The following is a 252,171-nucleotide window of genomic DNA, read 5'->3' as shown; positions in this document are numbered from 1 at the left end:
TGATTTTTTAAATGTTTTTATGGACTTTAAATGTTTTATTCTTTGTTATCTCCTTCTTGGGGATTCCAAATACAAGTTTTTTCTGAGAAAGAAAGTGGAGTAGGGAGAGAATTCTAACACTTTTGGTTTTTTTTTTCAGTGCCATCCCTCTGCCCAACAATGCAATGCTAAATATGCACAGGTGGAAGTAAGTCCCACAGTGTTCCGAAGGGAGGGTCTTCTAGATTGTCCCCTTGAGAGTTGGAACAGATTTTCTAATCTATTAAGAAAATAGATATTAGAGGCAAATAAATCAATGAAAGTTCTCTTGTAGTCTCTGAATTTTTCTTTTGGGATCTTCTTAAGGTCCCCAAATCATTTCTTCATGGGACCTTCCTAATCTCACTGGGTTTGTACACTTTTAATTGGGAAGGACGGAATAAGTGTAAGCAAAGTGACTCCAGGATATTCAGTACTACTAGACCTAGAATACTGAGTGGACATACTTACACTGTAGCGAAGAAGTTTTTGTTCATAGTACTGTAAACAGTTTAATTGATAACAAAATACAGGTTTCCTAAACACTGTAATGGAAGAGTGGCTAGATGTAAACATGGGAAATAAATAGCAGCTTTTGAGCCCAAGTAGAACTCTGTGTAGTTTTTAAACAATTAAATTGATTCTTTATATTATTTTGGTGATGTTAAAGATTATTATTTAAAGATTCTTGGGTCAAATAATTTACCAATTTTAATTGCAGCGTGGGTTAAAATGTTGTTTAGGTATTTATTTCTTCATTGCAATAATAGTCAAACTGTGTTCCAAAGTGTTCCATGTTTTCTTTAAAACTTAGCAGGATGTCTTTTTTGGAAAGAAAGTCAATGGCTGGCTTTCTGGTATCAAATATTTTGGTCATTTTTCTCCATTTGAGGATGGGGAGTTTTATGAAGTAAGATGGATGTCAAACCTGGCAGATACTTAAGGTTAACCATTTTGCCCTTTAAAACTTCCAAAACCTGCCCACTCTACTTTTGTAAATTGTATCTCAAGAAACCACACAAACCCTACTGCAGCTTTCAAGACCATTGAAATTGTGCATCTCTGACTTAGCTGGTGTACTCATTCAATCAGAAGCCTTTCTGAGAAATATATGGTCCACTTGTCTTAGCTTTCCTCAGCAATACAGAATTAAAAGAGAGAAAGGGGGCAGGCAAGGAAGAAGCAGTTGTGTGGGGTCAACATCCCAAACCGAATTCAGCTGACAGTGATATGTGATATCTCAGTGGCACTATTGCTGAAGCTACACACAGTTGTGCTCTTACCAAGTTATTTGTTGGGAGCAAGGCCGGTCCTACCTTTAATAAAGATAAGCTGTTTGTGTCAACTATCACATTTGGAATAATATTTCATTATAGTTTAAACCATTATTGTATCTTTATTGTCCGATATGAGGAAAGCAAGGAATGATTTCCTGTCTTTTTATCAACATAACTGATTGTTTTAACTATTACAAATCTTAGTTTGATTGATAATCGTGTTTTTCTTTTCTCTCTCTCTCTCTCTCTTTCTTCGAAATGGGCTGAATCTTTATGTAAAATTGAGATAGTGTAAGAAAACTTGAAAAAGACCACAAAACCAAGGCACAATAAAGAAAAGGAGGCAACACTACAGAATACATGCAACATTCTAGCTCCATCTTTTCAGCCCCAGTATTGTGTAACCAAAGTGCAGAAATTTCCAATTTTCATCACTTTTTTTCAGCTACAATTAATATTACATCACTAGTAGAATACCAAAACTATTTTGCTTGAGTCCTCCCTCAAATAAACAAAGTTCAGCCTCATATCCCCCAGTAAAATCATTGTCACCTGCCTTTCTTAGCATCAAATCAACAATTGATCAGTAAAGGATCTTTCCACCCCTCATTCCAAAAAGAATACCCATCCTTTTAAGTGTACAAAAAGTGGTGTCCAATTCTTACATTATCACCTGAAGAAAAGGAAGAAGAAAATCTTTCTCTGCATGCCACAGCATAGCCTTCACCTATGCTGAGAGGTTATAGGGGTAGCCAAGGAAAGAGAGAGAGGTCCATTTGGTGTACGTAAGCCTGTTCACACAATATTGAACTTTGCTTGTGGAAGTGAGTACACAAATAAGTTTTAATACCAATACTTGAAATTAGGGGGGTTCAGTTTAAGTCAGACCTTTCCATTTGGTAGATCAGCCATGGCAGTAGTTGTAGGGACAGCATTTCTAATGGAAACCTTTTGGATGTCTTCACGTAAAATATTACTATGCAGTGATTCCAGAAGACTTCCCATTGATTTTGACAGTTAACCACTGCAGCATAAATTACAATCCCTGACATTAGTGTTGAGTAAAATGACATAAGCTGCTGAAATATATTAATCAGTAAGCCAACCTTACATTATTCAATTGAAGATTTGCAGTTGGAAAGAATAATAAAAGTAGTTCTTGCTTTGAATATACAATAGTGGATATTTTTAAAATAAAATTACTTCCTACAACCTTGTAAAATGGATTGTTTGTGTTCCTCTTTGATGGACTCCGCAAACCTCACCCTGAAAAAAATCTACAATGAAAAACAAACAATGTGCAAAGGTTTGGAAGGTAAAGGTTGGAAAGAATCTAAATACACAGGCAAAGGCAGAGACTCATTGTGAACCCAGAAAACTTACCTTAAGTAACAAAGGGAAAGAAAAATTCAAAGAATGTACTAATTGAATAAATGCAACTGGTGATGATGGATTAGAGGAGGAAAATGGCACATCTAATAATATTTAAGAACTGATTTTATCATCACTCATTGCATTGTGGCATCCTTTAGAAGATTCTGAAAAGTTTTTTTTTTTTTTTAATTGCTGTTGGTTTGAATTATGTAGCACAATTTTCTGGGCTGGGGAAGAGAAATGTATTTATATTATTTACAAAAGTTAACTCATTCATTCATGTGCACACACACACATGTATATACATATACGTTTGTAGTATTGCAGTAAGCAACATTTTCCCCATGCTTTGGGTGAGCACTTTCCCATCTTGCTTTTACAATTTGCAATCCATAGTTTAAAAACAATCCAAGGTTTCTGTTTTTATCCTGTATCTGTAACAATGGGAAATGATATGTTCAACCAGCAGATGGCGTAAACAATCTTTGAACTTTTGTCCTCACTTGACCTCTTCCAAAGGACCCTACAGTTCTTGGTCAGTTTCACCATGAAGATCTATTGAACTCTAAATTAATGCAATAGTTAGTCACTTAGAGCAATTTGCTACTAAGACAATACCTACATATATGCATACTCTAAAGGCAGAATCCAGGCAATAGTATTTCAAGTGGTTAGGGTTATTTCAATGCATATTTGTGCATGTTGGTGCTTGGGCCACATTTATCGATCCCTTTTCATGGTTGAGATTATGCTTAGAGCTGCACATAATTGCAAAGCTTACATGGTACAAATTATAGTGCAAAAACAAAGCAGAACCACTTGTGACCTCAAGGTCACTATATAGTCAATTTGGTTGTACCTCTGAGAATCCTTACGCATAATGTAATGCATGTGCATATTATAATTAAAATAGGCCACTGCCGGAAATATTTTCAGTCACATACATTTTAACATCTTATGCCCACTGTTACTTACAAGTCTCAAATTACCTTATATTGTATTATAATGCATTTGTTGTATGTGTCTGGAGATACTTCACATGACATCCAATACACACATAAAATATGAGTATACTGGAATCCCATTTAAGACCACAATGTAGCCATGCATCACTAAACCACTCTGTTTTGTATCCATTATTACTGGTGTCTGAGATTTAACAAATGGGTTCATATGTCATGCAATAAACCATGGTTTTAAAAAAAAGATCAACCAAGTTTTTAGTTAGCATTAATTGAAAATCCAGACTTTGTAGTTCAGTAAAAATAGGTTGGTCATCACAGAAAATCTGTGCCTACTGTTTCCTAGACTATCATGGAAACACTCCTGTTAGGTATTCTGAGATTAGAGTGTCTGCGGGAGAGGTTAAAAAAAAAAATCAAGATAGAAGCTGTGATTATGCAATTAAAGCTCTACCCCTTTTTAATGTGTGTTATGCACGTTCTAAATTCTAATCCTAACTCTAGTTCTGCTTTAGGCATGAAAACTAGCTGGGTGATTCAAGTCATTCACTATCAGCCAAATACACTGCACAGGGTAGCTGTTGTGGGGAAAATAGGAAAAAGAAGTATTAGATATGTTCACTGCCTTGAGTAGATAAATAGATAGATAGTTAAATAGTGAGAGAGAGAGAGAGAGACTGTAGATATAGATATTTGTAATCAACAGATAGTTAAGATGAGACATTGAGAAAGCCTACCAATAGATGGAAAGGGTTCAACTAAAAAACAACATTGAGGCATTGATCATAGCAGCACAGAAACAGCCACTATGCACCAGATCCAAGAAAAGCAGGGATCTACCAAACTAGACAGGACTCAAGGTGCAATCTATGCAGAGAGGCCTCAAAGACAGTTCAACACATAGTGGCAGGGTGTAAGATGCAAGCAAGAATAGCATACACTGGCACAACTAAGCAGCTGGCATTATGTACAGGAATCTGCATGGTGTTTGGGCTAGAGAGATCCTCTCAAGTTCAGATGGGAGATTCCACGGAAGTTATTTTGTGAAACATAACAGGTCTGTTGGACTTCCAAATCCAGACAGATACTGGCCAGTCAATCAGATATCATGGTAGTAGACAAGACCAGAAGGCAGCAGTGGTGATAGATCTAGTGATATTAAGTGACAGCAAAATCAGGATGAAGGAGCATGAGAAGCTGGAGAAGGACCAGAGCCTGATGGAGGAACTAGAAAGAATGGGGTAGCACAGGGTCCCAAGTGCTCCTACCAATGTGGTAGGAGCACTTGGGTCCATGACTCCTAAGCTGGGAGAGAGACTCCAACAGATCCCACGAAGGACATCAGAGCTGTCTGTTCAGAAGAGTGCTGTCTTAGGAACAGCTAAGATATTGCGCAGAACCTTGAAACTCCTAGGCTGGTAGAGGACCCAATATTGAAGAACATGCATACCACCTACTAAAGGGGTGAGAAGGGATTTTGTAATTTGTTTATGGCTTGGATAGAAATATAAAGGCATTCAATTCTGTTCCACACCTTCTTCACTTTAGGAGTAACCATGCTAGTCTTTTACAGTGAAAATAAGACAAACATCTTGTGATAGCTGAAAGACTAACAAATCTATTGTGAGGAATATCCAGTGGCCACTTCATTGTGGTCCATGAAAGCTGATGCCATAAGCATTCCTTAAAGTGCTAAATTCTCTTATTGTTTCTCCTGTACTTAGGCTGCTTTGTAAACCAGTCAGCAATGATGATAATTTCAATCAATAAAGCTGCTTCTATTCACCATTTCTGAGTGGATCTCAAGTAGCTTTTGAAATTGAAATTAGAGCTAAAGTGCATGAGCTGCAAGAAACAAGTTCTGGTCAATATTTTAACATTCTTCTTACCCAAATATTATTAAAATTCTTGTAGCGGGGTGACTCATCATAAAAAAAAAAGTTTTGCCTGCCAAAGGCAATGGTTGGGTTCACAAATCAAACTGTACCAAAACAAAACAATTCCCTTTATGTTTTAGCTACTGTGTTTGTGTTTCCCCGAAAATAAGACCCTGTCTTATATATTTTCGAACCCTGAAATAAGCGCTTGGCCTTATTGCCATGTGCTCAAAAGCCTGATTGGGCTTATTATCAGGGCTTATTTTAGGGAAAACAGGGTAGGTATACCGTGATTTATTTAACTGTGTTTTGTTGATCATGCTCTAATTGGCTGGATTCCCACAATTCATTAAATTAAATCCACACATACAAACCATATTAGGCAGTGATAAAATTCAAATTTTTTTATTACCGGTTCTGTGGGTGTGGCTGGGTGGGCGTGGTGTGACTTGGTGGGCATGGCAGGGGAAGGATACTGCAAAATCTCCATTCCCATCCCACTCCAGGGGAAGGATATCGCAAAATCCCCATTCCCACCCTACTTTGGGGCCAGCCAGAGGTGGTATTTGCTGGTTTTCTGAACTACTCAAAATTTCCACTACCGGTTCTCCAGAACCTGTCAGAACCTGCTGAATTTCACCCCTGATATTAGGGCTTTGTGTATAGTGTGAATGAGCAATTTCTTTCTATTATTGAGAGGAATTATGTAACAAGAATGAAGAAGTTATTCTATCTGGCCCACAAGAATCTGAACCATGTCTAGATACCAACAACAAGCAGTATTATATCTCTTTCTTGCTGTTTGATTTTGCAACCTAGATATGATACTTCTTTAAGAAACACATGGGCAAATAAAATGATCTCTCCTCCTATTCCTACTGGACAAGCTTAGTACAGGTAGTCCTCGACTTATGACTACAATTGAGCCCAGAATTTATGTTGCTAAGTGAGAAATTTGTTAAGTGAGTTTTGCCCCATTTGATGACTTTTCTTGCACATTTGTTAAGTGAATCATTGCAGTTCTTAAATTAATTGGTTGTTAAGTGAATCTCGCTTCCCCATTGACATTGTTTGTCAGAAGGTTGAGAAATATGATCATATGACCCCGAGATACAGCAACCATCATAAATATGAACCAGTTGTCAAGCATCTGAATGCAAATCACGTGACCATGAGGATGCTGCAACAGTCATAAGTGTGAAAAATGGTCATAAGTCACTTTTTTCAGTGCCATTGTAAATTTGAATGGTCACTAAATGAACTGTTGTAAGTCAAAGATTACCTGTATAGGAAAATAATGCTTCAGAACTTCATATAAATTATCCCTCCCACCCAATGGTGGGATTCAAGTAATTTAACAACCGGTTCTCTGCTCTAATCAATTCTTCCAACAACCAGTGTTCTGTCCCCCGTCCTCACACAGACAAATGCAGTATCAAACATGCCTGCCAATAATTTATTATATAAACAGACCAGAATTCCTGGCAGACAAGAGTTCTGGCAACTAACTATAAAACGCCTGCCAAGTCCTATTAGTACTCCCAAAAAGCAGGAGAGGCCTTATCTGCAGTCCGTTTCCAGAGCGACAAATTATCCACAAGAGTTTAGTCCAAAATATATCTGAGCCGAAGTGCAGGATTCACGATGTGACTCTTTAGAGTTTAAACTTTTGTCCGTCACAAAGCCTGCCGAGCAATCACGCCCCCTCACTTTCTGAGTCCTCTTCCTCCATGAGGACAGGCTCGGGAGTCGGAGTCACAACAACCAGTTGCCAAACTGCTCAGAAAGTTAACAACCAGTTCTCCCGAAGTGGTGCAAACTGGCTGAATCCCACCACTGCTCCCACCCTAAAATATGTTTCAGTACTTAACAGGATAGATAGATTATTTCTCTTCTTGTGGCACTGTAAAACTGATCTGTTAATACCTAACTCAAGGAGTTATTTAAAATATTTGAGCTTGTGGTAAACTCCCATTTATAGACCTTTGATTTCAGGAGAGAAAAACAATGGAGGGGGAAAAAGGAAGTAATATTTTATTACTGAGTCTGTCAGTCTGAAAAAGCTCTCTTCCAAGAACCAGAGCAAATAATTTTAATTATCCTAGTAAATAAAAGAAGACTTGTGGAAGAAAAGCTTGCATATTAAGTAGTGTGGGATATGCTTGCTGCATATAGAGGGAATTTTTCCTTTCCTTCAGGTGAAAAACAGCCTGAGCTTTAAAACAGCTTGTAAGGCTTAATCTGTCTTGCTGTTAGCGGATGTCAGTAGTTTGGAAATGATGTGCTATTTTTAGACTACAACTTCTTCTCAAGTGCAATTTAAGCATCAATACCTAATTGCCGAGTTTTTCCTAGTTAAAATAATTGAGCATATGAATGTGGGCTTTCCTGTGAAACTCCTGTTAACAGAATCGGATTCCTGTCCTGCGTATATAATACATCGCTTGATTTTCTCTGACAGTCGCTATTCACTTTTTTCTATAGTTTATTACCCTTCTTGTGTCTCTGGGAATTGTGCATCTTTTTCCAGCTTGAATAAACGATTCTAATGATCTAAATATCATCCTCAGTCATTTTTAGGCTGAGTAAGCAGCTACGATAGCTAATTATGGGCTAAATGGATGTTTCTCCCCTCCCAGCCAGGACTATAATGTTAAAAACCTATCTCAAACTCAGCTAGATTTCCCAGCTGTGCAGTTAATCTGTTTTCAACTGACTCAATCTCAACAAAGATATAAAAAGGTATGCATTAATAAACACACCCACACTGTAAAGTTTCTGTACAATGTTGAATATCACATCCTAGATTTTTAAGCCAGATGCATTGCAATAATGTGGCTAGCACCTAGATTAAAGCAGAACAAAATGCTATCAATTTATATTTCTTCCATTGTCTAGGAAGAGGGATATACAGTGACTTTATTTGCACACTTAACCACAAAATAACTAAGCACATTTTATAGGGCTGTACTAGTTAGCTACATTTTAATTTATGGTTTTGGGTGAACCAAATATTTGGTCTATAATGGTTCCAGGTAGTTGTGACTTAGTCCAGAAATAGTAGCATGTGATCTAGCACAATATGCAAAACTAACCTGCAAAGCATGTATATCAGTGGTGAAATCCAATTTTTTTTACTACCGGTGCTGTGGGCATTGCTTGGTGGCCGTGGGGTGGCTTGGTGGGGGTGGCTTGGTGGGCATGGCAGAGGAAGGATACTGCAAAATCTCCATTCCCACCCCACTCCAGGGAAAGGATACTGCAAAATCTCCATCCCCACCCTACTCCAGGGAAAAGATACTGCAAAATCTCCATTCCCACCCCACACCAGGGGAAGGATACTACAAAATCTCCATTCCCACTCCAATCTCCAAAGTGCTACCATATTCGACTGATAATAGAATATTGCTGGAGAGGCTCAATAGGTTGTGCTGATAGGAATAGCTTCATTCCTGTCAGCAGCACTATCATCAGAGAGTGGCTGTGGCAGATTTCTGTCCATTCTGATGGTACTTGAGTAGTGGGGCCCCTTTTTGGCTATTCAATATCTATGTTGAAAGTACAGGTAGTGCTCAACTTACAACAGTTCATTTAGTGACCATTCAAAGTTACAACAGCAGTGAAAAAAAGTGACTTATAACCATTTTTCCTAGTTGCAACCTTTTGTAGCATCCCCAGGATCATGTGATCAAAATTCAGATGCTTGGCAATTGGTTCATACTTATGACCATTTCTGTGTCCCGGGGTCACGTGATAATCAACTGCAGGGATTCACTTAACAACTGGGGCAAGGAAGGTCGTAAAATGGGGCAAAACTCACATAACAAATATCTCACTTTATCAATTTTGGACTCAATTGTGGTCATCCAAAAATATGGCCACAATGCCTTCTGTATACTGTGTTCCATATGTTAATGCTCAGCAATATTTCTCCTTTCCACCTTATCAGAAAAAATATAGAAGCCTTTGAGAATTGTAGATTGTAGATTCTCAAAGGTATTTTCACGATAATAGCTATTCTAGTATAGGTCTGTTTTTAGATTGCCTGTTATCTAGCTTTTCTATTATTTTAAAATTAACTTTGTTTTAATTTTGGAAATTGCTGTTTTGGGACATCACTGGTTTTATGATTTTGATAAAGATTGCTTGTTATTGTTTTCTTGAAAATTGCTCCAGGCTTCTTCTAGGAAGGAAGTGATAAAGGAATGAAATGAAATGAAGAAAATGAACTTAATAGTGATCAAAAAAGAAAGGGTATCTGTTAATGTAAGAAAAATCCTACAACCAAGTCTGTAGTTTTATGGGGAAAAGAGCAATAGGGATGATTAAAAGTCAGTTTAACATAGAATGAGCCCCTTTAAATAGAAGGCTTAAAGGCAATTTTAAATTCACATTCCTTTATGTATGCACATTATCAGTGAAAAAGATGCCTTAAAATTTCTTTCTATGGCATGTCTGAAATCTCCTTTTGTGTGTCCGTGTGACACTCCCGAGCAAGCTGCCTCTTTGCCACAGGGTCATTTTGAGAAGGCAGGAAGGGTGAGAGGCCAATGAGGCTATTGGCAAATCCTCCCCATTCAGTGAATAGTTCTGTTTAAAAATAGATATACAAACCTTGGATCAGCAATATACCGGTAACTGTTTTGGTTCTCAACTGAAAACAATGGGATGGGTTTGTTGGGGGAAAGTCAGCACATGAATAACAAGACTCTTCTTGTGGTGACCAGGAGTCAGCAAAAATGGCCATGGAAAAGAAAAGAGGCATCCGACAGGCTAAAAGAAACTTTAATAGATCAACTCAGTTTATTCCATTTTTTGTTGCTGTTTTCTTTTTGCACTGCATTTTAAAATTATTATTGCAGAAACTATGAAAACTTAAACGATAATGCAGATTCTGTGTAGTACAGGTAGTCCTTGACTTATGACCACAATTGAGCCCAAAATTTATTTTGTTGGGTGAGAATTTGTTACGTGAATTTTGCCTCGTTTTACAACCTTTCTTGCCTTGATTGTTAAGTGACTCACTGCAGATGATAAATTTGTAACCCGGTTGCTAAGTGAATCTGGCTTCCCATTGGCTTTCCTTTTGCTTGTCAGAAGGTTGCAAAAAGTGATCACATGACCTTGGGACACAGCAATGGTCATAAATATGAACCGGTTGCCAAGCATCTGAATTTTGATCACATGATCATGTGGAAGCTGCAAAGGTTGTAATTGTGATAAACGGTCATAAGTCATTTTTCTCAGTGCCATTGTAACTTCGAACAATCACTAAATGAACTGTTGTAAGTGGAGGACTATCTGTACATCCAAATTAACTGATGAATGAGAAGCACCAGTAAAACCAATAAGGCAATCTTTAATTAACTCCTGTGGTCCGTAATTAGGATTAATGTAGTTTTAATGCTATCCATGAATGCTAGAAACAATTTGCTTAGAAAGATAGCACAGAAATAGCAGATTACTCTATTCCCTATGTAAAATGAGATGGTATCATCTACTTTTAACTCAAGAGAGACTGTCTTTACTGAAAGTGAAATTTGGCAATTGTTATAAAAAGTCCATCTACTCCATTACATTTTTTGATTAAAATACCTTTGGGCCCAAAGAACATTAAAACAAGACAGACGGTCTTTAAGTTGCTTTGGGATTCTGGAGGCTTTCTATTTTCTGTATCTTAAACTGAACCCACAAAACAAAATGCACACATATACACTGTTGTATAGGCAGCATAATCCCGAACAGCCATTGTCATTCAAGATACATCAAAATTAATGAGGCATGCAGTGTAAAACAGTCAATAAATCGGATGGATTACAATCCAGAAACTATTTCATAGCAACTTCTAGAAATAGGGACACTCAGATGGCGCCCTACAAGATTTCTATGGCAGGTTGATGACTGCAACTGGGAAGTATAATATATAGGAGGTAAAAATAATCTCCCATAAGAATATAACACTAGGCAGATTTGCATTTGCCGAGTGGATTGTCTTTCTGTCAGTCAATTCCTCTTTTAGTGAAAGTAGGGCATATCTACTATGAAATATTTCATTCTTTGATGAACCAAAACAATTACATGAAGCCTAACTCCTATCCCTAATTCTACAATATGGCTACGATCACACAGCATCCCAGCCCTTGGTTTATTGAATTAACCCAATTGGCTGGATTTCAACATTAACTCATAAATTCCGGGTGCTCTGGCTGTCCCATTAGACTGGGATGATAATCAGTAATAATCAGTCATAACAACATATATGAAGGCTACGAAATCTGAGCTGCAAAAATCAAGATGGCAGCAAAGAAAACTTTGCCTTTTTGTGATTATCTTATAATTATTTAGATTTTTTTCCAGCCCAGCTCTGCTAGCCCTAATATATGCTATTATTACTGATTATCTTCCCAGTTTAATAGGGGAGCTAGATGACAGGAAATAAATACAAAGGTTGTAAATACGTCTAGCCGCATAAGAGATTAGCTGTGGAGCTTTTTAAAAAAAATAAATAAATAAAATGTTATAGTCCCCCAGTGACAAATAATAAAAGCTTTGGCAGTCCTCCTGAGACACCTACATGGATGCATTTGACTTCTGATTGCCTCAAAAACATTATTCTCTGGAGAAAATACAGCATAACAAATACAAAGCTGATTCAACAAATTATTTCCTTCAGCCACTGTACATATAATAACCGAGGGGCCTTCAATCTAATCTGTTTCTAGTGCTATTTTGACTGGATTAAAATAATAATAACTTTTTGCTCCTACTCTGTTCAAAAATCAATTATCCTATGTATTTGTTGAATTACGTGCTGAATTTAATAGCTATAGCTACTGTATAGAGAAAAAATGCGGCAGTCTTTTAGTTTCCCCTAGTTTTAGGAACAAACAAGACCCTTGACTATGGAAATTCTGAAAATCTTTCCATATATAACTCCCATCATCCCCAGCATGCATGGTCATTGTAGCTAATATTTCTGGAGAGCACCTGCCTAGAGAAAGTAGTGTTACATGTGGCAGAACTATTATATAATTCCTTATCCAGGCAATTATTTTTGTCAGTGTAATAATCTTCTCACAAATTTTGTTCTCTGATAAGGTGGTGCAGTGGCTCAGTGGCTTAAAGATACTGGAGATGGCCTTTGCTCCTGCGGTTTGAGTCCTAGCACCTTGTGCCAGAGTGAGTGCCCATCACTTGCCTCAACTTTTGCCCACCTAGCACTTCAAAAGCATGTTACGTGCAAGTAGATAAATAGGTACCACTTCGGTGGGAAATGTGACAGCGTGTCATACAAACAATTGAACCCCTGCTGGTGCTGGTTCTGCCTGGATATGATGCCTGATTGCAAGGCAACAGCAGTAATGGGAGAAGGCTCCAGATGATGCCTCAGGATGCCACTTGTCTCTCTGGGGTGGTGTCTTTCTGGTAGTTTTCCCCCTGTAGTGCACCCTGGATAGCACCCAAGAGTGAACTAAACAGACTAGCACTCTTCAGCAGCAAAATTTGTAGTAACTAACTAACAACACTTTGTATTAACTCTGTAGTCTTTTGACTAATTGTAATATCACCATATGCTACTGAAATATATAATGTTCTCTGATCAAATTGTGCATCATATAGTGTACGTTGTTTGGGTGGTTGATTTAATATAACTTATAAGCCGCTCCATCTCTGGAAATTCTGAATAGTATACAGGTTCATGCACTACATTAAACATCAAACTTCCTGTTATGATGTCTAAATAGATTGATAGTTTAGTTGATTTAGCTTAATATATGAAGTCAGCCAGTAAATGTCTTATTCAATAATAAATGCTAAACTCAACAGCATCTGCAGCAAACCTCTGCGACAAAATGTCAAGATATACATAGCGAGATCACTCAAATGCTGTAGGGGTGTGGAGGCGTATGAGGTTAGAATGCTGGGCTGACAATCAGGAGGCTCATGTCCGAAACCTGCTGCTGTTGCGGGGTAGGGTGGGCTCCCATCACATGCTCCAGCTCCTGTCAATCTAGCGGTTTGAAAGTGGGCAATTGCAAGAAGATAAATTGGGATCATTTCGGTGAGCAACTTTACAAAGACACCCAACTGGGTGTTCCCAGGGCAATGGTGATGTTATTGGCAAATCCTTTCACTACAGAAGCACTTCAGTGCTTTTAATATGGAAGTATAGTATACTTAAATGCTGCCCTTATGTATTTCCATCCTGAAAAAGTGACATAAATATATCAGTCACAGCATCTACATGTGTGTGCTCCCAACTTGCTGATATCATGTAACCTGAATAACGTCTTGTTGCCATTTGATGCCCTTCACAGCATGGCGCCATGTTACCTTCAGGATTGTATTTGATTACATTGGTCATCCCATCTGGTCAGGCAGGAAGGTATGTTACGGACTCTGTCAGCTAAAGAATTTTGCCTGGTGGGAGTACAGGAAAAGAGGCCTCTTGGCTGTTGCCCCCACCCTGTGGAACATTTTCCCCCCACCTCCCAGATGAGGCAGGCCACCACTCTCCTGGCCTTTTAGAAAGGTGTGAAAACATGGCTCTGTGGCTTTGCTTGGGATTCATATAAGAGCATGCACCCGTGGAGCTGATTAGCACCCTGCCTTTTAATTAACCTTCACACTGATTTTAATTCATCCTTTCCTTTAAAATTTAAACTTTATATATACTGTTTTTATGGTTTTATGTTTTATCTGTACACCATCCATAGTTTTCAAATTTGCTAAATAAATAAAATTTATCTGTGGGTGTGATCTCAGGGCTGACACTGAGGCTGGGAGAAAAATAAGAATATGTCAATACAAACAGATGGATATTTCAGCGTCAAGCTTATGAAAAGAGAAGGTTAGATCTTCAGTTTTGCCTTTTGGGAAAAGGTGTTTATTTAATGAATGAATGAATGCTATTAACTCCTCTTCTTGACAATAAATATAATAGTGACTGTTGATTGTGAATCTTTCTGTACTTTGCTCTTAAGGGCTTGACTTTATCTTTAAAAAGGAAAAATTAACTACATTAAAGAAAACTTGTTTGTTTCTGCCTGGACTTTGGACTTTTTGCTAGAAATGCTATATCAATTTGGAAATTGACAATTATATTTGTTTCTAATTATAGAAATGTTGCATAATATTGAATTTCAGATTAAAAGTTTAATGTATTTTATTTTGGTAACTATACTGAAAAAAGTTGAAAGTTTTTTTTCTTTCTCCTCTCCCCCACCTTATTTCTTTGCATCTTCCCCTTCCCTATTTTTCTTCCTTTTTTCTTGTTTTTAAATATTTTTTATATTTCATCTTTTGCAAAAATTTAAGAAAGTATATTAGAGGAACCATCTCCAGAAACATCGGAGGGGATTGCCAAGGTTTTTGTGATTGTAGCAGCCATCAGAGGGCTTTAGTTTTAATACTGGAAATGTTTATTCATTTCCTAACTTTATTGATTTTACTAATTGTTTGGCTCATATTATATTAACTTCTTGTTTGATGTTATGTGTTTGTGATTTTATTAATTTTGATTGTAAATAAATAAACAACTATTAAAAATGTGAATTTATCAAGTGAAAGGTGACAAAATGCATAGAATAATTATTTGAATGTCACTATTCCACATTTTAATATTTAAGCCTTAAACAGCTTCCATCTTGGAGCCCTTATTGTTTATGGTAAGTTACAGCATCTGGGTAAAAAAGTCAATATTTTTAACCATTAGAGTTTAAACAAAATGGCAAGCTTAAATTCTCAGTTAAAAATAAATTAAATAGAGCCAGTTTGGGTCTAGTGGTTAAGGCACTAGATTAGAAACTGGGAGATCATGAGTTCTAATCCTGCCTTAGAAATAAAAGCCAGCTAGGGGACTTTGGGTCAATTACTCTCTCTCTCAACCCAACACGCTTCACAGGATTGTTGTGGGGAAAGTAGGAGGGGGAAGGTGTATTAGGTATGTTTGCCACCTTGATTTATTTATAAAAATAATAAAGGCGGGATATAAATAAATAAAAATAAAATAAATGTGGCATAGAGAGAATTTACAAAGTTTGCAACTTTGTAAAGAATGTGCAAATACATCCGTAAATAGTTATCTTCATGTCATTTAGATGAAGTTCAGTGGAATTAGAAGATATTAATATTTGAAGGTTTGTTAAAGGCCTTTGTTAAAGTGTAATTTTCATAGATTAGATGAATATACTGTACTGTAGTATAGCATTCTACAATTAACAGGAAAATAAGAACACTACTTAATACATGTCCAAAAATGGCATCATCCTCTAGCAAATGATTTAATACAACTGTCTTAAAAGTAGGTTCAATGCTAAAAAATACAAAAAAAAAAAATCCACAAGAAAGAAAATAACCTCATATTTTCTGATAGGTCTCTTGTTCAGGATGTATAGACATTTAATAGGTGAAGTTTTTCTATTCAAGGTAAATTCATGAGCCTGCCTGATTTATTCAAGACTGACTATATTATGACTGCTGTGATTTCCTCATTTCAGCATCTGCTTCCAAAACTAACAACTGCTTCTTTAATCACCTTTGATCAAGGCACAACTTCCAGATTTAGTAACTGTGTGTTTTTATAATCATACACATCCATACAAAATTTGTACAAACTCGCTTTGATGGCTGTGAGTATGTATTCAGTGGAGAGACCCTCACCAACACAGTAATTTCACTTGAAGTCCATGGAAGTAATGCAATCCTTTCATTAACTTTGATGAGAGTTGGCCTACACCCACTTTCTGGAATTCATCACAAAAGAATCTTTCATATAAAGCAACAGACACTGCTTGTTTAAAGTCACAAAGTAAGTAAAATACATGGACTGGCATGGTTCCATTGTTTAGTGATACCTGGTAGAGCAGAGTGGGGAACCATGGCCCTTTTATGACTTGTGAACTTCAACTCCCAGAATTCCTGAGCCAGAGTGGTAGAGTCTTGTTTTACTCAAGTTATTAGGGATTTCAGTTATATAGTACTGTATATGAATTGCAGCTAGTGATTCACAATTATTAAATATCTTAATGGAAATAAATTTGTACAGTATTCTCCTGACCCACCTGAACAGCTCAGAAGCTCATCAGGCCCAATCCAAATGTTTCAAAATCAGCAGACTATAATATTTCACTATAACGTGAGATACCAAATTTGTAAAACACCACCACAGGAGATTGGTGGAGAACAATCTTTATTTAGTATTTTTGCAACTGGAAACTCATCTTACAGTAGCTGTTGCCTTAGCAGTTCTTTACTAGATCTCCAAAATTACTTCCACTTAGATATTTATTCACATAATTTTTTGTTCCCTATCATTATTGTATAGGATGGTGACTGAGACAAGGGAGTCGAGCTGAAGTCCTTTTGCACCAGGATTGTGCTAACAAAATCTGCTTTACCGCATATGTTTTTGCTTTGGTGAAGCTCTGTGACTGAAAGTAACATCTGTTGAAAGAAAGTTGGGTATAAAAGATTTTGAAAGGAAAAGGCAGGCCTGCTTCACACATGACACTAAGGCTTGTTCATTTCGACTTAGTATGGAGTACACATTAGGGCACTGTGGCTTATGCTTGCTAAAAAATAATAATCCATTTTTAAATTTTTATATCAACCAAGCCAAAGCATGTGTGAGCCAGCATCAAAATATTTACCATTTTTCTAGGTATTTAGACCATCCAGTTAATTTGAATCCCTGTGGTAATACTACTAATAAAATTTCCTTTCTGTTATATCTAGGACCCATACAACAATATAGATCACAGTGCAATATAGACTTATATACCACTTCACAGTGCTTTACAGCCCTCTCTAAGCAGTTTACAGAGTCAGCATATTACCTCCAACAATCTGTGTTCTCCTTTTACTGACCTTGGAAGGATGGAAGGCTTAGTCAACCTTGAGCAGGTCAGGATCAAACTCCTTACAGTCAGCATCAGTGTTTGAACAGTCATATATTACAATCGTAATATAATCCCAGTTCTGCCACTGTTTAAGCAATATGATTCTTCTAACTTCATATCAGGCCTGTTGAGGTCAAATTTTGAAACCTTAACAGTAGCTGCTCTTGTCATAGAGCTCCATATTGTGTACAGTACTAGGGTGGTATGATAAATCTAAACTCCCAACCTTTATCAACAAGTTATGTTAGCTGGAATTACCTTTTAAAATCTGTAGGGCTTTGGGTTCCCAATTTGACATAAATAATCCTACAAGAGTCCTGACCCAGCTGTGTTTCTGGGAGAAATGCCCTTAAGTCTGTATCTTTGCAAATAGCATCTTTGGTGAAAGGCTCAGAATGAACAAACACTTGCAACAAAAGTCAAAAATAATAATAATAAAGTTTCTTCCAACATATAAATAACAAGAATGAAAATTAAAGGAAACAGTCGGTCCACTAAAAAGAGAAGATGGCAAAGAATTAACAGGCAGCCAGACACAAAGCAGGCTGACCTTCACAGCAATGAATTCTAGAGCTGTAGGTTGAGTCTGAGGGAGGTGTCAAATGTGTCATCAGTCTCGAGTCCCTTTGTGTCCATAAAAGATCTAAGTCCAGCCCACCTTGATCTCCATTGACTCTTATCTACTGCCAATTTGCTCTGACTGTAGTAGTTCAGATTCTTCTAGAGACCTTAAGTGTGCAATAAACCTTTATATTCATCTTAACTGTCTGGATTTCCTATGCATTGCAGAAGTGACTTACATACAGTACAGACCATCTATAATGGTCTTTTCATACCCTAATTCTACATAATGCAGGCCACACATTTTGCCAGCTGTCTGAATGAAGGATATATCGCTTGTGTGAATTTGAACCTTATATAATCAACCACCATTTAGATTAAAAGTTCGCTTTGTTTTAAATTACATGTAATCATGGAAATGATTAACACTCTTTTGGTCAGGTTATATTTTACTGCCTGGATTAAGCACTTTAAAATAAATATTATCTTAAATGGAAGGTTTTACTTGGAAAGATTCCTATCGTACATTTTCAACTGTCACTTCTTTTGATGTTTGGTTTTTTATCTTAAAATTTATTTTAAGAAATACAATTTTTTAAAATGCTGTTTAAGATAATATGAACTTGATGAATCTCTTTTATTGAGCACAAATTAATGTAGTTTGGTGTTGTTCTCTGACAGGAAACTGTGATTGAAAGAAGGTTTTAGGACCCAAATTGCATGCTACAAAACAAAGTGCTAGCTCTTACATCATCCTTATTCATAAGATGTAGATCCCTGTTTAATGGACTTTGGATGCTACAGATATAATTTCTGTCCAGACATTCCTTAATTAATTGACAAGTTTCTTGAATTCCAATAACATGGATAAGGCTCTTAGACTTACACAATTGAATAATATTCACATTATTTGCATCAAGTTACGACATAGAGATTGTCAACCCTGAAATGAACCTGGCTGAGACCATCTTTGAGACTTCAGGGTTGCCACAAGGAGGGACAGGGAGGGGGGAAAATAAAGTAGATGGAGGGGATTTTGTAGCCAAAACAAAAAGTTTCCTGTGGGAACCAAGAACACTCTAACAGGTGGCTGGGGAGAGGAGGAGTGAAGTAATCAAGCAACTAGCCAGCACCTCTATTGGACAATGTGACCAATGACTTGGGGAAAGGGGGAAATTTCATTTTTTAATTAGGTGAAAACTGCGGGAGCTTTCAGAGTCGGCTTTCACCAGTTGTGCCAATATGATGTATCCAATAAATTGTTCTTAGCGGAATCTACCTGCCTCGGGGTTCTGCTTTCAATGGGTGCATTACTTGACAGATAATCCTTATGACCACAATTGAGTCCAAAATTTCCACTGCTAAGTGAGACAGCTAAGGGAGTTTTGCCCCATTTTATAAACTTTCTTGCCGCAGTTGTTAAGTGAATCACTGCAGTTTTAAGTTAGTAATATGGCTGTTAAATGAATTGGCTTCCCCATTGACTTTGCTTGTCAGAAGGTCGTAAAAGGTGATCTCATGATCCCCACTGCAACCATCGTAAGCACTGCAATCATTGTAAGCAGTTGCCAAGCATCCAAATTTTCATCACATGATGCTGCATCAGTCAGAAGTGTGAAAGCCAGTCATGAGTCACTTTTTTCATTGACATAATTTCAAATGGTCACTAAACAAATAGTTGTAAGTCAAGGACTACTATAATATAAACAACTGATATACTTTAACATAAGGGACAGGGCAGGATTGTTCAAAGTTGTTCCATAAAGCAAACGGCTTCATTACAAGGAAATAGGTTTTATCATGAATATAGAATACAGAATAACCAAGTTGGAAGGGACCTTGAATGTTTTCTAGTCCAACCCCCTGCTCAGGCAGGAAGCCTTATACCAGTGTTAGCGAACCTTTTCGACACCAAGTGCCAAAATGGGAGCGTGCGCACGGGGGAGCGCCGGAAACTGGAAGAACAGTTCCCTGGCGCGCGTGGTCACCTGGTCTTCTGGCTTCTGGCATGCATGTGCACACAAAGACCAGCTGGCCGGCACGCATGCATGCACCAGAAACCAATAGCTCAGCTTCCCGGCACACACATGCACGCCAGGGAGATGCTCTTCCAGCTTCCGGCACTCCCATGAGTGTGAAGACCAGCTGGCCGGTGCGCAAGTGCACACTGGAACCCGGAAGAGCAACGAACGACAGCTGGCATGCCCAGAGAGATAGCTCTGCATGCCACTTCCAACATGTGTGCCATCACGGCCTTATACCATTTCAGACAAATGGTTTCCAATCTCTTCTTAAAATCTTCCAATGTTGGAGCATTCACAACTTCAGCATTCACAACACAAAGGCAAGTTGTTCAACTGATTAATTGTTCTAACTTTCAGAAAATTTCTCCTTAGTTCTAGGTTGCTTCTCTCCTTAATTGGTTGCTTCTCTTCTTAATTGAACATTTTCCCAATAATAAGTGTTGTTCGCAATGAAATGGACTGCCTTGGGAGATGATGGACACTTATTCACTTGATATGTTTAAACAAAGTTTGGATGGCCATTTGTCACACATGCTCTAGCAGTGGTTTTCCTATACAGGACAGAACATTGGTTCAAATGTTCTTCCAACTTCTATGTGTGCAAATCATATTCTCCCACTTAGCTATGACAATATGCTGAAAGTGATATAAAAATAGCATTTATAAAGAAGAATTCATAACTGTGAATTAGGATATATGACAGCAGCATGCCCTGAATAGCAGCATGCCCTGAAATTCCACAAGTGCAATTTCAAATTTTATATAAATATTTTATTTTTGTTATAGTTTAAAACAAAACAAAACAGTAGACTGCCAAGATAGACTGATGTGATTAGTTTTTTGGATATTTAAAAACACCACAATATTCTTTCTGAACTTTAAATACAATAGGCTGGTAGTCTATATAACCCACAAAGCATTACATTTTCTTTGCTTCTGGCTTTGCAGGACCTCACCCTGATAGTTACCATTAGCAGATCACAATGGTTTGTTTCACAAAGAAAAATCTGTTGCCATAGGTGGGGATGCAGCTGGCCCTTTAAATAACCAGCCAGCTTTCTGGTCCCAGAGGGAATCACATGACCTCAGCGAGCCAATAAAGGGAGAAAAAAGGATTCTGTTAGGTTTTTGGCAGCAAAAATTTTGGATGCTTTGAAAGAGTTGATGATTACTAATTCCATCTTTATGATAAGGTTGCATTAGCAGAATTTTGAAAAGAATGATAGTTCAATTTCTATAAATATATTAGAAATATGTCATACTTGACTATTCTATTCTCTATGTATATGTGTGTGTGTGTGTGTGTGTATATATATATATATATATATATATATATGTATGTATGTGTGTGTATATATATATGTGTGTGTGTATGTATAATAGTATATGTATATTATATATGAATGTGTATATGTGTGTGTATGCATGTATGTGTGTAAGTAAATGTGTATATGTGTATATGTATATGTATATATGTATAAACTATACATGTTAATTCCTTTATTTTTTATGTTGTATTTTTCGCGTTTTAAAAACTTTTAATACCCAGCCCTAGTCTTTGAAAATGTATTATAATTATCCTTGTTTTTTTGTTGTCTTTTTTATTATTTAATATTAATATTATTTAATATTTATAGCAATATTTTTTTAAAAAAGATTGAAAGAACTCTTTCCTTCCTTCCTTCCCTTTTACTTTCTCGAAAACTAGGAAACATCCTGAGACGTTCTGCCATTACACATGGGTACCCAGGACAAATAGTTTCTCTTTTTTAATTAACATTCTTTGTACGTGTTTCTCCTAGCTAGTCTGATATTATCAATTCAGGTTTGGTTATTTGCATATTGATTTCCTTTATGCTGGTTAATGACCGCAATAAAATATTTCAGACTTGGTATTATATGAACAATTAGGATTGTTTCTCTAAAAGAAAAAGGCTCTATTAGTGTCTCTGTTTCACCAACAGATCTGAAATGAGAACTAAATAGAATATTTTTTTAAAGTCACAATCCAGTATAATCAGATCTTTTATCTGAGAGTATTGAATGTTGCTCACATTGTCTATAATATACACATTGTGCTAAGCCACAATGTGGCTTTCACATAACATGGTTAATATATTATAAAGACCTAGCCATTGCAATTTGTAAATTATGTTTTTATATGCTGTGCAAACCCAGGCAATATTAGTTTACTAATATGAATTATAGCTTAGCACAAAGTATGAATAGATTAAGGGAGAAATATTTTGTTGTATTAACTTATTATAAAATACCTTTCCCCAACTGTGGTATTACAGAAAATCTTTTTGTTTAGCCAGTTATTTGAATTAATGTTTATGTGTTTCAGTATCTTTTCTTTAATGGGATTGTAATTTGAGGCTATTTTTATTTTGATGGATATATTGCCATAGTATACTGTTCTAATTGTTTTTTTTTGTAACTGTTATGTCTAGGATGACTTTTTAATAAAGCAGAATAAATTTTCTAATTCTAGTTAGAATCCCACGTTTTAAATAAAATTAAGTGTGGTTTGGAGGGCGGGTTAATTTTATTGTTATTTTATAGATATGGATTTTGTTTTTGAGGCAGCTGTTTTTAAATGATAGTGTATGAAGAAACTAACTCTTCCAGGTCATTAATTTTTTTTTTCATTTTCAAAGTCTATTAAATAACTCAGAAATTTCTAATGGCTTCATTGTAGCTATATATAGGCATATGCATGATTGTAATAAGCAGCGGCACAGCACGTAAAAACAATATGAAGAGAGTGAAAAATCAGTATTAGACTTAAAAACAGCCCACAGATAAATTGATAAGTCACCAGCTTTAACACACCACTCTCTGAAACCAAATCTTCCTTATTTGTAATGCGTCTTCCTCCTCTTCTCGGGCATGCTCAGAAGCAACTATGTAGCCAACTTGCCCTTTTGTGAGTCAGGGCGAGCGAACAATCGCTACTGAGTCTGCGCTGTATACCACGTCTCCGGCCGTGGGACTTTGCTGCGGTGTTTGACACAGGGATCTCGAGTGAACGCAGGTGAGCGCCTGTTTCGGCCTTAAGAGGCTGCTTTCGGTTTCAAACGCTTGCTTCGAACGCTGCCGATCGTAGCCTTCCAACAATGGATCCAGTAGAAAGGCCTCTGCAGAGTTAGGGGGTTGCGCAGGGCTGCTGAAACGTGCAATTGGAAAGTAATTTAAACTTTTTAAGGTCTCTTATTCTCCTGGATTGAGCTGATGCATGCCTCACGTTTTAAAAAGGAAATACACTCGCCTAATTCCCTAACTTGGCCGCTGCAATTTATTCTAATCTAAGGCAAGCTTCCACAAACTGAAGTCCCCCATCAGTTGGACTCCTCTAATTTTTATAATCTCCATGCAAAATGGCTTGGCTGTCTGGCAGTGATGGGGTTGCAGCCCACCATTTCTAAAAAGCTGAAATAATAGAGGTCTAAACTCTATAAGGCTTTGCTGAGATGTGTTGCTTTTTAAAAAATGTTTAGAGTTGTGTATATACAATTTGAAATTAATTTAAAACCACTGCAACATGAATAAAATGAATTAGAATTATGTAACAAACCTTAAGCTGCTACTAGAACAGAGCTTTGGACTATTAGATCAAAGCGTGATTCAAACCAGTGCTATTTCAACTTGCTTGGAATTTTAGAGAGGCAATCCTTGCTAACTTGGCCCTCCGTACTCTTGTAGACATGCTGTACAGTTAGTGGAGAAGTTTAAAGGTGGTGTTAAAGCAGGTATGATAGGAGCAGACTAGCGGATGCTGGCCCCATCCTTTGTGCCATTACATGCACTTGGTCCCATAGCTCCAAACTTGCTCTGTGAAGATATGAGGCAAGGTTCCTGATGATGCAGTAAACTGTTGTATTCTTCAGTTAATACATGTAGACTGTCACTTTGACTTATGGATAAAACTCAGTTGATGCAAACACTTTTAAGTCTGAATGTTTCATACACATATCAGTTAACATTCTGAACGATACTGCAGAGTACTCGGCTCTACTCATCTGGTTTTTCATACTGTAAACATACAATGCCTTGGCCAGGGTTCTTGGAGCAATAGGATTGACAACCCTCAGCCTGAAGATGATAGATATTTGCTGATACAGAATATATGACATGATTAAGAAATACAGCAATATTACCAGAAAGTTAAAGCAAAACAAAAGTTAATATATAGTGGATATAAACAGTCTATTCACCCCTGTTAAAATGCCAGGTTTTTTTTATTTTTATTTCCCCACAAGATAATTTTCAGTTTGTTTTTTAATTGATTGTACAGCTTATATGTTACGAAGATGGAAACAATTCTGAAGTGATTTATCTTGGTCTGATTTTCTTATATTTCAAAAACCTGGCATTTTAATAGGGGTATAGACCACGGCTGTCAAACTCGTGTCACGTTGCCGTCACATGATGTTTTGAGATGTTTTTTCTCTTCGTGGAGCTGGGGTGGGCGTGGCCTGCACATGGTGCACCTGGCCCGCGGGCTGCCAGTTTGACACCCCTGGTATAAATTTTCTGTATCTACTGTGACATGTGGAATATAATAATCCAGGATCTCAGGCAAAAAATCTGACTGGATTAAGAGAAGGATTCAGAATGTCAACAATGTACTGATATTACAGAAGAGTAATTATAAATAAATAAGATGGTTGAGCTAATATCTTATTCGGCTGGTAAAAAATCAGAACAGATTTCCCCCCCCCCCAAGCATCTTGTTAATAAGGCACTTCAGTAAGTAGCTCAGTGTCTTTTGTGGTATACTGTATGGTTAAAGGATTGGGCTAAGGATGGGAAATTAGGTTCAAATTAGATATTTATTTAATTTGTAAGCCGACCATCTCATTTTGCAAAACATCTCTGGCCAGTTTAGAAAATGCTTACAGATTGCTAAGTAGTTCACTAGCAGTCTCTGAGCAGCCTACATTTCAAAATTGTTCTCAGGGTAAAATCAGGGATAGTTCCGGTATGATCCCTTCTTGATCTCCTAGACAAAGACAAACAGCTACAAGAACAGAGCTTGGGTTTAAATATAAAGCAATATAAACAAATTAGCAATTATTTTAAGTTGAAAAAAACCTTACTACATTCCCTATACCAGTGATGGCTAACCTTTTCCGGACCGAGTGCCCAAAGCACACGCCTGAACCCCCAAAAAACAATGAGCGTGCGGTCCCCGCACATGCACCCCGCCCCCTTGCATGCGTGCATTGGCCCCCTGCAAGTGCCCTGCCCCTGCACATGTGTGCCCCCCGCATGCCCCCTCCCCCTGCATGTGCATGCAGCCCCCCCACGCACTCCGCCCCTGCACATGCGCACATGCCCCTGCGTGCGCTACCCCCCCCGCACATGCGCAGCAGAGACCCAAAGACCAGCTGGCCAGCGGAAGGTGCACGCACATGCACAGCGGAGTTGAACTGGGGCGAAGGCTAGGGTGCCATCAGAGGAGGCTCTGCATGCCATCTCTGGCACGCGTGCCATATGTTCGCCATCACGGCCCTATACTTTCAGCAAGAAGAATAACTATTCTCATTTGTTTGTTTTCAACAAAATGAACATATTGTAGTTTGGAAGATTGTTAGGGCAACAGACTAAGCTTCCAAGACTGCTTTAAAAAAAGATCTTCCAGTAGCTCTTCATCTATAAACTGTACATTAGAGTGTTCTCTCCAACTGGTTCAGAGAATGTTTCATAACCAATGTTGAACAAGATTTTTTTATCTAACAAGCCGTAACATGGTTGCTTAAGTTCATGTGTGACTGTTAGACAAATGTCATCTCCTTTCTAGTCCTTTAGTGCTTCAGTGTATTTGCTATGCTCATAGCAACATATGTACTGGAAAAACATCTTCAGTTCCCACAATATATCTACAGCACTCTTTCTCAAACTGGTGCTCCCAGATGTTTTACACCATGATGTGAATATCATCTATTGTGCAATATGCTGGGAATTTGAATGAAAATCCAAACCATCAGGAGGGCACCAGAGTAATGAAGGCTGCCACAGACTATAATGGAAAAACAGCTCTTTTTAAATATTGCTGGCCAAGTACACTCAAGCATTCAAGAAAGTTAACAAAATTGTTGAGACCCTGCGGGGGACATAATATGTCCGTTTATATATGCCAAAATAATACTAATCATTCTGTGGCTAATGTCAGAAATATTAAAATGATACGCAGGAATGTTACAAAGGGAAATTCCAGCACACACTATAACATAGAAACTCTCACCATAATGTAACCATTTATCGCCCAAAGGTGCTTTCTCAAAAGGCAGCTGGACTTTATTTTTTCCTTGAAGACATTTTACTTCACGTCCAAGAAGCTTCTTCAATTCTGACTCAGTCAGTACTGAAGAAGCTGCTTGGATGAGAAACGAAAGTCTTTAAGGGAAAAAAAAAAGTCCAGTTGCCTTTGGAAAAAGCATCTTTGGGGCAACCATGATCTGGGTGACTGAGAATCTCCATAGACAACTGTTTATGTATATTTCAGATCTCTAAATATGCTAAACCAGGGGTCCCCAACCCCCGGGCCATGGCCCACCACCAGACCATAGTCTGTTTGGAACCAGGCTTTTCCAACAGCTGGTCACTGCACACACACACGCAACTCAACTTGCGCAACCGGTGGGCTGGTTCCCCCCCCCTGCCGGGCCACCGAGCCATAAAATTTGGGGACTGCTGTGCTACACTATGTGCTCTTAATTTAAGAAGATTATTGTTTAGACTTTTGTGGAACTATTTTATTCAGAGTGCACACATGGCTTAGCCTACACATAGGCTTAGTGTAAATGTATAAACTCAAATATTTTGTTTATGTTTAATCACTGCAGTTTATTCAGCAAATGTGAAACCAAATCAATGATGAGGTTGACATTTTATATCTACTTTTGTTGTTTCAGAAGTTCAATTGTCTATAGATTAATCAAACAATGTCTGAAGAAATCAGAAAAAGGCTTGATTTTCCTAACACACTTATACAATCACAGGTGAGAAAGCTTCTGTTTGGTATGTACCATGTATGGCCTGAATATATAGATTGATCAAGGGGTGAAATGCTACCGGATTGGACTGGATTGCCCGGTCCAGTAGCGATCTTGGCTGGTGCTTTGGCGATCCGGTAGCGATGGCGGAGCCCACCTGCCCGAGTATCATTGCTTCCTGGCTTTAACAAGGAAGTAATATGTTTTTTACCTTCTGCACATGCGCAGAAGGTCTGTGTGTGCATGTGACACACACAACGTGTGCGCTTCTGAACCAGTAAAGAAGGTAAGTAGATTTCACCCCTGGATTGCTCCACACATAGGCACTTGTACTTGTTGAAAAATAAATTATTTAAATGAAACCTCTGGGGAAGAGTTTTGAGTGGGATGTCTTCAAGATGATGAGACCCTGCTTTGCTGCTCCTTACCACCCCCATTTCAAACAAGTATTTGACCTAGAGTATTGCCAAAGTGCCATTATGGACTGGGTGAGAAAGAGCAAGCTGCTGTTTAATCCAGCCAAAACAGAAGTTCTGTTATTAAATTGGAGTCAGAGATTGAGATTGAGATCATTTTGGAGTGGGCTGCATTCTCCTTGAAATAAGAGATTCATGAATTCTGGAGTGATTCTTGATTGTCAGATGTCACTGGATTTGCTGATGGCATCTGCAACAATTAGTGTACCAGCTGTGTCCCGTCCTGAGCTACTTATGGTAAATTTGATGACATATCCATGTCTTGTCTTGACTAGTACTGGAATACAGTAGGCTGTTTTAGTTCCACCTGGTTTAAATAAAAAGCTGCATTTGTCATTTGTCTCTCTTGAAATATGAAAGAGAAAAAAACCCTTAAATTCCTATTTTAAAGCTACATTTTACTAGCATCTAGCTAATTGTGGCTGGTTTTAAATAAATAAGCAGAGATAGAACAGATTAATATTTGAATGGGGGACCACAAAAATTACCAGGAGTATTGAAGAAAATGGGAAATTTTAAAAAATGCAAGAAGGTACAGGGGATAGTGAGAAACTGCTTGTGTATATTGCTAATATATTGATATATTAATATATTACTTCTAATATATTGCTACCAATTTCATGGAACTATCCTAGAAGTCACTAGGAGCCGAATTTGACTACTAGAGTATATGCTAGTAGTTTGCTAATTCTTTCATAGATCAGAACTAGTAGTCTTTCTGTTGCATCATTCTACTTTTCATAATGTCCGTCTGGCAGCTGAAGCACAATAATAGTGAATTGACAGATAAGCTCCTAACCAAAACTCAAAATCTCTCGGTTCCTTTATAAGCCATTTGCTTGGTTTCCACACTGTAGGAACAACAGGTATTCTCTTGTGTGGTTTGTTTTAATTAGTGAGAGCAGCCATTATGTCAGCGAAGAAACATTCTTAAGAGAAGATACAGGTTGATGTCAGGCCTTCTTATTTCTTCGGCTGATTTATGATCCTGTTAACTCAGGGGTGTCAAACTGGCAGCCCGTAGGCCAGATCTGTCATGCGCAGGCCACGCCCACACAAGGGAAAAAAGTCACAATACGTCACATGATGGCAATGTGATGCCGCGAGTTTGACACCCATGTGTTAACTAGAACTGTTCATTTTTCAAATATTAATACTGTTCCTAAAAGTATTTTTCATTTGGACTTTTTTTTAGAAAAATAGATCTTTGCCTGTATTCATTGGATAAGGTTGGGCATTTTGTGGTCTTTCAATTGATATTGTAATACAGCTTAGCACCATTGATTTCATTAGTTTACTCTGTTGGGATTAAATAACTGTCTGGAGAACTAAATGAGGCTCACATCTACTCAAGAATGTTGCCTGGATAATTATATTTCTAGTAGGCGTATGACATATATATTACAAGCAGCTTGATATGTTTTCATATATCTATCATGTTTTCATATACTACCTGTCTGATTTATTGACACTTTTCTAAATAAATTAATCAGAATGTATTTAAATTTAGAAGGTGAAAAACAGCCTCGTACATGCATTAGCAGAAAGGTTAGAGAGGTAGCATTTGTTTATTTTAAACCCCATGAGGGAGTCATTGCTTCTTATTAGGTGTAAATATACAAGATAAAATGTTTTTAAATGCCTCTGAAGTGCTTTCTTATAAGAAATTCTACTTTCTTAGTAGAGTCACTAAATTCTTAAGGAAGTGTAGAACTCATCTGGATATTTATTTATTTATTTATTTTATTAAATTTCTATACCGCCCTTCTCCCGAAGGACTCAGGGCAGTGAACAGCCACAAGATAAAACACATAAATACAAAAATTTAAAATAGATTAAAACGAATTAAATAATTTGGCTGAATTTAAAATACCCCATAATTTAAAACAAATTAAAATTTACATTTAGAAGGGGAAAAGATTTAGGCCAGGCCAGCTTGATGAAATAAAAAAGTCTTAAGCGTGCGACGGAAGGTGCGCAGATCCGGGATCCTCCGTATCTCCGGGGGGAGCTCATTCCAGATCGTAGGTGCCCCCACAGAGAAGGCTCTCCACCTAGGGGCCGCCAGTCGATGTTTGTCCATTTATTCTGTAATGACAGATCAAAATATTCCATATACTAGGCAAAACCTTTTCTCATTACCATATTAAATCACTTTTTAAATGAGGACTTTCTCATATATGTAATTCTTAAGTAAAAGCCATTTGCTAATATTTTAATATTAGTTTTAATATGTTTTTGCTATGCTTATTCAGGTAGGAAGTTCTGGTCCACTTGTATTGACAATCTAAATGGTTGTGAGTGGCCATATTTTTAGCTTCGAGATAATATATCTCAGAATTCTCTGTGAAGATAAAGAGAATATCAAGTTGCTACTATTGAATTATGTTTGATAAATTATTTACCCCCAATATAACCTTAGCCTTCATGTTGTTGTTTAACTAACATAGCAGTATGTGGCGGGTAGGACGTGGTTGCTGCTGGCTGCAATAAAAATCATAGTTTAGTGATTTATGTTTATTCACAGGCTGTGGGCCATCTTATTGCTGCAGTGCTGAAAGAAAATGTTTTATCTAACAAGATCAACCAGTCCAGTAACCAGGTTTGTGACTTTGCTTTCATTTTTCTTTCCCCCATTGCCCTGACAACTGCTTTTGTGGTGCAACATGATTGAAATTCAATTCTGGTAACTTTCACAGCTAGAGGATAATCTGGAGGATAATATATGAGAAAGAAAGAAAAAACATTGAAATGGTGTACGTAACAATATCAGACCGTCTAATGATAATGATGCACTGTCTGGAATGGGTACATTCATGCACAGCATGAATACTAACATTTTATGAGGCAAGGAAGACTTTGAACTGCTCTCTGGACTGCTGGTATTTCTCTTACTGAAAAAGTGCAAACTATTTTTTACAATTATTTTAGCTCTTTGTTATAACTCGTATCAAGAATTAAGGGAACCTACAGGTAGTCCTTGCTTAACAACCCTTTGTTCAAAGTTATGAGAGCGTTGAATGATACAAGCCTGGCCTAACTCTCCTCTTTTAAATTTTTAATTTGTTTGATTTTATAAATTGGGTGTTTTAATCTGTGTTTCGGCCAAAATATTTAATAATTTTAAGAGACTTTTAATATTTGTATTATCTGTATTTTATCTTGGCTGTTCACTGCCCTGAGTTCTTCGGGAGTAGGGCGGTATAGAAATTTGATTAATAAATAATAAATAAATAAATAAGCCTGGTTCTTGAACTCACAACCAATACAATGCCCCTGCAGTCATGTGATCTAAATTGCTTGGGATTGCGGTGCTTGGGATGGTAGAGTCCAGGACAGCTTGCTCATCCTCTCACCTCTCATCCCTGGCCTGGCTGTACTTTGATCAGGCCACAGCAGCCACTTACAGGCCTGTGGACCTGCTTGTGAACTGCCCAGGACTTGTGACTTTCTGATAACATGGTCATATGATTTTATACTTTCTGATCGCACCGCTTAGCGATGGAAATTCTGGTTCCAATTACCAGAAGTAAGTAAATAAACAAGAAAAAGGCATATACAGGTAGTCCTTTGACTTACAACCACAACTGAGCCCAAAATTTCTATTGTCAAGCAAGACAGTTTTTGTGAGTTTTGCCCCATTGTATGACCTTTCTTGCCACAGTTTTTAAGTGAATTACTGCAGTTGTTAAGTTAGTAACACAGTTCTTAAGTGAATCTGGCTTCCCCATTAACTTTTCTTGTCAGAAAGTCGCAAAATGTGATCACGTAACCCTAGGACACTGCAACCATCAAAAATACATGCCAGTTGCCAGGTGTCCAAATTTTGATCATGTGACCACAGGGATGCTGAAATGGTCATAAATGTGAACGAATGGTTGTAAGTCAAGGACTACTTGTATAGAAATTTGTTTCATTTTCCTAAATTGTTCATCTTGACAGAGAGATGCTGAGATTTGTAAAATAATTGTAATGTAATTGAAAAAAAGATTTGCAAAAGATTTGCAAAATCTAGCAATAGTTTACCTGGTCCTGATATAAAATACGTTTTCCTATTCCATTATCTTTTTCCTGATGTTTACTTTGTGTAATAGTTCATTAGATTTAAATGGAATAAAACTTAACATTTCTGAATTTAAATTTAGAATTGTTGGAGCTAAAACTATTAGTTGCAACTTTACTTACTTAGTGCTTGATCACTTTATATCTGGCTTTCATTCACGAGACAGAGACAATGTACATAGAATTCTCCCTTCCTGTTTCTCTCCTTAATAACCCTGTGCGATAGCTAGAACTTAGAAAGCATGGTGGACTCAAAATTATGTCAAAATCCATAGCTGACAGCGGACTGGAATTTGAGTCTTCTCAGCACTAATATAACTCTTTGCACCTTCTTTTCCATTCCTAGCATTGTTTTCATGCATATTGTAAAGCTCATTAGAATATAAGTATGCAACTGAAAATGAAATAATTAACAGATCATGGGCTGTTAATCGTTTATGTAAGTTTTGTGGACATTTCACTATATATGTAAGTGGATTTTAAAAAAATGAATACATACCATACATGTAAAAGTGTAGCAAACCGTAAACTATCTGCTAGATATCTTTCTGAGTATTAACTGGAAACATGTCTTTTTTTTTATTAAGAAGGCCAGAAATGTTGTCCTCTCATAGAACATTTGCCTGAACAGTTTCACCTTTGAAACAGACTTTTTATGTTTTGGTCAATTCTAAATGAGGAGAGTAAAAATTGAAGTACTGGTTTGCATTAGGAATGTCAGTCCATAACCAAATATGTTTGCAACCCATTTGAATGATTTAAGGTGCAGTTAAGCATTTTTAGCTATATTTTTAGAAGTATCAAATATTAAAATTGCAACAGGATAACTACCAGCCATCTCAGGATTAAATTACAGATTTTGATTAAGTCAAAATTAAATGTCAATCCTAATAAATTCAAAGCAAACTCTAAAATAAGCCTTCCTCTAAAGATGCCAGAAACTTACATTCCAAATGCAAAAAACTGGAAGAAAAAAAAACCATTTTTATGAGGTACTTCCATAATGAATGAAAATGCCTTTTTAATATATTATTTGTTTTCGACACTGTCCTGAGAGAGGTATTTGATGTTCAAGCCAAATGTCAAATGTCTTACACAACTATGGTAGCAAAAGCAGAAGTCTTCATGTCAACAGTTTTCTGTATCAGATTGGTACATTTTACTTAGTTTTGAGTTCAGGAACCCATCTGAGGTAAATTAACTATATATTCAGCAAATGAGGAAACAATCAAATATTCTTTAACTTTCTCTGTTTTTGCTCAGATATCTATTGAAATAGAATAGCTGTGAAAACTATAATCGAATTAATGAGTTATCAGTCCTGAATAATGGACCTTGTTTCTCCTCTCTCTTTGATTCCAGACCCCGGCGTTAAATTTGCTCTGGGAAAAGTCCTGCAGTGACAATACGATGGTCCGGACAACCTGCTGTGAGGCTCTGGTGATGCTTGTTAAACAAGATCATGCAGAGTTTAGCTACATTCTTAACACAGCACTCAGCCTCATTCCTTCAGCCAGGTGATGGTCATTTACTTTAATTAAAGATCAGCTCTTTTGTAGTTCAGAATCAGTGATACCATCTTGTAAAAAAAAAAAGGTAGGCTCCACCCTGGGGAAAACGTGAGAGAGCAATTAATGGAGGAAGGAAGAAATGAGCTATTAAGGTAGAAAAAATTATACAGGTTGTCCTCGACTTATGACTGCAATGGAGCCCAAAATTTCTGTTGTTAAGTAAAACATTTGTTAATTGAGTTTTGTCCCGTTTTACGATGTTTCTTGCCACAGTTTATTTATTTATTTATTTATTTATTCAATTTATATACCGCCCTTCTCCTAGTGGACTCAGGGCAGTGCACAGCCAAAACTAAAATACATAACAATACAAAATTTAAAATTAATTAAAAGAATTATATACTTTGGCCCGAATTAAAACAGTGCGAATTAAAACCCATTAACAAATTAAAACTAAACAGTTTTTAAGTAAATCACTACAGTTTTTAAGTAAGTAACCCGGTTGTTAAGTGAACCTGGCTTCCCCACTTTGCTTGTCAGAAGGTCGCCAAAGGGGATCACATGACCTTGGGACACAGCAACGGTCATAAATACGAACCAGTTGCCAAGCGGCTGAATTTGATCACATGATCATAGAGATGCTTCAAAGGTCATAACTCTGAACACTGGTCATAAGTCACATTTTTCAGTGCCGTTGTAACTTTGAACGGTCACTAAACAAACTGTTGTAAATCGAGGATTACCTGTACAATCCTGAGACAGAGGAAAGCATGAGAAAGATGCAAAATAACTCTACCTTGGTTTTGTTTAATATATAATGCAACAGAGAGAAACTTGGACAGGTTTTTCTAGATCCTGTTTTTTACCTTATTACAATAAAGAACATTCCAGGAATCTTTGCTGTTTCTGTAACTTGACCTGGCCTACCTCTCAGGGCTGACATCTCTGCTTTTTTCTGCTCCAGTGTCCCTCACTTCTGAATGTCCAAATGCTAAATAGTGATGGGGCTTTGGAGTCAAGATGTCTTCCCTAATCTCTGGAACACCCATTTCTCTTTTTTTTTTTTTTTGCCATTCAGAGATTCTCTTTGCAGGTCTGGGTAAAATAATAATGCTTTTCCTCCAAGAAAGCTGTCGGGCATGTAACAGTTTCTTTATAATGCTCAAAGGTATTCTCAGCTTTGTTCAAACATTTTGCTGTTGTGAATGAAAACACTACCAGGTACTCTTTTTTTTTTTTTTTGGCCATTTCTTTTGAGACTCCAGTGATCTTATTGAATTGACTATGGATTCAGTGTTCATGATGTCTTTGCTCAACCCAAACCCAAACAGATTTTTTGGAAGTTTGCCAAAGCTAAACATGTTACTTGATGTTCTTTCTCTTTTCTCGTATTCTTAAATTGGAGTTAGATAAATGATGGAGCAGAGTAGTGTAGCAAAAAATAAATAGGTAAATGATGAAAAAGAATAATTACAATGACGCTGAAGCTTAATCACCTACAGATTTTTGCTCTTTGCATAGAGGTTGTTTTATTGCTCAAGGCTAGTAATTTGGTTTTCCACCTGTACTGTATTATAAGGTCATTGACCCTCAAAGTCAGAGATTCTATGTTTTGTACCATCAAAACATATTTCTACATTCTAACTTTCACAAAATTACATTTTGAACGTGCCTTGCTTCAACTAGTAAAAGCAATACATCCCTTTCCACCCCAACCCAGCACAGAAAAACAGCAATCTCTTTTTTAAACACTACCAAAATACTCTATTAAACTCTAGCTGTGTATTACCAGCATATAATGTATGGCTTAAAAATATAAGCCAAGCCCCTGGAGAGTGTTAAAGAAAATTAGGTTACTTGTCAAAGTAAGAGCTGGAGTTAAGCTAAGTAAGAACAGGAAAACTAAACAATTTCCACAATACCTTCTTGACGGGGTGAAATCTACTTAGCTTCCCAACTGGTTTGGAAGTGCGTGCGCTGTGAACGTGCACACACATCACGTGCGCGCTTGGACCCTCTGCACATGCGCTAATCCTTCTGCGCATGTGCAGAGGGTAAAAAACAGGTTACTTCCTGGTTAAAACCAGGAAGTAACGACCAGGTGGGTGGGTGGAGCCTCGCACTGCCATTGCTACCGGTTCTCTGAGCCACCGGCCACCATTGCTTCTGGTTCGGCCGAACTGGTCCGAACGGGGAGCATTTCACCCCTGCTTCTTGAGCATATAAGTACCATTTTCAAGGAGAACATCAGGAATTGCTCTGTCATTCTCATTTACAGAGAATCAGAGGAACTATGGATTGAACATAACAAAGTTGTTAAGGAGGAATGTGAAAAGACACTGCCAAAGACGAAGAAACAAGAAACAACATTGGATGTCAGAACAGAACATGGAAATTACCAAGAAAAGAAGCCAGAGCCAAGAAAAACAAAATCTCAAGAAGAAACCTATCAAACAATTTCAGAGAGTTGTTAGAAGAGACAAGAAGCAGTACTCAGAGTACTTCTGTAAAGATACTGAAAATGGAAACAGACATGGAAAACAAGGAAAGTTCCAAAATATCTCTGAACTCTAGAAGCGGCTTCTAACTTCAAACTGATATGCTAAAGGATGCCAGTGGATAGATTCAACTGATTCAAAAAAAGATGGAATGAATAGCTTTCACTGTACAGTGAAATTGTCAATGTCCAAGATATTATAGAAGATATTTGTATTTACAAGAACCTCTAGTACTAGAAGATGAAATTAAATCAACATCCAGTCTTAACCTAGTCAGAAGGGGCAGAAACGGATGGAATACTTGCTGAAATATGGCAACCAAAGAAGAAGAATCAGTAATGATTCTAACCAGGCTATTAGCAAAATCAGTGAAGTTTCTAATGAAGCAAATCTGGAGGACAACACAGTGGCCAACAGATTGGAAAATTTATATCCCAATATGAAAAAGGAGACTTAACAGAGTATGCAAACTATTGCACAATATCCTTAATTTGATATGTCAACAAAATAATGCTTGAGATCATCCAGTGCAGATTGGAGCCCTACATAGAAAAAGAGATGCTAGATGTTCAAGCTGACACTAAAAAATGCTAAGCCGCAAAAGATATTGCTGAGCACACTGAATAATTAAGAAAGCCAAAAAAATACCAGAAAGAAGTCAGCATGTGCTTCATTGATTTATAGAAAGGTTTTTGATTATGTCAACATGTGAAACTGTGAAATGTGCATTTAAAAAAATTGGGAATCCCAGGACATCTCATTGTCCTCAAGCAAAATATATTTACAAGTCAGGAAACCACAGTATGGATAGTACATAAGAAAACACATTGGCTCCAGGTCAGCAAAGGAGTGAGACAAAGTGCGGAGGATAGGGAGTGGCCTTGAAGGACAGTTGGGAGGTAATGATTAGATAAAAGGAGACTAAACCTGCATCAAGAGAGTAATTTGGTAAGGCCATTCCCTAATTCAGTGGAGATAAAGGGAGGGAGGGGGAAGCATGTTCAGACTTGCAAGATTTTGTTACTATAGCTTTTACAATAAAAATAGTACTAACCTATGTGACATTAGTTTCTCAGTCTGATCTACGTTGTAGGACTGACTTTATACTATCCCTTCATTTATTCAACCCATATCCTGAATATATATTAAGGGAATTTGGATTGGAAGCAGATGAATGTGTGAATGTGTTACTTTGGAGGAAGAAATATCAATAACCTAAGCTGAAAATAGAAAGGATCTCCAAGCTCTAGTAATAAAAGTTAAGGAGAAAAAATAGAAATTAAATTAAATGTAAAGAAGACTAAACAAATGAAAACAGCTAGAACAACCATCCTTAGAATTGACAAGATATCTAAGTGGTAAATAGCTTCTACCTCTCAGGATTAACAATCAATAGTAAAGGAAGGGATAGTCAAGAAATGAATCATAGACTAGATAGAGCAGCTGCGAAAGTCTTTGAAAGGATGTTCAGATGCTGTGATGTGTTTATACTCACAAAGATCAGAACAGTGCAAGAAATTACATTCCCTGTGGCACCCTATGAAAGCAAAAATTGGACTTTGAAGAAGTAGAACAGGAAGAGTATTGCTGTTTTTTAACTTTGCTGTTGAAGAAGACACCTGGGAATCTTCTTCAACTCCGTGGCCAGCCAAGAAAACAAAAAAGTAGATCATCAAACAAATCAACCCAGATATTGCACTTGAGGCTGAAATTATCCTAGTTTAGATTAATTATGCAAAGACTGAGCTCTCTGGAGAAGGCTATAAGGTTGAGAGTGAAAGAGAAGAAGAGGACAACAGGCAGAAAGGTAGATGGACTCAATTACAATGGTGATTTCTATACCATTGGAAGATCTGAAGGACTAGGTTAGGAATAGGTTGTCATGGATAAATTTTAGATGATTACTAAGAGTCAACACCAAATTACTAGTACATAATCAAATGGGCCGTAGAAGGTGACCTTGATGGAAATATGCAAGCTGTTTCACCAAAATGATGAGGAGTGAAACAAAACTTAAATCCACAACAGAGAGCAAATGCATACATGAAAGTGGCTCAGAAATACACCACTCCCTAATTCACCACAGTATAAGAAGAGGGATGATATCAGAGGTGGGTTTCAGCAGGTTCTGACCAGTTCTGGAGAACCGGTAGCAGAAATTTTAAGTAGTTCGGAGAACTGGTACTAAAAATTCTGACTGGCCTCGTCCCCATCTATTCTCTGCCTCCCAGGTCCCAGCTGATCGGGAGGAAATGGAGATTTTGCAGTAACCTTCCCCTGGAGTGGGGTGGGAATGGAGATTTTACAATATCCTTCCCCTGCCACACCCACCAAGCCACGCCCACCAAGCCATGCCAAGCCACACAGAATCGGTAGTAAAATGTTTTGAAACCCACCACTGGATGATATATAGCACAATCAGAAAAAATGGATGCAAGGAGGCAGTCGAGACTTTGAGTTCCCCCTCTCAGTTGACTTTTAGAAGACTGAGGACAGTATCCATTTTGTCTTAGTTTTCAGTATGTTTTTTTTCCTTCAAAAGGACACTGAGTTCACATACTTCCTTTTCCAATTACTTTTGGAAAAATTTTGTTAACTGTTTATCAGCTATTAGAAACCTTAGGATTGGATGAATTTTATAATACTATAGTATGTGAATTTCCTTCAAACCTTAGTGAAAGAAGTTTTAACAGTAAGTTTAAAATCTTTAAAAACAATTATGGAATAAACAGGAAGAATGATTTAAACTTTGATTTTAGAAAGTTAAAAACAGACTAAATATCCAGATAAATTTACAATAAGATTGTGAAATTAATTATAAAGAATGCTTACTATGTGAAAATTCTTTTTCAAAAAAAAACATAAGAAGAGAAGATTTTTAAAAAATGGATACTAAGGGAAACTAGAAGGAGTTAAAAATTACAATTAAAGGAGAAAAACACGTAAACTCAATTTACAGTTACAGAATGAAGCAAACTATTTTAACATTGGACATTTTGAATAATATTTTTGAACAATTGCCTGAGAAGTTAATTTTAAGTATAGAAGTGTCTGCCTCTATAGACAGACTGTATCTAAAAGACTGATGGAAGTGAAGCAAGTTCTACCTGACAAGAGTAGGACTGAGTTGAAAGTGGATTTCTATAAGAATGACATGAAAAAAGATGCTACACTAGACAACAAAAACTTTGGCTGACAATTAAAAGGGATATTGAAACAGCAAAAGGAAGTGAGTGACATGGATAATTTTTCTATATTGGATTTATAAAAAGTGATTTAATGTTTTGAAGATAAGGAACAATGACATTACTTGAAGGGACTAAAGACTGAGATTGTTGGAATGGAAGAAAGAAATATAAAGTAGGTTTATTTGATCAAGGTTGAACTAAGTATGTTGTTAATGGACTTTTTGCTGACATCATGACTGACCCTTAAGGATCTCTGGTATATGCACATATAACCACATATGTTATATCTTCAAAGAAGATACTTTCAAAATTTAGGCTGTCTTCTGATAGTGCCCAAGAGATAATTTACTATGTAAAACTGGGCACACATAACTATAGGAATCAGAGCAAACCAAATGAAAAAGTGGTATGTTGAATTATGTTTTGATCCTGCATTAATGACATAAGCTGGGAAGTCCTTTCAAATTAAATGGTGTTAAGAGACATCATGAAAATGTTTATCTTTTTGTAGAAATCTGTTGATTGAACATGTATTTTTATTGTGCTTTTGATAGGAATGTCCAGGGCTTGATAAAAATCATTGTAAAGCTATTACAGATGCAAGCCTTGAAGACATCAAAAAGTGAAGAAGAACAACAGCTTGACTTATATGCAATTAGGTATGCCTTAAATCAGTCAAATTTGGCATGTTGTTTTGAATGGTAACATGATTAACATGCAAGTACCAAGGACTCTCATTACAGAGTCCTTGGTACTTGGAACCTCTGGTCACGAACCCTTCTGACCATGATCAAATCGGGTTCTAACCAAAAAATTCACAAAATTTTTGAATCTGGTCACGAACACATACTCGGATGCTGATCAAACACTTCCACGGCCGATTTCCCCTTCTGTGCCATTTTTTTTTGTAAGTGCCAAACAACAGCAACCTTGAGTGGCCACTGCATTAATTTTGGTTAGGTTCGGGTCACGACCAAATCGGGTTGTGACCAAAGTTATGGAACGAATTATGGTCATGACCAGAGGTTCTACTGTATTTGCAGTAATGATTTTATAAAGTCATTTTGAACACTAAATTAATGAGTACTGAAACTTTAGCTGAGAACATGTGTCTTGGACAACCCAATTTTTTTCCATTCTGCATGTCCATAAATGACCACATGTTCCTTGAGATTAAGAGGAAGAGCCACAGTCAAGGCAATGATCAGATAAATCTAAATAATAAATAATAATAAATCAGATAAATCCAAAGCAAGAATGGAATTTGAGAAAATATCTCAAGCTTGACCCCATTGCTTCAAGCTATGAAGGCAAGGAACTGGGAGACACATTCAGATTTACACGACTAATGTCGGCACTTTGAAGTAAAAAAGACTCAAACCCCAACATTATAGATTTTAAAACTACTTTCATTACAGGGTTACAGTAATCAAATCTTGCAAGATTTCTCTTTATCTGCCTTGGCTTTTCCTCCTGTTTCTCAAGTTTCTCTTCACAACCATGATTTATATCACAACCATGAATTATATCACAAAAATGTCAAAAATATTGATTTTGTGCTTACAAATACATTTTAATCAGTAGAAAAATTTGAAAATATAAAATCTGCAGATAAAAAGAATTGGTTGCAGGTGTACAAATAAAAAAAAAATTGCCTGAAATGCTGGTTGCTAAAAGTACAATAAAATCTGCTTCGTTAGGCAACAACTACAAAAAAGATGGAACTAGGTTTGGCGACAAAGTCTAAAGAAAGTTGGAGAGTCACTTTGGTTCCTGCATTATAGACATAACCTAATGATTTGATCAAATCTATATCCATTAATAGTGAAAAATCCCAGAGAATTGGTGAAATGCCAGACAATTTAAAGAGAGTAACTGATTATGTTTTAAAAAGAGGCGAAAGGATTTGGGGAACTGACATTTGATAACTGAGAAGATAATAAAACAACAGATCTATAAACACTTTGAATGCAATATAGTGATTACTGGAATTCAGCATGGATTTGTTGAGAACAAGTCTTATTACACTTCCTTCCTTCCTTCCTTCCTTCCTTCCTTCCTTCCTCCTCCCTCCCTCCCTCCCTCCCTCCCTCCCTCCCTGTAGATCAGGAGAATACTTTGAACACAATAAGACCTAATTTCAGCAAAATATTTTACAACGTAGCCTATACCATTAATTAACAATTTAATTTACACTATGTCTATTAGATGGGTCAATAGCTACTAAAAACTTGAAAATTAACAACCAAATGCATCAAATTGGAAAGGTGTATTTAGTGGAGTGATATAGAGTCAGGTTTTGGATTGAGAGTTCTTTAGAATTAAATAATAACAATGAAAAGTAAATTGCAAATGACATAAAATTGAATATCACCGTTAACAGCAACAAAATCAAGGCCAAAACTTGCCCAGAAAATCAGAATGAATTTTAACAGAGGCAATTTCATATTTTTTTCATTTGGGTGAGTGGGTGGGGTGGAATACAGTCCTGAAATATGAAATAGAAAATATGAAATATTACCCAGTATTTTTCCTGCATTATCATTTTTTCTTGATAATGCCCTTTGGGCATCTGAAAAGGGACAGTAGTAAGAAGTGCACAATACAGTATGTATAGTATGAAATTGTATGCATACATTCATTCACATCAAAGAAGAAATGTTATTCATTGATTATTTAAAATTTATGCATCAGGAACATATTGTAGGAAAAGTTCTGCTATCACAATAATAAATGAATCTTCATTAGAGTCATTATCACCATTCATGAAGGTCATTAAAGAGTTTACTAATGTATTGTCTGTAAATAGAGCTTTCATTCTGTATCCATGAACATGTACTCTTCTTCTATTAACAAAGCATATCTCATTCTGTATTTTCTTAAAATACTGTATTTATGGTTGTGCTTATTTTTAGGATAATCAGATTTGCAAATTTTATTTTTAATGCATTTCTCCTCGTTTTTGTTTTCTCCCAGAAATTCTCCTCACCCTCTAATTATCATACTTGAAAACAGACCTGATTGCTGGCCATTTCTTCTTCAACATATGACCACATTTTTCCAGCAATGTCCAAAAGGGTAGGAAAATAAAATAATTGCATAAATAGCTGATGACACAGTTGGCCTCTAGGTTCTTATGTGAATTCAGGTTTTAACAATACAGGATTTTTGCTGATGAGTAATAGAGTGATAACAGTTACAATAGCATATAATTTTAGGTTTAAAACGCCATAGTGCTTTACAGTATTTCTGGTCAGTTTAAAATGTAAGTATTATTTGCATATTACCCCCAACAATCTGGATCCTCATTTTTCTGATCTCAGAAGGATGGAAGGCTGAGTTAACTTTGAGCCCTTTTCAGGATCGAACCCCAGGCTGTGGGCAGAGTTTGCCTGCAATACTGTACATTAACTGTGCCACTAGTTCAGCAAAGTGTAGTATTCTGCCAATAATCATGATATCATATTAACATGTGGTTAAAATACCACTTGTTTCTTCACTGTTTCACAAATTATATTGGATACCTAGGCTGATTCATGTTTCAGGTAGTATATGAACTTCTGAACACTTGGGCTTGATTGTCTGCTATGATCCTTTATTTAATATATACCCATGAAAATACTAAGGTATTGGACAAGGTCTTGCAGATTGTACAGCAATTTGCAGATTGTCACCTGTTTTGTTTCTCATTCTTTCTAATCTTTTCTCTGATTAGGAATCAACAATTGCTGTGTATTCAGAACAATGGTCACCAACCGGTGGCCCGTGGACCACTGGTCATCCGCGAGAAAATTTTGGTGGTCCGCTGAAAAATTATTTGCATTTTTTATATTGCACTAAATCAGGGGTCCTCAAACTATGGCCCCTGGGCCGGATACGTGCAATGAACGCTTGTGTTACTGCAGAGAATCTTCCCTTTGGGGTCTTTTTGTGTGGGTCGGAGGGGGGCAGAAATTCCAACTTGGGGTCTGTTTCAGCTTCCTGGTGCGGGGCTTTGGGCGAAGGCTGGAAGGAAGCGCTGCTGGTAGCAAAGAGCTGGAGGGCCTTGTTCCAGTGGGACTATATCATGGCCTGGAACTGGCTTACCATCTCAGCCCACTGAGCCTCCAGGCACTAGTACCTGGCCTTGCACTCCTGCAGATTTTCCCTCTGCTTGCAAAACCCATGCTCGTAGTCCTCAGTGAGGTGCTTCTGCTGAGCTCCTTCTTGGTCAGATCCAATTTGAACTGAGCCAGCTGTTTTGCCAACTCTTTCTCATGGTGGCTGCTTAGCTCCAACAACTGCTTCTTGTTGGGGCCCTAAGGAGCCTGGGCAGGCAGGCGAGGAGTGGCTGGGAGGGGAGGGGTGAGTAGAGGCCGGCGAGGCGCTCCTCGACATGAGTGACATCAAGTTGGCCATGCCTACCCAGTCACATGACCATCTAGCCATCCCCACTCAGCCAGTCATTAAGCAGATCATATTAGTTGTCCACGGGATTTAAAATTATGAATTTAGTGGTCCCTGAGGTCCGAAAGGTTGGTGACCCCTGTTCTAGAAGACGTTTTAATTCAGCTCTTTCCAACTTGAAGTAGCAGTGTTTTATTTGCTTCTCTTTGGTTGCATTTGTTGGTTTACATGTTTTAAACCTTGAGGGTATAGAAATTAATTACATTTTGTTTTGTATTTTTCCAGTTTCTTTATAGTTGACTTTTTATTGTATACCAAAAGAAGCAATCTATGATTTATTTATTTATTTATTTATTTGTTTAAATTTCTATACCGCCCTTCTCCAAATAGGACTCAGGGCGGTGCACAGCCTAAGTAAAAACAAAGCATACAAAATTTAAAAAACAGTATTAAAATAATTAGATATTCTGGCCGTAAATTAAAACAACCCAATTTAAAACCAATTTAAAATTTAGCTCAAGCCAGCCCAGCTAGTTGAAATAAATAAGTTTTCAGGGCCCGACGAAAAATCCGGAGGTCTGTTATTATACGTAACTCCGGGGGAAGGTTATTCCAGAGGGTGGGCGCCGTCACAGAGAAGGCTCTCCCCCTGGGGGTCGCCAGCCGACATTGTCTGGCGGACGGCACCCTGAGGAGGCCCACTCTGTGCGAGCGTACTGGCCGGTGGGAGGCTATTGGTGGCAGTAGGCGGTCTCGTAAGTACCCCGGCCCTAAGCCATGGAGCGCTTTAAAGGTGGTCACCAACACCTTGAAGCGCACCCGGAAGACCACCGGGAGCCAGTGCAGCTCGCGCAGGAGAGGTGTCACATGGGAGCGCCTCGTCGCCCCCATAATCCCCCGCGCGGCCGCATTCTGGACCAGCTGGAGCCTCCGGGTGCACCCCAGGGGGAGCCCCATGTAGAGAGCGTTGCAGTAGTCCAGGCGGGAAGTGACTAGTGCCTGAGTGACTGTGCGTAGAGAGTCCCGATCTAGAAAGGGGCGCAACTGGCGTATCAGGCGAACCTGATAAAAAGCCCCCCTGGCCACGGCCGTCAAATGGTCTTCTAAAGACAGCCGTGCGTCCAGGAGGATGCCCAAGTTGCGAGCCCTCTCCGTGGGGGCGAGTGATTCGCCCCCAATAGCCAGCGATGGCGTCAGCTGGCTATATCAGGACGCTGGAAGCCACAGCCACTCGGTCTTGGAGGGGTTGAGTCGGAGCCTGTTTCTCCCCATCCAGGCCCGCACGGCCTCCAGGCACTGGGACATCACTTCAAGGGCATCGTTGGGGTGGCCTGGGGTGGAGATGTACAGCTGGGTGTCATCAGCGTACTGATGGAACTCCACCCCGAAGCCACGGATGATCTCACCCAGCGGCTTTACATAAATGTTGAACAGAAGGGGCGAGAGGACCGACCCTTGTGGCACCCCACAAGCAAGGTGCCTCGGGGTCGACCGCTGCCCCCCCGTCAACACAGATTGCGACCGGTCAGAGAGGTAGGAGGAGAACCACCGCAGAACGGTGCCCCCCACCCCCAACCCCGCCAACCGGTGCAACATGATACCATGGTCGATGGTATCAAAAGCCGCTGAGAGGTCTAACAGGACCAGGATAGAGGAGCAACCCCTATCCCGAGCCCTCCAGAGATCATCCACCAACGCGACCAATGCCGTTTCCGTGCTGTGCCCAGGTCGGAAGCCGGACTGGAGCGGGTCTAGATAGACAGTTTCATCCAGGTACCGGGGAAGCTGTTGTGCTACCACACTCTCAACACCTTCGCAACAAAGCGAAGGTTGGAGACTGGACGATAGTTAGCCAAAACAGCCGGATCCAGAGAGGGCTTCTTGAGGAGGGGCCTCACAACCGCTTCTTTCAAAGCGGCCGGCAGGACCCCCTCACTCAAAGAAGCGTTAACAATCTTCTGGAGCCAGCCTCGTGTCACCTCCCGGGAAGCCAGTACCAACCAGGAGGGACACGGGTCCAATAAACATGTGGTCGCATTCAGCCGTCCCAGGACCCTGTCCATGTCCTCGGGAGCCACAGGATCGAACTCCCCCCAGATAACACTCTCAAGACCTGCCTCAGTCATCCCATCCGGACATACCCAGTCAGAGGCCAGCCCTTCCCGAATCTGAGCGATTTTGTCATACAGATACTGCACAAAGTCCTCAGCTCGGCCCTGCAAGGGGTCATCCCGCGCTTCCAGATGGAGGAGGGAGCGGGTCACCCTAAACAGGGCGGCCGGGCGATTATCTGATGACGCAATAAGAGCGGCAAAATAGCTAGATTTTGCCGCTTTTATTGCCACTAGGTAGGTCTTAATATGAGACCTCACCAGTGTTCGGTCGGATTCGGAGCGGCTGGTCCTCCAACTACTCTCCAGGCGTCTTTTCTGGCGCTTCATCTCCCTAAGCTCCTCGGAGAACCAAGGAGCTAGGTGAGTTCGGTGCCGGGTCAGAGGCCGCAAAGGCACGACACGGTCCAAGGCCCCGGCAGCCGCACTATCCCAGGCGGCCACCAGGTCCTCAGCCGAGTCGTGAGCCAGAGTCTCAGGAAATGGCCCAAGCTCCATCTGGAACCTATCAGGGTCCATCAGGCGCCTGGGGCGGAACCACCTGGTCGGTCCCGCCTCCCTGCGGCGGGGTGCAGCGGTTAGAAAGTCCAGTCGAAGGAGCGAGTGGTCAGACCATGACAAGGGTTCGATGACTATATCCCCTGTATCAAGGCCACTCGACCACTGACCAGAGACAAAAACTAAGTCCAGAGTGTGTCCACCCATGTGAGTGGGGTCATGAATTAACTGAGTAAGGTCCATGGCCGTCATGGAAGCCATGAACTCCCGAGCCACCTCAGACGTTTCGCCGACAGATGGCAGGTTGAAATCCCCCATGACTAGAAGTCTGGGGGTACCAACCGCCACCTCAGCTATGACGTTGAGCAGCTCAAGCAGGGCCGTTGCCACGTGGCAGGGAGCCAGGTACGTGATCAACAAGCCCATCTGTACTCCACGACCCCATGATAACATTGATCTGATAAATGTCTTGTGGTTTCTTAAAATTATTTCTTACAATTTCAGGGCAGAACGTGTATGTATCAATATAATGAGGCCATTTCTAAGGTACCTCTATTGTGAACCTTACCAGTTGCGGGAACATGCAGAATTACGGATGAGCCTACTTAGAGTCTTACTTCAGCCATATGGGCCTTTGAACAAAGAGGAGCCCCCTGACCTTGAATGCCATCTCCTTCAATTGTTTTGTGACCTAGTCCCGTATTATCAGGTAAAGCTTCTCCGATGCTAACCTCTCAGTGTACATTATTTTATTTATTTACTTTCTATTTTTCTAAATTTCTTTTAACATATGTATGTGGACAAGGAAGTGTAATGGCTCAACACATTCCTTCCTGCAGCCTTCTTGAACAGGAATTCTGAGTCTAAGGGAAACCTCAGATTGTACACTAATGCTGCCTGTAGGAGAGTTACCCCATTCAAAGATCACTGCATACAAGGGACCCTGAAACCCATAGCCATTTGGTCTTGTCAAGGTTGATCTGAAGTTTATCCCTATCAGACCCAGATGCAGGGGTGAAATTCAGCAGGTTCTGGAGAACTGGTAACATAAATTTTGAGTAGTTCGGAGAACTGGCAGATACCACCTCTGGCTGGCCCCAGAGTGGGGTGGGAATGGAGATTTTGCAATATCCTTCCCCCAGGAGTGGGGATGGAATGGGGATTTTGTAGTATCTTCCCCTGCCACACCCACCAAGCCACACCACGCCCACCAAGCCACGCCCACAGAACTGGTAGTAAAACAGTTTGCATTCCACCATTGCCCAGATGGATTCCAGTCATTGGGAAAGCACCTTGACAGTATTACTTGGCAGCTGGAGATAGAGATGTGCAACTAAGTATCATCAGCACAATATCAGGGAGGTGTTTCTAGAATGCATATAGAGGTGGGATCTTAGATTACCTATTCCAGATAAACTGACATACTATGAACACAATATCTCTCTCTATGCAAATTCTTCATTTATACATACAGTATCTGTCAACACTTTATGTGGTTCTCAGTGCTGAGCCTTTGCATGTATGATGCAGTCTTGTTTCTTCTTTTTCCGTAGGTAAAAGACTCTCTACAGATAACGGAAGTATTGCTTTTTCTGGAGGGATTATTTCGGAGTCTGCTGCGTTACCCTAGTTTTTGGAAGACACAACTATGTCATCTTTGTCTGCAGCTTCTGATTTTCTGTGAGGTTAGCCTGCAGACCACAGGGGAATGTTCATCTTTAATTCGCTTAATGGAGGAAAATGTTGAGCTTCTGAAAGAGGTATGCTCTCTGGGGAATAAGTTAACTTTTAAATATGTATTCATACCTAATTTGAGCGGTGGCCCTTAACTTTTGGCACTTAGTTGTAAGGCTTTTGTTAGTAACCTGGGCTGGAAACAGGCATCACAGATATTTAAGGACACAAGAGTTGTTGAGAATTAGATTTATTGTAGAAAAACGTAAATCATCATGTAAACTTTCTCAGCATCTATATATTATTAAAACTCATTTTTACAACTTTTAGCTAGACAAAACTCTGCATCCTAGGTCAACAATTTTTGTACCAATGTACCTCAAATGGACTAACTTACAGAATGTGTCCCAAATCCAGGAGCCATAACACCTGAGACAATAAAATTTGGGAAAGTTCTTTATTGCTTAGTGCCTTTCCTGATTACATGGCATTTTTTGCACATGCCCATGAACACTTCTTGACCTGTGCATACCATTGTGGACCCCAAGGCATCCTTCTCAACCTGAGCTGTCCCTCCATGCACCTTGCCTAAGCTATGTGGTACCTCTCTCATCCACCCTCATGCACCTTTCCTGACTCACATTGCTGACCCACCCGCCCTTCCCTACTTGCAAAGTATTTCTAATATATGTACTCCCTTCCTGACCCCCCATTACCCAATCTGCCTTTGTTGACCTATGCAGCACTTCCTGTGCATCCTACACATAATTTCTTATCTGTACTGTCCTCAGTAACTTTCAAGTTCCCCACAAGCAAAATAAATGGAGAAGCTAGGCCTCCATGCATCCTGTTCAGTGGCGATAGGCGGCCTGGAACAGGCCAAAAACGGGGGGCGTGGAGGCCAAAAATGGGGGGCATGCAGGCGGCGATAGGCGGCTGCGATCCCCACAGCCTGGAACAGCTAATCGTCAGTATTCTGGGAGGCCAAGAATCAGTTGCTAAATCAGGCTGTGCTGAAGCTGACCAGGCTGTTTGCTGCAAGGAGGCAAATTGCTGAGAGGCAGAGGCAGCGTTATGCAGGCACAAGAAAAGCATTGTGTTAGAAAGCATTGTGTTACAAATCAATTTATAAAAATACATGCAAAAACAGAATATACAAACAAGTCATGTCATTGGCTTAACACAAAGAGTGAAGCCAGTCATTGTCTAGCTATAGTGTTTCAGGTAGCATTTTTTTTTTATCTTCTGTGTGATGATGCCAGGAAATAAATAAGGGTCTTACTGTCTTTGTTCCTGTTGGATACAGATACATTTTTAGTAATGCAGAGAATTATAGGATTCACTAGTTTACAAATCAAGGATTCATTATTTGTAAAAGCTGATTTTCAAAGAAAATTAGTCTTTTTGACAAGTGAGCACCTATGTGTAGAGATTACTCTAACCTTATAAAATGGAACAGTATAAATTAGCTATGCTACTATATAAGTGTGTGTGTGTGTGTGTGTGTGTGTGTGTGTGTACCTTCTCTGAACATAGACTTTTTGGCTTTGTTTTTTCTTGTGTAATGGGGCTCAAAGAAAGCTGTTGTTGCAGTCCAAGACCAGAGAAGGGAAATCTGGCTGGTGTTTTTCATGTATATATATATATACACTTATTCAAGCAATATGTTTAAACACCAGTTAGTATTCATTAACTCTCTTGAGAGGAGTCAGAGTCAGTCACTGGCTCTTATGTTATGACACTGTTACCTGCTGCTGAGGAAATGGAAACATGGGAAGTAGCTATGTTACCAGCACCAAGTAAAGTCAGAAGGAATTTAAGAGTTATTTATTTTACATATTAAGGCTGAAGAAATATGCCTCATTTGATTTTTTTAAAAAAACCAAGAGTGTAAAATTTGCTTAGGGTGTTTATTTCCATAGGCTGGGTTGTATGTTATACTTGGAAAGAAAATCAGACGTGATTGTGTATCTTGGTTCTTCAGGGTTTTCCATTTCAGATGACCATCATTGGATTAGGTGTGCTCCTGCTGCAGATTCCAGCTAGTCAGCAAAAGCCTATTTTAAATCTAGGTAAGACTTCATTGTAAAATTGCAATAATTCCCTGAAAAATAACTTGCTTTATTTAGCTTTCTGGGAGGGAGCATTTTCTTTGTTGCTCTTGTTGGCAACTATAGTAGATTGAATTTGTTATTCATAAAGATTAGTAGATTATATGTCATAAACATATATTTTTTTAGCTATTTTTATGCCCAGAATGTCCTTCAGTTACCTGAGAACAGGTCAGTAATTTAAATATCAAATTAAGTAAGAGGAAATACAGAACTTTACTCATGAGTTCCATGAAATACCTAGATAGATAAGAAACTAATTTCATTTACAACAATCCTAGTCAAAATTAGAATAAAATGTTTATCCATTTAATGAAAAAAAGACATTTGTCTTATTTATCAGCCAAAAAATACTCTAGAAATTTCCTCTGTTTCCAGTTAGACATCATGCTGATTTGATTTTTCTAATGTATATTTAAGGTACTAATTAGCAATCCAATATTATTCAAGGGTTTTCATCCATTGATGAAACCAGATTGTAAAGGATGGACAATCAGATTAATAATTTATATAATCCACATACCAGAGTCACTGTCAACATTTTTCCATTAGTATTTAATAAAATCATAATGAAATACAAATAAAGACTGTTAAAGAAGTAAAAGAAAAAGAAAAAAAAAACGAGAAATCTGAAAAAAGAAAATATTAATAGATTTCCAGATAAGATGTACTGAAATAAGAGTATGGGGACTTTTCCTCTTCCCAACTGTTGGCTCTAATCCAAAGAGCTTCAGCTCCCTCTGAAAATGTAAGAAGAAAAACTCTGAACATTAAAAAAGCTGCTACTACATTTCTTCAAATGATCTCAACACAATAAACTTCTCTGGAGCATCTGTGACAAATTGCTGGAAAAAGTAAAAAAAGAATTAATTTCTTTTTGATTTCCTGCCCAGTGGGCTTTTCTGAATAACATCTGCTTCTGAACTGTTTGTGGAGTCTGATCTGGAGAAATCATTATCTCCTTTGTATTTTATTCCAAAAATCCCACTAGCTAGGATAAATGCTGGATGTGATCCTAAAGTGTACATCTTAAAAAACTTCATAGCAGTAGGACAGTAAACAACTCAACATAGTCCCCCCCCCTCGCCAGTTACTTTATCTTAACTCTTGTGGGTGAGGAATAAATGTAGGAGAAGCTAAAGCTTTCTGTTCTACAGCTCACTTAAGAAATTGCTTTCCCTGGAAAGAATGGTCCAATTCTTATTTATTATATTTTTGTGGTTAGCTTACAGGTACTAGGTGTTGATAAATGAAGCAAGATAAAGGGTTTTCCATTTAAAAATTAGAACTACTTACTAAATGCAATGAAAATATGCTGAAATACTACCTCGTCCTTGAGCGGTCTTTGATGCTCTTTGAGTTTGGTTGTTTTCTTTTAGATGTTTCATTATTCAAACTAGATAACATCATCAGTGTGCACTGATGTTGCTATCTAGTTTGGGTAATGAAGAAAACCACCAATGAAGAAACTTAATGAAGGAAAAAAAAAAAAACCAGCCAAGCTCAGAGAGCACCAAGAACTCCACATTTGGTGGAGTTCTTGGTCCCTTGTCCTTGGAAGCTATCAAAGTTATAAACTCAGTTTGTCACCATTTGACTCAGGAATCTCAGATTCCTACTTCTATTTTGATTCCATAATAAATTTACATTTATTATTGTGGGAGTTGAGATTCCCTGAATGAGACAGAATTGTAAAATTATGTCAGAATTAAAGGGTATTTGTCTACTGAAGGAACTTTGAATGTACATGTCAATGCAGCCACTTTATTATGACTCCCTAATATGCGGGTCAAGAAGCAACAGTGAGAACTGAACACAGAACCACTGATTCGTTCAAAATTGGGAAAGGAGTCTGGCAAGGCTGTCTCCCTGCCTATTTAATTTATATGCAGAGCACATCATGAGAAAGGCGGGGCTAGATGAATCAAAAGTTGGAATTAAGATTGCTGGGAGAAATATCAACAACCTCAGATATGCAGATGACACCACTTTAATGGCAGAAAGTGCAGGGGAACTAAAGAGCCTCTTGATGCGGGTGAAGAAGGAGAGTGCAAAAGTTGGCTTAAAACAACATTAAGAAAACTAAGATCATGGCATCTGGCCCTCTCAATTCCTGGCAAATAGATGGGGAAGAAATGGGGGTAGTGTCAGATTTTATCTTCCTGGGCTCCAAGATCACCGCAGATGGGGACTGCAGCCAAGAAATTAAAAGACGCTTGCTCCTGGGGAGGAAAGCTATGGCAAATCTAGACAGCATACTAAAAAGCAGAGACATCACCCTGCCCACATAAGTGCGTATAGTCAAGGCTATGATTTTCCCAGTTGCAATGTATGGCTGTGAAAGTTGGACCATAAGAAAGGCTGAGCTCCAAAGAATTAAGGCTTTTGAACTATGGTGTTGGAGAAGACTCCTGCGAGTCCAGGGGTGGTTCTACTTACCTTTACTACTGGTTCGCAACAGGATAGCGAAGCAAGTGCACGCGCCTTGTTTCTGCGCATGCACAGATTGCCAATGGCGACATCCAGGGCAGTGGGCAGGGCCTCCCACTGCTTTTACTACCGGTTCTTGCGAACCGGTCCGAACCGGGAGCAATCCACCACTGCGAGTCCCTTGGACTGCAAGGCAATCAAACTGGTCAGTCCTAGAGGAGATCATCCTGACTGCTCTTTAGAAGGCCAGATCCTAAAGATGAAACTCAAATACTTTGGCCACCTAATGAGAAGGAAGGTCTCACTGGAGAAGAGCCTAATGCTGGGAAAGATTGAGGGCAAAAGAAGAACGGGACGACAGAGAATGAGGTGGCTGGATGGAGTCACTGAAGCAGTAGGCATGAGCTTAAATGGACTCTAGAGGATGGTAGAGGACAGGAAGGTCTGGAGGAATGTTGTCCATGGGGTCGCGATGGGTCGGACACGATTTTGCAACTAACAATAGGATGTTGAATGTTGCATGTTTTTGAATACCCTTCTGTTCTAAAGGGAGATTGTATCTGCTACTTTTCAGTATTGTATTAGATGGTTCTGAGTTGTAAAATTCTTAATACAAATGTTCTCTTGTTTTTATAGCCATCAAGCTTCTGTCAGGTTCAGAAATCAAGATGACTCCATTGATGGCTGTCATCTTAGTGATGCCTGCATTGCAAATATTATCTACTGCTGTTCAGGACAACATGACTGAGGAGAATGATAGCACGACTAGGCAGCAATTAGCCATTAATCTTCTAGAGATTGTACAGCAGGAAGAGCTGAAGGAGCAGCACTTGGTAAAGTTTTCATGCTTACTTTAAGTTTTCCAGCTGTGCTTGCACATTTGATTAGCAAATGCATGGGTGAAAGTCAAGTTCAAGTTACGTGATTCACTCCTATGAATCCTCGAGTTACAAATGTAATTGGCCCCATTACATTCATAACTTGAGGATTACCTGTAATTCATACAAAATGGGGGATTTAATTGGCAAGTAGAATAAATAAGTCCCAAATAAAACGAGTCCATCCAGGGCTAAATCAAGTTTCCTCTGGGGTTAGTCCAGCAGTTCATCTGAATGGGTTGGAGAGCTTCCAAAACATGTCCCCTTCCTCATATTAAGCCTATATTGATATAGTCATGTATGATATGCCTTAAGAGCCGGAAATGTTTAGGTCCACTTGATGTGGCAATGGGATGCTTCTTTGAAGAACCTCCTTAAAGAGGAGCCAAGAATCCCTTTGTATGTTAAGGAGCTCCAGCTAATTTTAGCATGTCAATAATTCATAATTGTTTGGGGCTTTTAAGCATGCTCTTTGGTAACAGAACTCTAGCGCTTCCTTTATAGTGATTGACATTTGGGAAGTTTAAGAGGGTACGTAATATAAGTATAATTGTAGGTTTAGTTTAAAAGAGGAAGCCATAATTGACATCAGTGATGTTGGTGATTTATTTGAATGAAAAAGCCTCTTTTAACAGGAATAAAATAATGTAATTGTTCTTTGCACTGGCCAACTTTCCCCAACTTGGGACTGTTCAGATGTGTGGGTTCAATATTTCCACAATTCCCAACCAGTATTCTCTTTGTTCATACAGGCTGCGAGTTATGGGAATTGTGGTTTTAATATATTTTTGAAAGTTGAGCCTGAGTGGCATAGGAGGCTAATGCCTCTTAAAAAGGCAGCATTTAACATCCAGCTGCCCACAATTACTGCGAGTTCAATTCTCCCCAGGCTCAAGGTCGACTCAGCCTTCCATCTTTTCTAAGGTGGGTAAATTGAGGACCCAGTTTGTGGGGGCAATAAGCTGACTTTGTATAAATATACAAAAGTATGAAGGCTATTGCTTAACACATTGTAAGCCGCTCTGAGTCTCCGGAGAAGGGCGGCATATAAATCAAATTAAAAATATATATATATATATTCATCTTTGGCATCATGAAGAAAGCAGTTTCATTGTTATAATAGGCCTTTTTCATTTCCCACAGGTCTCTTGGGAGCACTACTTCCCCATAAATAGTACCTATGGTTCATTGCATGTCACTTGGCAACTCCTTTGGCTTTTGAGAGACAAGAGCGCCATGCTTGACTGGTTGTCTTCTATTAAATCAATGCTTCCTTTTGCAACACAAGTCTCTGTCCATGTTGTTCTCCTGGTAGCTTATCTCCTCATTCAAGAGAATGGGAATAATCTTCATAGTGTGCTGGATGCTGCTATAGAAATTGCAAAGGTGGATTCATCTCAGGTAAGATTCATCTCCGGTCTTTAGGCAAGGACCCACCCTGATCCAAGCCATTCCTGGCTTGATCCCTCCCAATCCCGAACCTTTTTAAGACTGCTTCCTCTTGAACTCCCCTCACCTGCCTATGCTGCCCTGCATAGTAGCAGTTTCAGCGAGTTGCCAGACCACTTATTTCAGCCCTGAGTTTGCCAGTGTCACTACTACTAAGGAGTGCTCCCTCAGGTTCCACACCATGGCCAAATGCCCCAGTGCAAAGCCCCAGCTGACTCGCCCACCTCAATGAGGCTGCAGGCTTTTTTCCTAAGGTTGTATGTTCCAAGTTGTGTGTGGCCTTCTTGTGAGGCTTTGGAAGTCTTCAGGTATGATCTTATTACAAGACTTTGGAAGGCCTCAATTGACAAGGTTGACCTAGCATAGGGCATTGAGGCTGGCAGGGGAGATATGGGTGGAGAAAGGCAGGTGAGGAATTGAATGACCACTTCTACAATTGTAAGTGCAGTGGGCTGCCAAGTGCCTAAATTTTGATCACATGACTTCTGGGGCTCTGCACTGGCTGTAACTTTGGGTGCCAGGGTACATACTGTATGTTTACCACTTAACTTCAAACGCTGAACAAACCCTAAGTGAATATTTAGCTGAAAGTTAACTGAGAATAACCTGTATTCATGTGTATCCTGGCAGAAAAGATACTTTGAACGATTATCCCCAAAAAAATTTCAGCTTTTAAAAATGTTTGTTTTTAAATATATTTGAATAACAAAAGCAGCAGATAATCAGATGTGAAGTTAGTGATTATTAATTTCATCTATAGAGGCTCTTAACAGGCTAATCTACACATATATGAAAATACTCATGGACTTTTCTATTTTCTATTAACCTTGGGTATATTGGAAGCATTAAGTAGGGTGATATAATGTTAAAATACAAAGAGAGCTGAACCATTGAATTATGAGAAATACTGTAAGCTTTGGAAGAATAAAGAATGCAATTCATCAATAACTATGAAGCAGTCAGTAATTGTATTCTATTAACATTAAACACTTTGGGGTACATTCAAATCAGGGGTGGATTCTACTTACCTTTACTACCGGTTCGCAATGCTCGCTTTGCTCACACACGCTCTTCTGCGCATGCTCAGAAGCATTTTCATGACGTCAGGGTCAGTGGGCCGAGCCTCCCGCCGGTTTTACTACTGGTTCTATAGAACCGGTGCAAATGGGGGGCAACCCACCACTGATTCAAATACTATATTTATTTCTGTAAAATTATTAAAACATGCAGAACAGTACCTATTAAATGCCTGTTTAAATATCATAAAATCCATAGAATTGCAAAGGTTAACAATAAAATAGTGGGAGAAAATCTCATGTTGTGGATATACTACAGCTGATCCACTGTATTTAATTTCCTTGGGTGTCTTGTTTTTTTAAAAAAAAAACGTGCATTCAAAATGCAAAAAAAGACTTAATGATAAGAGAGGAATTCTGCTTTACAGTTTGCAGCTCTCTGTGGGAACAGCTGTCTGTGGATGGTTTTTGTTCAGGATGCTTTTATCGCATTAATTCAGAACAGATAAATGGGAACTACTTTACAAGAAATGGGGAGCTTGGGAATTTCGTTTCAACCTCAAATGGCCTGAATTGCCTTTGTTCAAGATTTTCTGCTGATTAAAAAAAAATTTTTTTTTGTTTAGTATAGAATAGAGAAACGGAAGAAGGTTAGAACCACAGAGGCTGTTGCCAATGGCAGTCTGCTGTAAATTATTTGCATAGTTATGGATGAGGATATGGGTTAACCCTAGATCAACCACATTGAGTGCTAGAGAAAAGCATTTTTAGATCTTTGGGTATTTGGCTTGTTGGGAGGTTTCTGGTTAAGTTTATTATTAGCAGAAGATGCTCAGCTTTTGTGTAGTTTTTTTTTTTTTTACATGTGGATCACGATATGTTTTAGTACATTGGAAAATAATTGATTATAAATCAGAATTATAGCAGACTAATTTGTTTAGAGTTTATGTGCTAAAATCGTGAAGAAAGCTTAAGGCAGATGTAACATTTTTGAAAGCATTATAATCTGCAAAACAGTGATCAAATAAACATGAAATATTAGTAACAAAAATATTGAAACCAAGTTTTTGCAATGTACATAGGCAATATGATAGCTATCTGTTTTGCTATAAATTATTTACATTTGGAATTGAGATATTTTGCTTAAATCTCTACAATTTTATTTTCATCTATGGGATCAAATTGCAGAGGTCTGTTCTTGTTTGATGTTTGCATAATATTTTAATAAATTAGGCATTCTAAACAGGAAAAATGTAATAGAAGTTGCGAAAAACATTGATCTTAATTTATCATTTACTGTTTAAGATTGTTGTGAATGCTCCTAAGGCATTTTGATAGGACCTCAAAGATATGTGTGTGCTGCAACTGTGAAGTAGAAAAAGAGTAACTTTTCTTTTTGAGATAGTTTTATTTATTAATTAAATTTTATGCTGCCCGTCTCCCATATAAGGTGACTGCTTATAAGTTATAAAATAAGTAAAAAAAAATTAACATATTAAAATATTTAAACTAAATAGATTATGATTATAAAACTATAATGAAACCAGAACCAAGAGATGGAGAAGACTGGGATGAGGTCTTCTTATCCTGTCAGCTTCCTCCTTGGGGTCCCAGGCCAAAAGAATGGGAACAGTTCTTACCTCCAGTGGTAGAAGTTCCACAGGGATGGGGTTACAGCGGAAAAGACTCTTCTTCAACCCATCTGCTGGAACTCCTTAGCAGATGTGATCCAAAGCAGGCCTCTTCTGTGGTGTGAGTGGTGCAGATTAGTCCCATTGGGAAGAGATGGCTCCTTAGGTGCCCAAATATTCTTTTGAATTAACAACTAATACCTGTGAGTTATTGAGTGCCTCTGCATCCCCTCAAATATTAACAATGCCTTGTTTAAGCTGTCTTTGGATCCTGTTCTACTATGTGGATGGAAGCTATAGTTAATTTTATTTTGGTTAAAAATTCAAATGCTTTCTTCCAAATGCAGGTAGTCTTCATTTAACAATCACTTCTTCCGTGAACATTTGAAGTTACGACTGCAATGAAGAAGTGGGACTTAAAATTAGTCTTTGTAGTTGTGGCGGTCACAGCGTCCCCACAGTCATATACAGTATGTTCATGATTTAAGCGACCAACTTGCAATTATGATTTTGCAGCATCCCACGGTTATGTGACTGCCATTTGTGCCCTTCGTGGTCAGTTTCCAATAGGCATATCAGTGAGGAAGCTGGGTAGAAAGCTACAAATGGTAACCATGTGACATTGCATTTAACTAAATAGGATTTGCTTAACGATGGAAACCAGAAGTCCTAGAAATTCTAAGTTGGTGCAGTCATGTGATATCACACTTTGTGTGGCTTAGTGACAGAGTTGCTGGTCCCAATTCTATTACCGTATTTTTCAGAGTATAAGATGCACCTTCCCCCCCCCAAAAAAAGAGGGTGAAAATCTGGGTGCGTCTTATATTCTGAATGTAGCCCCACCCAGCTTCTCAAATGGTGGTTGCAGAGGCTGAAAAAAGCATCAGAAACGAAGCTTCAGAAAAGAAGCCCCGAAAGAGAGCTTCAGAAAAGAAGCCCCCAAACAGAACTTCAGAGGCTTTTTTTCTGAAGCTCTGTTTCGGAGGCTTTCAGAGGCAGGAAAAAAGATTTTTTCTGAAATAGAGTTTCAGAAGTTTCAAAGGCAGAAAAAAAAGCAAAAGAAAGCAAGGCATAGAGCTCATAACCAAGGAACCTGTTGCTAAAATTCACCTCTGGGAACAGCTGATTAGGGGATTCCGGGAGGCCGATCCACCTGCCAATTAGCTTTTTTCTTATTTTCCTCCCCAAAAACTAAGGTGTGTTTTATATTCAGGTGCATCTTATACTCCGAAAAATATGGTAAGTAAGGACTACCTCTAATTTGCAACCTACAACTTTTAATGCTTTCACTTTCCGTAGTTTATGTAAAAGCAACTCTATAGCAATATGATGCAATTCTCTAAGTCTGCCTTTAGAATCTTTCCATCAACCAAGCCCCTCCGCCAGAAATTATGCTCTGACAGATTTCTGCTTCTTGGCACAAAAGTATCTTGAACATGTTGTATCAAAGGTCACATAAACATATTCCATTCTATTTATTTATGGAGCATTCTTTTATTTTTACAGTCAGTGTCTGATCTTTACACCAGTTCAAACCCTTGCAGTCAGAGGAGGGGAGCATGAATTTCATAGTGTCATCATGTAGATAATGTTTTTCTTTCTAAAGAACAAGACCTTGCTGAAAGCTTGCTAATTGACTTATCCAAATGGATTTTAAAAGAGGCATGTTGTTCCATAAGCTTTCTATTCATGGCCAATTGTAGTTGCTTTAGCTTGTAGCTACAATAGCTTTTGTAGCTTACAGTACTACACGTCGGGTGTTGACTAACACTGACCCCTAATTGAATGGCTTATCCAGTACTTCTTAATATTTAAAAAGAAAGAAGTAGAAAAGTTGTAGCTTATCACACTTCTCCTTGATCCCTTTTTTGCAGGAATCCTGCTTAGCTCAATATACCAGGGACAGCTGATAAGATCAAAGAGGGGAATAGGCATATAAAGCTGCCATTTCTTAACTTGCACAGTATCTGGACATTTAAAGGCACATGTTCCTCAAATGAGGCATTGGTTTGGGTCAGCACAAGTTGATTGTTAGATTATGACTAAGTAGAGAAATGCAATGATCTCCCTCTTCAGAAAGAATCTAAATTTGGTCCTGCAAGTATTTCAGTATTTATTTTTAGAGAAAAATAAAACTACTTTTTAAAAAAGGCAGTGCGAAACAAATACTCTTTGGCAGATTTAATATACTTTATTTTGTTTTCTTATTTTCTATTGAAGAGATCAATTGGTAAGCCTATGCTGTTCACCTAAGATCATAAAGAATCTGCTCTGGGCTGAAATATGTAGCCTGCTTGCCACATGAATGCTGTATATGCTTATAGGGACATCTGTCACTGATTTCTGTTGAGGTCATTTGCATACTGTGCAAAATAGCCACTATGGGCCTTATAACAATTGCAGCCTGATACAAGGTTGAGCAAAGGAGACCTGTATACTTACTCCATAGAGGAGCTATTTAACACTTCTATCTGCTTCCAATGCTTCTTATTAGGCAGAGAATGATTTGGAACAATTGGGAAGTTCAAGAATTCTTAGATGAGTATGATGCTATTTTGAATGTGGAAAATCACCGCAGAAGTCATACTGATTTGTTTTGTTGGCAAAAGAGTTTAATGCTGCTTTCCTAATGGGTTGAATGGACTCATTGTGTCAAAAACACTATTATTACGTTGTGTGTGAATCCAACCATGCTGCAAGAATAAAAAATTAAATCGTTTGACTGAGAGGTCATTTGTGCATTGTAATACAAGATCTATTACCATTATTAGTGGATTATGAGTCCCTGGGGGATATTCACCCTTTTATGGTCTAGCTAAACTGCAGCAGTAAAATATTTAGTTGTAAACGACAGCCTTCTGGGAAATTCATATGAAGATAGTTCTCTTCTATATTATTTTGGACTCAAGTGGAAGACCAAGAACCAATCAAATGAAAGAATAAATGAAATTTGATTTTAAGAAAAAATGGCATTTCACATTCTCAGTTTGGGAACTAGGGTGTGTGTGTATGTGTGCGTGTGTGCAAAAATGATTTTTGTCTTTGAATAACTAGAAATTACATTACAAATGGAATATACTGATCATTATAAAGGAACATATGAGTAGTGTGAAATTATGGCATTATACAGTATAGAATAATCAAAACACATCAGATTAAAATAAAATACAAAATTAAAAGCACTGTCCAGGTACAAAGAGACTGGTTTGCAGATTGCAAAAGATGAAATAACGGTAACTTTTATACAGTTTCAAAATTCTGAAATGTGACAGATATATATATATTAATCAAATTTACTGCCTGAAGAACATGGTAGAAAATTAAATCTCATACGCTTTGTATGAATTTATAGCAGAAATGATATTGTAGTGAAGGTGATGCTATTAGGAGAATAATAGCATTGTTCTTACGTTTGAGTTACAACAGTTTGTGTCCTGTATCCTTAAAACGGCAGCAATTTTAAGTTGCATTGCCAACGTTGAGGCCTGGAGACAATGCCTTCTCCAGGCCCTCAACTTCAGTCTGCTCCTTCTCCCAATTAGTTCCTTCCTTATTTTTTTCCATGACATTATTTTGTCTCTTGCTGCCTTACTATCTGCACAATAAACACTCATGATTTCCAGATAGAATACTGACATCCCCCTGTCCCTCATTTGTTAGACAGTTTCTGTGCAAACTATTTTAAAACAATAGTTGTGGCTGGTATTTTCATTTCTCTAAGAACTTCTTTTTTTTTTCAAAAGAAGATGTATGTAGTTGTGAATCCAAAAACTTTGTTTTACAAAGAATGTTTGTTTTTTCCCAAATCTTATCCATCAAAAATTAAAAGAAAAAAATATGAAGGATGCTACCGTGTTTTTCCGAAAATAAGATCCTTTCTTATATTTTTTTGAACCCTGAAATAAGTGCTTGGCTTTATTGCCCTGCGCTCAAAAGCCCAATTGGGGTTATTATCAGGGGATGTCTTATTTTGGGGGAAACAGGGTACAATATATAATATATGCCCATCTGCTACAACTATCACTCTCTATCACAGATTTATAAAAGTTGTTGGTTCATTTGTTAGTACTAATAGTACTACTATTAGGTAGTAATATATTATATTATATTGTATTATAAATATTCTCCTATATCATCAGATGGCTTTGCTTTCCCTTCCCTTCCCTTCCCTTCCCTTCCCTTCCCTTCCCTTCCCTTCCCTTCCCTTCCCTTCCCTTCCCTTCCCTCTCCTCTCCTCTCCTCTCCTCTCCTCTCTCCCCTCCCCTCCTCCTTTTTTTCTTTTGCAAGGTAATTGCTGTGTAGCTAAATGAAGACTGACTTGCTGTCAGAATATAAACATGGGTAGCAATTCTATTTTGTGAAAGATCATATTTTGATCCTGGCTAATAATTTTAAGAGCAGCCTGTAAGTCTGTTTGCATGACCGGCTTGACTGAGATTTTGTTTTTAAACTACAGTTTATTGTCTGAAGAAAGAAAGAAAAAGGGAGGGATGAATCCGCTAACTCTTTGTCAGGCATCTAATGGAGAGGGTTGGCCTAGCTGCTGAATCTTTGGAGATGGTGAGGGGTTGAAAATGCTGCATTGCTAAGCAACACATTCAATAGCTTTCTGAGTGTGTTCATAGGCAGTGCAAAGCAATGAAGAAGGGGGTGGAAAGAACTCTTAGGGGAAAAAAGGTTGAAGAGTAAATGCTCATTTAGCATTGGTAAGGACATAGCCTCCCTTTCTTTATGCCAGAAGTTAAGAGGTAGCTTTTGTTGGATTTTAAAAAACCTAGTATAGTACAACAAAGCATCAGAAACCATTGGTTTATGATCTTAACATAATTTATAAAGTGGATATTGGTATAACATTGCTAGCTGCTTTACAAATACATGTATAATTATCAGTATATCCCCACTATCAGTTTAATTCTCTCTGTGTATTAGGTCCCAGAGAGGCATTTCTAATTTGAATGCTTTTCGAGGATATCCTTACTTAGATCTTGACAGAGAATTGTGTAGCTGGGGTGCAAATGAAGTCAGAGATGCTGACACGAACTTATAGTTTTACACATAGCAATAGCACTTAGACTTATGCACTGCTTTACAGTGCTTTACAGCCCTTTCTAAGTAGTTTACAGATTCAGCATATTGCCCCCAACAATCTGGGTTCTCTATTTATATCTATATATACAGCAAACAAGATAGTCAGGCGCATCACTACATCATGAGGTAAATCACAGAGCACACCAAAGAAAAAAGGCGGGGAAAAAGGGAAACTCCCCCCCCCAGACCCATAGTAACCAATCATAGCGTAGATTGCCTTCATGCGGGAGCCAGCACTCTCCAACCAATCAACAATAGAACAGGACAGGACAGGACAGAACAGAACAGAACAGAACAGAACAGAACAGAATTCTTTATTGGCCAAGTGTGATTGGACACACAAGGAATTTGTCTTTGGTTCATATGCTCTCAGTATACAGAAAAGGAAATAAAAGAAAAAAATACATTCATCAAGAATCATAAGATACAACGCTTAGTGATAGTCATAGGTTACTAATAAGCAATCAAATCATACTAGGAAACAAACAGAACAATATAAATGTAAAAATACAAGCAACATGGTTATAGTCATGAATGGGAGGAGATAGGTCATCATAAGATACAACACTTAGCGATAGCCATAGGTTAACTGTGTGTTAACATATAACTGTGTTCTGGCTCATTGTACAGCCCCACTGTTCTAGCTATTAAATTTAAATGTATTAACATATCTCTAATGATTTTTTTTCAGTTGGAAGTAACTGTTAATTCTCGTACAATTGAAAATTATAGGAATAGCCTAATGGCTTTGGAGCCATATGGTTTTTGATTGAATGCTTAGTTCCTGTTTCTGAAGTTATGCTAATTTCAAGTTATTATCATCTGAGTTCAAAGGAAAGTTGTGTACATCACAGTAAGCTGCTAATGTGATTAAAGATGCACTACAGGGAAAAAGAAAAGTTCCATAAAAATTGTTCAAAGAAACCTCCTTTTCTGGCAAATAAAAACAATATGGATTTGTGAGAAGTTCAGGACTGCTTCTACCAAGGCTTATTTTGGTGTACTCTTCTTCTGCACCTGGACTGTGTTTTATTTAGCCTAATAAATTCCAGCTTTGTCCTGCCTTGATTAGGCACCTACAATCTGCTGGCTCCAGTAAGATAAAATAGGATGAGGTTATCTGTAAAACCTGATTCAACTAACTTGCAAACCTTCGGGATGGGTACATTTTTCCTGCATGTGAAGGTGCATGCTTTTTTTTGTTTGATGCTGACCCACCACTCCTAAGATCTTGTTTGAATTTGATAATTTTTGTTTTTCTCCACCATATGCATGATAGAGCTGTGGAATTTTATGATTTTTTTTTCTGAAACGAGCATTGCTTTCAAAACCACACTACTGTTGATTTAATTATATCTTGCTAGTATGTAAAAATTATAGTAGATATGACATTTTAGTAAAAATGAGGAAATTTGTATTAAAATGTACTCCCTTTTATAGCATTATTATTTTATTATGTTATTGCATGAAGAGGATGTCATTGAATCTGATGGTTTAAAATACCAAGGATACTAAGAATACTTGAGTATTAAATTTGAGTACAAAATGTAATGTAAATATGTAAATAGCTACAAAAGTATTATTAGACATATTTACTATTTAGTTTTTAACAGCAATTATTTTAGCAACAATAACTCTCTTAGTCTTTATTCAAACTGTCCAATTTAATGTAAATTTTAGATGTAAGGTATAGAAATGAGAATTAAGTCATATAATAATTTATTTGCAAAGCAATATTGTAGCCTAAGAAACTAGTTTAGAAACTAAAGATGCTTAATTTATTTCCAGTTCCAGCAAAGTGTACAAATGCAATCTTTGGCACAGTTGAAATAAATCCTGTTGAAAACACAACTTGATCAAATACTGGTGGCATTTTGAGTATCTTTGGGGATACTCAACTTTGGGGCTCATCTTAATTTTGAGCGCTTGATGGATTTTTAAATTTATCACAAAATGATGGACATGACAGGATTTACAAAATAGCAAGCAATGGGAATGGGTCAATCGCAAAATGCCCTTTTTTAGAAAACAGACAAAAGGAAATGAAAGACAAGTAACCTGCCAAAAACCTCATTACAAGAATATGTCTAAGTCTGTCTTCCAAGGACATTCAGTTTTTTTGCTCCAGTGAAATACACTCATGTTATAAGAACAAATTTCTAATTTCCTTTTCTTCTTCTCTGTCAACGAGCCAAGTCATCTCCACTTTATTTTCCTAGGGTACATATTCACAAACCAGATCAGTGTGTCTGTTTGTGTCTATGAGCAAGATTCAGAATGAGATTCAGCGGGGAAAAAACCTAAAACATACAAGTGTTGGGACAAAGAAAAGAAAAGAAAAACCCTAATCCCAGGTTGAGGTCCCAATTATTCACCTGCTAATCTTCATAACCATGTTTTTTTTTTGTCTATGGCACAAATTGATAACTTCTTTGATCAATCTATTCATTTTTGGTGGCGGGGGGGGCATCCCTCTATTTCTCTGTGTAGCCTACTCTTTCAAATTGCAAACCAAGAATAACTTAAGTCATCAGTGACACATTACAGCAGGTTGTCAAACCCGATTGCATTGCAGGCTTTTTTTTGCCTTTGTGGAGCCAGGTGGGTGTGGCCTGTATGGGCCGTATCTGTCTCGCAGCCTGCTTTACTTTCATTTTCGTTTTCAGCATATCTTGATTAGCACAAGGAATAAAAATCTGCTCCAGCAATTTACCTCTTTTCAGCAAGCAGCAGAGCCCTGCGCAAAACAGCTGAGAACAAATCAGCTGAGAGTCAGGAAGCCGATCCAATCAACTTGTGCTAATTAGGTTGTGCTGAAGCTGTATTTTCTTGCTGTTTGCTTGCAAGGAGGTAACTGCTGTGAGGCAGAGGCCAAAGGGTGGCGCCAGTAGGTGGGTGAGGCTACATTTGGTGTATAAGACGCACCTAAATTTTCACCCCCTTTTAAGGGGGAAAAAGGTGTGTCTTATACTCTGAAAAATACGGTATATTGAGTTGATCACTGCCAGGCAGCAATGACTTGAATCTGCTAGTTCTGAGCATTTCAAGTTCAAAAATTGGTTCAAAATCAACCAAATATTGTATGTTTCGAATTCAATACAAATTAGATATGCTGAAGGTTGCTACATTTGATTCTTTCCAAGTCAATGGCGTGCAGGATAACTTTTTGAAAATTGAACAAAATAGGGTTAAATTTGGCATGGTTGGAAAACTCAAGGAAAGAAAGTTCAAAAATGGTCCAAATTGGCCAAAGGTTGAAAAGTGGGGAGGGGGGAGAATCTTCCCACACAATATATATGAAGAGCAAATTACAGTGTTGTGGACTACCAGACCCCCCCTTCCTCTCTCCCCCATCTTTTCATTTCTTCTCCTTGTCCTGAAGTGGCATTATTATTATTATTATTATTATTATTATTATTATTATTATTATTATTATTATTATTATTATTATTAAGGGTCGGAAACAACTCCAGATGCTGTGCATGTCATGATTTCTGTAGCTTGTTCAGAGATGTACTTTAGAAACAATTGCATTATTTTTTTAAAAAAAGAGAATACTGTATTTCAAGCTTGGCATATGCAGAAAAATTATAAATGGTGAAAATGCTAATTTTTAATTATTATTTTTTTTAAAAATTAATGGAACTGAAAGATTTAGACTGGTGCATAAATTCCTGTCTGAGAGACTTTAATAATCAGCTCTTTAATGTAAAAGCATTTTTTTTTTCATAGAATTCAATGGTTGTCTTCAGCTACAGTATGATCCTGGGTAAAGATTTAATTGGTTTAAGGCATTCCCAGCAGGTATTAATAGACACCAGCTCATATGCCAAGGCACCTTTTCCCTTTCAATCTGAAGCACCACTGCACATCCCTTTTAATTAATATAATCCAATTCATAAAAGAGGAAATAGTTGAGGAGCGCTATTATTGAACTGCTGGAGGGTATGAATGCTCATGGGAACAGTGGTAGTTTATTATGGCAAGAATGAACCATCCTTATTCCTTCTTTCTTCCTATAGGAAAACAGTTTGAAACATTCCCTTTAATGATAGTTTTGTTATCCAGATTAACAAATGTTAAATGTTTAATTCTGGTACGTTTTGAACAACTAATGTTTTTAGAAGTAATTGTAGATATTATAAATCTTGTAGATAACAGAGAAGGCTGTATTTTGCAAAAATAGAAGTGCACAAACCTGCAAATTCTCTCAGACATATTGGAAGGCAGTCTGGAAGAGGAATGTGTGAAACTGAGGCCTGTTATATGTTTAACATTTTAAAATATAAATTGCCATAATATACAGATACTTTCTACATTCTATACTTGTTGCTTTTGCTTCATTGTCAAACGTCAGTTGTAAACAGTCCATTTTTTTTTTTTTTTTAAATTTGATTTATATGCCGCCCTTCTCCGGAGACTCAGGGCGGCTTACAATGCTTTAAGCAATATTAAGCAACATAATTTAAGCAATTTTGCAACATAAAGTGCAATATTTCACAATAGCTTTTTATTTCCTTTGGTTGTTTGTCTCAACCCTGATTCTGTTCTGAAATTAGGGAAAGTTAGCACAAAAGAAAAGCTTCTATTTGTCTGTATTAGTATTTATAAGTAATATAATATGCTAGTTTTAGGTTGGTTGCTTTTATGTTTAGGTGCCAAATCTGATTCCAGTTCTGATGTTTAAATTGGGAAGACCACTGGAGGCCACACTCTGCCGGGACATCTTGTATACCTTACCTGCTTTGGGAGTTCATAAGGTTTGCATAAAAATATAACTTCTTCTCATATTATTTACATGAGGTACAATTACTTTCAATGCCATGGTTATTTTCCACAGGATCTTTGATACTTGTGATAATAATGTTGAAAGCTATAACATTGGGACTGAGATTGCTATGCCTGAATCTTATACACAGTTCTGATTGTACAAATTTAAAATGTTAACTATAATTGTCCTGATTGTTGGCCTAGGAGGATATTTTGGTGATTTATTTCTATACTGCCATAGTAATCCTTGGAATGTGCAATTACATGGCTCAAGACAATTATGGCTATATACATTGTGAATGATTCCTTATAAGTAGGTACCATGTAAAGGTATGAAGTGTTATTCTAATGGCATGGAAGAAGGTGAAGAAAATGTGCTTTATAAATAGATTTTAAAACAGTTATACACAGGAACCAGTGAATGGGGGAAGAATTCAAATGTTGGCAGGTAGGAAATAATAAAGAAGAAAGTAGTAATAGGGTTGTCACCTTGTAATTTATCAAAATACAGACAACTGTAACAGATAACCAGACTGAACCAGAGAGAGGGGGTAAATGGAACATCAGTCTCAAGTCCCTTCATACCCACACAAGAGTTCTAAGCCTAGCTCACCTTGAATTCCATTGACTGTTACTTACTGCCAACTTGCATTGATCATTAGTAGTTCAGATTCTTATAGAGAGCTAGCATGGAATAAACTTGTACTCATTTGAATACCTTTGATTCCTGATTTCTTGGACCTGACAACAAGCCAGCTGTTGATTAAATTGGCAGGTTCAGCTTAGGTATAATTAAGTATTTATCTTTAATAATGAAAGGCAAAAACCAAATAAATACATCAAATGAATACAAGTTCAAATAACAACTGTATGCTCATTCAAAATACTAAATATGGATGGAAAAGAATTATTATTTAAATAGCACTAGCACTTAGACTTAGATACCACTTCATAGTGTTTTAACAGCCCTCTCTAAGCAGCTTACAGAGTCAGCATATTGCCCCCAACATCCCAGGTCCTCATTTTACTGACCTTGAAAGAATGGAAACCCTTGATCCACTCAGAATCAAATTCCTGGAGTGAGCAGTGAGTTAGCCTGCAGTACTGCATTCTAATCACCGCGCCACCATTGCTCTAAATAATAATAATAATAATAATAATAATAATAATAATAATAATAATAATAATAATAATAATAATATAATAATAATAATATGTTAATTATAGCTGTCTTGAGAGCCACTTTGATGTAATGGTAGAGGTATTAAACAAAGACTAGGGAGATAAAAGTTCCAGTCTTCACATAAGCATTTGGGGAGTGACAGAATTAGTCTCTGTCTCTCAGCACAACTTACTTTACAAACGAGGAAATATTGGAAGGGAGTATGTTATGTGTATTGCATTGAGTTCTTGAAAGAAAGGTAGGATATAACACTCAGTAATAAGTAACATCTTATTCAATAATTCATACTTTCAGTTCACATCTCTGAGTGATTTAAACTAATCCCAGTGTGTACAATGAATACAGTCACTGAAGTCATATGTCGTTCTTAAATTAAGAATGTATCATCTATATATCATGAAAATCCCAGAACTGTAAAGCCTACAAACTTGAAATTTGCCACATATGTTCCTCTTGCCTTCTAGGTGTTCACTAAGAAAGGATTTTTCGAAATGACCATCAGAGCATTAGTATTTCCTATATTATTATTAAACACGCTCTGATGCTAAGGAGTTGTACTCTCCCTCGCCACCTGAAAAGAAATCTATTCCTAATGCAAAACACAAGCAGAGGAGTTTCACTTTCAGTTTTACTTTCACAGCAGCAAGCAGCTTTATTACAGAACAGTTGAGCTAAGCCACGCCCAGCCTCCTTCCTGTCTCCTTCTTGCTCACACAGCAAATAATGTTTGAGTTTCCAAACACCCCTCAACTCTCACACACTGATAGGATGCTAGCCAGATGAATACTGATGGATCCTGCGGGCTGGGACATTCTACTCCCCTTCCCCCTCTGTTCCAACTGCCAGTTGCATTATATTAACACACTCTAATGCTACGGACTTACACATTCTACATTAAGTTTCAGGCTGAAAGTATCAATTTATCAAGCCTGAGCACATAGTTTTGTAGCAAAGCATGGGCGTCCAGCTAGTTATTTATATTCATCAGAATAACCTTTTAATGGTTCATTTGCATAAATTTCTAAAAATATTGTTGTAAAGTTTCCACAAATTAATTTATCCAGTATCAAGTATATTAATTCAGTTGAACTATAAACACCATGTCTACTCTTATCCTCCAATGAAAGTGCAGATTATAGTTTATAAATAAAGCTAATGTGGGATTGTTGGTCATACCTCCAATTTTTACAACTCTGCTCTCTGCTTTGTCTACTGGTAATACTAAATTGTGCAATCAGTCAAATTAAAAATTACTTTCTGATTGATGTCTTAAACAAGGAGAGCACATCAGTGGGTCTGGAGTTAGTACAAAATTAATCTCTCTCGATTTATTTTACATGATAAATGAATATACAAGAAATTGCATTTACAAAAAAAATGTCTTCTAGGTCTGTGTTGCACAGATTTTACGTGTGCTGCAGGTGTTAGGAAACACGCCAAAACTTCAAGCTGTTACATTACGTCTGATGACATGTTTATGGGAAAAACAGGTAAAGCTTTGCAAACTGTTAATTTTCAGTTTGACAAAAAATGCTTAACAGTGTCATTCATTGCTGCAGCAAGCCGTACTGTTATAAACTTGAAGAGATGCAAATACAATTTTTTCTTGAAAACTTATTTTTATTTAAGTAATTGATATACATGCTGGGAGTTTTGAAGGGCTACATATAAACTGCAGGTTATCCTTCCATAATATAAGCTCTTACTTGAAAATTAGTTAAAATATTGTGTACAGGGATCAGTAATTTTTTCAGGTATGCACCCTCTTTTTTCATCCATTTTAATCCAAATTGGAGGGTTGGAAAAAATGATATCAAGGGGCCTAAGATCCTCTCTAACAGTGGGTAGTTTAAAAAAACTGAACAGAATTGATTGTGGGACAAAATCACATTTGATATGGGAAGAAGCTGGCAAAATATTTTTTTTTAAAATGCCCGGGATCTGTCTGAGCACCATAGTGCAAAAGCTTCCAGAAACGTTTCCTCTTTTGATGGGAAAAATACTGGGCAATACAGGTAGTCCTCGACTTACAACCATCATTTACAAACCATTCAAAGTTATAACAGTATTGAAAAAAGCAACTTATGATTATTTTTCACACTTACGACTGTTGCAGCAACTGGTACGTATTTATGACAGTTGCACTGTCCCGAGGTCATGTGATCACCATTTATAACCTTCCCAATACTTTCTGCCAATTAAAGTCAATGAGGGAAGCCATATTCGCTTAACAATTGGATGATTCACTTAACAACTATTTTTAAAAAGGTTGTAAAATGGGGCAAAATTAACTTGATTTGCTTAGCAACAGAAATTTTGGGCTGAATTGTGGTTGTAAGTCGAGGGCTACCTCTACATCAAAATTCTGTCTACCTTCCATTTTAAATGCTGTGTCTTGATCACAGGACTCAGAGCAGAGCAGAGTCTGCAGGAATTTGCCTTGCTTGCTCAATACTTCACGATGCCTGTTTGTACAAATACACCTGTACATACAAATACATGCAGACACATGGGATGAGAGTTTATACACACACACATGTTCTCACTCTGTTAAATGGAAGAAAAATCAGAGGCCTCCTATAGGAGCTGCTGGTAAAAAAAAACTTGGAAAAATTTCAGAAGTGCTACTTTATGTCTTTTCCCTGCATTTTAAAAAATTGTTCCAAATTTTGTCAAATACTTGAGATCGGTGCATGAAATCTTGTGAGAGCTCTACTATGATTATCAAGATATCATATGGTTTGGGGATCTTGGAAGATCTCTCTCTCTCTCTCTCTCTCTCTCTCTCTCTCTCTCTCTCTCTCTCTCTCTCTCTCTCTCTCTGTCTCTCACACACACACACACACACACACACACACACACAAAATTGGTGTGTGCAGTTATTGCCAGGGCCTCATGTATTAGATGTTTGAAAGATAGATTAATAAATAACAGTAGGGCAAAAAATTGTCACTCTCTAATCTTCTATTTCCTTTTCTCCTATCAAAATATATGTTTAGGACAGAGTTTATCCAGAACTGCAGAGATTCATGGCAATGTCTGATATGGCTTCATTATCTGTTAGTAAAGACACTCAGTGGGAGAAGGTGATTGCCAAAGCTGCTTCTATCAGAGATATATGCAAGCAAAGGTAAATGTTAGATTTTATATATTAAATTAATTTATGTTCTTCTTGGCTTGATAATATGTATTGTTTGTTCCTATTAGAATGTTAACTCTTCGTTTTTTTGGCAAGGGTTCAAGGCAAAAGGGTTTTGTACAATGTGATCAAAATTTTTGGAGCTGTTCTATTTATACCATAATTTTCATTCCTTCCTCCAACTTTTTTTCCTTTTTTTTTTCTTTAAACTGATGTAAGTTTATCTGTTCTAAAATTGTGCTGATTTTAGTTCTTTAATGCTTTTATGAGTACTTGCATTTTTTCTTTTGTGGAAAGGAAAAAAATCAAATAATGTCTTTTTATACTGATAATAATGTTAGTAAGGAGTATGGCCTAAAAAAGGGACCATAACAGCTTAAGATCTAGGTGGTATAAAAACCTTGAAATGGCTAGCCATAGCGTATGTGTTACGATTCTATGTCCTTGCTTCCCCAAACTTTATTTACTGAGCTTCAGGTTCATCTTCCCCAGGTTTATCATCTATCTTTGCTGCAAGAACATTTGGTTTGACCGTTGTGTATTTTAAAGGAATACAGTATCATAAATCCATCTGCTTTTTCACTGGATTCCTTCATCTCATTTCCTAGGCCAAATTGTTTTCAATTGATTCAAGCTGTTTCAAGATTTTCAGCATTTGTCTGAAAAAATGGTTAAGATCTATCTAAATCCTTAATGAATCTGTCATGTCGGGGAATGAAATCAATTTATTTCTTGCCTTTTCCACAAGTTGAGCTGTCACTATTATTGAACTTAATACAATAATGGTTTATTGAATAAGGTTCAATAGTCAAGCTTACATTTAGGTTAGACCACAGAAAAGTGGTTAGAGTCACCCATTATACTAAAGTTCATTTTTTAAAAACTGGATTCTCTAAAGAAACTACATAAATACAGAAGAAAATGTGAAAAAGAATAAAGGAATATAATAAAGATGAATAAACTAAAAATTTTAAAATATCATGGAGGATTGTAGTTTTCCTGGCTCTAAGCATTTTTATGTTTTCTCTTATGGTAGAGATGGTGAATTATGCCCTTCTAGCTGTAATTAAACTTCAGATTCCAGCTACCCCATTCATAATGGCCAGGAATGGTAGATTAATAATATATGGATGGCCACAGATTCCTTTCCAGAGATGGAGTATGCATGCATGCATGCATGTATGTATATATGTATGTATGTATTTTTTATCCCACCTTTATTGTTTTTACAAGGTGGCAAACATATCCAACGCATCTTCCTCCTCATATTTCCCTCACAACAGCAATCCTGTGAAGTGAGTTGGGCTGAGAGAGAATGACTGGCCCAAGATCACCCAACTGGTTTACATGGCCAGCTTTCTAGCCTGGTACCTTAAACCACTAGACCAAACTACTACAGATCTTGACATAGCCATGCAATAATGTTCATTTTGTATAGTTCTATAATTACATGAAAACTTTGTTATCTTATTAGGCCTTACCAACATGGGGCAGATATGCTGGCTGCAATTTCTCAGGTACTGAATGAATGCACAAAACCCGACCAAGCCACTCCTGCTGCCTTAGTCTTACAAGGACTTCATGCACTTTGTCAAGCTGAGGTACAGTTTACTGAGTTCAGAGGGCTATTTTTCTCCTTTATTGTATTGCATGTTTTGTTCATCATTCCTTCTGTAGTTGTTGAAATAAAATCCCATATTTCATTCCTATTAAATAAGATTCTATTTTCCTCATTCACTAATCTTCTAGTAACTGAAAGTCTCTTTCAGTTACTGAAAGTTACTAGAGAGTTGTAGTCAAATTATATTTCAGTCATTGATGGATTGGCTCTGAAAAGTGTTGTTCTTGATATATACATTGCAATTGTGCCTTGAATTTATTTTGATTCTGGTTTTATGCTGATGTCCAAGGACCTATTTTCTCCCATGCTATTAGGGGGGAGTAGAATTTGTAGTACCTGAGACATTAATTACAGGAGTATTTAGGTTTCCTCAATTCTTTTGTTAGTTAGTAATATTAAATAGGTTTTGCAGAACAGCATCAAGTGGTAGCTTTGTCTAAATATGGGAGAGAAGAGAATATAAGTGGAATGAGGAAAATATTCCTTAGGATTGTGACACTGTTGGTTATATGGCAATGAAGATGTTTGGATGTAAGCTGGGGGATCCTGTGGCATCTCATACTGTGGATAGTACAGTTGGAAACAAATGCAGGGGAATTCGGAATAATGAAATAGCATGATGCTAGGGGCTATTCCTGCTCTTGATCATTATAGTTCTATAGCTAGAACACACAAATGGAGAATGTATAAATGTAATAGAAAGACTGTGGAGTAGGCACTGAATAGTTCAGGTCCATTGCAGTAGTAGAAGTCATTAACATTTTCATTGCACGTCCTAAATTATTGAATCTATTCAGAAATAGCAAGTTCAAAGCACCACACAGCCTCTCCCACTTCACATGTAGGCATAACTCTTTATTTTTTTGTATTTTGAAGACATCCAGTGAATTTTTGAAGAGTTTTACTTAGAATTAGAACCATCAGTGAAACATTAAGGTACAATTAATTATAAGCTATAAAAGAAGAAAATGGAATATTAAAGTTTCCAGGAGCAGATAATATAATTAACTAATCCTCTGAAATAGCACAATTTTTGACAGTTAAAATGCAAGAACTTAAATGAATTTTGTGAAAGTTTTAAAATATGGAATGGAAATATGGTGTGGAAAATAAAAAGCTGTTAGAAGAACTGCAAAGACAGTTTAACAGCCCCAGAGTATATCAGAAAACCCTTTTTCTTTTGCAGCCACCTACTAGTCTTTATAGTAGGCATACAGGAGAACAGCATCTAAATACAATTTTACATTAGATACCTCTGATATGAGAGAGAGAGAACTCAAATTTTAGGGAAGAAATTTAATGGAGAAACAAAAGTGCTTGAAGAGACATTTTTTGCAGTTGATGCTGAACTTTGAAAAACATCTTTTGGTCTTAAAATACTACAGTGCTGCTGGTGGTGATGGCCCTCAGGTGGTGGGAGTGGGATTTATTCTTCTTCTGGACTTAGCTTAGAAGTTGGTGGAGCAATCGTTAAGACAGTGAGCTTGTTGACTGGAAAGCAACTGGCAGCCCTGGTTCAAGACCTGTCATGCGATGGGGTGAGGTTCTGTCCTTGTCCCAGCTCCTGCCAACCTACCAATTCAAAGGCATGCAGATGTGAGTAGATAAATAGGTACCACTTGGGTGGGAAGGTAACAGCGCTTCGGGCTGGCCACATGGCTGTGGAAATGTCTTCGGACAGCATTGGTACAATGGCTTTGAAATGGAGATCAGCACTGCTCCCTAGAGTTGACAATGACTAGCAAAGTAAAATCCGCAGGGACCCTTTTTTTACCTTTAAGTGGAAATAACAGGAACATTGGAAGAAAGAGACCAAAAAGAGAAGTTTTTTTTTTTTTTAAGGGAAACTAAAGCTGACTGATCTGGGCTCAGAAACCTGGTTAGTACTTGTATAGGAGTTATCCTGTTTCCCCCAAAATAAGACATCCCCTGATAATAAACCCAATCGGGCTTTTGAGCGCATGGCAATAAGGCCAAGCACTTATTTCAGGGTTCAAAAAAATTTAAGACAGGGTCTTATTTTCAGGGAAACACGGTAATTAGAAAACAGTGGGGCTGTAAGGTATTTTAGGAAGTTGAAAAATATCTGGGAGAAGAGAATGGCAAACTACATATGTACTATTGCCAAGAAAGCTGCATGGATGTATCCCTGAAGTCACGCAAAATCACACTCGTTTTGAGGAAAAGCATCTATTATAACTGATATATCGAATAAGTACCTTGGACTTCAAGAAAGCCTATTTTATTAAACTCAGAGCAGCATTCAGTGACCAGAGAAGCTAACTGGAAATGAAACTCAGAATTTTAAAAAGAAATACTAAAAACACAATTGTGAACAATTTCATTGGGAAAAAATATGAATGACAATAGAAACTAATGTGAAAGCCTAAAAGCTACCCAGAGTCATGTGTTGAGACATTTCACAATACAAATGGAATGACTGACTGACTGAATAAATAAGTTTCTTAGTGTATATGTCTGAAAAGAAAGAGACCGATATAGGAGAATTGTGCTGTGCTTTGGATTAAGAGGCAAAAAGATGCTTTGAAGTATGTGTGGGGTCAGTTTGTCTGAGCCTCAGTCTCTTATCCTTGAGAAATGTTAGAGAATAGATGACATACTAGATAACTGAAAGAAGCAAAATGCCCATTTCTTCAAAAGGGAGTAAAAAGACCAGGAATAGCTGAGCACAAATAGCTGGGAAGATTCCAGAGCTATCAATCTTGTAATATTCATTACAAAGTGTTTAGTAGAAGTTAGCACAGTTTTGTCAAGACTTGATCTTGCCAGACAATAATATCACATCATTACTTTCTTTTGGACAACTTCTTTAGTAGATTGTGACAATAGTATGGATTTAATATTCCTTAATATCAGTGAAGCTTTTTTTTTTTTTTTTGCAAAATACCTCATGATGATTTTGTTGGCAAGTAAGTTAAATGTTAGTCAGATGGTATGATAATAGAATGGATACATAGCTAAAAATAACAAAATGAGATTTAACTTACTTAATTTAATTTACTTAGAAATCAAATGCACAGGTACAGGATGGGAAACATGCCATACATGTTGCTGCCCTCGAAGAGCATCTGGAAGCTTCAGCTGGTATAAAATTCATGTGCAGGCAGTTATATGCCCACCTATATCAGTTCACGTTACACCTCTGCTCTGTGAGTTGCATTAAAGTTTAGAGAAGGGTAGTGAAAAATGGTTAAGGAACTAGAAATGAAATCCTATGAAAAAAAAAATTAAACCCGTTGGACATGAGTCTTGAGTACACTTCTAATTCTTGAAAGGGTGTCATAGAAAAGATCAAGACTGTTCTCTATTATCTCAAAGTGGCTGATGAAAGAATAATAGTTTGAAATATGAGAAAGAAGATTCCAACTGAATGGAGAGAAGTAATCATAAAGGCCAATTACTCAGAGAGGTGGTGAGCCTCCCATCAGTGACTATGTTGCTACTAGAAAGCTTCTGTTGGAATTGGCTTCCCCCCCCCCCCCCAGTTCTGTGGTTCAGTGATTGTACCATTTTTAAAAATGCCTTTAAAGGAGAACACCATAAAAATCAACACCAGAAGTCAATCTTGAATCTGAATCTCACAGAATAACCTGCAACTTTTAACTGCTTTTTTAAACTGCAATGATTGTTCTGTACTAAAATACAATAGCTTGTATGAAATGCAAAACACTATTCATGAATCACTCATATTACTCCTGAGTATTTGGCTTGCTTTCAGGTAATTTATGAAGACAGCTAATTCTTTTTGGACATTTAAATGATATACCTCATAAATGATACTTACAATATTCTTTGCTTTCCATGTCAGACCTGGAAAACATACAAAGTAGTCCCTGCCAGAACATATTTGTTAAGTCTTGGCAAATCTGTTTTTTTGTACTAGAATAATTCAACAGAAGCCAGCATAGTTTATATGAGCCTTCATGTCCTGGTCTATAATAAGTTTCATGTGGGAACTATTAACAGGGAGGCTACGATCCAGAAGTGAAAAAGCTAAGTTTGTGTGGTGAGTGTGTGTTTATAGTCTTTTCTTCCCTGGAAGCAATTTTGTGTGGTTTATTCCTTGATCCTACATTTATCAGGCTTTGACCAGAGAGAGGACATACAGAAAAGCAAAATGAAGGGAAACTGACAGAACAGAATAATACAATGGGAACTATGATGATGACAAATTACATCACCTAGTGAATTTGACAACGAGAAGAAAATTGTTTCTTGGCCATTCTTAAAATAACTTCGCTATTAAAACCTGAAGAAATCTATTTTTGTAGATTAAGGAAAAGCAGAAACTGAGTTTCTTTGGGTTGAAAAATCTTTTCCTTGGAGACTAACAACCTATTCTTATGAGATTTATTCCATATGCTTCCTGCTAGACACAGGTAACATAGTGAAACACAGAGATGCCATTTAAAAAAAGGCACAGGGACAACTTTATCATATTATTCAGGAACACCAATGATTCTGGATATTTTGAGGAAGAGAATATGTTTTCACAACAAAAGTTGATACAGACAACTTTTAATAATATGATTATAATTCATTTTTTAAAATACCAGGTATCAAATAGTCTTGAATTTGAATAAGAAAGTGAAATATAGGAATTAAAGCTTTTCAAGTGGTATTTTAAATGATTTTAAGAATTCAGGTACCAATAGACCATAACCTGAAATGACCCTTCAAAATGCCTCTTACATTTTTTGGGGGTGATAAGTAATAAACCAACTTCCTATACTTGTTATTAGTGGTGTCCTTTTAGCTGTAACATGGCTGCCTTCCAAGTAATAAATTATTAGTTATCAATCTGTTCTTAGCTTATACATGCAGTTCAGGGGTGAAATCCAGCAGGTTCTGACAGGTTCTGGAGAACTGGTAGCAGAAATTTTGAGCAGTTCGGAGAACCGGTAGCGGAAATTTTGAGTAGTTCAGAGAACCAGCAAATACCATCTCTGGCTGGCCCCAGAGTGGGGTGGGAATGGAGATTTTGCAATATCCTTCCCCTGCCACGCCCACTAAGCCACACCATACCCACCAAGAACGCCCACAGAATCGATAGTAAAAAAATTTGGATTTCACCACTGATGCAGTTGTGCTTCTTCCATAATCTAGTACAGATAGTCCTCGACTTACAACCACTCATTTAGTGTGCCTTCAAAGATACAGCAGCAATGAAAAAAGTGATTTATGACCAGTTTCACATTTACAACCATTGCAGCATCCCCTTGGTCATGTGATCAAAATTCGGGTGCTTGGCAATTGGAGTGCATTTGTGACCATTGCACTGCCCAGAGTCATGTGATCACCATTTGTAATCTTCCCATCCAACTTCCAACAAGCAAAGTCAAAGGGGGAAGGTCAGATTCGCTCTGAGGAAAGAAAGCCCTTGTGGCCCAACCGGCAAGGCACAAATCTGAGTTGGTAAACTGTCAGTCAAGTGACAGATTCAAGGGAGAAGCAAGTGACAAGAGGAGAAGAAATCCAAGGTCCAAACACAGTCAAGCAGGCTTTGCTTCATAGGTAAGAGCTGAATTTTAGATAAATTCTCAGCACTGTCTACTGTAAGTGAGCACAATAAATAAGCCATGCTGAGATTCCATCCAGTACACAGCTGTAGAGCAGTCATACATGTAGTCCTCGATTTAAAACAAGTTGCTCAGCGACAGTCCAAAGTTTTGAGGAATCTACTTTTTGAGGGCTAGTTATGACCCTAAATCGAAATTCCAAAAATCCACTCCAGTCAAGACCAAATGTCGGGCACTCAACAACATTTTTTATTACATTTTTATTAGTTTATAATATGACATACAAAGAGAATACAAAAATAAATAGGAGGGAAGTTAGGGGAGGGAAAAGGGAAGTGGACAGTGGGGGGAAAGCAAGGGCAAAAAGGAAAAAAAGGCATTGACTCCCGATTCCTTTGGTGCAGTAAAATAAGGCACTCAACAACATTGGTTGCATTCACGGTAGCTTGCGATGTTACAAGGTCACATGATGGTGTTTTATGATTGTTTTGCTAAAAACTGGCACTTTTGGTTTTGGGCAAAAATGTCCATAGCAAATCATTTACTTAACAAGTGTCACAAAAAAAAAAAAGAATGTAAACTTTGGTCTGTCACATGTCCAGCTTGTTTTACAGCCATTTACAATTTAAGACTGTGATGGGCAGACTCCATTACAGTCATATGTCGAGGACTATCTCTATGATTATTCCAAGCCTCAAGAAGGAAAAAACCCTCACTGCATTGTACATTTTGACAAACTGGTAGATCCTTTTCACAACATTTAGGTACCAAGGCTCAAGAAAATATTGTATAAGAGAACTTTGTTTGTGTTAAAGGGCTTACAGGTTATCTCCATAAGAACTTACTCTGAGCAGAATATAATTTCTCCTCCATCAGTTGGGTTAAAAACAAAAGGCAGTGTACACAGTATAGTTAACCAAAACACCTTAACAATTTCCAGTTGCTCAAGGGATTTTTTTTTACTAAAGTTCATTATTTCTTGAGACCTGTTGACTTCAGTCTGGATTGTCTCTTCTTCCTTTCCTCTTTCTTTCCCTCCCTTTCTTCTTCCTCCTCCTCCTTGACATTTATACAATTATGAATGCCATTTTTAGGAATAATGGAATCACATCTAATTTGACTCTCAATTGAAGTATTCACAGTTTTGGCTGAGGTCTGACAAGAATTAAGTCCTCATTTTTCCTCCCAACTTTCTGCAAAGTGATACAGAATGGTCACATAGAAGGGTTAGTATACTATAAGATACATTTCAGATCTTCATGCAAGTTAGAATAAATTCTGAAAGTACTTGCTGCACTCATATAAACCCACTGTATTTTTTATTATCTTTGTTTCTAACAGAAAGGTGTATTAAATTTTATTTTTCTTTATGCAAATGGTTTCACTAACAATGTACTCTTCTATTCATATCCACTCTCAGCTTCGGCAAGGATAATTAAAGCATTTTCTGGTTGAAAGTATATATCAAATCAGCATGTTCTGTTGCACAGAAGCATAAAAAAAGACAGTGTCAATAGTCCTGAAATCTGTGACATTAAATCCTTGTTAGTTCTTAGAGATGGAAATGATCTATTCATGCTAAAACAACAATAAAGGAAGGAACAATAAGCACAAAGTTTAAAACAAACTTACAAAGACTGTTTGCACCCTCGGCCTTTGAACGCTGCCAGGAGTTACAAAGATGCTTTCTGATCAGCTATAGCTCCGTTGTGTCAGAACTAATAGGTGCCCCCATATTGAGGCACAAAACTGCTTTCATCTTCTGCAACTCCTAGAGGGTGTTGTGTTCTCAAATAACAGCAATGTACAATTGAGCAATAACTATCCAGACACTGGGCATTTCCTGGGGATTCATGACCGAGAGAAAGAGTTCACTGCAAGCCGTTTATTACCAGACAGAATTGGCTGCTCCCCCGGAAATGCACCATACTAAAATCATTACTGTAGTGCTGTTATATTACCTTTGCATTTGTTTACATTTAAAAAAAAATATTTTTTCCCCCAAAAAGCTAAATTTGGTTTCTGTGTAACATGAGAACATTGACAATAACTGATTCTCAATTTTGCTGCTATGTTTCATTATTCCAGAAAACATGTTTTGCAGAAAGAGCTAATTAAACATTTGAATTTGAAGTCAAGTGTGTTAAAATAAATTTTATTATAGAAATGTTTCAGTATGGATGAATATTTCCCTAAAGCTAGGCAGAATATATATGATTATATGCTTTAAATTGAGCATGGGTTTTTATATTACATTCTAAAGATATCTTAATAGTGTGGTGCTAAGATACTGCATTTCTGATTGGGTTCACTGTATACTGTTAACTCAGAGTATTGTGTTTAACTTTAACTTTATCAGATGGGAATGTTTGTTCGCATATAAGGTTGCTTTATTAAAAAAGACACATTTTTCATGTTGTAACATACAATATATTCACCTTTTCCCAGGCCATAGTGTTTTATTTGAGGTAATAATTACTGTACTGGTGCTATTGAAAAGAAGAATTATAGAAACGTTTTCCTTGATGTAGAAAACAATTCAAGTGTAGATCAAAATTAGAGGCTACCTTATTGCTTTATAGAAAAAGATAATTAGTATACATTTACCAAAAAAACCAAATAAGGGGTACTCATGTTATAAAGCCGTAGGCACAAAAATATGCTTTTAAGAGTGCTGATAAAGTTGTAGAATATGGCACAGTTTTCTATTAATCTTTGCTAGCCCTTCACTTTGTAAGTCTATTAGACTATAACTTGTATAATTTCCAGTTGGTAGATTACTGCTTAGAGTAGTTGGGAATTTTCTGAGGTATCCTTCAATACATTCAGAAGGCATGGAGAAAGGTTGTACGGGTAGGCCAATACCATCAATTAAATAACATTGCTTGAAGAGCAATTACACTGGATGAACAGCAATTAAAAGAAGACCTCAAAGTCCTTTGATCTCATTATGTACTTAAAATGCTGGGAAAATTGTATGGTATTGTTCAAAAGTAAAATAGCATGTAATTCGATATATCTTGGTAATAGAAGAAGACCTGACTTCTTTCTCTCATTTTTTGGGTCGTAGTTACCTACAACCTGATTATGTCCTTTGACCTTTTAGTGCCTGTTTGTTACTGTCACTATGTTTATGATAGCATGCTTTATAATTATTTATTTGATTTGGTTTTACCATAGTTTCCTGCTTTTGTAGATTCCATTTTTCTACAAGCTCCTTAGGATAGTGAGTATAAATAAATACATATATAAATAAAATCCACTGCTTAAATCACCAGTGGATGAGGACTGTAGTTCAATAACATCCAGAGGGCTACTAATTATCATCCTTCCTCCAGATTATCAGTTTCAAGTTATTCCGACCCTGACCTGTTACCAGTTTGCTCTTTTTCTACCATTAAATGTTACCAACCCAGATTAACCTTTCCTTTACAATTCAGGATAAGACCAGTTGTTTTTTCTGTGAAGCTTGTTTCTTTACCATTATGGGTAGTCTTTGACTTATGACCCAATTATTAAACAACCTTTCAAATACTTATAAAAAAGGCTACTTTCAACCTGTTCTCAAAGTTATGACTGCCTCTTTTGCAGAGGCCACATGATCACATTTTGGGCACTTGGCAGCCAGCTCACATTTTTAACTGGTTGCAGCATCCCATGGGCAGAGGACTACGATTTGTGATATTTTATGTTGGTTTCCAGCAAAAAGGACCCATTTAGAAGAAGAGATTCACTTAACCAAGCATACGATTCAGTTTATGATTGCAAGTGACTCATCATAAAAATGGTCGTAAAATTGAATTCATCACGTGGTGCCTTATAACCGCAATGATTTGCAACCAATGTGGTCATAAGTCAGGGGCTACCTGTAATACTCTTTTGTATAAAATAAATGTCTGGGAGAGACTCCACAGCTCTAAATTCAACTTTATGTTATAGCACAAAGTCATGACTATAAGGTAATACAGCATTTAAACCCACAATTTTTATCTTTACAATATGCAGAATTTAAGTTATATAATGCTTTCTTTCTATGGAAATCAGATAAATGGGTATACATTTCAGAATATATTGTATCCTGTGCCTTGAATGAGGATATACATACAACCTGATTATTAGTATCTCGACTAATCTGAGATTCTTATTGGATAAAACTGAGATGGTTGTTAAAACTGTAATGCTGGAGTTTCAAAAATCATAATCTATCTTTAATCCATCCTGATCTATCTATCTTATTTTCTTTCTTTTTTCTCTCTCTCTCTTTCTTTCTTTCTTTCTTTCTTTCTTTCTTTCTTTCTTTCTTTCTTTCTTTCTTTCTTTCTTTCTTTCTTTCTTCTCATTGATTTACTGTATCTCAACAAAATTCCAAGGGCATTTGGAAAAGATCAGCAGCTTTGAAGGCTAGGGAAATTTTGACTTTGTCTGTCATGAACAAGGGGAACCCAACCACCAGCAGAGAAGCCTGGCTGACTGGCTGCAAATCACGATTGGTGAATGAACCCCACTGAGTTGGAAATAATACCGTGACTCAAAGTATGATAATCATCAATGCTATTATACTATCTTGGTGAATATCTGTCTTGATTTAGGTTTTGATTTTTTTTTTAAAAAAAAGCATTAATCTTTTTTTATGGTGTTTCAATTTAGAGGACACTGGGGGCCAGCGGCCAGATGTCACGCTTAAAGTTGCTCTGTGATAAGACGATAACTATGGTACATATTTTGAACTATAAATGTGTAAAACTGAGGAACTTTGTTGAGGAACATTTATGCCAGTGTTTAAGTAGAATGACTTCATTACAGTTTGTAGACTGGGAAATGGTTCTGGAGGAAGTTACTTTCCAGATACTTTCCAGAATGAAAGTGCTCTAAGTGAGCAACTTTTTAAGATGCCAATTTAAATCTTTGAGACTGTATGCTGGAGAAAACTTAAATTTGTTTAAAATTAAAATTCTTTGAAAATTGAACTGTGTTAAGAATTAAGTTAATATATTTTACAGTATTATAAATTTAATATGTACATGCAGCATGTGTTTAATAATGCACTCATGCTATCACAGTAAATAATGCAGTTCAAAAGGACAGTTTAGAATAGCTGGCTGCATTTGGCCCTAACCTATTGACTGTGCATCTCTGCCCTAGAGAATATACAGTCCCTTTGAAAGCCATCATTGAGTGTAATGTTTTGTCGATACATTTATTATTTTGGAAAAAAGTCAACCTTTTAAGATACAGATTATTTGATTAGATGGTGCTGTCTAACTGAATATTCCATTAATACCAGCACTCCTCAACAAACAATCAAACCCACTTTCTTATCCTCAGTTTTAAGAGAATTATTCCTTTTTCAACTTTTATGTAACAGTGGTATATCTTTTTAATGATGATGGTTAGCAAATATGTGAATTAAGTCTTACACTATCTCTTCTGTCCCTTTATATAATTATTCTGATCTGAGGATCATATTAGGCATTTCCTCTGATAGTAAATAAATATTTTGGCTAATTGGAAAGTATTCAGAGAGCAGTTTAAGATACTGAGGTGTTTAGAAGACAAATAGTAGAACAGTGAGAAGGAATTGTGTATATTTACCCTGAAGGAAGGGGGAAAAAAAGATTAAAGGATCATAGAAATACATAATTGTATATAAATTTATTTCAAAGGATCTCGGGCAAATGAAAGAAAACAATGCTGACACACTTAATGTAATCAAAAGCAACACTTAAGGATCTGTAGTCTTAAATCCAGAGCCAGTTTGGTATAAAAGTAAAGGCTAGAAACCAATAGACTGTGAGTACTTTTTAAAAAATATTTCCTTTTTATTAGTTTATAATATAAAATACAAAAATACAAAAGCAAATAATAGAAAAAATAGGGAAGGGAAAAGATAAGAGAAAAGTACAGAAAAGAAGGGAAAAAGAAAGAAAAGGCATTGATTTCTGACTCCCTTTGGCGCAGTAGAATAAGAAGTAACATTGAACCTCAATTTTTTACTTTTACATAACAGTATAAACTAGCCGTTTCTATAATAACAGATCTATCTAATCAGTAAAACTCAAAATCAAATTTCATTTTTTTCTACGTCAAGCACAAAGTCCAGAAGCGGTTTCCAGGTAGAAGTAAAAGTAGTTGTGTTTTTTTTCTTTTATCAAAGTCAATTTAGCCATTCTGCTAACTCTATCAGCTTTTGCAACTATTCATCCATTGTCTGGATTAAAGCATCCTTCCATTTTTGCGCATTAAAGTAATCTTGCTGCCATCAACATACTTAACATATAACAAAACAAAGCAAAAAAAATTTCCAAGTCTTTTTCCATTAAACCCAAGAGAAAAGTTCCTAATTTTATCTTTGTATTCACTTTGAGAATCTTCTGTATTAAAATATGAACCCTACTCCAATATTTCTTTGCTTTATCACATGTCCACTATAAATGATAAAAAGTCCCTTCTTTACATTTGCATTTCCAACATTCATTTGAAATACTTTTATACATTCTTGATAACTTATCTGGTGTTAAATACCAGCGATACATCATCTTATAATTTTTTAAAATTGTAATTTAATGTAAATTTTAAAACTTTCGTCCACATATTCTCCCATTTTTCAAGCTTCACATTGTATCCAAAGTTCCTTGCCCACTGAAGTATACAATGTTTTACATATTCAGTTTCCAAATTCAAATTCGATGTTTTATAGACCTTAGCAATATGTCCATCACTACCACACAGTAGGATTTCCAATTCATTTTTAACGGAGTCAAACCCATAGCTCTTTTTTGTCTATTTTTGTCCTTTCAGCTGGAAATATGTAAACCAGTGGCAGACATGTCCTTCTAGCTGTTCCTTAAACCTGAGGATAGGATCACCAACATTAAAAGTTATTATTTTACCATAAGTCCAGCTTCACCACCATTTCTTTTCTAAAAAAGGCTTCCTGGGAGGAGAACACCCAAGGACGCATCCTCATAGAAAACCTTGTTTTATATTTATTCCAAACTCTTAGAATGGCACGTCTAACAAAGTGAGTGTTAAAATCAACATTTATTTTAACCTTGTCATACCAAAAATAACCATGCCATTCGTGACATTCTATTTCAAGTAGCCTCTTATTCTGGAGGTTCACCCATTCTTTTGGCCAGACCAAACAACAAGCATTGAAATACAGTTTCAGTATCTCTTTGTTGGATTGTAACATGATTTATGAACTAGATAACTGAAAGTGTTGCAGACTAACTGTGAATAACCCAAGTTTGGCTCCTGTGTATATACTATACATGTGCACATGCACACACTCGCAAACACATTCTTTTACAGACTATTTTGGTGATTTTTATTTTGTGTATTTTATTTTATTTTTTATTTTCCAAAAGCACCAAAAAAGTGTAATTATTTTGCAAAATTAATGTTGGTAATGTCTCCAGGTAGGAATTCATATTAAGTAGGAATTCTTTGGGACCATGACAAAATTATTCCCAGGTTAGTCAATATGAAATTGAAGCCTGATGTTGCTAACAAATGTAAAATATTTACTGACTTGTTACTAGTGCTAAGATCTGCTTTTGTAGACTTGATCAGTGTCAATGTGTTGCCATCACCTCATTGGCCAGGCTCTGGATCTCGATGTAAATTATAATAGAATTTACAATCTAAAATGACATACTTCTAAGGTAATAGTCACTTATAAGAATGTCTCTAGTTTAATAATTTCTTAATTATTTTTTTTGCAAAATAAAGGCTTCTGGTGTCATTTTACACTAAAACACATAGAGAAGGCACAGATTCACTGTTCTTTCCATTTATTCTTTCTTGTGGTATAATGCATTGATTAATTTTTTTTCAATTAGCTTGTAAATAAATATGATTTCTCCCAATTTCAGGATTTTGTTTTTATTTTCCCTTTTGCCTATATACATTCTTCACATGAATTGTTCTGTCTAGTTATTGAGATCAATGTTTTCTAAAGTGGAGGTGGAGAAGTGTCATTTTCACTCAACATATAATCAGATTAAGTTTCAGTAGCTGTCAACATGAGTTACACTGGAATTGTCTTCATGGATCCGTCTTTTCGTTAAAAGGACTTAACTCAATAGGAGTTCTTAAAAGCTTTATCATTACTGATTTTGAAATGGTTCCCCTAAAGTATTTCTACAGCCTCCAAAGTGACTGTTTAATTCTGATGCCCAGCATTTTGATTATTTTCTAGCATAAAATATTGCTATAGTGATTTCATTAACTCATTATCTTTTCTAAATGAGCATCCCAGGACAATGTCAACTCATTTATCTGCCCATACAGATATTTGATTCTCCCACTTGGCAGAGGCAATTGCAGTTTTCTTACAATTTTCTATATATTATGAAACTGTTTTTGTGATCTACTTCCTTGATTTTGAATATAAACCAGATGTGTAACCCTAATTTAGACACTACTTTGTCTTCTTCCCCTTAGTATCATCTTGCTGTTTTAATTTTTGGAAGGATATGTTTTTTTTTTCTAGCCAATATTACTTGTCTGTCAATATTTCTGCTGCTATTGCAGCATAGACTTGAATGATTCATGATAATTGCAGGCAACTGGCAGAAACCTGCAGGTATGATAACGATGTCTGAAAAGTTGAAATTCCTGAAGGGAACTTTTATGCATTTCTGTGTATGGATTGACCCCAGGGAAATCCATTGAAGTCTTCATTACAATGGTTTACTCCCTGCAGAGATTGGGCGGGGGGGAGGGGGGGGCTTCCAGCCTCGGAGAATGCCTTATGGGGAAAACTAAAGAAGAAAGCATCTTAAATGTCCAAAAAAATAAATTATTGGTTGCTTGATCTATGTCTTCCAGTTATGATCTTACTTAGTGTATTCCAAATGACCTAAAGAATGAAGGATATGTTAGACAACTTAGGAAACTAGTGTCTCTTGAAAATTTCAGAAACTTAGAGTAGGGAATAAATTTTTTGGGGGAAGAGTGTTAATATTTACAGATTTATTATTATTAGATGTTTATCCTGCCTTTTTTTACATATATAACTCAAAGCAGTGAACATACTTAATATGCTTGCCTCTTTTTTCTCAACAACAAGCCTGTGAGGTAGGTTGGATTGAGAGAGAGAAACAAGCCCAAAGTCCTCCAGCTAGCTTTCATGCCTATGAGAGGCCTAAAATTCACAATATCCTGCTTTTTAGGCCAGCATCTAGCAACTAAAGAGAACTGGCTCTCAGGTGATGCTGCTATGATGCATTTATAATAAGAGAAGGGTAAGCCGCGCCATTTTAATTCTACTAACAAAATAACAAGAAATTATACATTAACAATCTCATTCTTATGGGGAGGCAATGGGAAAACATCAGTATTGAAGTGGAACTGCTGATATTATTGCTGATATTGTTGATTTTTCTTTAAAAAAACCACTGTTTAGCTTGATCAAAATGTACACATTAAGGAAAGAAATGAAGTAAAACTGCTTAGTCTATAATATTACATCCCTTAGTAAAACCATAAAACTGAAATGAACATTTTACAATATATTTATTACCTTTTGGGATCAGCTATTAATGTCCTTGTTTCCTCTATATGTGACATTGCCATCTATGTTGAATTGCAGTTTTTATCTACTCTGGCATTCTTCAGATTTCTAAGAACTACAACTTCTAGACTTCCTAGTCAGTAAGGATGTTGACAATACAGTTGGGAATCCTTTTCTCCATTAATGCCTGTACTTACAATACAGTTGGGAAAACTTTTCTCCATTAATGCCTTACTTTAATCAAAAATTTTAAATGTCTGATCCTTTGAAATAATATCTAAAGAAGAACTTCAATATAGCAAAGAATATATGAATTTCATACTAAAAATAAAAAGGCAACATCTATTATATATCATGAAATACAGTACTTGTCCCATGTTAATAAGATAGTGTCTTTTATTCATACACAGCATTCTTCAAAAAACTCTATTGTTCCCAAGATTGCACATTAATTATTTGCTTGATGGCTTCTTCAGTCATGACCATGTAATAAAATTCTATTGGGCAGTAGATGGATATATGTTGTTGTATTTACTGACTAGAGCTTAGATTTCTGTGTTTAAAAATCAGTTGACTTAATAAATGGTATTAATACTACCTTGACATCTAGTAATACATTGCCTAGTCTAGATGTGCATTACACCTCTCTAAATTATTGCTTTTCTTGAATTTCATTCATATAGCACTCTGGGGGCTCATCTAGAAAACAAACTGCTTCAGCATTGACTTATTAAGCTATAATTCTGAAGCAAGTAGGCTCAAGCATGGATACAAGTTACAGTTTTGTTAGATTCAAAAACTGCTGTCATTATAAAATGGTAGCATATTTCTTTTTAAAAAATCTTTTATATCAAAATACGGAGTTTTGAAAATGTATGGATTTAAAGGCTGCAAATTCCATAGGGGATCCTGAGATAGTAAAATGTTGAAGCAGATGCAACTTTTATTGTAGTAGCTTGTCCTGGGTCAATAATGGTCAGATAATTAGTAATGAATACAATTAGATTGCCTAAAAGTAATAAATTTTGCCATGAGTGAATGTACAGCTCCATTGATTTATGCACAATTGGGGACAACATATTAGCATATCTCTATTATTTATAGGTTTTTTTTATTAGAGCTATATTTATTCAAATCTTTGAGTTCTATTAAGGCTGATTCTTTAGAACCTTACCTGCAGTGACAGATGGTGCTCACTTTGTTCAGAGATTTTTTGCCAAATTTTTTTAGTTTTGATCATATGTGTGATGAAAATAGTTTCAAACATTATTCACCTAAAATATTATTGTATTTTAAGGGAATGTTAATGAATTGTATTTTCCCTCTAACAATGATCCGGCAAGGGCTAATTTCTAGCTATGAATAAATACAACAAATTTGTGTAATTATTTGAGAATTCTTTAGAATAGGCCCTCTATATGTATATTTCTATATTGCTTATAACTTTAATTATTGGGATTTAGGCAATACTATATTGTCTTGCAGGGCAGTCATTGTATTAAATACCTATAGAATGAGATGAATGTGCCTGAAAAAAGTCAATTTTGATTGTGCATATGGCATGCTAGCTAATATGTACCTAACAAATTTGTATTGCATTTACCATTAGCAGGGAATACTGCATGTGGCATAGGTGTGGCTAAAGCTGTTCATCTTGTCTACACCTTTCTAACTTTGGCCTCAAGTTGATCACAGATATGAGGAGCAAAGGATATGTCAGTATCTGTGGCTCATCTATGATGACCATGGCATATTAGAATGTAAGAGGAATAAATCAAAACAGAACACGATTAATAAGAAGAAAGAGAAAAGGAAGGAAGGAAGGAAGGAGGAAGGGAGGGAAGGAAGGAAGGAAAATGAAAGAGAAAGAACTAACAGATTAATAAAGGTAGTCTGATTTGAAAGAAACTAAAAGCATAGCAACTTCAGAAAATGAAAAAAAAAGCCCTGTTTAAAAAAGTATTATAAGCTAGATCAGTGTTTGCGAACCTTTTCAGCCCTGAGTACCGAAATGGGGGGTGGGGCATGCGTGCACACATGCCGGAAACCGGAAGAGCAGCTGCCCAGTGTGCATGCGTGAACTGGGAAGTTGATCTTCTGGTTTCTGGCATATGCACTAGGTGGCTGCTCTTCTGATTTCCGGCGCGCATGCATGCACGAAGACCAGCAGGCCAATGCACATACACACGCCAGAAACTAGAAGATCAACTTCCCGGCATGCGCATGCACACTGGGTGGCTGCTCTTCTGGTTTCCAGCAACTTCATGCGTGAAGACCAGCTAGCTGGCACCGGAAGCCAGAAGAGCAATGGGCGACAGCTCGCGTGCCTGGAGAGATGGCTCTGCGTGCCATAGGTTCACCATCACAGAGCTAGATTAATCTAATAGCGTGAATGGAAATTTGACATAAGGAAGTTTTATACTTGGAATATATAAAATAATGATTTTACTATGTGCCACAATGTGGAGTTAATGGAAAGTATAAATGATTATCAAAAGAAGCAAAACTATGCATAGCAACAAGCTCTGACCACTTTACTCATTTTGTTATATGGGAGTTATATGGGAGTGAGAGTTATACTGAATATCAGGAGAAACAAAAAGAAAGTTCAGTTCAATAGGAGAGAGATACTTAATGTGGAAAACAAGTATAGTCAAGAATGGGGCCTGAATGAATATGGATATAAAAATGATTGAGCAGCATGGAAAAAATATAGTGGGTTGGTCTATAGACTTATTGAGGATCAAATTGCAAAACAAATAGGAAAAAAGGATGAATGGGTTGAGAGGCGAGGAAAACCAGACAATTTGTGTTAGTTGATGAGATCCTGAAAAAGAGAGAGATGAAAATTTTAATAAAGCAAAGACAATATTTGCGGCAGTCTATGGACATGTTGGAAGGAAGAATGTAGTTTACAAAGTCAAAAAAATATGAAAAGTATCAAAAAGATGACCTACCCCCAAAGTAAGTCCTAGTTTGATTTTTACACGTGCCCGATACAAGCCCTAGTTTAGACCCCTCCCACTCGGGTGCACCGGGTGGGACGAGGCGCATGGATAAAAATTAAGCTAGGGTGGGGATGGGGAGGAGCTGTCCTACTAACCAGGCCTCACACACCCCAACACCTAAGTCGCCTTGCAAGCCCACTTCTATGGCCATTTGCTGCCCCTTGCATGTATCGCTCCCCGCCTCCATTTCGCTGTCAGAGGCTTTCTGGAAAGGCCTGTGCAGCTGAGAAATGAGGTCCGGATTGACGCTCGCGTTGCCCCAGCCTCCGTTTTGCCGTCAGAGGCCCTTCTGGAAAGGCCTCTGCAGCCAATAACAGAGCTTCAGATCGATCAGTTATTGGCTGTAGAGGGTTTCTGGAAAGTCCTTTGCAGCTAATAACAAGCGGCCGCAGAAGAAGTGGGCTGGCAGTGGGCTCCTGCTGGACAAGACTGTCAGTGCCACCACCTCGAGGTAAGTCAGTAATTAGACATCTCCCGAAAATAAGACCTGGTGCCCTTTTTGGTGACAAAAGAAAAAAAAAAGACTGTGTCTTATTTTGGGGGAACACGGTATGTAGTGTGTGTTGTTGATGTAAACTAGTTCCGGCTGTGTTCATTTTTCTTGTCATGCCTTTAATTACTTTTGCTTACTGTTTTTATTCCCATTCTGTGTTTTATATAATGTTGCTTAAAGTAAAAGGGAATTGGAATTGTATGATGGTATGTGTGTATATATATATATATATATATATATATATCACACACATACATACATACACACATATACATATACACACATACATATATACATACATACGTGTGTGTGGGTGTGTGGGTGTGTGTGATTTATGCTTTCCAATCCCAAGGCATTGGATATAGCCAGTGTGTTGAAGCTAACAAGATCTGGATTTCATTAATACCTTTATTATATCCATGATAAATATCAACAGCATGAAATGGACTTAATTTTGGTTAAATTTTAGTCGCTTAATAATAATAATTGAGTTTCTATCTGAAACATGGCATATCTGGTTTACAATGAGAGCTACAAGATGTGATTTGTAAGTGCTATTTCTAATCCATATATCATATATCTTTAAACATATTTTAAACACGCACACACAGAGACACATAGACTGTGTCATGCTAAAAGCAGCCTTTGTTTCTCTATTCTAGGTTGTTTGCATTCGCTCTACATGGAATGCACTCTCACCAAAACTGAACTGTGATACCCGGCCACTTATTTTAAAAACACTCAATGAACTGTTCTCCCTTGTCCCTTCATTAATGGTGAATTCAAGTGAATATGAGGTATGTCTCATACTGGCCTATTTTTTAAAAAATCCGTCATTTTAAATAAGGCAATCAAGTTAATACTTCCTTGAAGATTGTTTATGAACATAAGTGAAGGCAACTGAACTGGAGAGTTGAGGCAGTGTTCTAATGACATTATTGGAAAGCGGTAGAGCCAGATTTCCTTTGCTATGTTTCCTTCAACTTTTGAAGAATTGTTATTTTTATAAGACTAGCAGATAACGATCAACCTTGGTGTTCTTCAAAAAAGCTGAGCAGGATTGGACCTCCTTAGTGTTTGGATAGCAGAGCACTTTCATTTCGCTTGCCATAGGCAAGGTTAAGAAATTGAAAAATATTCCAACAGACAGCAGTGGCAAACCAAATTTTCGTTGCCAGTACTCTAAAGAAGACTTTATCTTTACTTCTAAGTAAGATGCATTAAATACATTGGAGATTTGAAAAGAGGGTCAGACGAATCAGAGAAACTACCCAGGGCCAGAACTAATGTTTATAGGTATTCTTGACTTACGACCACAATTGAGCCCAAAATTTCTGTTGCTGAGCGAGACAGTTGTTAAGTGAGTTTTGCGCTCTTTTTATGGCTGTTTTTGCCACAGTTATTAAGTGAACCACTGCAGTTGCTAAATAACACAGTTATTAGGTGAATCTGGCTTCCCCGTTGACTTTGCTTGTCAAAAGATTGCCAAATGGTTGTAGGGCACTTTTTCAATGCCGTTGTAACTTCGGTCACTAAACAAACTGTTGTAAGTCAAGGACAACTTTGACTTATCAGCTATCATTTCATGGCTGAGTAGCGATTAAAACTAGAATGGACTGAAGAGCTGAAGGTTTTTATGATCATTTTGTTAAAATTGAAAGTCTGGCGCTTTCATGGAACTATTGAGGATTTCTTAATAACTTATGAAAAGGAATTGTATTCAGGAAGAATCAATCTAAACAGCGATTTGCCCTTAGTTTTCTCATTGGCTGGAACCATCTCTATAACCAGTTTAAAATTACTTTAATTTTAAATAGCTTGTTTGTCACAAGTAAATAAGCCTACTCCAGATTAGACCAAAAGCTTATCTAGCTCAGCATTCTATTCTAAAGAAGCCATCCTAGATATTTCCATAGGTGCAATATGAATGTATTAGCACTCGCTCCTTATGTTGCCTAGCAACTAGTATTCAGAGGCATACTGCATTTTATAAATAATCTGCAAGTAGCTAGGTGGATAACTATATTCTGACGAATTTGACTGTTAAATGTCTAACAGATTCCAAATGTTCATTCCGCTAAGCATGTTATTTCCTTCTTGAGGTGAAAACCTCCAAATAATTTAACCTTTTGTTATTGGAGAGTTTGTACAACACTGTAATCATTGAAGTGGTGTTTTTCTGCATTTTTCCTGTCTGCATTTTTTTTTAAAGTAAATGAGCAAAATTGTACTAATGCTATATAATTGAATCAAATCTTGTAACAGTGGCAGTTAGGTATTCAATGTATTTCATAAAATGCCAATCTAATGCGAAAGAGTTATGAAAAAGACAAATTCCATTTTATACGCCTGTACAAAATTTGACTTTTTAATAACAGCTGCCCTGTAGGCAGATATTTTAATTGAATTAGCCATTATAAAATCAGGGTAGTTTGCCTAGTCTATGAACATACACTTAAGTTACCTACAGGTGATTGCTTGGTATATTTTTGGTATATTACATACTATACAGGTAGTCCTCAACTTGCAATCACAATTGAGCCTAAAATTTCTGTTCTTAAGACTATTAAATAACTTTCCCCCCATTTTATGACCTTTCTTGCCACAATTATTAAGTGAATCACTGCAGTTGTTAAATTAGTAACCTCGTTATTAAGTGAAACTGGCTTCCCCATTTCCTTTGCTTGTCAGAAGGTCGCAAAATGTGATTGCGTGATCCCAGGACCTTGCAACCATCCTAAATACATGCCAGTTACCAAGCATCCTAATTTTGATGATTTGACCATGGGGATGCTGCAACGGTCGTAAGTGTGAAAAACGGTCATAAGTCACTTTTTCCAGTGCCATTGCAACTTTGAACGGTCACTAAATGAATGGTTGTAAGTTGAGGACTACCTGTATAACGACAGGCTGCAATTTGTTTTGTTTTGTCCTGATGGAAATAAATTATTTGAAAGCTGAGGAAATAGGATGATTACAGCCTTGTATCGAAGATCATTGGGACTTAATAGTGCAGTCTCTTATATCAGGGGTCCCCAAACTGTGGCCTGCTAATAGGTTGTGCCCTGTTTTGAACCGGGCTGTTGAAGTAGCGGGCAAGCATGCAGAGCTTCATTTGTGCATGCACAGGATTTAGGTTGCAGATGTGAAACCATTTCCCTCTACACTGAAGACCCTGCCACCGGTCCGCAGACCCAAAAAGGTCTTGTGTCTTATATTACTCCATAGATATACTTTCCAAAAAATTTGGTAAAATCCAGTTAAATATTGAGTAAATTCTAGTGCTATGTTTCCCCTATTTCCCCCCATACACATACTCTAATGAGCTGAAAGGTGGTTCTCTTAGGGTCATTTGGCTGTGTCTGGTATTCGTATTGCAAATGCAGTTGCATATATTTAATATAATTATTCTGTCAACGAAAGAGTGAACAGAATGTTTTAATAGGTAACGTCTATGCTTCTAAAAGCATTTAAATCTGTTTACATGGTTGAGATTGTAACATTGAAAATGTTTTTTGAATTGCCTCTTTAAGGGTACTTAAAGGTCAACCCCTCCCCCTCAACCTCAAGTGGTACTTTGCATTTTTATTATACATCATTGAATATGGGATCTTGAATATAATTTTTGACCTTTGAAATTTTCTCAGTAAGTATAATAAGGACTATTAGTCTTCACTTTGGAGCCAGCTAAATTGGCAAAAACCTTTCTTGTTATTTTAAATGAAACTCTAGTGGCCACATAAAAATATTATTCCCTTGTCAGTTCCTCAAATAAACTGCTAATCCATAAATGCCTGTCTTGGTTTATTTTACGATGTGTTATTTACCTCAATTTTCTATCATGTTTCCTTAATAAAAAGAATCTTTTATAAGTTGGATTTTGTTCTCTCTCCCCCATTTGATGTTATAGAAGTTTAAAGCTCAAGTTGTCAGTTTCCTATGGAGCCAAACACAAAGCAAGGTGAGATATTAGAAAATGAACTGACTTTGGCCAGATACTGGCCTTATTTAAATATTTTCTGTGTTGCATTAAACATCTAGTTTCTCTGTCCAATCCTACATCTTTTTTTATAACATACCATGATTATGTGTCACATAATCATGATTACGATATGTTATTTAAAAAAAGGCACTTTTTTCCCCTACTACCGCTGCATACCTTCCTAATTCTTTATTTGCTGCCCAGTTATGATTGGTCAATGATATTGATAATTTCCCCTAAAAATCCACAAATATTATCAGGACCACAGTACAGTCATAGTAAATGAACTGTGTGTTGCTATGGGCAAGTCACCATTCTTTATTTCTAAAACATTTTGCAGTCAGAAGGTTCAAAATATAAGGCAGTCAATTTGTATTTTGAGACTTTTGATCTTACCATTAAGTAATATCTCAGATGTTTACCCCAAAGCCCTACTATAGTATAACTACTGCAGAATAATACAACTTATGTGCAGTTAAAAAAAAAAAAAAGGTTTCTTTTGCTCAGTAATTTTGGGTGATGTGATCTTTTAGCACACACTATTTGCTTTTAACCGCAAGGTTCAAGACAATTTAGAACTTGCCCTACATTCTCTACTTGGGAAATCAATGCTGCATTTAACATAATAAATAAATACAGTATTTTTCCTTATCCATCCTTATTTGCAATGATGTGATGGCAATATTTTTCTTTAGGATTCTCTTGTAGCTATCTCTGCATATAAATCTCTCTCTGAATTTCGTTCTGAAGAATACACCATCCTCCATCTTCCTGAACAGGTAGATCTTTCTTACTTTAATTATGGGTAAGTGTTGGAATCAACAGGAATACAAAACTGTGGAAACAATGTCCAATCCTTGCTTGGACATTCAGTAATTCATCTGATCTTAATAGGAAATGGCTGTCTAAGTTGCTATTGTGTCTCTTGTATTAGAGTATATTCCAGTTGCCTGGACTCATATCCTTCCATCTGTTGCAGGTGGGAGTTTGGAAGCAAAGAGTCTTCTGTAAATGAGAACATTTGTCTTGAAAATAATCAGATTTTTGAGTTGCATAGTAAGCAGGAGCTGGACCAACGAAGTCATAATGGGGTGAATAAGCCAAGCAAAAAGAGCTTACCCTTCATCCTTAAAAGTCAATTAATATGTGATTGTGTACTCCAACACAGTTATAAAAGACTGACATTTTGAACAAGAGAAGCAACATGTGTCATTTTTTTTTTACTTAGATTGTTTCTAATAAGATTATAATAGCTTTCTGAGAAGTATGCCATGTTCTACTTGGTTGTGATTAACTTTCAAATTCAATTCAAAACATTGACTTGATTTTTGAAACATTGTGCATCCATAGGAAGCATCTTTGTCCTTTCCTTAATAGATATTAAGATAAGCCATAGTTTATTAAGTTATAATGTATTGAATATGTCATACCTATCAGAGTTTGAGCAGAATATTAACCCTAAACTATGTTTTATAAACCCCTGAAACTTAGTTCACATAATGCAGGGGTGTCAAACTCAAGGCCCACGGGCTGGATTCGGCCCACAGGCTGCGGGCTGCTTAGATGTGGCCCGTGGGGCCAACCTGGAAACAGCGAAGGACTGGCCCATGGTGCCTCTGCCAGTAAAAATGGAGCTTGGGAGGGCCGTGTATTGCCCTCCCAAGCTCCATTTTTACTGGCAGAGGTTGCAGAAGGCCGTTGCAGCTGAAAACGAACCTCATGTGGGCTGCGTGTGGCCCTCCTGAGCTTCATTTTCGCTGGAAGAGGATTGCAGGAAGCCGTTGCAACCAAAATCGAAGATCGGGAGCCCGTTTTCGCTGTCAGAGTGCTTGGGCCTCCACAGGCACCCCTGACAAGTGATGTTGAGCTGCCCCCCCAATCCCGCCCCCCCCAAGGTTAAACACAATCCTGATGCAGCCCTCAATGAAATCAAGTTTGACATCCCTGACATAATGCATCAATTCAAAACTATCAGATTACAATTTAACCTGTACAAAGTTGAAATTTCCTAACTCCAGTTTTTTTTAATCTGAGAGTACTAAAAAATCTTTTGGTTATGGCACTTATAGGAAGGTTGCAATATTTTTTTAAAAAAGAAAATAAAGCCTTTAGTGGGACTGACATTTTTTCTGTGGTTGGTTAATTTGTCATGCCTGCTTTATATTAAAACCTAATCTTCATTAAGGTGAGCAATTTATGATAATATAAAACTACAGGATAAGCAATACTAATGCTAAAATCAATATAGAAACTACAAAATGGAATATAAATAGTATTAATATTGACTTTATGTAATGCAACATAATAAAGTACAGTATTAGTTAATATAGAAAAATGCCTGTATGTTGGGTTAATAGTAATATTAAAATTGTAATATAATAAAATTCAGCAATAAAAGTTAAAGGAGTGAATTACTGGAATAGTAGACAATATTACAAATTTATGAATGTTATCTTTATATGGTCCTCTAATTTACATGGTTTTGTGCTTTAAAATGTAATATGCAAGTGCATAAAATAGGCATTTCCATAAAGGAATTCCAAAGGAGATACTGGTAAAAGTTAACACAGATATAAAAATAAAAAAAACAAAACCCTAATATGATGCCCACAGGTATGACAGATGGCATTAACCCATTATGAGGGTTATAAATATTCAACTGCCTGTACGATGGGTTTCTGTCTATAATACGAATGTGAATCAGCATAAATATATTGTACATCATTTTTAGTGTTAAAAATGTTCCAGGGTTTCCTTGAACTCCTTGGAATCTTAGCCTTAATTTTAATCTTAGTCTTAGTGAGTCTTTGGGTACCCAATGGAACAAAACAGATACAGTAGCAGGGAAGAAAGACAAATGCTGTCTTTCCATCCTCTTGCCCACATTTTCCTCAATAAAAAAATATTGATTTATTTTATTCTATTTGACTTAGGGCCACTTAACTCCTATTGACTTTAGGCGGCTCAGAGCATAAAAGCAAAAGGGCAGCATACAATTTTGTGAAAAGAACATAATGTAAAAAGAAGCCAAAATTGATCAAGAATACAAAATTGTCAAACACCCACAAAGGTCTCCAACCACTCTAACCCAATTCCTGAGGGGAGAACCAGATCTTTAAAATTATTGGCGCAATCCTCTTTAATATCCGTGTTCATCAAACTCCTGTGGAAAAAGTTATGAATTTATATTGATTTGTATATGAAATGGCTTATATTGGCTTATAATGGCTTTTTATTGATGTTATAACAATAGAATAAAAAAAGACATGTTTCATGTCTCCAAATCTGTTTATAACAACTTCTCCAGTAACCATGAAGTCTGGGAATTATGCGAGCTCTAGTTCATCATATTTAAAAAGAATCAAACTGAGGAAGGTCGAAGTTTAGTTGCCCTTCCTTTCAGTTGGTTTAGGGAAACTTATTTTCAGTTTTTGAAGTTCGATTTTGTATAACCGAATGCATGTACTTTTTTTCCCATGGTTTATCATGCATACAGGCAAGACCAGAATTGGCTCAACAAAATGTGGACGTAGAGATAGAGGAGGGAGAGGAAGAAGAAGAAGCAGATTTGTCTGTGCCTGGCCACTCATACATCAAATTGTTGTTGCTCACTCCTCCTCCTGTCTTACAAGGTAAAGCATATTCATAAAACATGATAATTTGTAATAGTTTTAAAATTTAAAATAGTTTTAAAATATCAAACATATAGTTTCTTAAAATTATTTCTAAAAGTTCAATTTGGAAATGGCGCTTTTAGTCCTCAATTTACAACAGTTCATTTAGTGACCATTCAAAGTTGCAATGGCACTGAAAAAAACAACTTATGGCTGTTTTTCACACTTATGACCATTGCAGCATCTTCATGGTCACGTGATCAAAATTCAGACGCTTGGGTTAGCTGACAAAAACAGGAGCTAGAAACAGGGAAATATATGAAAGGATCAGTGATATAAGGAAGATATGTTAAATTGGTTAAACTGTACGATTATTACTATTACTAATATTAATATAATTGATATTAATGCAATGAATGTTGTAAACACTTTGATTATCACTTCCTAAAGTGACTTGTACCCAGACAACACACTGTTCAATTGAAGTTGGAATTTTTATGTGCTATTAAATAAAATAAAAACTTATTTAAAAAAAAATCAGAACCTTGGCAACTGATTGATATTTATGACGGTTGCAGTGTCCTGGGGTCATGTGATCCCCTTTTGCGACCTTCTGACAAGCAAAATCAATGGGGAAGCCAAATTCACTTAACAACCATATTACTAACTTAACAGCTGTAATGATTCCCTTAACAACTGTGGCAAGAAAGGTTGTAATGTTGAATAAAATTCACTTAAAAACTGTCTTGCTTAGCAACAAAAATTTTGGGCTCAATTGTGGTTGTAAATTGAGGATTACCTGTCTAACTAAAATATACCAAGCAATCATTTGTGCTGTGAAGAAATGAGGTACAAGTAGTAATTGCCTTCACACACCCCTTATCAGCTTGAAGAGGTATTTGTTTTATAAAAGTTGGTGAGCTGGATATGGGACATAGAGTTGAAGGAGGCAAGACGCTCAATTCAGGTTTGATGTTTCTTGAGTGAATTGAAATAGAGTTAGAGTGAAAGCTTAGGATGTATCTCTAACCTTTGTTTCCAATTGTTTAGAAATCAAACGCAAACATGTATTCCTATACGTTTTTATTTACATGCATAGTTTTGGAAATTATTTATTCAGATAAAGATCACTATAAACTAATTTAAAAGCAGTAGAATTGAAGAAAGTTTCATAAAAAGAAAACTTTGTTCACTTATGGCAAAAACACAGCCGCCACTTATGAATCTGGAACAGAATTTAATATAAATATTGTCTTGGTCCATCTTAGGGCCTGGTTTTCAGCTGATTCTAACATGTATTTGGTGGATGTGCTTATATTTGTATATGCGTGGAAAAAGGTGCCAAATGTTCAAGGCAGTATGTAGCCAATAGAATTCCTAACAATAATCCTAACCTTGGTATCATTTATCAAACTGATTCTTTAGCAGTAAATAAAAGTTCTAAAAGTTACTGTAAAAAATAAAGCATCTATGAAATTGACAGAGGAGCTGTTAATATTTGTAATAAAATAAATAGTTTGGTTTAAATAGTTATAAAAGAAGTTATTCTGGATAACATTTCTAAGTAATGTCTATTGGAATGTTTGGATAAGGAGTTTTTCCTCTCTTCCTTTATGCATATAAAGAAAGCCTCCTATTATTAAATTGTTTTATATGAATCTGTATCAGTTGTCCAAAATATGTAGTTAATAGGGGCAAGAAGTGCCCCCCAAAGAAATGTTTGACAGATGCACTTTAGACAGCATAAACAAAAATCTCAAGAAATAACCAAAGTATTCCTAAATAGTAGCACAGATTTAGTTCTATAGTCATGTTAAGTTTTTGATCTGCTAATAGATTTGAAAAGTTGTCCTAGTCTTCCTATGGACTGCTTTTTCTGACACTTCCCTCTGGCTGTTATTAAGAGAAATAACAGGCAGGAAGTGGGGTGGGGGAATGGGTGGTGTTCAGGAGAATAGATGAAATAAGAAAAGATCGGAGGATAAAAAGCCAAGGCGTATCAGAATCTGACTGGATTTTGTTAACTGATTTGTGACACTTTGTGTATATCTGCCTTGCAGGAATGAGTATATGAATAAGTTTTCGGTCAATATTAGCTCCAGTTTATAAGATACCGAGCACCATATCTTTAAACTGTGCATCAGATCCACCCAGCTAATGAGAAACAGTTGTTTTTAGCTTTCCCTCTGAGGGAAAAAAAATGCAAGTTCTCATTATATAATAAAAAACATGTACAGATTGTTAAACCTAACAAATGTTGCCTTACTTTGCCTAATGATGATGAAGCAATGAGTAGTGTGACCTGCTGTGGTCCCTCTGACTATGTTTGCCCGTGCATTTCAGTTTCCCAGTTATAACAATTGTTAAAAATTTCATCAGTTAACATAACTTTAAAACCCCAGCTTTGCTATCCTTGTTCAACCTAACCCTGTTGCATCTATTTATTTTTCAGTATCTGTCTTGGAATTGTTTTATTTTAAATCAAAATAAGCATTGTGTAGCTCTGGCTGGGATATTTTTTGGATGCTGTAGGTTAAAGTCACTTCTGTTGTTTCAAATTGGGGACCTCATTCGAATGGTCAGACAAAGGGTCCATTGATCAACATATAAGACATTTTGGGCTGTTTGTTTTTGTTCCTGAGCTGGAACATCTGACACCATTTATTGAAGGCTTCCTGAGGTGACATTTTGAGTGGGAGGTGAATATGAAGTCTTGCTTAGGAGTTACAGAAACCATGACCTTGAAGCTGCGATTGAAAATGGAGTTACCACTTATTTCAATATAACATTCCCAGATAATCATTGTGGTTCTGCCTTGGTTGGGTGGTTCTGGTTTCTCCAGTCAATCACCTTTTGTTTTCTTTCAGTCCCCTCACTGCCTTTTCACTTCTTCCCCTCCTCTTCCCCTTTAGCTTTTGAAGTGTTTGCAACATCACTTGTGAAAGAAGAGATGGCTAACATGCCTCGTGGAATATACCATTCTGCATTGAGAGGTAATGCTGTGCGGTCAGATCATGGGAAAACACTATCAAGCGTTCCAAACTTTATGATGAAAATGCATGAGAGGAACAAGCAGCCTGGGCTGAAACCTGGCCTTGCAGGTAAGATTTTTGCCATGTCCCTTTGTAAGCTTATTTACTTTATTTTTATGTCACTCAAGGAGGCATTCATAAATTTAAAACATTTAAATGTCACAATTGGCATAACTTGACATTCAGAATAAATACCATGTATGCCTTGCATTTACATCACTTTTAAAAAAAACAAGAACAGAGCACAGCCACCCGGTAACGCTGTCTACTAAGTGTTCTTAGTCCAATGTTCTGATTACTAAGAGCAGGGATTTTAAAAAGCCACAACAAAATTTTAAAAGCCTGAATAATAAGATACTTGAATAGTTTAAAAGGCTTAAAATATATTGCACATAAAGCAAAGCAGTCTATGGTTGAAATGTCAGCAAAACTAATATTCTAGGTCGTTAACTATAGTTTATAAGGCCTGATTACTTGAGGGATTGCCCAGCCATTTTGATTCTATAGGGTTGGCATACTCTGGATTCCTTCAATTAAATAGGATTTTAGAAGCATACTTTTCTGTAGCAGCAGCTGGCCTCTGGAATGAGGCTTCCCCTAAAACCCCCTCCCCCTCACTCTGATGTTATTTAGAAGAGTGGTGAAGACCTGGGTCTTCATCCAGACCATACCTCAGCCAAGTGCATGAATTATTAAATATTCCAATGGCATCTAGTGAAGGTCTAAAAAAAGCAACATTGTTCATGAGAATAGGTAGATAATAGGTAAATTTTGTGTAATAAAATGTCTTTGGGAGATGATCAAGCTTTCCTCTTATGCCCCTGTTGACTGGTATAGATCAGGTCTCCATGTCCATTCATGGGTGTATTATAGAATAAGTTTGCTATAAGAAAAGTGAATCCTGAAAAGAAGAAAAAATACTAATCTAATTAGGTAGAACCAGGACCATGAGTAGTTGGTGCTTTGGTGAATGATATACTGGAAAAAAAATCGGTAATTTGCATCTCCCCCTCCCCTTTAAGAAATAATTACCAAATTCTTTTGAAATCCCAGTTTTCAACTTTTCTATATTACAGTTTTATGTAATTTTACAATAATGTTAACATATATTTTTTGAACAGTTATCAGCAATTTAATGCATATATAAACACTATTTTCAGCTGGCATGTTACTGAGTTATGATCTTCCAATCCATGTGGGCAAAGATGGCAAACCTATCAGTCGATTTTTAGCCAGCAGGGGGCGAAACTTCCACCAGATGTTTATAGCTCTCATCCATGAGGTAAATGGCGCCATTCTCCTTTTTGTATAACCATTCAAAGCATTTATTCCCCTACCTGAGATTCCATTTGCTTATATTTAATTATGAAATGGTAGCTGCAAGCAACATGCTGTTGTAATTTGCTCTTAATTAAGTAAACTTAAGGAGAATGGAAAGCATAAATTCATCTAATGAAATGCTCTCTGATTTGAAGTGTTTTCTGTAAAACACTATGCAAATCAGAGTTTTATCTTCAACTCTTTTAAACAGTTTTGCTTACGCAGCTGACATTCTTGACAGTTCCAGGCTTGCCTGAAAAACAATTAGGGGATGGCAACCTATGGAGTCACCCATATGTCTTATTACTACTGTATATAATAACAACAACACCACAGTATGTCGCTTCATTGTTTTCAGCATCTTGGGGCATTATATTAATAGAATTGATATTTGTGCACTAAAGTTTTATAAACTGAAGCCATAACTTTCCTGCATGAGATATGATTTAAGGTAGGGACAAAAAAATAAGAAAAGGATGTATAATTAACTGTAATGCTTATACCACTTACAACAACTGATTTTTAGAAGTTGCAGAGAGTAGATATGAAAGGTATGTGACGTGTATGTTAGCATTTCTGTCAGATTGCATCAAACTGCTATATTATTGGTGCTATTTTTATAACTGGAGGAAGGTTCTGAGCAAGCTAACTATGTAAAATTATTTCCTGTCTGTTCTGACATTTGAATGGCAGCTGGGTTGCCAGGAAGAATTTACATCTACCTCTATTCGGAAAATGGGTACCCTGCAGACTAAGGAAGAGTTACTGAAGACCATTTTGAATTTTACTCAACTTTATGAAAGTAGACAAACTTTTGAAGAAGAGTTTCTATTTTATTTTATTTAACATTTCTTAAATTGTAGTAACTACCGGTATTAGATCAGTCTTGTGCCACCCAGAAAGGCTGGAAATATAATTCTCAGGATCCCTTGAATTAGCCATCAAGGCAGAAAATTCTTCCAATGCTTTTAGAAGGACACGAATTTGGGAAGCTGCATTAAATAATTGTCACCCATTTCCTCCACGTTTTTTTCAGAACACACAGCGCACGATACAACATAATGGCATTCTAAATTTTACTACTCTCGTGTCATTGATTATCTGTGATAGGTCTAAAAAATTCCAGGTTTAGAAGTAGTTATTAAATCTGTAAACCTGCAGAATGCTGTGCTTATTGATCTTTAAGATGCAACATTGGAGCTATTCTTCTGAAATTCCTATTTTAAAAAAATCTAATCCAGTGGCATTTCTCTTATGGGTCTATGAGTCTATGCTGAATTCTGATGTAAAATACTACAGAGGTCAGCCTGAAATAAAATACAGACTTTTAAAAATCTAAATCTGGCACAGGGATCTTGCTTTCGTATTAACAGCATCTATCACTTCTCAGTTTTCAGCTAAAGAGTGTAGAATTTATTCCAGTACTCTGTCTGTTTTGACTAGCTTGTACAGTACTCCAGGTTCTAACTTTCTTAGTTTTCACACTTTCCTGGGTTGTTGAAAGATGTCAGTGGCTCAGCTATCCAACTACATGTACAGTGCTTGGATATTCTCAGTCATTAGTAAAAACCATGTGGCCTCTTTTTCTTGAAGAATTCACGTTCCTATAAAATTAATAATAGGTTATAAAAATCTGTCTTGTTTTATGTACCTGTTCAGTAAGCCTTATTTCACAGAGCCAAATTTCTGAGGATAATCAGGAGGCGATCACTTAAAATAATTTGAAGGTATTTGTTTCCCCCATACACTTCATATCTTATATAGTCTTAAATTGAGTTCTGTTAAGATTAACAGAAAATATTATTTTTATGTTGCTTACAATGGTTTTAGAAGGAAAAATAGCATAAAAATAAGTTTATTTCCTGATTTATTTAATTTATACAAAGTTTTGTATCTATTGGAACAACCCAACTGACAGCACCAAAGTATAACAGAGAACAATTGAGAAGTAATCAAGTTGAAGAATGAATATTAAAATAACTGTAAAACAATGTACAGTCACGATTGAAAATGTAGGTTTTAACTCTATTGTTTGAATTCAGGCGAAAAAAATGGAAGAACAATGCAACTCTTGATAAGTGTGTTCCCAGGTTTGGATGCAACGTAGGACTTTGAAATTTTAAATTTATTTCTTTGTTATTTATTTTTTATTTATTTATTTGGCGCCCATCTTGTGTTAATGACTCTAGGCATCTTACAGCATCAAAGTTAAATAAAAACCTTGATTTCAGGAAATAGTTGTCATTGCTTATAAATGCAGTAAAAGTTTAAAACCTGCCACTGGATGAATCTGTTACATTATTGACCATGGAAAGATTTTTCTGCTACAAGCCAGACTCTTCTTCCACATTATGTGCTTCAAATAAGAAGAGACAAGGAAATAAACTAAAGTAATACTTAGCAGTAGCTAGCAGTTGATCCATTCCAGCCTGAAAAATAAGCTTCAGTTCTTCAATAGTGTTTTTGCTTACGAATAGAGCTAGTTAGAAGGATTATTGGAGGTAGATCTTGGGCTCTAAATTGCTAGATTCAAAAGGAAAACCAAAATTTCTTTTAAATATAATCAACTGAATAAATCTGTCTGCCTCATCCGAAATGTTTTATTAATTGCCCCGAACTACTGTGAAGTCTTACCTTCTTTTCTTTTTCTATAGGAGATTCTTACTTAAGAATCACTTTGAACTGCGAGATGCATGGCAAATAAATTGACAGTAATAATAAATAATTTTTGCCACAAACTCATTTTTTATTTGCTATCAACCACAAAAATCTTTCTTTTCTCTTTCAGAGTTTGGAATATATTTTTATCTTATAAAAAGAAATGTCTGTGTTCTATTTTATAACTTCAAGGCTTTTGTTTATTTCATATGGGGCTAAATTTCTTTTTGGCTTGACAGGCATTCAGAAATACACATGTTTGTATTAAATTTGAATCAGAGGAAAAATAAAAAAACGAGAAGATAATGAGAGAGAAGAGTGTTTTGCATATGCTGTTCTAGGCTTTGGAAACATGATTCAGAGCTATTCATTTGTGTGGCAATTTTTTTCTGTAGGATGCAAGATGTTAAGATCAAACCTTCCTCCTGATATAGCTTAATAAAAGTTATTTGAAATGGTAATTTCATTTTCAGAAACAATTTTTTCTTTGGCAAAAAAGAAGTAGCCAGCTTTTTGCAGCTGCAAGTACAATATTTGCAAAATAACATTTCACTTCTACTGCTTTTCTTTTTATATATATTATTTAATATTTTATCATAAAAATAAAATAAAAAATAGTAAAACAAACAAATAAATTGAAACACAACAAAAGCATACATTCAACCCTAATAACAAACAAGAAAAAATATGTCTAAGTGCTGAAAGAAAAGAAAAAGCAGTAAATTCTCCTCCCCTTTTTCACACACACACACACACATGTATGTATGTATGTATGTATGTATGTATGTATGTATGTAAAAGGGGAGGAGAAAGTACTGCTTTTTCGTATGAGGAAAAGAAAAAGCAGGCAACAGATTGAACTAATAATTACACTAATCTTCAAATCCCTCTGTTAACCATCTGTTATTATATTTAGCTCATAGAAAGTCCACAAACAGTTTCCAGTCTCTTATAAAGCTGTCTAGTCCATTATCTCTAATCAAAGCAGTTAATTTTGCCATCTCTGCTAAATCAGTCAATTTCAAAGTACATTATTCAACAGTCAGCATTCCTTTTTCTATCCAGTAATTGGCAAGTGCAATCCTTGCAGCCGTCACCATGTGAAGGAATAGCACCCCAAATTGTTTTTCAATTGGCTTGTCCATATCTTTAAAAAAGCTTCAGGTTTCATTAATATTTGTATCTTAAATATTTTTTCATTGTCATTATTATGTTTACCCAGTAATCATATTTCATATATTTGCAAGACTATTCCACTGCTTTTCTTGATAAAATAACAAACGTGTCTAATCGAATGAATGACAGGGAAAAAAAGGAAGGAAGGAAGGTTGTTGTTTTTTTTTAAACAAAGGAATGCAGTGGGGTCAAATAATTCCACATTAGAAATATTTGAGAAAGGCTCTCAGTTGATTCCTTGATTTGAAGGGAACAAGCCTGCAACTTGAGAATTCTCAACTTGTCTCTGATTTAAAATGATATCTCTGTTCCAATGGGAGTCAGCTCTGCCACTTTGGTATTCTTCATTATTGTTAAAAACTGTAGTGCTTTATTTTACAATATTTAAATACTGCCCTGATCCAAACATTCTGGACAATACACACTAGAGATTAACTTTCATCCTTTTCCACATGAATAATATGAATTTTGCATTTTACATTGCATTAGTTGTGAAGCTCAAATGTCTTTGGACACCAGGAATCAACAGCCTGGAGCTGCCTAGATCTTGGGAACTTTATTTTTGATCAGCATTAGTAAACCTGGTTTACTAAGTAGTGTAACACACAAAGAGGAAACAAAACTGCACATCAGTTATACGCAACCAGTTCAGGCAACTAACATCTGCAAGAAAACAATCAAATTCAGAGAGCACCAAGGACTTCACAGATTAAAGAATGTTTGTGAGAGAGTTTTCTTGCAGAAGGAGGTGTAAGAACTGAGATTCCAGGAAGAAGTCTAGCACACTGATGTGGGGATTGCTGACAGATACCTCATGCTTCCTCCCTGCTTCTTCATGATAAATAACTTAAGCCTCTAAAGATATTTCCAAACAATTCCTAGAAGCTCCAGTCTGTGTGGATGGTTTTGGGAATGCTGAGTATTACAGTACAATAATATGCGGAAGGGGTCAAATTGCCCACTCTTAAAGTTTTTTAGTCCCTCTAAATACAATGTTTTCCTTTACTCTATATAATAAGCTCCCTTTGAATTCATATAGGTAACCATTTTTCAGATATTACTGCATTGATGCCTCTTAATTATACACACACATACATACACACACTTTCTTAAAATAAAATAATTCTACGATATGATATGATATAATTCTATGATTATAAAATAATTCTATGATTCTGAAGATAAAATAATTCTATGATGACAGCTTTATCATTATTATTTCCTAAGAAACTCATTCAACATGTTGCTTTTCAACATGAATTATTGTCCTTTACTTACCAAAACACCCATGTAGAGATTTCTCATGAGCTTTAAACATTCTTACTGTTTTTCTCTTTTGTGAAGTTCTTTATTAATTCTGTAAGAATTTATTAAGGAACTCCTTAATTTTGCTTGCAGAGGAATCCATAGGGTTTGCTTGAACTAAATACTCAAAAGTTATTTTAGGAGCAGTTAAATGAATTCTTTTCAATATGTGTAGTTTTGCAGCTGGGATTGGAATGTAAATTGCATGCAGAGAAGTTTATGATAGTTACTTTCTAAATGAATTTTTAAGTGGCATCTTTATTAAGAGATGCATCTGAAGACACTATTTTCGGTGAAAAGTGTAAAACTAAAAACTGCTGTTTTAAAATTATGTTTTGTGTGTCTTGGGCATGTATGGTAAATAACGGATGTCAGTGTTAGAAAGAATGCTCATATTATATACAAAACATATGGGCATATTCACACAATGAATGAGATATTTTATCTAGTTCATTTAAGCTTGGCTAACATGGTTAAATATGTATGAAGAGCATATGTATATATCATGTTTATATACCCATATCCAACTGATAAAACCATTATCTGATGTAGTTCTTTGGATAATCTTTGTTAGGGTGTACAGTATCTGTCAATAGGAATTGCTTTAGTATATAAAGCATCTTTCACATTCTTTAGAATTCATTTTCTATTAAAGACAGACATACAGTTTTATAAGCAGGAATCCAAAGTTGTGTATTCTTCACATTCCTGTACTTTTTTTTTTATAATAGCTCTATAACTCATGATGTAAGTCTTCCCAAAGTGCTCACTATTTATATGTACTGGTAGGTGCTTATAGGTACAGAATAAGAAAACTTTGAACATGGCAGGTGTAAAATTTGAATATGCTTTTGGTCAGAACTCTATAATATCTCCTTTAGCAGAAGGTACAGTGAACAATGCCATAGATAAAAGGCTCCAGAATGAGCAATAATACCTGTCTTATGCTCAACATTAATCATCTTACCAAGAGATTCAAGACTGTTTCTCTTTCCAAATCAGAACTGAAGTCAGATTAGAAAGGATCCATAGGAAAAAAAAAATCCAAGTGGACTCCGATGTTTGTTATGTCACTGCTTTAGAACTTTAGTCCAAAAAATAAAGATTGTGACTTCTGGATTTAAAAAATGGTGGCCTGAAAATGGCTCTGTGAAAAGTGGAACCAGTGATGTGGCAAAAAATGAAGAGCTGTCATGTAGGCTGCCTCTCTGAATCTCTTCAGAAGTTACGACCTGGAGGGTTTTCACAAGTAGTTCTGATTGCTTCCACCTGACAATGGCAGACAGTGAAACAAAACTTAGTTCCCCTCTCATTTCTAGTCCAATTCCTTATTGTTTTATTTAATTATTAGTTGTTTATTTTATCAGGAAAATGTTTTGCAAAATATTACAGTTATACCAGTACCTCTGCCATAATGTTACCTCTTCCATAACCTTATTCACTGGAAGACACCTGCCTTATTCTAATGATAGAGATATGTCTTGATTCTAAAATCTAATTCCTTTTCCTAAAACAATTATTGATATAGTCTTTCTGACCAGTAAGAGGATTTGACATCAGAAGCATCTCTTTGAGTCTGAACTAGCTCAAAACCTCCTTCTCAGGAGGAGTGGGGAGGGGAACAGACCCACCCTGAGATTAATTCCCATTGTGGTCTTGAGGAGGACACATTACCACTCTCAAATATTAAAATCTTCATCATACCACAGTCACCTTAATACTGATCAAGATAAGATCCTCTTTAGGATATGATAAAAACAAATGAAAGCTAAAATCCTATATAAGATTCAGTCAGAAACAATCCATACATAATGTTCTGGCTTTCAATAGCTCCCCCCTTCCCTGTCCCCCTTCCCATATTGGAGCTCTCCATGGTACTGCCTTCTTTTTTTTTTTTTTTGGTTTCTTCTCAAAAATATCAATGTGAATAATCTGAACATAGCTGTCCACATTTGCATCCTGACCCAGATAATATTGCTAACATTCTAAACTAAACAATTCCCTTAGAGCTCAATAATCCAAATAATATGTAATAAATGTATGAACCGTCCTTTGATCCTTTGCTAGCTTAATGCTAAGTCCTTTTCCATTGTTACACTGATTATCTACTCAAACACTGCTGTCAGCTCCCCAGAGAATCAAAATCTGGACTTCATGCAGTATGAGAAGGTGCTTGGGACTGATTATGTCAACTGCTGTCAACTGTTGCCCTATCCCTGTTCCACAGATCAACCAGATTTTCATCAAGATCACCATGGCTTGTGGCAGCAGAATCTAGTAATTTTCAAAGGCTGTGTTAATAACCCTTTTTCCATTCCTGCGCAAAGTTTATGAGTAGTGATCCATCAATAATGTGGTTCTTTTGAACTTCTCGTTCTGCCTTTTTTGTATATCACTTTCATCTTTCCCAGCAAATAGTACGTCATGAGTATATCTTGTCACATTAATTGAGGGCCCCGTGGTTGCTATGACATCCTCAACTATTCCAGATGACAAGAATGTGACAGTGATGTAGAAAATTGCTCAGAATGTATCATTTCAGAGAAAACAGTCCTGTTAGAAAATTAGGGACACCTTCATAAGTTCCACTGGGAGACAACAGGGACATCAGCAGAATCCTTCTGTTCCAATGTGCCATGATTAGACACATACATTTCATTTTATTAGTTAAGATTAATTACAGTTTGCCAAGGTTTGGAGAAGAAACTAGTTCTAATAATCTAAAACAGAAGTGAAAACTTTGAGGCTAATTCTTTTGACTACAGGTAGTCCTTAACTTATGACCACAATTGAACCCAAAATTTCTGTTGCTAAGTGAGACATTTCATTAAGTGAGTTTTTCCCCATTTTACAACCTTTCTTGACAGAGTTGTTAAATGAATCACTTTAGTTGTTAATAACGATCGTTAAGTGAGTCTGCCTTCCCCATTGACTTTGCTTGTCAAAAGGTGGCAAACAGGGACATTGCAACCATCATAAATAGGACTCAAGTGCCAAGCATCTAAATTTTGATCACATCACCATGGAGATTCTGCAGTGGTCATAAATGTGAAAAATATGTCACTTTTATCAGTGTCTTTCTAATTTCGAACAGTCACTAAATGAGCTGTTGTAAGTCAAGGACTACTTGTACATTGGATGAAACAGAACTACACAAACATTCCCATAGGTAACATGGTATTGCTCATCCTTTCAATGAGTCTCATTTTACCTTGATAAATATTCCAGAAGCGCAATCTAGGATAATTAAAACTTTGATTATTGAATTATAGAACTTCCTATGATTCTCAAAGGTGCTTTTTCAAGAGGCAACTGGACTTCCTTGTTTTTTCTTTGAAGTCGTTTCACTTCTCATCCAAGAAGCTTCTTTAGCTCTGACTGGATGGTGGGGAATGGAAGGATTTATATTCCTTGCAGACAGCTGGTCATTTACATTCGTTTAGCAAGTTGTTGAGTCCACTTGGAGGTTTATCTGTGTTCTCAGGGTCACCTCAGGGTGTGGAGCCTTCTTGGAACTGCTGAAAGGATTGTGTTGTGGAGCTGTGCTTCCTGCACTGTTGTATGAGAAGCGAAACATCTTCAAAAAAAAACCAACAACCCGGAAAGTCCAGTTGCCTCTTGAAAAAGCACCTTGGGGGCAACCAAGACTTGGATGACTGAGAATCTCCATAGACATTTTCCTATGACTCTATTTTTTAAAAAATATTTTTTATTGATTTTATAACCACAACACAACACAACACAACATACAAAACATCAACACACCATATGTGTCTCTTTTTACATATCAGTTTCGTTCCTCTTACTTTCATCTTTCTACATTCCCCATTTTCCCTATGACTCTATTTTTAATCCTTTTCTCTCTCTAATAGTTACATCTAGCTTCCCCAATCTGTTCCTCTTTAGATGTGTTGATAACCACTCCATCATTTCCAACCAGAATCTGGTAGCTGATTTTCATGAAACAGCTGATAAGACATTCAGCTCTAAGTTCCATTTTCAAATGAAGCCAAGGCGTCTGTGGAAAGTAATAGATTGCATGAGTACTAAGATGATGAGAGTGAATCCTAGAGAGGCTGATAGTTACAACATACTTTACAATGGGGTTAATGTTGAAAAGTGTTCAGGTATTTCAAATGGTGCAGAATATTTAAACTACTTGGGCTTTTTTTAACAGCACTAAAACAATGTTATTACATTGCACAAGCTTCCAAGTTGTCTTTTTTTCTGAGCATAGTTTGGATGTTTGTTGTTTATGTAGAAAGACAAGTTCTGAAAGATTGCCACTTTATTTTATTTACCAAAAGAACTTTGGGAGATAGGAATCTAGGTCAAAGATTTATCTATGTCTGTAGCCCAATTATTGTATGGATTTGCCTCAGCTGGAATTAATTTCATTTCTCTACAGGTAGTTTTGAAATTTTTGCTTTCCTCAGTGTTTCTTGGTTTTTAACATTTAAAAACTCTATTCTTCTTATTAGAATGGTACTCCTTTATTTTTTAATATTTTTTATTATTCAAATTACCCAAATAATCTGTTGCTGCCTTTTAAGTACTGTGACTGAAATGAAAGAAACAGGATTGAACATAAAGAATGGAAAGAAACTGAATTGAACATAAAATCGAAGTTGGGTTTTTTAAATAAATAATTCTAATGTTTTTAAATAAAAAATACAACAGTAGATATTGAAAAGAAGTGTATTATAATCGAAACTGGCTTGTATACTTTGGATCTGGATTGGTGAGCTCCTTGCGCAGATGCACACTTAACCATGAAGCTGAGTGATGTTGTATTAGTCACTTTATCTCTGGATAGTTTCACAAAATGACTTTGTAAGAATAAATTTGTAAGTAGGGAGTGGCAAAAGTTAGTTCCTACATATTGGTGAAACAAATTAAAATATTTATGTTTATACACCAAGTTGTGTCTTTGTATGTATTACATAGTAGTCAGTATTATGTCCTGAATTTATGTTGACCTGAAAACTGCCAAGTTCTCATAACTTGTGTTTAATAGGCTCCAAACGGCTGTCATGACAACTTCCAATGTTTTTGGTTGAGGCCATACTAAAAATAATTGGACACAGGAACAAAAAAGTGATTCTTTTGCCTGCCATACAATATTATGAGACATAACAATGCACCACAATCATTTTAATTACAGTGCTCTTTTTCTTTTTTTTAAAAGTAGGGGTCTTTGAAGTCCCAGAACAAATAGAAATGATCCCAGGCAATTTTCTGTAGTAAAACTATTTGCTATAGTAAAACTATTTTACAAAAAAATGTGGAGTTGTGCTATTAGTTTCTTTTTAAAAAAATCTGACTGTACTTCTGTTGTTTTAAATAATACTTGGCCAAAGTAGATCAAGGTAATAAAAGTTTTCCATTCCTATATATGGATAATTTTCCCTTATGATTAAGATTCTATTGTAAAATATTCAATGATTTATTAATATAGTGCAATTAGTGTATTATACATTTAAAAACCAAATTTATTTGTAGTTTACAAGTCCTTGTAGTACCTCAGAGACTTTTTGTATTATGAAATCTTTAACAAGATGTCTAGTTTACTACACAAACTGCATTTGAAAGCCTTCTCAAAGTGCAGTACTTTGTTTATTTATTCACTTAGTAATTCCCTAAATGTTTAGTGGAAGAAGGAAAAGCAATTTCCCATCAGATAAGACTAATGAGGCTTTCAGGACAAGTTGTTTTGTCCTTTGAATTACAGTCTTTGCATGAAAAATCTGTAAAACTGAATAACTAGAAGGAAATATAAAAGTATGAGTGTTATTTTTACAAACTTCAAAACTGATACTTTATACAAAGAAGAAAAATATCTGATAATGGCAGCAATCCAGTATAAATTTGAGATTGTGTGTGCTTGTGTATACGTGTTGTATTACTTTGTAACTGGATATTTTTATTCAGTTTATTCTCTTTTCTTTGACATGCAGGTTAACATTCAGCCTTCAGAGTGGCATCACTCCTTATTGCTGCCTCATTCCTGGGCTGGATTTATGGAGAGAGCATATCATGCAATTATTCAAGTATGAGATGCTAGCATATACAGTAGATCAATGGATATTCTTATTTTTTTCTTGTACAATGGGGTGAAATACATAAGTAAGCGTGCCTGATGCATTCAGGGTTTTCAGTAGTCCTTGACTTATGATCACAATTGAGCCCAAAATTTATGCTGCTAAGTGAGAAATTTGTTAAGTGAGTTTTGCTCCATTTTATGACTTTTCTCACCACATTTGTTAAGTGAAACCCTGCAGTTCTTAAATTAGTAACATGGTTGTTAAGTGAATCTGGCTTCCCCATTGACTTTTCTGGTCAGAAGGTTGCAAAAAGGGGACCACGTGACCCCGAGATATTGCAACCATCATAAATGTGAACCAGTTGTCAAGCATCCGAATGTAAATCACATGATCAGGGGGATGCTGCAACAGTCATAAGTCAATTTTTCAGTGTTGTTGTAACTTTGAATAGTCACTAAGCAAAATGTTGTAAGTCAAGGACTACCTGTACTTTGGGCTCTTGAGAGGTCTAAGTTTAACATTAAGGAAAGATGGATATAAAATGTCTCCTTGAGATATGATATGAGTATAAATGTCTATGACAGTATTTCTCAACGTTGACAACTTTAAAATACATGAATTTCAACCTTGTATTCTAAAATCCTGCATCATAGTTACATACACTTTGAGAACCAGAATAAGGTAATGGGCGTTTTTTAAAAAATGGCTTTTGGGAAATCTAAAATTAGGAAAAGTTGCATATAAAAATGTTGCCTTATAAAACTAACCTGTTTTTAACACGTCTTTTAAAATATCTTTGAATTCGTTTTTTTTTTTTTAAATCTGTACAAAACATTATTATAACATTACAACAGTAATGTGGACAGATGCATAACTACAACTTGTAAAATTGAACAAATTTTACAGTTTAATTGTGCCTTTTAAAAATTTGTAGGGTTGTTATGAATTGAAATCATAATCTATAGAACATTTACTATACTAAGAGAACATTGTGGTTTTTTTTTAAAAAAAGGCCTCTTTTGAATTTTTTCTAACATTTATTTATTTTATTAAGATCGACATTGCAACAAAAAGAACCAGAGTAGAATCCACACTTTTAGTTCTAACCTAATTTCTTTCTCACACTAATTTGAGGTTGTTAAACATGAGTGAGCACAATTCATTTAATTCTTTTTGAATCTGTGTTTAACTTTTCACTTAACTAGAGCTGAATGAACAAGGCTATCTTATTAGGTTGTTGTAGTTCAGCCATGAAGTACCAGAACCTAATAGCTGTTAAATTTGTATGTGTGTGTGTGTGTGTGTCGCTGCCTGTGTATGTGTGAGTAAGTGTGTATGACTTCAAAAGATTAGGGTAACCTCTATGCATATTATTAGCATGAAGAAATAATTGTCAGTCTCAATTAATGAAGGAACTTTTGCTTCACAAACATAACTTTGTGAAGAATTTTATTATTATTATTTATCCATGTTAATTTGAACATACCAGAAAAATGTGACAAATAACTGGGAAAGATACTTATTTTAGTATACTTTCTCACAAGATTCAATATTGCAAATAATTTTTTCTAATCTTTAGATCACAGCAGAAATAGTCTCTTTCCATTTCCCTACAATTAGAAAATTTAGAAACTGTCTTCTAAATATTAGAATTGCATCTCCTGGAAATTTATTGTGATAAATATCAGCAAGATATTTAAGATGAATGCTATAGTTGTTTAGTAATAAAGGACCAAGCAACTTTCCCCAAATTATAGTATCAAAGCGTACTGAACTGTCTAAATGTACATTATTTTTTAGAGAACTTTCCAAAAAGTGCCAATCATTAATGAAAGTAATTAGAATTTATCGGGCTCTTGAAGAGATACATCTTCATTCTTCAAACCTAAAATTTCAGATTCCATCACTTAACACATAGCTTATTACACAGAAAAGATCCACAAAGGGCATTTGGATTTAACTGTGGAATAGTGATCAGGCAAAAGGTTACATCTGTTACATAAGTGTTCCCTGTACAAATCACTGTGTACTACCTATGTAAGTACTCCTGCTGATTTTTGTTATGATTATACAGGGGAGGCAAGCTGAATTGGAGATGCAATTAAAGCATGGAAAAGAGGAACTAGAGCAAGTACAATACAAGCAATTTACAGCCTGGCTCTGGTAAGGCAATGATTATCTATTCCTTGTCACCTAGAACAGTGGTGAGGTAGTGTGGAAAGAAACAAGTAGTATAATTTGAAGGATTCAAAGTTGTAAGTTTTATTAACTTTAAACATGTTAATGATAAAAAACAGATATGGTCTTGTAGAGAAATGGCAAATACCAAGCCTAATCACAAAGAATTGGTTTTTCACCAGTAGCTCTTCTTTTCTGTATGAAGAACGTCGGAAAATTTTTACGACGGAATTGGCAGCACGTCCCTAAACAAGTTGCTTACATCGTTCTGAAATTTCTTTCTGAGTGTTCAGTAATTTGATGCATATAGGAAATGTGCTTAAATGCATGACTTTGTTGTACTATCGGTGACCATACTTCAGTTTCTTATGTTCAGTATACCTGAATGTATGGATTCAGTGTAAAAATATGCCTGGTTATGATTACAATATAGCATGGCAACTTGAAAGCTTTGCAAATTGACAAATATATGTATATTAAATACATAAATTTAATATTTATCCAACATTATTAAGCTGTTTCCTTGCCATATAGCAGTCTAAATGTTGCTAAAAATATAACGCAAAACATTATATTTGGTAGATTATTTTCAAAGTAATGTCTCAATTGTGCCTCTAAACAGAAAATAGAACAAAATTAGAAATTAAGTTATGAAGGGGAAAATTGTATGTTATCCAAGATTTTCTGGTTCAAATTTTGGAATTTGAAGTTTATCTTAATAGTAAAGGCAGTTATCTAGCCTCAAGGAAGACCTCACTGTTGAAACTGTGGGTTTAATCGCACTAGCGATAAATGAAAAAGTTTTGATTATGACATACTTTCTTATAATATTCTTATGTCCCTGTACGAAAATTAAATTAAAAAAGAATAATCTGTATCTATGTAGAGACAAAGCAGAAGATAATTAAGATAAACATTTGCTTGCTAGTGAGAATTGGTTTATGTTTATAATGGTGCATAATCTGAGGAACACATTTCTTTGAGTTTGCCTAACAATGCAAGAATGTAGCCTCTGTGGCTACGCAACAAAATATGGTCAAAAGAATATTTATTGTTTTATATTGATATAGAATTGTGATAAAATAATCTGAAGTGAAACAGTGAGAGAGGCTGCTTAGGACTCCACATGTCAACTATCTCCTTATTCTGCAAATCCATCAATGCTTCAACAAATCAACCAGTTCTAGTGACTGGAATATTCAGAACTTCCAAGAAATCTGCAAATAATACAAAAAATAGGTTTCCCTGTCACTGCAAAGGTTATAAATCTTAATCTATTGTTTTCATTCTGTTCAATAAATACTTTAGAAATTCTTACTGATCTGTCTATTATGGATCACACCCTTTTCTGGAAAACTATGGTACATATATATCAGTTCAGTATTTGAGCAACCCTGTATGCAATTCAGCAATAGAATTTCAGTTGATGCACACAATCAAGAGTGCACATCCATTTCTTAGATATTGCCTGGAACAAGATCTTAATTGGGGGTGATTTTACAACCAATTACGGTTCTTCCATCTCTAGTCTCCCCCATATTTTGCTTTCTACCAAATTCAGACCCTTTAGGATACTCACTGATAGATACTCCATCCCCCCCCCCCACATACTCACAGTTAAAACTGTCTAATTCCATAGCACATTCTTTACTTTCTTGTTTCTCTCTTTTAACAGGGTTAGAGATATGCTAACTGATGCAGTCAAAGGAGCTTCCAAGTAAGATCTGCTTCTTAATAAATACAGGCTGTGATGATGATGATGATGATATTATTATTATTATTATTATTATTATTATTATTATATCTTTTATTCATTAAACATGAAACTCAGTCAACTGAACATTTAAAAATGTGTCACAAATACCATTGACTGGTACTAATGGTTGATACGGGTTGCTGCCAGCGTCCTAGGTATCAACCAAGTACCTTCTTAAAATATATGATTATTTAAATAGTAAATATATTAATATATATTACCCTGTTTCTCCGAAAATAAGACCCAACTGGAAAATAAGTCCTAGCATGATTTTTCAGGATGCTCGTAATATAAGCCCTACCCCCAAAATAAGCCCTAGTTAAGATTGTCAGCCAGATGGGTGCATTTAGTACTGTATTTCCCCCAAAATAAGCCCTAACCAGAAAATAAGCCCTGATGCATCTTTTGGAGATGCATTAGGGCTTATTAATTAATATAAGACCCGGTCTTATTTTTAGGGAAAAACAGTATTAAAATATATTATTATTATTATCTCTTTTATTCATTAAACATGAAACTCAGATGATGATGATGATGATTAAATCTACTTTAAACAAATATTATTATTACATCCCTCTCATGAGAAGCTTTCCTTAAGAAGCACTATCTGACCAAAGGCTGTTTAAAAGAAAATCTCACTAAAAAAAACACTATCCCATCATACAGGATGAACAGCTTCAAAACAAAGTTGCTTTCATAGATTTTGATTCTCTCTCACACACACATACATTAATATTTTTGTTCTTTTCACTAACTATCTATATAAATAGAAAGTAATTTCTCTGTTATTTTTATTGTGGGTATTAACAGTTACAAAACATTACTGGAGACATACTAATATGATGTGACATACTAATGTGATACCCTTGGTTCAATTAATGAATAGGGTCTTTTTAAAAAGCAAGAGTGGATAGCCTAATCTGGATCAGGACCCTGGTGTGGAAAGGAAGGGCTTTTGGGGGGGTTTTTCCTGGTCCTTTCATTCATCATCTCTGAATACTGATACTGGAAGTCATTTCTAGGGGATGTATACAAACAAGTTCAAACCTTTTTTAAAATGGTTTAACTCGTAATTTAATCCCTTCCTCCAAAACCCATATCTATTTAAAGTTCTATTGTAGTTCATGGAGAGTATATTAAATGACAACCAAAGTCAACCTTCTTTTTCTTAATGTGAAATCTTTTAGCTATGATAGACCTACTACGTTCAGAATTCAAACATTATATATTCTGCATGGTAATCCTAAAATTTGTAGATATTAAACATTTTAGAAGATAACAGATTATTTGAAAGGGCTTACTTCTCATTCCGTTTCTCTAACCTCATTCTCCTTCTTTATTTTTTCCTTTATTTCATTGACAACTGATACATGACTTTCAACAGAGAAAGCCCAGTAGTTAAAGGGAATTGTCTTCTAGCATTAACAGGACTGGCAGTTGCTGTTGCAAAGCATGAAAAAGAACTTTCTTCTGACATTGAAGAACAATTTGATGTGAGTTAAAATGACTTTTACTGTAAAACAAATACTGTATATGTAAACATTAATAACTGGCCATGATGTTCTTACTGTGCTATTTCTAGTATAAGGCGCAATCAGGTACATGAGTTTTAAATTCAGTTGCTTAAAATATCACTGGAAACATAAATAGTTTGTGACCATAAGAACAAAAACAATGATTTAAAAAATCTATATAAATTGCTTATTTAAAATTGCATTCCTACAGTCAGGTCCAGAAATACTGGGACATCGACACAATTCTAACATCTTTGGCTCTATACACCACCACAATGGAGTTGGAATGAAACAAACACAATGTGCTTTAACTGCAGACTGTCAGCTTTAATTTGAGGGTATGTACATCCAACTCAGGTGAACGGTGTAGGACTTACAGCAGTTTGCATATGTGCCTCCCACTTGTTAAGGGACCAAAGGTAACGGGACAGTTGGCTTCTCAGTTGTTCCATGGCCATGTGTGTGATATTCCCTCATTACCCCAATTACAATGTGCAGATAAAAGGCCCAGAGTTCATTTCAAGTGTGCTATTTGCATTTGGAATCTGTTGCTGTCAACTCTCAAGATGAGATCCAAAGAGCTGTCACTATCAGTGAAGCAAGCCATCATTAGGCTGAAAAAACAAAACAAACCCATCAGAGAGATAGCAAGAACATTAGGCGTGGCCAAAACAACTGTTTGGAACATTCTCAAAAAGAAGGAACGCACTGGTGAGCTCAGCAACACCAAAAGACCTGGGAGATCACGGAAAACAACTGTGGTGGATGACCGAAGAATTATTTCCCTGGTGAAGAAAACACCCTTCACAACAGTTGGCCAGACCAAGAACATCTCCAGGAGGTAGGTGTATGTGTGTCAAAGTCAACAATCAAGAGAAGATTTCACCAAAGTGAATACAGAGGGTTCACCACAAGATGTAAACCATTGGTGAGCCTCAAAAACAGGAAGGCCAGGTTAGAGTTTGCCAAACAACATCTAACAAAGCCTTCACAGTTCTGGAACAAGATCCTATGGACAGATGAGACCAAGATCAACTTGTACCAGAGTGATGGGAAGAGAAGAGTATGGAGAAGGAAAGGAACTGCTCATGATCCTAAGCATACCACCTCATCAGTGAAGCATGGTGGCGGTAGTGTCATGGCGTGGGCATGTATGGCTGCCAATGGAACTGGTTCTCTTGTATTTATTGATGATGATGCTGACAAGAGCAGCAGGATGAATTCTGAAGTGTTTCGGGCAATATTATCTGCTCACATTCAGCCAAATGCTGCAGAACTCATTGGACGGAACTTCACAGTGCAGATGGACAATGACCCAAAGCATACTGCAAAAGCAACCAAAGAGTTTTTGAAGGGACAGAAGTGGAATGTTATGCAATGGCCAAGTCAATCACCTGACCTGAATCCCATTGAGCATGCATTTCACTTGCTGAAGACAAAACTGAAGGGAAAATGCCCCAAGAACAAGCAGGAACTGAAGACAGTTGCAGTAGAGGCCTGGCGGAGCATCACCAGGGATGAAACCCAGCGTCTGGTGATGTCTATGCGTTCCAGACTTCAGGCTGTGATTGACTGCAAAGGATTAAGAAGGGAAAGTTTGATTTATGATTATTATTCTGTCCCATTACCTTTGGTCCCTTAACAAGTGGGAGGCACATATGCAAACTGCTGTAAGTCCTACACCGTTCACCTGAGTTGGATGTACATACCCTCAAATTAAAGCTGACAGTCTGCAGTTAAAGCACATTGTGTTTGTTTCATTCCAACTCCATTGTGGTGGTGTATAGAGCCAAAGATGTTAGAATTGTGTCGATGTCCCAGTATTTCTGGACCTGACTGTATATCTCCACAATGAAAATTACTTCTTACAGTAATAAAATTAGAATTGTACTCCAATTCTTTTTGAACAATATCTTTTGTACTTTGTATTGTATTTTGTATCAATTATTACATCATATAAATAACCAGATTTTTTTAAAAAAAATATTATTAGATAATTTTCAGTGCTTTTGTTCTCTGCAGACTGAGCCAGACTTTCTTCCGACAAAACACTGGCTTTCCATGGTGATCGATACCCTCCTTAGCATTGTAGACAGTCACTATTGTCCCAAGGGTCGAATCTTTCCTTGGTTTTATCAGGTAGGTCAAAGCAGATTTTACTGAGAATCATTATTACAACTGTACTTTATTGTACTGGGGGAAAGAAATTGATTTGGATTTTACTTTGTTTGTCTTGGCTTTTAGAATGACCTTACATTTGAAATAATACAGTACATGAAATCTATTCTCATTCTCTAATCGTAGGTACAGTATGCCTTCAGTGTAGATCTGTCAGTGTCATCAAAAAGCAATAAAAAATCAGCTGAATCCTGATAAAGCCAAGTGGCTTTGGTCACCTACAGCCTCAGGATCCTGGAGCTTAATATCTTTAGGGTTTTTTTTTATTATTTATGTAAGCTACTCAGAGTTTCTTGTTAGAGATATGGGTGTCATACAAATTTAAATAAAATTTGGGTAGCTTACATTCCATAGATAACAGAGTAAAGCAATTATATAATTATATAACCTTCCTTTAAACTTTACCCTACCAAAAAAGCATCAGGCTTGGAATCTTCTCAAAATCCTATCATAATCAACTTTTGTGATATTATCATCTCAGTTCCATATTGACTGTGATCATTGTCTTCTAATCTGTGGCACCTGACCGCTGAAAGATGGACCGCCTTTGTCATAGATAGTGGCTACCGATTCGTAACTGCTGAAGAAATAAAAGATGAAAAGGTTGTATATCATTTTGGTCAATTATAGACAGAAAAAGCATAGCTTTTTTGAGAGCCTAAGCACAGTGCAGCTTTAAAATGATATTTTAGTGAAGTAAGGAGGAGTCTGAACGAATGGGATGAGCAGAATAATGTTAGGGAGATTCAAAATGGTTGATAACAAAGCTTGAACAGCATGCAGTCCTTCAAGGAAAGGAAAACATATACATGGCTGGCAACATTGACGTTATCACTCTAAAAATGGTATTTCTATGTTAATCTCCACCTCTTTCTTTGGAATCTTTGATATCACTTCTTCCATGCTGTGAAAGAGACTATCTTGTTACAAAAGGCTGCACTCAAGGGATGACGCAACAGTGTTATGGCAATTTAATTGTGTGTGTGAGAGAGAAAAAACCAAACCCAGATGCCGTTGTCAGTTAACATATAGCGTCAGTCAAATGAAACTAAAAAAGTTAAATTTTCATGTATAGTATCATAGAATTGTTTTAATAATATATCTCCAATTAGGTGTAAGTTACTAATAATCTACATCTTTATAATGAATGAGCACTCAAGGGAATCCTAAAGCAAAAAACCCTGCACTTTCAGAACCCTTTTGTCTTATAGGAGATGAACATTCATATAGCTTCACAACCCGAAGTTCTCCCACAGGATCTGATTCTTCTGATTTATGGGAGATGGAATGGATATGTAGATTTACATGCAGTTAGTTTTTCTGCTTTGGGCTCTGGTCACTTGGTCTCTCCCTTCTGCTGCTTCTGTAGTTCTTTTTAATAAACCTCCCTGTGTACATTATGAACATAGGCTGTTTCTCCCTCCCCACAAAGTCTTGGAACTGATGAGAGGGACAGGAACAGAAGAGGTAGCACTTGCATTCTCATCTATTCTAGTATAATGACATTCCGCATGTTACTTTAGTTAAATAAGATGGAGATCCTTTTGTATAGAGGCTTTTATACAGAAGTGAATGGGGGCACCATTTTCCTCCCTTTTCTTTCCTGACTTTCTGCTGGAAAGGTCCAGCAAATAACTAATTGCAGATTTTCCCAAGGAGCTATGGACTCATCTAAGTGGCTTGGCAATTGTGGATGGCGGAAATATGATAAGACAGCCTTTCTCAACCTGCTGTTTTGCAGAGATTTTACATATCAATTCCCACAATTCTTACATGAACAAAATTTCTTTTGGCCATTGGATTATGGGAGTTGAAGCCCAACATATTTGGGAACATTATTTGGAGGAAAACTGCTGTAGCTCCATGATCTATTTTAAATTATTTTCAGTTAAGTAGGTGCTGAATAGGTAAATGGATCAAAATAATAACTCTTCTTTTAAAGACACCAGATGTCTGTTAAAGAGGGCTGAACATAATTTTTTTTCAAGTGTTGAATTAAATCATTTCCATGTCTGATTAGAATCAAAACTGGGATGGATTCTTCTAATAGAAAGTCTACTTGAACCACTCTAGAAATATTCACACACAACTTTGGTTAGTTGGACTATTTTGGATTCAAAACAGATGTCAAATTCAAATGCCACCAGTTTAGACATTAGTGGCTGTATATTGCGTTATTTTGAGGGGACACCACATTTCCACTGTTATACAAGTTGTACACTCACTACTTTACATTATAGCCAAGTGTCATTTCTTCAGTGTTATCACATGAAAAGTTATACTTAAATATTTACAAAATCTGAGGGGGTGTACTCACTTCTGTGATATACTGTATGATATTGTTGCCATTACGTAAACTTGGTGGGATGAAACCCACAAATGGAACATACAGCTAGAGGAATTTAAATTATTTTTTAAAAATAGACCAAATAAAAGAGGAGGTGGAGTTGCACTATATATATATATATAAGAAATAACTGCATCTCTACAGAAATAGAGCACATCAATGACAAAAATTATCTTGAATGCATTTGGGTCAATATTAAAGGGGGGGAATGACATTGCCATACGTCTATACTATAGGCCACCCAACCAAACAGAGGAAATAGATGAACCTTTTGCTAGTCAGCTAACTAAGGTATGTAGGAAGCACATCATAATAGTAATGGGGGATTTTAATTACCCTGACATCAACTGGGAGACAAATTCTGCACCAAGTGGAAGATCCAACAGGTTCCTAACAAACCTAGCAGACAACTTTGTTTCCCAAAAAGTAGAGAAGGGAACAAGGGGATCAGCCATATTGGACTTAATTCTCACTAACAGAGATGAAATGATAGAAGGTGTTGAAGCTAGAGGAACCTTGGGGGTGAATGATCATCCAATATTGGAATTCAACATTATGCAAGCACAAGTAGTAGAACAAAGTCAAACTAGAGTTTTAGACTTTAAGAGAGCTAATTTCAATAAAATTAGCGAGAGCTTGGGAAGGATTCCATAGATGAGAATTCTCAAGGGGAAAACAACTCAAGAGGCTTGAAATTTTGAAAAGTGAGATTACAAAAGCCCAATCTAGCACAATACCAACGAAGAAGAAAAATAACAGCTCTCAAAAGAAACCAGCATAGCTGCATAAAGAACTCTCTGACAAATTGAAAGGAAAAAAAAGGACAAGTATAAAAAGTGGAAAGGGGAGAAAATAACTAAGGCAGAATATCAGCAAATAACCCGTGCCTGTAAATATGAAGTGAGGAAAGCTAAGGCTCACAATGAACAAAGGCTTGCGACAAAAGTAAAAAATAACAAAAGAGTTTCTTCCAACATGTTAAAAAGAAGAAAAAAGTCAAGGAAGCAATTGGTCCATTGCTGAGAAAAAGTGGCAAGAAAATGACAAGCAACAGGGAGAAAGTAGAACCACTTAACTCACTTTTTGCATCTGTCTTTACACAAAGGGAAAAAACAGTCCAACCTATCAAAAACAGCACCACAAAAAACAGATTAGGAACACAAATTAAAATAGGGAAGAAAATGGTAAGTGAGCACCTGTCTACCCTAGACGAGTTCAAATCACCAGGACCAGATGGACTACACCCCAAGGTTCTGAAGGAAGTGGCAGACAAGATCTCAGAACCACCAAACTATATATTTCAAAGATCTTGGAGCACTGGGGAACTGCCAGAGGACTGGAAAAGAGCTGATGTAGTTCCCATCTTCAAAAAAGGGGAACAAAAATAGATCCAGGAAACTACAGACCTATCAGCCTGACCTCAATACCAAGGAAGATTCTGGAAAAGATAATCAAGCAACGAATCAGCAAACACCTAGAAGCAAACAAAGTAATAACCAAAAGCCAACATGGGTTTGTCAAAAACAGATCATGCCAGACTAATCTTATTGCATTCTTTGACAAAGTGACAAAATTAGTGAACCTGAGAAATGCTGTCGATATAATTTACTTGGACTTCAGTAAGGCATTTGATAAAGTAGACCATAACCTACTACTAGATAAAATAGAAAAATGTGGGTTAGACAGCATCACCACCAGATGGATTTGTAACTGGCTGACCAACCACAACCAACGTATAATCCTCAATGGAACTGCATCTACATGGAGGGAAGTATGCAGTGGGGTAAACCAAGGCTCTGTTTTAGGCCCAGTACTCTTGAACATCTTCATCAATGATTTGGACGAGAGGATGGATGGGGAACTCATCAAATTTGCAGATGACACCAAGCTAGCAGGAATAGCCAACACTCCGGAAGATAGGCTTAAGATACAGAAGGATCTTGACAGACTTCAACATTGGATGCTATCTAACAAAATTAAATTCAATGGTGAAAAAAGTAAGGTTCTACATTTAGGCAAGAAAAACAAAATGCACAGGTACAGTATAGGTGTTACCGTGCTCAATAGTAGTAATTATGAGAGGGATCTTGGAGTCCTAGTGGACAACCATTTAAATATGAGCCAGTAGTGTGCAGCAGCTGCCAAAAAAGCCAACACAGTTCTAGGCTGCATAAACAGAGGGATAGAATCAAAATCATGTGAAGTGTTAATACCACTTTATAATGCCTTGGTAAGGCCACACTTGGAATACTGCATCCAGTTTTGGTTGCCATGATATAAAGAAGATGTGGAGACTCTAGAAAGAATGCAGATAAGAGCAACAAGGATGATTAGGGGACTGGAGGCTAAAACATATGAATATCCTGGTTGCAGGAACTGGTTATGTCTAGTTTAATGAAAAGAAGGACCAGAGATGACATGATAGCAGTGTTCCAATATCTCAGGGGCTGCCACAAAGAAGAGGGAGTCAAGCTATTAAGCAAAGCACCTGAGGTAGGACAAGAAGCAATGGGTGGAAACTAATCAAGGAGAGAAGCAACCTAGAACTAAGGAGAAATTTCTTGACAATCATAACAATTAATCAGTGGAACAACTTACCTCCAGAAGTTTAAAGAAAATATTGAATAACCATTTGTGTGAAGTGGTGTAGGTAGGGGGTTGGACTAGAAGACTCCAAGGTCCCTTCCAACTCTGTTATTCTGTTATCTATGTAACGTAAGTGATCTGGTCAAACAGGATGGGGGATGGGGAAAGCATGCCATATCTCAGTGGGTCGGGGGAGGTCTTGGATGGTCAGAAACACTAGGTTCCCCATGGCCTTTCCCATCCTGAAATACCTTGTGCACTTAATAACCTGCACATTCAATTAGGGAATACATGGACGAAAGCAGGGAGTGATCATGTTCAAGTTATGTGATTTACTCCTACGAATTCTCGGGTTACAAATGTAATTGGCAGGCTCTATTACTTTCGTAACTCGAGGATTACCTGTACAATGAGAGTAATGCTTCATTTAAACGTATGTTTGTAGAATGTCCTATAATCATTTCATTTGTAGAGGAAGCTATTACATATATTAACTCAGCGTTGAGACAAGATTTAATAATCTCAGATATTCATAATCTTTTGAAGTATACTCCTATTCTACAGAAATTGACATCTGAACAAAGAAAGTTGATTCTCTTGCTTAAAGCTGTTAGTCTTATTCTTAAGCACTGGGAAGGTAAAACAACTCCAACTACTGAATAGTTGCAGAATTGATGTTAACAGTTTACAAACGAATCACTTATCAGCATAAATTAGTTATGGGTGATTATAATGAAATATGGCCAGCAGTCATTGAGATGCTTATGTAGAACATTTATGAATGCATATGTGTCCATGGACACCTTCTCTATGTACCATGTTTTCCTTTCTAATTTTTAAGGGTTCTTTGATCTTATTATCTTTCTATAACTTAACATGTTATTTTGTTTTTTGTATGCAGTTAATTAAGTGAAATTAAAAATCTTGAGTTGTTCCCAAACAGGTTCATTTGGTAGTTAGTTATCTGAATTCTGTGCTTAAAATAATTCCCAGGGCATAATTCCCTAACACTCAGCAGGACTGTTTTTCTCTAACTTCCCTTGTATTTTTATAAATCCACCTATAAACTGTATGGGTTCTATTTTTTTTTTTTTTTTTTACAAATGTGACTGATTTCACTGCTTTGAAATAAATGTCACTTGACTTCACACTGTTCTGTTGTTCCAGTTGCTTTCTTTTTTCTCATTATGCAAAGTGTGCTTCTCTATGTAATTTAGCCATGGTAATGTTGCCTAGAAGGGAAAGATATAATTTTGTGTGTTTTGATGATCAGTCCTAAAAATATGTATTCAAAAGTAAATCCCATTGAAAGTATGGCACTAATCATAGTTAGTGAGTTTTAAGATTTCAGGATATTTTTTTTTCGGAGACTGTATATTTAATTGTTATAAACTGCTGTTAGTACCTACAAACCGACAGGTGAGTTTAAGTGTGCTTATACACTTTAAGAAACACACTGAAATATGTATTAAGGTGTTTAATTCCCTTGCATTTAGTATTAATGTTTCTGCAACTACTACGTATTCTTTTCTTTTTCATGTAGTGCTTTAATTGATGTTGATTCTCTTCTCCTCCTCTCCTGCCTGCTCAGGAAATTCCAATAAAGTTCTACAATGAATTAATTTAATTTACATTTATATATTTTAGAAAATACAGATTTGCTTTTGTTTTCTTCAAGTAAAGCTCATTTCAGTGTTAACAAATAAAAGGCAAAGGTATGCAGAGTCACACTGTCAAAATCATTATTATATCTTCCTTTTCCTTTCCTAGATGGGTATGCAATGTGCTGAATCCTTTTATGCACAAAAAAAAGGATAAAACTAAGAATCTTTGGGATTTTTTTTTTTTGTGTCCTAGAAATCCTACTCGGGTGAAAATACCGCAAGTGCTATTGCTCGTTCCTGCGCAGCAACCTCTTTGTCTCTCTTGGTGCCGGTTTTTATTGTATCCTACAAGGAAAGGGTTGAGGAAGTCCTGAATTTACTGATTGCCATGTTACCTGGGAAACCAAATGCAGATGAGTCTCAGGCTGTTCAAATCCACATGAGCCTTGCATTGGGGATGTTTATTTCACGGTTATGCGAAGAGAAAGTCAGGTATGAATTCCATCCTAAGGCAGGTGTGCAAATAACTTTTGCTTCATCCCACGCTAGATATTCAGATTATGCAGAGCAACATGTTTAGCTTTCTGCACTTCACAATTCCCAAGCCATTCTGCAAAATGCTTTCATTTTGAACTACAGTACTTCCTTGGTTCCCCATCTTCTTCCTCCTTCCACTTATTTCACTGCCATGTAACTGATCGCTTTCCCTTTCTGCAAGTTTGCAGTGGTGCCTGAGGCCTCCTCGTGGGTTACGTTCACAGTGAGAAAACCCCTTCAGTGTGGACTTTTCTGCAAAAATAAAATAAAAACTCTTAACGCACATAGTCTAAGCTTTTCCCAACCTAGTTTCCTCCAGATGTGTTTTGCTATAGCCCATCCTCCCTAGCCAACATTAATGTTATCTTGCTGACTGGAAATCATATAAAATGTCCAAGATTTGCATGGCCCCAAACTGGATATGACTTTCTTAGTATTCCAATACTGGATCATTTTGATATGCTTTGTATAAGGAGCAACAATAGCAAAACAGATTTGCTTCCCATCCAGTTGACTTTACATTTATATCCCAAGAAGGGCTTAATGAGCATTGTGTAAAGCAATATTACTTTTCAGTAGAAAACAAGTGAAAATTCTGGATTATTCAAATCTCGGGATGAAAGGATATGAAGCAGCGATTTATAGTAAAAATAGTAATAGTTTGTATTTGGAGAAGAAAAGGTTGACTAAACTTTTTTTTATTGAAAGATTGTAAGACAAGTTTGTCTAGTAATTGATTATGAATCTTATCCTTTCATCTTTTAAAGCTTCTGTTGCATAAAGAATGGAGTCAGGGGATAAGAAAGTTCTCTCTCTCTTGATCTTTTGAGAGATGTTTGTCAGAAATCAAAAGAAAAGGAAGAGAAGTTAGCAACACTTCCAATTGGCACGCTCTTAATATGATTGTGGATGCTGCTTTTGGAGGGGTGCGTGTATCTCAAAAATAATGACACATGGTGATACTTCCAAGTTGAGTTCCTTATTGTTTCACGCCTATAGAAAAAGTTTTGCCAGACTGAGGACTTCACTGTCTGCATTTACAATATACTCTGTGAATGATTAGGGAGGTCCTGTCTTCATCCTCTTACATACATAAGTTCTAGACTTAGTTGCGTCTTATTCCTTTGGAAAGCACACACCCTCTCCTTGGAATCCACCTGCTTAGTACATCACATTGTATGTTGTGTGGTTGGCTGGTTAGTTTGTTTCTGTGTGCGCACACGTGTGTAATTCTGTTGCCCATGGATGCAAAATGTTAACTTATATCAGACTGGAGAAAAATATATAAATAATAATAGCCAACTTGTTATCAGATCAAGAAACACCGTAATAATTTACAAGACTTACAATGTAGGAAATGTATCAACTAGGATATATTATCACTACTCTTCCTCCCCTAGTGATATAGCTGACAAACAAATGAATCTCCTGTTGATGAAGTCCCTGGACGCATTAGAAGATTGCTGCTTTGACCCAAGTGTTGAGTACAAGTATGTACATTTATATATTTGTTGTGCTTTCATTTTGATGTGTAGGGTGAAGTTGTGCTTAGACGACTTATATTCCTCTAGATCAGGGGTGTCAAACTCAAGGCCCACGGGCTGGATCCGCCCTGGAAACAGTGAAGGACTGGCCTGCGCTGCCTCTTAAATGAAAATGGAGCTTGGGAGGGCTGCATGTGGCCCTCCTGAGCTCCATTTTTTTGCTGGCAGAGGATTGCAGGAGGTCGTCGCAGCCGAAAACGGAAACCAGGAGCCTGTTTCCACTGGCAGAGCTCTCGGGTTACCACAGGTGGCCCCAACACATATGACATCAACCAGGCCATGCCCACCATGGCCCTCAATGAAATTGAGCATGACACCCCTGCTCTAGATGCTGAGCTATAACACCCAGTAACCAAACAACATGACTATTGACAAGAATACTAGGAACTGTAATTCACCAGCATCATGCAGGTCCAGGTTTAATAGAGTTAAAACTGGATCTTAGAGCTTAGTTGTGAGTGCTGATTTCATATCAGTTGCATAATATAGTCTCCGTTCTAGTTTCTAAAATGTTTGTGAAGATAAAACTATAGGCAATGTACTTTACAAAGCACTTTACAGGAAAAATGGGGTATAAATAAAAGGAATACGCAATGTTTGCTTGATTATCCACTATAAAAAAGTTATATGTTTTCTTGTTGTACTAGAATGAGATGTTTGTTTAAAGGAAATTCCTTAAATAAACAAAATAAACATGTTTTTAAAATGCCTTAGACTTTTAGATTGCTTAATTTTATTGTAGTTTTGTGCTGTAGTATGCCACGTGTTTTCCTTTTTAAGTATTGTAATTGCTGTTATTTTACTTATGTTGTCCACACTGCTTTGGGAACAGTAATGAGGTTAGGTTGAAAACAGTGATAGTAGAGATTTACCATACTGTATTATAGCTGGGCTTCTTATGAGACATAAGATTCATATGTATTTAGAGCAGCTACATATGTTGAGTAATTAACTGTACTTTATACAGTTTTCTATTATATATTTTCATAGTATTTGTGCAGTAAAATAACCTTGCCTATTACATGGTACAAAGTGGGGCATGCTACATTAATAATATATACTTGCTACGTATAAATATAATAGAGATTTAAAACATTTCCAAAAGGCAGGTATCTACAGTCACGCCCTCTGAAACTGAGACAGTCTTCTGAGTTACTGGATTTTATTGTTTTCTTCCCCACAGCTGTGGAAGAATTTATAAATTCCATGCAATATGTAGAAAACTGTAGGACTGCTTCATTCATTACTTTTTTTCTAAACTGAAGTATAATTTGTATAGGGAAAAACGCATTCCATATGAGCTGAAGGATATCGTTTTCGTTATGAGCACATAGGAAAATGCTTTTAGGCACTTACTTTTTTTATTCTTATTCCACCGAAGGATATATATGGTATTTCTTGCAGACTTGTTTGGAGCAACTTAATTTAAGGAATATAGTTAGAATTTAGAACACAGCCTCTAAATTATATTTCTATGTGTTCTGGGTCTGTTCAATAAATGGATCTATGCAGTGGTGGAATTCAAATTTTTTTACTACCAGTTCTATGGGCATGACTTGGTGGGCGTGGTGTGGCTTGGTGGGCGTGGCAGGGGAAGGATACTGCAAAATCTCCATTCCCTCCCCACTCCAGGGGAAGGATACTGCAAAATCTCTATTCCCTCCCCACTCCTGGGGGAAGGATGTTGCAAAATCTCCATTCCCACCCCACTTTAAGGCCAGCCAGAGGTGGTATTTGCTAGTTCTCCGAACTACTCAAAATTTCCGCTACCGGTTCTCCAGAACATGTTAGAAGCTTCTGAATAGCACCCCTGGATCTATGTATAGTTTATGTAATTGCTAGGATGGCAAGAAACTAAGCAGAAAAAGCAAAGTACATAATAAAGATAACTATGCAGTGTCACTTAGATCCTAGACCTAGAACACTGAAGATTTGGAGCATTTAAGATAAAATGGAGGGCAGTATTGGCATCATGGAGTCAGCCAGCGTTGAGAGAAGACTCTTCCTTTACAGGTTAATTAATAAAACGCACTTTTGAAGTAAGGTTGAGTTGAGCCTACCATCTCTGGAGCCTGTTGTTAGAACAGACATGTGCTTATAATACAGTCTGAGCTGCAGGAGCAGCTGTCTCACCCTGCTCCTTTATCTAGAGGAGATATTGTGTTAATTTAACAGCTGGAGATTGGATGTAAAGTATGGATGAAAGGAAACTTATTTAGGTCCGCCAAGCGGCAGGCTAGAACTCCAGGTGTTGAACAAAAAGGCTGAGAAACTGGGAAAAGACTAAAATGTATGGAACAGTAATGCTGGGGAAAAAAACATTTAAAATTACATGAGCCTTGAGGTATCGTGACCTTTAAAGCAGTTATCAGAATCAATGTTTAGGTAAAAAGGCCATTTTAGAGATGAATTTCAGGTTTACGCTTCCAAAATCCATTTAAATTGTAAACATTAGTGAATCAGTCCTGATTCAGTATCTAGTTGCCTCAGCTAGGTTAAAAAATTTTTTTCCCGTTTTCATCCTTCAATTCATTCCTTTTTTCCTCTCTTAATTTATGCCACAAAGAATAAGTGTTCAGTCTTCTTACTTTCTTTTGCTATTTGAGAATCTGACACTTGGAAGCAAAAGAGAAATACCTAGCTGTTCAAATGTATGCAAATGTATGCAGATTCCATGTTTCGTTGGCAGTGATTTTAGACTTTTCTTTGGCACCAAGTAGATGCTGCCCTCTCTGTAATCTAAGGAGAGCTGAGTTTAGAATCAAATTGGCATTGCTCGACTGTCTTCTGGCATGATAGGAGGCACATATGGTAAAAGGGAGATGCATTAGCCACATTGCTTTGCAATGCCCACTGTTTCATGTCTGAGTGCCCATGTAGCATAAGATAAAAGCTTGATAATTGTAGCCAAATTAGCTTTCCTTGCCAGCGAAGAGCAGATGGAGGTATAGTGCAATGGTAGGGAGATGAAAGATTAGGATCTTTTGCTTCCTATTTTAGGTATGGTTTGGGGCAAAATGAGCTAAATAAAAATCTGGTTATTACCGATACCGAATGTCATTTTAGGTTGCAAATATTCCTAGCTCATAAAATATTTGAAGAGAGAGTATCTTAATACCTCATTCTAAACCTTGGTAGTACAGTGGTTTAATGCACCCTGTAATTAACACAGCTGCCTGCAATTTCTGCAGGTTCGAATCTTACCAGGCTCAAGGTTGACTCAGCCTACCATCCTTTCTAAGGTAGGTTAAATGAGGACCCAGTTTGTGGGGGCAATAAGCTGACTTTGTATAAATATACATAAGTATGAAGACTATTGCTTAACGCATTGTAAGCCGCCCTGAGTCTCCAGAGAAGGGCGGCATATAAATAAAAAAATAATAATAATAAAAAAAATAAACTACAGTTTTAAAAACCATATCAAGAAATGAAGTATTCATATGAACCAAGTAATTTTTGTAGGGATGTACATAAGGAATTCATATTTTATCCATTGAAATACATTATTGGGTTTTTTTTAAAGAACTTAATTGTTAAATGTTAGGGCACGTATCAACCACCCAGTTCAGATGCTGATAATGTTTTCCATCATTTGAAAAACAATCTGATTTGATTGAAACATTTTAGATTCTGGACAATTTGATTCAGAGCTAAATGTGGACTAAATTTTGAAATCATTAATTTTTCTTTTGTTGTGTGCCGCCCAGAGTCGCTTGCTCATGACATGGATGGCTCTATAAATTAGTTAAATATTGTGGCTCTCTTTGACCAGCCTAGGATATCTACAAAAGTAGGTACAGCATTTTTTTCTAAAAATGGGTCTATAAAATCCCAGAGAAAGGAATGCAATGATTTCACAAAGTGGACCTTCCTTAAATATGTAGTTGATCCTATGGAAAAACAAATTTAAATCTGAAGGCAGTTCAGACAAATATAGGTTTATCTGAACTATTAATGGTCAAAACAAATTGGCAGTAAATAAGAGTCAATGGAATTCAAAGGGTGTGTGTGTGGATTTAGATCTCTTGTGGACGTGAAGGGACTCGAGACTAATGATCTGTTTAACCCCTCCCTCAGGCTCAGTCTGGTCATCTCCTACCGGAATTTTGATAGAAGATGAAATCTCTCCCTTCTTTAATTCTCCCATGTGGATTGTGTAGTCTGCCCTCAAAATGAACTGAGAGTAAATAACTATTTATTAGCATTACGAATATGTATACTATATTATTCATAATGGTGTGCATGTAAAATAAAATGCCCATACAACACAGAGTACACAGGGAATTAAATAAAAGACCCACAGAAGGACCACTGTGAGGCAGAACGATATATAATTCAGCAAGAAACAGTAATTACTGATATATACACTAGAGAACTACAGAGAGAGAGCATAGAATTCAAAATAACAATTAAGGCCCAATTAGAGAAAGAAAAACGTATAGCAGAGCTTATACTTCTAAGGGTGGATAGGATATGATCAGAATGAAATTTAACATCAGAGAAAATGAAAATAAAGCTGCCATTTTTTTTGGCAGGTTCATTATCTGTCTTTCAGAAAGTTCAGAATTTGATTCAGTCATTTTGGAGGGAATCCTGCTTTACCTGGGGAAATCTCTCTAAAATAGTTCAGTTCCATTCTGGATAGCCACTGGAAACAATATTCTTCTTTAATATGTTTAATTCTCTAAATTAGGGGCATCAATCTCCATAAATTAATTATGTATTATTTAAAGAAGGATTTGCCTTTTATCTGATATATTACTATTAAATATATTTTCAATCAAGGCTATTGCTTAATCACTGCCATCTAGTATCTTTTAAGAGGAAGGGAAAAAATCTTTCTGAAATAAAACTTCAGTTTTCATAACAAGAATGTTCAGTTATTGAACCTGTTGATTTTCTGAGGATTTGTTTTTGTTGTTCATTTATTTTTTGTTCTTCTCTATTTTGTCTTGTTTGTTTTTTTCCCACTTTCTCTACACCTACAATTCCATATTTCTCACACAAGTGAGCAAAATCAAAAAGGAATATTGACTACATAACACTTTATACAAGAGGAACTTGCAACAAAATATTTAAGATTAAGCAGCTGACCGTAACCATTATTCCATTTGTGCTTCCATTTCTCTCCAATTTTACCCATTGTGCGAACGTTCACCATCTTGATTGAGCTGCTTGGGGAGAAGTTCCTTCCTTGTTTATTTTTCTTAACGTTTTACAAAGTTTGATATGTTTTTTTTATTGGTCATTAAGGTGTCAAGTTCAATCCATTTATAGTTATGATTGTTATGACTGTAATAAAATAGTAAATTTACAAAACCCAAGAACCTTTGTGCATCAAATCTGCTTGTTAAATGAGATTCACTCTCACAAGTGGAGTTCCTCTCTTCCTCTCCCAACTGTTGGCAGAGATTCCCTTCATTCTTTAAAATAGGATTTTGATGGTGGACAGAATCTGGACGAGGAAAGGGGCATCGATGTAATTCACACAGGAGTTTCTGTGATTTGATGGCAGCCTCAAAACAATTCTTCTCTGTTTTTAGAAGCAAAAGAATCTATGATTCCTGGAATGTATTGATAATAAGTGCTTCTAAATAATCTAAATAAAAATGTTTATGGGACCCAGCTTGTTGAGATGGGTATTTTTTTATAGTTTCAATACCTTTTTTTGATAGGGGACAGTGGCAGCCTTCCTATAAGACTTTATTGCCATCTAGTGGTGGATTGCTCACAATGTAATTTTTAAACAGTAATCAGGAATTACAATGATGCTAGGAATAGTTAGTGAAACAGGAAGAAGAGGCAAGCAAAGAACATGCTGGATGGATAACATCAAAATCAATACAAAGATGGACATCCAACAACTGAAAGAAGCTGTGCTTGACAGTGTAGCATAGAGAGCACTTGCCTAGAAAGTCACCAAGAGTCAGACACAACTGAATGATTAAAGCAACAACAGTGAGGACTTGTTATACCAGCATTAATTTTTTCTTAAATATCTACTTCATGAATTGAATAAATATGCTTCAGTTCTATGAAGGTATGACTATATCAGGGTCATCACTGATATAATAGTTTTTATTTTTATGTAGCTCCTAATACTAGCCAGTGATAGGTGTTTTGCAAATTTACATGGTTCTTACATTGACCCTGATGTTCATCATGAGTCATCGCATGTGCTGCATGATGTGTCTAATATCATACAGATTTACAGATATTTCTCATTGTTTCCAGTAGAAGGATTGAATAGCAGGGACTTCCACACTGTGGAGTAAGGGCAAGGTATTTTGTTACCTTGATGAGAATCACCTGTCTGAAAAGGCTGTCATACATATCTCTTCACATTGCCTCAGATGCTTTTTAGTGGAGCCAATTATGCTTGAACCACTGTTGAGTGGCATACAAGTTTAATAAATTATTATAACTATACGTCAGGCAGAACCTGGAGTGACAGACAGATCTGTTGTAATGAATTTCATTTCAGATATGTCAGTTTCTTAATTTATCTATGAACTACTGTGAACTGAACAATGATTGCACATATTTGTTTAAACAGGCATTTAAAAATAAAGTTCTGTAGCTGTGTGTAATTTTAACATATGAATATAAAACGGAGTTGTGACATTGATCCCCGGAATAACATATAAGCATTAATATTTGTACAAAATTTAAACAAGAAACACATTTATAATCATGTCATCTTGAAAATGCAATGACTTCTATGCATGACACAAGTGTGTAATTATATCAGTCATGTGATCATGTCATCACACGTGTAATCATTTTGACATCATTGTGATTTCTTACAGATGACACTAATAGGAATCCAGAATTTCATGGAATGTGAAAAAAATAAGAATTCTCTATATCTGGTTAAATTAGAATTCTGACTGTCTTAAAACTTTTTTCCCCTCTATAATTTCCTATATTTAGCACTGGATGTATCTTGGGGGTAGGACTTGTTCTGTCACTGATGAGTCACAGCAACTTGACAGATTCTGAAGCTCACATTTCCACCTCTCTGTGTAAACTTCGCAAGTACTTGGATGATGCAGAAGACCAAAGCCGAACATTACAGGAAGTAAGAGAATGAATTCATTTCTTAAAAGTATGTTTTATGTACACACAATCTGGGAAAGACAAACATGCTGGAGAAACAGCAGATGAAAAGCAAGCATTGGAAAAGTAAACACCATTCTAATCATTTCTTACTTTTTCTATTTTCTAGATTCTTGCCTACACAATTGCCTGTGTCTGTGTTTCTGCTTACAGCAGTAGGATTGTTGAGGCTACAGAGGCTGAAGATGTTATGGACAAGTTGCAGAAATTAACAGAAATGAATCAGCAGGTCATATAAAGCTTTTAGACCAGTTTTATGCTTTCAAAATATTTCTGTAAATATTTTATGGTATCCTAATATTTTCAGCAACAGCATGAATGATCTGAAAAGCTAATCAAACTGCTTCTTGAAATGGAGGCAGCAGGAAACTTTAGTCCTGTATGTCTGTGGAGATTCTCAATCATCCAGGTGATAGTTGTCCCAGAGGTGTTTTTTTTTCCTTGAAAATGTTTCAATTCTCATCCAAGAAGCTTCTTCAGTTCTAAGACAGAGATAGGATTTAAATTTGAATGAAGTTGAAGAAGGAAAAGGGAGGGAAAGATAGTTACAATATCCAGATTCAGGTTACAGATGTGACAGATTTCAAATATCTTATCTATTAACAATTGTAATGTGTAATCCGTATACCCATATACTGTATATGTATACCGGTATATGTTTTATCAGTATACGTAACCCGTATACTGAGATGGCCTGAAAACTTTACAAGTGCTGTTAAAGTCTTGCTTTTCCAAAACAGCCACTCTGAGGTTTGTCAGGAATTTTTTTGGGAGATTGAAATGCTTTGATATTACTTTATCCTTGTTTTGAATCCTGATGTAAAATGTGTGACCTATCAGGATTTAACAAGAACACACATAAGATTAGAAGCATGTTCATATACTTTGCTTCCATTGTGATGTATGCTATCATCTGCCAACAATACCTATCTGAAATTTTTATGTGTGTGTCATCAGTTATTGACTTCTGGTGACTGCCTGGACAAGTCCCTGCAGTTTTCTTTGCAAGGATTTTTGGAAGTGGTTTGCTGTTGTGTTCTTCCTAGACCTGTGAGAGAGTAACTGGGTTTGTACCTATGGCAGGACCAGAACTCCTGGTTTTTTGGTTTCTAGTGTAGTGCTTCAGCCTCTTCCCTCTGGATTCTATCTAGGACAAATGGGAGAAAGTCTTTGTGCAAAAGACTTAATGGATACAAAACTGACATATACAATTGTTAACTGATAAGATACTTGTGATTTGTTTTATAAGTAAATTGCATCTGTGTAATCACTTCTCCTTCTCTCTTTCTCCTGCCTTTGCCCAATTTAAATCCTTCATCTGCAACTGATGAAGTGAGTTGCAGTTCAAAAAAGCATAATAAAAAGTTATAAAATAATCAATAAATATATTTAATAATAAATTAATAATAAACATAATAAAAATTCTTATTCACTCCTGATTTTTTTTTGCCACTGTCAATTAACATTGCTTCCTCTTACAACATCCAAATAATTGAAAATTTTAAGAGTATAATCCCAACACATTTGGAGGGTACCAGTTGAAAATGGCTGCTCCATAAAACATGGTCATCTTATTCAGTACTTTGATATTATTATGTCAACTGTTTCCCTGCTCAGAGTCTACCCTGCTAATTTTTAATGCAATTATATAAAGAATACTAGTAAACCAGTGGAAGATGGAAGGGGATGATGTTTACCATATAATGAAACCATTCATGGCTTTGCAATCTTTTAATCTGGTATATTTTTGTTTCTAAATGCTAAGATTTTTTTTTCACTTTTAATTACACTTGATCTGAAGCAGTATTTTATCTGGTTTGGAAGAAGGGCTGCTCTGTGTGCAATACTATACAGTCCAAGTTCATTTTCCATGCTTGACTGCGACAACATAAAAGCATTTTGATTTTGTTTGTTTCAAAGAACTCACAACAGTACTACAGTACGCTTCTTAAATTAAGGATTTCTCTGCCCCTCCCCTTTCCTCACTCTTTTTTCTCTCACTTTTGAAACAATGCAAAACAAACGGCCTCCCTAATGTGCTGCCTGCTTTATGTCTTGTTCTGTTCCAGACACCAGGTTTTGCTTTAGCCTTGGGGAGCCTTGTTCATGGATTGTCTGTATGTGGACATGGAAAAGCAGACGTTCTCAGCAATAAGCTATTTCCTGCCTGGATGAAAACTGTACTTGCCGAGGTAAAGCATTTGGAACTGTATGAGTTGACTGACAGCTTAAACCATTCCTGGGGATGCAATGTGCCAGTCTGCTACTTTTTTTAAAAAAAAACTATGGAATAAAGCAGTTTGCTTTTGCTAGCTGTGGTTAATGGGAAGTCTTGAGGCTTAGAATGGGCTGATTCTATCCCTCCCCCCCCCCCCGGTGAAACCGGCCTATCAGGGCAACCTGGTCTACCCAACTATGGGATGGAGCATACTGCTTCCGCTTTCACTTTTCAGCCCCAATCCTGGCGCCTTCTCAGGCAGAGACTTTCATGACAAACTGTTTTTGTGTTCAATTCCATTCTTTTGTTACTATCTCCCCCACCCCTAAAGTACATCTGAAGTTCCAGGATTCATGCAGTGGAGCTGAATGTGCTTCTGGGTCTTCTAAATCATTGAGAGCCAGGCTGCACTAAGTTTGACCCAGGGCCAAACTTACATCAGCAGATTTATTTCCTGGTTCATACACTGCTTTTAACTGGCGTGGTAGGAGTTAAGTGAAGCTGCTTAACACTTCCCTGTCCATCTGTTCTCCCCAGCCCAGTTGCTTTACCACAGTATTGTTTTTTAACGGGTAGAAAAGCAACCACAAAGATTTCGAGGGTTAAAGTGGTTGAACGTGAAAGTTTCTGAGCAGTCATTTTTCTCTTCCCTTTTGTGCTATTCATCTCTTCCTGACCACAGAGTCCCATAGCTGCATTTCGTTTTTGAAATGATTAAAAGGCTGAATAAGTAATGAATTGGAGAGGATGAGTGGAAAGCTATCCATTTCACAATGCTGATGGTAGCATACTTGGTATCAAGATGTCTGTCATTGGATCAGTGGGTGGAAGAATTTGGGGAAGGGGGGGGATCTTTTCTTGCAGGAAGCAGTTCAAGAACATTCACTTTTTCTCTAACAAACTTTGGTTTTTGCTTTGATTCTAGGGAGCCCCTACAATGCAAAGACTAGCAGCAGTCAATGGCTTGGTCTCTCTAGTGGGTTCTGAAAGTACCATGATACAGGTAAAATAAGGGCATGATGATTTCCATCTTGAATTTACTTAAATTTTCAAATTTAAGAATAGGGGGGCAACTTTATAGAGTAGATGCAGGAGAAGAAGAGGCAGAGCCTGCGGGGGGAGTCAAGAAAGGACTCTGCCTAGAATTGTTACATGTCCACAGACATGTCCAGGCCCTCTTGAATTCTGTTGACTCTTTATCTAGCATCAATTTAGTGCTGACCAATTAGTGGGCTAGATTCTTGTGTTTAGGCTTGAGCAATAAATCTTTTTATTTGGAATTTACCATATGGTCTTGATTCTTCGTGGCTTACATTATATTTTCAGGTGAATTGAACAAGCCCGATAGTGTTGCAAAAATATACTCATATCCGGTGGAAAAACAATAATGTCACATGAAATTTAGGCAACTTTAGCTCCTTGAGAGCTGCCCCAGAGTGGTTCAGATTTGGGGTGGGGAGGGGGGGGGCACACAACAGTGCACATGGATAGCAGCACATAAACATCCAAGTCTTCTTTTACATAAAGCACACTTATAGCTTTTCCTACAATAACACTGACAATGCTTCCTCTGCCCCCTTCTGCCTAAAATTTGTTGCTATTCGGTGCTATTTTGAACCATTTTCCTGAGAGAATGGCCAGACTATAACTTTGTTTCCTTGCTGCCTGAAAAGATATAAGGCTAGGTCCGAATGCTAGTATGGGAAGAGCAAGAGGTCTGTAGATGTAGGTATGCCTGCAGAGACTGCTGCCCGTCCTTCTTTCGACGGTAACTTCTTAATAATCATAGCCACTATTTCCCCATATCTCTGTTCTCATTTTTGAAGGAAAACCCTTCTACATTAAAAAAAAATTGCATGATTTTTATTGAAAAGTGCTAAAAACAACTTGCATGAGTATGTTCTTGTGTAACAAAAAATGACCAGCGTGACTGCACTACACATAGAGAGAAGTTGTGTGTGTTGTCCAAAAGCAAATTCCAAATACAGGTTTCTCAACTTGATTCCTTCTGGATGTCTTGGTTATCCAAGTTCCAGAATTCTTTGGGCCATCTCGGTGAGACTTTGAGTGGGTTGCCAGCCTAGCACTTCTCCTCTGTAATGCTCTCCTCTAGAACCAGCAGTGATTTCCCTAAGTTTCCATCAGTGATGCAGAACAGACTTTGTCTCAACAGACAGGGTGGTCTACATTATCCCTCCATGCATGAATGAGAGATAGATGCTTATTTAGAATATATAGAAGCTCAGTTCTGTTTTCTTCTGTGTGTTGCAACATATTAAGTATTTAGTTTACAATTACACAATGTTTTTCTTTAGAGTATATAGATAGAAGATCAGTTCTTTTAATTTATGGTTACACAATATTTTTCTTTAGGGTATATAGAAGATCACTTCTGGTTTCTTCTGGGTGATGCAACATATTAAGTATTTAGTTTACAATTACACAATGTTTTTCTTTAGAGTATATAGATACTCTATCTTACTCTATACTCTATATCTTCTATCTAGATATATAGATAGAAGATCAGTTCTTTTAATTTATGGTTACACAATATTTTTCTTTAGGGTATATAGAAGATCACTTCTGGTTTCTTCTGGGTGATGCAACATATTAAGTATTTAGCTTATTATTACAGAATATTTTTCTCAGTTATGCTTTAATGTGATGAAATATAGAGAATCTTGCTCTCTCGCGCTCTCTCTCTCTGTGTATTCACTGATAAAAATAAGTTTCAAGTGATTGGTGTTTTCCAATAACAGACGTGAATGTAGTCAACAAAGGTATAGCTTTTACTCAAGAGATATTATACTGTAGTGGTTAAATATGGGATTAACCCTGGGAAAACCCAAATTCAAGCCTCCCCTCAATCACAGAAGCTCATTGGGTGGCTTTGGGCTAGTCTCAAAGGGCTGTTATTGGGAAAAATGGGAGAAAGGAGTATGATGTGTTCCTGAATATAACAAATGCAGTAAATAAATAGCTGAGGAAAAGATAGAGCACCATTTCAATAAGTGGCTTACTAGAATTCACTTATGCTTCCTTGATTAGTAACATATAGCATGTAATCCCATTTTATTTATTTATTTGTTTGTTTATTTATTTATTTGTTTGTTTGTTTGTTTTTTGTTTGTTTGTATCCTGCCCTGATTATTTTTACAAATAACTTATGGCAGTAAACATATCCAACACATCTTCTTCATCCTATTTTCCCTACAACACTGAGGTGGGTTGGGTTGGGTTGGGCTGAGAGAGAGTGACTAGGTCAAAGTCACAAGCTGGCTTTCACGGCTAAAGTGGGATTAGAACTCAAGTTCTCCTGCTTTCTGGCCTGATGCCTTAACTACTAGACCATACCCAACATTGCTTTGGCAGTATGCATTTGATGTTAGAAAATAAAATTGTTTTCATATTAAATAAACATTAAAATAAAACATTTGTACGCAGGTATGTGTGCAAGCACATGCATAAAAGTCCCTCACCATATAGATGCTTTGGCTTTCTGGGCAATTATTTTTTCATCCATCAGTGTTCTCCCATTTCTTTCTCCTTTTTTAAAAAAACAGCTGAAATCAGAAGCTATCCAATCTTCTCAGTTTCAAAGCAAACTTAATGAAGTCATCCGAACCCTGACTCAGGTATGGGTTAACCTATTGTAATTGCTGTGAAATTCTTTCGGGGTAAAGTATTGGATTATCTGGGCAGTCCTTTAAGTCCTCAGGTGCTCTATTTCGAAAGTTGCTGTCATATTTTTTGTGACATGGTAAAATGATTAAATATAAGGGAATAATTTAATTACCAATGTAATTAAAATGATTCAAACAGATAATATTTTGTTCCTGAGTTTACCTTGCTTACTTCTTTCCTGCGCCCATTTCCTTTTCTGAAAGAACTGGTTTGAAAATGGTTAGTAATCATATCAATCTTTTAACGAGGTTGGGAAATAGTCATTGAAGCTGCTGTCCACTATCCATTGGATCTGATGTACTGTAGTTCCATCTTCAGCTTTATCAGTAGTCTTTATTCCAGCCTGTAGTGGACTATCTCACTCCAACTAATCATTAAGAAAAAAAGACACCTTAATAGTAATATGCATTTATGGTCATACTGGTTAAAATTCCCTTTCCAATTTTGGAATCATTATTTTCCTTCTTTGTATTTTGTATTTCATATTTATTAAATATTCACAGATGTGTACTCCCATTTGAACAGAATGACTTCCGAGTATGGGTATAATCAGGCAACAATCCCCCAATAGTTTTATATAGTTGACTTTTTGCTGTCATTCTTGTTCTTGTTTTGGATTAAAGTTTTCTTATTTGGAATAAAAATGAGCTTTGTCACAGAGAAAATATTCACAGACAATTGAATGGTCAATATTGGGGCATTCCTTCCTTCAACACTTGCCTATTTTCCCCCTCAAAGAATAAAGCACCTTTTACTCTGTGATCTACAGAATAGTATGGTCTACTCACCTAAATATTGAATGTGCCTATATATTATGGGGAATATCACATTAAACTAGTGGCATTTATTTTATAATTATGATAACCTACATAAAACAAATTATAATTTGGGTTCATTTGTGATGGTTCTCCTTGTAGGTAATCAGTTTTTCTGGGGTGATAGGCCTTCAGGTAAACGCAGCATGGATGTTAGGACATTTGTACCTTTCTAATGTGTCTGCAACCCGTAGTCGAACATCTGGTAAGTTGAAGCTTCTCATATGAATTTGTAGATTCAGAAAATGTCAGTGGAAAGAGAAAAAGAGAATAATAAAGAGTTTTGATAAGCTGGAACATATTTTTGAGCCGATGAGGTCAACTTGAGTAGAGTGTCCTTTTTTCAGTTCATGGACAGAGAGGACACCTGTTGATGACTCTGGTAGAGAAAATTTTTGTTCCTGGTTTGCTAGCTCTCACTGAATTTCCCACAGCCTGCTTTTTCCTGCTCTAAATTGCCCTGTGATCAAGAGTTAATCATATTAGCTTTCATTTCATTACATGCAAATGAAATGAAAGTTAGTTTTGACTTGGTCGTATCCCCTTATTTCCAGCACACAAATATTATGCATGGAGCTTAGTTTTGAACTCAGATACCTTTCTATTGCCAAGTGTAAAATTGTCAAGTGTGAATGTGAAAATGGTTAACCTGATTTGCCTTTGTCTTTACAGTTCCTTCTGACTTTAGCTACCTCCCTGAGAAAAGTTTTCTTAGAGCAGCCATTGATTTTATTATAGAAGGCGGAAAGAAAGGTAAATGAAAAATTCTTCTATGGGGCAAACATCTTCCAGTGAGGAAATGAAATAATTATTTCTCTTCTCTACCACAAATGTGACGTGATAATTGAAAGAATGGTACAAAAAATTTTTTTTACTACAGAAATTATTAGCATTCTTTTTTACAACCGGAGAAGACTTATATTGCTGATATGAACTTATAATTCTACACATTCTTAATGTCTGTAATACGGACACAGCCAAGAGTATCCCTCCGCTTTTTCCCAACAAATCCCAATTTTTACCATTTACAAGAAGATATTCATAATAGAAAGCAAAGGGACTATGGCAGCGGTCTCCAACCTTTCCAGCTTGATGGAACGATGGCAGTGGGAGTGTGTGCCACTTTCACAAATACAGCTCCGTGTGCATACACTCACTCCCCACCACTTCCGTGACCCGGTTCTGAAGAGATGGCAGCCTAGCAGTGGGCCATGAACCCGGTATTGGGGACCCTTGGACTGTGGAATAAAGAATGGTGAATGCCATTTGCTTGTGTCAGTTTTAACTTCTTTCATATCAAATTGGGATTCTTTGGGAGGAAATGGAGTGGTATCTGGACAGTGTTTGTATACTTATTTTGCATATCTGAAGAAAAGGGGGGCATGGATCTAGACCTTACTCTGATGAAGTGCTTTCATACCAGATATTACCGTATTTTTCAGACTATAAGACACTCCGGTCTATAAGACGTGCATTAGCTTTAGAGGAGGAAAACAAGAAAAAAAACTGCCTCTGCCTCTGCCGCCTGTTTACCGCTGCAGCTCATTTGCCACTGGTGCAGCCCATTCGCCATCGTCGTGTCCTTTTCGCCATGTCCCATTTGCCACTGCTGCCACCCATTCACTGCTGCCCATTTGTCACCACCGCATCCCATTCACTGCTGCCCGTTCACCACCACCACAGCCCATTCACCACCCCTGTGGCCCATTTGCCACCGCCTCTTCACCGATTGCCGTGAATGGGCAGCAGCGATAGGCAACGGCGACGATCCCCGCCACCTGGAAGAGCTGATCAGCACCACACCAACTCCCCTCCCCCTGCAGCAATATTCGCTCTATAAGACGCACAGACATTTCCACCCACTTTTTTAGGGAGAGGGGGGAGTGCATCTTATAGTCGGAAAAATACTGTAATTACTATGGAGATACAAAATGAATGTATTTTGAAAACTCAGTAGAATATAGTTAAAACTCACGAAAAGTAATCCAGTGGTTCTTTGTTTTTGTCATTATAAGACATGTCAGTTATTCAAGTTATCTAGTTATTCAAGTAGTAATTGGAGGCTTTGTTTTAGGGCCTGAACAAGTTCATCCAAGCTTCTTAAAGGCAGCCATGGCACCCATTGCATTGATTGGAGGAAGCTATCAGTATCCCCCTTTGAATTGGGCATCAATTCTTGCCCCTCTGCTGCGGCTAGACTTTGGTATGCCTTTTTTTTTTTTTAAAGAATAAGTGACTGAATCCTGTCTATATTCCTTTGAGTAGATAAATAATTTAATCAAATCTCTTCTTTTAGTATAGAGCACCATTTTTTATTTATCCTTGTTTATCCATTATTAAGCATTCTTCACAGAAAGATCTTGGAAGGTGAAAATTTTATACATTTGGTTTATTAATTTCCTTGTAACTTAATGGGCTCCAATACACCATTTCTTTGTGGTGACTTTTGGAAACTTAAATTTGAAATCATAGATTTCAAGGGGCAGAAGAAATACAGTTAGAGCAAAAGTGCAGCGGCCTCTCCTATATGACAGGACTTGGATACAGGGTAGAAAACTCATTATGAATTCCTTTATTTCCTCAGCATTTATTCTCAGTTCATGTAACTATGATTTTCGCTGTACTGTTTGTTTAAATCTAAAGTCAAGTTCTTCCATTCTAACGTATTTAAATTTGTTTAAGGTCCTGCTTGGCCCTGGTCGACTAATGGAAAATTGTTCCATTTATCATGCTTCTGTAATTGGATTTTAATTTTATTATACTTTTAGAATAATTTTTGTAACTCAATATCAAATCAAAATGTAATTGCAGTCTATTGAATTGGGTGTTGGAATATACCAAAAGTAAATTGTAAGTGTAAACAAATGAAATAAATATTTCATGTCTTTGAAATAAGTAAATAAGAGATAAAGACCATTTCACTTGGTTTTCATTTTTGCGTAGAACCAGGCACACACACCCCTCCCCACCCCCACATAAAGAACAAATTTGGGTCAGTTGAATAATTGCTTTCTTTATTTAGTCTGTGATGGTCGTTTCAACCAAGATCACCACTAGTGTACAGGTAGTCCTCAATTTATGACCACAATTGAGTCCAAAATTTCTATTATTAACTGAGATATTTCTTAAGTGAGTTTTGCCCCATTTTACGACCTTTCTTGCCTTAGTTGTTAAGTGAATCACTGCAGTTGATAAGTTACTAACCCGGTTGTTAAGTGAATCGGGCTTCCCCATTGTCTTTATCAGAACGTCACAAAAAGTGATTACATGACCTTGGGACGTAGCAATGGTCATAAATATGAGCCAGTTGCCAACTGTCTGAATTGTGATCACGTGATCATGGGGATGCTACAAAATTCGTAACTGTGAAAAATGTTCATAAGTCACTTTTTTCAGTGCCATTGTAACTTTGAGCTGTTCACTAAATGAACAGTTGTAAGACAAGGATTACCCCTGTACTGCTTTTCAGTGGTCCCTGAAACGTTACTAGCATTCTATTATGTTTTTCAGGGCAATGGAAATTTCCATGGCTGATAGTAGAACATAGACTAATGGAGTTGGAAGGGACCAACTCTATTATTGGGTTCTAATTCAATAGAGCTGGAAGAATAAATATAGGAAGTTGAGATTGATGTTTTATTCCAAAGCTTTTGCTATGTCTTCTTATGGCTTCAATTCTCTTTTTTTTTTTTTAGGAGAAGAAATACAGCAGTTGTGTATTGAACTAGCTGTGACCCAGGCCCAATCATCTCAGAATGCGGCAATGATTTTAGGCATGTGGGTGGCACCACCTTTGGTCTACAGTCTAAGTGTATGTGTTGTTTCTCTAATGGTTCTGTTTCCTTGTCGTGGGGGTGGACGTGGAAAGTCAGTTCCTTTTGCTATGTGGTTCCTCTCCATTCAGTAGAAAGGGAGGGGGGGGGGAAACGTATCTTAGTGTAATAGATTTGTAATCTTTTTAAAACTAACCTATTCTCTGAATGAAAAAGAAGAAACATCCACAAATGTAATATGAAATCATATTGGTTTATGTATTCTTCAAATACATACATGTACTTTTCAAAGGCATTTGTTGAAAATAATAAAGTAAACCATCAACTGAGATTTAATGTTGTAATGCATATTAGATTCTTGCGAATCCCTAATGCTCTGAATTTGCTCATCAGATACAAACCAAGAGGTACCTTTTTGCTTCCTTACCTCTGTGGATGAAATATGTAGCAGAAGACAAACAGCAGGTCTTCACTGAAGTGTTTATGGTGCAGCATTTTGAGACAAAGAAACAGTCAAAAAACCAAGACCTTTGCTGGAACATTTTGCAAGGACTCAGCCAAGCTATGAAATCTCCTAGCCCAACTCAGCACAGCTGGAGTTGTTTTTGCAAGGCTGCTGAGAAGATATTTGAGCTTTTGCCAGATGAGATTTGGGTAAGGAAAAGTAAACATTTGAAATATTACAACTTTGCTGAAAAAAGGTCTCATTTGGGAAGATAAAAGAGGTTGGCGAACTGGAAAGGCTAGATGAAAAAGAATGAGCTGTGACATATGCAGATATTTTACTGCGTACAATATTTTAATCAGAGCTTTCGTGGAGATTGCCTTACACAAGTGTGCTGTAGACTAATCTCTTGGACTTCTTAAAATGAGCATGCGTCTAATTTGAGAACAACTTAGATCAACATTAGAAATGCCTTTTTCTCTGATTGCTGTACTGTTGAACATTTGATTCCATTGCTTCAAAAAGTATCTATTAACTCAGTGAAGTTGGGATTCCACTCAGAGGATATTCACTGAACTGAGTTCATTTTAGAAACTGAAGTACTGAGTGAATAAGATTAATTGAAATGTTATTTTGCAAAATTTTCCTTGAGGCCTACTATGGCAAATATGTAAAATGGATTTAGAAATGATCTACGTTGTTATTTTTAGTTAATAAAGTGAAGTCATATTTAATTTTGCCCATGAATTTAGAATTATAATTGCAGGACTTGTAAGGGACTCTAGTCTTAATGGAGAACACTGACGCCCTTTTCACATGTTGATTTGAACACGTGAGGAAAAAGTGGGGAGGGGGGGGGTTATTCATACTAATCCCATCTCCCTCATCTTCTCATGTGGGTGGGACTAAGTTCCTCTAAAATCATTCTAAAAATGATTGCATTCTGTTGATCAAGAGTACGTTTATTTTTATATTTATTGCAAATTTGAACACTTAAAATTAGGCACCTTTATTTTATCAAGAGCATATTACATTCTTGAAGTCTAGGAAAATGTAAAGAAGGCTGAAGTGACATGAAATTTATTTATTTATTTATTTATTTATTTATTTATTTATTTATTTATTTATTTATTTATTTATTTATTTATTTATTTATTTATTTATTTTCTATACTGCCCTTCTCCCGAAGGACTCAGGGCGGTGTACAGCCTGATTAAAAGCACAAAGACAGACAAAATTTTAAAATAATTAAAATAATTAAATGATAGGCCCAATTATAAAACCCCAAATTTAAAATCCCATATTTAAAACCAATTAAAATCTTTACATTGATAGCCCAGCCTGGTGGAACAACAAGGTTTTGAGGGCACAGCGAAATACACGGAGATCAGAGATTTTACGAATTTCTGGGGGCAGTTCATTCCAAAGGGCAGGGGCTCCCACAGAGAAGGCCCTCCCCATGGGTGTCACCAGCCGACATAATTTGGCCGATGGCACCCTGAGGAGACCCTCTCTGTGGGAGCGAACTGGCCGGTGGGAGGCTACTGGTGGCAGAAGACGGTCTCGAAGGTATCCAGGTCCAATGCCATGGAGCGCTTTAAAGGTGGTAACCAACACCTTGAATCACACCCGGAAGACCACTGGGAGCCAGAGCAGCTCGCGCAGGAGGGTTGCGCCCATAACCACCCGCACAGCCGCATTCTGGACCAGTTGGAGCCTCCGGGTGCTTTTCAAGGGGAGCCCCATGTAGAGAGCATTGCAGTAGTCCAGTCGGGAGGTGACAGGGCGTGAGTGACTGTGCGCAAGGCGTCACGATCCAGAAAGGGCCGCAACTGGCGGATCAGGCAAACCTGATAAAAAGCCCCCCTGGCCACGGCCGTCATATGTTCTTCTAAAGTCAGCCGTGCGTCCAGGAGGATGCCCAGATTGCGAGCCCTCTCTGTGAGGGGTAAAGACTCACCCCAATGAGGCAAAAGAGGATTTGGTAGACAATTATGTGTGTGTATATAGACACACATGGCTTATCCAGTATTAAAAGAAGCAGAAATATAGTCCTCTCATGCATTAGACTCTTTATGATTTCAGAATTTGAATTTATCTAGTTACAAAATAAAAACATCCCAAAACAATTTGGATTTTTTAATTTTTATTTAGAGCCTGATTAGCTACCAGTAACATTAACACAAAGTTGTTGAATCAGAGAGTATTAATTTCTAGGCCACAAGCAGTTTTTTTTTTTTTTTAAACTCTCTTGATCTTAAAAAAATGGAGGCATACCTGACATTCAGTGATTTAACTCTGTACCTCCCTATCAGCTGTCATGGCAATGGGGCATATTTCTTCCTTACAACTGCCCTGTTTATATTGCCTTTAATATTCTGCCTTACCTCTTACCTCTGCGTTTGTCTAGTTTTCTTGCTTAGTGAAGCATGGCTGCATTCAGGAAATTTCAGTGCAGTCTTTTTTTTTTAGATACTGTTGCTTACTTCATTGGTAGGAAGATGATGAATGATAGTTTATGTTCCAACAAACAGAGATTCCAATATTAGTATTAGCAGTAATACTATTTTGATTTTTGCACTGGGAGTTCATGGTATTGTATATAGAGGTTTTCAACATTTTAGTCATAGGTGGAAATGAGCATCTCATTACTCTTTGGATGTTTCTGGGTTGAAAGGATTAGCCAGCTATAAACTGTTGTCCAGAGCTGGGGTGTCTAACCTTGGCAACTTTAAGGCTTGTGGATTTCAACTCCCAGAATTCTGGGAGCCTTAAAGTTGCCAAGGTTGGAGATACATGGTCCAGAGGACATGAAAGGAGCCTCCCCACAGAATGTGTGTTGGTCATACTGTATAGTATGCTTTATTTTAATTGTGATGCTTCTGACACAGATAAACAAGCAAACATTTTAGTCTTACAAAAACAACCTAGGAAATAAATTGATGGGGTAGAGGTTAGGATTGTGTTTTTTTTTTTTAATAATAAGCACACTTTTATATAATAGGCACATTCATATAATCCTGTGCACTAAGAATCACAAGTTTGATCAATTAATAAATAGAGATATCACTGTGGGCATTTATGATACCGTATTTGTCACAATTTTGTCATTCCTTCATTTTCCAGTAACCTCAAGATAGTTTTGGTCTGTGTTTAAAGCGTTATTGTTTCTGGTACAAGGTATTATTTATTCACATTGCTATCACTGATAACATTAGCGGAGGTTTAGAATTTGAAACAGAAGAAGATCATATGTCATAATGTAATGATTTTTCTGGCTTGGCTTAGGCTAAAACAGACATTTGTTTTTATTTCTTCAGCAGGATGATGTAAAGATGTATATACTTGCGGCAAAATGTCTCTCAGAAATGGTTGATGCAGAAGTTGAACGGATTACAGAAGTTTCAAAGGTAGATGCGTTTTAGCCTTATGAATCTTTTATGGAGATGGAGATAATTATGTCTGTCTGTTCTACCTAACATTATCATTATCATTCCAAAGTCTAGGTGCATATAGTAAGGCAGGTTTTAATTTTATGCTTTTATTTAAAGCTTGACACCATTTGAAAATGGGTTTTGAGTAATTAAGGTATTTCCTAGTAATATCATAAAAATGCCACTTCTTGGTCAACACGTTCAGTTTGAAAGTAGATACTGAACTAAAATCCCGGTAACCTTAAAACAATAGTTTGAAAGATGATACCATTCACAAAAATAAAGTTATCTACATGGTTTTCTTAAAGTAAGCAGCATGCCAGGAACTAATCTATTTTGGTCCTGATGAGATAAGCAGAGTAGCTTTAATTTATTACTGCTACCCCCCGCCAGTCTGAGACAGAATCAGTATTGATGATTCGACATGGGAGAAAGAGACAGAGACAGACAGACAGACACAGATGCAACACTTAATATTTGTGTAGTTTATATGAAGTGTTGCTGTCCTATGTGTACATGTAACATTATTTTTGCTCTCCGAGCTATTCTTGAAATGCTCTGATCCCATGAATCATGGTTTATAAATTAGGGTGTACTATTGTGAAAGATGTTTTTATGTTTTATCCCTCAAGCCTGATTTCCTTCTTCCTTTTATTTATTAGAATTAAGCATTGACTCAGAACAATAATTGTGCATCACTGAATGTTACATTTTACACAACCTAGTTTATTTGTGCCCATAATTGAGGAACTCTTTAAATCCATGGCTATAATTTGTGAATCATAAAGTAATCACAAGTTCAATTACCTATGATTTTCATGTGGGTGTATATATAAAATGGGCACAGAAGAGAAAAGGATTTAATTCATAAAGCGTTGGGAAGTATATGTATGAAACTGCCTCCTGATTTTTAGTTAAAACATTTTAAATGTGACATTTTGTTAATGTGACATTCAGGAGCATCGCCAGAAACATTTTCAACGGAGAGCTCTTTTCTGATTATGCGATGTCCCTTTTTTTTTTTCTGAGAAATCGTGAGGAAATGTTTCCTGTCTTCAAATAATAATGAGTAAGAGCTTACACCATAGAGCCTGTTTCCTATTTTTCATCCATTTCATGGTTTGTTTTGCAGAACAACTTGGAAAAGGTTGCATTTGTCAAAGCTTATTTAGTTTCTCAAGGCAGATTTCCTTTGCTGAGATGGAACGATGTGATTAGTGTTGCGGCTGGGTGCCAGCAGAAAGAAACTATTGTTTGGATGCTGCTGCACAGCTTTTATCATGCACGAATCCTGAGCCATGAAAACACTGGTAAGAAATCATGGCCAGAAAAACAAACAAACCCCTGGGCGATCCACTAATCTCCATTTATTATAATTACTAATAATAAAGTAATGTATCAAACTTCCTTTTAGTCGCATTTCCTAATTATTTTCTCCCAAGTCCTTCTGTAGAGCTATGCATGTGCAAATATCCCCTCCCCCTCCCCCAGTTCCAGGCAGACATCAGAAAGATGGAGATTTATTGAAGTGCTAGTAGACTGCATTTGGCCTTGTGGAACATAAATTGTGCAAGGTCAGCATAAACTCCTGGTGTGTATTATTTACAGTCCTTTTAAAAAATATTTCTGCCCCCCTCCCCACTTTCAGATTTCCGAATGTTGGTATATCTTTTCCCCTTAATTTTATCGGAGCTTCGTGTGAGTCCTACCAATACATAAGGAGAATCTGAATGGAGAAAAAAATAACAACAAAGTTTGGTACTTGTTTCACTTATTTCATAAATTTGTCCATCGAGCACTATGCTGGTGGGAAAAAAGGTAACGTCTCTCCCACCCCTATCCCAGTGGTGGGATTCACATTTTTTTACTACCGGTTCTGTGGGTGTGGCTTGGTGGGCATAGTGTGGCTTGGTTAGGCATGGCTTGGTGGGCATGGCAGGAGAAGGATACTGCAAAATCCCCATTCCCTCCCCACTCCTGGGGGAAGGATATTGCAAAATCTCCATTCCCACCCCACTCTGGGGCCAGCCAGAGGTGGTATTTGCTGGTTCTCCGAACTACTCAAAATTTCCGCTACCGGTTCTCCAGAACCTGCTGGATTTCACACCTGCCCTATCCAGTCAATTCAGTTAAAATAATAAGACCTAATTGTATTTGAGTATTTCAATGAACAGATTTGGACCCCTCACAAACCTCTATAATCTCACAAACTTCGCCACAACATCAACAGACAAATTCTAAAAGCACACCAGTGGTGGGTTTCAATATTTTTTACTACCAGTTCCGTGAGTGTAGCTTGGTGGGCGTGGCATGGCAAGGGAAGGATACTATAAAATCTCCATTCCCACCCCACTCCAGGGGAAGGATACTATAAAATCTCCATTCCCTCCCCAATCCAAGGGAAGGATACTGCAAAATCCCCATTTCCTCCCAATCAGCTGGGTCTTGGGAGGGAGAGAATAGATGGGGGCGGAGCCAGTCAGAATTTTTACTACTGGTTCTCCAGAACTGGTCAAACCCACCTCTGAAGTACACCCTATCCTGCTCTAAAAAGTTTTTGAAGACTTTTATTAAAAAGTTATTGATACCTATCCATTTGAGGGGGGGAAAGTTACATGCAAATAATTTAGAAAGCTCTAGGCTTTGGTGATGTACAGTCAGAGACACAATGTTGAAATAGAGAAGAATTGGGGCAATAGTGAATCTTCTCAAGAGTGGCTGTCCTGTCCAAATTGATCCAAGAGCACAGCATAAGATCATCCAGGAAGTCATAAAGGAGTCACAAACAACATTGTGGATCTTCATGCTTCTCTCACACTGGCTAAATCCAGTATTCATAAATCCACCATCAGAAAAATACTGTATAGAAATGGGACTCATGAAAGAATAACAAGATGGAAGCCATTAGCACTGATCTCCATCTGAGTCCTAAAAACTGATAGGAAATTGAAACTTGAAGTAACACTTTTTCTTGAAAAAAATCTGTAAAGAAGTCTAATTTGGAAGAGTTATTATCCTACAACTCTTAAAATGCCTGAACGAATGGCCATATTTCCATAGAACATAAAACATAGAATAGAACATAAAATAATAGAGTTGGAAGGGACCTTGCAGGTGTTCTTATCCAACCCCCTGCTTGAGCAGGAGACCCTATAGTATGGGGCTGACAAATGGTTGTCCAGTCTCTTTTTGAAAGCCTCCAATGACCCACATCAACTTCTGAAAGCAAGTTATTCCATTTGTTGATTGCTCTCGCCATTAGGAACTAACTCGCCATTAGTTCTAGGTTGCTTCTCTCCTTGGTTAGTTTCCATCCATTGATTCTCGTCTTGCCTTTTGGTGCTATGGAAAATAGTTTGACCCCACTCGTCTTTGTAGGAGCCCCTCAATTATTGAAACATTGCTATCATGTCTCCCATAGTCCTTCTTTTCATTAGACTAGACATACCCAATTTGTGTAACTGTTCTTCATATGTTTTAGCCTCCAACCTCCTGATCATTCTTGTTGCTCTTCTCTGCGCTCTTTCCAGAGTCTCACCATGTTTTTTTATATTGTGGTGACCAGAACTGGATGCAGTATTCCAGAAATTTTAGGCTCAATTGTGGTAATAAATCAAGGATCACCTGTACTGTGATTGAGAACCCATTCAATAATTTAACAATTAATAAATAAGTTCTAATCAATTGCATCTGCCAGGCCATCTTCAAGAATAGTTCAGTGTAACATATATTGCAGTAATTAGTTTATTATAGAAGGGATCAGTGAGGCTAAACAATCCTTGACTTCATGAGGTCATAGCTCCTGCAGCATCTGTAATTGAGGTTTTTTTTTTGTCGCTATAGAGGCTATTTGGAGAGAGGGAGGGAGGGAGGGAGAGAGAGAGAGAGAGAGAGAGAGAGAGAGAGAGAGAGAGAGAGAGAGAGAGAGAGAGACCCCAAGACACATATGTGTTTTTCAAACAACTGATTTAGTCAAAAGAGATTAAATTTTTAAATTTAAGTACCACCTGTCCACTGTAAGCCCATTTTCCTTATCTCATCTTCAATTATTTGACCATTAATCAGTCCATTATTGCCTCCAAGCAATTCTCAAAAATCTGCAGACTTCATAGTTTGCAGTTTGGAAAGGAGATACTGAATTAAGTATCTTACATTTAAAACAGTCTCTGTAGCTGTGAGTTTATGTGACTTCAAGTCAGTCTTGTCTTTTAGTGCCTGGCAGGACAAATCTCTGTGATTTTCTTTGCAAGATTCCAGAACTGATTTAACATTGCCGGCTTCCTAGGGTTGAGAGTGTGTGACTAGCCTGAAGTCATCCAGTTAGCTTCATGCCAAAAATGGAACTAGAAGTTGCAATATCTTGAGTTTTTAGTCTGATACTACACCAGTATCTTGTCTGTAGCTGCAAAATAGTGATTATAAAAGCAGTTCCCACTGAATCAGGTCCCGCTCCTTTATATAGACATAGCCATGTCAGTTTCTTGGCAATTACATAATAGTTATTTCTATTGCCATCTTCTGATATGCTTTTTGAGTTCCATGTCTAATCTAGAACTATTCTGGAATTTCCTGGTTGCCTCCCATCCAAGAAGTAACTAGCTAATGCCATCTATTGACCATTAAAAAGGTAAAGGTAAAGGCTCCCCTCGCACATATGTGCTAGTCATTCCTGACTCTAGGGGGCAGTGCTCATCTCCATTTCAAAGCCGAAGAGCCAGTGCTATTCGAAAATGTCCCCGTGGTCATGTGGCTGGCATGACTAAATTCCAAAAGCGCATGGAATGCTGTTACCTTCCCACCAAAGGTAGTCCCTATTTTTCTACTTGCATTTTTTATATGCTTTTGAACTGCTAGGTTGGCAGAAGCTGGGACAAGTAACGGGAGCTCACCCCATTATGCGGCACTAGGGATTCGAACTGCTGACCTTTCGATCAACAAGTTTAGCGTCTTAGCCACTAAGCCACCATGACCCTTATTGACCATTAGAAGATATTTAAAGCAATACTTTAGCTATTTAGACCCTTAAATCCAGTATGCACATCATTGTCAATATATCTGAAGGGAATGTGGTTGTGGAATTCTTACTTGTGTTACGACTGGAAGTGTGGGGAAAATGTCCATAAGATTATGATTACAACATTTGAAAATGGGCGTGTGATTTTGACCTCTGTGGTTTTGCTTTTCAGGAGTCTTAAAAAGAATGGAGTGGCTCTTGGAATTCATGGGTTATATTAAAAAAGTTTCCTTAAATACGGCCTCTATGCAAAATGTTTCTCCTCAAGAGGTACATTGCTAAAAAATTACATTTTGTTTCCAAACAAGGAAAACAAGTTGAAATGTGTGATTTAAACTCTTTCTGAGGAATATAAAGAAATTGCTTGCTTTAGGAGAAGATCATGTTATTATTTCCATAATGAAAATGTCAGCTTGTTGAAAAAAATATAGCAAAATAACATTTGGGGACTCATGTTTAAAATTTGGAAATTGACCACCAGGAATGCCTGAATAGTGATGAAATCTAAGGAAGAAAATATTTTGGATATACATTTAGAAATAGCTCTAATTAAAATGTAAATACTTTGAGGATTCATAAAACTACCTTTATAATTTGCTCTGCACGTTATTTAGCTGAATTGAATTATTCGTATTATTGTCATTATAATGGTAATCCCCAAGTACAAAATGTAATGAAATATAATCTCTATAAAATAGGCATAGGCAGTGAAAAATCAAGCAAAATATATCCAAAGACTTTACACTCCTGACTCCTATCTAAATGGTTCTCTGATATATTAGAAAACTGCAAGCCAGACTTTAATTTTGCATATTTATTTTCTTTTCCATTAATGTCAGCAGTGGATTGAGCAGAAATCTGGAAAATCACGTGTTCTTAATTAATTATATATCAATATTTGAACCATAGTTTCATGAGCAGTAGCAGTAGATAAAACCCTGAGCTGTATTTAGATCACTTTAATCCAAAAACAAATACATTATAGGTTAGCCTTTTATGTGAACCAGGTTAAATTCTGCTCTGTGACTCTTATTGATTCTTGTTTTCTGAGGAAAGCATAAAATTCACTAGCATATAATTACTTTATTAAGTTACATATTTTATTGTGAATTAGCCCCATAAGGATAGTAGGACTTGCTTCTGGCTAAATTTGATTGGTCAAGTAGTCCTCAACTTACAACAGTTCACTTAGTGACTGTTTAAAGTTACAATGGCATTGAAAAAAGTGACATGACCATTTTTTAGACTTATGGCTGATACAGCATCCTTGTGGTCACGTGATTTACATTTGGATGCTTGACCACTGACTCACATTTATGACCGTTGCAGTATCCTGGGGTCATGTGATCACCTTTTGCAACCTTCTGATAAGCAAAATCAATGGGGAAGCCAGATTCACTTAACAACCGTGTTACTAATTGAACCACTGCAGTCATTCACTTAACAAATGTGGCAAGAAAAGTCGTAAAATGGGACAAACTCACTTAACAAATTTCTCACTTAGCAACATAAATTTTGGGCTCAATTGTGGTCGTACGTTGAGGACTACCTGTTCTAGAATCTCAAATGAAGTTGTAGTGGAAGTAGTGGTTTGTTTTATACAGCAATTTCTCACCCTAAAGCTTAAACCTATTACAAAAAAAAAATCCTCCTAGAATTCAGTGTTAACAAATCTGGGCATTACAGGTTGTCCTCAACTTATGACCACAATTGGGACCAGGCAGTAAATGATGCGGTCCTTACAGGGGTCATCATGTGGCTGGACCCAATTTTATGATGATTTTACTATTAAGTGAACCATGCAGTTGTTAACCGAATTTGGCTTGCTCAATTGATTTTGATTCCTCAGTTGAAACCAGCTGGGCAAGTCACAAATGACTGCAAGATGCTGAAGACTTCATAAATGTGAGTTAATTGCCAAGCACCAAAATTATGATCACATGACTGCGGGCATGTTTCAATAGTCATAACTTTGATGATGGATCATAAATCACTTTTTCCGAGGCTCTTATAACTTCAAACCATGGGTAAACAAACAGTTTTAAGTTGAGGACTACCTGCATTTGTGGTTTAGAAAAGATAAGTGTTTCATATACCTTATCTAGATATTCACACTAAGATCCTTTGAATCAGGATTTTTATTCCACTGCACTCCCCTTCTATTTTATTGGGACAATTAGTATTATTTACTTGGCCAAGGCCACTGAGTAATAGATAGATTGGTTGGGAAATCATCTCTATTATAGGAAATACTCTTGAAGTTGAATACAAAAAAATTCCTGATCCACAATTTATTCTCTTATTGTCATACATACAAATTTCTTTCTGAAAGGTGATTCTTTCAGATAGAAGAGCCCTTGTGTACCAAATACCTTTTAGAGCTGCGCATCGCTTTGGAATCAAAAGACAAAGAGTGCTTAAGGGCATATAGGACTACTTGTACAGTCCTTGTCTGCACCTCCTTAAAGCAGCTGTTATCTTTTCTACAATTGTATGGGTGCTGTTGACAGCTGTAGCATGATCCTGAGAAATATATATATATATATATATATATATGCTTATTTTTATTGCTTACGTATCCATTAGATCCATATCCCGCCTAGGATTCAAGGCTGTATACAAAACAGTCACTGCTTCAATTTCGCCCTACATAACCATCTTATGAAGTACGCGGGGTCGAGAGAAAGTGACTGGCCCAAAGACACATAGCGGTCTGAAGATGAGCTAGAACTTGGGTTTTCCCAGTGCCAGTCCAAGACTGTATCCACCATACCACAGCCCAAGTAGCCACCATCTTTATCTTACCAACAAGACTACAAACTGGTGCATCCCATTTATAAGAAAATGTCAGTGCTCATAAAATATGATCCTCCAGATTTGAAGTCTGGAACTCCCTGTGTTATAGTTATTGCATTGTTATTGCATTGTTAATGTGCACCAATAGTGCTTTTTGCAGAAATTTTTATATTAGATGAACAGGCTTACTTACAACAGTATATACTATAAAATATTGTACTTAGTCGTTTCTATAAGCTGACTTGGTCTTTCTAGCAATTAAAGATAAAGGTTTCTTTTTTTCCAGCCTGATATAGTTCATGTTAAAAAAAAATATACTAGCTTTAAGACCATTAAAATGTTCTGGTAACATTATTCTTCTTAATTGTTTGAACTCCATAATTTATAAATTATTGTGACTCTAGTCCTTTCCAGACTTCACTGATCCCCTTAGCAAAATGTGCATCTGTTTCCTGTTCAGGCTGTCAGCTTCCTGTTGTGGATTTTCACGGCTTGTGTGGTTGCCTGGGCTGATCATGCCTTGCCAATGCTACTTGGCCTTAGTGCAGACTGGTCTGCCTGGCAGCGTGAAACAATAGACAGAGTCCTTCCACGTGGCTTAGGCAAGCGTCCAGTGGATACTTTGGCAGTCAAAGAGATACTCACCCTTCTTCCAGGTAGCTTGCAAATTCTATTGACCAAAGAGCCTTGGAAAGAGCAAACACCAAAGGTACGTGTTTTAAGTTGCACATGTCCACTGAACTCATGATGAGCTTGAACATTTTTTTGACTGATTGATTGAACTCAGTATTGTCATTCAGAAGACAGTATCTGGGTGGAATTTTTATCCTAAAAGTCACCCAAGCCATTTACAGTAATAATTACATAATAATTACTAAGAGGAACAGCAGCGAATGGAAAGTTCCACCAGCTAAATGGGACAGTTAAAATGTTTGTGTAACAAAAATAAACTTGAGCAAATTTAGAGTAAAAGGGTTTTTTTTTTTAATGGAGCAAAATAGTCATCCAAGTTTTGCACAGAAATCATGAAAACTAGTCTGCCAATATCATTTCTTGACACTAGTTCACTCACCAGTCTGATCTCACAATGTGAAAGAATCCTTTGCAGGTTCTGATCTACCAGCAGCTGGACTCACATACAGTATAGTAGAAATGGGTATCTGTAGACTGCAGTAGTATATCAATGCAATCGTTAAATAAATCCATAAATATTTTGAGAAATTAAGTGTCAAAGCTGTGGGTACATTCTCTTCTTGACCAGAAGACCATCATGTCTGCATTCTAATATTGGGATCTGACTTCAATTTATGTTTGTTTATAGTTGTGTGTTTTATAGAAGGATGTGATGATGAAAGAAAGAATTCCCATCATATCTTCATCTTTCCCTATATGTTTTTAAGGACATTGTAACCTCTTTCCTAGCTATGAACTTGTTCAGACTGATGTACAGATGTTTGGACTATTGGCAGTTTAAACTGTAGTCCACCCAGAGTATCTTCTCTAAGTGGCATGTGTGTAATTGCAGCATCCTCCCAAAATCATTCCAGTGAAAAGCACTCCATATGAGAAGAGTTTAGCATGATTGAAATTAGGGCTGGGCAGAGAGGTATATATAAAACTTGTTGACAGATTTTTAAATGAAATTCATACTTTCCAGGATTGCATGAGCTATGGGGTTGCATTGGAAAGTAGCCATAGATTCCTGGGAAGAGATACTGCTTCCGAGGAAGTGCGCAAAGATGCAATTTAGCATGCCTTTCATTTTGAAACGCTGCCGAACACTAACAGATTTATAATATTAGGAAATAAATATTAATTACAAACTAGGATTTTAAGATATGACGTTGCAGGAAGTTTACAAACAACAATTAATTTTTCAAAGTCCTGAAAGAATAGGAGCAATGCTGTTCTTCCTTACTTGCAAGGTAACATGCAGCTCTCACGTATCTCTAAATAATTACACAGATCAGCGTGCAGTATCAATCACAGTTGGCCAGTAGAGTTGAGAACTTGAATTAGATTATGTGATAGAGTATAAATCCATTTAATGTGTCTCTATTTTATCATTTCTAAGAAGTTGTGTTTTGTTTATTTTTTTGCTTTTCAAAGGAATGGTTAAATACCCACGCATTTCTTTGTTCTCATCTTGAGTTTGTTGAATTGTCATTAAAATGCATTTCCTATGAAACAGTTTGGACTTTATATTTGAAGTCCAGATATATATTTTAAGCAATAATGACAATTTCTGCATCAGCTTGTAAACTTTAATTAAAGCAGGTTTCTCCAATGTTTTGTTACCCCTCCCTCTCTCCCAATGCTTTGAACTACATTTCCCATCTGCATCAACCCACATAATCGGTGACTTTTGAGATGGCAATAACTGTATTCCAACATGTCTAGACAAAGTTGAGAAGCCTTGATTGAGTTATTTTAATTTAAAAAAAAAAACAATTCTAACATTTGAGTTTTAAATTTATTCACAGTTTATTGACTGGCTGTTTAGCCTAATGGAGAATGCTAATGAAATGCTCACTCAGTCTTCAAGAGATCTTTTGAAAGGTATGGTAGAAACTGAGTTACTTATAGACTTCCAACTTAGATAAATAATAACGCTTTGTTTTTGTAAAAAAAAAAGGTGATTTATATCAATTTAAAAGCAAAACATGTTTACAAAAGATAGTTATTTAAACTTATTTTACACATCACATTATAAGGTTGTGGACAGTCGAGGGTACTCTTTCAGCTTCAGGTCTCAGACCTTTGTCTGTATTGGCTAAAGATGGGACAATTTGGTTAACATCAACTAAAAAAGGCTACTTCAGGGATTTTGAAATGTTTTTCATATAAATACTTTTCCTAGAGGACGAGCCTTTTATTGACTTCTAGATGTGAAGAATTCAAGCGTTTTTTTCTGTTCAGTTCCTGTTTGTGGATTTTCCGTAAACTCTTGCTGCTCTCAGAAAAAGAAGGCTGGGTTTGATGGGCCTTTGATTTAATCCAAGGGAGTTTTACCTGTGAAGTTAATTGACTTTCAAACTCTTGCAGGCAGGCAACAGCAGAAGGCTTGTTTCTGTTTCCATTGCTGATATTGTGTATGTTCTTTTAACAGCTTCTTTATTGGCCCTGAGATCTCTTCCAGAGTTTAAGAAGAAAGCAGTATGGACAAAAGCTTATGGCTGGTAGGGATCATGAAGAAACAGATACCGTATATGTTGGTGATACATGCCTTGCTAAAAATCTTTTATGCTGTGGAATAAGAGCTTCTGTTACAGACATATTGTTATTTTTCCTGGGGAAACAGACTTAAAAATCTTCCCTATTTGAATATATATATATATTGAAAAATCCTCCCTATTTGTTCTATTAATGAGAAAGAGAGGAAAGAAAAAGAAGGAAGAAAGAAAGAAGAAAGAAAGAAGAAAGAAAGAATTACTAGTAGAAAGTGGGAGTTGGGTAAGGAAGTTTAAACAAGGCAAGAAGATTTCACAAAATGTTGGTCAGCATTGCACTTGACAACTTTAGAGTGGCAAGATTAAAGATGTTGCCTTGAAAAATTGAACTTTTGAATGTGTTTTATTTGTTAGACAATGCGGCTACCCACTGTTCATTGATATTCCTACTGCCACTATCGGTACCAAGGAAATTAGGCTGACAAGAAAGTATTTCCCCAAGGGTTCCTTCAACATGGAAATAAATGATCCTATTTTGCACTGGTTTTCTCTGTGGAAAAAAATGTTTTATATGGAGATGCATTCACATTAATGAGCCTACAAGTATGGAGGAGTATAGTTCAAACAGAGGTGTGTAATTTTAATGAGAACTAGGCCTCTGTATGGCCAAGTGATAGGTTTTCTTGCCTTAAGCATTTAATTTTGCTCCAAAATATGAGGTCATAGACTTAAAAAAAAAAGTTCACTTATGGTGATAGAGAAGACATGGAAGAGGATCCTAGCACCCTAAACTATATTTAAGCCTCAGATCAAAACAAAGTTTCCCAGAAAAAAAGCTACAGAAGCACTGTGGAGGGATTTGATCCAACAACATTCATATAAAAAGTTCTGGTTTCTGTATCTAGTTAATATCAAGATTTCTCTACCTATTATCCCTACCCATCTCCCAATGTTTTGAACGTCAATATTTCTATCTCTCTAAAATCTCCACTCATTTCAGCATACTTTATTCTTCCTTTAAATACATGCATTTCTGAAATGAAGTGCAACTATGGAACAAGAAAAGGGAGGATTTCCCCAAGGAAAAATATAGATTAAAAATAAGGAGTCACAAGGAGAAGGCAATCAGTGTTGAAGTTTGGAGGACTTTCAAAAATGTTGCTACTATTATATAACGACTAATCATAAGGAATACATTCACACGTATGCTTTAACAGAGGGGTGAGCACCATTTTAAAAATAATTTTTCAACCTCAGCATTTCAGGGATGTGGCTGATTGAGAGAAAGAATACAAGAAGTCAGAGTTTTAAGGTTTTGAAAGGCTTAGCATACTTACTTTGAAAATCCTAAAATCATATTTAAAATCATGTGGCTGATAAGAAGCCTTTTGCCATTAAATTTCAATGGCATTATCCTAAGAAGCTCCAGAATAGCAAAATACAGACTTGGGAATAAATAAGGTTCCTGAGTTATAGAAAGCCCATTCCTATTTTATCTATACTTGGGTGGATACATGTTACGATTTGCAACATATCACCAGACATGTAATCAAAATTTTAGGCGCACACAAAATGCCCGACAATATATCCTACTTTTAAAAAGGTTAATTATTGCTATCAAATTGTTTCGTTTTTTCTGGTTGTCACATAATATTTCTTCAAACCAATTGAAAAAAACTTAGGTTGGAAGAATAAGGTCGTTTTGGCTGTGGTGCTTTTTGGCAGCGTCCGAAACAATGAACACCTCCTATATAACTTTAAAAGAATTCTCCAGTGTGTATATATATACATACACACACATGCATGCACATAATATCCTGCCTTTTAAATGAGGTAATGTTCTCGTTAACTGTAACAGCAATAGAGCACGTAGCTTTTGCATTCCACTGAATATGAGAAAGCTATTGAAAGCGTGTTTACGCAGACAAGGAATTCTTTTGATTCTGCCTGGTGTGCCTCTGTATACAAAGTCTGTTAGTGACGATCTAATTGCTAAGAAAGTGTAGTGTGCTTTTTTAAACTTGAAATCTCCAAATGACTAGATACATTGGTAATTGTTGCAAAGGCTGTTTCATAGGAAGGTGAAATTTGTCATTTCCCACCGAAAACGTGAGTTAGCTTCTTTTCTCTTTGATGTTGTTGCTTCCTAGATAAGTCTTCCGTTCCATATAAAGATATTGAACAATGAAGTATGCACCTAAACCCAAACCACAGTGTTTGAAACATAAAAAGAAAAAAAGAAACATAAAAGTACATAATAGCATTACTCTTATCAAATAATAATTTCTCTCCCAAATCCTCAGACCTTAAAGTTGTTCAAATGTATTTATTTTAAAATGAATGAAATTATTTATCTAACCTACAGCAACTTACATTTTAGAAAAAATTAGCACATTTTCCTGATTCAGTAGCCATAGGGATCTTTGCTTAGTCCCCCAAGATTCTTTGTTTCCTATTGTTTAATATCTTCAGAAAAAATAAAATCTGTACTAGGACTACTAACAAAATGAAGATGGAAATTAGGCTCAAAATTACTTGAAATGGTGTTAGGAAAATCATCATGACAGCAGGACAATCCTCATTCTTTTTGATCAGATATGTGAAACTGGTGGCCCATGGCCAGATGCATCATGCACAGGCCACGTCCACCCCCAGCTCCACGAAGGCAAACATCGCAATGTCATGTGACATCAATGTGACATGGCGAGTTTGACACCCGTGTGTTAGGCAATATTAATTTGTGTTCTGAACAGTACATATATAAGTATACATATATCCAAATAGCCGAACACACAAAATAGCAATAGCACTTAGAATTATATACCACTTCATAATGCTTTACAGACCCCTAAGCGGTTTATAGTGTCAGCCTATTGCCCCCAACAATCTGGTTTTTCATTTTACCGACCTCAGAAGGATGGAAGGCTGAGTCAACCTTGAACCGGTCAGAATCAAACTCCTGGCAGTCAGCAGAATTAGCCTGCAATACTACATTCTGACCACTGCCCCACCACGGCTCCTGATAGAGTAGCCCACTTCTGACAATTAAAAAATATATTGTCATTTAAGTCATTTAAAGAAATAGGCATGATTATTTCCATTTGGGATTCAGTATATGTGGGAAAACACACTATAGCTGATGAGAGCTTTGTTAGTTAGTATATAGTTTGACCAGGAATCTGATGTAACTGCTGAATACCTCTAAACACTACACTGGTATAATGAGAGAGGGGAGGCTTATGTGAATAAAGATCTTCCTGTTCCAATCAGGCCCCAGTGAGGGATGGGAGTGTAGTACCCAATCCTGCCAATGCCTTACATATACATCCTCTGGTGTATTTGCTAAGAAATAAAAGAACTTACCCACAAATAACATTGCCATGTAAATTTTCAGTACATAGGGAAAGTAAATAGCTAGATCAAATGGAAAGAGTATTCGGATGGAATAAGTGCCTGAGGTTTCAAAGTGAGGCAATGATTCATATATGGCAAATGCTGGGGGACAAAAAGAAGAAAAATCAGCCAAGTGAAAAATTCCAAATACGTAAAAATGTCTCATTTCTGCATAATATATTCAATTCATATAGATATAGGTTAGGCTCAGGTTTCAAGCAGGACTAGAGATTCACAATTAGAAGTTTCCATTATAGAACAGGAGTGGCTAATCTCCAGATTAGATACATTGGATCCCTATTTTCATAGTTTATACAGTATAGCCAATAGCTGGGAGCTGTGGTTTAGTACACCTGGAAGAACACAAGTTCGTTCTTCTACCCCAGGGATGTCCAACCTTGGCAACGTTAAGACTCGTGGACTTCGACTCCCAGAATTCCATGAAGTTGAAGTTCACAAGTCTTAAAGTTGCACGAAGGGCCAACAGCTGCCTCAGCTAGGAATGCATCATTAGCCACAGGAGGGAAAAGATGGCCAAGAATGGAGTGCAGAGTGACCAAAAGGGCAGAGATGGGCACCTCCATAGGCGAGGCGGACGTTGAATGGAGGCAAGTACAGCAGGGCAGGAGAAAAGCATGAGCTCCTCACTTAACAACAACATGGTCCTCACCTAACAACCACTGCCAGAACTGCCATGCGTTCACATGATGTTTCACCTAATAATCGTTCTGGTTAGTGATGGAAATTCTGGCCCCAATTAGGGTCATTAAGCGAGGACTACCTGTGCAGAATTGCAATCTCAGAAATTATAGCCTCTTCCTCCACTTACCTTGAGCCAAAACTGAGAGAGGATAGAAAGGAATCCACAGTGAATGGTAGAGCCAAGCTAGTCCTTGAAAATCTATCCCCGTCTCCAATAATATGCAATATGTGTACCTAGAAGAAAAAACAGGACAGGGGAGTGGCGTCATGTGTGCCATGTTATCAAATAAGTAATGCATATGGTATCATCATGATTAGTACTGGTTGCTTATGGGGCAGATGAATCCCATGCAGCCTTCATAACCCAGGTTCCCTGCAGTAGTTATAACTGCCATTGTTCCAACTTAGAAAACTGCTACTAGAAATGATCAAATGATTACATTTGAATCCTGGTCAACAGGATATATGTATGCATGTGATTTCTAATAACCACCCATCCAGCGGTGGGTTTCACTTATTTTCACCACTGGTTCGCCCCGTGCACACTCGCTTCACATGTGCACCTTCAGCACATGCACTTTGCTCGCGCACGTGCCTTATGTGCATGCACCCGGCCTAAAAAACATGGCTAAATAGGACAGCATAGCGCCAGGGCAGGTGCATGGGCCCATCCGCGATCTCCACTACTGGTTCACCCGAACTGGTCCGAACCTGCTGAATACCACCTCTGCACCCATTTCAGCAAGTAATCCTGGGTGGCATACTTCATAAGACACAATTAAAACTAATAGAACAATTAAAACACTACAAAATAAATATACTGTATTTTTCAGAGTATAAGACACACCTTTTTTCCACCTAAAAGGGGGTGAAAATTTAGGTGCGTCTTATACACCGAATGTAGCCCCATCCACCCACTGGGCCCTACCCTTTGGCCTCTGCCTCCCAGCAATTTACCCCCTTGCAGCAAGCAGCAAGAAGAAACAGCCCATTTCAGCTTCAGCACAGCCTAATTAGCACAAGTTGATTGTCCGTTGGATCGGCCTCCCAACTCAGCTGTTTTGTGCAGGGCTCTGCTGCTTGCTGTAAAGAGGTAAATTGCTGGAGCAGATTTTTTTTCCCCTTGTGCTTATCAAGCTATGCTGAAAACAAAAATGAAAGTAAAGCAAGCTATTTGCTGCAAGGAGGCAAAATTGCTGGAATGCAGAGGCAGATTTTTTTTTCTTCTTTTCCTCACCAAAAAAGGTAAGTGTGTCTTATAGTCCTGAGTGGCTTATACTCCGAAAAATACAGTATTTGGCACCAAAGAAAGCTGCTACTGTGGATGCTAATGCAACCAAGAAACAGCCCTTTACACACTTGAGATCCCAGGCTCACAAATACAACCCTTTCTTCACAACCTTATGAAAGGCCAACAGGGTTGGACTCATCTGGATATCAAAGGAAGAATATTCCAGAAGGCTGAGACCTATGACAGAGAAGGCCCTGGTTCTCGCCAGCTGACATTCCATGGCAGATAGGAACTGCTGCCCGACCAAATTGAATAGGTAAAAACAGATTTGGGAAGGGTGATTTGATTGGTCAACTCTTTTAACATTTGCTAGGTTTCATAGAAATCAGAATTAATCAGCAGTGACCTTCTGTTTTTCTATTGGCTCCAATAAATTGCAGGAACTTTGAGAAACTAGTTTGCTTACATTTTTGCTCACTGAATCATACAATGTTTTTGTGTTGCCTCAATTCTCAGGAATTAACAGAGTCTAAAGCAACTGATTTCATTAATGATGTGTTTGCAGTATTCGGATGTTCTGGGTATTCTGATATTACCAAAAACTTGGATTCTAATATCCTGGTTATTGCTTTCTATTGATAATGTTCCATAAAAGAAGACAATATGCGATCTATAGCTAAAAAGGCTGAATGTTTTTGGTAAAGAGAACACACATCCTTATCTTCTGAGCTATGTTGCAAAGGAAGCCTCCCAGATAATAACAGTGAATTCCATACAGGGAAGATAAATATGGGAAAACATCTTGGCTGTGTTTCCCCAGGAGTGGCATTAAATTCTCACCTGATGACATCAATGCAACTCCAAAGGAAAAATAAGACACATACAATGCCTTTCCCTTGAACTTCTTCTTGACTTGCTATTGCAACAAATAAGATGACAATTCTTTCTGTGATCTGGAAAAAGTAAAATAGTTTATTTCTCAATTCATTCTCTTTGGACAGCCAGTACGATAAAAGTGACCACAGGAGGTACTATTTTCAATTATGGTAAAGGTTGTATCGTAGAATACAAGTGGCCTATAGTTATGTGACATAAGCCCTTCAGTTAATTAAGTTATTTACTCACCCTAATTTTCTGGGTTTGATATATAAGCAGAGAGGCGGAATACACATACCATGTTAAATTAAAAGATGTTCGTCTAGTGAGAGTATTATGTAAACACAGCTGCAGCAGTGCAGCATTGGATGTATTAAATACTCAGACAATAAAATACACCTTTTCACTATTTTAGTTTTGACATTAAATGCTTCTGCTATCTTCTTAGGAAACACAATACTGTAGTTCGCAAAGTAGATCATTATCCATTAATAAGTGGTATTATTTGCCCGCGCACTAAATTTCAAAACAATCCAGTTGCCATTGAAAAAAAATGTGTAGCAGGTTTGCAGAACCCTGAGTATATGAATATAGTGTGAAGGTGACTTATTTTATGCAAGCCAGAATTAAGTTTAGCTACAGATTAGAACTGGGATCAAACACTAGTCTTTAGTCAAGCATATGCAGGCAATCCTTGCTTTAATTGCTTGGTTTAGCAACTTTCCGCAGTTAACATGGTGATGAAAAAGTAATTTTGCAACCAGTCCCCACATTTATGACCGTCACAGGTCTGTAAAGCAAAGGAAAGATGAAATAAAATCATAAAATCATGATATTTCACTTAGCAACCACTTCACTAGAATAAGCATTACCAAGGGCAGAAGAGTAAAGGAAAGGAAAGCACAGTTGAGGACATGTGATTTCCCAGTTAGTTTCATTTAATGACAGTTGCTGGTCCCAACTGCAAACAAGGACTACCTGTAGATAATTTTTTGAAATTGTGCATTTTTATATTCATTTTGTTGGTTTTCATTTTTTAAAAAAGACTGAAGTTCAAAATCCAAATTCCATATCCTGTTTTCTATAATCAGATGTCAGAAACTGAAAAGTCATGCCACTATTTTATAAAATGTATGCAAAGATGCCTTCTTTTTCATTTGTACTATTGTTCTTGAATTCCCTCTTCCTTTATATCCTATTTCCTACCCTATTTTAAGCAGACATTCAGGTTTCTGAGGTGCTACTTTGTGGCTTAGTCGGTGTAACAGCAGATACTAAATCAATTAATAGCCCACAATTAAAACAACAATTACCAATATATAGTGTGCTTCAAATCCCAACTTGGTTAGGAAATTCTGTTTACATTCTGTTCTAGCGAGATTTTCACCTCCAGCCTTCCCATCTCCCCACCCCCATGAAAAATGCAATTTATTCAATGTGTGTCATGTCCAGACACAATTCTAATCTGATTAACCCACAAAGATCGCATTTTTAAAAGGGGTGATGGCAGAAACCAAGAATGCAGGTTACAGTTCACCTTCAATTATGGAAAGTCACAGAGAGACTTTAGATCAGTCAGTATGTAATAGCCTAATAACTCAACAAACCTTTGGAGAAAAAACTGGAATTGGGAATATGATATATCCTGTCTTGAATTACTGAACAAAATGTTCAGTGTTATAATGTTTGCTTGCTGACCACTTGTTCGGTGACTGTTACAAGTTATAATAGCACCGAATGAGTGATAGTCATTCATTACATACTCAGATCATATACTCAGTTTATGCAGGAAAACCGCACAAACTTATTATAAACAACGGCACTGCAGTCACCAAAATGATTCACTGGAACATCTGTTAAAACGATCATTTGCCAATAATGAAAAAGTGGTTGAGAATATATAGTTGAAAAAGTAGTAAAAAATGAGCAGGTTAAAACAGGGTGAGATTTTGAATACAAACTGATATGGTTTTGGCTCATAACACCCAAGATTTAACTGTGGTTGAAAAAATGAAAGTGGGTAATTGATGTGGCAATACCACGGGATGGTAGAATAGAAGGTAAAGAATTGGAGAAGATAATAAAGTATCAAGATCTAAAAATCAAAGTTGAAAGATTATGGCATACACCAGTCATGGTGATCCCAGTGGGTGCCATACCTAAAAGTCTTAGACAGTACTTAGAAAATCTACATATTAACAACATTTCCATTTGTCAATTATGAAAGACCACAGTGCCTGGCTCCGCAGGTAAAGACTGGAAAAATAATGACAATGAATCATGCCCTTCATCCATGTAGGAACACTGACAGACTCTGAGAATGGAATGTTGCAAGTACACCAAACAGCTGAAGAAGAAAAAGGGCATTGGAAGAATATCTGAAGGACACTGAAGAAAATGCACAGAAGCTCATATGCTATGAAGTATGCTACTGAGTCCTGGAGAGACGGAACTGTCCTACAAGAAAGACCAAATGAAAAAAAGGAAAGAGACATAGCAAGGCAAAGTATTACATGCCCAGTATATATTAAAAAAAATAACAGTCAAAGCAGGGGTGAAATCCAGCAGGTTCTGGAGAACCGGTAGTGGAAATTTTGAGCAGTTTGGAGAATCGGTAGTGGAAATTTTGAGTAGTTCGGAGAACCGGCAAATACCACCTCTGGCTGGCCCCAGAGTGGGGTAGGAATGGAGATTTTGCAATATCCTTCCCCTGGAATGGAGAGGGAATGGAGATTTTGCAGTATCCTTCCCCTGGAGTAGGGTGGGAATGGGGATTTTGCAGTATCCTTCCCCTGGAGTGGGGAGGGAATGGAGATTTTGCAGTATCCGTCCCCTGTCATGCCCACCAAGCCACACCACACCACACCCACCAAGCCACGCCCACCGAACCAGTAGTAAAAAAAAATTGGATTTCACCACTGAGTCAAAGCACATAATCTGAGAATGACTTAAGAGCTGGAAAATTGAAGAAAGAGACAGAGGGGTTAATCCTGACTGCACCAGATCAAGCCTTAAGAACCAAATGCTCCAAAGACAAAACTGAGAAGACAGCAACAGACAGCAAATGCCACCTCTGAAAAGAAGCTGAAGAAAGGGGACCATCTAGTTTGGTGGTTGCTGCAAGAAGATTGCACGGTCTGATTACAAACAACAGCATGACAAAAGAAGCAACAATGGTGCATTGACATAGCTCCAAGATATATACCATTTGCCAGCAAGCAAGAACTGGTGAGACCACAAAATAGACAAATGAGATAAAAATGCCGAATCCTGTTTAAACATGTGGCTGACTGTGTAACCAACCACAACTTCATCATAATATCTTACACACATTCCTTTTTGTACAGGGATAGAACTAGCTCATCCAAATAAAGCCAGTTTTTATCTTTAAGCAAAATTGTCTCAAGCAGCCGATCCTAAATCCAGGAAGAAGTATCAAAGAATTGGAGGGCAAAGCACTTAACTCCCTAACTAGATTTCCACTCTCGCCCACAAAGGAGAACCCATAGCTCCGCAGCAGCGGTGTCAAAATAAATTGAACATACTGGGTTAGTCAGTTCTTATATATGGAGGGTGTGAAATGGCTTCACGCCTAACTCAAGAAACTCAAGCAAAAAAGTACATTCATATAGCACAAATTTGGGGGAATACCTGTTTCCCCCAAAATAAGACATCCCCTGATAATAAGCCCAATCAGGCTTTTGAGCACGTGGCAATAAGGCCGAGCGCTTATTTCAGGGTTCAAAAAAATATAAGACAGAGTCTTATTTTCAGGGAAACACGGTATTTGTGCACATGCTTCGGTCATGTTCACCTTTCAAGCTAGTGAATCAAGTTCTTGGGAGGAAGATATTTTAGATTTTTAGATTTAATTCTGTTTTAAACGTATTTTAATTGTTTATATTGTATGTTTTTTAATTTTGGCTGTTCACCGCCCCGAGTCCTTCGGGAGAGGGGGCGGTATAAAAATCTAATAATAAATAAGATAAGATTTAAAGATGCTAATCTGTTGTTAAATTATGTTCTAATAATCTGAAATTTTTGTGTGAAAACCTCTGGATTTATTTTGCCTTAACTGTTGCAAAAGAAAAAAAAATGCTCATAGGAAGGACACATGTATATACCAGACTCTTTAAAGGTTGGCCAAATCAAATTTATCAATTCTCAACCCCTGAATCATCTTTGTATTCCTGGAGGCAAGTTTAGATAATATGATATCATATGATCTCATTTTAATTTGCTGTTTAAAATTTGATTTTAATGATTTGTATAAACACGTTTTTCTTCTTTTTGGTATCGTCAAAAAGTAGTTTATTTTAGTTTGTCGAAGATCAGTTAGGAAGAAGCAGGAGAAAGGTTTGAACTAGAAAGGATTGGGTGGCACTGTCTATATGTTGCCTATTTAATACTGTGACAGTTTGGTATCATTTTTATATTGCTTAAATACAGTAGTGGGTTTCACTTACCTTCGCTACCGGTTTGGAATTGGGAGCGTGTACGTGGTGCTTCTGCGTATGCACAAAGCATCCATGATGATGACCGGGTGGGTGGGTGGAGCCTCCCATCACTGCCACTCCCGATTCGCCCAAACTGGGGCAAACCAGTAGAAACCCACCACTGCTTAAATATTGTCACCATATACAGGTAGACTACTAGGAAACATGATTAAGATTCACTTGCAATATGGAGTTGATAGACTGAGCCCAAACATTATGCCAGAAATAACCAACTTCTGCCCTGCATATCTTTTGAATTCCAAGTCTAATAATGAATTGCTATTTGACATCATAGCCATGTTAACTAATAAGTATTTAAATTCAAAATATCTGGCGGGCATTTCGTTGCCTATTCCTGTAATGGAGGATGGTTTCTTCAGTTTTAAGGAGGAAAAAATAATGATGCAGGTTTAGTTTATAGAGAATGTATTGATGATGGAAAGTGGCAGCTTTTGTAAAATTTGCTAAAACCTTCTGATTGTCTTCTGATCATATTTCTCATCTATACTAAGTTTTTTTCCAAAACTCTGATCCACTGTGAACTGAGCATTTTTATTACCCATGTTTTTAATTGGGAACATTAAAATCGTATCCAGAATTAAGATCTAAAACCAATTCATGTTCATGTTAAGCTCTCTATTACTATGAATTCTAGTAAAAAAGGATTGTGTGGGGGGATATAGGCAGAGAAAAATATTTAACAGTGCTATCCTAAAAATGTCATAGAGTTCAACAACTATGTTCCCCAGGTAAATAATTAAAAAATTATAATTCCCTACCTATGTAGTGAATTGGGCCTCCCACAATGCATCTTTCTAGTGTAATCTAAGTACCGTAGATATCCATAAAATTGTATTGTCAATCTCACTAAATTTAGCGTGTCTCACTTGGGAGTAAGCACCTTCTGACTCAGCATTATATTTATTACGGCATAATCAGAAGCCTAGGCTGAAATATAAGATGACAATCTTCCCACAAAACAAAAACAGCATATTCTAAAATTATTTTTAAAATATCATTATCTTGTGCATTTGGGTGGTATATTGATTATACTATTGTTCTTAATTTATCCTACAAATTCATTTTCTCAAATTCAAATTCTATTGAAGAAATGCAAAAAAAACTCTTCGTTCTAGTTAATTTGTTTCTCTCCCTTTCAAGTCACTAATTAACCAGTTTTTCTAAAATAAATAAATAAATAAATAGTTCCAAATTCTTTTCTTTGACTTATGCCCTTTCGCTTTTGCATGGGTCTTTTGAGAGCCAAAATTGACTGTTTTGCAAAACAACCATTTCCCGAATGCTCATTTGACTTGACTGGGGCAGAGGTGGCAACCTGTGGCCTTTAAGGCCATGTGTATCCCTTAACTTAATTGTATGCAGCTATGGCATCTAGTCAATTAGGACCTCTATTAAAAGGAACTATAACCTCTAGGCAGCCAGATGCTTGACAAAAAAAAGGCAGAAAAGGAAAACAGCCATTATTTCAGTGTTAGATCCATTATTCTTCATTCATTTTTGCTCAGATAACTGTTATTGGAATGGATATCTTACGTGTTCCTTCCCAGTAGGCTTTGAAAACTGTAATTAAACAGTATGTTATTTTGCCAGGACTTTGGGGATAATTTGAAGGTATACACAATAACCAGTGGTTTATTGTAAGAGTGGCCAAAGTCTTTGTACAAAGCGATTGTACAGGTAGTCCTCGACCACAATTGAGCCCAAAATTTATGTTGCTAACTGAGACATTTGTTAAGTGAGTTTTGTCCCATGTTACCACTTTTCTTGCCACATTTGTTAAGTGAATCTCTGCAGTTGTTAAATTAGTAACACGGTTGTTAAGTGAATCTGGTTTCCACATTGACTCTGCTTGTCAGAAGGTCGCAAAAGGGAATCACATCAGGGGTGAAATCTAAAATTTGTTACTACCGGTTCTGTGGGCATGGCTTGGTGGGGGGGTAATGTGACGGTGGGCGTGGCCAATTTTTTTTTTTTAAACTTTTAAAACCATTTTTTCTACCACCTCTTTGGCTAAGAGGTTGTAAAAAAATTTCAAAAGGCTCTGAGGATCCAAGCTGAGTTCCCTGATCGGCAGAGGCATTTTTAAAAAGCCTCTGCCGATCAGGGAACTCAGCTGGGATTGTCAAAGGCATTTTAAAAAAAAAAACCCTTGTTTTCTTTTAAATGCTCTGATGATCCAAGCTGAATTCCCTGATCAGGGAACTCAGCTTGGATCGTCAGAGCATTTAAAAGAAAACAAGGGTTTTTTTTTCTTTTAAATGCCTTTGACGAGCCGCGCGATCATCAGAGACTTTTTTTTTTAATTTTTAAAAGCATTTTTTCAGCTGAAGTTGTAGAAAAAATGCTTTTAAAAGTAAAAAAAAAAAGCCTCTGATGATTGTGCGGCTCAGCTGGGCATGGGGGGGGGATTTTTGCTACTGGTTCTCCGAACCACCCGCCTCCATCGCTACCGGATCAGGTGATCCGGTCCGAACCGGGAGCATTTCACCCTGGATCACGTGCAACTGTCATAAATGTGAGTCAGTTGTCAAGCATCCGAATGTAAATCACATGGCCACAGGGATGCTGCAATGGTCATAACTCTGAAAAACAGTCATAAGTCATTTTTTTCAGTACCGTTATAACTTCGAACGGTCACTAAACGAACTGCATCTATATGATTCAAAACATCTGAATATTAGCTACAGAGACTGATTGATTTGGCTCTAGTATGGTAGTAGGATCATAAGCCACATATAAATTTAATACACAAATAAATAAAGATGCTGGGTGTAAGGTTGACAAGAACAAGATCTGAAACACTAAAAAGCTTGATGTTCCTAGAATCTAGTTTTCATCATACCCAACTACTGAATGAGCTAAGATTAGCACGGAATCAACTACTCATTCAGTAGTTGGGTATGATGAAAACTAGATTCCAGGAACATCTGGAGGTAGTAGAGATTCCCCTCCTTGATCCAAGGACAGGAGCAAAACTAACTGAGTTGTGTAACCTGAAATTCATATGCAACAAGCACTTACATGCTTTTGCGAGGGGAAATATGCAATCACCCCATTTGGATATTAGTCCAGATAATATTCATATTCTGGATTCCTATATAAGTTCACTATTTTTACAGAGTGATTGAAATTACTTCAATTATTTTTCCCACATAGTAATGAAAACAAAGACAACACCTCCTAATTTTTTCAGTTAGAGGCAACACAAACCACATGCATGAAAATTATCAGAGGCGACTTTCAGGTACTGTATAACCTCGGATGTGCACTCAGATAGGTTTGCCTTCCTATGGTGAATAAACAGTCATGTGTGAACTTTCTCTCATTGACTTTCCAAGTTGGGTTTATTCAGTTTCATCACAAGTATCTGGAGTGGGATTTTAGGAACAGTAAGAATAACCAAAGGAGACTGAATTCCAAATATCAAAGTCCTAATCTTCTTGAATATGAAGATAGTTTGCCCATACCTGTAAGAATCTTGGAAAAAACTGATCCTTCTCAATGCCAAATCGAATATGCAGAAGCTCTAGTATAGATACTAGCTGGCAAATACGCATCACAAGTCCAATAGAATGGAAAGTGTCTGCAACCGAATCTACAGATGCAAAAGGAAAAATAGGAAACACTGCTTTAAATTTTTAGGACACTCCCTTTGTCGCATTCTTCCTTCTTCCCACTGACCTTCAAGAGGAAGGATGTTAATATTTGCCCACTTTCCAAAACTGGCATTAAAGATTGTTGAAGATTACCTGTACATTTGTAAATAATATTCTCTCTCTTTTTTCTTTGGATAACAAATCATTGTGTTAATCTACCAGTAATTTCATCCCAAGTACTGTATGTAGCTACATTTGTGCTGCTGTGCGTTCTAAACTAGTTCAGTTTTACGTAGACTATATTCATGCAAGATCGATTAAAATAATAGGTCATTATTCAATATAGTTCTTTTTTGCTGGACTTGATTTATTGCTATATCAATACTTGATTGTGGACTGATCATTTCCTCTGTATTTTCAGATGCAAAATGTTAGGTTTTTCTCAGAGTAATAAGTTCCACATGTTCTAAAACTGGGTTCAAAGCTTTTCCAGTGCAATTAAATGCTATAGGGTTTTCAGATCCCGGGTCTACCAGCAATTGTTCACTGGGACTTTAATCCATTTGATTAATGTGCATTTAATGTAACTTAGTCATGATTTACTTTAGCTGGATTGGGCTGATGTCATTTCTATTATATAGGAAGTGAACAGTCAGTTACAATTACTTACAACCTCTCTCTTTTTCCAATATTCTTATCAACTTTGATCAGTTGATTAAACTAAATGGCTTGGGCATATGCAATGTGTTAGGAATTAAAAGGTTGAAAAAAAAGAAGTCCCTAGATGATTAATTGTTTGAGTTTTACTGGAATAACTATACTAATTGGTTCAGAATTGCATAAGCTTGCACATGCAGAAAACTGAGTTTTAAAAAAACAACACCTAAATTAATCTTGCTAAAAGTCGACTGTAATTGGGAGATGTCAAGGCTGCTTGGATGTTCTCATATTGAATAATAACGTTACTAAAATAACACCATGTACAAACAAGGATAAGATATTAGGGGCCTTGGGGGATCCTAAGATTGAAAAGGGAATGAAAAGTACATAAACAGTTCAAAACATGTAAGAGAAGAACTTCCTTCCGAAACCAATCCCTGCATAATTAAGACTGATCATTATCAATGAATATATATTGCAAAAGTATGGGGACAATTTATTTTTGTTTTTTTAATCTCATTTCCATTCAGAATCACCTGGAAAAAGGCTCAGGTTTGGGTAATTGAAATTGCCAAAACACACACACACACACACACACACACACACACACACACACACACACACACACACACAAATTATGCTTTACCCATACAAATGGAATAATTGTACAGTCTTAACCAGCTTGTTGGCTCACATAGCTATTTCTCTAGTTAACCTTATTTCAAACTATAGGTCATAATAACCAAGGAGGTTATAAGCAACTTATAGAGATCTATCTATCTATCTGTCTATCTATCTATCTATCTATCTATCTATCTATCTATCTTTCTATCATCTATCTATCTATCTATCTATCTATCTATCTATCTATCTATCTATCTAAAATAGAATAGAATAGAATAGAATAGAATAGAATAGAATAGAATAGAATAGAATAGAATAGAATAGAATAGAATAGAATTCTTTATTGGCCAAGTATAATTGGGCACACAAGGAATTTGTCTTTGTTGCATATGCTCTCAGAGTACATAAAAAGAGAAGATACATTCGTCAAGAATCATAAGATACAACACTTAATGATAGTCATAGGGTACAAATAAGCAATCAAATCATACTAGGAAACAATCAATATAAATCGTAAGGATACAAGCAACAAAGTTACAGTCACGCAGTCACAAGTGGGAGGAGATGGGTGATAGGAACGATGAGAAGACTAACAGTAATAGCAATGCAGACTTAGTAAATAGTTTGACAGTGTTGATCTGTCTGTCTGTCTGTCTGTCTGTCTGTCTGTCTGTCTGTCTGTCTATCTATCTATCTATCTATCTATCTATCTATCTATCTATCTTCCATCCATCCATCCATCCTATATCTATCTACCTTAATATGAACAGCAAAACCTGGAGTGACTTTTGAGAAATGGAGAGACCATCATCATGGTAAATAAATGGATAATTAAAAACAAATAAACCATGGTTTCCTGAATGTAATTTTGAGAAATAACAACCAGGAAACTGATTTTATAGTTCTATTGTCACCATTTTAATTTCAAAATAGCTTCTCAGTTAATAAAAATATAAATACAATAGTTCTCTTATTTTATTTTTTGCCTTTGGGGGGAATTTTAACTCATACATATTATATATGGGTAAAAAGGTTTTTAGACTTTCAAGTCCAAATTTCTAGAGCAATATCACTGTTAGATCTACTTCAGTTAATACTTAATTTGTTTACTAACAAGCTTTAGCAAAAAGTAAAATGTATGACATGAGCCTACCTTCCCCAAATGAAAGGAATCTGATGAACATATTGGTAAATATCCATGAATGTCCGCAAAACTGAATTAAATAATAGCTGAATATATATGTATTCATTGTTTTTCTGTTTCTTTCTGAAAAGACAAAAATACTAATTCAAAAGCCAAAGCCTGACCTCAAAATTCTAATAGAAAGGAATCATTTCTTACCTGCTAGCTATTTTCTTCAAAGCATTTCTACATCACACTAACAACTTACAAATTGTGCTAAAGCAAAAAACAAAACAAAACATGAAAACCACATTTTAAAAACTTGAATGCCCATACCATTATTTCGTATTCATTTGCATTAGAATACTAGGGAATAAAAGTTTTATTTTTCTGATAATGTGCCCCCTCTGTTTTTGTATGTGTGTGTGGTGGCACGGCAGACCACAGAATAAAGAAACTCAAAATAAATAATGGTAATTATTTCATTTAAGCTAAGAAAGCAGAGTTTTCATTAGCTGAAGCAAAACGATAGTGGGCACCAGCAAGATTTGAAACAAAATTCAACAGGCTGCCAATAAAGGAGAATATTTGTAGCTCAGAATTGAAATAAGAGGCCCTTAGTACTCTCTGAGCTTGTTTGTTTTCTTGCAGATGTTTCATTACACAAAATTTCATTGACTAGCACTGATTATATTACCTAGTTTGGCTAATGAAATGCCTGCAAGAAAGCAACCAAGCTCAGAGTGCTCCAAGGACCCTTCAAAAGGCTACTTTTGGATGTGGCCAAAATCAATCTCAATATCCTAAGACCCAGTAGTTACACTTCCCTTCTTTTCCGGGTCATAAGAATATAGGCGCATGACAAACTTGGTAAAATATTTCGTCGCCCACTCCTTCCATTTTTTTTTTAAGGCAACGGATGTTTTGGTATGCTGTAGATATTAGGAACTGAGTTAACCACAAGTGTCAGCTGTGGCATTCTGACATGGTTTCTAAACCAGAGAAGCCTTTCTATATATAGCAACAGGGCTCACACTTGCATATAACATTTGAGGAAGCAACCTCATTGCTTCTTTGCAAATTTCTCCTTTGGTGACAGCCAAGCGCTGGGTGTCACTACTTTTTGTATGCTTTCGATAAAGCCAGCTGGGTGACTTTGATCCAATCACTCTCTCTCAGCCCAACTCACCTGACAAGGTTGTTGTTGGTGCGGGAAAATAGGAGGAAACGAGAGTATTAGGTACGTTCATCACAGGAGTGAAATCCAGCAGGTTCTGACAGGTTCTGGAGAACCGGGAGGGGAAATTTTGAGTAGTTCAGAGAACTGGCAAATACCACCTCTGGCTGGCCACAGAGTGGTGTGGGAATGGAGATTTTGCAATATCCTTCCCCCAGGAGTGGACAGGGAATGGGGATTTCGCGGTATCCTTCCCCTGCCATGCCCATCAAGCCACACCACGCCCACTAAGCCACGCCCACAGAACCAGTAGTAAAAAAATTTGGATTTCACCACTGGTGCACCACCTTGAATTACTTAAAGGTGGAATAAAAAATATTTTTTTAAAAACTGATAACTGCCTTCTTTAGTGACAGAAAAATCAGCGTAGTTGGAGGATCATTCAATCCTGGCCAAGACATCTGACTTCCTTTCAACTATAACGTATTATTACTACTCAACTACTCCATCAGCATCCAGCCAATCTCTTGTTACTAATAGTTAACAATGAGTTAACTAAGTTAACTATTGAGGGATTAATGGGATCAGGCCATCAGATCTGCCCAGCACTCGTGGCCCAAAGATCTGGCAAAGTTCAGGTAATCCTCGACGCACGACCACAATTTGAGTCCAACATTTACGTTGCTCAGCGAGGCCATTGTTATGTGAATTATGCCCCACTTTATGACCTTTCTTGCCACAGTTGTTAAGTGAATCACTGCAGTTGTTGAGTTAGTTAGCTATTAAACGAATCCGGCTTTCCCCTGCTTGTCAGCAGGTCAAAAAAGCCAATCGAATAACCCTGGGGACCCTGCAACTGTCATAAATCTGAGTCAGTTGCCAAGCGGCTGGGGATCCATGGGGATGCTGCTACGGTCCTTAAGTGTGTGTGTGGGAGGAAGGGGGGGGGGAAAGAAACGGTCACAAGTCGCTTTTTTTCATTGCCCTTGTAACTTTGAACCTAAGTGAACCGCCAAACGAACGGTTGCAAACCGAGGACTACTTGTACCCAATAATAAAGATTAAATTAAATTAGATTAAAACAAGCGATGGAAATTGGAATCCACCCCACGCGTCCCAAAGGCTCTCTGTGTGCCCGGATCCTCTCTGGAGGCGCAACGCTTTCCAGAATGCAGAGACAACCCACTCCCCAAAAACATTAGAAAAGGGGGGGGTTCCTAAAAAAGGGAAAGAGAGCCTCAAACGAACCCCCCCCCACTAGAACCTCCATGCGCACGCGCGGGGTGCAGAGGAAACCCCCAGCGACAAGGAGAACCCCATCGACTTTTGCACCAAGCCCTTACTTACCCCGGGGCAGCTCCAGCTCCGGCTCTCCGGTCCTTCAGTTTTACGCGCTCGCGCGCTTTTCCGACGGTCGCGCCTTCCTTTTGCACCGCCGGCCGATTCCCGACGTTGAGCTGAGGCGAGCTGGAAATCGTCCCTCCCTCCCTCCTCCCTTCTTCCCTCCCTTCTCTTCCTCCTCGGTTACGTCGATAGCCAGTGCGGCCAAAGCCGGCGACGGTGTCCGAAGTCTGAACTTTTTAATGGAGCAGGAGGGGGGGGGGCGAGAGGGTCCCTTCTTTCGAAATCGCGGAGGCGGTGTGTGCCAGAAGGTTTGATCAAGCCAGGAATGCAATGATGGCGACGCGTTTCTGCAGAGCCCGATGACCCTTTCCTTGCCTTTCCTTTCCTTTCCTTGCAAGGCTGCCAGCTGTCAAAGAAATATTGCCTCTGTGCAGACGCTTTTAAGAAACGACGTGTCAGCGGCTCCTCTCTTTTGCAGCCTCGCGTTGAAACTTAGGCAATTTCCCCGGCAAACCCAACGAAATGCTTGTGCAATTCTGCACAATGTCGTCCGCGGAGGCGAAGTTTTTATTTATTGCTCTTCCAAAACGGACTAAGCAAAATGTTTGGCCTCTCATCCCCACGGCAGCTTCCGTGCTGTCCCGCGCGACGAGGAGGAAAATTTGGCGGCACACGGGAGCCTTCATACAACACCCTTAGCGCGTGGCGATATTGGGCTGTCCAGGAGGAGGAGAGATCCAAGTCACATTTATTTATTTAGCCTATGGCTGGTCACACACAGTATTAAAACACTTCATTTTTACAGGTTAAAACATTTAAAACAATCAAAAAAAAAAAAGAGCAGTAAGAAAACCTAAGAGGAAAACAGAAATAACATTTCAAAGTTTAATGTCGAGTTTGGAGATCCAGTCAGTAGCTGTCGTTGTTATGCAGAAGAAGTCCCTAGAATCTCCTGGATATCTTCTGTCACAAAAGTGCATCAACCTCAATGGAGGGCTTCCCCCCCCCCTTTATCCCCCCTTCCCTTACCAACCAGAGCACAAGACATGCCCAATTAAAGCCTGTTGGGATGCTTTTGATTTTTTTTTTTAATTAGGAACAATTAGATAAGGAATTGATCCTTGGCAAATCAATCAGAATGGTGTGGATGCAAGGCTGGTCCCATGTTACTGGCAGCCTCCCCACGATGTCTCAATATCTGCATGGAATGTAGTGGCAAGAAACATGATGCTACTTCTGGGATGGGACAATTTAGTCTGGCTTCAACTCACCTGAGAGTTAGATGGAGATTCCAGTTTGAGTGAGAAGCCCTGGTAAGTCGGCTATTATCATGACACAGCATGGGGGTCTGTGTGGTTTAAACCAGGGGTCTCCAACCTTAGCGACTTTAAGCCTGGAGGACTTCAATTCCCAGAATTCCCCAGCAAAGCTGGCTGGGGAATTCTGGAAATTGAAGTCCTCCAGGCTTAAAGTTGCCAAGGTTGGAGATCCCTGGTTTAAACCATCCTGTGGTCATCTTTGATCCCAACGGTTCTTCCCAAGTTCATCTTCCCGTGAGCTTTGTATTTACACATACATGGCGTTTTTCCATGTTTAAGTAAAGCACGACTTTTTTTTAAAAAAATATTATATACTTACAGTAGTTGACTTCACTCAGCAGAGAGGTCTGCAGAATCCTGGATTTCATGAAACGAGCATGCAACATTGCACCACAAGCTCTGCCCCTACATGTGATGTGTGTATGTGATAGCATAATGCACTACAAGCGTGGTAGAGTTTACATCGTGGCAATGCAACGCTTGTTTGGCAATATGCCCCCAGATATACAGATGCCTCAGTAATCCAGCATTTTGATTTATACTACAACTGAAGAAAAAAAAATTAGCAACACAACCTAGTTTTCAAAACAAGCTATGTTAAAATACATGTTGGCAGATTTATGGTTCCATGTGTTATGCATGGTCACAGTCATCTCTAATGCCTACTCTTGAATCCATTTCTAAATTGTGTAAATGTAGTCCTTGATTTACCACCCAAATTGAAAGTTCTGATGTTTAACCACCCTGGGGTGTGTGTGTGTCACATGACCGCAACTGGGCTGCATTTATGGCCATTTGCAGTATTCCAAAGTCACATTTTATGACAGATTTGTTGAAAACAGGCATTTACTTTATAACTGTGGCAATTACTTAATGGCCACTACATTCGCTTAACAACCACTTGAAAAAAGATCGTAACATTGAGTCAATCGCAATCAATAGGCTCCTTTACGATCGTAACCTGAGGACTACCTGTACTAGAGATATCCCAGATCTTACAAATAGAATAGAGCTGCAAGGGACCTTGGAGGTCTTCCAATCCTATCCCCTGCTCAGGCAGGAGAACCTATACCATTTCAGTTAAGTGACTGTCTGTCTCTTCTTAAAAACCTCCAGTGATGGAGTGTCCACAATTTCTGGTGGCAAGCTGTTCTACTGGTTAATTGTTCTCACTGTTAGGAAGTTTCTCTTTAATTCCAGGTTGCTTCTCTCCTTGATTAGTTTCCATCCATTGTTTCTTGTCCTGCCCTCTGGTGCTTTGGAGAATAATTTGACCCCCTCTTCTTTGTGGCAGCCCCTCAAATACTGGAATACTGCAATCATGTCGCCCCCAATTCTTCTTTTCTTTAGACTAGCCAAACCCAAATCCTTCAGCTATTCTTCATATGTTTCCAATCTTCCCAAATGCTCCATCTGTAGCTCGGGGAGAGACAGCCACATGGCCTAAAGAGGGATGTGGGACATTACTTTAGCCTGCAATATATTAATATGGTCCACCTACACAAAATGAAAGGAACAGTATGTGCTCAGATACCACCATTAATTATTTCTTCGGGGAGAGAAACTCATATATTCACACATTTCTTACTTCAGGAAAAGTGTGATTAATAGCCTTTTATTTCTTCTTCATTTCTTCTTTCTTACTTCTTTTTAATTTTTGACTTTTAACCCAATTTTCTATTCAACCAGGATAAAATCAAAACAGCTAACCTAGGTGGGATCTTCTTTGACTCAGATTTGATACATTATCTTGGATAAATTTTGATTCCTTTTTGCCTGCCAATGAATTTTGCACACTGATCAGTTATGTCTGCTGCTTAGGGCTGTCTCACAGTTCCTTCCACCATTGATAGGTTGGGTTTATTAATGACGATTAATGATACCTGTCAATCAGCATTAATAAATTTAATGCAATTTATGTACCACAGGGTAATTACAACAAGATATTATGCCAATTATTTATATCCACAGGAAAAATTTATAGATCTGAGTTCTTAAAATTAGTGGTTGCCAAAAAGAAACAAGAGCCTAATTGTTTTAAGTTGGGTTCTGGCCTACAGCCCTGATATTTCTGGTAATCTTTTATCCAAATTCTATCCGGGTTCAGCCCAGCTTCATTTTCTGAAATCAGCCAACGTTGACAAAGGTGCTGCTAACAAGGTGGGCTCCAAAAGTAGGTTTATAGCACTTTAATTAAAATAATTTCCTCTTTAGGGAAGTACTAAATTAGGAAACAAACACCTAGACACAAACACATTGCTGAACTTCTTCAGGAAAGGAACATGGTGGAATAGAGAAGAATTAACATTATTATCTGATAAGTATGAAGAAACCGATTCTCCCTGCAAGCTGTTGATACCCACTTTCTTTAAAGCCGATCAATCCGCTCCATTTAGGGACTGTTTGGTGAACTGGCATGATGGGCTATTTGGATATAACTGGGAAAACACTGCAAATGCCTAATAAATAACGTAAGTAGTCCTTGTTTAGTGACTGCCTTTGTTTCGCAATCCTTCAAAGTTACTACAGTGATGAAAAAGTAACTTTATGATAAATCCTTGTATTTACAACCTTCGCAGGTCTGTAAAGCAAAGGAAAGATGAAGTAAGATCATAAGCCCAGTCACAGTTTCACTTACTCTGTTTGCCAAAAAAAAAATCCCATCCAGAAAATAAGTCCTAGCATGATTTTTCAGGGCTCGTAATATAAGCCCTACCCCCAAAATAAGCCCTAGTTAAGATTGTTAGCCAGATGGATGCATTTAGTACTCTGTTTTCCTCAAAATAAGATCTAATCAGAAAATAAGCCCTAATGCATCTTTTGGAGCAAAAATTAATATAAGAACCGGTCTTATTTTTGGGGAAACACGGTAGCAACTGCTTCACCTAACAATCAAGTTGCCAGTCCCAATTATGGTCACTAAATGAGGGCTATATTTGTAATAAATAAGTAACTATACGAAGTCTTTTCACCAATAGGTCTTCAAAAGGAAGCCACCTCTCAGCATATATAGTGAAGCCTCATTTAATTTTTTTTTTTAAAAAAGGCCTTTGGGAGAAAAAAATGCCTAATAGCTTAATGGGTCAATCTTCTTTCTCTTAAAAAAAAGGAATCTGAAACCAGTGAGAAAAATTAGAACTAAGCACTCTAAGTGAATGATTGCAGAACTTTCCTCCAGAGCTGGAGGGAAGATAATGTGTGGGGAATGCGAATGGATTAAAAAAAAAATCCTGGAAAAGGAGTGCAATTGATTAGTTGGGTGGAACTGTGGTTAGGCATATTGCCCACCTCATTTTCTGAAAGATCTCACCTTTCCAACTGATAAACTATGTGCAATCACTATATTACAAATGTGATTAATTTTACAGCATCCGTGAAGTTTCTTTATGCAGCCTTGATCTCATTTTGCCCTCTAGTGGCCAAGAGAGGCATAACATTATTTTAAAGGTAATGTAGCACCAATGTACAGGTAGTCCTTGATTTACAACAATTCATTTAGTGACCGTTCAAAGTTATATCACTGAAAAAGTGACTTATGGCCGTTTTTCACACTTACAACCGTTACAACATTCCCATGGTCATGTGATCAAAATTCAGACGCTTGGCAACTGACTCATATTTATGACGGATGCAGGGTCCTGCAGTTATGTGATCCCCTTGTGAAAAGCAAAGTCAATGGGGAGCCAGATTCTCTTAACAGCCGTGTCACTAATTTAACGAGTGCATGATTCACTTAACAACGGTAGCAAGAAAAGTCGTAAAATGGGGCAAAATTCATTTAACAAATGTTTCACTTGGGCTCAATTATGGTCGTAAGTCATGGATTATCTGTATATATTAGATTTACTACCAATTCTTTAATGACCATTTAAAGTTATGAGGGCCTTGGAAAGGGTGCATGATGATTTGTAAAACAGTTCCATTATCATAAAACATCACACCGTCATCTCCCACAGTCACATGACTAAATTTTGGGCCCTTGGCAATCAGTTTGTATCTATGACCAGTTGTAGCATCCCACAGTCACATGACCTCAATTTGTAATGGTTTTCGCTGGTTTCTGACCAAAAAAAAACACCCATTTGGGTGAATAGATTCACTTAATAACCATGTGATTGACTTAAGAACCATCATAAAAACAATAAAAAAATTAGGTCCAGTCATGTGGGGGCCTCGACCTATGACTGCAATGACTTACAATCAGAATTCCAGACCCAGTTCTGGTTGTAAATTTAGGGTGGGATTGGGGTGGGAATGGAGATTTTGCAATATCCTTCCCCCAGGAGTGGGGTGGGAATGGAGATTTTGCAGTATCCTTCCCCTGCCACACCCACCAAGCCATGGCCACCAAGCCACACCATGCCCACCAAGCTACGCCCACAGAACCGTTAGTAAAAAAAATTTGGATTTCACCACTGACCAGAAACCCAAAGATCAGCTGGCCGGTGCCCATGCGCACACGGGTCAGCTGGTCTTCGGCGTGTTTGGAAACCAGAAGAGCAGCTGGCGACAGTGCGTGTGCCCACAGAGAGGGTTCTGCGTGCCACCTCTGGCACAACTGCCACAGGTTTGCCATCACTGCCCTATACCATTTCAGATAAATGGTTGTCCGATCTCTTCTTTAAAATGTCCAGTGTTGGAGCATTCAAACTTCCGGAGGTAAGTTGTTCCATTGATTAATTGTTTTAACCAGTGGTGGGTTTCAAATTTTTTTACTACCGGTTCTGTGGGTTCGGCTTGGTGGACGTGGCATGGCTTGGTGGGCGTGGATTGGTGGGCATGGCAGGAGAAGGACACTGTAAAATCTCCATTCCCACCCCACTCCAGGGGAATGTTAGTGCAAAATCCCCATTTCCTCCTGATCAGCTGGGACTTGGGAAGCAGAGAATAGATGGGGGCGGGGCTAGTCAGAATTTTTACTACCGGTTCTCCAGAACTGGTCAGAACCTGTTGAAACCCATCTATGGTTTTAACTCTCAGGAAATTTCTCCTTAGTTCTAGGTTGCTTTTCTCCTTGATTAGTTTCCATCCATTGCTTCTTGTCCTGCCTTCAGGTGCTTTGGAGAATAGTTTGACTCCCTCTTCTTTGGGGCAGCCCCTCAAATATTGGAAGACTGCTATCATGTCTCCCCTAGTCCTTCTTTTCATTAAACTAGACATACCCAATTCCAGCAACCGTTCTTTATATGTTTTATCCTCCAGTCCCCTAATCATCTTTGTTGCTCTTCTCTGCACTCTTTCTAGAATCCCAACATCTTTTTTACATTGTGGCGACCAAAACTGGATGCAGTATTCCAAGTGTGGCCTTACCAGGGCATTATAAAGTGGTATTAACACTTCACATGATCTTGATTCTATCCCTCTGTTAATGCAGCCAGTTGGCTTTTTTTGGCAGCTGCAGCTCACTGCGGGCTCATATTTAAGTTATTGTCCACTAGGATCCCAATATCCCTCTCACAGTTACTGCTATTGAGCCAGCTACCACCTATATTATACTTGTGCATTTGGTTTTTCTTGCCTAAATGTAGAACCTTACTTTTTTCACCATCTCTGAAAACTTGAATCTAAATGAATGTATCCATTGACTAGTAAGTGAAGGAGTGTTTACAAATAAGATCAAAGGACTTCAACTATTTCAGCTGTCTTCATTTCTGTAATTATATATAATGGAGAAAAGCTTGGGAACGTTTAGATTGCTCTTTATTTAGAAAAAATATTATTATTTTCCGATAAAACTACAATGGAAAGTTTATGAAAACATTTTATAGCTGATAAAATAGTAGAACCAATAAAGACAATAAAAAGAGTGCAAATATTATACAACAAATGACCGTCATAGATCAATCTCAGTTAATAACAACAGGGAATTGTTTCAGTGATGATAGGATTATCTAGCAATTGAAAGCCACTTCAAGCTTTAAATTGCTTGAAGGTTTACCAGACAAAGCAATCCTTAAAAATATTATTTTTCCAGTTTCAAAGTTTTTCTATAGAGGAAAAACTGAGGAATGTACAGGTAGTCCTCGTGTGATTTATGATCATTTTTCACACCACCATTGCAGTATCCCCATGTGGTCATGTGATCAAAATTCAGATTCTTGACAACTGATTCATAGGTATGATGGTCTCAGTGTCCCGGGATCATGTGATCACTTTTTGTGACCTTCTGACAAGCAAAGATAACGGGGAAGTCAGATTCACTTAACAACAGTATTACTAACCACTGCAGCGATTTACTTAACAACTGTGACAAGACAAGTAACTCACTTAACAATGGTCTCACTTAGCAACAGAAATGTTGGGCTCAATTGTGGTCGTAAATTAAGGACTAACTGTATTCTGGCATCATTTGGGAAAAGGATCTTTTCAACTTTGGTTGAGGCTTCCTTTATGTCTGGAAACCAATGTATTAAGGTATTTGTTCTGTTCTGACAAAAATCCAAATCGGGATTCCAATTCATGCCTGCACTTCTACTTACAACCATAGAAAAATTAAACAGCAATGCAATGTTTGGGGTGATAGCCCTAGTCTAAGTACAAATAACATCTGAAGGATACAAACGCTTAAATACTTTCTTTCTTTTTTAAAAAAGTGGAATATTAAATATTAAAAAATAAATAATATCTGGAATTGTATAAATATAATAAATAAATAAATAATTTTAAAATACTTTGTTTAAATGTCAAGTAGGCATTTCTCCAGAATGACAATCACATCTTAAGCTTATAGGATTGGTGGAGGATCTGTTTGCTGGGTTGTGTTCAAGTGATTGAGAAGTCAAGTTTGAAAGCTTGATCTCAACCTTATATATATATATATATATATATATATATTTAAAAAGTCTCAGTTCTTGTTAAATGATTGTTCCAGAGTTCTTGTGATGTCCTTGGTTCTTGCGTATCTGCTTCAAGTTGAGGCTGTCTCAGAAATTTTGCTGAACCTGTAATGTAGAAGAAAAAAGAAAAATGTTAGGTCATTGATGTAGTTTTGGCATTTGACCTCCAAAAAGCTCACATTAAGAAACAATAGCAATTTAAAAATAGGTAGTGAATGCATATTCTGAAGGATAAACTGTGCCTCTTAAAATGTTAAATAATAACTCCAACTCTATAGTCATCTAATGGACCGTGAGTTTAGTCTCCAATAGAAGATCTGAATTCTGTAGAATAAGATCTGGCTATATATACATACATACATACATACATACATACATACATACATACATACATATATATATATATATATATATATATATATATATATATATATGATGATCCTAAGAAGGATTCATGTCAGAAGCACCGAGGCATTTCCAGGGTTTAAAAAATTAGCCAGTGACATCACTGTTGCCCAGGGGACGCCAGTTGGGGTTTCCTTTTATGTCCTGACAGGAGCTGGAGCGAAGGACAGGAGCTCACCCTGTCCTAAGGCAACACTCGGGTCTCAAACTTGTTGCTTGTTCACCCAGCATCCTAACAATGTGAACCACTGTGTACCTATCCCCAAAAGGATGGGACAAGTTATTAACTGCCTCCTGGAGGTCTATAACTTTACTATACCAATGAAAAGTTGCTTCAGAGAATGTTAAATTATTATTATTGGTATAAAAAACAGCCTAATAAATAGAAATTTGAAATATATATGTCACCTATGAAAATATTTAATAAGGATTATTTAACATGAAATGAGTTTATCCTGCTATTTGGACTAAAACTAATAGGAAGGTTAACAAGGCTTTAAACCATTAGTTAACCAATAAGGGTGTCTATGTTATATTACAAGATCAATGTGAATATCTTAAGAAAGAGATATATTTTCAAAAATATATAGTATCTACAAATGGACAGAAAATGACTATGGTTTATACAATTAATGATTCCAAGCAAAGTTTATTCACTGTTTTTTCTTTTTTTTAACATTTATAAATAATAATAACATGAAGATTTTGGCATTACACTATATATATATATATATATATATATATATATATATATATATATACACTTCTATATATAGAGAGAAGTATATATCTATACTTCTTTTTTAGATCAGGAAAATAACTCAACGTGAATAGTTTATTACGTTTTAAAATAAACCATCAGATAAATATCTTACCTTTAGCGTTGAAGAGTTCTCAAAAGTTGGTCGAGGAATACAAGCTGGATGCCCATAATTTCATATCGCACAGCTTCCCAGGCACAAGAGCTGTATTCTTCATTCTTTAAGAACGTGTCTAGTCTTAAAAAGTATTTCCTCAGTTTGAGTTTTATACGGACATCTTTAAATGTTGCTTTCTTTCCATTCTCTGTAACAGAGCACTTCTCCCACTGCACAAGCTGCTGATCCAGAGATATTTGAACATGTTCAGCGACTGTCATGTTCCATTCAGCTTTGGTGAAGTTTTGCCAAAATATTCTGTTAATCTGCTCCAGCATCAGACCAACGGTTGCTCTTGCATCCTCTTTGATGGACCCAGTATCGTTTCCTATTGGGAAAGCAAAGTCTTGAATTTTATTGAAGCATCGCAAGGGAATCATTTTTGGTCCCATTGACTCCAGAAGCTTCATGATGTTCACAGTTCCGCCTTCTTGGCATTTCACAATATGGTTACAGTCCAGACTTCTGATTCCAGAGGAAAGTAAAAAGAAGAGGACAATGTGCTGGAAGCAACCTGAGATCATGGTGATGCCTATTCAGTGACCTGTGTGGAGATTCAAGATCCTGGACCTTCTTCAAGGATTCTTTGAGATGTTTGAGTCTGGATGCCATGTTCCTGAGTTTATTTATTAGAGCTGCAGAAAACTTCCCTTACATCATTTTCATTTTCATTTTCAGTGATTTAGCTGGGTTATTCTCTTTAGAGTAAAAATTTGAGTTACCCTCTTCACCTCCTGGTAGATTGAAAATGTAGACTTTCAGTTTGGGCTATCTAGATTGAACTACTACAACAACCATCATCCCCATCTTCCATTACCAAATAAATAAAAATAAAAGTGGATTGTTTTGCACAATTTTTTTTGCAGCGATCAAAATCATTCATATGGTGACCTGTGCCTCATACCAGCCTTAATGAGTATTTGATTTATCAAAAGAAGAGAATATTTGTAGCTCAGGGTTGAATTGTGGGTTCCTTGGTGGTCTCTGACTTTGGTTGTTTTCTTGCAGACCTTTCATGTCCCAGCTAGGTAACATCATTAATGTTAGAAGGGAATGGGGTTTTTTCTATATTTATGTACAAGTATCTTGCCTTGCCAGTGTTGGTGGGAGAGAGGAATGAATGAATGAATGAATGAATGAATGAATGAATGAAGGAAGGAAAGGAAGGAAGGAAGGAAAGGTTGATGAAATGCTATTTAAATAGAAAGTTTCCTCATATAGATATGAAAGCACATTTTAAATAGACCACAGTATTAATAATAAAATCTAACATCAAAATCTTGTAGAGGATGACCAGGCTGAGCCCTAGGGAGGGGTCAAATGTGTCATAAGTCACGAGTCCCTATGGCGCCTGCAAGAGATCTAAGTCTAGCCCACCTTGAATTCCTTTCTTATCTCCCACTCATTTCTCTTGACCATTAGTTGGTCAGATTCTTGTAGAGAGTTTAAGCCAGTGGTAGGATTCAGCCAGTTCACACCACTTCAGGAGAACCGGTTGTTAACTTTCTGAGCAGTTTGGCAAACTGGTTGTTGGAAGAAATCATTAGGGCAGAGAACCGGTTGTTAAATTACTTGAATCCCACCACTGTTTTAAGCGTGCAATAAATCTTTACACTCATTTGAACTCCTGAATCTTCTGATTTTCCTGGCACTTGATAAATCTATTGTAACGTATTTTAAAAGATAAGTATGAAGTTTGACAAGTTACATAACAGATCAACTTCAAATACTGAATGAATAATTTATAAAACCTATTTTAAAAATCCTTTGTAATTACTCTTATTTTAGAACTTTCTCTCTTTTTTTAAAAAAAAAGTCTATAATTTAATAGGATTATATTCTTTGCCTTTATTAGAGAATGAGAGAGAATAATTTAATGCTATTTAATTTAATACTGATTAAATTCAGTAAGTCTATCAATATGTGCAAAAATGTGATCGATGAGGATAAAGATGGATATTTTCCTTTTTTAATATAGCTCCAAATTATTTTTGGAGCTTTTCAGATTTGTCTTTGGATTTGTTAGAGGTAAAGTTACTGCAAGCATCAAATGCTCTGCTTTCTGCAAAGTACCTTTTGCATTTTCACTTTCCTATCGTCACTCTGCAGCTGCTGAGTGGATTCCCCTTGTTAAAAAAAGAGTTTGAAAACCACTCTTTTCACTGTTAATGGAGCCAAGAAACCAATGAATAGACCAGAAAACTTTTCCCCCCTTCTTTTAATTAGATATTGTAAATCCCCAGCTGAACTGACAGAATGCATCAAACATGACTGATGAGATGGAATTTGAAATTACATTGGGGTGAGGATGTCTTCAGTAGTCTAGTTTTTGACTACAGCATCCATTTTTACCTGGCTGGTCTAGCTAATTGTCAGAGATGAGGAAAGCTATTTTGTACTTGTGCAATCTCCAGGGACACAAGGTTGGTGAATACTAGCTAGGTAATCCCCAATGCCTTTTGAAGATTTTAGACTACAATTTCCATGTTTGGACATTATAGGATTTACAGTCCAGTTGTGTGCCTTTCTTCCAGTTTATGAGAGGTTATTTGGCCATGATAGTAATTTGCACCCTCTTCTATACAGGCTGACTGGTCAGTTAGATGCTCATTAAAATTACTTGGGACAGGAATCAGCAACCCGCAGCTCTGGAGCCGCATGTGGCTCTTTCATCCCTCTGGTGCGGCTCCCTGTCGCTCAAAATATGTGTCACAACCGCCAATGTGCAACAGCCACCAGCATGCGATTTATTGAGCTTTTCGACCCCGGTAGGCCAACCATGGATAAATCCAAGAAAAGAAAAGTTTCAGAAGAAAACAGAACATTTAATTCAACTACATATGCTAGTTTTGTGGCCGCTCAGGAAATAGTCAGGCATGGGAAGGATTTTGTGGCTCCTGGTGTTTTCTTTTCTGTGGGAAATGGGTCCAAATGGCTCTTTGAGTGTTTAAGATTGCCGACCCTTGATTTAGGATAATCTGAATATTCAGTGTGATGTAATAATTCAAATGCACACTCAGCTTTGTTTGAGCTTGACCCATTTTTACAGAATAACAGAATTGGAGGGGACCTTGGAGGTTTTCTAGTCCAACCCCCTGCTTAAGCAGTGTATCCTACACCATTACGGACAAATGGCTGAAAAATCTCCAGTGTTGGAGCATTCACAACTTCTGAAGGCAAGCTCTTCCACTGTTAGGAAATTTGTCCTTAGTTTCTAGGCTGCTTGTCTCCTTGTTTCCATTCATTGTTTCCATCCATTGTTTCTTGTCTTGCCTTCACGTGCTTTGGAAAATTGATCCCCCCCCTTTTTTTGTGGTAGCCCCTCAAATATTGGAACACTGCTATCATGTCACCCCATTAGGAAAATTTCTTCATTTTCCTCATTTATGCAGCCCTTATGGAAATCCATCCCTTCAATTGGAAGCAGAAAAATTAGTCTAGCATCATGCTACCTTTTCCTGATTCCCTTTGTCAACTCCACAGGTTGTAGCTGCTAGGTATTTTGGGATACAGAAAACAAAATATACATAAATTTTATCCATATCAGCATCAGAGAGCAGTTATTTTATATTCTTTCTTTCTTTCAGGAGCTACAACATTTATTTCATTTTTTTTTTCACTGAAAGTCTATGAAATACTGTAAGTTAGGCTTGGAGACCCTTTCTTTAGTTGTTTGTAAGGTCCTTGAAATATGTTATCTCCTGTCTCCCTGATTATGAGCCTGAGTGGCGTAGGAAGCTAATGCCTCCTACTAAGGCAGCATTTAACATCCAGCTGCCTGCAATTACTGCAAGTTCAATTCTCCCCAGGCTCAAGGTCGACTCAGCCTTCCATCCTTTCTAAGGTGGGTAAAATGAGGACCCAGTTTGTGGGGGCAATAAGCTGACTTTGTATAAAAATATACAAAAGTATGAAGGCTATTGCTTAACGCATTGTAAGCCGCCCTGAGTCTCCGGAGAAGGGCAGCATATAAAAATAAATAAATTAAAAAAAAAATATGGCTATGCTGTAGCTCCTGAAAGAAAGGCAAAATATAACCTAAACGATAATTAACTTTCATCTTCAAGGCAATTTCAAGATACTTTGCTTTGGAATATCAACTGTTAAACTACAGGTAGTCCTTGACTTACAACAATTCACTTAGTGACCATTTGAAATTATAACGGCATGGAAAAAAGTGACTTATGACCATTTTTCACACTCAGGACCATGAGATTTACATTGGGATGCATGACAACTGACTCACATTTATGACGGTTCCAATGTCCCAGAGTCATGTGATTACCCTTTTGCGATCTTCTGATAAGCAAAATCAATGGGGAAACCAGATTCACTTAACAACCGTGTTATTAATTTAAGAACTGTAGTGATTCACTTAACAAAGGACGAGAAAAGTTGTAAAATGGGGCAAAAGTCACTTAACAAATTTCTCATTTAACAACATAAATTTGGGGCTCAACTGTGTTCGTAAGTTGAGGACTACCTGTATTTCATATCTTAGCTTGGGAGAACCACTAGATGGCAGCACAGTGTTGTAGACAATTCTGATGCCACCTAGGGGTCCTCTGGAGTTTTGCAGAAAAACATGGTAGCATTAGATCCCATCTCTATTCCTAGAAGATATACTTAGTTGGCTTGATTCTACTTACATGTGCGATGCTTATAATTTTGGTGGGAATAAACTGGAGGATTCCAACTAGAATTGACTCAAATTTTTCCTTGTGCATTTACTTATTGTGGGATAAACCAGAGCAGTCTTTCCAATCGTGCCCCGTCTGAAAGCGTTGGGACTACAAATCTCATAATTCAAGGCTAGAAGTTTTAGTCTCAAAAGACAGGTAGAATTTCAGGTTGAAGAAGGATTGCTTATAATGATAGGGTTAAAAAGGATGACTTTTGTAAAAGCATTTGCTTTCTTTGAAGCACAAGTATCTGATACTGAAGTATCAGCTTTGAAATGATGCCAAGTTTGATTGCATCAACATTCTCACATTTGGCTGCATTGGACATTCATGGACAGCACCCGTCCAGCTGGGCCACGCAAACAAGCGAAGCCCTATCTGCGGGATGCAAGTAGCACGCAAAGCCATGCCTCCTCCGGGCCATGGAAAAAACTCCACGAAAGCAGTCCTCAGTGCCCAAAAGATTGGTGACTGCCGTGATGATCACCAAGAACTATATATCGTGTTTCCCCAAAAATAAGACCCTGTCTTATATTTTTTTGAACCCCGAAATAAGCGCTTGGCCTTATTTTCAGGGAGGTCTTATTATTTTGGGGCACGTGGAGCAAGATGGGGGCTCCTCTTATTGTCCTACCTGATTTCCAGCTCTGTGTTTAAATATTTTTGGGGAGGGCTTATTTTCGGGGGGGAGGCTTATTTTAGCGCATGTGCTCAAAAGCCCGATTGGGCTTATTATCAGATGTCTTATTTTCAGGGAAACAGGTACATGCTTTGTGAGATAACTCATGAAAAGTGAATTCAAAATAAACTCATCTGTCCCAGAGTAATAACTACATTCTTGCCTTAGATGCCATCATTTCTGTTTTCAATTAGTCAATTTTAGCTTGAAAAATTTCCCAATCTTTTCAACCACAGAATATGCATTCTTTGTTTTTTGCATTTTTCCTCCCTCTCAATTTCAGTTTCAGTTTTGGGTTGTCAGCCTGTGATTTCAAGCTAGCACTGTGGAATTTTCTTTGCTAGTTTTTGTTTTAATTGAAATTATTTTTTTTAAAAAAAATCAAGTGGAGTTTACTGCAGCTAGTCTGATTGCCTCTTTAAATGAGGTCAGTTTCTCAATTCTGCAGGGAACAAATGGGTTGAAATCTATCTGCATAGGAATGCTCTTAATGGATTTGTAAATGCATAACTGGAGTCAAAATCAACTGTACATTCAAGAATTGGGCATTGTGAATTGCATTATAAATTCCAAGCAGTTTGTTTGTTTGATTTATACAGATAGTTCTTGATTTACCACCATAATTGTGCCCATAATTGCTATTGCTAAGCGAGACATGCGTTAAGTGCATTTTACCCCTTTTTTGCCACACTTGTTAAGTGAATCACTGCAATTGCTAAATTAGTAACACACTTGCTAAGTGAATCTGCCTTCCCCATTGACCTTGCTTGTCAGAAGGTCGCAAAATGTGATCACATGACCCACTGCAACCGTCATAAATATGAACCAGTTGCTAAGTGTCTGAATTTTGATCACGTGACCACAAGGATGCTACAACGATCATAAGTATGAAAAACGGTCATGTCACTTTTTTCAGTGCTGTTATAACTTTGAATGGTCACTAAACGAATGTTTGTAAATCAAGGACTACTTGTATATTGCCTTTATTATTTTTTATAAATAACTCAAGGCAGCGAACTTACATAGTACTTCTTCCTTCTCCTATTTTCCCCACAACAAACCCTGTGAGGTGAATTGGACTGGGAGAGACTGGCCCAAAGTCACCAGCTGGCTTTCATGCCTAAAGCAGGTCTAGAACTCACAGCCACCTGGTTTCCAGGCTTGCATGTTGCCTTACCTCAGGGATCAACAGCTGGAAGCCTGAGGCCAAAGATGTCCCTAAAGCTCTCATTCCTGTTTGAGTAAGAAGACAGGAATCCCAGTTTTTATCATTTAATAGACTACTAATTAAGAAGTACTTGGGGTAATATTCCTGAGGGTGATTTTCTTTTTTTTTTTTTAAAAATCCTAATCTGCAAGAGATGTAGCAGGATATTCTGGATTATGGCATAGTTATTTGAATTAATAATTTGAGAACCTGGTTAAAAGACAATTCTTCCCTCCCCATTTTTAGGTTTATAGAAGAAACAATGAAAGTCTGGATAATAGGATTTTTTTCTTTAGAAATATTTCAATAAAACTATTGGTAAAGGAAGTACAACTTCATTGAATTTGTAACACACTGTTTTTCAAGAAAGAACAATTGAATGTAGTGATAGCTACTTACAAGATCAAAATGAATTTGATATATCTGCAGAGACAATTGTAAATATATTTTCCACTCATAACGATATCCAAATAAATAAAATAGTCAATACAATTTTTACCATTTGGAGTTAGAGAAGATTTGAGGTCTCTATTAAACATTCTTTATTCAGATATTTCTGCTACATAAATGATGCTGATTAAAATGAAAGAAAGAATACCGGGGGGGGGGGGAATTGTTTATTTAATTTTTCCAGAAAATTTTCCAGAAAATAATAGTTTTATTTTGTTGAAATAATGATTGAACTATATAACAGGATATATAGAAAGTTTATTTATGTAAAACAGGTACATTTTAACGTAACCCTCTTGGTAATTTCGCCAATCATCCCCAAATATTCTTTGATAATTGCAAGGATATACTTCATTCAGAATGGCGGTTTGTTCACAGTTAGTCCTCATTTAGGCGCCAATCATTCAAAGGCTGTTCAAAGTTAGGATGCCACTCAATGAGGGGAATTATGATCCTTCCCCATAGTTGCAGCCATTGAATTGTGCCCAGTAGCCCAAGATTGTGATTGGGTGCTTGACAAACTGGCTCACAATTATGATGATTGCGTTGTCCGACAGTCATGTGATCTTCATTCGTAACCTTGACTGCTGTATTCTGACAAGCAAAGTCAACAGGAAAGTTGGCAGGAGATCACAAATGGGGACCACATGACAGTGGGACTCTGGGACTGCAAGGGATTGTTAAGTGAATCTAGTTTCCCCCTTGACTTTGCTTGTCAGAAGTTCACAAAAGGTGATCTCATGACCCCACGACACTGCCACTGTCATAAATATGAATTGGTTCTAAAATCACCTGATCTCGTGACCATGGGGATGCTACAGTGTTTGTAAGTGTGAAAAATGGTCGCTTTTTTTCAGGGCTATTGTAACTTTGTATGGTACACTAAATGAACTGTTGTAAGACGAGGACTACCTGTATATGGCTATTTATTGTAAAGGGCTTGGTTGTTTTGTGTCTGAACTGGGATGAAAGACTGATCAGTGGAATCTGAACCATGATGTTTTCTTTCTACATCAATAGAACACTTCAAGTATTAGTGAAACTCTGGGGTGTCAATCTCGATTTTATTGAGGACCACATCAGGGTTGTGTTTGACCCTGGCGGGACATGGCCAGGGGGCATGGCCAACTCGATGTCACTCATTGAGGCTCCGTTTTCAGCCACAATGGGCTCCTGTAGCCCTCTGCCAGTGAAAATGGAGCTCAGCAAGGCTGCATGCAGCCCACCTGGGCTCCGTTTTCAGCTGTGATGGCCTCCAGCAGCACTCTGCCAGTGTAAAGGGAGCTCTGCGGGGCTATGCATGGCTTACCCGGGCTCCATTTTCAACTGGAATGGCCTTCTGCAGCCCATCCGAGGTCTGGACGGACCACAACAATCTGAAAGCCCTCCAAACCCCCCATCGACTCTCGCCCAAGCAGATCAGGTGGGCCATGTATTTCCAGCAGTTCAATTTCATCCTGAAATACATCCCTGGAGGAAAGAATTTCCTGGCTGATGCCTTGTCTCGTAAACCTCAATACTCTAGTGAATGGGAACAGGTGATAGAGGCTCTTATTCTGAAACCAGTCACAGGGGATCGGATCACCCAACCGGTCTCCTATACAACCCATAGAACAACATAAGTCACAAGCATTGCCCAGGACATCCAGAAAGAACTTCCATCTGATGAATGGTACCAAGCAAATAAGAATATTTTAAGTCATAGGGCTGATCTGGCATGGAAAGGGACCAAAATCTATGTTCCACATACTCTACGACTTGAAGTGTTGCACCAATGTCAATGTTGCCCCAGTTAAAAAAGGATGTGGAAGACTATGTACGCAGTTGCGTGACATGTACTATGATGAAGACATGGGTCGGTAAACCTCCAGGCCTCCTACAGCCAGTGGTGACTCCTGTGAGACCATGGGAGGAGACAGCCATGGACTTCATCGTGGACTTGCCTGAGAGCCGGGATAACACAGTGATATGGACAGTAATTGACCTTTTTTCGAAACAAGCCCATTTTGTGGCTTGCCTTCGGGATTACCTTCAGCTAGAAAGCTAGCCAAACGTTCTTAGCAAACATATACCACCTTCATGGAGTGCCCCAAAGGATTATCTCCAATCACGGGGTACAAATTCTGACGGAAGTTCTTGGCAACAATAGGCTCCTTACAGGGACTTAGCTCCGCCTTCCATCCTTCTACTAATGGGGTGGTCAAGACAGCCAATGCAATGGTAGAGAGGTATATCCAGTGAATACAGCAAATACCAACAAGTCGACTGGGCGGACCTATTATCTTTCGCCAAGGTCGCATACAATAACACCGTACATAGCAGCACTGGATATACCCCATTCCATATTGTTTCAGGGGTTGAATTCATCCCGATACCCGAGTGCCCCCACCCAGAATCCGAAGAAGTGGGGTTACAGGAATGGCTGGTCAAAATGGCAAGAGTCTGGGGCCATGTTAGGGATGCCCTGCAGAAGGCAGTGGATAGGTACAAATACCAATCGGATAAGAAACAGCAACCACAACCATCTTTCCATGTGGGTCAGAGGGTCTACCTTTCCAAGAAGTAGTTAAATATCAAGGTGCCATGAAAAAAATTTGCCCCAAAATATATTGGCCGTAACCCTCTCTGCTTTTGTCTTCCAGACAGCCATATGGTAGGGGGGGCGCATGTCAGCCCACGTTGTCGGGGCTGTCATTCCGGTGGGAATGGAAGTAGACCGAGTATGCAGCCCCACGTTCCTGCCCGGATATCTTGCCTTGCCGATATCCTGCATACAGATGGTGGAATCCTCTTCCTTCAGATGTTCACAGGGCCTCCAGCTGAGTACTGGACTTGCGTGGATGAGGTACTGGCTGCGTTAGCCAGCATTAATGAAGATTACCAGACCTGTCCCGATCAGAACAGCCCCAACGAACCAGGACTAATTGCACTGAATTACTGGCCAGAGGAAGGCAGCTGGAGCCCTCCAATCAGCACAGGGATTTGGGGTGGAATCTGGGGGAGGAGTAGCGGGGTGGGGTGCGCAAGGTTTAAATTGGAAAGGGAAAGCACAATAAGGTAAGAGCTGACAATATTGCACTGGGTGATTGTCGGAGCGTGCCGAATTTAGGAAGATAAAACTTTAGAACAACATCCACCCTGTTGTCTGCAATTTATTTTCTTATCCTGATTCGGAACCTGACACCCAGGTTTCATTCCATACCTATTCAGTTGAACATCATCATATTGCTTTCATTTGTCTGATTATGTGATTGCAGAATTGTCCACATACAATTGCCCAAAATCATGGATTTGCAATACAGGAAGAGAAATAATATTTTGCTGGCTGTTTTCTGCTGTCCACTGAACTGGAACTCCTTGTAAGTGAGTGATAATTCAGGAGGATTTCTGATCTTTTGGAATAAGTGGAAGAATGACTAAAATGTTGGGTTTCAGGAATTTCTTTGATTATTATCTTTCATAATATATTTATATTATATTTTTTCCCAAATAAAGTTGCATTAGATCCCACCACATGGAAGGAAGGAAGGAAGGAAGGAAGGAAGGAAGGAAGGAAGGAAGGAAGGAAGGAAGGAAGGAAGGAAGGGGAGATGAATTTCAGCAGGTTCTGACCAGTTCTGCAGAACTGGTAGCAAAAATTTTGAGTAGTTCAGAGGACTGGTAGTAAAAATTCTGATTGGCCCCACCCCCATCTATTCTCTGCCTCCCAAGTCCCAGCTGATCAGGAGGAAATGGAGATTTTGCAGTAACCTTCCCCTGGAGTAGGGTGGGAATGGAGATTTTACAGTATCCTTCCCCTGCCATGCCCACCAAGCCAAGCCACAGCCACCAAGCCATGCCCACCAAGCCACGCCCACAGTACCAGTAGTAAAAAAGTTTGAAACTTACTAAAATAGATGAAAATAATCCAAATAGATGAAATAATCCAAACCGCCAATTTTATTTGGTGTTACCATTTTAATAGATATCTTGATTTTTATAACATAGCAATGAAGACTAGGTTAATATAAATAAATATCATAAATAAATAGATAAATAGTATAAATAATATAAATAAATCAATAATAAATAAAAATTGGCCTCAATGTATACATTGTTTTGTTATAATAACCAATAAATAAATAAATAAATAAATAATACTGTAATTCTCTAATGGAATTAATATTTTAAAAAAGAATAAAAATATTTTGTAAAAGAATTTCACCAGTACTATTTCTATGACACTTGAACATCTGCACTCAGTAGTTATACTGGGTTTCATCGATTCTATTGGAGTGTTTTCCAACTAATTTTATCTTTAGAAGAAACATCTTTCCACATAATTTGTCTGCAAAGAAAGCAAAGTTAGTAATTCTGGCTTCTTATCTCTCCCGAAGTTGCTTCTCTTTATGGGCTTTGTGGTTCTAGTGGTCTCGTAGAGTCAAATGAACCACAGAACTTTCAGTAGCAATTGAATCCGTTTTGCAGGTGCATTGCGACATCTTTTGCTGTGTTTCAATACAAAATATAGTGGAAACTACTTCCGTCTGGTTGGTGTGATTTCCTGGGGTTTCACCTGTGATAAATTTTCCAGTACGAGTCCTGTCATGTCAACTGTCTCTGTTAGTTAATTGAAACCTCCTTGAATCATTAAGTCCAGTTAGACATAATTTAAATTCTACCGGTTTCATTTGATATTAGGATGATGTATTTTTACCTTGTATATAATACCATAGAAACATGTATTAAGTTTAAGGGAATTTTGGGTGAACGAAAGAATACAATTTCATCTTTTTGCGCAGAATTCTTTGATAAAGTTCATGTTGGAATCTGTGGAAACAATTCAGTGAAGCTTGACAAATTTTTGCAGAAAACCCTTTCAATTTGTTTCGGAAGGACTTTTTCTATGGATTTTCATCTTTTTTGTCCTTTTTTTGAATAAGGCTCCATGTTTTATTTTGCTTTTCCGTTCGTAACTTGTTAAAGCAATGCAGTCAAAGAGAAAGTAGAAACAGGAAACGTCAGAGGTTTTCTAGGAATAAGTGAAAGGCACTGAGGGAAAGCTGAATGGCTTCATATTGCTGCTTTTCATATTTCATGACAGGGAGCGAGTCAAGCTAGGAGGAAAAGGAAACACAGTTAGAAATCCTTATTCATGTTAACAATTATTTAAACTATTAAGCATTTTAATTGAAATTAATAAACATAGTTGTATCCTTGCTTCATATAAAAGTGTACTTTACTTTTCCACCTAGCCTGATTTAAACCAAGGAATTCCTAAAATGTTGGATTCATGAAAACTGTATGTCTTTACTTATTAGAGCTATACAAATCATTCAATGGCGTTCAGGTGATCACGGCAGGCCTTGAGATGACGGCTTCTACGTTACCATTTCAGAATTGGATCCAGAGAGGCATTTCACTCATGAACAAATTGTGTCAGACAATTATTTGTGTAACCCTATTATTCTTATAGTGGATTGAATTGCCCTCTTTTCATATTCAAAGGTCAAAGATTGTAGTCATTCAATCAAAAGAAGTAGTCTAGATGCTAGAGTTTTAGGTAAAGCTATAGATTCAACCTATAATCACCACGTCCTCATAGTAGTTTCCTTTTTAGGTGGAAAATAGCCAGACAGAAGCCTTTTAAAAGAAACCATACAATACAGGGGAAAAAATTCTGTATTGTAAGTCCAAATGATGGGGCATTGTATAGTGAGATATTTTGATAGAATGAGATTTATTTTTTTCATGGACACCATTTAATAATCCTAGATTCACAGGGTTCCCAATTGATTTGGGCCATCATCACTTTCCAAAAAAGTTGCTTGTATTAGGGATCTAAAGGTAACTTGAAGGACAATTCAGAGGTGAAAAAGAAAATTCCTAGCATAATGTATTCAGTGGGAACTATTATAGTTAAGAATGTGGACAAAAGTGTAGCAATTATTCCCATATAAGAGTACAAAAAACCCTCAATGTCGATTTTTAACAATGATATTGATATTGATCTGATGTTATTGATGTGATATTGATAACATCAAACATAATAGTCAGGTAATTCATACATTGTTTCTCAAAAAATTCATATCAATTTTTGGAGGCAAGACAGAATTTTGATGTACATATCATAAGAAGTAACTGTAAGTTTTCCTAATTTCCCCATTTCCCTTTCAATTCTAATCAAAAATAATGTTTAAGAAGTACTTGATACCTTGAGTTGGAATCCTTTGTATCAGTTGATGAATCAATAGGAAACATTCTCTGAGTTGGATCTGGACAATTTCCCAGGCGCAGGAGCTGTATTCCTTATCTTTCAGGAAATCATTCAGCCCTTGAAAATACCTCTTCACTCTTAATCTGGTGAGCTGCAGTTTCTGATCCCTTGGACTCGATACAGTGCCAGCTCCTAACTCTGCATCTTGGCATGCTTCCAGTTCCTTAATCTGCTGATCCAATCCAGCATGGAAATTTCTTAGAGAATTCTCATCCCAAAACAATTCAGCATGCACTTGCTTGAAGATGTGGTCTGTCTGTTGGAGCATTTCTTGTATGGCTATTTTGGCATCCACTTCCTGGGATGCTTCGTTCATGTTCCTGAAATTTTCTTCATTTACAGGTGAGAAGTCTACAATATCTCCAATACATTGGAAGGGAATGGTGGCTCTCATATGACTTCCCAAGAGTTCCAAGTTTCCTTTGTTGGCTTCTTGTAGTCTGCTGTGAAGTTGATCACAGTCCTGAGATGAGACTTTGGTGAAGAACATCGCTAGACAGATTTGCAGAAACCAAAATTGTGTCTTCATAATGAAGATGAAGGAATGTGACCTCTTTTAAAAAGTTGAACTTGGAAGATTGGTTCTTCTGAAAGATGCTCCTGAGTCTGCTTCATCTTTGTATTTATACCACTAGGTATAAATACAAAGATGAAGCAGACTAGGATATTGAAATTTCTTTTTTCTGTTTCTCTACCGATTCTCCGTATTCTGATTTTCACTTTTCTTCTTCCTTATGTATTCCCCCAAACCATTCTGAAAGATGATCGTATTTAGAAAATGGAATGTTGAATGTGTACATTTCCCCCCAAAATTAGATTAAATCAAAACTGTTAACTGAAAATTAATTATTTGATGAAACTTTGTTTCATCGTACCTAATTATTTTAAAAATGAATTTAAAGTAGGGATTTTGTGTATGTGTTGTAGTAGATATTATAGCTTCAGTACTTACTTGTTCCATGTAAAATAATTTCTGATAGTCTAAGAATTCTACCAGTTATAAACCTGGTAGTATTGTTTTACTCACCTGATTTATTCACCCTCTCTGGCACTCGCTCAAGAGCTGTCTTTGACATCAACAGACAGTGGAAAGCCAAATGGGCTGCTGAACGCCCAGATACAGGCAGTTACGTAGATGACCCTACACAAAAGGTGCCAGGTTTTGACCTTCCTTGCCAGCACTGGTCAACTCTAATCAGCACCCGTACCCAACAGGGTGTCTGCCAGGACTCATTGTTTAAGTGGGGTCTTGTCTCTACCCCTCAGTGTGACTGTGGTGCTCCTCGACAAAATATCCACCACGTTGTGTCTGAATGTCCATCAAGAGCTTACACCGGCCCAGTGTCTGATTTTTTCAACATATGCCACCCTGTCCTTGAATGGCTGAGTAGACTTGGCATTAACATTTGAACTACTATAAGTCCATGTATTTGCCATATGCTAAATAAAATAAACTCATCTGATTGCACAAAGCAGATCATATTGTCAGCATTCCAAATGGTCTTGGTGAGACCAGCTTCAGGGTTGACACATATATAGATAATATTCCCAAAATAGGATAAACAATTATGAATAAGAATGCAGCTATATGGCGAATTCCATCGCCCGGAATTGTATCATAACAATCTCATCTTCAATTCTCTGCATTTTATTGTCAACCTCATCAATTTTATAATCATTGTCTTTCATTTTAACATTAACTTCTGATTTAAATTCTTCAACTTTAAAATCAACTGTCCCAATAAATTTTGCCAGGCCAGACGCCACTTCTGAAATTTTTTTGGTCACCTTATTTTGATTCTGTTTCACCATGTCTTTAACTTCATTAATTTCCTGCATAAATTCCTGATGTGATTTTTGAAGTTTATCATCTATCTCCTGTTGAGATTTTTGAAATTTATCATCCAAAGTTTTAGAAATAAATTCTTTTAAATCTCCCACATCAAATTCTTTTTTCTGAGTTTGTAACTGTTGAGCAGGGGGAAGTTGCGTTTCATGTTTGTGTGTGGGGGATCCCCCCCCAATGCCTTCCCTTCCTGCTTCTTTGAAGCCATCCTGGCTCGTGATCTAGTTTTTCTAAAGAGGGAAGTTCCTTTTCCTTTCCCTCCTGCACAAAGACTTCTAAAAAAGTCCCCCAGATTTGTTCAATTAAAAGCTAAGGTAGAGCAAAGTCCAATATTAGAAAGGGAGAAATTTTTCACTTGCTTCTCTAACAAACAAGGCAACTTTGCAACAACTTGAAGACTTGTAACACAAAATAACTTCACCAATCCACACTCATTGGCTCGTTAACTTTAAGGCTAAGCGCCATGTTTTTTTCCAAAGCACTTTCACTCACTCAAATGTCTCAGTTTGAAAATCAGCAAAGCGCTAATACTTGCGTCTCCAAATTTGAGGGTTCCGATAGGTTCGCTGTTTATTAAAACTTATTCTTTTCAAATTACGTTTCCTGCAGCCGGCTTGTTTTGCGAGAGCAAAGTCGTCCCACGTCGCCCGGAGTTTCCGCAGGTTGGGAGGGAGCCTCGCCCGTTCTCACCCCAGAAACAGTTCCCTGGGGGACAACGGGGGCTCAACCTGTGCCCTGCGATCTCTACTTCTTCAATCCTTGGGATTTTGAAGCTTTCAAGCCGCTTCTGAGTAGCGAAGCGGCTCTACGGGCGGCGGGGCTGGCGGAGCTCCGAAAGGCACCGCCGTCGCCGAAGGCAGAGAAACCGCCATACGGCTTCGGGGAATTCGAGAGGAGGAGAGACAGGATTTGAGACAAGTTTGCTCTGAAGCCTTGGCTAAGATTTTACAAGCTAATCCTGATTTGGTATTTCATAAAATAGATAAAATATACAGAGTGAACTCTTGGGTGGCCAGACAAAGACAACTGCCCAGAGATGTGGTCATATACTTTACTGATAGAGAAATTAGAAATGATATCCTGCAAAAATCTTTTCACACCTCTGTACAAGTGGGGGGTTCACGACTTGAAATTTTTAAAGAATTACCTCCTAAAATGCTGAAAGCTAGAAAAGAATTTGGTTTTCTTGTTAAGGAATTGAAAAATTTACAGATACCCTTCCGGTGGGACGCACCAGCTGGGATAATTTTCAGATATAAGGGAGAAGGATATCGGTTGAATACCGTGGAGAAGGCACAACACTTTTACAGTACTATTCTTAAGGAAAGAACACCATCTCCACGTACATCTACAGTTTTGGAGATTAAGGAGAGTGAAGAGAGGCAATTGAAAGAACAGTCTAAGCAGGAATTAGAAATAGTGCAAGGTGCAGAAGGAGGTTTTTTGAGTGAGCCCTTGTTGGATTCTTCTCCAATTTTGGATTTGATTCAGTTGACTGAAGTTAAAGATCAACGTATAACTAGAGCTCAATCTAAGCTACTTAAACAAAAGCAACAACAACAACAGGAAAGACAAGACAAGAAGGCAGTTAAGAGTATCATACAAGAGAGTGGCGCTATGGGAGGAGCGAGATCGAAGCTCTCGGATGAACTTCAAATATTTTGCTCTGCGCTCCAGAAAGAGGCTGATGACCTTTAAGTGTCTATCTTGGAATGTCAATGGGTTGAATTCAGCACAGAAAAGGAAGAAATTATTTACATATTTGAAACAATTTAATAATGACATAATATGTTTACAAGAAACGCATATTACAACTAAAGATCAAAAATATTTGATAAACTCAAAACTAGGAGCACATTATATATCTTCAACTTCGCAGAAAAAGAATGGTGTGGTTATTTATGTAAATAAAAAATTAACAGCGAAAGTTATAGAAGTAGATCAAGATGGTAGGTTTGTAGCAATTGAATTGTCCACAGCAAATGGTCAAATTCTTCTGATTGGAATTTATGCTCCCAATCAACAACAGGACTATTTTTATAAGATGTTACATACTAAAATATTGCAATGGGACTATAGATCTATTTTAATTATGGGAGACTGGAATGGAGTAATTGATTCTAAACTAGATAAAAAGAGCTTGGCAAAGTCTAGAATTAGACTACCACAGACTTTTTTTGATATGAAAGAAGATATGGAACTAAAAGATGTTTGGAGAATACATAATCCAAATGAATTGGATTATACTTTCTTTTCTGATAGACACAGATCCTTTTCTAGGATTGATTTTATCCTGTTGTCAAATGATCTACTTGTTAAAACAAAAAGAACAAAGATCTTTCCAAGAACTTTGACTGACCATAGCCCTGTATGGATAGAAATTGAGATGGATAAGGTTGAGAAACGTTCTTGGAGATTAAATGAGAACTTGTTTAGATATGAAAAAAATACAATAGAACTTAAAAAGCATTTGAAAGAATTTTTTGAAATAAATTTGAATAAAGGTACCCCAATTGAAATTGTTTGGGATGCAAGTAAAGCTTATATGAGAGGGGTACTTATCTATATGAATTCTAAACATAGACTGTTCCGACAAAAGAAAAGATCTGAGTTGGAAATGGAAATAAAGAATAAAGAACAGTTACTTATTAAAAATCCAACAGATGAAAGAATACGAAGTGCTATAAAACTTTTGAAAGACCAATTTCAAATGCTTATGGCGGAACAAGTTGCAACAAGCCTACAATACGCGAAGCATAATACATTTTGCAACGCTAACAAACCGGGCAGATGGTTGGCTTATACATTGAGGAAAAAACAAAGTACACGGACTATTGATAGTATTGATATCGGAGGGAAAGAAATTTTTCAACAAAATTTAATTAAAGAAGCTTTTGTGGACTATTATACTAAACTATATGCCAAAGAAGAGGTGCAGAATGGACTTATAGAAAAATATTTAAATGATAAGAGAGTTATAAAAATTACTGATCAACAAAAGGAAAGAATGAATTATCTTATAACAGAGGAGGAGATAACAGCAGCAATTAAACAGTTAAAAACAGCCAAAGCTCCTGGCACGGATGGTTTGACTGCAGTGTATTATAAAACTCTACAAGCTGAAATGGTGGGACAACTTAGAGATTTATTTTGCAATATTCAACAAGGGGGTAAAATACCCCCATCTTGGACAACTGCTTATATATCTTTGATACCAAAAGAACAAGTTGGTCCTAAAAAACCGGAGAATTACAGACCAATATCTCTTTTGAACACAGACTATAAAATTTATGCGAAGGTATTAGCCAACAGGTTGATGCCAGTAATTCAAAAGGTGATTCATGAGGACCAAGCGGGATTTATTGAGGGCAGATATATGAAGGACAACGTAAGGCAAGTAATAGACTTATTGGAATATCTTGATAAGAATAAACAGATCCCTGCAGTGCTGGCTTTTCTGGATGCAGAGAAGGCCTTTGATAGAGTGGATTGGAATTTTCTACTAAAGACTTTAAAAAAGATGGGCTTTGGGGACCAATTTATACAGGCGATTTCAGCAATTTATCAAGAGCAAAAAGCACAGATTATTATTAATGGAAGTCTGACGACTGAGTTTAAAATTGAAAAAGGAACAAGACAGGGATGTCCGTTGTCCCCACTTTTATTTATTTTAACATTGGAAGTCTTGCTAAATACAATACGGGACTCTAAAATTTTGAAAGGTATAATGATAAGGCAAGAGGATTATAGAATAAAGGCATTTGCAGATGATCTGGTGGTTACCCTATCACAACCAATGGAATCAATAATCTTGATGAACGACATTATACAAGACTATGGTAGAGTTTCAGGTTTCAGACTGAATTCAAAAAAGACTAAAATGATAGTTAAAAATATGACACAAGATCGTAAACATGAGCTTCAAAGGAGGGCAGGTTTTGAAATTGTACCTAAGGTAAAATATCTTGGAGTCCAGGTTGCAGAATCAAACATGAAATTGTTTCAAAATAATTATGAGGTGTTGTGGCGAGAGGTTCAGAAAGACATGGAGATTTGGAAAAAGCTGCAACTGTCTTTACTTGGAAGAATAGCAGCAGTTAAGATGAACATTTTGCCAAGATTTCTGTTTTTGTTTCAAATGATTCCGGTGCTTAAAAGTGATAAACAACTGAAAGTTTGGCAGTCTGGTGTGAATAAGTTTGTCTGGAATGAGAAGAAGCCGAGAGTGAAATTGAAAATTATGCAAGATGTTCCAGAAAGAGGAGGCCTTAAACTCCCAAACCTACAGTTATATTATGATGCAGCAACTTTAACTTTAATAAGTGATTGGTTTGGAAGTAAAAAGACTGGAATATTGAATGCAGAAAGTTTTGATCTTGAATTTGGATGGCATGCTTATTTATTCTATGACGACAAAGTAGATAAAGTATTTAAAAGTCATATACTTAGAGACTCTTTGATGAGAGTTTGGAAGAAGCACCGACTCAAATGGGATTACAAAATACCGTTATGGCTGGATCTTGGTCATACTATGTGGAATACAAATATAATGTCACTCGGGGGGTTTTTATATAAAGAGGTTCTTTTTACAGATGCGGGCAGATGGCAGCTGAAGACATTACAGACACTGTTGGATGAAGGAATTAATTTAACTTGGTTACAATATAATCAACTACAATTGAGATGGAAAGAGGACCAAAAAACTGGTATTATGTTGCATGAGGAAGAATTGGTCAGACATATAAGAGAGAAAGGTCCAATGCATATTAAAAGGCTTTATAATGTTTTGCTAGAAAGGGATTCAGAAACTGAATTAGTTAAAGATTGTATGATTAAGTGGGCACAAAATTTTGAAGAACCAGTGATGTTGGAAACATGGGAAAAAATTTGGGTTCAAAATGTTAAATTTACACAGTCGCAGAACCTGAGGGAAAACTTTTATAAAATGTTTTATAGATGGCATTTAGATCCTAAAAAGTTGTCATGTATGTACCCTAATGTTCAGCCAAAATGTTGGAGATGCGAATGTTTGGATGCTACGTATTATCATGTTTGGTGGACCTGTAGGAAAGTTAAGGCTTTTTGGATAAAAATATGGTGGGTTATGCAGAATGTTTTGAAGAAAAAAATTCAATTCTCTCCACAATTGTTTTTATTGGGTATAGTTAAGGGTTTTACACGGGGTGAAATAAAATTAATATTGTATATGATAACTGCAGCAAGATTGTTGATAGGTAAATATTGGAAGAATGAAGCTTTGCCTACTATCGAGGAATGGACTTTGAAGATGGCTAGTTTTGCAGAGATGGCGAAGATTTCAGCATACTTAAAGGATTGTTCACAAGAGACTTATGAATGGGAATGGAAAAGGTGGATAGAATATGTTCAGAACAAATACCAAACTAGAAAGTATCAAATAGCTTTTATTTGAAAATAATGTATTAGAAATATCTTAATGTAAAGAGAAAAGAGGAAAAATTATATAGGGGGAGGGATGGGTTCAGGTTTATATATCAGTGTTATTAGTTATGAGTACATAATAGGGAAGTCTGGGGGGGGGAGGATTAGGGAGGGTTAGGGAGGACGGGAAGTTTGGGAGGGAGGTGGGGGGGTGAAAAAAAAAAAAAGGGGTGAAAATGTAATTGTAAAACTTTTGCAATAAAAAAAAAAAAAGAATGCAGCTAGTCCTCAACTTACAACCGTAATGGAGCCAGACAATTATGGTCATAAGTTGTGATGAGAGAGTTGGGAGAATTTGTTTAAGAGCGCAAGCAATCAAAACACAAGGTGAGCTGCCGGAATGGAGGTCTCTCTTTATATTTCCAAAAGCAACATAAAGTCGCTTTGGGGGGAGCTGACAACTAACTGACACATCAGAAAGATTTTTATCAGAATTTGAGGCCTCTGTGAAGCAAATGTGAGCGTGATGTATAATTTTGTGACCAGAGGAATTCAGAGGAAAGATTTTGCTTGTTATCTCCTTTATCAGAAAAGATCTTCATGGTTAAGCATATGGTTTTTGCCATTGGCTTTTACGGGTATAAGAAGCATGGCATAGGTGTTAAAATCACATACCTTTTAAATGTGGATTGGCTGCAGCTGTGGTGACTTAGGCCCAAGTAGTTATTACCAGGCACAATCAGTCCTAAACAAACATATTTTATTAGAACAGATGAGAATTACTTCATTCTATCTTAGTCCAAATGAAGTCCAAAACAAATCCTTCATAAACAGTCGTTCATCCTTATCAACAACCTTTGTCTTCTTTGGCACCCTGCCAAAGGCTTTTCTTGGCAAAAGTTCAGAAGCAAGAGACCCTGACAAGAAAAAAAAGTAGCAACGTTGCTTTCCTACAAAGATCCCAAGAGCCGTTGCTGCTCTTTTAAGCCTTCTGGGAGGGGCCAATCATCTCCTGGCCTTACTCCCAAGTCGTCCTTTTTGCTTTAACTGCTCTTGCCTTCTGGCAGCTCTTCGCATGCTTGCACTAGGAACAGGCTCCTCCTGTTCCTCTGCCTCTCTGCTCTCCGCCTCTGGAGGCTCCGGAGTCTGTGCATCGCTCCCAGATAGCCCTGGTCCCATCTCTGCCTCTGATGCAGAGCCCTCGTCCAGCCCTTCCCCTGATTTCAGGACTGGCCCATTGTCCCCCCCCCCCCCCAGCCTCCTCACTGTCTGACTCTGCTGCCAGCTCCGTAGGCTGCTGGCAGATCACAACAGCAGAGATAGATTCCTGCTTTCTGTGCTTTTTGTACCGCTACGTACTACAGCTTCAAATTAGTACTCTCTTCGGTTTATCTAAGGTTGCGCGAGACAACGTATCTCCGCTACTGTCGATTAGTGGTTAAAGGTTTGCTTTCTATAGTCTATCTCCATCTGCCAGTGACCTTAGCACCTTGAGCGATATTCAGTACTTTGAGTTTATTACTTTCCTGGCTTTTGGAAGAGATCAGATATATATCTCCATCTTAATTGGTTAAGGAAACATTGTATTTTATGAATGGAAATACGCTGTCTCCCTCTTAAGAAGTGGTGCGGGTGAATGGCATAAGTGGTTTAAAGGAAAATAAAGAGACCAGAGTGCTTTCTTATGGGAATTTCTCCTTACTACTTCCGGAAGATTGTTCCTTGGGTGGGGATGTCTCCTGATTTAAGGGGTGAATGTTTCAAAATAAAGTGTATAAGAGAATAGATAAAAACAGAATTGGAAGGGACTTCTACACACATACAGGTAATTCTTGAATTACAACCACAATTGAGCACAAAATTTATGTTGCTAACCAAGACAATTGTTAAGTGAATGTATGACCTTTCTTGCCACGATTGTTCAGGGAATCAGTGTAATTGTTAAGTTAGTAACTGTTGTGATCTGCCAGCAGCCCAGGGAGCTAACAGCGGAGTCAGACAGTGAGGAGGCTGGGGAGGACCAAGGGCCAGTCCTGGAGTCTGGGGGAGGCCTGGACAAGGGCTCTGTGTCAGAGGCAGAGATGGGGCCAGGGCCATCTGGGGGTGATGCATGGACTCCAGAGCCTCCAGAGTTGGACAGCAGAGAGGCAGAGGAACAGGCGCAGAGCTGCTAGAAGGCAAGAGCAGATAAAGCAAAAACGACAACTCGGGAGTAAGGCCAGGAGATGAGTTGCCCCTCCCATAAGGCTTAAAAGAGCAGGAAAGGCTCTTGGGCTCTTTGTAGGAAAGCAACATTGTTAAATCTGTTTCCAGTCGGCCTCTCTTTTTTCTGAACTTGGTGGGGCTTTGCCAAGAAAGGCCTTTGGCAGGGTGCCAAAGAAGATAAAGGTTTGTGATAAGCCCGAAGAACTTTTTCTGAAGGACTTGTTTTGGAATTAATTTGGACTAAACTGGGAATGAAATAATTCTCAGATGTTATAATAAAATAGGTTTGTTTGAGTCTTGTAAGGACTAAGTGAGCCTAGGTCACAACAGTAACACCGTTGTTAGGTGAATCTGGTTTCCCCCTTGACTTTGCTTGTCAGAAGGTCACAAAAGGTGATCTCATGACCCCAGGATACTGCCACCGTCATAAATATGAGTCAGTTCTAAAAGCATCTCAGTTTTGATCATGTAACCATGGGGATGCTGCAATGGTTTTAAATGTGAAAAATGGTCGCTTTTTTTTCAGTGCCATTGTAACTTTAAATGGTCACTAATTGATCTGTTGTAAGTCAAGGACTACCTGTATTTGGCTATTTCTTGTAAAGGGCTTGGTTGTTTTGTATCTGAACTGGGATGAAAGTCTGATAAGGGGTATCTGTTTTCTTTCAACATCAATAGGGCACTTCAAATATTAGTGTAACTCTGAGCTGTCAATCTCGATTTCATTGAGGATCGCATCAGGGTTGTGTTTGACCTTGGGGGGCCATGGCCAGCTCAATGTCACTCATTGAGGCTCCGTTTTCAGCCGCAATGGCCTCCTGTAGGCCTCTGCCAGTGAAAACGGAGCTCAGGGAGGCTGCACGTGGCCTGCCCGACCGCAGTTTTCAGCTGCGACAACCTCCAGCAGTCCTCTGCCAGTGAAAAGGGAGCTTGGTGGGGCCGCACATGGACTGCATGGGCTCTGTTTTCGACTGCAACGGCCTTCTCCAGCCCATTGCCAGCAAAAATGGAGCTTGGGGAGGTCGCATGTAGCCTGCCCAGGCTCCATTTTTGCTGGCAGAGGCACCATGGGCTGGTCCTTCACTGTTTTCAGCATGGGCCCACGGGCCCAATCTAAGCATCCTGTGGGCCAAATCTGACCCACCGACTGAGTTTGACACGCCTGGTGTAACTGAAGTCGTCTTAGGCAGAACCTTATTCTATACCCAGTTACAGGACGGGAACCCAGGTTTCACTCTGTGCCTATTCAGTTGAACATCATCATATTGCTTTCATTTGTCTGATTATCTGACTGTGGAATTGTCTCCACACAATTGCCCAAAATCATAGGTTTGCAACACAGGAAGAAAAATAATATTTTGCTGGCTGTTTTATGCTGTCCACTGAATTGGAACTCCTTGTAAGCAATCTCTTTTTTCTGTTTTGTTTATAACAAAGAATACATCACCATCTTTCATGGCAAAAGGAAAAAAATGGGTTTAGTCAATGTTTAAACTAGTCAATGTTTACAATGTAGAACTAAATGTGAAGACATAATACTTCTGCTGAACTTGACACTTGGTAACCACCAGAAGTACATTAGACTATAAAAATATCTTAAAATTGTAGCCAACGCTTTGTGATAAACGTTATTTTGTTTGATATTATGTTCTGTTGAACTGGGAACAATGAAAACTGGGGGAATCCTAAATCCGTTCAATGAATTGTGGTTTTATATGCTTTAACTTCAGCGAGTCAAAATCCTATTTATGCTCTACAAGCACAAGAATTGTCCAAAATTGATTTGCATTAACATTTTTATATTTAGTTGAAAGAAGGAACAATAAAATGCAGCAATTGTATTCTGGAGAGAGGAAATATTAATTTTTGTCATCTATGAAAATAATATCTTGAACTGTCTTCAAACAGTGAAGAGCCAGTTTGGTGTAGTGGTTAAGGCACCAGGCCAGAAAGCGAGAGGTCATGAGTTCAGATCCTGCCTTAGTCATGAAAGCCAGCCGGATGAACTTGGGCCCAGTCACTTTCTCTCAGCCCAATCCACCTCACAGGTTGTTGGAAATAGGAAAAGTAAGGTGTGTGTAATATGTTTGTCGTTTTGAGTATTTGTAAAAATAATAAAGGTAGGATATAAATAATTTTTTAAAAATAACAGTAATAAAAATGTGTTATGATTTCAATGGTGGTTATACTTTAAAGCACTTATATGATAACATGCCAGTGTTTGTGTCAATCAAGATGTGATCTGATACCACGGAAATAGCTTCATGAATTAACACATTTTACAACTTCATTAAAGGAGGATTTCTGATCTTTTGGAATAAGTGGAAGAATGACTAAAATGTTGGGTTTCATGAATTTCTTTGATTATTATCTTTCATAATATATTTATATTATATTTTTCCCAAATAAAGTCGCAGTAGATCCCACCACATGGAAGGAAGGAAGGAATGGTGGGTTTCAGCAGGTTCTGACCAGTTCTGGAGAACCGGTAGCGAAAATTTTGAGTAGTTCAGAGGACCGGTAGTAAAAATTCTGACTGGCCCCATCCCCATCTATTCTCTGCCTCCCAAGTCCCAGCTGATCAGGAGCAAATGGGGATTTTGCAGTAGCCTACCCCTGGATTAGAGTGGGAATGAAGATTTTACATTATCCATTCCCTGCCACCCCCACCAAGCCGTGCACACCAAGCCACACCCACAGAACCGGTAGGAAAAAAATTTGAAACTCACTACTGGAAGTAAGGAATATACCCAGACTAAAATAGATGAAAATAATCCAAATAGATGAAGTAATCCAAAATCATTTTATTTGGTGTTACCATTTTAATAGATAGACATCTTGATTTTTATAACATAGCAATGAAGACGAGGTTAGTATAAATATATAGCATAAATATATAGTATAAATAAATAGATAAATAAATAGGATAAATAATATAAATAAATAAATAATTAAAAATTGGCCTCAATGTATACATTGTTTTGTTATAATGACCAATAAATAAATAAGTAAGTAAGTAAATAAATAAATAAATAAATAAATAAATAAATAAATAAATAATATTATAATTCTCTAATGGAATTAATATTTTAAATAAGAATAAAGATATTTTGTAAAATAGTTTCATCAGTACTATTTCTATGACGCTTGAACATCTGCACTCAGTAGTTATACTGGGTTTCATTGATTCTATTGGAGTGTTTTCCAACTAATTTTATCTTTAGAAGAATCATCTTTCCACATAATTTGTCTGCAAAGAAAGCAAAGTTAGCAATACTGGCTTCTTATCTCTCCCGAAGTTGCTTCTCTTTATGTGCTTTGTGATTCCAGTGGTTTCGTAGAGTCAAATGAACCACAGAACTTTCAGTAGCAATTGAATCCATTTTGCGACATCTTTTGCTGTGTTTCAATACAAAATATAGTGGAAACTGCTTCCGTCTGGTTGGTGTGATTTCCTGGGGTTTCACCGGTGATAAATTTTCCAATACGAGTCCTGTCATGTCAACTGTCTCTGTTAGTTAATTGAAACCTCCTTGAATCATTAAGTCCAGTTACACATAATTTAAATTCTACCGGTTTCATTTGATACTAGGATGATGTATTTTTACCTTGTATATAATACCATAGAAACATGTATTAAGTTTAAGGGAATTTTGGGGGAATGAAAGAATACAATTTCATCTTTTCACGCAGAATTCTTTGATAAAGTTCATGTTGGAATCTGTGGAAGCAATTCAGTGAAGCTTGACAAATTTTTGCAGAAAACACTTTCAGTTTGTTTCGGGAGGACTTTTTCTATGGATTTTCATCTTTTTGGTCCTTTTCTTTTGAATAAGGCTCCATTGTTTTATTTAGCTTTTCAGTTCGTAACTTGGAGAAGCAATGCAGTCAAAGAGAAAGTAGAAACAGGAAACGTCAGAGGTTTTCTAGGAATAAGTGAAAGGCACTGAGGGAAAGCTGAATGGCTTCATATTGCTGCTTTTTATATTGCATCATAGGGAGCAAGTCAAGCTAGGAGGAAAAGGAAACAAGTTAGAAATCTCTATTCATGTTAACAATTATTTAAACTATTAAGCATTTTAATTGAAATTAATAAACATAGTTGTATCCTTGCTTCATAGAAAAGTGTACTATACTTTTCCACCTAGCCTGATTTAAACCAAGGAATTCCTAAAATGTTGGATTCATAAAAACTGTATGCCTTTACTTATTAGAGCTATACAAATCATTCAATGGCATTCAGGTGATCACGGCAGGCCTTGAGATGACGGCTCCTACTTTACCATTTGAGAATAGGATCCAGAGAGGCATTTCACTCATGAACAAATTGTGTCATGCAATTATTTGTGTAACCCTATTATTCTTATAGTGGATTGAATTGCCCTCTTTTCACATTCAAAGGTCAAAGATTGTAGTCATTCAATCAAAGGAAGTAGTCTAGATGCTAGAGATTTAGGTAAAGCTATAGATTCAACCTATAATCACCACGTCCTCATAGTAGTTTCCTTTTTAGATGGAAAATAGCCAGACAGAAGCCTTTTAAAAGAAACCATACAATACAGGGGAAAAAATTCTGTATTGTAAGTCCAAATGATGGGGCATTGTATAGTGAGATATTTTGATAGAATGAGATTTATTTTTTTCATGGACACCATTTAATAATCCTAGATTCACAGGGTTCCCAATTGATTTGGGCCATCATCACTTTCCAAAAAAGTTGCTTCTTCATAGTTGCTTGTATTAGGGATCTAAAGGTAACTTGAAGGACAATTCAGAGGTGAAAAAGAAAATTCCTAGCATAATGTATTCAGTGGGAACTATTATAGTTAAGAATGTGGACAAAAGTGTAGCAATTATTCCCATATAAGAGTACAAAAAACCCTCAATGTCAATTTTTAACAATGATATTGATATTGATGTGATGTTATTGATGTGATATTGATAACATCAAACATAATAGTCAGGTAATTCATACATTGTTTCTCAAAAAATTCATATCAATTTTTGGAGGCAAGACAGAATTTTGACGTACATATCATAAGAAGTAACTGTAAGTTTTCCTAATTTCCCCATTTCCCTTTCAATTCTAATCAAAAATAATGTTTAAGAAGTACTTGATACCTTGAGTTGGAATCCTTTGGATCAGTTGATGAATCAATAGGAAACATTCTCTGAGTTGGATCTGGACAATTTCCCAGGCGCAGGAGCTGTATTCCTTATCTTTCAGGAAATCATTCAGCCCTTGAAAAAAATCCTTTAATGAAGTTGTAAAATGTGTTAATTCATGAATTTTTTTATTCTTAGGGAGTAAAAAAAAGAGTGCATTTTTTTACAATGTAGAACTAAAGCTGAAGACAAAATACTTCTGTTTTATGACAGAAGACTGAACTTGACACTGAGTGACAACTAGAAGTACAGCACACTATAGAAATATTTTAAAATTTTAGCCACCGCTGTGTGACAAATATTTCTTCCCTGGAGAGAAGAAACATTAATTTTTGTCATCTATGAAAATAGTATCTTGAACTGTTTTCAAACAGTGAAGGGCCAGTTTGGTCTAGTGGTTAAGGCACTAGGCCAGAATGCGAGAGGTCATGAGTTCAGGTCCTGCCTTAGTCATGAAAGCCAGCCGGATGAACTTGGGCCCAGTCACTTTCTCTCAGCCCAATCCATCTCACAGGTTGTTGGAAATAGGAAAAGTGAGGTGTGTTGAATATGTTTGTCGCTTTGAGTATTTGTAAAAATAATAAAGGTAGGATATAAATAATTTTTTAAAAATAACAGTAATAAAAATGTGTTATGATTTCAATGGTGATTATACTTTAAAGCACTTATATGATAACATGCCAGTGTTTGTGTCAATCAAGATGTGATCAGATACCACGGAAGTAGCTTCATGAATTAACACATTTTACAACTTCATTAAAGGAGGATTTCTGATCTTTTGGAATAAGTGGAAGAATGACTAAAATGTTGGGTTTCATGAATTTCTTTGATTATTATTTTTCATAATATATTTATATCGTTTATAATTATTATAAAACGTACAATTGTAATACCATAATTCTATACATTCTTGGAAAGAAACTTGGTGATTTCTCATTTAGTTTTTTCCAAATAAAGTTCCGTAAGATCCCACCACATGGAAGGAAGGGAGGGCGGGAGGAATATGCCCAGAATAAAATAGATGAAAATAATCCAAATAGATGAAATAATCCAAACCACCAATTTTATTTGAAGTTAGCATTTTAATAAATAGCATAGCAACATAGCAATGAAGACTAGGATAGTATAAATATATAGCATAAATAGCTGGATAAATAAATAGCATAAACAATATAAATAAATGAATAATAAATAAATATTGGCCAGCAATGTATACATTGTTTTGTTATAATGACAAATAAATAAATAAATAAATAAATAAATAAATAAATAAATAAATAAATAAATAAATAAATAAATAAATAATACTGTAATTCTCTAATGGAATTAATATTTGAAAAAAGAATAAAGATATTTTGTAAAATAGTTTCAACAGTACTATTTCTATGACATTTGAACATCTGCACTGAGTAGTTATACTGGGTTTCATTGATTCTATTGGAGTGTTTTCCAACTAATTTTATCTTTAGAAGAAACATCTTTCCATATAATTTGTCTGCAAAGAAAGCAAAGTTAGCAATACTGGCTTCTTATCTCTCCCAAAGTTGCTTCTCTTTATGGGCTTTGTGGTTCTAGTGGTTTCCTAGAGTCAAATGAACCACAGAACTTTCAGTAGCAATTGAATCCGGTTTGCAGAACTTTCAGTAGCAATTGAATCCGGTTTGCAGGTGCATTGTGACATCTTTTGCTGTGTTTCAATACAAAATATAGTGGAAACTACTTCCGTCTGGTTGGTGTGATTTACCTGGGTTTCACCGGTGATAAATTTTCCAGTAGGAGTCCTGTCATATCAACTGTCTCTGTTAATTGAAACCTCCTTGAATCATTAAGTCCAGTTAGACATAATTTAAATTCTACCGGTTTCATTTGATATTAGGATGATGTATTTTTACCTTGTATATAATACCATAGAAACATGTATTAAGTTTAAGGGAATTTTGGGTGAACGAAAGAATACAATTTCATCTTTTTGTGCAGAATTCTTTGATAAAGTTCATGTTGGAATCTGTGGAAGCAATTTTTTTTTTTTAATTCGATTTATATGCCGCCCTTCTCCGGAGACTCAGGGCGGCTTACAATGCGCTAATTCAGTGAAGCTTGTCAATTTTTGCAGAAAACACTTTCAGTTTGTTTCGGGAGGACTTTTTCTATGGATTTTCATCTTTTTGGTCCTTTTCTTTTGAATAAGGCTCCATTGTTTTATTTAGCTTTTAAGTTCGTAACTTGGAGAAGCAATGCAGTCAAAGAGAAAGTAGAAACAGGAAACGTCAGAGGTTTTCTAGGAATAAGTGAAAGGCACTGAGGGAAAGCTGAATGGCTTCATATTGCTGCTTTTTATATTGCATCATAGGGAGCGAGTCAAGCTAGGAGGAAAAGGAAACAAGTTAGAAATCTCTATTCATGTTAACAATTATTTAAACTATTAAGCATTTTAATTCAAATTAATAAACATATTTGTATCCTTGCTTCATATAAAAGTGTACTTTACGTTTCCACCTAGCCTAATTTAAACCAAGGAATTCCTAAAATGTTGGATTCATAAAAACTGTATGCCTTTACTTATTAGAGCTATACAAATCATTCAATGGCGTTCAGGTGATCACGGCAGGCCTTGAGATGACGGCTTCTACTTTACAATTTGAGAATTGGATCCAGAGAGGCATTTCACTCATGAACAAACTATGTTATGCAATTGACGTACATATCATAAGAAGTAACTGTAAGTTTTCCTAATTTCCCAATTTCCCTTTCAGTTCTAATCAAAAATAATGTTTAAGAAGTACTTGATACCTTGAGTTGGAATCCTTTGGATCAGTTGATGAATCAATAGGAAACATTCTCTGAGTTGGATCTGGACAATTTCCCAGGCGCAGGTGCTATATTCCTTATCTTTCAGGAAATCATTCAGCCCTTGAAAATACCTCTTTACTCTTAATCTGGTGAGCTGCAGTTTCTGATCTCTTGGACTCGATACAGTGCCAGCTCCTAACTCTGCATCTTGGCATGCTTCCAGTTTCTTAATCTGCTGATCCAATCCAGCATGGAAATTTCTTAGAGAATTCTCATCCCAAAACAATTCAGCATGAACTTGCTTAAAGATGAGGTCTGTCTGTTGGAGCATTTCTTGTATGGCTATTTTGGCATCCACTTCCTGGGATGCTTCATTCATGTTCCTGAAATTTTCTTCATTGAGAGGTGAGAAGCCTACAATATCTCCAATACATTGGAAGGGAATGGTGGCCCTCATATGACTTCCCAAGAGTTCCAAGTTTCCTTTGTTGGCTTCTTGTAGTCTGCTGTGAAGTTGATCGCAGTGCTGAGTTGAGACTTTGGTGAAGAACATCGCTAGACAGACTTGCAGAAACCAAAATTGTGTCTTCATAATGAAGATGAAGGAATGTGACCTCTTTTAAAAAGTTGAACCTGGAATATTGGTTCTTCTGAAAGATGCTCCTGAGTCTGCTGCATCTTTGTATTTATACCACTAGGATATTGAAATTTCTTTTTTCTGTTTCTCTACCGATTCTCCGTATTCTGATTTTCACTTTTCTTCTTCCTTAGATATTCCCCCAAACCATTCTGAAAGATGGTCGTATTTAGAAAATGGAATGTTGAATGTGTACATTTCCCCCCAAAATTAGATTAAATCAAAACTGTTAACTGAAAATTAACAATTTGATGAAACTTTGTTTCATCGTATCTAATTATTTTAAAAATGAATTTAAAGTAGGATTTTTTTGTGTGTGTTCTAGTAGATATTATAGCTTCACTACTTACTTGTTCCATGTAAAATAATATCTGATAGTCTAAGAATTCTCCCAGTGATAAATCTTGTAGGATTTTTTTACTCACCTGATTTACTCACCCTCTCTGGCACTCACTCAAGAGCTGTCTTTGAGATCAACAGACAGTGGAAAGCCAAATGGGCTGCTGAACGCCCAGATACAGGCAGTTACATAGATGACCTTACACAAAAGGTGCCAGGTTTTGACCTTCCTTGCCAGCACTGGTCAACTCTAATCAGGACCTGTACCCAACAGGGTGTCTGCCAGGACTCATTGTTTAAGTGGGGTCTTGTCTCTACCCCTCAATGTGACTGTGATGCTCCTTGACAAAATATCCACCACGTTGTGTCTGAATGTCCATCAAGAGCTTACACCGGCCCAGTGTCTGATTTTTTCAACATATGCCACCCTGTCCTTGAATGGCTGAGTAGACTTGGCATTAACATTTGAACTACTATAAGTCCATGTATTTGCCATATGCTAAATAAAATAAACTCATCTGATTGCACAAAGCAGATCATATTGTCAGCATTCCAAATGGTCTCGGTGAGACCAGCTTCAGGGTTGACACATATATAGATAACATTCCAAAAATAGTATAAACAATTATGAATAACAGTAAAGCTAGTCCTCAACTTACAACCGTAATGGAGCCAGACAATTATGGTCATAAGTTGTGATGAGAGAGTTGGGAGAATAAGTTTAAGAGTGCAAACAATCAAAACACAAGGTGAGCTGCCGGAACGGAGATCTCTCCTTATATTTCCAAAAGCAACATAAAGTCGCTTTGGGGGGAGCTGACAACTGAATGACACATCAGCAAGATTTTGATCAGAATTTGAGGCCTCTGTGAAGCGAATGTGAACGTGAAGTATAATTTTATGACCAGAGGAATTCAGGGGAAATATTTTGCTTGTTATCTCCTTTATCAGAAAAGGTCTTCATGGTTAAGCATATGGTTTTTGCCATTGGCTTTTACGGGTATAAGAAGCATGGGCATAGATGTTATAGTCCCATACCTTTTAAATGTGGATTGGCTGCAGCTGTTGTGACTTAGGCCCAAGTAGTTATTACCAGACACAATCAGTCCTAAACAAACATATTTTATTAGAACACCTGAGAATTACTTCATTCTCAGCTTAGTCCAAATGAAGTCCAAAACAAATACTTCATAAACAGTCGTTCGTCCTTATCACCAACCTTTGTCTTCTTTGGCACCCTGCCAAAGGCTTTTCTTGGCAAAAGTTCAGAAGCAAGAGACCCTGACAAGAAAAAAAAGTAGCAACGTTGCTTTCCTACAAAGATCCCAAGAGCCGTTGCTGCTCTTTTAAGCCTTCTGGGAGGGGCCAATCATCTCCTGGCCTTACTCCCGAGTCGTCCTTTTTGCTTTAACTGCTCTTGCCTTCTGGCAGCTCTTCGCATGCTTGCACTAGGGACAGGCTCCTCCTGTTCCTCTGCCTCTCTGCTCTCCGCCTCTGGAGGCTCCGGAGTCTGTGCATCGCTCCCAGGTAGCACTGGTCCCATCTCTGCCTCCGACGCAGAGCCCTCGTCCAGGCCTTGCCCTGATTTCAGGACTGGCCCATTGTCCTCCCCAGCCTCCTCACTGTCTGACTCCACTGCCAGCTCTGTAGGCTGCTGGCAGATCATAACAGCAGAGATAGATTCCTTCTTTCTGTGCTTAAAGGTTTGCTTTCTGTAGTCTATCTCCATCTGCCAGTGATCTTAGCATCTTGAGTGATCTTCAGTACTTCAAGTTTATTACTTTCCTGGCTTTTGGAAGAGATCAGATATATATCTCCATCTTAATTGGTTAAGGAAAAATTGTATTTTATGAATGGAAGTACGCTGTCTCCATCTTAAGAAATGGTGCTGGCAGATGACATAAGTGGTTTAAAGGTAAATAAAGAGACCAGGGTGCTTTCTTATGGGAATTTTTTCCTTACTCCTTCAGGAAGATTTTTCCTTGGGGGGGGAAGGTCTCCTGATTTTGGGGGGGGGTTGTTTCAAAATAAAAACTGTATAAGAGAATAGATAAAAACAGAATTGGAAGGGACCTTACAGCTCTTCTACACATATACAGGTAATCCTTGACTTACAACCACAATTGAGCCCAAAATTTATGTTTCTAACCGAGACATTTGTTAAGTGAACTGATGACCTTTCTTTTCACGGTTGTTCAGTGAATCGGTGCACTTGTTAAGTTAGTAACACCGTTGTTAAGTGAATCTGATTCCCCCCTTGACTTTGCTTGTCAGAAGGTCACAAAAGGTGATCCCAGGACCCCAGGACATTGCCACCTTCATAAATATGAATCAGTTCTAAAAGCGTCTGAGTTTTGATCATGCAACCATGGGGATGCTGCAATGGTTGTAAGGGTGAAAAATGGTCGCTTTTTTTCAGTGCTAATGTAACTTTGAATGTTCACTAAATGATCTGTTGTAAGTTGAGGACTACCTGTATTTGGCTATTTCTTGTAAAGGGCTTGGTTGTTTTGTGTCTGAACTGGATGATGTATTCTTTCTACATCAATAGAGCACTTCAAGTATAAGTGTCACTCTGGGGTTACTCTGTCTCAATCTCGATTTCATTGAGGACTGCATCAGGGTTGTGTTTGACCCTCGGGGGGGTCATGACCAGAGGAGCGTGGCCAGCTCGAGGTCACTCATTGAGGCTCCATTTTCAGCCGTGATGGCCTCCTGTAGCCCTCTGCCAGCAAAAACGGAGCTCAGGGAGACTTCGCGCAGCCCGCCAGGGCTCCGTTTTCAGCTGTGACGGCCTCCAGCAGACCTCTGCCATTGAAAAGGGAGCTCAGCAGGGCTGCGTATGGCATACCCGGGCTCCGTTTCGATTGCAACGGCCTTCTGCAGCCCATGCCAGCAAAAATGGAGCTTGGGGAGGTTGTGCGCGGCCTGCCTGGGCTCCATTTCAGCTGGTAGAGGCACTGTGGGCCGGTCCATCACTGTTTCCAGTGTGGGCCCACGGGCAAAATCTAAGCACCCTGTGGGCCAAATCTGACCCACCGGCCCTGAATTTGACACCCCTGGTATAACTGAAGAAGTCCTATGCAGAACCTTATTCTATGCCCAGTTACAGGACAGGAACCCAGGTTCCACTCTGTGCCTATTCAGTTGAACATCATCATATTGCTTTCAATTGTCTGATTATCTGACTGCGGAATTGTCTACACACAATTGTGGCTAATCCTGGATTTGCAACACTGGAAGAAAAATAATATTTGGCTAGCTGTTTTCTGTGTTCCACTGAACTGGAACTCCTTGTAAGCAAACTCTGTCTTTCTTTTTCCTCTGTTCTGTTTATAACAAAGAATACATCACAATCTTTCATGGCAAAAGGAAAAAAATGGGAAGAATTTTTTTATTCTTAGGGAGTAAAAAAAATAGTGCATTTTTTTACAATGTAGAACTAAAGCTGAAAACATATTACTTCTGTTTTATGACAGAAGACTGAACTTGACACTGAGTGACAACTAGAAGTACAGCACGCTATAGAAATATCTTAAAATTTTAGCCACCGCTGTGTGACAAATATTTCTTCCCTGGAGAGAAGAAACATTAATTTTTGTCATCTATGAAAATAATATCTTGAACTGTCTTCAAACAGTGAAGAGCCAGTTTGGTCTAGTGGTTAAGGCACAAGGCCAGAAAGCGAGAGGTCATGAGTTCAGGTCCTGCCTTAGTCATAAAAGCCAGCTGAATGAACTTGGGCCCAGTCACTTTCTCTCAGCCCAATCCACCTCACAGGTTGTTGGAAATAGGAAAAGTGAGGTGTGTTGAATATGTTTGTCACTTTGGGTATTTGTAAAAATAATAAAGGTAGGATATAAATAATTTTTTAAAAATAACAGTAATAAAAATGTGTTATGATTTCAATGGTGATTATACTTTAAAGCACTTATATGATAACATGCCAGTGTTTGTGTCAATCAAGATGTGATCAGATACCACGGAAATAGCTTCATGAATTAACACATTTTACAACTGCATTAAAGGAGGATTTCTGATCTTTTGGAATAAGTGGAAGAATGACTAAAATGTTGGGTTTCATGAATTTCTTTGATTATTATTTTTGATAATATATTTATATCATTTATAATTATTATAAAACGTACAATTGTAATACCATAATTCTATACATTCTTGGAAAGAAACTTGGTGATTTCTCATTTAGTTTTTTCCAAATAAAGTTCCGTAAGATCCCACCACATGGAAGGAAGGGAGGGCGGGAGGAATATGCCCAGAATAAAATAGATGAAAATAATCCAAATAGATGAAATAATCCAAACCACCAATTTTATTTGAAGTTAGCATTTTAATAAATAGCATAGCAACATAGCAATGAAGACTAGGATAGTATAAATATATAGCATAAATAGCTGGATAAATAAGTAGCATAAACAATATAAATAAATGAATAATAAATAAATATTGGCCAGCAATATATACATTGTTTTGTTATAATGACAAATAAATAAATAAATAAATAAATAAATAAATAAATAAATAAATAAATAAATAAATAATACTGTAATTCTCTAATGGAATTAATATTTGAAAAAAGAATAAAGATATTTTGTAAAATAGTTTCACCAGTACTATTTCTATGACACTTGAACATCTGCACTGAGTAGTTATACTGGGTTTCATTGATTCTATTGGAGTGTTTTCCAACTAATTTTATCTTTAGAAGAAACATCTTTCCACATAATTTGTCTGCAAAGAAAGCAAAGTTAGCAATACTGGCTTCTTATCTCTCCCAAAGTTGCTTCTCTTTATTGGCTTTGTGGTTCCAGTAGTTTCGTAGAGTCAAATGAACCACAGAACTTTCAGTAGCAATTGAATCCGTTTTGCAGGTGCATTGCAACATTTTTTGCTGTGTTTCAATACAAAATACAGTGGAAACTACTTCCGTCTGGTTGGTGTGATTTCCCTGGGTTTCACCTGTGATAAATTTTCCAGTACGAGTCCTGTCATGTCAACTGTCTCTGTTAGTTAATTGAAACCTCCTTGAATCATTAAGTCCAGTTAGACATAATTTAAATTCTACCGGTTTCATTTGATATTAGGATGATGTATTTTTACCTTGTATATAATACCATAGAAACATGTATTAAGTTTAAGGGAATTTTGGGTGAACGAAAGAATACAATTTCATCTTTTCGCGCAGAATTCTTTGATAAAGTTCACGTTGGAATCTGTTGAAGCAATTCAGTGAAGCTTGACAATTTTTGCAGAAAATTGATTTGATTTTCAGTTCGTAACTTGTTGAAGCAATGCAGTCAAAGAGAAAGTGGAAACAGGAAACGTCAGAGGTTTTCTAGGAATAAGTGAAAGGCACTGAGGGAAAGCTGAATGGCTTCATATTGCTGCTTTTTATATTGCATCATAGGGAGCAAGTCAAGCTAGGAGGAAAAGGAAACAAGTTAGAAATCCCTATTCATGTTAACAATAATTTAAACTATTAAGCATTTTAATTGAAATTAATAAACATACTTGTATCCTTGCTTCATATAAAAGTGTACTATACTTTTTCACCTAGCCTAATTTAAACCAAGGAATTCCTAAAATGTTGGATTCATAAAAACTGTATGTCTTTACTTATTAGAGCTATACAAATCATTCAATGGCATTCAGGTGATCACGGCAGGCCTTGACACGACGGCTTCTACTTTACCATTTGAGAATTGGATCCAGAGAGGCATTTCACTCATGAACAAACTATGTTATGCAATTGTCGTACATATTGTAAGAAGTAACTGTAAGTTTTCCTAATTTCCCCATTTCCCTTTCAGTTCTAATCAAAAATAATGTTTAAGAAGTACTTGATACCTTGAGTTGGAATCCTTTGGATCAGTTGATGAATCAATAGGAAACATTCTCTGAGTTGGATCTGGACAATTTCCCAGGCGCAGGAGCTGTATTCCTTATCTTTCAGGAAATCATTCAGCCCTTGAAAATACCTCTTCACTCTTAATCTGGTGAGCTGCAGTTTCTGATCCCTTGGACTCGATACGGTGCCAGCTCCTAACTCTGCATCTTGGCATGCTTCCAGTTCCTTAATCTGCTGATCCAATCCAGCATGGAAATTTCTTAGAGAATTGTCATCCCAAAACAATTCAGCATGAACTTGCTTGAAGATGAGGTCTGTCTGTTGGAGCATTTCTTGTATGGCTATTTTGGCATCCACTTCCTGGGATGCTTCATTCATGTACCTGAAATTTTCTTCATTGAGAGGTGAGAAGCCTACAATATCTCCAATACATTGGAAGGGAATGGTGGCCCTCATATGACTTCCCAAGAGTTCCAAGTTTCCTTTGTTCGCTTCTTGTAGTCTGCTGTGAAGTTGATCGCAGTGCTGACTTGAGACTTTGGTGAAGAACATCGCTAGACAGACTTGCAGAAACCAAAATTGTGTCTTCATAATGAAGATGAAGGAATGTGACCTCTTTTAAAAAGTTGAACCTGGAATATTGGTTCTTCTGAAAGATGCTCCTGAGTCTGCTTCATCTTTGTATTTATACCACTAGGATATTGAAATTTCTTTTTTCTGTTTTTCTACCGATTCTCCGTATTCTGATTTTCACTTTTCTTCTTCCTTAGGTATTCCCCCAAACCATTCTGAAAGATGGTCGTATTTGGAAAACGGAATGTTGAATGTGTACATTTCCCCCCAAAATTAGATTAAATCAAAACTGCTAACTGAAAATTAACAATTTGATGAAACTTTATTTCTTCGTTCCTAATTATTTTAAAAATGAATTTAAAGTAGGGGTTTTTGTGTGTGTGTTGTAGCAGATGTTATAGCTTCAGTACCTACTTGTTCCATACGAAATAATTTCTCATAGTGTAACAATTCTCGCAGTGATAAACCTTATAGGATTTTTTTACTCACCTGATTTACTCACCCTCTCTGGCATTCGCTCAAGAGCTGTCTTTGAGCTCAACACTTTTAAGTGTAAATTACACTCATTTAAGTATAAATTCTAAATTTTAATGGATTTTAAAATATGGGTATTTTAAATTATGGGTATTAATTCAGCCAAATTTATTTAATTCATTTTATTCGATTTTAAATTTTGTATATCTATGTGTTTTATTTCATGGCTGTGCACCGCCCTGAGTCCTTCGGGAGTAGGGCGGTATAGAAATTCAATAATAAATAAATAAATAAATAAATAAAACACACAGTGGAAAGCCAAATGGGCTGCTGAACGCCCAGATACAGGCAGTTACATAGATGACCCTACACAAAAGGTGCCAGGTTTTGACCTTCCTTGCCAGCACTGGTCAACTCTAATCAGCACCCGTACCCAACAGGGTGTCTGCCAGGACTCACTGTTTAAGTGGGGTCTTGTCTCTACCCCTCAATGTGACTGTGATGCTCCTCGACAAAATATTCATCACGTTGTGTCTGAATGTCCATCAAGAGCTTACACCAGCCCAGTGTCTGATTTTTTCAACATATGCCACCCTGTCCTTGAATGGCTGAGTAGACTTGGCATTAACATTTGAACTACTATAAGTCCATGTATTTGCCATATGCTAAATAAAATAAACTCATCTGATTGCACAAAGCAGATCATATTGTTAGCATTCCAAATGGTCTCGGTGAGACCAGCTTCAGGGTTGACACATATATAGATAACATTCCAAAAATAGGATAAACAATTATGAATAACAATACAGCTAGTCCTCAACTTAGAACCGTAATGGAGCCAGACAATTATGGTCATAAGTTGTGATGAGAGAGTTGGGAGAATTTGTTTAAGAGTGCAAGCAATCAAAACACAAGGTGAGCTGCCGGAAAGGAGGTCTCTCCTTATATTTCCAAAAGCAACATAAAGTCGCTTTGGGGGGAGCTGACAACTGACTGACACATCAGCAAGATTTTTATCAGAATTTGAGGCCTCTGTGAAGCGAATGTGAACGTGAAGTATAATTTTATGACCAGAGGAATTCAGGGGAAATATTTTGCTTGTTATCTCCTTTATCAGAAAAGATCTTCATGGTTAAGCATATGGTTTTTGCCATTGGCTTTTACGGGTATAAGAAGCATGGGCATAGATGTTATAGTCCCATACCTTTTAAATGTGGATTGGCTGTAGCTGTTGTGACTTAGGCCCAAGTAGTTATTACCAGACACAATCAGTCCTAAACAAATATATTTTATTAGAACAGATGAGAATTCCTTCATTCTCATTTAGTCCAAATTAAGTCCAATACAAATCCTTCATAAACAGTCATTCGTCCTTATCACCAACCTTTGTCTTCCTTGGCACCCTGCCAAAGGCTTTTCTTGGCAAAAGTTCAGAAGCAAGAGACGCTGACAAGAAACTTATGTAGCAACGTTGCTTTCCTAGAAACATCCCAAGAGCCATTGCTGCTCTTTTAAGCCTTCTGGGAGGGGCCAATCATCTCCTGGCCTTACTCCCGAGTCATCGTTTTTGCTTTAGCTGCTCTTGCCTTCTGGCAGCTCTTCGCATGCTTGCACTAGGAACAGGCTCCTCCTGTTCCTCTGCCTCTCTGCTGTCCGCCTCTGGAAGCTCCGGAGTCCGCTCATCGTTCCCGGATGGGCCTGGCCCCATCTCTGCCTCTGATGAAGAGCCCTCGTCCGGGCATTCCCTTGACTCCAGGAATTGCCCATTGTCCCCACCAGCCTCCTCACTGTCCGACTCTGCTGCCAGCTCCGTAGGCTGCTGGCAGATCACAACAGCAGAGATAGATTCCTGCTTTCTGTGCTTTTTGTACCGCTACGTACTACAGCTTCAAATTAGTACTCTCTTCGGTTTATCTAAGGTCGCGCGTGACAACGTATCTCCGCTATTGTTGATTAGTGGTTAAAGGTTTGCTTTCTATAGTCTAGCTCCATCTGCCAGTGATCTTAGCACCTTGAGCGATATTCAGTATTTTGAGTTTATTACTTTCCTGGCTTTTGGAAGAGATCAGATATATATCTCCATCTTAGTTGGTTAAGGAAACATTGTATTTTATGAATGGAAATACGCTGTCTCCCTCTTAAGAAGTGGTGCGGGTGAATGGCATAAGTGGTTTAAAGGCAAATAAAGAGACCAGAGTGCTTTCTTATGGGAATTTCTCCTTACTCCTTCAGGAAGATTGTTCCTTGGGTGGGGATGTCTCCTGATTTGGGGGGGTGAATGTTTCAAAATAAAGTGTATAAGAGAATAGATAAAAACAGAATTGGAAGGGACTTCTACACATATACAGGTAATCCTTGACTTACAACCACAATTGAGCCCAAAATTCATGTTGCTAACTGTGACATTTGTTAAGTGAACTTATGACCTTTCTTTTCACGGTTGTTTAGTGAATCAGTGCACTTGTTAAGTTAGTTACACCGTTGTTAAGTGAATCTGGTTCCCCCCTTGACTTTGCTTGTCAGAAGGTTGCAAAAGGTGATCCCACGACCTCAGGACATTGCCACCTTCATAAATATGAATCAGTTTTAAAAGCATCTAAGTTTTGATCATGCAACCATGGGGATGGTGCAATGGTTGTAAGTGTGAAAAATGGTCGCTTTTTTCAGTGCTAATGTAACTTTGAATGTTCACTAAATGATCTGTTGTAAGTCGAGGACTACCTGTATTTGGCTATTTCTTGTAAAGGGCTTGGTTGTTTTGTGTCTGAACTGGATGATGTTTTCTTTCTACATCAATAGAGCACTTCAAATATAAGTGTAACTCTGGGGTTACTCTGTGTCAATCTCGATTTCATTGAGGACTGCATCAGGGTTGTGTTTGACCCTCGGGGGGGTCATGACCAGAGGGGCGTGGCCAGCTCGAGGTCACTCATTGAGGCCCCATTTTCAACCATGATGGCCTCCTGTAGCCCTCTGCCAGCAAAAACGGAGCTCAGGGAGACTTCGTGCAGCCCACCAGGGCTCCGTTTTCAGCTGTGACGGCCTCCAGCAGACCTCTGCCAGTGAAAAGGGAGCTCAGCAGGGCTGCGCATGGCATACCCGGGCTCCGTTTCCGACTACAACGACCTTCTGCAGCCCATGCCAGCAAAAATGGAGCTTGGGGAGGTTGTGAGCGGCCTGCCCGGGCTCCATTTCAGCGGGTAGAGGCACTGTGGGCCAGTCCATCTCTGTTTCCAGTGCGGGCCCACGGGCCAAATCTAAGCACCCTGTGGGCCAAATCTGACCCACCGGCCGTGAGTTTGACACCCCTGGTGTAACTGAAGTAGTCCTATGCAGAAGCTTATTCTATGCCCATTTACAGGACAGGAACCCAGGTTCCACTCTGTGCCTATTCAGTTGAACATCATCATATTGCTTTCAATTGTCTGATTATCTGACTGCGGAATTGTCTACACACAATTGTGGCTAATCCTGGATTTGCAACACTGGAAGAAAAATAATATTTTGCTGGCTGTTTTCTGTGTTCCACTGAACTGGAACTCCTTGTAAGCAAACTCTGTCTTTCTTTTTCCTCTGTTCTGTTTATAACAAAGAATACATCACAATCTTTCATGGCAAAAGGAAAAAAATGGGAAGAATTTTTTTATTCTTAGGGAGTAAAAAAAATAGTGCATTTTTTTACAATGTAGAACTAAATCTGAAAACATAATACTTCTGTTTTATGACAGAAGACTGAACTTGACACTGAGTGACAACTAGAAGTACAGCACACTATAGAAATATCTTAAAATTTTAGCCACCGCTGTGTGACAAATATTTCTTCCCTGGAGAGAAGAAACATTAATTTTTGTCATCTATGAAAATAATATCTTGAACTGTCTTCAAACAGTGAAGAGCCAGTTTGGTCTAGTGGTTAAGGCACTAGGCCAGAAAGCGAGAGGTCATGAGTTCAGGTCCTGCCTTAGTCATGAAAGCCAGCCGGATGAACTTGGGCCCAGTCACTTTCTCTCAGCCCAATCCACCTCACAGGTTGTTGGAAATAGGAAAAGTGAGGTGTGTTGAATATGTTTGTCGCTTTGAGTATTTGTAAAAATAATAAAGGTAGGATATAAATAATTTTTAAAAAATAACAGTAATAAAAATGTGTTATGATTTCAATGGTGATTATACTTTAAAGCACTTATATGATAACATGCCAGTGTTTGTGTCAATCAAGATGTGATCAGATACCACGGAAATAGCTTCATGAATTAACACATTTTACAACTTCATTAACGGAGGATTTCTGATCTTTTGGAATAAGTGGAAGAATGACTAAAATGTTGGGTTTCATGAATTTCTTTGATTATTATTTTTCATAATATATTGATATCATTTATAATTATTATAAAATGTACAATTGTAATACCATAATTCTATGCATTCTTGGAAAGAAACTTGGTGATTTCTCATTTAGTTTTTCCAAATAAAGTTCCGTAAGATCCCACCACATGGAAGGAAGGGAGGGCGGGAGGATTATGCCCAGAATGAAATAGATGAAATTAATCCAAATAGATGAAATAATCCAAACCATCAATTTTATTTGAAGTTAGCATTTTAATAGATAGCATAGCAACATAGCAATGAAGACTAGGATAGTATAAATATATAGCATAAATAGCTGGATAAATAAATAGCATAAACAATATAAATAAATGAATAATAAATAAATATTGGCCAGCAATGTATACATTGTTTTGTTATAATGACAAATAAATGAATAAATGAATAAATAAATAAATAAATAAATAAATAAATAAATAAATAAATAATACTGTAATTCTCTAATGGAATTAATATTTTAAAAAAGAATAAAGATATTTTGTAAAATAGTTTCACCAGTACTATTTCTATGACACTTGAACATCTGCACTGAGTAGTTATACTGGGTTTCATCGATTCTATTGGAGTGTTTTCCAACTAATTTTATCTTTAGAAGAAACATCTTTCCACATAATTTGTCTGCAAAGAAAGCAAAGTTAGCAATACTGGCTTCTTATCTCTCCCAAAGTTGCTTCTCTTTATTGGCTTTGTGGTTCCAGTAGTTTCGTAGAGTCAAATGAACCACAGAACTTTCAGTAGCAATTGAATCCGTTTTGCAGGTGCATTGCAACATTTTTTGCTGTGTTTCAATACAAAATACAGTGGAAACTACTTCCGTCTGGTTGGTGTGATTTCCCTGGGTTTCACCTGTGATAAATTTTCCAGTACGAGTCCTGTCATGTCAACTGTCTCTGTTAGTTAATTGAAACCTCCTTGAATCATTAAGTCCAGTTAGACATAATTTAAATTCTACCGGTTTCATTTGATATTAGGATGATGTATTTTTACCTTGTATATAATACCATAGAAACATGTATTAAGTTTAAGGGAATTTTGGGTGAACGAAAGAATACAATTTCATCTTTTCGCGCAGAATTCTTTGATAAAGTTCACGTTGGAATCTGTTGAAGCAATTCAGTGAAGCTTGACAATTTTTGCAGAAAATTGATTTGATTTTCAGTTCGTAACTTGTTGAAGCAATGCAGTCAAAGAGAAAGTGGAAACAGGAAACGTCAGAGGTTTTCTAGGAATAAGTGAAAGGCACTGAGGGAAAGCTGAATGGCTTCATATTGCTGCTTTTTATATTGCATCATAGGGAGCAAGTCAAGCTAGGAGGAAAAGGAAACAAGTTAGAAATCCCTATTCATGTTAACAATAATTTAAACTATTAAGCATTTTAATTGAAATTAATAAACATACTTGTATCCTTGCTTCATATAAAAGTGTACTATACTTTTTCACCTAGCCTAATTTAAACCAAGGAATTCCTAAAATGTTGGATTCATAAAAACTGTATGCCTTTACTTATTAGAGCTATACAAATCATTCAATGGCATTCAGGTGATCACGGCAGGCCTTGACACGACGGCTTCTACTTTACCATTTGAGAATTGGATCCAGAGAGGCATTTCACTCATGAACAAACTATGTTATGCAATTGACGTACATATTGTAAGAAGTAACTGTAAGTTTTCCTAATTTCCCCATTTCCCTTTCAGTTCTAATCAAAAATAATGTTTAAGAAGTACTTGATACCTTGAGTTGGAATCCTTTGGATAAGTTGATGAATCAATAGGAAACATTCTCTGAGTTGGATCTGGACAATTTCCCAGGCGCAGGAGCTGTATTCCTTATCTTTCAGGAAATCATTCAGCCCTTGAAAATACCTCTTCACTCTTAATCTGGTGAGCTGCAGTTTCTGATCCCTTGGACTCGATACGGTGCCAGCTCCTAACTCTGCATCTTGGCATGCTTCCAGTTTCTTAATCTGCTGATCCAATCCAGCATGGAAATTTCTTAGAGAATTCTCATCCCAAAACAATTCAGCATGAACTTGCTTGAAGGTGAGGTCTGTCTGTTGGAGCATTTCTTGTATAGCTATTTTGGCATCCACTTCCTGGGAGGCTTCATTCATGTAACTTAAATTTTCTTCGTTGAGAGGTGAGAAGTCTACAATATCTCCAATACATTGGAAGGGAATAGTGGCCCTCATATGACTTCCCAAGAGTTCCATGTTTCCTTTGTTGGCTTCTTGTAGTCTGCTGTGAAGTTGATCGCAGTGCTGAGATGAGACTTTGATGAAGAACATCGCTAGACAGACTTGCAGAAACCAAAATTGTGTCTTCATAATGAAGATGAAGGAATGTGACCTCTTTTAAAAAGTTGACCCTGGAAGATTGGTTCTTCTGAAAGATGCTCCTGAGTCTGCTGCATCTTTGTATTTATACCACTAGGATATTGAAATTTCTTTTTTCTGTTTCTCTACCAATTCTCCGTATTCTGATTTTCACTTTTCTTCTTCTTATGTATTCCCCCAAACCATTCTGAAAGATGGTCGTATTTGGAAAACAGAATGTTGAATGTGTACATTACCCCCCCATTAGATTAAATCAAAACTGTTAACTGAAAATTAATAATTTGATGAAACTTTGTTTCATCGTTCCTAAAAATGAATTTAAAGTTGGGGTTTTTTTGTGTGTGTTGTAGTAGATATTATAGTTTCAGTACTTACTTGTTCCATGTAAAATAATTTCTGATAGTCTAAAAATTCTCCCAGTGACAAATCTTGTAGGATTTTTTACTCACCTGATTTACTCACCCTCTCTGGCACTCGCTCAAGAGCTGTCTTTGGCATCAACACACAGTGGAAAGCCAAATGGGCTGCTGAACGCCCAGGTAGAAGCAGTTACATAGATGACCCTACACAAAAGGTGCCAGGTATTGATCTTCCTTGCCAGCACTGGTCAATTCTAATCAGCACCCGTACCCAACAGGGTATCTGCCAGGATTCATTGTTTAAGTGGGGTCTTATCTGTACCCCTCAGTGTGACTGTGGTGCTCCTCGACAAAATATCCACCACATTGTGTCTGAATGTCCATCAAGAGCTTACACCGGCCCAGTGTCCGATTTTTTCAACATATACCACCCTGTCCTTGAATGGCTGGGTAGACTAGACTTTAACATTTGAGCTACTATAAGTCCATGTATTTGCCATATGCTAAATAAAATAAACTCGTCTGATTGCACAAAGCAGATCGTATTGTCAGCATTCCAAATGACCTCGGTGAGACCAGCTTCAGGGTTGACACATATATAGATAATATTCCAAAAATTGTATAAACAATTATGATAGGTGTTAAAATCCCATACCTTTTAAAGTTGGATTGGCTGCAGCTGTTGTGACCTAGGCCCAAGTAGTTATTACCAGACACAATCAGTCCTAAACAAACATACAGTATTTTATTAGATCAGCTGAAAATTACTTCATTCTCATCTTAGTCCAAATTAAGTCCAAAACAAATCCTTCATAAACAGTTGTTCGTCCTTATCACCAACCTTTGTCTTCTTTGGCACCCTGCCAAAGGCTTTTCTTGGCAAAAGTTCGGAAGCTAGAGATGCTGACAAGAAACATATGTAGCAATGTTGCTTTCCTACAAACATCCGAAGAGCCATTACTGCTCTTTTAAGCCTTCTGGGAGGGCCCAATCTCCTGGCCTTTCTCCCGAGTCGTCCTTTTTGCTTTAGCTGCTCTTGCCTTCTGGCAGCTCTTTGCATGCTTGCACTAGGAACAGGCTCCTCCTGTTTCTCTGCCTCTCTGCTGTCCACCTCTGGAGGCTCAAGAATCCATGCATCGCTCCCAGATGGCCCTGGCCCCATCTCTGCCTCCGATGCAGAGCCCTCGTCCGGGCCTTCCCCTGACTCCAGGCCTGGCCCATTGTCCTCCCCAGCCTCCTCATTGTCCGACTCCGCTGCCAGCTCCATAGTCTGCTGGCAGATCACAACAGCAGAGATTGATTCCTGCTTTCTGTGCTTTTTGTACGGCCAAGTACTACAGCTTCAAATTAGTACTCTCTTCGGTTTATCTAAGCTCACGAGAGACAATAGCGGAGATAATTATCTAAGCTCGCAGGAGACAATAGTGGAAATAATTGTTGATTAGTGGGTAAAGGTTTGCTTTCTGTAGTGTATCTCCGTCTGCCAGTGATGTTAGCACCTTGAGTACTTCATGTTTATTACTTTCCTGGCTTTTGGAAGAGATCACATTATATTATAATATAAACAGTGTATTATATCTCCATCTTAATTTGTTAAGGAAACGTATTTTACGAATGGAGGTATGCTCTCTTAAGAAGTGGTGCTGGTGGATGGTATAAGCGGTTTAAAGGAAAATAAAGAGACCGGGGTGCTTTCTTATGGGGATTTCTCTTTACTCCTTCACGAAGATTGTTCCTTGGGGGGGGGAGTCTCCTGATTTGGGGGGGGTGTTTCAAAATAAACTGTATAAGAGAATAGATATAAACAGAATTGGAAGAGACCTTACAGCTCTTCAAGAGGAACTGCTGCCCAAGCAGGAGACCAACTCAGTTAATGGGAGTGGTTCACCATCCAGAGTTGACAACCAATGTGCTCCAGATTCAGAGAATCTTCAAATCCAGAGCTATCCAGACTTGCTATGGTTGAGTTGGACCTATTCCTTGCCATCCACAAATATCGGATGCACAATATAGAAATAGTGAATTCAACATTGCGTATTCAGACATTTTTGCCATATAAATGACGCTGATTAAAATGAAAAATAGAGAATACCAGGGAAATTATTTATTTAATTTTTGCAGGAAATTTTCCAGAAAATAATGGTGGCTTTTCTTTTATTAAAATAATGAGTCAACTGTATAACAGGATATATAGAAAGTTTATTTATGTAAAACAGGTACATTTTAACATAACCCTCTTGGTAAGTTCACCAATCATCCCCAAATATTCTTTGATAATTGCAAGGATATACTTCATTCAGAATGGCGGTTTGTTCACAGGTAGTCCTCCTTTAGGCGCCAATCCTTCAAAGGCTGTTCAAAGATAGGATGCCGCTCAAAGAAGGGAATTATGATCCTTCCTCATAGTTGCAGCCATTGAATTGTGCCCACTAGCCCAAGATTGTGATTGGGTGCTTGACAAACTGGCTCACAATTATGATGATTGCAGTGTCTGACAGTCATGTGATCTTCTAACTCACTGCTGGCTTCTGACAAGCAAAGTCAACAGGAAAGTTGGCAGGAGGTCACAAATGACAGTGGGACTCTGGGAGTGCAAGGGATTTGCCTAATAACACAATTGCCATTGTTAAGTTAGTCCAGTGACATGACGTTGCATTTTACGACTGTGTTGCTTAGCGGTCAATGTTAAGTGAGAACTACCTATAAATAGATACACACACATACAGGTAATCCTTGACTTACAACCACAATTGAGCCCAAAATTTATGTTGCTAACCGAGACATTTGTTAAGTGACTGTATGACCATTCTTGCCACGATCGTTTACGGAATCAGTGTAATTGTTAAGTTAGTAACTGTTGTGATCTGCCAGCAGCCTGCGGAGCTAGCAGTGGAGTCGGACAGTGAGGAGGCTGGGGAGGACCATGGGCCAGTCCTGGAGTCTGGGGGAGGCCTGGACAAGGGCTCTGTGTCAGAGGCAGAGATGGGGCCAGGACCATCTGGGAGTGATGCATGGATTCCGGAGCCTCCAGACTCGGACAGCAGAGGGGCAGAGGAACAGGCGCAGAGCTGCTAGAAGGCAAGAGCAGCTAAAGCAAAAAGGACAACTCGGGAGTAAGGCCAGGAGATGAGTTGCCCCTCCCATAAGGCTTAAAAGAACAGGAAAGGCTCTTGGGCTGTTTGTAGGAAAGCAACATTGCTAAATCTGTTTCCAGTCAGCCTCTCTTTTTTCTGAACTTGATGGGGCTTTGCCAAGAAAGGCCTTTGGCAGGGTGCCAAAGAAGATAAAGGTTTGTGATAAGCCCAAAGGACTTTTTCTGAAGGACTTGTTTTGGAATTAATTTGGACTAAGCTGGGAATGAATTAATTCTCAGCTGTTATAATAAAATAGGTTTGTTTGAGACTAATTGTGTCTTGTAAGGACTAAGTGAGCCTAGGTCATAACAGTAACACCGTTGTTAAGTGAATTTGGTTTTCCCCTTGACTTTGCTTGTCAGAAGGTCACAAAAGGTGATCTCATGACCCCAGGATACTGCCACCGTCATAAATATGAGTCAGTTCTAAAAGCATCTCAGTTTTGATTATGTAACCGTGGGGATGCTGCAATGGTTGTAAGTGTGAAAAATGGTCGCTTTTTTTTCAGTGCCATTGTAACATTAAATGGTCGGTAATTGTTCTGTTGTAAGTCGAGGACTACCTGTATTTGGCTATTTCTTGTAAAGGGCTTGGTTGTTTTATGTCTGAACTGGGATGAAAGTCTGATAAGGGGTATCTGAAGGATGATGTTTTCTTTCTACATCAATAGGACACTCCAAGTATTAGTGTAACTCTGGCCTGTCAATCTCGATTTCATTGAGGATCGCATCAGGGTTGTGTTTGACCCTGGGGGGGCCATGGCCACGGGGCCATGACCAGCTCAATGTCACTCATTGAGGCTCCGTTTTCAGCTGCGATAGCCTCCTGTAGCCCTCTCCCAGTGAAAACGGAGCTCAGGGAGGCTGCGCGTGGCCCGCCCGAGCTCAGTTTTCGGCTATGACAACTTCCAGCAGCCCTCTGCCAGTGAAAAGGGAGCTTGGCAGGGCCGCACCTGGACTGCATGGACTCTGTTTTCGACTGCAATGGCCTTCTCCAGCTCATTGCCAGCAAAAATGGAGCTTGGGAAGGTCGCACGCGGCCTGCCCTGGCTCCATTTTTGCTGGCATAGGCACCGTGGACCGCTCCTTCACTGTTTTCAGCATGGGCCCATGGGCCAAATCTAAGAACCCTATCGGCCGAATCCAGCCCATGGGCCGTGAGTTTGACACGCTTGGTGATACTGAAGTCGTCTTAGGCAGAACCTTATTCCATACCCAGTTATAGGACAGGAACCCAGGTTTCACTGTTCCTATTCAGTTGAACATCATCATATTGCTTTCGTTCGTCTGATTATCCGACTGCGGAATTGTCTCAAAACAATTCCCCCAAATCATAGGTTTGCAACACAGGAAGAAAAATAATATTTTGCTGGCTGTTTTATGCTGTCCACTGAATTGGAACTCCTTGTAAGCAATCTCTTTTTTCTGTTCTGTTTATAACAAAGAATACATCACAATCTTTCATGGCAAAAGGAAAAAAATGGGTTTATGAAGAAAAAAACTAGTCAATGTTTACAATGTAGAACTAAAGCTGAAGAAATAATACTTCTGTTGAACTTGACACTTGGTAACAACCAGAAGTACAGTAGACTATAGAAATATCTTAAAATTTTAGCCAACGCTTTGTGATAAACATTATTTCGTTTGATATTATGTTCTGTTGAACTGGGAACAATGAAAACTGGGGGAATTCTAAATCCCTTCAATGAATTGTGGTTTTATCTGCTTTAACTTCACCAAGTCAAAATCCTATTTGTGCTCTACAAGCACAAGAATTGTCCAAAATTGATTTGCATTAACATTTTTATATTTAGTTGAAAGAAGGAACAATAAAATGCAGCAATTGTATTCTGGAGAGAAGAAATATTAATTTTTGTCATCTATGAAAATAATATCTTGAACTGTCTTCAAACAGTGAAGAGCCAGTTTGGTCTAATGGTTAAGGCACTAGGCCAGAAAGCGAGAGGTCATGAGTTCAGGTCCTGCCTTAGTCATGAAAGCCAGCCGGATGAACTTGGGCCCAGTCACTTTCTCTCAGCCCAATCCACCTCACAGGTTGTTGGAAATAGGAAAAGTGAGGTGTGTTGAATATGTTTGTCGCTTTGAGTATTTGTAAAAATAATAAAGGTAGGATATAAATAATTTTTAAAAAATAACAGTAATAAAAATGTGTTATGATTTCAATGGTGATTATACTTTAAAGCACTTATATGATAACATGCCAGTGTTTGTGTCAATCAAGATGTGATCAGATACCACGGAAATAGTTTCATGAATTAACACATTTTACAACTTCATTAAAGGAGGATTTCTGATCTTTTGGAATAAGTGGAAGAATGACTCAAATGTTGGGTTTCATGAATTTCTTTGATTATTATTTTTCATAATATATTTATATCATTTATAATTATTATAAAACGTACAATTGTAATACCATAATTCTATACATTCTTGGAAAGAAACTTGGTGATTTCTCATTTAGTTTTTTCCAAATAAAGTTCCGTAAGATCCCACCACATGGAAGGAAGGGAGGGCGGGAGGAATATGCCCAGAATAAAATAGATGAAAATAATCCAAATAGATGAAATAATCCAAACCACCAATTTTATTTGAAGTTAGCATTTTAATAAATAGCATAGCAACATAGCAATGAAGATTAGGATAGTATAAATATATAGCCTAAATAGCTGGATAAATAAATAGCATAAACAATATAAATAAATGAATAATAAATAAATATTGGACAGCAATGTATACATTGTTTTGTTATAATGACAAATAAATAAATAAATAAATAAATAAATAAATAAATAAATAAATAAATAAATAAAACTGTAATTCTCTAATGGAATTAATATTTGAAAAAAGAATAAAGATATTTTGTAAAATAGTTTCAACAGTACTATTTCTATGACACTTGAACATCTGCACTGAGTAGTTATACTGGGTTTCATCGATTCTATTGGAGTGTTTTCCAACTAATTTTATCTTTAGAAGAAACATCTTTCCACATAATTTGTCTGCAAAGAAAGCAAAGTTAGCAATACTGGCTTCTTATCTCTCCCGAAGTTGCTTCTCTTTATGGGCTTTGTGGTTCTAGTGGTTTCGTAGAGTCAAATGAACCACAGAACTTTCAGTAGCAATTGAATCCATTTTGCAGGTGCATTGCGACATCTTTTGCTGTGTTTCAATACAAAATATAGTGGAAACTACTTCCGTCTGGTTGGTGTGATTTCCCTGGGTTTCACCTGTGATAAATTTTCCAATACGAGTCATGTCATGTCAACTGTCTCTGTTAATTAAAACCTCCTTGAATCGTTAAGTCCAGTTAGACATATTTTAAATTCTACCGGTTTCATTTGATATTAGGATGATGTATTTTTACCTTGTATATAATACCATAGAAACATGTATTAAGTTTAAGGGAATTTTGGGGGAACGAAAGAATACAATTTCATCTTTTCGCGCAGAATTCTTTGATAAAGTTCATGTTGGAATCTGTGGAAGCAATTCAGTGAAGCTTGACAATTTTTGCAGAAAACACTTTCAGTTTGTTTCGGGAGGACTTTTTCTATGGATTTTCATCTTTTTGGTCCTTTTCTTTTGAATAAGGCTCCATTGTTTTATTTAGCTTTTAAGTTCGTAACTTGGAGAAGCAATGCAGTCAAAGAGAAAGTAGAAACAGGAAACGTCAGAGGTTTTCTAGGAATAAGTGAAAGGCACTGAGGGAAAGCTGAATGGCTTCATATTGCTGCTTTTTATATTGCATCATAGGGAGCGAGTCAAGCTAGGAGGAAAAGGAAACAAGTTAGAAATCTCTATTCATGTTAACAATTATTTAAACTATTAAGCATTTTAATTCAAATTAATAAACATAGTTGTATCCTTGCTTCATATAAAAGTGTACTATACTTTTTCACCTAGCCTAATTTAAACCAAGGAATTCCTAAAATGTTGGATTCATGAAAACTGTATGTCTTTACTTATTAGAGCTATACAAATCATTCAATGGCATTCAGGTGATCACGGCAGGCCTTGACATGACAGCTTCTACGTTACAATTTGAGAATAGGATCCAGAGAGGCATTTCACTCATGAACAAACTATGTTATGCAATTGACGTACATATCATAAGAAGTAACTGTAAATTTTCCTAATTTTCCCATTTCCCTTTCAATTCTAATCAAAAATAATGTTTAAGAAGTACTTGATACCTTGAGTTGGAATCCTTTGGATAAGTTGATGAATCAATAGGAAACATTCTCTGAGTTGGATCTGGACAATTTCCCAGGCGCAGGAGCTGTATTCCTTATCTTTCAGGAAATCATTCAGCCCTTGAAAATACCTCTTCACTCTTAATCTGGTGAGCTGCAGTTTCTGATCCCTTGGACTCGATACAGTGCCAGCTCCTAACTCTGCATCTTGGCATGCTTCCAGTTTCTTAATCTGCTGATCCAATCCAGCATGGAAATTTCTTAGAGAATTCTCATCCCAAAACAATTCAGCATGAACTTGCTTGAAGGTGAGGTCTGTCTGTTGGAGCATTTCTTGTATGGCTATTTTGGCATCCACTTCCTGGGAGGCTTCATTCATGTAATTTAAATTTTCTTCGTTGAGAAGTGAGAAGTCTACAATATCTCCAATACATTGGAAGGGAATAGTGGCCCTCATATGACTTCCCAAGAGTTCCATGTTTCCTTTGTTCGCTTCTTGTAGTCTGCTGTGAAGTTGATCGCAGTGCTGAGATGAGACTTTGGTGAAGAACATCGCTAGACAGATTTGCAGAAACCAAAATTGTGTCTTCATAATGAAGATGAAGGAATGTGACCTCTTTTAAAAAGTTGAACCTGGAAGATTGGTTCTTCTGAAAGATGCTCCTGAGTCTGCTGCATCTTTGTATTTATACCACTAGGATATTGAAATTTCTTTTTTCTGTTTCTCTACCGATTCTCCGTATTCTGATTTTCACTTTTCTTCTTCCTTACGTATTCCCCCAAACCATTCTGAAAGATGGTCATATTTGGAAAACGGAATGTTGAATGTGTACATTTCCCCCCAAAATTAGATTAAATCAAAACTGTTAACCGAAAATTAACAATTTGGTGAAACTTTCTTTCATCGTTCCTAATTATTTTAAAAATGAATTTAAAGTAGGGGTTTTTTGTGTGTGCTGTAGTAGATATTATAGCTTCAGTACTTACTTGTTCCATGTAAAATAATTTCTGATAGTCTAAGAATTCTCCCAGCGATAAAGCTTGCAGTATTGTTTTACTCATCTGATTTACTCACCCTCTCTGGCACTCGCTCAAGAGCTGTCTTTGAGATCAACACACAGTGGAAAGCCAAATGGGCTGCTGAACGCCCAGATACAGGCAGTTACATAGATGACCTTACACAAAAGGTGCCAGGTTTTGATCTTCCTTGCCAGCACTGGTCAACTCTAATCAGCACCCGTACCCAACATGGTATCTGCCAGGACACATTGTTTAAGTGGGGTCTTATCTCTACCCCTCAGTGTGACTGTGGTGCTCCTCGACAAAATATCCACCACGTTGTGTCTTAATGTCCATCAAGAGCTTACACTGGCCCAGTGTCCGATTTTTTTCAACATATAGCACCCTGTCCTTGAATGGCTGGGTAGACTTGGGATTAAGATTTGAACTACTATAAATCCATGTATTTGCCATATGCTAAATAAAATAAACTCATCTGATTGCACAAAGCAGATCGTATTGTCAGCATTCCAAATGACCTCGGTGAGACCAGCTTCAGGGTTGACACATATATAGATAATATTCTAAAAATTGTATAAACAATTATGATAGGTTTTAAAAATCCTATACCTTTTAAAGTTGGTTTGGCTGCAGCTGTTGTGACTTAGGCCCAAGTAGTTATTACCAGACACATTCAGTCCTAAACGAACATACAGTATTTTATTAGATCAGCTGAAAATTACTTCATTCTCATCTTAGTACAAATTAAGTCCAAAACAAATCCTTCCTAAACTGTCATTTGTCCTTATCACCAAGCTTTGTCTTCCTTGACACCCTGCCAAAGGCTTTTCTTGGCAAAAGTTCAGAAGCAAGAGGCGCTGACAAGAAACATATGTAGCAACGTTGCTTTCCTACAAACATCTGAAGAGCCATTGCTGCTCTTTTAAGCCTTCTGGGAGGGGCCAATCATCTCCTGGCCTTTCTCCCGAGTCGTCCTTTTTGCTTTAGCTGCTCTTGCCTTCTGGCAGCTTTTCGCAAACTTGCACTAGGAACAGACTCCTCCTATTCTGCTGCCTCTCTGCTGTCCACCTCTGGAAGCTCCGGAGTCCGCTCATCGTTCCCGGATGGGCCTGGCCCCATCTCTGCCTCTGATGAAGAGCCCTCGTCCGGGCATTCCCTTGACTCCAGGAATTGCCCATTGTCCCCACCAGCCTCCTCACTGTCCGACTCTGCTGCCAGCTCCGTAGGCTGCTGGCAGATCACAACAGCAGAGATAGATTCCTGCTTTCTGTGCTTTTTGTACCGCTACGTACTACAGCTTCAAATTAGTACTCTCTTCGGTTTATCTAAGGTCGCGCGTGACAACGTATCTCCGCTATTGTTGATTAGTGGTTAAAGGTTTGCTTTCTATAGTCTAGCTCCATCTGCCAGTGATCTTAGCACCTTGAGCGATATTCAGTATTTTGAGTTTATTACTTTCCTGGCTTTTGGAAGAGATCAGATATATATCTCCATCTTAGTTGGTTAAGGAAACATTGTATTTTATGAATGGAAATACGCTGTCTCCCTCTTAAGAAGTGGTGCGGGTGAATGGCATAAGTGGTTTAAAGGCAAATAAAGAGACCAGAGTGCTTTCTTATGGGAATTTCTCCTTACTCCTTCAGGAAGATTGTTCCTTGGGTGGGGATGTCTCCTGATTTGGGGGGGTGAATGTTTCAAAATAAAGTGTATAAGAGAATAGATAAAAACAGAATTGGAAGGGACTTCTACACATATACAGGTAATCCTTGACTTACAACCACAATTGAGCCCAAAATTCATGTTGCTAACTGTGACATTTGTTAAGTGAACTTATGACCTTTCTTTTCACGGTTGTTTAGTGAATCAGTGCACTTGTTAAGTTAGTTACACCGTTGTTAAGTGAATCTGGTTCCCCCCTTGACTTTGCTTGTCAGAAGGTTGCAAAAGGTGATCCCACGACCTCAGGACATTGCCACCTTCATAAATATGAATCAGTTTTAAAAGCATCTAAGTTTTGATCATGCAACCATGGGGATGGTGCAATGGTTGTAAGTGTGAAAAATGGTCGCTTTTTTCAGTGCTAATGTAACTTTGAATGTTCACTAAATGATCTGTTGTAAGTCGAGGACTACCTGTATTTGGCTATTTCTTGTAAAGGGCTTGGTTGTTTTGTGTCTGAACTGGATGATGTTTTCTTTCTACATCAATAGAGCACTTCAAATATAAGTGTAACTCTGGGGTTACTCTGTGTCAATCTCGATTTCATTGAGGACTGCATCAGGGTTGTGTTTGACCCTCGGGGGGGTCATGACCAGAGGGGCGTGGCCAGCTCGAGGTCACTCATTGAGGCCCCATTTTCAACCATGATGGCCTCCTGTAGCCCTCTGCCAGCAAAAACGGAGCTCAGGGAGACTTCGTGCAGCCCACCAGGGCTCCGTTTTCAGCTGTGACGGCCTCCAGCAGACCTCTGCCAGTGAAAAGGGAGCTCAGCAGGGCTGCGCATGGCATACCCGGGCTCCGTTTCCGACTACAACGACCTTCTGCAGCCCATGCCAGCAAAAATGGAGCTTGGGGAGGTTGTGAGCGGCCTGCCCGGGCTCCATTTCAGCGGGTAGAGGCACTGTGGGCCAGTCCATCTCTGTTTCCAGTGCGGGCCCACGGGCCAAATCTAAGCACCCTGTGGGCCAAATCTGACCCACCGGCCGTGAGTTTGACACCCCTGGTGTAACTGAAGTAGTCCTATGCAGAAGCTTATTCTATGCCCATTTACAGGACAGGAACCCAGGTTCCACTCTGTGCCTATTCAGTTGAACATCATCATATTGCTTTCAATTGTCTGATTATCTGACTGCGGAATTGTCTACACACAATTGTGGCTAATCCTGGATTTGCAACACTGGAAGAAAAATAATATTTTGCTGGCTGTTTTCTGTGTTCCACTGAACTGGAACTCCTTGTAAGCAAACTCTGTCTTTCTTTTTCCTCTGTTCTGTTTATAACAAAGAATACATCACAATCTTTCATGGCAAAAGGAAAAAAATGGGAAGAATTTTTTTATTCTTAGGGAGTAAAAAAAATAGTGCATTTTTTTACAATGTAGAACTAAATCTGAAAACATAATACTTCTGTTTTATGACAGAAGACTGAACTTGACACTGAGTGACAACTAGAAGTACAGCACACTATAGAAATATCTTAAAATTTTAGCCACCGCTGTGTGACAAATATTTCTTCCCTGGAGAGAAGAAACATTAATTTTTGTCATCTATGAAAATAATATCTTGAACTGTCTTCAAACAGTGAAGAGCCAGTTTGGTCTAGTGGTTAAGGCACTAGGCCAGAAAGCGAGAGGTCATGAGTTCAGGTCCTGCCTTAGTCATGAAAGCCAGCCGGATGAACTTGGGCCCAGTCACTTTCTCTCAGCCCAATCCACCTCACAGGTTGTTGGAAATAGGAAAAGTGAGGTGTGTTGAATATGTTTGTCGCTTTGAGTATTTGTAAAAATAATAAAGGTAGGATATAAATAATTTTTAAAAAATAACAGTAATAAAAATGTGTTATGATTTCAATGGTGATTATACTTTAAAGCACTTATATGATAACATGCCAGTGTTTGTGTCAATCAAGATGTGATCAGATACCACGGAAATAGCTTCATGAATTAACACATTTTACAACTTCATTAACGGAGGATTTCTGATCTTTTGGAATAAGTGGAAGAATGACTAAAATGTTGGGTTTCATGAATTTCTTTGATTATTATTTTTCATAATATATTGATATCATTTATAATTATTATAAAATGTACAATTGTAATACCATAATTCTATGCATTCTTGGAAAGAAACTTGGTGATTTCTCATTTAGTTTTTCCAAATAAAGTTCCGTAAGATCCCACCACATGGAAGGAAGGGAGGGCGGGAGGATTATGCCCAGAATGAAATAGATGAAATTAATCCAAATAGATGAAATAATCCAAACCATCAATTTTATTTGAAGTTAGCATTTTAATAGATAGCATAGCAACATAGCAATGAAGACTAGGATAGTATAAATATATAGCATAAATAGCTGGATAAATAAATAGCATAAACAATATAAATAAATGAATAATAAATAAATATTGGCCAGCAATGTATACATTGTTTTGTTATAATGACAAATAAATGAATAAATGAATAAATAAATAAATAAATAAATAAATAAATAAATAAATAAATAATACTGTAATTCTCTAATGGAATTAATATTTTAAAAAAGAATAAAGATATTTTGTAAAATAGTTTCACCAGTACTATTTCTATGACACTTGAACATCTGCACTGAGTAGTTATACTGGGTTTCATCGATTCTATTGGAGTGTTTTCCAACTAATTTTATCTTTAGAAGAAACATCTTTCCACATAATTTGTCTGCAAAGAAAGCAAAGTTAGCAATACTGGCTTCTTATCTCTCCCAAAGTTGCTTCTCTTTATTGGCTTTGTGGTTCCAGTAGTTTCGTAGAGTCAAATGAACCACAGAACTTTCAGTAGCAATTGAATCCGTTTTGCAGGTGCATTGCAACATTTTTTGCTGTGTTTCAATACAAAATACAGTGGAAACTACTTCCGTCTGGTTGGTGTGATTTCCCTGGGTTTCACCTGTGATAAATTTTCCAGTACGAGTCCTGTCATGTCAACTGTCTCTGTTAGTTAATTGAAACCTCCTTGAATCATTAAGTCCAGTTAGACATAATTTAAATTCTACCGGTTTCATTTGATATTAGGATGATGTATTTTTACCTTGTATATAATACCATAGAAACATGTATTAAGTTTAAGGGAATTTTGGGTGAACGAAAGAATACAATTTCATCTTTTCGCGCAGAATTCTTTGATAAAGTTCACGTTGGAATCTGTTGAAGCAATTCAGTGAAGCTTGACAATTTTTGCAGAAAATTGATTTGATTTTCAGTTCGTAACTTGTTGAAGCAATGCAGTCAAAGAGAAAGTGGAAACAGGAAACGTCAGAGGTTTTCTAGGAATAAGTGAAAGGCACTGAGGGAAAGCTGAATGGCTTCATATTGCTGCTTTTTATATTGCATCATAGGGAGCAAGTCAAGCTAGGAGGAAAAGGAAACAAGTTAGAAATCCCTATTCATGTTAACAATAATTTAAACTATTAAGCATTTTAATTGAAATTAATAAACATACTTGTATCCTTGCTTCATATAAAAGTGTACTATACTTTTTCACCTAGCCTAATTTAAACCAAGGAATTCCTAAAATGTTGGATTCATAAAAACTGTATGCCTTTACTTATTAGAGCTATACAAATCATTCAATGGCATTCAGGTGATCACGGCAGGCCTTGACACGACGGCTTCTACTTTACCATTTGAGAATTGGATCCAGAGAGGCATTTCACTCATGAACAAACTATGTTATGCAATTGACGTACATATTGTAAGAAGTAACTGTAAGTTTTCCTAATTTCCCCATTTCCCTTTCAGTTCTAATCAAAAATAATGTTTAAGAAGTACTTGATACCTTGAGTTGGAATCCTTTGGATAAGTTGATGAATCAATAGGAAACATTCTCTGAGTTGGATCTGGACAATTTCCCAGGCGCAGGAGCTGTATTCCTTATCTTTCAGGAAATCATTCAGCCCTTGAAAATACCTCTTCACTCTTAATCTGGTGAGCTGCAGTTTCTGATCCCTTGGACTCGATACGGTGCCAGCTCCTAACTCTGCATCTTGGCATGCTTCCAGTTTCTTAATCTGCTGATCCAATCCAGCATGGAAATTTCTTAGAGAATTCTCATCCCAAAACAATTCAGCATGAACTTGCTTGAAGGTGAGGTCTGTCTGTTGGAGCATTTCTTGTATAGCTATTTTGGCATCCACTTCCTGGGAGGCTTCATTCATGTAACTTAAATTTTCTTCGTTGAGAGGTGAGAAGTCTACAATATCTCCAATACATTGGAAGGGAATAGTGGCCCTCATATGACTTCCCAAGAGTTCCATGTTTCCTTTGTTGGCTTCTTGTAGTCTGCTGTGAAGTTGATCGCAGTGCTGAGATGAGACTTTGATGAAGAACATCGCTAGACAGACTTGCAGAAACCAAAATTGTGTCTTCATAATGAAGATGAAGGAATGTGACCTCTTTTAAAAAGTTGACCCTGGAAGATTGGTTCTTCTGAAAGATGCTCCTGAGTCTGCTGCATCTTTGTATTTATACCACTAGGATATTGAAATTTCTTTTTTCTGTTTCTCTACCAATTCTCCGTATTCTGATTTTCACTTTTCTTCTTCTTATGTATTCCCCCAAACCATTCTG

General features: G+C 37.3%; 9 protein-coding genes across 9 annotated transcripts; 1 reads left to right on the top strand and 8 right to left on the bottom strand.

Annotated features, from left to right (window-relative positions):
* The first annotated feature begins 26,943 nt into the window (after positions 1-26,943).
* On the top strand, positions 26,944-163,470 carry FOCAD (focadhesin). The gene is made up of 43 exons (XM_070935533.1): positions 26,944-27,000; positions 29,998-30,072; positions 32,895-33,049; positions 39,284-39,388; positions 41,706-41,807; positions 46,229-46,433; positions 47,278-47,484; positions 49,383-49,470; positions 52,576-52,772; positions 53,961-54,218; positions 66,657-66,761; positions 69,343-69,444; positions 70,954-71,084; positions 72,568-72,694; positions 91,938-92,072; positions 95,186-95,236; positions 95,953-96,036; positions 98,754-98,889; positions 101,784-101,972; positions 103,064-103,185; positions 114,320-114,412; positions 116,481-116,569; positions 118,260-118,301; positions 119,725-119,833; positions 121,877-121,993; positions 128,823-129,061; positions 130,507-130,596; positions 137,584-137,731; positions 137,879-137,998; positions 139,839-139,961; positions 140,913-140,990; positions 143,551-143,622; positions 144,589-144,691; positions 145,159-145,239; positions 146,561-146,689; positions 148,182-148,297; positions 148,653-148,913; positions 152,025-152,114; positions 153,271-153,448; positions 157,325-157,422; positions 160,409-160,657; positions 162,432-162,507; positions 163,058-163,470. Exons 1-43 carry the CDS (start codon positions 26,944-26,946, stop codon positions 163,129-163,131), a joined length of 5,406 nt encoding a protein of 1,801 aa, XP_070791634.1. The 3' UTR covers positions 163,132-163,470.
* A 1,762-nt stretch (positions 163,471-165,232) lies between these two features.
* On the bottom strand, positions 165,233-182,462 carry HACD4 (3-hydroxyacyl-CoA dehydratase 4). The gene is made up of 7 exons (XM_070935532.1): positions 182,365-182,462; positions 179,871-179,984; positions 177,305-177,432; positions 169,285-169,397; positions 167,341-167,447; positions 166,482-166,613; positions 165,233-165,315 (listed from the first exon to the last, which is right to left on the bottom strand). Exons 2-7 carry the CDS (start codon positions 179,965-179,967, stop codon positions 165,233-165,235), a joined length of 660 nt encoding a protein of 219 aa, XP_070791633.1. The 5' UTR covers positions 179,968-179,984; positions 182,365-182,462.
* A 9,336-nt stretch (positions 182,463-191,798) lies between these two features.
* Positions 191,799-192,362, bottom strand: LOC139310355 (interferon alpha-21-like). Its single transcript, XM_070934512.1, has one exon. The coding sequence runs from the start codon at positions 192,360-192,362 to the stop codon at positions 191,799-191,801; it is 564 nt and encodes a 187-aa protein (XP_070790613.1).
* A 12,652-nt stretch (positions 192,363-205,014) lies between these two features.
* Positions 205,015-205,602, bottom strand: LOC139310354 (interferon alpha-2-like). Its single transcript, XM_070934511.1, has one exon. The coding sequence runs from the start codon at positions 205,600-205,602 to the stop codon at positions 205,015-205,017; it is 588 nt and encodes a 195-aa protein (XP_070790612.1).
* A 16,882-nt stretch (positions 205,603-222,484) lies between these two features.
* Positions 222,485-223,072, bottom strand: LOC139310353 (interferon alpha-2-like). The gene has a single exon (XM_070934510.1). It carries the CDS (start codon positions 223,070-223,072, stop codon positions 222,485-222,487), a length of 588 nt encoding a protein of 195 aa, XP_070790611.1.
* Positions 223,073-229,325: 6,253 nt separating this feature from the next.
* LOC139310352 (interferon alpha-8-like) lies at positions 229,326-229,913 on the bottom strand. Its single transcript, XM_070934509.1, has one exon. The coding sequence runs from the start codon at positions 229,911-229,913 to the stop codon at positions 229,326-229,328; it is 588 nt and encodes a 195-aa protein (XP_070790610.1).
* A 6,577-nt stretch (positions 229,914-236,490) lies between these two features.
* Positions 236,491-237,078, bottom strand: LOC139310351 (interferon alpha-8-like). The gene has a single exon (XM_070934508.1). It carries the CDS (start codon positions 237,076-237,078, stop codon positions 236,491-236,493), a length of 588 nt encoding a protein of 195 aa, XP_070790609.1.
* A 7,719-nt stretch (positions 237,079-244,797) lies between these two features.
* On the bottom strand, positions 244,798-245,385 carry LOC139310350 (interferon alpha-8-like). Its single transcript, XM_070934507.1, has one exon. The coding sequence runs from the start codon at positions 245,383-245,385 to the stop codon at positions 244,798-244,800; it is 588 nt and encodes a 195-aa protein (XP_070790608.1).
* Positions 245,386-251,345: 5,960 nt separating this feature from the next.
* Positions 251,346-251,933, bottom strand: LOC139310349 (interferon alpha-8-like). The gene has a single exon (XM_070934506.1). It carries the CDS (start codon positions 251,931-251,933, stop codon positions 251,346-251,348), a length of 588 nt encoding a protein of 195 aa, XP_070790607.1.
* Positions 251,934-252,171: the final 238 nt, after the last annotated feature.

The sequence above is a fragment of the Pituophis catenifer genome, unplaced genomic scaffold, assembly GCF_029215685.1.
Source record: "Pituophis catenifer annectens isolate HBS135680 unplaced genomic scaffold, rPitCat1.0.hap2 SCAF_2, whole genome shotgun sequence".
NCBI classification, from domain to species: Eukaryota; Metazoa; Chordata; class Lepidosauria; order Squamata; family Colubridae; genus Pituophis; species Pituophis catenifer.
The sequence above is the reverse complement of the archived record's forward strand: the minus strand, read 5'-3'. Positions and strand labels throughout refer to the sequence as shown.

What these genes read in the sequence shown, in the direction of transcription:
- FOCAD (XM_070935533.1), top strand. Translation starts at nt 26,944, where the DNA reads ATGTCTGAAGAAATCAGAAAAAGGCTTGATTTTCCTAACACACTTATA. An exon ending in CATATCATGCAATTATTCAA is followed by an intron (nt 114,413 to 116,480) that starts GTATGAGATGCT and finishes ATGATTATACAG; the next exon opens with GGGAGGCAAGCTGAATTGGA. An exon ending in CCTGAGCCATGAAAACACTG is followed by an intron (nt 153,449 to 157,324) that starts GTAAGAAATCAT and finishes TTTGCTTTTCAG; the next exon opens with GAGTCTTAAAAAGAATGGAG.
- HACD4 (XM_070935532.1), bottom strand. Translation starts at nt 179,967, where the DNA reads ATGAATACATATATATTCAGCTATTATTTAATTCAGTTTTGCGGACAT. An exon ending in ATTCCTTTCATTTGGGGAAG is followed by an intron (nt 177,433 to 179,870) that starts GTAGGCTCATGT and finishes TTGCATCTGTAG; the next exon opens with ATTCGGTTGCAGACACTTTC. An exon ending in TCTCTCAGTTTTGGCTCAAG is followed by an intron (nt 166,614 to 167,340) that starts GTAAGTGGAGGA and finishes TTTGTCCCCCAG; the next exon opens with CATTTGCCATATATGAATCA.
- LOC139310355 (XM_070934512.1), bottom strand. Translation starts at nt 192,362, where the DNA reads ATGATCTCAGGTTGCTTCCAGCACATTGTCCTCTTCTTTTTACTTTCC.
- LOC139310354 (XM_070934511.1), bottom strand. Translation starts at nt 205,602, where the DNA reads ATGTTCTTCACCAAAGTCTCATCTCAGGACTGTGATCAACTTCACAGC.
- LOC139310353 (XM_070934510.1), bottom strand. Translation starts at nt 223,072, where the DNA reads ATGTTCTTCACCAAAGTCTCAACTCAGCACTGCGATCAACTTCACAGC.
- LOC139310352 (XM_070934509.1), bottom strand. Translation starts at nt 229,913, where the DNA reads ATGTTCTTCACCAAAGTCTCAAGTCAGCACTGCGATCAACTTCACAGC.
- LOC139310351 (XM_070934508.1), bottom strand. Translation starts at nt 237,078, where the DNA reads ATGTTCTTCATCAAAGTCTCATCTCAGCACTGCGATCAACTTCACAGC.
- LOC139310350 (XM_070934507.1), bottom strand. Translation starts at nt 245,385, where the DNA reads ATGTTCTTCACCAAAGTCTCATCTCAGCACTGCGATCAACTTCACAGC.
- LOC139310349 (XM_070934506.1), bottom strand. Translation starts at nt 251,933, where the DNA reads ATGTTCTTCATCAAAGTCTCATCTCAGCACTGCGATCAACTTCACAGC.